This window comes from Vidua chalybeata, chromosome 15, assembly GCF_026979565.1.
Source record: "Vidua chalybeata isolate OUT-0048 chromosome 15, bVidCha1 merged haplotype, whole genome shotgun sequence".
Taxonomy (NCBI): Eukaryota; Metazoa; Chordata; class Aves; order Passeriformes; family Viduidae; genus Vidua; species Vidua chalybeata.
Window position 1 is genome coordinate 18,498,173 of NC_071544.1, and position 253,261 is coordinate 18,751,433.

General features: G+C 43.4%; 7 protein-coding genes and 4 long non-coding RNA genes across 25 annotated transcripts; 6 read left to right on the forward strand and 5 right to left on the reverse strand.

Moving 5' to 3' along the window:
- Window positions 1-7,843: 7,843 nt before the first annotated feature.
- On the reverse strand, window positions 7,844-12,158 carry LOC128795578 (uncharacterized). Its single transcript, XR_008433587.1, has 3 exons — window positions 11,671-12,158; window positions 10,890-11,050; window positions 7,844-8,569 (listed from the first exon to the last, which is right to left on the reverse strand). It is a non-coding gene; the product is annotated as an uncharacterized LOC128795578 (long non-coding RNA).
- Window positions 12,159-12,630: 472 nt separating this feature from the next.
- JAKMIP2 (janus kinase and microtubule interacting protein 2) lies at window positions 12,631-55,275 on the reverse strand. The gene is made up of 22 exons (XM_053956747.1): window positions 55,204-55,275; window positions 41,237-41,500; window positions 40,150-40,647; window positions 38,737-38,946; window positions 37,690-37,788; window positions 36,860-37,006; window positions 34,954-35,094; window positions 33,990-34,046; window positions 32,002-32,121; window positions 30,411-30,539; window positions 29,348-29,431; window positions 28,982-29,044; window positions 28,715-28,813; window positions 27,252-27,350; window positions 26,876-26,929; window positions 26,123-26,188; window positions 25,220-25,288; window positions 24,133-24,210; window positions 23,331-23,534; window positions 21,371-21,436; window positions 20,667-20,739; window positions 12,631-16,166 (listed from the first exon to the last, which is right to left on the reverse strand). Exons 2-21 carry the CDS (start codon window positions 41,363-41,365, stop codon window positions 20,689-20,691), a joined length of 2,463 nt encoding a protein of 820 aa, XP_053812722.1. The 5' UTR covers window positions 41,366-41,500; window positions 55,204-55,275; the 3' UTR covers window positions 12,631-16,166; window positions 20,667-20,688.
- Window positions 55,276-55,836: 561 nt separating this feature from the next.
- On the reverse strand, window positions 55,837-65,547 carry CDC23 (cell division cycle 23). The gene is made up of 16 exons (XM_053956853.1): window positions 65,289-65,547; window positions 64,728-64,800; window positions 63,698-63,835; window positions 63,383-63,425; window positions 62,892-62,997; window positions 62,673-62,805; window positions 61,527-61,704; window positions 61,343-61,440; window positions 61,035-61,116; window positions 60,297-60,450; window positions 60,049-60,168; window positions 59,610-59,685; window positions 59,279-59,340; window positions 58,339-58,417; window positions 58,121-58,240; window positions 55,837-57,241 (listed from the first exon to the last, which is right to left on the reverse strand). The coding sequence occupies exons 1-16, from the start codon at window positions 65,417-65,419 to the stop codon at window positions 57,071-57,073; spliced, it is 1,764 nt and encodes a 587-aa protein (XP_053812828.1). The 5' UTR covers window positions 65,420-65,547; the 3' UTR covers window positions 55,837-57,070.
- Window positions 65,548-76,260: 10,713 nt separating this feature from the next.
- GFRA3 (GDNF family receptor alpha 3) lies at window positions 76,261-91,519 on the reverse strand. 2 transcript variants are annotated; one of them, XM_053956696.1, is made up of 8 exons: window positions 91,436-91,519; window positions 87,759-88,034; window positions 86,949-87,041; window positions 86,177-86,522; window positions 85,994-86,103; window positions 84,708-84,842; window positions 83,610-83,740; window positions 76,261-76,422 (listed from the first exon to the last, which is right to left on the reverse strand). In XM_053956696.1, exons 1-8 carry the CDS (start codon window positions 91,476-91,478, stop codon window positions 76,414-76,416), a joined length of 1,143 nt encoding a protein of 380 aa, XP_053812671.1. In that variant the 5' UTR covers window positions 91,479-91,519; the 3' UTR covers window positions 76,261-76,413. The 2 variants fall into 2 exon arrangements, with proteins under 2 accessions (XP_053812671.1, XP_053812670.1); XM_053956695.1 differs by lacking the exon at window positions 76,261-76,422 and adding an exon at window positions 82,940-83,302.
- A 6,154-nt stretch (window positions 91,520-97,673) lies between these two features.
- Window positions 97,674-105,407, forward strand: LOC128795625 (C-terminal-binding protein 2). 2 transcript variants are annotated; one of them, XM_053956591.1, is made up of 10 exons: window positions 97,789-97,839; window positions 98,060-98,154; window positions 98,414-98,568; window positions 98,659-98,803; window positions 101,150-101,356; window positions 101,961-102,175; window positions 102,962-103,092; window positions 103,273-103,400; window positions 103,939-104,059; window positions 105,109-105,407. In XM_053956591.1, the coding sequence occupies exons 2-10, from the start codon at window positions 98,079-98,081 to the stop codon at window positions 105,278-105,280; spliced, it is 1,350 nt and encodes a 449-aa protein (XP_053812566.1). In that variant the 5' UTR covers window positions 97,789-97,839; window positions 98,060-98,078; the 3' UTR covers window positions 105,281-105,407. The 2 variants fall into 2 exon arrangements, with proteins under 2 accessions (XP_053812565.1, XP_053812566.1); XM_053956590.1 differs by lacking the exon at window positions 98,060-98,154 and having other exon boundaries at window positions 97,674-97,839.
- A 5,343-nt stretch (window positions 105,408-110,750) lies between these two features.
- On the forward strand, window positions 110,751-159,054 carry KDM3B (lysine demethylase 3B). 2 transcript variants are annotated; one of them, XM_053956593.1, is made up of 24 exons: window positions 110,751-110,951; window positions 114,496-114,663; window positions 117,080-117,193; window positions 117,676-117,781; window positions 119,218-119,342; window positions 120,690-120,758; window positions 121,664-122,245; window positions 124,622-125,864; window positions 126,235-126,436; window positions 127,841-128,055; window positions 129,111-129,263; window positions 130,213-130,320; window positions 134,692-134,819; window positions 135,501-135,780; window positions 136,724-136,980; window positions 140,596-140,862; window positions 148,967-149,138; window positions 152,187-152,277; window positions 152,360-152,490; window positions 153,771-153,890; window positions 154,376-154,515; window positions 154,863-155,039; window positions 155,599-155,733; window positions 157,700-159,054. In XM_053956593.1, the coding sequence occupies exons 1-24, from the start codon at window positions 110,781-110,783 to the stop codon at window positions 157,778-157,780; spliced, it is 5,235 nt and encodes a 1,744-aa protein (XP_053812568.1). In that variant the 5' UTR covers window positions 110,751-110,780; the 3' UTR covers window positions 157,781-159,054. The 2 variants fall into 2 exon arrangements, with proteins under 2 accessions (XP_053812568.1, XP_053812569.1); XM_053956594.1 differs by lacking the exon at window positions 140,596-140,862.
- Window positions 159,055-164,869: 5,815 nt separating this feature from the next.
- REEP2 (receptor accessory protein 2) lies at window positions 164,870-188,800 on the forward strand. 12 transcript variants are annotated; one of them, XM_053956986.1, is made up of 11 exons: window positions 164,870-164,985; window positions 165,322-165,394; window positions 169,318-169,394; window positions 170,563-170,631; window positions 170,850-170,970; window positions 171,533-171,646; window positions 171,992-172,139; window positions 172,421-172,563; window positions 174,509-174,569; window positions 175,379-175,421; window positions 183,054-183,604. In XM_053956986.1, exons 1-11 carry the CDS (start codon window positions 164,954-164,956, stop codon window positions 183,079-183,081), a joined length of 909 nt encoding a protein of 302 aa, XP_053812961.1. In that variant the 5' UTR covers window positions 164,870-164,953; the 3' UTR covers window positions 183,082-183,604. The 12 variants fall into 12 exon arrangements, with proteins under 12 accessions (XP_053812961.1, XP_053812965.1, XP_053812964.1 ...); XM_053956988.1 differs by adding an exon at window positions 167,402-167,459 and having other exon boundaries at window positions 164,897-165,394; XM_053956980.1 differs by lacking the exons at window positions 164,870-164,985; window positions 165,322-165,394 and adding exons at window positions 167,228-167,459; window positions 188,636-188,800 and having other exon boundaries at window positions 183,054-183,157.
- LOC128795892 (uncharacterized) lies at window positions 181,685-197,713 on the reverse strand. Its single transcript, XR_008433656.1, has 4 exons — window positions 197,631-197,713; window positions 195,029-195,101; window positions 184,572-184,664; window positions 181,685-181,743 (listed from the first exon to the last, which is right to left on the reverse strand). It is a non-coding gene; the product is annotated as an uncharacterized LOC128795892 (long non-coding RNA).
- EGR1 (early growth response 1) lies at window positions 191,931-195,029 on the forward strand. The gene is made up of 2 exons (XM_053956978.1): window positions 191,931-192,299; window positions 192,604-195,029. Exons 1-2 carry the CDS (start codon window positions 192,065-192,067, stop codon window positions 193,899-193,901), a joined length of 1,533 nt encoding a protein of 510 aa, XP_053812953.1. The 5' UTR covers window positions 191,931-192,064; the 3' UTR covers window positions 193,902-195,029.
- Window positions 197,714-197,836: 123 nt separating the features above from the next.
- LOC128795891 (uncharacterized) lies at window positions 197,837-208,104 on the forward strand. The gene is made up of 6 exons (XR_008433655.1): window positions 197,837-198,058; window positions 198,271-198,433; window positions 199,456-199,631; window positions 203,498-203,615; window positions 206,055-206,269; window positions 207,151-208,104. It is a non-coding gene; the product is annotated as an uncharacterized LOC128795891 (long non-coding RNA).
- Window positions 208,105-236,937: 28,833 nt separating this feature from the next.
- On the forward strand, window positions 236,938-237,582 carry LOC128795702 (uncharacterized). Its single transcript, XR_008433613.1, has 5 exons — window positions 236,938-236,981; window positions 237,072-237,117; window positions 237,220-237,263; window positions 237,346-237,386; window positions 237,468-237,582. It is a non-coding gene; the product is annotated as an uncharacterized LOC128795702 (long non-coding RNA).
- Window positions 237,583-253,261: the final 15,679 nt, after the last annotated feature.

Below are 253,261 nucleotides of genomic sequence, written 5' to 3' on the forward strand. Positions count from 1 at the left end.
AGGGTTGCATTTGGTTGTTCTTGGTCTCTTACATGAACTTTAATATGCAGCTGCCCCAGCATTGTGGCTTCACGATGCTCAGCACCATGAGTGTCATGCCCGCACCAGAGCCCTGCTGCCACCTGACCAGGATGTGCCAGGAGAAGAGCCCAGCACTGTCACATTTCAGATGCAGGGGCAGCAGCAGTGGCTGGCAGCTAGAGAAGGAAGTATCCCTTCAAATAGCCAGAAAGTGTTTGTCCCGGAGTTTTTTTCTACTCCTATTCTCCTGACAAATGCTCCTCCTCTGTACCTGGATGCTTAGCAGCAAGACCACCAGTACTGGCCAAGCAAATGCACACAAAGTGGCTGCCCACCAGATCTTTATGTTCCTAAGGGACTGCCTTAGCATAAAGGAAATAATCCTCCTGCTGCAAGTGGGATCCACCGAGTAGAAGATGAAACCCCCTCTCAGACAGCTTCTGCCCCTGGTGAGTGGGATGTGCTGATGGTGGAGCTGGCGGCTGGCATGTTTCACACGGTGAGCTGAGCTCCTGCCTCCTTGGGGCCAAGCAGTAGCACATGAGGAGTGAGCCTCTCCTGAGAGGAACAGCGTGGCCCTGCCCTGTGCCTGTGTGCACTAACCACCGTGGAGTTAGAGTGAACCCCTTGTTTTGGCTGGGACATCTCCGTATAGCTGTGCAACTTTATGGAGAATTAAAATTCTCTGGAACAGGGCCTGGCCTTTGTCTGATTCTGCAAACATGCAAAAATTTCAGCATTGTACTTTAATAGCAATATTTATTTAAATCCTGATTCCAATGTTTATCTTTCCTAGTGCCTTGCTGTGTAGATGGTTGCACTGAAATTATCTGCACCAGTAAAGGAGTACGGGGCTCTTCTGGGGAGTGAAGGCTTTAAAATCTGACTTTTAATGAAAATCATTCCCTGTATAAAAGACAGTTCTTGATTTATATACTTTTCAAATTGCCATTCACTTCTAAGATCTTTTTTGTTAGGTGTTGTAAGGCTACTAGTTCAAGAATACCACAAAAATAGAAGTTTGTATTCAGTGTGTGTTCACAGCACAGTTGCTTTTGAGCCCAGCAGAAGGCATTATTTATATTTCTGTATATGTATGTCTTGGATCAGACATGAAGCTTTTAATTATACAATGACAAAATGTCTGCCTCCTGTAGTTAAGTAAATTTTCTGTTCTTTAAATCACATGTTTATATGCTCATGGACAAAAATATTTGTCAGGCAAACAGTCATGAGTGGTGCAACCTCAAACACTGCTGGCAAAGCAGCTCTCCTCTCGCTTCTCTGTACAAAGTAGATTGAAGATAGAAATCAGGGAGGAGATCCAGTGGGAAGGCTGCTTCCCCGGCCTGAGCCCAGGGAGGATGGAGATGGTAGGCATGTGAGCTCACGTGCCTTGTGCTGCCATGGGACCCACTAGAGCCAACCATCAATCTTGCAAGGGTTTCCTTAGCTCAAGGGCTGGGTTCACATCCTGACCCCAAAACAGAATTGCTGGTCCTCGTGGGTCAGGAATCCGAGCTGAGCCTGACAGATGGGCACCACTGGTTGTCTCATGAAGGAATAGAAATAGGCTGCTCTTCTGATCTAGGGAACAGCAGTTATTTTATGGGAAATTCTGTAGTGGAAAGCTTCTAATTCATGTCTTTCTAGTTAAGTAAGAAATGTTTAAGGCACACTGAGAAATGGAAATCAGTCATGTTACAAGGTGAGCCACACTGGTTATGAATGGGGGAATGGTGCAGCCTTCTGGGAAGTCGTCTTTAAGCAAATCCCTTTCTGCAAAAGGATTAGTTAATAAGATGGGACATAATCACCCCATCTGGGGTGCACATTTTCTTGTTCTGTGCTGTCAAAACCCCAGTGCTGGTTTTCTTTGTCCTCATTGACTGCTGCAAGCACCAGCTGGGGTTCCTGTCAGAGCCTGTGCAGGGAATCGCAGGCTCTAAACACCCGAGCCTCAGAGTATCCACTGAGAGGCACAACCTATTGTATAACTTTCTCAAGCATTTTCTTCATGAGGCCGTCAAACTTACTGTTAGCTTTTAAATGTTTGAAGAGGAATTCAAATTGCCAACTGAATCATTCAAATAGCAAAGGTATTGACAGAGAAGTCAAATTAGGTCATTTTGCCTGCCACTGCCAAGGCACTGTTGTCCTCCAATAGGTATTTTCTGATGACTTTGCTAATTTATTTTCCATTTGTCAGGGCAGTGGGCAGTTTCTTAATTGGAAAAACTCCACATCCTCTGCTGGCAAACTTCCGTGCTGGTTCCCAGCTCCCAGATGGTTTGTGCAACATCATTCTATCTGTAATAAAAATAGAAAAAGAGTGAAGCTTGTCCCAGATTGTGACAATGTAATGCTTCCTGTGTCACTGGAAGTTGCTCATTACACCAGGAAGCATCTCAGGTTCCATAGCTGTCACTACAATGCTCATTAGACTCAGAGAATATTGTATTATTTGAAGGAAATAGACTGTTGACATTAGGTGGGATTTGACCCCTTCCTTCACCAATGCTGACAAGCTTGAGCCATGTCCTGAGTGAGGACATTTCCTTCCTTGATGTCAGATCCATACAGAATGGTCTTACACTGATTTTCCTGTGAGTCTGGAGGCAGCAGCAGTCTTTGATTGCATGTGAAAAGGATGTGATGTAATGAATGCATAACATTGTGAGCAGGATAAATGCACATCAGCTTTCGTAGCTTCTTTTCTTCTAATGTCTGTGGGTTCATCTGGAGAAGCAGCAGGACAGTGGTAGTAGCAGGTTAACACTGATTTCTTCTGATTCCTACAGGATTTGATAAATCTGCATCCCTTTATTACATGCATGATAAGTTGCAATGATGAAGTCCTATGAAGTTGTTTTGTTTCATGCAAAGTTAGAGCTGCCTTCTCACACTCTGCAGTCATGATTTACAAGCATGTCCTGTTTTTGGAGGCTGACAGATAAACAGGGTTGTTCTACTATCATTCTTGCAGCAATGTCAGGACAGCCCCTGGCACTGCCTTTCATATGTCTCAGGGAAAGTCAGGCTAAGTACAAATGCAGAAGAAACAGTGAAGGAGTCAAGAAAATCTGATTGTCCCACTTACATTTAGAAGCAGAGGTCAGAGATGGGTGGGCTTATTTGTTCACTCAGAAAAGTGTGAGTTTCATGTTTATGAAGGGCAGGTGACTGATGAGCCTGATATCTCAATCAACTGGGGAGGGCCAGTGGCTGATGCCTGCATCACCACACTCCAGTTTCTAAACTTTCAGACATAGCCATGTTAGAATATGAGACAGACCTTTGTGATCCTCCAGGCTGCTCTGCATGTCAGTCCCTGAGGAACTGCTGTGCACAGGGTGTTGCCCTTGGTGAAATCCTTTACCAAAGCCAAACCACTGCAGAGTCCGAATGGCAAAGCATTTGACTCTGTCAAAAGCTTGTTCAGTATTTCATGCCAAAACCACAGGGAGAGTGGGTTAATAGTGTGGTAATTTCTACTGCAGAATGCTATTGTATTGTTGGAGGGAGTAACTTGAAGCAACACACAGAGCCTGACTTCAGCATGCTGTCAGTCTGTCATACTAACAGAGACCACAAACCTGATAAGCAGCTGGAAGTTATAATCTTCAGTGCTTGGTTATTCCAAGAATATTTCTGAAATGTAGTAATGCTTTTTGCTCCCAGATTTGTTTAGTGCTGAGCAAAACCCTATGGAAAATTCCAGTATTCAACACATGGGGTATCTTTTCCTTCTAAAATGAGCTGGTAGCCAAAATATTAAGAAATAGTAATTGTGGAAAAAGAGTTCTGAAAATTTTTCTGTGGGGAATCTGGACTCTCCTTTTCCCTCACCAGGTTCTCCAAGGAAGGACTTCGAAGGACTCCCATGGCACTGCAGGCCTTGCAGCCAGATGCAAACTGAGTCAATTACAAAGTTGTTTGGGACAAAAGGCACCAGAGATAAGTAATGTTTTCAAGAGGGTCAGAAGCACAGATCTGGCATCAGTATGAAACCCCAAATATTCCAACCTGGCTAGAGTGTGCTGGGCCCACCTGAACTAACAAGGAGGAATGGGCGGTGACCCAGGAGGTTCTGCACATCAGATGAGCTCCAGCCACCTTCTATTAAGATGGACACACCCAGAGATGTCACTCCAGATTTCTAGTAACAGCCAAGTAAACTTGTAGACATCTTCTGTTGTTTGCATGTCAATGGGTACCTTCAGGATCACAATTTCAGGAATAGTGAGATTTTAGCCACTGTAACAGCTGTCTGGCTTGGTATGGCATGGACCGTTAGGGCCTGGATGAGATGGAGGTACGTAAGAAAACACTCATTCCGTGTAAGTTTGAAGCCCAGGATATTCTGCCAGACGTGTGCCACCAGATTCATTTCAAGAGCAGTCAGCCCACTTCCTCTGAGTTCATGTTCTGCCTCTCAAAATCAGTCTCTTTCCACCTGGTCCTGTTTGTTCCCTGCTTCTTTTTGGCATCGTCCAGCATCTTCCCTAAGCTGTGAAGCTTGGCTTGGCTGGTCTCACTGTGTGTTTGGCCTCTGTTGTGATGGCAAATGCTGACTTGCTTCCAAGCATATCTGCTGTTGTGACTTCTCTCATTCCAGCTTATCTTAGGGATCACCAGCTACTCTCCTCTGTGCCTGCTTTTATTCCCAGAAATGATTTGGAGGACTAAGCTGAGATTTTCTTGTTTCCATGGTGTTGCACTTGACCTAATCAACCATTGCAGACCTAAAGTGTCCTTTCTTTCAACTTCTCTCTCCTTCAACCTGTGGCTTCAGGGGAGCACACTGATGCAAAAATAGGTGGTGAATCTAGAGATAATTAGTGATTATGTGCCAGTGATTACAAGCCTATAACGAATAATTAGATGTCAGCAGAGTAGAATTAAAGGGGATTTAAAGGTACTATGTTTGCTTGTTTGTTTATATGGCTCCTTGTGACTGTGAGGAAGCAAGCAGTCAAATATACTTTGGCTAGGCTGGTGAAGGAAACAGAGCTGCCATTTGTGCATTTTTTTGTCATGGCCCTGCACAGCCTGAATAATGCACGAAAGAAGCTCTCTAAGTACTGCAGGAACCAGGCTGTGACTGAAGATCCTAGTCTGCTTGCCTGTCAGTCTATTTGCTGCTGCTTTGGAGGAAAACCGTATTCTGTAAACTGGAGTGACTGATGCCATGCAGGAGCTAGAACCCGTGCTTGCCATGGCTGGGACTACTTCTAATTTTTCACTTAATTTTCATACCTCCAGCTGATGTAGTTATGTTAGAAATTGTGTTCAGTCTGTATTCACTGTCCCACCAAATTCTCCTTTGAAATCAGTGTTAAGCTGTCCTACCATTAATCAGTGTTAAGGCCATCCCTTCCACACAGATGTTAAAATAGATAATGTCCATCTATGTTGCTCGCTAAGTATGTCCTAGGGAAAAGCAGGCACAGCTTACAGTCCCCCTTTTTCAGGGAATAGAAGAAAAAGGCTTCTATACTACCAAAATCCATCACCCCAACACAGCCTGCCCTCCACTCCTTTGTAAGACCACTCTTTTGCAAGCAGTCTTGGGACTAGTTGTTCCTTCAACTCTTTTTCAGATTCTCATGTGAAACCCAAGACTCTGTCTGAAGGCCAGAACCCAATCTCAGCTGCATCAAATATGAAAAAGGAGGACTTAATTCCAAATAAAGCCTGCTACATCAAGGTCAGTGTCAGCCCATGACAGACCCAAAGGCTTAGAAGAGCAGGTTGTGCCAGTTTCAAACTACCTTTCATTGCTATTTCCCAGGGAAATCCTTACCTTACCTTATGGGATTACTGTGTTGCACAACCATTAAATTAAAATCAAGGTTTTGTCTGTGTGCTCATACCCACCTTTGCTCCTTGCTTTTCCTAACTTCTGGCTTGGTTCTTTCATCTCAGCTGCTTTTTACTTCTAAATCAGTGGACAGTGAGTGCCACACCTTGGGCAGACACTGGTGGAAAGAGCTGAGATGACTCATCAGACTGCAGGCTGTCTAATAGGGAATTGTGCATCACAAAATTCCATTGTGCTGAGTGTCACTGCTTTATGAATTTTACTAAGTATGAAAAAATAAAGACCAAAGAGAGAACAGATAGTGAGCCAGATGCTTTCTTGATGGAGAGGCTGGAAGCCAAGGTCAAATTGCAGCATTTTAATGTTGGTCCTTTCCAGAGCATGGGTGAATTATCAGCATCAATTGCTGTGAACTTTCAAATCACAGTAAGGTGTTTTAGACTGGGAATTTGTGAAAGGCAATTTGCTAGTCATTTCCCTATGCAAGCATATAAATGTTGCATCTGTTTTGATAATCTTTGAATGCCTGAGACTGAAATCAATCTGCATCCCAGATGTGCTAATGCCTTATCTGCAATGCAGCTTTTATGCATCCATAAAACATATTTAATTCTAAGAATTTCAGACCCATAACTGTCAAATGAACCACTCACATTCTGTGAAGCTAAAATCCTTTTCCCTTTCCCTGTACTTGTTCCATTGCTATGAAGCAAGAGATTTCTCTTGATAGAACATGGCTAAGAACCTGGCAGGTTACTTTTGCATTGTGCCCCTTCTGATTCACTGTTAGTGATTTAACTTTCTATTATTTTTTATGTATACGTTGATACAGAAGTGGGAACCTGTGTGTGTCACCCACACATTTGTGTAGGTTAGGTGCAGGTTGAACAGTGTTAGGTACCATATCTATTGTTTGTTCTTACAGGTTTAGACTAAGTGGCTGTCCCTCAGAATATTCAAATCCTTCATTCAGTGATAAAAATCCAAGTAAGAGGTACCACAGTAACTTCTGAAGTTTCTGTGCTGAGAATGTAAAAACAGAGGTTTGTCTTTCCTGCCAAGCTGGAATTCTTGAATTCTTTTCCCACCCCCTATCAGTTAAGCAATTGTAAGTACTGGCTGGCTTAAAGAAGGATCTTGGGGGAACTGGCCACTTTAAAAGTTCTCTGTTTCATCTACAAAGAAGCTGAAACTTCTGTAGGTTTTTACTATAATACTTGGTTGATTTTGCTGTTCTTATCTCTTTTTAATTCTCAGAAGTGAAAGTTTGACACGAATGCTTTCTATCTGTATTCAAAACCAAGAGTCTGTTTTGAGAGAGTTGGTTCTGGATTAAGAGGTTTACACAGAGGGCTTTCCCAGCAACACCTCTGGAACTCCTAATGCTGCAGGGGGTCTGACCTCCAGCTCATACAACTGCCCACTGCTCTCCTCTGGCTTGTCTTATAGACATGTAATACGTATGAATTAATTGTGTTAAGGAGTGTGTACCTTTTCTGTAATTTTTCTGTAATTTACTTTGTTTGAAACTTGCTTAGTAATAGTTTCTAATGCATTCATGTTTTTCCTTTGAGTATCACTACCACTTTCCACAACAATAAAGAAAGGACCAGATTTTCCTGGCAGAGCTCTAACACAAAGGGCAGCTATGGAACAACCCAAAGTGGAGTGCTGGGGACAGTGCAGGCATCCATGAGTGGTATGCAACTGAGGAAGCATTGCCGTGAACGGCTAGTACCGGGCTATGTTTTGGATTTGTGCTGAACACAGAGTTGATAATATAGAGTTTTTGTTATTGCTGAACAGGGCTTACAGAGAGCCAAAGCTTTTTCTTCTTTTTCTATGGCCACAATGGCAAGGAAATTGGGGGTGCATGGGAGGCTGGGAGGAAACACAGGCAGGACAGGTGACCCAAAATGACCAAAGGGATACTCCATACTAGATGATGCCATGCTCAGTATCTAACATGGGGGGAAGATGGAGGAAGGGGGGACATTTAGAATGATGGCATTTGTCTTCTCAAGTAACCATTGCGTGGGATGAGGTGCTGCTCTCCTAAAGGTAGCTGAACACCTGTCTGCCATTGGGAAACAGTGAATTAATTCCTTGGTTTGTTTTGCTTGTGTGTGCAGCTTTTGCTTTACCTATTAAAGTGTCTTTATCTCAACCCATGAGTTCTCTATCTTTTACCCTTCTGATTCTCTTCCCCATCCTGCTGGTGGAGGAGTGAGCAAGCAGCTGCATGGTACTTTGTTGCTGGCTGGGGTTAAACCATGATAGGTTCTCCTCATGAAAAACTGTTTCACACATTCTACACCGATGACTAATGATATTTTTGTAGTTTTGAATATTTCTCTGGATTTAAATTAAGGAGAGTATCACAGCTTGCAAACTCAGGACCTAAAATATAACTGCATTCAGTGCTACTTGTCAAAACAATAATGTAGAATCCTTGGCTTCCATTCATAAACACCTATTTTAGATGACTAATGAAAACACACTGATTTTCCTGTGTGCTGAGCACTTCCAAATTTGCCATTTTCCCACCTTCTTTTTCAGTGTAGTCTCTCCATTAATCCTAAAAACCATCCACTTGTGTTCTCTGCATGCCTGGACAGGAGTTCAGATCACTAACTTGGAAACTGCTGTTGAAATATGTTGTCTTCTGCCAGATCTCAGACCTCCTTTATCTGTCTCCAGGAAGTGAAGCTCATTATGTTTTCCCTGGACCATGCAAAGCAGAATAATAATCTTGTTTAATAAAGTATGTTTTGTGTCATGTTAACATGACTTAACTTCTGGGATGGTTGAAAACATACAAAGAACGTACAAACAAAAGACTGCCAGTTCCATTCAAATCTCTGAATGCACATAACCATGGCTATTGTAAAGAAATCAGAATTAATGAGTCACTGATTCTTACTGCAGAAGGATCTTGCTGAAGATGATCCTTTTTTTATCACAGTTTGTTGTTAAAGGAAATGATCTGCTCAAGACCAGAGCATTTACAGCACTTGAGTCAGCAGCTGGTATCCCAGCACATGAAGAGTTTGTCTCGCTTGCTTGGGGACTTGAAACTTTACTGAGTGGGTTTGTTCCTCTGATTGTGACATATGTGGCTTAAATATGCATGGTTTTTCTGTGTCTGAGGCAGTTGGGGAATATGGATAATTTATAGCATTAGGGTTAATTTCTGCATTGTACAAGGTAGGTTGGTGTAGTATAAGGCCAGAAGTAAACCCAAGAGTTGTCATTAATTTAGGTACAACAGGAAGCAGGGTTGGTGACAGGGTCTCAGTTAGGGCTCTGGACTCAAAGCCCTGCAGGCTCCGGCCAGGCGCTCCAGGTTCATCAATGCCAAAGCTGTTTTCTCTCCCAGTCATTATCATGTAGCTAGGTCTGGAAATAGTAAATGACACAGGGATAAGATGACAGTGTGGATTAGGATTTTTAGGGTTAGGGATCTGGAGTAAAAGAGTTGTTGACCTTAGTTAATAGATGACCCTTGTTTGGCCCATGACAATGGGGTCACCTGCTTGGTTGCTGATTGCTTTTAGTTCTTGTGTCCTGGGGCTCAAAGGTATCAGTTGAGTGTAGTGCTAGTTGTGTGTGCTCTGTACATCTCACTATATCGTTTGTTATATAACTGACTGGGAACAATGAGGCACAAATGAGAGGGAATAGTGTTTTCATCTGCTCCAAGGTCTCAGTAAGATAAGACCATACAGGGATTAGTATTATGGTCAATGTTCAGGATTGTATTTGGAGGTGCTGAAGATTTGTTACTGGTTCTTGAAGGCTCCCTCTTTATATTGAGGAATGTGACTCCCTGACAGCTAATCCATCCCCAAGGGAGTGTCTGGTGTGGAGGAGCCTGTTTCCTGCAGCTGGGGTCCTGCCTTTGAGTGCACATCAAGCCCACCGGGCGTGTTCCAGTTTCAAGATCTGCAGTGGACCAGAACTCCGTGCAACATTTGAAGATACAAATGACCATGAAAATGGTACAGTGACATTTTCCAATCTCCGTGTTTTCCCTAGGTATCGTTAAAATGGCATTCAGTTGTTGAGCACTGACCTGCAAGATCCCTCCCTTGGCAGAAGTGCCTCTCATAAATGGTAAATGTTAGTCTATAATTAGAGAGTCTGTAATCCATAGATTAGTGGCTCCGTGCTCTAAAGTCTCCATCTGTTGTACACACTGAAATCATTATATCTCTAGTCTCAGTCCTGTTTCAGGCTTCTAAAATGGTTTTCACAGGATTTTCTTTGTTGTGCAAAGCAGCTTGTTCATGGCTGGCACTTGCTGTCCAGTCATTGGAGCAGATGCAGCACAATGGCCTCTTGTCAGTTTAGCACAAGCTATGGGATGCATCTCTGCCCAAGCAGGAACAGAGCTTTGAAATGTATATTTTGGTCATATTCAGACTTAGCTCCCCTCAACACAAAGCAGATGGCACATTGCCAGTTTTTAGGGCTTTTACTATGTTTAGGCAATATCCCAAACAATGGAAAACTGTTGCCATCCAAAGGGGCTACAGAGACAACCCAGAGACCTTCCAATGCATAGTCAGACTTCACTCTAGCCATGAGCACTCACTGTGCCTGCTCTGGCAAAAGCTCAGTCTGGGACAGGGCTTAGTCCCTTGCTTGCCAAAGTGTTTTATGATCAAATACCAGACAAAATGGAGATGCCTCAAGGATGGCCCACACAGCTGCAACCTGGGCCTCATATGATCACCATACACGCTGCCTGGGACAGGCTGATGTGTTGTCATGTACCAGGGACAGACTCACACCAGGCCTGCCCATGGCTTGTCCCAGGATAGTCTGCAACTCCCTGGCAGTTTCCCACCATTTTATTGTCTTGTTGCTGAAGCTACCTTGCAGCTGTCCCAGAGAAACACCCCAGAGCATTCTGGACCTAAAATCTGGTGCAGACTTCTTGTTATTGTCATAAAAAGGATCCCCGGGATGGCCATGCTTCCATGTGTACAGAGGAGACAGCAAAATCAGACATAACAGATGTTACAACACCTAGGCTTACCATTCTGGCCTGTATCTGTACAGGATGCAGGTTTTCTTGCACTGTATCTTCATTCCATCACAAAGTACTCCTGGTTTACTCCAGCAGGTGTTCAGGCTGGGAGTTCATGCAAGAGCTTTTCTACACCCCTCCTGATCCAACTCCCATTACCAGCAGTTTCCCTGAAATACATTTCTAATTTTATTAGAGATTTTTAGAAGAGTGAATGCCTCCTAGTCTGGTCACTGAGCAACTGCTGTGTTGCACATCATTTGGTGTAAGGGATGTTTCTATAGGCAAATGAGCTGCACCCCACAGCCTTATCCAGAGAGGATCCTCAAAGTCCTTCTGAGCAGAGCTCATCCCACAGGCTCTGTAGTACACATCTATTTTATATTGCATCTCTATTATCTTTAATTCTAAATTAGTGTATTTTAATATTAAATGCTCCTTCCATTTTTTTTTCCAGTCAAAGGAAACAAGACTGCTTGGCTCAAGTTCTTTGCTTCACTCATTACTTGAAGATTATTATGCAAGGGAAATGAATATATTTGAACTCTCTAATAGTAGATAACTAAATCTAGATCCAAATTTCTGTGTTTTGGACCTACTTAATGTGTTTCAGTCTTCTAAGAGCACTTTAAAGATATGAACTGCAGTTCTTGGGGACTGGATCTTGGGAAAGATGATGTTTGGGATTTTTTTTAGTAAATACATTAATGTGCTGGGTTATTCTGTAACAATCTGATATTCTTTAGCTTAGATTTCTTGAGTGCAAAAAGGACGAGAGAGGTATAAATACCTGGCTTCAAGTCTGCACTTCCAAATGTGCTTCCCATTTACTTTCTAAGATTTTCTTGACAATTTTCTTCCCCAAGGGCTGTTTGGCAGCACACACAGCTCCCTGTGCCCTCGGACTCGAGGTGCCGGACAATTTGTCCCTGTGACAACCACTGCCGCTGCGCACTGCTGACCCACTCCTCGAAAGGAAATTATTCTATGATTTAAAATTCATTTTAGGCAGAGAAATTGCAAAGATTTGATGGGGAGGGAGGCAATTCCAGAATCTGAGGCTGTAAGGGCCGAAGGTGTGGCGCTGACCCCCGCAGTGAAACAGAAGCGGGAGCCAGCTGCGGCCCTACAGCCGGTCACCGCCGTTACGGCTCTGGGGTTACGGTCACTTCCAAGAGTTACGCTCACGTCCCTGCGCTTCTACCGAGACGTTCCAAGCCGCTCTGTCCGCCCTGGGCCCGCTGTCCCCGCGCTGCCCTCTGGCGGCAGGCGCGGAGAGCGGCCCCCGGCCCCGCCCCGGCCCCGGCCCCGGCCCCGGCCCCGGCCCCGGCCCCGGCCCCGGCCCCGGCCCCGCCTCGGCCCCGGCCCCGCCTCGGCCCCGGCCCCGCCTCGGCCCCGGCCCCGGCCCCGCCTCGGCCCCGGCCCCGGCCCCGGCCCCGCCTCGGCCCCGGCCCCGGCCCCGGCCCCGGCCCCGGCCCGGCCCCGGCCCCGGCCCCGGCCCCGCCTCGGCCCCGGCCCCGGCCCCGGCCCCGCCTCGGCCCCGGCCCCGGCCCCGCCTCGGCCCCGGCCCCGCCTCGGCCCCGCCTCGGCCCCGGCCCCGCCTCGGCCCCGGCCCCGGCCCCGGCCCCGCCTCGGCCCCGGCCCCGGCCCCGCCTCGGCCCCGGCCCCGCCTCGGCCCCGCCCCGGCCCCGGCCCCGCCTCGGCCCCGGCCCCGCCTCGGCCCCGGCCCCGGCCCCGGCCCCGCCTCGGCCCCGGCCCCGCCTCGGCCCCGGCCCCGCCTCGGCCCCGGCCCCGGGCCCAGCGGAAGCCAGCGAGCAGCGGTTTTTGTATTTAAAACTGCGGCAAGAGCCTTCAATAGTTCCCAGACCGTGCGCCGCGGGCTCCAGAAAGGCAGCAGCTTGCTGTTATGCTTTGGTTTGGCTGGCAAACAGCAGTAAATTCACCCTTGGCCCCCGCTGGGACCGCTACCTGCCGTCCCTTTTCCCAGTGATCACGCCAGGATCTCGATCACTCTTTAATCGGTGTACTCCCCACCCCAACGTAACCCGCTCACCCTCGCTGTGTCCCAGCCCCCCGCGCCCCAGCATGTGCCTCTGTAGCTCAGCTTGAACGTGATTCCTCTGAACAGGCTCCAGATATGCTGAATATCTCTGTGAATGTAAAGTGTTGGGTTTTTTTTTTAAAAATGCTGCTGTTTTATTTTTTATACAAACTAAAACACCAGAGGTCATTGAATCCTATATTAAATACATAAATTAAAAAATAACCATTCATAAAACTTTACATACAATAAGGATTCTCTCCTACACGTTAATACATATAGTACAGGTACATGTCCAGTGTTTATCAAAGGGTCATTCTGTGAAGTAATTTACAATTTTGTTCTGGAATAGACACCAAAAAAATCTGGAACAAAAAGTATATATAAAACCACAGAGGTGCTGATGTAAGAGAGCGCGGGGGAAGAGAAAACCCTTTGGATCACCAGCAGTTTGTTCTCTGAGCCCTGCTCATGTCAGGAGAGCCTGGTCTGGGCAGTCCTCATGGGATGCCACAGAACTGAAAGCTTTGTGTTTCAGAAGATGTTTCCCACTGAGATAAAGGTAGGCGGCTGGAAGATGAACAACACCTAAAAAAAATTCTCCACTGTCCTCCAGGCACATCAGTAAGAGAGGATGGACCTGTGAGCCAGGCTGGTAACACTGCAAGAAGTACCATTTCCTTACTGCAACCCCAATTGCCTAAATTCATCTCATGTAACCAGGCCCTCATCTGAAGTGCTTAAATTCAAAAAATAGTCTTCAAAGTCTTGTAACTTGGTCATTGAGGAAAAAAAAGCAAGTCAAATTATGGTCAAGCTGATTTGTACTACCTTCTGTGGCTCACCTCCTGCTTTGGCAGGATGGATAGCCTGGAGTGCTGCTACTCCTGAACAGCCTTGAAGGGATGCAAGGGAAGCATCCAGGGCTGTATTTGCTGTCCTCAAAGGCTGCAGTAAATTGATTTTCATTTTTCTTGCTGGTTTTAGGGAGGGGAGGTTGGCTGCAGTGACTAATCTGAGGGAGGATTCTTGAACCTTTGCTTCAATGAACATCAGGACCAGCAAAAAGCGCAGGATTAACAGTCCTAGGAGAGTGAAGGGTCCAGAAGAAAAAGAATCAAAAAATTAGCTGCCCATGAGTCGTGAAACTAAACCTGGAGGAATGTACCAGCTGTGGCAGCTACACAATCTTGATTCAGTTCCCCATGCCTAGATTGAAGTATACTTTCATAAACTACAGCAATAATTTCTATATACAATAGGGAATTGGTAAGTATATGCATATATATATATATATATGTACATATACATATAGATGCGTGTGTATATATATACACACACACACACAGACAGGAAACTCATTTTGATCTAGCTGATAGCAGAAAGTTTGTATTAACTCATCAGCATGTATGTTTTAGGCATGGCATGTGTTATGCTGCAAGCAGAGTAAAGCAGCGGTGGTTCAGCTCCCTGGAGGGAAGAACAATCTTTGAAAAGTTTGCTGCAGTCAGACTACCAGCCCCCATCCCACCCTGAACCCTTGGGAATGCAATACCTGCATGCATATGAAGGAGGAGCTCTTTGAAAAACTCTTCGAAAGCCCCTTAAAAGCTTCTGATGTGTGTAAGATGTTGGTACATGTGATCCCTGCTTTGAAGGTTTAAGTAATGCACAAGCTGTATTCTGGCCCTTAATTTTCTAGTTTCTAGTACAGAAATCCATTTCTTCCAGTTAAAATTAAGGCTCCATCGCAGAAGACAGAGCCTTGCCACAGGAATCCAAAGTCTGAACAGGCAGGACTCCATTCCCCAGGAAATGAAACCAGAGGCACTGAGAAGTGTACTGTCAGCCCATCAGTGAGAAAGGGAGGGTGGGTGCAGCTGGCTACACTGCTTCCCTCAGCACAGGACCCCTCACAGTGACTGCTGCGGGCATTATGTTCCTCAGGGAGGACTCTTCTGAAAGAGTACTAGGGTGCATGGACCTGCATTTCTGACAAAGTTCTGGGTGCATGGACCTATGACCTCAGGGAAGCAGCACAGCTGGGTTCCAGGCTTCGTGATTACAGAGGTAAGTAATGCATTCAAATGAAAACTACTTTTAGTTACTCTTACCTGTGGAAAAATCTAAACAGACTAGCAGTATTTCTTATTTGTATTAAGGTTGTGTTCACAATGTTTTTCCCCATTTTTGGTCTATGTATCAATGATCAGGAAGCCAATTAACAAAGTCAGCTGACAAGCTGAACCAAAACATTTTTTCCAAGCTGGGACAAAACAGTTGGAAGCTGATGCTTTATGAATCATGTCACATGGATAAGGGGAGTAGCATTCCTCCGTGTCCTGTCCTCCAACATTTCTTCTCTTTCTCAGAAGCTACTCTGTAGGTCCAATTCAGTGATCCTCAGTGGTTACTCTGCAGTGAAACCAAGTATAGTCATTATTATCTCAATGGCAGTCTTTAAAGAATATGAAAAGTATCTGATAATAGACAGGCTGTTCTTCATGGAGGGATGGTGAAGAGAGATATGGCTTCAACTCCACTGGAAACCCTTCTAATGCCATTCACCCTCTTCTTCCATTCCTTGGCCAAGGCAGGTGGTGCTGTGTAATGATCTCAAGCACCAAACATGGTGACCTGTCCTGCCCATCCTGCAATAACACAGACTGTTTTTTTTTTCCTTTCTTTCTTCCACATTGCAGCTGTCATTTGTTCCTGAGGTTAAAACCAAAGAGGGAGAGCTGGAGTCCCTGCAGCGAGAAAGCCACACACTTCAAATTGAGCACATGGTTGTCAGCATCTCTTGAGTTTCTCCTACTCTGATCTGCTCATTTTTGATCCATTTGTCAGATGACAGGGTGACATTTAAATGATTGCCCTGCACAGCAGGAATAGATTTTTCTATTGTAACTTTGGTTCCATGCCCAAGACACACTGACTTGATCAGCTGAAAGTGGTTCCTTCCTTTACGTTCTTCCTAGGTGATGTAGGTTGTCAGTTTATTTTTCTTCCCCTTTTGTAATTTCAACATACAGGATTTCATTAGATGCAGCATATATAATAATTTTAGACAGGAATTGTCAGGTAACAAATTTTGAGTGATGGCTTCAAAATACAAGATGGTTGCAGTCTTGGCTACAGGTTGTTCATTTTTATACTTTTAAAAATAGGTGTAAACAATATTCTCTTCATCAAGGGGTGGAAGCATTTGCCTTTATAAGGACTTATCTATGTGGTCGGGCACTCTAAAAGTTTAAAAAAAAAAAGAACATCAGTATCAGATAAGGTATAAATTTGTTCCTCTCCCCACCTATCCCAGATTTGCCAAGATACAATCAGTGTATCAGTCAGGAAGCTGAAAAGGCTAGTTCTTATAGCTATCAGTGTGAAACTTGTTCTGTCTGTATGAAAAGCACTTGTGAGAATTCTGTGTATTTTGATACGCTTGTCCATTTAAACCCCACAAAGTTCAACCCTGTGGTGCATAAAAGTCCCCATGTGCATGTTCACATGAGTAGTATACATAAGTTTCAATGACTCTTGAACCAATGATGCCTACATTCACCTGTAACAAGAGCCATGGCAGCAGGCAATATCCTTGAGGTGTTAGAGCAAGCTCAGAGTTTTGGCTAATGCAGCACTGAGGCAAACAGAAACTGCTGCTGTCCTGAGAGAGCCTACCCTACCTGTGGAAAATAACTTTGGTTCTCAGGTTTGAGACCAGGGAAAAAAGGGCATCTTTTGTTTTTGTTATCTCAGCATTCACGCCTACATAGTAAAATTCACTAGGTGCAAAATCCACACAGACCACACTTCCTTATGTGATCACAAACAAGTGAATATGTATGTTCACAAGCACAGAGAAAATGCAGGTAGGAAAATCCCATATAAACAGGAATTAGAGAGCTTCTGGTCTGGATACTGTATCTGCTGCACATGGCTTCCTTCATTTGCACATTCTTGTCCTTTGTTATTGAATACAGCACTAAGTCAAGTGTTCACTGTGGGTGAGAAGGAAACCAGAAAGTATCATCTGTGACTACACTGTGGGTTTCTCTCTCCTGGTTAAAAGATCGGTAAAGGATAAGCTGCACCAAGGCATGAACAAAACCAAAGATTTTTCACCATCAAGTGGCTCCCTAGGACGAGCTGGGCTTTTTATTTGTTTTGTCAGGGATCTGTATGAAGTCCCTTATGATAAGGCTAAGACAGTTCACTTGCATCCAGTGGAAGTAAACAATTTTACAAAATATACAGCTCAATAGTTGTAAGAAGAAATGCTGATGGCACACTCCCCATGCCATGCTCACCTTTGCACCTTTGCTGAATTAAATCACCTGGGTAGGCAGGTTTTTTTTAACACAAATGGGCAACACAAATCAATGTTAGTTATTCTTTCCAATTCCATGTATTCCAGCCTTGGAAAATATGACTTTGCTAAAATCCCTCTCCATCTTGCCAACACCATTCCCAAATTGCTTGTGTCTGGAGATTTCCCCTCAGGTGTTGAGGGGAGAGGATCCCATAGAGGAAAATGCAGGGGTGAAGGCAGGGGATGAGGCGCTTACCATTACCTTGTTTTTGAGGAACTGCTACAAGACTTGATGCTTTGCACCTGTGGAGTGACTGGCCTTGGTAAAACACTCTACAGTTATCATGCGTGCTGTGATGCTGGGCCTGCTGCAGCTGTCTTTACAGTTCAAGGGAGTTCACAGCAGTGCAGATCCTCTGGAAAAGCATTGAGTTTATATATCCCCCACACACACCTCACCCGTAAGATTTTTCCACCTTCATAGTCAATGTTGATTCTCTAAATCACTGTATCTCCGCCACTGTCATGGCTCTTTCCTCTGTCACTCAGCTCACCGTAATCCATCTTGTTGATCCCTACCTGATGTTCATAAAGCCAAATTTGTAAAAGCAGGATGGGAAAAGCAAAAGAACCCTTCATCTCCTGGGTGGTCATAGGAGTGCCACAACTCTCTAGCAGGCTTTACGTAGCCCACATTTCAGCTCCTGCTGATGCTTCTCATCTTCTCTATGGGGAACCAGACCCCTGTGTGCTCCAGGGACCAGCCATTATGGAGCAACAGTGACTTCAATGAGTGAAATTCATCTTGGCATTGTAGTTAGAGCAGCATTCCTGGGCTCAACAAAGTCATTTCCAAGGGATTTACACCTGCTAAACCTTAGGTGTTATGTAAAACAAGAGGAAAACCCATTGAAGGAGACTCAGCCAGAATGGGGGTTGGAGGGTGGGGAGAGAAGAGGTATGGCAAGGGAAGTGAATTCCTGACACAGTCCCTAAGGGATCCATGTAAATTCCCCTGCAATGACATCAGTCAATTGTGCAGCTGGGACAGTCATGTCAGCCCTAAATGACAGCACAGAAATGTTTATGTTGTTTTGACTATTAGTCCTGTTCAATGAACACAACAGCAAGGTGTGCATCAGCTCCATGAAGAGCGAGAGCTGAACAGGACCCAGCAGCCCATGGAGGCAGGATGACTCCAAGTGAAAAATAGCAAGCGTCCTAGAACTTAGGAAAAATATAGAGTTCTGACCTTAAGCATCTCATTAGCTTTTCTAACCAGCCAATACCTGCCCTCAAATTAGGCCAAAAGGATGTAAGTGTTATCAGCAAATGGTATTGGTAATACAAGGACGTATAAGCTTCTCACCAATTCTGTAGCTGTACTAGAAGAGGCAAATACTCACTAGAGAACCAATGCCATACCCACACTGGTGGGAAATGTAGGTGCAAACTGTGTATATATAGAAAACTCTGAACCTCTTATTGCCCAAGTTTTTCTCATATGCTGCACCAAGAACATTATTTTAGTTGTGATAGGAACGGAAAAAGGACGACAGTACAGGCAAATGGAAAAAAATCATGCAGGCAGGTTCTCGCAACTGTCACTACCAGTTCCTGTGATTTTTTAAGGTGCACCTTAAATCCAATTTTTTTTTTTTTTTTTTTAGAATCTCCCTCTAGGTTCACTGCTTATTCTAGACTCATAATTCTGTGGTACAGTAAAAGACACAGTCATATAAAGTTATTTGCTACTACTGTGTACTGTGAAAATCCTGGTTTCTTAAAATTATTCTGTCCATAATTTGGTCACTTCAGAAGAATTTATGACTTTTTTTCTCCATTATGAATAAGTAAGAAACTGTGAAGTCAAACTTTCACCAGTCAGAACTACCTAAAACATCTCACAGCCATACCATGCTGTTCTCAGACCTGCAGTCCTGCAGTAGCAACACAATTAAGTATGCAGTCATAACTTAATGTGTTTCATAATCACTGGATCAAGGCAGTATGTTTTAAACAGCAGCAACTTGATAATGATACTGACTCTTGTTCACAAGAGCTGTGATCACTGATCTGTCCACGTATCTCCTAATTCTTCTCTATGGGTTGTTTCCCATTCAAGCCAACCTCCATGTATATTGCTGCCTCAGCCCATAGAAACATTCATTTTGAGGTCTGGCCAAACAAGGACACAGTGGATTCCAGCTGATGTGGATAATTCTGAGAGTTGTCTCTGCATCAGCACAAAACTGCAAATGAAAGCTTTGATCTAGCTGAAATGAAACACAAAGTAGGGGCTTTTCCTTAAAGGGAAAAGGAAATCCCACCAAACTGGACCCATGCCTTTTAATTATAATCAATACCTTGAATTGTATCTGGAAACAAAGAATAAGCTGGTACAAATGATGGAAGGGCATGGCAGAACATCTTTCACACAACTGTATCTCAGCTTGTCTCAAGTAGAGAGCAGAGGAATTATTCATTGACACAGCTGAAGCCAGAGCCAAGAGAGACTGAGAAATGTAATGATATGGGTCTGTCCCCACATCAGAAAATTATGCTGTCATTACATGTTCTTGAGACTTTAACATTATGTTTTTTATGCTATGTTCTACTTTTGTTATCCTGGATCAAAAGAAAAATTGTCCTAGCTCACTCAGCATCCTTGTTCTGGAAGTGGCTAGCCACAGAGAAAAATGGGACCATTATATTCTCTGATTTATTTCCCCATCTTCACATTACCTTTTGAACTCTGAACTTTCAGCTGCTAAGCATACTGTGACAGGCTTCTTTAAAACTTGCATCCTTAACTATGAATTTTTGTTTCTTTAAGCTTATCACATGGTAATTGTTTGTATTAGACAGTGAACAAGAGCAAGCTGTCTGTCCGTCTGTCCATCCATTCTATGACAAATGTTTTAGACCTCTCCAATACCTCCTTTTAGCAGTGTCACTTCCTGAGCCACAAAAATCCTTTCATTTTTCTGTCTTTCCCTTCCTGTCTCTCAGCAGCTGATCATTCTTCCTTCTCCTCCTTTGTATTTTTCCTGCCGCTGGACACAGAGCTCTGGCTGTTTTAAAATCCTGATCTCCATCCTGAGTGTTAGTTCAGAGTGTGTTTACGGCCGAAGTTATTTTAAATGTTTTCCATCTGCATCCCTTTGTAAGCATCAACATTAAATTTCCCCTGCAATTCCCTTTGCTTTTTGATACTGTGAAATTCCTTGTTAGCTTTTATTTTTACAATTATGAATAGCACAAGATCACCAGCAACTCAGCAGTACAACAACTCCCTACTGTGAACTATTACAAATTGACAACAACCTGCTGAATTTGTTGACTCCAAACATCCACAAGAACACACAAGGATGTGATCCTCCACTCTGTGCAAGAAGTGCTAGCTTTGAGGAAATAAATAAAACAGTCTTACCTTTCCAAGAGGCACATTGACATCAAGGCCAAAGAATAAAGGCAAGAGAGAAGAACAAGAACAGAAATAGAAACTGCAGAAGAAAAATAAGACTGTGTAAAAATGAAAGGTAATGGCATTGTAAGCATCATAATTATTTTTGCACTCTATAGAACAGTTAGAATATTTATTCATTCAGAAAACACTGTTATTTCCCTCATTATTTCTGTAAGTACCATACCACCTCCCAGACTTGGAAAACAGATCCAAATAATTTTGGTGATGGATTAAAATTGGCACCATATTGAAAGCCTGAGGTGGAACTGTCACATCATGATACACCATGGGTTGACAAGTCATAAAGCTGGATAACAAAAATAGCATGCGTAGTATTTTTAAGCATGTTAAAAGACAGTGGCTGCAATCCATACTAGAAATAGCCTGGATATATAAATACATAAATATATATATGTACACATGTATGTTTATCGGTACCTAGACACACCCATATCAAACACTCACCATTACATGTTTAATAATGTAATGTACTATTTTAAGATTAAAGTCTGTGTCTACTGACACAAATTGAAAAGAAAGGACAGTGGACCACCACTAACAGGTGCAGCTGACTGAGCAGAACAGAAAGGTCATATAGTTCAAGAGAACTGGATCACTACTTTCAAAACAAAGTTAATCAGTGTGCTTCAAAGGATAACAGAACCAACCTTTTCCTCCAGATCCTTAATTTGTCTCTTTTGGATGTCAGTTTTATCTTCTAAATCTCGGATCCTCTGGAAATCAGAAAAGAAAGCATATACACTAAATTCTCAGTAAATCTATCCTGCTGAATAAGTAGCTTAATATTCCAAGTGCCAAAAGCCTAGAAATCAACAAATCCATCCCTGATTGGCAGGGACAATCTTGTGTCATACTGTGACTCCATCCACTCATCCTGCCAAACCACAGCTTTACCATGTGTGCAACTGCTCAAAATATGATCCTGCATATATGTAACTGGATCCTTAAATGCTGGGTATTAGTATCAATGATTGATCTATTTATTAATCCTGTGTTAAACAGATCAAAAGTATAAGATCATGGTTATAATCTTTAGAATTCTATCACGATTCATTAATATTTTTCACAGTTTGGTGTGTTGAAAGAGGATTAAAGTGTTATTATTATGTCCAAAATGATGAATATATACAATACTATGAATGTATTGATTCTGTGGTGAGTGACATGTAACTTATAGACAAGGTGTGTATTTTTAGCAGAGCTAGGTACTTTAAGAAAAATTATGTCCATGACAAACTTTTGCCTGCTTGGTAGGAGAGATCCCCCAGAACAGAACTTCTAAGTATAAGAAATGAAGCCTTGAATCTCAGTATCTTTTTTTAAATTAAGTCAGGTCATAAAGCAGCTGTCCAGCAAATAGCAGAAATCCAAAGAGGCAAAGCAGGAAACACCTGAAGGCCTGAGCACCTGGGAACAGGTGATCTGTGACTGTCTTCCTCAATGTCTGGAGATGAGATTACTAGCTTATGGCAGCAAATTCAAATTCTGTGGAACCACAAAATCACAGAATGAGTCAGGTTGGAAGGGACCGCAGCAGTTCACCTGGTCCCACTCTCTGCTCAGGCAGTGTCATCCTAGAGCACATGGCACAGGATTGCATCCAGATGGCCTTGGAATATCTCCAGGGAGGGAAACTACACATCCTCCCTCAGTAATCTGTTCAGTGCTTGGTTACTCACACAATGAAGAAATTCTTTTTCATGTTCAGGTGGAACCTCTCGTACAACAGTTTCTGCCCACAGCCTCCTGTCCTATTGCTTGGCTACCTTCTCCTTCCTTTGCCTCTCAGCCACTTCCAACCGTGCCTGCAACTGAGGCTGGCTCAGAGTCGTTCTGAGAAGCCAAAACTGCTGTGGCAGCATCCCTCAGAGCAGTGTCCCTTGGGGCAGCTGTCATGTTTAAAATCAAGAAGCTTCTCATGCAGCAAAGGCCTGACAACAAAAGGTAAGGGTGGACCCAGTCTCAAGTGCCCAACTCAGAATCAGGCAAGACTGTGAGAACAGAGCCTTCCTGTGAACCAAATCCCCCTAACCACTGGGGATGTGCTTCCTGTCTTACTCCCATAAATGTCTGAGTCAGATCTGTTTCATGGTGCAGCTTTCATGTTATTCAATGTGCTGTGACAGTTTGCCATTTTGCTCTGGGACCTCACAGCTTGCAGAGCAGCAAACATCAGTCTTTTAAGGTGAAATGCAGTACCTTATCTCAGCAGTGAAAAGTACCTCCACATGGGAGGGATAAGTAGTATCTGGAAAAACAGACAGCTCTCCTCTGCCATAAGAGCCAGCAGCATTTACTCCGTTTCTCTTGTGCCCAGTCCAGTAACTGGGGATTATAATTTTTGTTACAAAGATAGAACTATGCAGACAGAATTCTTGATGAAAACTTCAGGCTAGAATTTTAAAATTCAAAATATGCCAAAACAATCTTGCACAAGCTAGTATCATGTGTACTTGCACACACAGAAAAGACAAAGTATGAGACAATTCAAAAAGCTAGATGCCAGGCTCCCTCATGGCCTGCAGCTTGCCTAGATTTGAGCTCAGATTGTGTTCTTACACAGAAAGGCTGAGTAGATATCACATGTGTGTGGTTTCTTCTTCTTACCTGATGAGCCTGCTGGAGCAGCTCCATCCTCTCCTGAAGAATCTGGCAATCATATTCTCTGCTTTTCCTCAACATCTGACGTCTTAGCTTTTCTACTGCTGTCCTCAGCTCTTCCTGCTGTTTTTCAGTGAGTAGTTCCCCAAACTTTATCACTGTTTCTTGCTGCAAAGCATTGTACAAGGTGGCTTCAAGCTCCTGGATCCTCTGGTTAATGCAATACCAAAAGTCAATTAGAGATGAACCATGGTTTAAACTACATTGGAAACTGGGGGATTGGTGGCAGATTCAGACCCCTGCATGAGAGGCAGTCCCTGTGCTTAAGTATGCAAAAAGGTGAAAAACTGACCTCAGAAAATGGTTCTATGCTCTGAAAAAAGGATAGGAACTTTTCTTTTTAAAATATTTTAATATTAACTTTCACCTTCACTTCTAATCTTTTTTATGGAGTTAGAGTTGGATGGAATGTTCCTATCTGAAGTGTAAATTATTTCACCAATTCTAAAATTTCCTCCTGTTGTGCTAAAAAACTCCAGCTGGACAAGCCAATATTAATAAGCAAATATCTGCCTTAAACTGACAAGCATTTCAGACTTCAGGAGATGTGTCTTTTTATGACATGAAAAGGTGAGATATTGTGTTGAAGTTGTGCAGATTGCATGCGAGTACATCAGAAGAATAAGGAAAGAACAAATTAAAAAAAAAAATGCTAACAAAAACCCAAAAATTCCTCCTCATTCAACAAAAGTCTGTGTGCTATTGCAGAGTTGGCCAGTATGTGCTGCCGAATTTCTTTTGTACATACCATGTACGCTTGGTCAAGAGCTTGCTTTCTGTAGTCCAATTCTTCCTCCAAATAACCTTTTATTTTGCAAAATTGCTCCTACAATGAAGGATCATTTGGACAGAAAAACAAATTAGTTACTCCAAATACTTTAGGAAGTTTTATCAAATAATTTACAGATATCTGATTCAGCAGGATGAGGAGACTGGTTTTCAACTGATACTCAGCAGAGTTATTAGTATCTGACTCAGCCAGAAAAGAAGGAAGGACAAATAGCTGTAGATTGCTCTTGCAGGTGAATACATCTGATGTACATGGAACTAAATCCATCCTCTCTGTTGGCTTCAGTGGTATTGCTTGGCATTTCAGTAATGAAATTTAGGGTGTTCTGTGTGATTTTTCTAGAGATACTTCCTCTGGCATCAGGAATTACTCTTTTTGCGCCTTCTCTTATTTTGGAGGAGGTGTAAAAGTGGACTGAAATAAACAGGAACTAACTATACATTCACATTCCTTGGGGGCAGCTGCTGTGCTTTATCTTATCAGTCCACCTTAATCTGAACAGACTTAAGTACAGACATACCACAGGAACAAAACACAAGCCACTACAGCTGGCTAATTCTTGTAGTTATGTTTGTTCATCTTGTAGGCTACTGCCATTAACTGGAATAAGAGCAGGGTAAGGTACTAACTTTACTTAGTATGTAATGAAAGCCAACAGTGTTATTACTCAGTTCAACAATTTCTCACATGCTGGTCCTGACTAAAATGCAGTACAACAGCTGATATTTAGGCTGTGAATCTTATGAGACAAATAATGCATGAATTTCTGAAAATTATTGAGAAACCTTTGAACCCTCTGTACTTGTTAATAAATAGTCATTCTCCTAGAAAGAGAGAGGAATTTTTTAAACTTTTACTATTTCTGTTACTGTTATTCTGCTGTTGCATGTGAACTGGAGCAGGAACAATTTTTTGATTCACCAATAATCAGAGAAATGCTGCATAGTTCATTTGTCAATACACTTTTCTAGTTATTCTTTGGCATATCAAGTAAGTGTGACACAATCAGTGTCCCTAAAACATGTAATAAGGAAAGTTTTCTTACCATATCACTTTCCAGTTCCATCATCTTCTGATGCAGAGCAGCTTCAGCTCCCTCAATCTGCTGGATCCACTGGAGAGAAGACAATGAGACCTGTAACCTGCTGTGTTTTCTAGCACACAAGCAGTGGCAAGTGGGATATGTAGAGCATCTTGTTAGTCTGTTTTTAGCAGCCTATTGCTGCTGGGCTCATCTTAGGCTGTTTGTGACAGAGGCCATGATGTCTGCAGGTAGCACTTGGCAGGGAAGCAAGAAAGAGGATTACCACTGCCAGGTCACCAGAAGATGGAAAAGCAGACACCCTTGGATGGACAAGGAACCCATTTCATTCCACAGATAAAGGCCCACAATGGGGCTACAGAATCTCAAAAATAGCTTAGTTGGCTTTATGGCAGTTCTGTTTGAAGCAGAGGCATTCTTGTGCAGAGTCCTTGGAAACTGTCATGTTGAAAAATTTGTGTGCTGCATTTGAGCCTTAGAAAGCAGTTTTAACTAACCCCCACTTTCTTCTTAATTTTTGAAACAAGAAATGTAGACACATACTTTCAGTGAAATTTTGGCACACAGATGCTTTTGGAAGCTTTAGAAATCTCAGGACTGTAAATCCCAAAGTTTATCTAATTACAGCTTAAATTTCTGATGATTTCTCATTCAGTTTTCAATTGCAAATTTTGTTTCATATTATTTTTATATTTGTAGTTTTTTCTACTGCACAGCTTGGGCCAGCTCAGTTTGTTATTTTTGCTGCTTCAGCAAGCTGTTTGGGACTGTGCTGGCACAGTTTATTTTATTTGGGGAATACTCCCAACAGTAGAAAGTTTAACGATACTGATGACAACAACAGGGCAGAAAATGTGTTAGATGAGGCTTTAGATAACACGTGAGAAAAGCTAGCACACAATTTACCTTTTCTGCCAAGGACAACACCGTGGAAGCCTGAATTATGGCCACTTGTTCTTCATTCCTTAAATTCTGTGAAGAGAAAGACAGGAAAGAGGAAAATTGGCAGGAGTTTCCTTCATGAACAAAGACAATTCAGCCTACAAACCAGGTCCACAGTTTTCAGAGGATCTCTGTAGTACTGAGTATTCAGTTTCCACTGAAATATTCAGAGTCTGTTCACATATTAAGAAGACCACTAGTTTTGCCTTTCTACATTATATGGATTAACTGTATCATTCATTCCTTAAGAGAAATGTAAACTAAATTAGACGCATTTATTTGTCTTCATGCTAGTTTTACAAAGCTGAATTTCCATTAAAGCTTTTGTAAAAATAGTGCTGATCTACATCAGCACATGATCCTTTGTTTTTATTTCTTATAAACTTCTTTAAGACCTATCTAATGTTGGCCAGAGATCCAGCATTTCTTTTACATGGGCAGCTATGCCCTCTTAGAAAGCTACAGGGAATTTGATAATTCTTGCCTATTTATGAAACTGTTAGAAAGAATCCTAGACCTGATGAAGAGTGGTTTACTCAGACTGCCAAACTCTTTCATGTGTTTTCCTGAGTGAATAGGGTGCAGTCAGGACCAGTCCCAAATATTGGTGGTATTTGGACATTCTTCCCAGTCTGCTAAACCATATGTAACAGATGCATAATTTAACAAGTATTTTTGAAAGCAGTCATAAATAAAATATCTCCCATTTCAACTTACCCCATTATCACCTAGGATGTCTAACTGCTTTATAAGGTCTGGGATGCTGACATCCTGCAAAGAGAGAGTAAGGTAAAGGCATGGCATCCACCTTTTATCATGGCTGCAATATCCATCTATCCTATGAACTACATGGAAGTCAGCCATTTTTTTTTATCCTCTGGAAATGCCTCACGCATTGACTTCAGTTACCTTTGAACCAGATTTTACCATTATGGAGAGAATTTTGAGTCTAATTGAACTGTGTCTGTCACCACACTCTTACATTTGACCAAATTTAAATACCTGAAGTCTAGTGGAGTTATTTGTAATGGATTATATGGGCAGCACTCACCACTCCTCTAGGGAGAAGCACTGCTTTATACAACTGACCTACCTTAACCCCTTCCTTCATGCAGTAGATCTGTAGAGCACTCACACCATCTGAGAATGGGTGAATCTGGAGATTAAATGGTGGGGATCGTCTCTCTCTTTCCTGAAAATTAATTGAAGAGATTCTAGAGAATCCATTAGAGTGAAGGAGATACACATAGAAAATGCCATTGCTGCTGTTGATATCATGCTTGGCTTGCAAAGCCAAGCTCTTCATTCTACAAGCCAAGGAAAGAAACATGTAGACCTAGTCTGAAAAATTCAGCCAAATGGGATAAGATGCTAAATCCAAGGTAACTGTTTAATAGGAGATTATTAGATAAATTATGTCAATTTGCAAACTGGCTGTGGAAAGGCTGTCACCTAGCTAAGATTCAAGTGATTTGCTTTATTAAGTGTTGAACGGCTCTAAATTGTTGTAAATACTCCCTTTAGAAACAGGTGTTTGACTTCAGACTGTCGGGAGACTCAGAGTACACATTTTCCTCATCCTGGTATGCTGTACATTCTAACATCTGTGGAAAACCATATGTTCAAAAAAACTGATCAACTTAGCTATTTATAGGCCTTAATTGATTAAAAATTACAAATATTTGTCCAGTTTTAAAGGACCAGAGACAAGAAAAAAAATTGAAGATGCTATTTCTCATTCCTTTCAGGTATTCAGGCAAGCACAGAAGTAAAGATTAAACTTCACTTTCACACACATTTTTGGTTTATGAACATGTAATTCACTTGATCAGTTCAGCTCCCTGCCATATGAAAACACAGCTGTCAGGCAAAACTGTGGGACAGTTCTATGAAGAAGGGGCAAGTCTGACACAGCATTAAATTATGAGAACCAGAAAAGGCTCTGTGTGGCAGTATTTGCCCTTGGACAGCAACTGAAAAGAACAAATGAAAAATAAACCATCTTATACTGGGGAAGAGAGCAGGTGAAGTTTTGGCTGGCTGGCACTCCAAAGAAGAGTCTGTAACTAGAGGCAGTCTGGGAAGAGGGAGCTTGAGGTCCTGCAGAGGCTTCTGAAGCTCCTGCATCAATGTCCAGTGTCACCTGAGACATTTTGCACCCACTGCAGGTCATGGGAGAGCTGGGCAACAGGGAATGTGTCCAGTGCCTGCAAAAGGAACAGCACCTGCACATGGGCAGACAGGCATCTCCAAGTATTAGAAAAATCATGCCCACAGGTGTGGCAGCTAAGAGGCACACTCATGTTAATCAGCTAAGCTTACCTGTGCACACTGGGCACCTGGCCCAGGCTGAAGTGAACCAGCTGGGTATGGTGCTTACTATTTCCAGGATATTAGAGCTGATATACTTCAGCTCACAATTTAAAATGCTGGGCCTGACTTGTGACTGTTTTATTGCTACAATACTCATGTAAATCCTTAATTAAAGCTGGTGTCCAGTGCAAGTGCAGTCATTTAATTTTCTACCAGCTCTACTGTAAGAAGCTCATCCATCACCTCCAGCTCAAGGTTGCGGAACTCCAGCAGCTCGTTCTGGTCTCGCGCATCCTGCAGCTCCTGGTGCAGACGGTTGTTTTCTGCTTCCGTTTTCTCTATCTAACAGAAATATGTAAAATTGTGATCTGTGTGACTGTTACAAGAACCATGAAGTATTTGGTGAGTAGTAGTTGAGGTAGCACAGGCTGTGCAAAATCTAAACCTTAAGGATGTTTCACAGGACCCAGATAACCCTTCAGAGTGAACATGCAAACCTTTGGAACGTACCTTGTCTAAAAGCTCTTGGTTCCTCTTAATAAAAAGCTGCTTGTCTTCCACCCAGTGTGAGTCCTGTTGGATGAAGCAGTAGTATTACAGAATAATCAAATTCTATGAGGCTGGGCACATTTATTGAAAATTGGAGCCACAATATTCAGGCTTTAACATCCTACAGGAACAAGCTGTCTTTTACAGAACAACAACATTTTAAGTTTGCCAAGGTGTAGCAAGGCTTCTGAACTTGCCAGATCTGCCTCTTTACTGACTGGCGACATTACATCTCATGGAAGTTTATACTGAAATTATGCTTGGTATTTTGTAAGCAGAGCAGGTAAGATACAAAATAGGGGAAAAAAACACACAAGAATTACTTACCTGCCCTTTCTGAGCCAAAGTTTTCTCCAAATCTTCTATTTTGGCTTTATACCTCTGGACTTCAGCTTGAAGTTGCTCCTGAGCCTGTTGAAATCAAGCACCACATTAAAGAGTAACAAAACCCACAATTAAAAGGAAAACAAAACCATCAGAGCCTAGGTTCATGCTGTCAGTTCCACTGAGTGAGCAACCATTATAAAGATTCTGACTTGGTGATGTTTTTTGCCACCCCTTAGACTGGCACACAGATTACACAAGGAAACAGCGCGGTGGATCAGCCCCAACTCCCCACCCAAGGCTGTTCCACCATGGATTGCATTGGAGCAGCAAAACACAAGCTCAGGTACTTGGGGTGCTCTGCTCCAAGACCCTCATATGGGGCAATCCCTAAATTACAAAAAAAGTGCTTAGCAGATCAGAGTGGCAACAGGTAGCGGGAAGAGGCAAATTTAACTGCCAGGGGGTTCTTCAAGAGCTGACTCAACTAAATACTAAACAAACTGATATGATCTCACAGCTAACTGCTTTGAGCAAGAATTTGGGCTGGAGACTGCCTGAGGTTCCTTCCAGCCTGAATGATTCCATAATTTTATTAGAGGGACATTTTTAGCCTTGGAAGGTTTACTGTAGCCTGCATCACATTAAAATTTAAATGTAATTTGCATTTATCTATTAGAAACATTCAATGTTGCTGAAGTTGGTGCAATATGTGCCTTTGAGAAAACCCACAGGCCTTCATTTGCCTTTAAAATCCAACCCCCATCACACCTAGACAAATGATGAGAAAACTCTTGTGATTCTTGTCAGGCTGCAGAGTTGTCTGCTCTGGCATGCCTGCCTGACTGCAGAGTTTTCAGGTTCAGGTGGAGGACAGCTTCCTGTAAACTGAGTGATCGTGTCCATTCTTAATGGTCACTCTTTCAAAATGTACTCATTAAATGAGTGAACAGACATTTCTCAGTGTTATGGGTGCTGTATGTAGCACCATTCCATTGTATGTCCCTTTGAGGGGTTTCTTGTCCTGACAGCAATTAAATACTGTTACTCTCAAACAAATACTGACCCTGGCTTCTCTTTCAGCATCTATAACCCCTCCTGTCTGTTCCTGCAGCAGTGCATACGCTCTCTGCAGGGCCTGGTACTCCTTTGTCAGCTGTCGAAACCGCAGCTCTGACTCTTCTGCTGCTAAACCCTGAAGAATAAGAAGGGACATGTCTAAGCCATGGAGACCAAAGCACTGTCAAAGCAAAGAATGCAAAAGTGATTTGTTAAGCACAGTAGTTGGTTTACAAGTCTTGATTCAAACAGCGTTTTGGATCACAGTGAGCTTGCTGTGATCTGAAATAAAAAAAATGGTGAGATGATACAGCATTTTTATCACAGTATCAGCTGAGTTGGAAGGGACCTACAAGGATCATTGAGTCCACCTCCTGGCCCTGCAAAGTACCATCCCCAAGAATCACTGAGAGTGTTGTCTAAACACTTCTTGAACTCTATCAAGCTTGGTGCTGTGACCACTTCCCTGGGAAGACCATTCCAATGCCCAACCTCACTTTGGGTGAAGAACCTTTTTCTAATATCCAACCTAAACCTCCCCTGAGACAACTTCAGGCCATTCCCTCAGGCCCTGCCACTGGTCACCACAGAGAAGAGATCAGTGTCTGACCCTCCTCCTCCCCTCATGAGGAAGTTATAGACTGCAATGAGGTCTCCCCTCAGTCTCTTCTCCAGGCTGAATAGAACAAGTGACCTCAGTAGCTCCTTATACAGCTTCCTCTCAAAGCCCTTCACCATCTTTGTTGCTCTCCTCTGAACACTCTCTAGCAATTTAATATTTTTCTTATATTGTGGCAGCCAAAACTACACACAATATTCAAGGCGAAACTACCACGGAGCAGAGCAGAGCAGAGCAGGCCAACAGGACAATCCCCTCCCTTGACTAGCTGGCAATGCTGGGCCTGATGCCCCCCCCGGCTGCCAGGGCACCGCTGACTCATATTCAACTTTCTGATAACCTCTGGGTCCCTTTCCAGCATCTCATTCCCCAGTCTGTCTGTAGATCCAGGGTTGCCTCATCTCAGGTGCAGAATCTGGCACTTTCCCTTGTTGAACTTCATCTGGTTGGTGATGGCCCACCCCTCTGATTCGTTGAGGGCTCTCTGCAAAGCCTCCCTGCCTTTGATGGAGTCAACAGCTCCTCCCTATTTTGCATCATCTGAGAACATACTCAGTATCCCTTCCAGTCCCATGTCCAAGTAATTTGTAATGAAATTGGAGAGCACAGGGCTTCAAATGGAGCCATGCAAAACCCCATTAGTGACTGGTCACCAGTATGATGTCATCCCATTCACTATAACTCTTTGATATGTCTTTAAGCTACAAGACATGTGATTGGTTTGTTTCCTTGAAAGAGGAGAGGAAAAAAAAAAACACCTCGAATTGCAGGGTATTCATACCTATAGACTCTACAGACTATATTGTGGAAGAAACTCTCAGCATTTTAGTATATGAGTAACCAAAATTGAGGTCAAACTTAAAAAGTATCACTCAGTATACACTATAAAAACCTAAGTGTTCTTGAAAGCCTGACCACTTGTTTTCAAAGTCATCTCTTGAAAACCTGTAACTTGTCTGTGGAAAGAGTCAGATCTTACCTCATCCAGATCATCATCTGGGGTTGCTGGTGTCCTGTCTGTTCTATATGAGGCCACAGAGGATGTTTCAGAGTCCATAGAATCATCATCATACCCAAAAACTGTATCCACCACATGTCTCTATAGGAGGAAAAGCATGATTTCTGAATCTTCATGTAAACTTGTAGCATGTGTTCTAGAGAGCAGCAGAGGGGCAAGTTGCTAGTTACTTAAAAGATGAGGTGTGAAAAGTGAACAGTGGGCTACCCCTGCAATTACCATCTTCAAACAAACTCAAAGGAAACCCATTGAAGATCAGGTCTTGTGCTGGTAGAGAATAAGTTTGCTGAATAATTTTTCTGAGGGTCTGTCTCAGTCTAATTGGAAAACATATTGTGAGCAGCAACATGCCAGAGGAAAAGTCTCTGCCCTTGCGGGAAGGCAGGAGAATTGTTTGTTAACCATGAAGCTCTTCAGAAGACATCTATCAACATGCAAAGTGTAATGTAGTGTGCAAAGGTTACACCATAAGGAGCTGGAAACACGTGTAGAACAGGCAGCCCTCCTTCTTCTCTCACAGACACTGCTGATACTTTTAATGTCTGGGTGCTGCTCTTGCTGATATTGCTGTTGGACCATATAAGTGAAAGCTAATCCATAATGCTAATCCAAAACTAACGTGAAGGAACTTTTATTGCATCTTTCCAGGACTACAATAACTGGCACACATTATAAACAATTGCTCATGCTCCACTGTTTGGTTGTATGTCTGACATCTCGCTATTGCCAATTTCGTAGCTAAATTAAATCAAATGAAAACTGTGAGACATGTCCTGTGAAGACACAGATGCTTGACCCTGCAGCCTTGGTTTCAGGGAACAGATTTGAGAATTTAAATACACAGCTTTATGGGTAATTGCGAAGACAAACTGATCAATGAGCAATTAAGATGCACTTCTTCTTAGCAACATCTTTCACTTTGTTGACAGGTTAAAACCTTCTAAACCTGGAGTTTGAACCACACAAAAAACATGTACCAAAGATGCCAATTAGCTTTTGCATATATTATAATTTTTGCTCATTGTGTTGTCAAGTGAAAACAATTGCCATATTCTCCAATGTTATAGTCTCTAGTTTAGAAATAAAATTTACTGATGAAAATACTATTTGGTCCTTGTTGTGTCTGCTGAACACCACTTCACGACACACATAGAAACAATGTGATGACACAGCTAGGATTTACTGAAATTCCCAGTGTGTAGACAGTGCTGTGTGACTTTCAGAGAACATGGCTGATGCACTAAGGGATGTCCTTGGAGGACTGAGTGCAACCAAGTAACCCATATTTCCACTTTTTGGAGATGGGACGTGAATGCTGCAAACTCATGCTTCACATCCAGCTGATTAAGGACCTATGCGAACTACTCCTGACTACTCCGCTCTAAAATTGTTGTAAATGATACCAGCTTTGGACTTAACCCAATTCATGGTGATTCAAAGGTTAGTCAAAGGCATGTGGAACTGAGCAGGAATGACACAGTATCTCAGGCAGAAATTTCCACCTGAAGAATAGAGATGCACAAGGATTTGGCTTTAGCCCATATGTGCTGTGAAAAATAGATTGCAGAAAAAAAATGGGAAGGTCTCTGATAATGTAAATACCTCTCAGCATAACAGACCCTGAGACCAATACTTATAGAAACCAAATGGAAGGACAATTATTACTACTGGGTGGGGTGGGGGGGTGGGGCTGAGGGCAGGGGGGCCGTGGGAAGGACAACAGATAGGACAGGAGCCCCATTTTGCTGAAAATAAAATAGCTGCACACCCTTAACAGAATTTGAAAGTGGATTTAAAAAGCTCTCCCAAAGTAACTAAGGAATTTATAAACCTAATCACTAAAGCAGATTGTTATAATCCACAAAGCTCTCTTTAATCAGATTGCTAAAGTGGGTTTTCCTACACAGCCTACTTGAACACTGTAAATAAGAAACAATTTTTCATCTTACCTTGATTGGTTTTGAGCTCCTTTTATGCTTTCTCCGACGAATGAGTTTCTCCCTGTCCTAGAAAGTAAGATTTAAAAGTTACTCTCTCTTCTCTTCTTCGCAGCTGACAGATGGCCAAATATATGGAAGAAATAAATAATAGAAGTTCCAGTGACTCTCTCCATATGTTCAAACAGGAATCTGATTCCAGGTAGAAGAGAGGATTCATCTCCAAATCTGTATGTGTGTCAGCTGAAAACCACCTGAAAAAAGCCCTTGTGCATTTGCCTTGAGCAGCTGTCAAACAACAGGAGCTGATGGATTGCCCTCTAAAATCACTGAGAGGCCTGGTGCATGGGTTTGGGCCCTGTACAAGGGGCTGTCTGCCTTCCTTGATGAGGAGATGCTGTCTCAAAATCATTAAATGAGGGGAGTGTTGATCTCACCATTCCTAGCAATGAGATCTCAGAAGAGACAACAGCCTGCTTTGGAATCTTTCTCCTTCTCCTCAGTATCATAATGCAAAGTTCACTGACAAAGGAATTGTCAGCATTAAATGACAGAAGAACTGGAAACCCACTGTCTAGCTGTACATGCTTTTCCAGAACAAGATATGGCACTGTGGGTCAGCCTCTTGTTAAGGGGCTCTTAAAAAGCATGGAAGCTTTTTAAGCATGACTTGGTTATAATGGTAATACACCTCTGCACAGCCCCGCCTTGTGGACATGTAGGTACCTTCCCAAGCTCCACAGCTCTTAGTCTGCATTCCTTTCTGGAGCTCAATTCACAGTGTATTGGTCTGAGTTGTAGGGGCTGATGCTCCACTACAAATTCAGTAAACACATGCACACCTACAGCTAAACATCTGCAGATGTTAAAAGTAGGTAAGGTATTAATGCTCAGACCTCTACTTATAAGAAGAAATACTGTCAGTGGTAAGCTGTACACAGCAATCATTCCTAATTTCCTTGTGCTTTGGACATACCCTTGTTAACTCATCAATGATGTTCTGCTGTTCTATAACCTGAAGCTTTAAAAATTCAGTTTCTTGTTCCTCATTAGCCTGATCCAGATCATTGAGAGATCTTAATTTCTTTAGGGGAGGATGTGATGTTATTTTTTCTCTCTGTGTTAAGAAGAAAAGATAAAAGAGATAAAATAAGATTCAGCAATTAAAAGACCACCTTTCAATTAAAAACTAAGCATCACCTTTCATTTAAGCTATACAGATCTTTAAATATGCTTCATCTACACATTTTTTTATTCATGTCCATCAGCACTTCTTAACAATAAAATAGCACAGCAAGGCTGAGTTCTTCAACCAGAACAACAAACCTTTATCTAATTAGTTACCATGTGAAAATACAGCCTCTACAGCCCTTAAAGGTCAAATACCATAGCTCTTCCTTGGCCATGCATCAAGATGCCCCTACATGTGGCAAATAGAGTTGAACCTGTCCAGTGGGTAGGCAAATAGTATCTACTCTCAAAACCCCATGTCCTTACTGATATTCAGTGTAGGACCACACACAGTGAGGCAATGGACATGTTTTACTCATGTGAAAAACATGCATCCAAGTCACCCCAGGAGGAAAGGCAAAAACTGTGATAACAGTTCTATTTTAACCACATGTCAATATCCTGCTTGCTCCTGAGCATATGTGGGAAAGGAGATGGCTAAAACCTGTGAGAATTGCTCTAGCCACTGACAGCTTGTCAACTTTTGTGATTTGGGCATCCATAGTGTGTGAAAAGCAGATGTCAGGGAGCGAACTGAGCACATGTACACTGTGTTCACAGATATGCACCAGTGGTGCTGCCCACTGATGCCTAAGGCACACAGATTCCTGAGTCCTTTCTCTTGGCTATGCGAGACTCCAAGGGACTGTGATCTGCACTACCACAGCTATAGAAGAATAATTCTGACCCATGACACCTGCAATAAGTTTATCTGTCTTCTAGGTGTGGGTAAATTGCAGAGTCTTTAAGTGGATTAACCATGTAACGCTAAAGTCTTTTTTCTGTGGGACAGGAAAGTGAATCTGATTGCCTCCACCTAATCAGCAGGAAAGCTGCTCCCATTGCAGGGCACTTAGCCTGCTCAGGACAGTGGCTATTACAGGTCAGGGCAAGGTCCATGAACACCTTTAGTAAGGGAAGTCGTCTCATTCTGCCAGCTTACATCTGGCAACCCGGAACATCCACCTCCTTTTTCATTAATGCCAAAGCCACATCAGTGCATGTGTAGGAACATAAGGCCTGGGAGCAGACTGATAATCAAGGCAATCCCATCTGAAGGATATACAGACATAACTGTTTTGACCCCACTTCATATGGCCCTGACATGGGAAATGTATAGCCCTAACCAAATTTAAACACCACCATTCTCCCTTTCCCATATCCACCTACCATGCGTATGTTTTATGGAAAGATTCTATGTGCTTAGTGCCTTACCAGAAGTTTACTTTGTCATCATCAGCTCTAAAAGGAATGTGTACATGACGCAGGAACATCATTCTGGCTGAAAACATCACTCTTAACAGCTTCCTTTTTGAGTTCCAGATAAAAAATAGCCCAGTAGGACATACCTCAATGATACAGCATTTTCCTCTTTCTTTTTTTTTTGAAATGATTAAAACTCAATATTCTAACTTTGAAAATATAAGACTGTGATTATGCATTCATGTAAATATATTGCCCATGTATGCATAATACATAATGTTATGGTATGTAAATCTATAATATAGACCAAACTATGGCTGTATCTTAGCAATAGTATCACACATTATATAGAAAGCATATTCTCTATTCATATACATCATGCACTATGCAGATGTGGCCACCAACACACAGATCCTCCAGTCATACTCATTTTGCTCTTCAGTACCAACCATTTCTATATTTTCTTTAGTGACTGCTTTGAGTTTATCTTCCATGCGCTGCAAAGACTGCATAAGTTCATCATTTCTCTTCGTGAGGCACTTGTTCTTTTCCAGAAGAGGTTTACATTGTTTCTCAGCTTCTCGGACACGCTTCAACTGAATTATAATAGCAATTAATAATTGTCATGAGAGACACGTGAATATACTTGTAATTTACAATCTTGACATCTCTTTTGCAATTATGACATAAAGAACACTGAAGCTGGCTAAACTGATATAAAAGGAGTGCATTAAGATTTCTAGCTCAGGAATAAAAAAGCCCATCAAGAGTTCAATTTAAGCAGAAAAGTAGGAATATAAACAGGTTAAATAGCCAGGGTCCTGATTCAACACATAGATATCACCACAGAGTAGACAATCAGATAAAGGGATCAAGTCACAGTTGTCAATTCTTCCTCAACTCAGTACTTCACTATTTTCAACCTGGTCAAATACTGTACTACAGACCTAACAGACATTATTTCATTTACAAGGTAAGTCTCACCATGCGCAAGGTAAATCACCAAGCACATGTTGCTTAAAAGAAGGGAACAGAAGCATTCACACAGAATCCTACAAGCCTTGCTGCCTCAACCTCCGCTGTGATTTTGTACTCAGGTAATTTCAATGAAATTACTGCTTTATTCTAGGATAAAAAGTCCTCCTCAGCCTCCTGAGTGATGGGCCTGATGGATGGACAAGGCATATTCATCACCAGCTTTATCCTTGGATCCTCCCCGTCTTTGCCCTTCCCCATGGCTCTCAACCTCCTCTGTCTGCCAGTGCAAAAGCTCACATACCAGCTCGTTTCGTTCATCAACAAGCAACGTGTTCCGGTCTTCCAGCTTCCGTATGGTGGCATTCAGCTCTGCTATCCTCTTCTGGTTTCTGCGCAAGTCCTGTGCATGAGCAGCAATGTCACACAGTTACTGATTCTCTTCAAAATACATGCTTGGGAAAAGAATCCTTAAAAAACACACACCAGTCAACCTAAGCTGTCATCATCAACAAATTATCTTTAGGGACTTTTACAGTACTGAATATGTTAATATGTTGGCAAATATATATATATATTATATATTATATATATATATATTTAGGAGGAAGTATCTGGTTTGGGGATACTTTAATTGAAAATTGTAAGCCATTTTAAAAAATTAAGATAAAACAACCAAACAGATGATAAATTTTTATGACAGAGATAAAAAAGCTAAAAGATTCTAACTTTTATTGCCGTTTCCTGTAGATTGCTTCTATTTGCTGAGACACTACCTCAGGTGAAAAAGCCAGGACAACCCTTTCTGTATCAATTACATTTACTTTCTTATTTCTCATTTATATGTATGTAAACATGCTTTTAAATATACATTGCTTGTGTAAACATCTTCCCGTTTAGTCACACAATGGGTGACTTGTGTGCTTTGTGAATGACACCCAAGGGCTGTCTGTGGGAAACAAAGAGGAGGATCTCCTAAGGGTCTCACAGATTCTCCACACCCAGTGTTTTCCTTGCCCCTCCCTGCTCATCCTTGTAATTCTATCTGGTTTTGAGGATGTATGTTATCCAGGTAGTTAGGTTCATCAATGATTCTGTCAAAAAGGCACTGATTATTTAGGATGTGTTATATTTGTGATTAGAACAACTTTGTTATATTTGTGATTAGAACAACTGATGAAAACCAGCAGTACAAAGTTTTGTCCAACTAGCATGCCCTCTGAAGACTCTGTGGACATTAACTTGTCTGTAGTGAATGAGTGGGAATGTTTTCCTAGGGCCTGAGAAGGTATGTCAGCAAGAAACACACATCCATGCTACTGTTTTGCAGGGACAAGTAAAACCTGCATACAGGGCTGCTGCAGTGCTCCGAACCATCTCCAGCTCTTCCTGGGATCTCTCTCTTGGGACTGCTCATGTTACACTCTGCCTCCTTCACCAAAAAGAGCTGTTCATCCAGAGCTTCCTTTTGCAGCTGCAGCTTCTGCACATAGCCTGTCTGTGTCTCCAGTTCTTTCTCCAATGAAAATATGATCCTGTCTTTAGCCTTGATCTCATCCATCTGAATGAAAGAAACACCAGAACAATATTACTGTGTGAAGGCAACAGCATTTCTCCAGTTTGTATTGTATGATTTACTTAAGAGCAGCGATCACCCCTCAAATCTGCTCTACCATACTGTACCAGGCCTGTAAAACAACACAGTCTGAGCCATACCCATAATTTGGCACAGGAGCACATTCATTGAGCATTTTGACAACACAAGAATACACCTCAAGGATGGAGACAGTGAACTGGAGGTGGGGGCGGGGGGTATAATTCTTGACAGTTTAAATTCCCATTTATTTTACTTAATTGCCAATTCTTGAATTCCAGTTTTCAAGCTCAACTTTCTACCATTACAAGCACGTCCAGCTCTCCACATGACAATGTGGCCTGGTTCTGGCCAGGACAAGGTTAATTTTTGCAATAGCCAGAGGTTATTCTATATCATCTCATGTCATTTTCTGGGGATGGGAGAAGGGCTCCCTTCTGGATGAGGGTAGCATGGCTGTGGTCAGGTCACAGGCTCCATGGTGAGCATTTTGCATGTAAGCCACTCTCCTCTCTCATGTACTTATCTCATTGCTGTTTCCAATCAAGCAGTCTTACTTCAATTCATGATCTCATCTTTACCTTTTGTGCCTTCAATTCTCCTCTCCAGCCCACTGAGGGAATGGGGAATGAGCAAGTGTCAGTACAGTTTGGAAAGTCTAAGTGGGAGCAAAATTGGGAAGTTTCTAAACCACAACAAAGGGAAACAATGCAACCTGCACCTTTTCTGGTGTGGGCTTCTTTTTGTCCATTTTCCACAGTAATTACTGAAGGCCCCACCAAGGCCAACCCAAAAGATATCTCCTCTCCTGCCATGGTTTATTGTGTTTAGGATACCATAACACAGGCTGGAGAAACCAAAAAACTGCAAATGCAGACGCAAATGCTCTTTATGTAACCCTTTGCACCTTGCACATATTAACAAATCAGAGAGCCAAATCCTTATGGATTAGGCCAATCACTCTCCTAATTTAAGCCATTAACTGCCGTAACAGTGTTATAGCTGACTCACTGTGATCTATTTATTCCTGACAAATGACAATGAGAAATCTGTAATACTTTTTCAAAGTGAGTTGCATTGCAGATATCTGTTACGCAGAAAAAGCTAAGAGACACAAAAGTCAAGCTCGGTGCAGCCTAAGAGAACCCGTGAACTGTTTTGATTACTGACCAGGCGTCGAATATCCCTTTCACTCTCCCATTTGATCTTGGAAATGGCCTCTTGGTGTGACTGATGCTCACTCCGGAGATCGCCTGCCTTGATCTTGTCGGCCTGGATCATATTGTTAAGGGCCTCATCTACCTGCTTTTTGGCAGACTTCAGTTCAGTAATTTCCTGCAGAAGCTTAAGGCGCTCAGAGTCAAACTGTTTCCTGGCCTCTTCCCGAGCCTCAATAGTCAGCGCTGTCCGTACTTTGTCACTGCTCCCATCCCGCAGTGCGCACAGCGCCGATTTCAGGCGCTGGATTTCACTGTCTCGGACTTTCACCATTCTGGTCATCTCCTGCTCGTGCTGCTTGATGAGGTTCTCCCTCACAGCCTGCAGCTCCTTCATTTTCTCCTCATGGAGTTTGGCTTTTAGCTCTGTGATCTGCACGGTCTGCTTGCGTTGCTCCACTTCACGGATACGCTTCGTTTCTTGAGTCTTTTCTCTTTCAAGTTTAGCAACCTACATTGGGATAAAATGAAAGTCATCTGCTGCGAATGTAACATTGTCAAAACAAGCCCACCCAGACACATCCATGTCAAATTGAGAAAAAACCCTGCTGAGACCCCAGACAATCCTCCATACTCCTATAACAAAATATAGGCCAGCTCCTGAGGTATTCACATAGATTGCACTGTCTTTACTCAAACAAAAACCCTATCTTCTCCAGGTGTCCTGCTTCACACAATGATGCTACATGTACTTTTCATATTTCCTTACAAAATAAGACTCCGTATATATGTGTGCATTTGTCTAAAAGTTTTTTAACCCAACAGTCAAATTCACCAGAAAATCGAGGTCTCAGAAAAAGCAAAATTCCTACAACTTTCACATACTGCTTCATTTGAGGGCCAGAGATTTCTCCAACTTGTAGCTCAGTAAAATGGAGTCTTTTCCATGGAAGCCATCAGCAAATGTTGCAAGTTGGGAAAGAATCAGACCAATTTTTTAGGAGAGTTGTGTGGCCTCTGTTGAATTCTGTGCTACTATTTTTTCCAAGTGTTTGTCTTTTACAGCAGACACTTTTATTTAAAACCAAACTCTCTCTCACCTTAGATTTCTCCTGATGCAGCTCAATTTGAATGTCTGTTAGCTTAGTCCTGAGTTCCTCATTGGCAGCCTGTAGGGCAACAATCAGCGCCTCAGGCTTTTCGCCCTTGCTCCGTCCTTTTTTTGACATGGTTTTTTATCAGAGAGTCCACGTGTTTATTTCAAATATGGATTGCCATCTTTTCCTGTTCCTTTCAGTCTCAGTTAGTTCAGCAACTACTGCGTGACATTCCTTAAGGTCCTAGACTCAGCTGCTTTGGAAGCCCTGTGAGAAATAAGACATACTATTATCTGTCAGTGGACACTGCATCTGGACAGCTCACATGCTGACAGAACACAACAGAGCGGTCCCATCTCCAAAACACTGCAATCTTTGTCTGAAAATCTACAAGGCAAATCCCAGCACAATTATGCTTCTGAACACCACCCTGGCACATTTGTGGGAATTCCATGTTTGCCCTTTTCTGTTCTCAGAAAGGGGCGCTATGCATTGAAGACAGGTGTTCATTTACCATAAAGATTTGTGCTATTGACAGTACGGGACTGGAAGGGACAGGTGATTTACTCCAATTCTTGCAGTCTGAGGTAACCACAAACCAGACTCTTTAGTCTCAAGGATCTACCAAAAATATCATTCTCATCCCCTTCCCAACCCCTGATGCTCTTCCAGATCCTGTGCCAAACTCAAAGACTCTCCACAACACTGCTACCATCTGCCACAAGAGGAAAAGTCAAGTGAAGTCCTCAACCAGCATTCCAGGTCTCTGAAGAAGCAGAAAACGAATAACATGCAAGGGCCTGTTCAGACTAGAAATTGTCCCCATGGAGTAAGAAATGAGTGCCTATGGCTTTTGGAGGATTAAGATCCTAATTTACAAATGAGGCAAGAAATGACAATATCACACTGTAATCTACCAATTGGGGTTTTAACATCTGGTTATTAACAGTATAAAATAAAATTCCGGACAAACATCATCATTATCCCTGTATTCATTTTAATTTTATAGCATTATTATTCCCCTTTGTGGCCACTAGCTGAGAGAATGTTTGGAGATCTGGTATATCAGTTTGGAGATGGGCAAAGCACTGAAACATTAAGACTGCAAAGAACGGGACAGAGCACAGTGTAGTGGTAGTGGTGAAACTTTCCAGCAATAATGATTAGTGCTCCGGTGCTAGATTTCAGGCAAGCTTTTCACCGTTATTGTCAGGTTGCACATTAATTTTTTATATTTTGGTATAATATAAAAATATTATACAAAACATAGACAGAATTATAATCTCCCATGTTAAAACAGAAGTATAGAGACTGCCAAATATGAAAGACTGTTTAACTCAAAAAAAAACTTGCACACATCAGTAGAAGGAAGGACAAGAAAAGTACTTAATGTCCCTGTGTTCCAAGAGGGAATTTTGAGGCTGTTTCAGTAAGTCCAACCAAACGGTCATCTGAAGGCGTTTCCTGCAGCACTTTACTCACCCCTGTTCTTTTATAGAGTGTTACAATGACAGCATCAGGACATTTTTACAGCAGCTTAATACTAAGGTTGATAGAGAAAGATCACTTGCGAGCTGTAGGCCACTTTCCCTGTCATGTTCCAGCTGTGAAGTGCTGTTTGTACAACCGAGAGCATCCACAAACCTTGTTTAGGCAGAAAAGCATCTGGAATTTGCCATCAGTATCATAAAGCAGGCAAAGTACAGTAACAAATCTCTTGTTATGTATGGTGATACAGTCAGTAGGGAAACTCGGACGCCTTTCAGAACAAAAGGTTCTGTTTCAGCAATAGTATTTCCATTCAAAGTCAGAGGAGCAATCTCACACACTAAAAAGTTCTCAAAATTAAGGCTGCCCCAGTTAGTTATTACATACCATAGAGGTATAAGCAAAACTTTTAGATGTAGTCTCTGCCCCAACAATCTACAACTTGTTCAAATATCCATTTCACTTACTGTGAACCAAGTACTTTCCAAAACACAGAGAAACCTGTCCCTTTTCTAACACCAGTTGCTGCTGTCCATTTTGACTGCATACCATGCTTCTGTACCACAGCCATCACAATCCTTTACTCTTAATGCATCTCCCAGCAGGCCTCATTACAGAAGAATATGCATATAGCTGTACATTTATAGCAAGTAGAAAGACTGCTAATTATGCAACAGCTGCCCAATATGAGAACCACCAAATGCAAGAGGCATCTGAAATAGCAAAATTCATAGAAACACTTGTGCGAAATAACTTTACAGGAGAACCACTGCAAACTGGTTCCAGCCTCATAAGAAGTTCCAATCTTATAGAATAGATATCCAATTGCCTACCCAAGTACAGTTTAAAAAAAACATACTTGAAATATGAAAAAATGCCTGCAGCTGAAAACCACTTTACCAGTCTGTACAGTGCTAAAGTGAAAGGGAACTTTGCCATTGACTGGAACAGGAGCAGAAACAGGAGACCAATATGCCTGCCATGGTACCCAAATCCATAAAACATACGTAGAGATGAGCCTGGGGATTCAGAAAAAAAGAAGGAAACAGAATTCCATTAACTCTTAGAATCTTAATCAGCCATACTGCCTTTCATCTTGATGAGTGAATAAATTAATGTACGCATGCTTCTTCTTGCTTTTAACAATGCCCCATAATTCTACCAGAATGCTGCAGTGATGGGTATTTAGGATGGGCTGAGAATTCATAGCTCTGATCTGACTAAGAACACTTCAACAGTGTTAAGCAGTATCCAGAGTATTCATATAACACATCTTAATTTTCTTTCCCAAGAAAGATCCAGAGAAGCACCATTTAGCCTAATTAACTTTTAAATATGAAATAAGGTTTAAAGTAAAGCATAACTGAACAGTTCCCTTTGTTGCATAGGTGCTATCTGCTCTAGGTGCTTGCTGAAGATGGGCACAAGTACCCAACTCTCATCTCTGCTGAGTAACCTCTCTGGTTTGGATGCTTGGGCTCTTTTCAGTGTCACTCCAGCTCTCTTTACCACAGACTTGGATGTTAAAAGACACATACTGTAATCATAGGTATGTGGCATACTAGACTGAGATTCAAATGGAAATAACTTGGACTACAGTAGGCAAGACTCTGTGCAGGACAAGCTGGAGAGAAGAATAGAAAATATTCACTGACAGATGTTGCCTGATGACAGTTCAAAGTGGTGATTTACAAGACCAAGGCACAGGTCTCTAGAACACCTCGGGTTATTGTGAAAATCAAGAACAGACTCAGCAGTCTTTCTTTTTCCAAACAGGAAGCAGGTGTCTGAGCTAAGAGATTAACAGAGTACCTTTTGAGTCAAAGCAGAGGAAGGGAAATAAATGTTGCCCACACAAAGTGAACTGTACCTTGGCTGAATAGTTGGTGCAGGCTGCTACACAATGGCTGAACTTTGTAGTTGAGAAATGTTTGTTTGTGGGATGAAAGTCTACCAAGGGAAAGGGAAAGATCAGGCTTGTATTTTTGTTCCCAAATCTAACAACTTTTTACTTTATTTTCCTAATCAATATTATTTACTTCTTTATCCCCCCAAAAACTTTGGTGTCATAAATAAAGAAAAGACAATTTTCTGCACAACACATGAAGGTTTTCGCAGAGTCCCGTAAGTTCGCAATATCATCCGACTAACCAGAGGGTTGAATCTCTCCCTAAAATTGTACTGGCCCTATTGAGTCTGAAGGCGTCATATTATACACCAGATCATAATTAAGACTAAGACAAATCTGTTCTGTGTAGTTTCTAAATCTCTTCCTTTCTCAGCATTAAAAAAATTAGGAAGTGCTGCAGGCTAGGGGGAAGGAAGAAAAGAGGTAGAATCTAAGTAGATTTCAATACAGTCCCCAAATCTAGAGCTGGTTTAATAAAAGTCATAATTTGTATAGTGTGAAAAATCTTGTAAGTTAAGAATTTTCCTGCCTAACAGAAAATAAATTGAAACCTTGATATTTTTATTTTGGAAATATTGGAAGTGCCTTATTAAAATGCCCTGCTATTGAGAAATCAATCCATCATTGCTGAGAATATTATTTTGATTTATATGTTGTCACACTTAAAAATGAAACAGCTGTGCCAAAACCAAGCAACTCCTTCAAACCATACACTAATTAAACACTGTTGAAAATGGCAGCCAAACTATTGCTTCAGTTCACACCACCTGTGAGTTTTGTCAAGATTTATTTACTAATACTGACATCAACTGGCTGTCTGGTAGGAGTGCTTTTACAGCATAAAGGAAAAGATCATAATCAATAGCAGCCACTCTTCCCCTACATCCATTCTCAAACTGACCTACACAATTGCAAGTCAAACTTGCTGCTCCCATGATAAAAGAAAGCAGCCTGAAGAAGCTGCAAACCCTTGTCGGATTGGATTCTGTCGGTCAACGTTGGCAAACATACATTTATAACCACATCACTGCATGCTAACTCTGGAAAAGATTCTGCCTCTCTACGTTATTGTCTATCCACTCCCTAGCCAGATTTGGATTTTGTGACCTGACTGAACCTCAGCTGGGGTTCCAGACCTCACTGGCTTTTCTGTAAAGTGCTAATGTTCCCCTTGTAGCAACAGAGTAAGATGCACAAAGTAAATCTGCTCACCGTTCAAACTAGTACACTTGATTCTGTGAGACTTATCAGAAAGAACAAAGCATCAATGGTCTCAAGTCTTCCAGAGCAGGGAGGCAGTTTCAGACAACATAAAAGTGAGCAAACTATGCAGTTCTGCCCAACTGACAATCACTTCTTACCAGTGTGTAAAAGTTAACAGCCCAGTGAACTAATACATATAACCTGTTCTATCAACAATGAGAAACAGGGCACATGCCAAGTTTGCTTACTTATTCCCAGTATTTGATAGTCTTCTTCCATGGAAGTCCCTATTACAGGGAAGAACGTACTTCAGGAAGGATGCTTGTACAAGCACCAGCTCATCTGTATGTCAATTTCAAGGATCAATTGATCACCTCAGAGAATCTCTTACTGACTCCTCCAAAATCTGCAGACCCAGGAGGAAGTTTACAGGAATAACATAACACCTAAAGTGTTAGGGAGGGACTATCAGAAATTTTTGAATTGTCTATTTGTGCGATCATTTATGTTCTGCTAAAGAGGAACTTGCCACATGATCAAATAATTTTATCGCCAATGAACAAGGTGTGTATAGCTAAAATTGCAATTAAAAGAAAGTGACTTTTATTTTACTTGCCCACAGGAAAGCTCTGCCTCCACCTGAGCTCACACCAAGGGTCATACTTTAATTTCAGTTATAATTTTCTGCTTTCTGAGGGCAAGAGCTGATAGAAACCCTAACTCATACATGTGTTGCTCCTAACACCTTGCTCTCAGTTCTGCTCAAGGAGTGGCTCCACTGTGAAGTGGATTTACCTATGTGAACAAGAAAAAACTCTGATCTAAACTTGTTTTTCTCTGAGCCCAGAGCCAGCATTTCAGCTCTTGCCAAGACAACAATTAACATGCTAATTTGGAACCCCACTGACCCAACTCTCCATCAGAAAAGAGTGCTGTGATTCAGGCTAGGTAACCCTAACACGAGGGGGTGCTCCAAATCACAACTGCTGATCCAAGCACCCTGGCTCTAGATCCCAATCCTGACTCTAGAACCAGAACTTCAGAACGTGGCAAGCATGATGAGAGTATTATGAGAAGTTTTATCATCCTTGGCAAATCCTCATGACCTTTCTGAGCTTCACCATCTCTGCCAACAATCTGCAACAATTCTGAGAGAGGCATTTTCTATTCCCACAAAATGGTGAAAATCCCTTGGAACTAAAGGAGCAGTTAAGAGTGCTTACATGCTGGAAATTCCAGTAGCCAGACTGGATTCATGCTTGTTCACTGATCCGGTCTTAGGCAATACTTTAAAGAAATAGTATTTCCACATAAGGTAATTCCCATTACTGCACCACTCTGTTAGCTACAACGGGAACACTGGCCATACACAACTCCCTGTGCCTCCAAAATCTGTCTCATCTGCCTAGTGGGATTTGAATGAATCCTAAATTAAGTCTTTGCTTTGGATTTTATTTACCAGGTTTCATCTATGTTTTGCATTTTTTCATAATAAAATTCAACCCTTAATTATTGCATACCATCCTGTGTGTGTTACGACACATAACAAAATACATAACTAATGAAAACTGTGATTAAAAGCATGAGTTACATTATTTTAGTATTACATCATAATTCAGCATGTCAACATCAACCCAAAAACTCAGCTCAGACTTGACAAACAGCTCTTCAGGACAAATCTTAACCACCCTCTGATTTTCACTGCACAAAAATCACTGTATTGTAGTTACATTACTAATCAATACCATAATAATTTTCAGGAATATTAAAATACCTTCTGAACTGAGCTCACAATATGCCTTGGATATGAGGCTCTACACAAGGAATACGGGATGAATCTGGTGCTGCTAGGCTGCTCATGCTAAAATTACCATTGGCCCTTGCTCTAAAACATGAACCAAAAAAACCCTATCCAAGCTGGTGACTCCATGGAAACAGTAAAAAGGGTACAGAAGCATTATTGTTACCCACAGCAAAGCTAAGCAGTTTTGTTAAAACAATATTCTAGTATTTTGTGGCTAAAATACCATCTGTCTCTTTCTCACAGTTATTTTCCTAGAAGTTGGCATAACGCAATGCACACTAAGAACACTAACAGTGATAAAGAAAATCCTGCCCTATCCCAAAAGCAAGTGGACATTTTTCAGAATCAGTACTTTTCAGCATAAGATGCAAATGGATACTGACTGGAGGCTCTACTCAAGAATGGCAGGATTGTCAGAACAAGGACAACCTGGCTCTAACAACCTGCTCAGCTCACTGCAAGTTGGGAGCCTAACAAAACATTTTAGTGGTTTTGTACTTTGTGCATTATTTCATGCACCATCTAGAAGAGAAACACTGCAATTCATGGAGTTTATCCTATCAGGCTCTCCCTCTATTTGATTTTAACAACCCAACAAAACCCTCTTTTATTTAATTGAAATGCATATAAACAAAAAAAAACAACAGAGTGGGAAAGTTCATACCCCAGATCCTTTTCCTGAAAACCCTTCCTTTTCCTTCTAAGGCTATATGAATGATCACCTCTTGTCTTACAGATACCAGAGGAAGGTATCTTACATTCACTACTAAAAATTGTCAGATATTTAAGTAGTTTTTCTACTTAAAGGAATAAGGCTAACTTTGGAAGTTTTTGCCATTTTTAGCTCAGCTCTCAATACAGCCAATAAACACAGACATTGGTTTCAGAATAGATAAAAAAAAAATCTGAACTCTGGCCTCCCACATTCACTTTTAACAACACAGATCTTGACAATGAACTGTTTTCTTTTTTTTTTAATACCTTACTTCCAACCAAATTATTACCTTCTCACAGTTTCTTATCAACTTGCAATTCAATACAGCTTCAAAAAATGTATTTTCTTCTCTTCTCCCACTCTATTGCCATCAATGCCTTAAAGAACCTCATGTACATATTGCTCTAATTTCACATGTCCTGTATCCCTCTTGCCTTTTCCTTCCATTTTCTGTGAAAAGAATATGGATGTTCCCATTACCAGGGAAGTTCCGCAAAATCAAAGCTAGCAGTTTATCTTTTCACATTAACTTTCTAGCAGAAATGTAAACACATCTTTTACATTAGTCATTTCTATACATCTTTTAGACTCAAAATACCTCTAAAAATAAAAACATTACAAAAAATAAAAACATTACAGGTTTTTTCATTTGCAAATTGTTGTGAATCTTACCCTTCTATCATATGAGGAAAGATAGGTTCCTTTGTCATCCCTACAGGCTGTGAACTCTTTAAGAATGGTCTGAAACAACAGAAATCTTTTCCACCAGTGTCACAGCTCAGCTGAGAAACAAGTACCCGTCATGCTTTGCCTGTGTTTCCCAACAAAACAAACCAAATGAAAACATACCATGTAGTACCACACGTGCTGACTTAAGTAGCTCTGCTCATAATGGGAAGAGCAGAACTTGACAAATAAACAACTAGAATAAAGTGAAACTCATGTTAAATGTAGAATTTATCCTTATAATTTACTATTTAAAAAGTACCCCTGAAAACTCACAGGATGATATTTTACTGAACTCTGCTGCTTTATAAATGAAAGCAGCAGCTTCCATTTGTATTATGATGACCAGGGCAGCAGCATTCTCCTCCCATATAAGCAGGTGATGAGCTGATTTCTCAGCTGGAAAAGGTGTAAGCATGAAACACCACCCACTAGATGCAGCTGAGATGCTGGTTCATACATGATATGACAAAGCACAAAAAAAATTAAGATGTTTCAGTTATAAGGCATTCAGGAGAATGTGCAGTTTTTCATTAAGGCTGAAACCAGAAAAATATTCTATGGTAATTTCAGAGAGATTTGAATAAGCATTAAGCTATTGTATATAATTTCATATAAATTTCCAAGGACAATGTTTAAATCCTCACTGAGTTCACCTAACATAGGCTACCAGGCTGGTTACAGACACTCACCGCATATTCCAAGAAAACAGCAACATGTAGGTCACGTTGCAACCCACAAAAATCCGTGACATAATGCCGAAGGGATCTGCAAGCAGCCTTGCTGGACATGGCTGGAGCAGTCATCCAGCCACAGCAAAGCCATAGATGTTTGTCAGCTCTCCACCGTGCCTCTGAAACAGGTACTGGACACACACTAAACTTACAGGTCTGTTCTTGAAAGTGCTTCCAAATTAATTACGCAGTCTTTCCTTAAGTTATAAGCTACAAAACAGTAACCAGCACAATTGTTCTTTCAGATGTAAATAATCCAATCTTTTTCCAGTGCAACAGTCCCCACATACTCTTTGTTCACCTAAGACTTATTGTAACTGATCACAATTTCCTGTCAGAGAGGCAACATGAAAAGGGGATATTATTAAGACCTATATTAAATAAGGCAGATTCTCAAAAAATGACTGCACCTCATTTTGTTTCTCATCAATGCACAGAGATGGAATAGAACGTCTTACACAACCTTAAATATTAAGTACAAATAAATAGAGTGAAAAAAAACCCAAGGACTTACCTACAAATCACAGAACATAAAACAAAAATCACATTCATGTTCATGAAAATTTAAGTGTATGTTATGTATTAACATCATCATAAGTCTTGTTATAACTTTTGTACACCAAGCCTACCCCAAATACATGCCAAACAGTACAGTATTTATTCTAATTAATTTCTATCACTTGTAACATTAAGAGTTCTTAGGATTTTGCTTACATTATAGAAATGAAAAATTAAAAGTATTTCTGCACCCATTAAAAAAATCAGCTTAGTGAATATTAGCAAAGCAGAGCACATACAGGGGGAAAAAAGTCCAAAAGCCCCGACTCCACCATTTCTCACAAATTTATATGCTCACTCATTACTGGTTACCCTAAACCACCTAGTACCTCAATGCAATTTTCAATAACTGTTTTTTCTTCTTTTCAGTTTTAATTTCCATGTTATTTAGGCCCTTTGTTTACAGTCCATGCAATGTAAGGTTTAACAGGTCTTTTCCTTAAGCACTTTAAGGAATTTCAAAAAATAAACTAATAGCTTGAGAAATGGAGTATGGGGTGAATATATTACCTCCTGGATGGAGATGGAAGGAATGCATAAAATGAAAATGTGAGCCAACGTGCATTTTATCATCAGCTGCTCTCAATTAATTCAAAAAATTCATTATTTTTTATAAAATAATCTGAGATGCTGTTATACTTTGCATTATCATTTTTAACATAAAAGAAGATTTGCCATACCATACCTGCTCTTCTATCCTAACAATTTTCTCAAGTACATCAGTCTCCTTTATTATTCACTAAAGTACATTTCATCCAAAGTTAGGAAAAGGAACTGTAGTCTATCTGATCTTCATTTACATTCCTTATTTGTTAGTATTGTAAAACTGTTAACTAAGAAGGTTTCACTGCGCAGCTGTGTACTAAAGTGTGTGCTGCACTTGTGTGCCTCTTTCTTGTGAAATTGCACTGTGTGGATGGTCACATATATCAGTTCACTTTGCTTCTTTTGTGACCATGGCTGACACACACTGTTCAGCATAGGGAAATGTGATGTCCAAATATGATCTTCTAGAGAAAGTGCAGATCCTAACATTTACAGGATGAGTGATGGTTTCTCAGCAACCCACCAGTGATCCAAATGCATGGCAAGCAAACCATACAGCATCATCAGTTCTAGCGAGAAGAACTGAAAGCCCATATTCCTGAAAATACTTGCATGTATTATTTTTCCTTTCAAGTTCTTCGGATGTTTCAGAGTCCAAAGTGCAGACTATGATCCACACTGTTGTGTCGTTTTCAAAGAAGCTGTGTTTATGCTTATTTGACCTGACAGTGTTCAGTGTGGCCATACCATAGAGCTTTCTCATGGTTCTTCTAGCATGCTGTTGAATTTTCTATTTAGAGCCCTACCTCCTAGAGCAAAGATTTCTAGTCCTCGTATTTTAAAGGAGAAATTCAAACAGACTTTAAAATACACAGAAACTAGAAGTACTACCAAAATTACTATTTTTCTACCCTCATAGATTCTGGATTTTGAGAGCTGATGACAGAGAACTGTACAGATGCTTTGCACAGACCTATAAAGAGAAGGTAGCAGAGAATCCATCTCTGAAGATGGGAAGATAAATTTGCTATGATCTGATGAAGACCCGACCTTGAAGGATATAGTTTCATAGAGGAACTTTGAAGGTGTTACCTGCTTGGAGGCTACTGATTTCAAAACACATAATGCAAACATGTAATTATAAATTCATGTAAATAATATTAACATACATATTTTTTAAATTTGGGTTTTAAAAAAAAAACATTTGGTTTGCAGTCTTGTAGTACAAATATTGCATTGCCATGCACAAAGATTAAAGAGAAATCTGATGGACGTAGAAGATGCAACACTCAAAATGTGTGACACTCAAAGTGACTCAAAATTCGGGCATCTGGCAAGGGCTATCTTGCTGCCTCACAACTTCACAAAGCCAGTGGAAAGCAAAATATTTACCACTATTAAAAATTACCATGACTGAGTAGTGAAAGCATCTTCAGTCTTACACAGTTTGGTTAAAAAGAAGAGGGGAAAACCCCAGAGGTTATAATTAACAAACTACTTGGATTTCAACTGCTCAAGCTACATCTGAGTTATACCAGCCTTACAGGAGTGGAATCCATCCCCACACCTTTGTTACAGTTGGAGGACTATTTTTGTAACTTTCTAAACCACAATATCAACTATTTAATGAATTCATAGAGATCAAAATTGAAAATTATTCTGGGCATCGTTCTATGGTTACATTTCACAGCATTTTCCTGAGTTGAATACCCTGAGGTCACTTATGCTTTGTAATGACAGAGAACTTACGCAGCATCTTTCCAGCTACATTGAAGTCTTGAAATTAAAAAGTCTACCAGAACCCAGCATATATTTACAAATTAAAATAGCCAATCACCTCCTTAAAATACAACCATACACAACCATACATAAGCCCCACCTTATGTTCAATTCTTAACGTGCAGGATACCAAAGTTCTTACACAGAAGATTATTTAGCTGGACATGGCCTCTGAAAGCAGAAGGATTATCAAAAGCCACTGAAAGGTGACAGGGGCACAGTGCTCAGAAGGGAGGCTGAGTCAATGCATTAGCAGTATCACAGAGCTTGAACTTAGGCTTGGAGAGGACACTGGAAATACCTGGCTCAAAATCATCTCCAAGGTGAGAGCCATATTTCTCTACCTTAGACACTACCAAAACAGTCAGTCAGAGAGCAGGAAGTTGGAAAGGTTGCAGTATGTCACTGACAGTCTACTCCTTTCTTCTAGGAGTTCTGCTGACAAGCAGGGAATCCCAGCAGACCACCAAATTGCCACAGTTTCTGAGAAACAGACAAAGTAAAAGGGGCAATCCATCAACAGCTCCTGGCAGCCACCTCCACTGGGTAACTCCTAGGGAAATCCCAGCAAAAACTTTCTTCCCTGAGGCTTCTCCTTGGGATTTTGCTTCCTGTGGAAGCAAGGGTGGAACTGGCTCCAATCACACAACTTGATTAGAATCACAGAGTATCTCAAATTGGAAGGTACCCATAAGACCACTGAGTCCAACTCCCTGCTTCTCACAGGACCACTTAATACTAAACCACATGACTAAGAGCATCATTTAGATAGGCTTTGAACTCTGATAGGTTTAGTGCCCTGACCACTTCCCTGGAAAGTCTACTCCAGTACCCAGCCACCCTCTCAATGAAGCAGATTTTCTTGCTGTCCTGTCTGAACCTCCCCTGATGCAGCTTCCTTCCATTTCCATGTGTCCTACTGCTGGTCACCAGAGAGAGGAGATCAGCACCTCCCCATCTGCTGACTCCCTTGAGGAAGCTGTAGACTGTGATGAGGTCACCCCTCAGCCTTTTCTCCAAACTGAACAAAGCAAATGTCATCAGCTGCTCCTCCTAATCCTCGTCCTCAAGACCTTTCCCCATCTTGGTCACCCTGCTCTGGATCCACTCTCAGTAGTCTGATGTCCTTGTATCAAAGTGCCCATGGCATCTTTTGATTGACACAGAACTACTGATAGAGTACTTGTGTCTTGTGCCCTCTTCAACAATGACTGTCTCACCACTCACAGATTACACCAAAATCGTACCCATTCCTAGAAAACCTCTTAAAATCACCAGGTGTTCTGTTTGAGCCAGGTTGAGTACCATTTACAGCACAGCAGCCCTGGGTTTAAAATTCCTATGCAAAGCAGTAGGCGAGATCAATAGAAACAAAACCTGAGTCAGAGCAGAAGCAATAAACCTCACATTATTGCTTGAGAAGGAACAAAACATTCTCCTGATAGGCTACCTTGATGCTTAGACCAAGCATGATATCTGCATCGCAGCAGAATCTGACCCAGTAAATCAGAGATGTTGAGAATGGGAGTCCAACATGTCACTTTACAGTGAGGCACAGGACAGCATCAGAATGCAAATGTTTTTTAAAAATGCACCTCTGTTTTTTTTTTTTTTTTTCCTTATAAGAGGTCAAATTAAACTTTTAAAATATGTAAGTTTCTATGTTCCCAACCTATAAGGTATGAGCAGAATCCTTTAAGTATTTGCATTCTCAGCAAAAACCAGAAACAGCCTATGAATGAGTATTCAGTGTCATAATGTAACTCAAATGTAGGATCCAGATCCGTCGTAAGTGGCCAAATGAAACTGAAGAATGGCAATCCAGTAATTTAAGCATAAATTGCACACCAGTCCAAGAGGCAGGTTTCCTCCATCAGTGGCTGTGAAAAAGGCATGCGTTGCATGTACAAAGAGATGCATTTTGCGGGGTCTGGGTTTGCAAGCCAGAATGCCTTCTCACACATAGACACGCCAGCCCTGACAGCCCAGGACACGTACAGGTGCAATTATGAACACTCTGCTGGGCAGGAAGTCTTGTGTATCGCCCTGGGAGCGGTGGAGCGGGCACAGATGCACCGCGAGTGGAAACGAGCGCAGGGAGCGCCTGCAGGGCCGCGCTGGCCTCGCTCCGCTCGGGCTCCCCCGCGGCAACGAGGCCCACCCCGGGCTCCGCCGAACGCCCCCAGCCCCCGAGCATCCCTTCCCTTCCCTGCACCAGCCGCCGCGCCCAGCGCGCCGCGCCCGCTTCGGGCGGACAATGACCGGCGAACATACAATGGTGCAGGGCCGGCGGGAGGCTGAGGCGGCTGCGGGCTGCGCCTGCCACACCTCTCCCGCCATCTCTTCTCCATCACCAGCGCCGGCTCCCACTCGCTCTCCCCTCCCGTCCATCACCTCCATCGCTTCCTCTCCCCCTCCGCGCCGCCGCCCCGGCCCCTCGCAGCCGGCCGGTCATTGTTCTACCACCGCGGGCACCGGGCGACCCTCTCGGCCGCCGCCGCCGCTCACCGTGCCGCCAGGGAAAGACGCCGAGCGGCGAGGGATGAGCACGGCGCATCCATCTTCCTGCCGCCGCGGCGGCTCCAGCGCCCGCACCGGCCCCGCCGCCTCCTGCGCGCCGGCGCTGAGGCCGCGCGCCCGCCCCGCCGCCGCCGCCGCCCCGCGGCCGAGGCTGCGCTGCCGGTCCGGGGCTGCGGCAGCCCCGCCCGCCCCGCCGCAGCTGCGCCCCGGCAGCGCCGCGGGGAGCGCGGGCCGATCGCGGCGCCCCGGAGCGCGCGGCTCCCACAGGACTCCCTGCCGGCGGGGTGTGCAGCCGGCCTCTGAGGGCGAAGGGCCGCGGCCCTCGGACCACAGGTCACTCGAGGCGTCCAGAGTCCCCGTGGCCTCAAGCTGGAGCTCGCCCCAGGCCTTGCGACTTCCGAGGGACACACCTCAGCACTAGTCTCCATTTGGACAGCACGCCAATGGCCACAATATTTGGGAGTGTGACCTTCGTCACCCTGGGCTCCACCTAGCCAATCCATGTCTTTCCAGCGTAGAGACAAGGTCACTGTGAGGAAGCAACAGTATCAAATGCTTTGCACAATCGCAAGTAAATGACGAGTCACTCTTCGTTTATCCACCAGCACATTAACCCCCACGCAGAGAGCCAGTACCAAGTTTATCAAGCACAATTTGCCCCTAGTGACAACAATTTTATAAATGGTCTCATTGATATCCTCAGGTTTGCATGGAATTAGGTGAGTTCTTGCAAAATACATCAAGATCCAGTTTTACTGTTTAAAACCATCTGCAGTAGAAATGTTTGTTGAATGGACACTATGGGACATAAAACAAGACAGTACCTTCTAGAGATGCCCAGAACTAAGAACATGGTTTCCCTCTGGTCCATGGACATGTTGCAAATGCATTGTACAGAGGGCCCTGGGCTGTGACCCGCAGGTTTCCTGATGTGCCCACCTGTACAATTGGTCTCATGAAACACAGGAAGCTATGGCTAAATGGGAAGGGTTTTTTAAATGCTTTGTTCGTGATTTAAAGTCATGCCACAGACATAGGGATGTGGCTGTAAATTTATAGGGGTGAACAAGGACACTAATTGTGAAACAAAGGCATAATTATCTTCTTGCCTCCTTAACAAAATGATCCATTATAGTTCATTTGATTCCATTGCTACAAAACACATAGAAGATGCACCATAAAGAAGCCCAAGAACTGTAACTTCATTGTTTTTTAATTGTGCTATCCCAAGTGCTTTTCTACTGAAAGCCAAAACTATCCATCAGACCTACAGTGAGAACTCAGACAGCTGTCACCTGTAGCTACTTGGGATTCCTCTGACATTTGCCAATCCTTTAACATACCCATGGGACCTATCTTTAAGTACCTATTTTACTGCTTTAATGAAACGTCTCCTGTGTAGTTCAAGACAAGCAAAAGTCGTTACCTAGACAGGTAGGTAACAGTTTCTGATGAGGACAGCAGTGATACCACTAAGAGGTCCTCCAAAGAAGTGCAGTAAAGATCAGAGATAACTTGGCAGAATCAAACTTAAGATGTATTTTAACTCAAGCAGACAAGCTCTTCCCAATGCCTCGTTTAGGAGTAGTCCTGTGTAGTGGGACATGTCTGCCCTCTGACTGGAATGACTTGGTGAGAAGTAGAGTAGGTTCTCACATTGCAGCACAGGCACTTTCCCATGAGGCTCCCCTTTCCCTGTTGGGACCCGTCTGTCTTCAGCTGTGGACTCTGCTAACTCCTTCCCTTCATGTGAGGGTAACAACAAAAGGAGGAATTTCCCTAGAAAGAAGTAAGTGGTTGCATGTCCCATCTGCAATGTCACACCCAATACACAAGTTAGAAGTATCAGAATTGTTCATGGTGTTACAGAAGACAGATTGAGAGGGGAGACACGACGTGTGGGAGTGTTGTTGGCTGACAAGGATGCAGGAAGGAAAAAGGGAGCAGCAACATCTGTGGATGATGTTTCTCCTTGGTTGCGAAGCTGTAAGATCTGGCGCAGCAGGGCCTTTCCTTCTTCTCTAGTCTGAAATTAATTTGTAGAAAACAGAACAATACAACTATGAATGGATGGTTTCTGGGTCAAATTCAGTATGTAAGCAGTGTAATTTAAAGTAGCATGTCATTCTGTAAGGCTAGAAGCTATAAAAGCCATTCTCAATTATTTTTTCTTCAGCTCCTTAGAAATGTCAAGGTAAGTCACTTTTTTTCATTTTAGTCTTTCCTCCTTTTACTCCTGATTGGTGTGTTTCTTGGGTATTTCAGAGAACAGAACCATCAACCACTGAAGCTATCTAAATATTCCAGCAAGTAGATTGGGAAAACTTCGAGTAAGGTGAATTCAGATTGTAGAGAGCTCCAGGCAGCTTTGTCATGGATAAGACAAACACCCTGCACTCATGGTTAGGGTCTACCACTAGGCTGAAATTAAAAATCTCAAACTGCCCACTTACAGATACATAACATCACAGAGTATGGAGTTGCACACAAAACCCAAGTACTATTATATTCTCTGCACTGTCTACACACAGAAGATGAGGAAAAAAAAGTTTTAGAAGTAGCGCCACTACACAGTGTGTGGGAATTTGTGACCATTCAACTACCTCCTCAACACCAAGATTTTTAGCAGCCTTAAGACTGCCATGTGAAACTTCAAATTCTTTTACTTAGTGAATATCAAAGAGATATGGTTCAATTTCACTATCTACACCACATTCCACGACTTTTATCAACCATATTCAGCATAACTGATCAGGTATACATGACAACCACCATGCAGGATGTGACCTAAATGGCAGACAAGCCTCATTCCTTCATAAAAGACTCCTTCTACTCTGAGGGGGAGCCAAGATCAAGGTCATAGATCCCTTAAGAAAGAAGCACCAAAGACTGCGCAGGTACTCACATCATTGAAGGCACAGCATTTCTGAGCACATGCTGAGGCTTCATCCCAAAGCTTACATTTGAAGTAGTACTGGGCCAGGTAACGAAATGCAGTGCTGACCTCCAGGTGCTCCACTACCTCCTACAGTGAGTGGGGTAAAAAACATCATTTGCAAGTGCCTTCCAAAGTAGTTCTACAGCATGTTTACTACTCCTTTTATTCCCAAGCTATCCTCTTACCCCACAGGAATAGATATCCTGGATGTATTTGATGTAGCATTGAGCTGCCTGTTCAGATTCGTTCAGCTGTTCATGCAACCTACAGAAGGAGAAAAGTGGGTCACTGGAACAAGAGTGCACTGTTGAAGACCTTCTTGATCTATGAGAACGTACCTGCTCACCCTGACCTGGACTAAAGCCAGGTCCTTTCCTTCAGAATTTGCAGGACATGCAACATGTACTGCCCCTTGTGGAAAGAGATAATCCAGTTTGCACTCATGCTGACAGACACAGAGGCAGTCAGATACTGACTAGACAGCTAGAAGCAGTGACAACCAAAGCAGGGACCTCTGTATATTCTGTTGCATTTTAAACCTTTTAACAGAGCTTTGCCATTCTACATACTCACTATTTCCTCCAGTCCTCCTTCTTCCCCTGCTACAACCCAAATTTGTACAGCAGTTTCACTTTTCATTTGCCCTTTTTTCCCCTCTTCACTTTTCCCACTTTATATTACTTTATCCCCAGAAAAAAAAAATAGTGCTGATGTCACAGTATTCACATTAGACCTCTTCCAATGTCACAGCCGTATACTAGAAAGGAAAAATAAAATCAAACTACAATTTTGTACATCATCTACCGTCATGGGCTGCTTTTAAGTTGCAGTACAAGAAATACAATTGCTAGTACTGCATGCTCAAAACACTGCAGGATTCAGAAGTCCTTTGCAACCCACATAATGCTATCATTCTCTCTAACTATCCTGATGGAAACAAAGATAAAGCTGGACACCAAAATTTGCAGTCACTACAGCCCTAAAGATACCAATTTTTACACAGCTCCAAAAGTAATACTAGCAACAGCAATTCCACTTGTTTACATTCTGTATTTTATCATTAGGTATCAAAGTTTGACTTGCATTTAACACAACTCTGACAGTTCAGTGAGGGTACATACTCACTTGGCGAGTTTCACAAGTGCCATTTTCTCCACATCTCCCACAGCATAAGCTCTCCAATAGCACTGTCAAGGAAGGAAAGTCAGTCAAGCATGCCACAAAAATTAGTCCAGCTCATGACTCCAGCATGCAAATCAGAAACAAAAAACTACAGGAACTGTCAGCAAAAGAGGCATGTATCTGTAGATAATTCCTTATTTATCAGATGCTCTAGTTATATTGCAGCAGTACTTCCCAACTGTAATGAGTTTAGGTAGCACTAGCTACATCATTTTGCTGCAATTTCACCCAGTGTTCTGGGAGATACCCTAAAGTCTTACACATCAGTTCTCACCTTCTTAGCTTCCACCAACTGATTGAGTTTCTCATAGCATTCTCCTAGAGCAACCAGCATACGAGAATCATTTGGTCTGTAAAAGAGCAATTCTTCAGGTAGTTTAAGGGATTGCCAGCTTATCCCAGGGTGAGGGGAAGATGGGGGCGGGGGTGGTCAAGGGAAAAAAGTAATCTACACCTGGCAGTCTGTCATCTGCAGTCTGCATAAAGCATCACTCTTACTCCTGACCAGTCATCCTCAATACTTAACTGACAAAGCTTTTGTTAACAGTTAACTAACACAACTAAAAGGATTTGGAACAGTGGGACTGCACACATCACAAAGCATCAATGCTTTTTTTTCCTTCCCCAACTTAGATCTTGCATGTAAATTCCTTAGCCAGTATCAACCATGTCAGAATGAAGACGAATAAGCACGGCTCCATTCTCAACTCTACCTGAGCTGGTGGGCCCGTCGGTAGTAGTAGAGACAGTAAAATGGCATTTTGAGGATTTCATAGGTTTGTCCCAAGCCATACCATGCTCTGTAGTCCCTTTTGTTCACCTCTATTGCATGCCTGTCAATGAAAAGGAGATGAACTAGACAGAAAGTCAGGATCAAAACCAAGTCCAGCAAAACACTAAGAAAAAATAGAAAATACTACTTCAGAAGCAAACACCATTTTGTGCAGTACATGAGCAGTACCTATAAGCCTGGATAGCCGCAGATGTGTTCTTCATTTCCATATACTCATGTCCCATAAGTGTCCAGGCTCCTAGGTAACGAGGATTCAGTTTCAAGGCCCTCTGGAAATAGAGTGCTGCTTTTTCATGCTGGGAACGCAAGCTATAATAATTTCCTGAAGTAAAAGGCATAATATTCAAATAAATTTTAAAAACCCACAACCAACCAAAAAAAAAAAAAAAAAAAAAAGCCAATAACAATAGAGAAGTAGAAATAATGATGTAATGTGTATTATTACCTCCTAATAAATTATAAAGAGTCCTAATAAAGACAGAACTGATTCAAACCTCAAGAGACCTAATTGCACTCTGTTCACCAGTGTTCTGGTCAATCCTTTTCTAGCTGTACCAGTCAATTTATGATTCCATCACCTTGGAGTGTCATGATCTAACAAATCAATTTCCTGCTCCTGACACACAACTATTTCCACTGGAGTTTGAAGACTATAAAGGTATTTTTAGGTTCATGGGTCTACTTTCTACCCTAGTACTATTACAGCAGCTTTCAGAGAGAAATGAAGGAAAAGGCTACTGTGTCATTTAGTCTGCTTTTCAGGCTGCCTGAATCCACATCACCAAGTGGTGATTTTGATTGCCTTGCTGGTTTATCACTTCCAGAAGCATTTCCAAGATTCTCTCACACAGCCTACAGACAGCAAAATAAGATGTAAAAATAACATGTAAAAGAATTCGCTCTCACCAATTACACAGCAGGTCTCAACACGGTACTTGTCTATTTCACAGAGATTATGAGCCAGGTAGCTCAACTCAGGCTTCATGCTCTAGTGGAACAAAAGATTAAAGTGATGAGAGAGAAAGAGAGTACATTATGCTTTGAAAGAAACTGCAATAAGCTATTGGCAATGCATACAGTGCCTCTCTTCCATGGAGTTGTGAAGAGGAAAGCCTGTATTCAGAGAGGCCAGACAGCACCAGCTGCCTTGCCAGTGTTTAACATACCTCCAATAAACACCATCACTATGGACAGGCCACAGGAAGAATGCTTACCCTTACATAGAGCAAGTTGGAGAAAGTGTCCATGTTTTCTATCCTGTAAGGATCTTGTTTCCTCAGCTCATTAAAAATGGATAAAGCTTTGTCAATATCTGAAGAAAGAACAACATACGGGACACCAACAACTATAAATGCCAAGTTTGCATTAAGGGGGTCATTCCTACTTAGTGTCACTGACCTCTTATATTGTGGTAGGCAACTGCAATCTGAGAGATGATATAAGTGCTTTTGGAAAATCCTGCATCAATGAGAGACTGATACTTCTGCAGAGCTTCCTCTATCAGCTGCAGCTCTGTATAAATGTGTGCAAGAAAGAACTCTTTCATCCATGTATCTGGCAAGGACAGGAACTTCAGCTAGCAAGAAGAGGAGGAAGAGATGACAATCAGAAGTATTCTACAAGCTACATGTGGCAAAGAATCCATTATCTTCCCTCCCATGACTTATTAGATGGTCCTGAGGTAGGAGGCTATCCTGCAGTCGCTTTCTTAAACCCATTTGGTCAATCAGGGAAGAAATTGTCTTCAAATATGACATCACCTGGCTCTTGCTTCAGCCATTGAATTCAGACTGCACTTTCCTCCTATGTTTGAACATCAATATCATAACACTAATTTCAATTAACTATGTAAGCAGACTCAAAATTATATAGAAAAAATGCACTTCCCTTTTTCCACAAATTGGTAACACTCTCTTCTGTATCACATTTTTAAACTTTTTTTTTTTAAGTAGTTTTAAATACTTCATCATCCAGAATTTACTGAAGAATTCCAGAAGTAGACTCAAATTCCATGCAGAAAGAAAAATAACCTATTTTGGTTTTATATTTGAAGTTTGTTTCTCTGATACAATTCATGTCCTATGTGGCTTAGTACATTATCTTTTCAGTTTTGAAAGTAGTGATTCTGTATATCCTTTCAAGCTATCAGAAGTCCTCAATAACTGAGAAATTAGAACCAGATTAAGAAAAAATAAAAAGGAGGATCCGTCTCTTAGGAGGATCTCCTTCATGTGACAAGATGATAACCCCGGTGACAACTGCTTCCAAAATACATGAATTGGAAATTTCTTAAACCACTTTGTGGGGGAATGATAAGAAATTAGCAGTGCCTGTATAAAGATTCTCAAGCTACAGCATGGCAAGCAATTGAAGATAAAGAGGATTTTACAATAAAATTTACAGTCGTGGATTGCCTTGCCTGACAGTGTCTCACGGAGTGAAGCAGTGGGTAACATCAATCTTGTGGAAACAGAAACACTGGTCACTGAATCAGGCCAAACTCTTGAGATTTGTTACCACATCTTGGTATCTCCAAAGTTTTACCATCTCTTTATCTGTAATCAAGTTGCAAAGTTCCAGCCAGGCTCCCCAGTGCAAAGGCAGGACATGAGCAGCTTCAACAAACACATCTATTGCTTCTTTCACCAGGTCCAGTTTCCGCAGCACAACACCGTATCTGTAAAAAAAAAGTGTCAGGTTGACAAGAATCATGCAATTCTGCATATCCACACAAATATGTAAGAAATACATGCAAACACTTACAGATAAAGGCCAAATCCATCCAGTTCCTGTGCCTTGTGTTTCTTGCTGAGCTCAACTCTCAATTCTCGTAGAGCTTCATTTTTCACTTGTCCTTTTTCCAGAGGTCCTACATGAAGAGAAAGTCACACAGCTAGCTTTCAATAAGGAAAGCTGTTCAATAAGGAGTCTCACCACAGCAATGCCAAGTCCAGGGTACAATCGGAATTATCACTGACATGACATGACAGCTTCCCAGCCTTTATGTGTTTATGTTCCCCATTTCAAAAAAAATTGCTTAGTCTGGTCACCCAGTTTAAAATACGACCTAATAGATGAAAATCTGCAACCTGTAATTAAGCCAATGAATCCAAAGAGAATGAAAGAAATCATGTTACAGTACTTATTATCCAAAAAATTGAGGGAAAAGCCATAGACCCAAGATGAATTACAAGAAGAGTCAACAGCGAAAGCTTCATAATCTCATCATGCACTTCTTGACACCAGAGACTTACCCAAACTATCAACTGTCTCATCATCCTTTTTCTTTTCCCCTGACTGTGGAAAATAAAGAAAATCCAAGATTACATTATAATAGTATATTTCCTATGTTTGCTGCAGCACTTGCAGCAGCATGTACACTGAGTTTTCACAGACAGCACAGTTCTGAAAAGAACAGCCCTATCTTTCTTTACCCCAACACAGAATTTGGACTTCAAGGTGGTCATTAGGGACCAAGAAAAAGAATAAGCAAAAAAATAAAATATGCCAGGGAGGGGTCGGAAGCAGAGGAGTTCAGTGCTAGGAGGCAACCTTTTTTTCTATATTACCAGATATCTGGAGTACATATACAAGAAGTAAGCTTTCTGGCTCTTGCAGCCCTGTAAAAAGTAGGCAGCCCTGTCATATTCCTTGAGATCGAAGTAAGACTTGGCCAATGTGTAGGCATCCAGATCACGAGCATCCTCCTGCAGAGACACACAAGAGTTTTAAGACTCTTGTCCAAGAAGCTCTGACATACTTTAGGAAAATCATGGTTACAAACATAGCAATGAAATTGCTCCAAAAGCTTAAATGTAGTTTGTCCATCTTTAGAGATGGTTTGAGTACTATCAGAAAAGTTCCTCCGCTCCCTCACATGATCCAGTTCTAGAGTTCTCCAATAACAAGTACAGACTATTTAAGAACATTTTAAATAAATGGTGAGATTTCAGAAACAAATTGTGGCAAGCTGCCAGAAGGCAAGGCTTAGCTGTTCAATTAGTATGAAAAACCATAAACAAGAAACCTGCTCAGGAATTCCACATAAGAGAATATTAATCTGCTAACATACAAGAGAACACTTCCTTGGTAATTATACCTTGAAATGCATTTATGACATGTTACACTCCCGTTCACCAGGATAGGCACATACCTATGAGTTCTACTGTATTCCTACAGAGGTGGGGATGGAGACACAACTTGTTTCTTTTGTGTCCTAACAAGCACAAGTTTAGTGGCAAAACATAATTTGCATTAAAATAAATTTTGACCTCAGTAAAGAGGAATAAAAATAAAGTAGCATGCATGTGATTTCAAATTTGGCTTACAGAGTGCTTCATTTAGGACACAGCAACAGATAATGCTTTCATCTGGGAAAGCACATTCAGCTCTCTCGCCCTGTTGAACACACCAGGGAAAGGATCTTCCCAGCATTATTGCAGGACTGGAGCCCAGCGCAGACTCCCACCCGTGGGAGCTGGGAGATTGCAAACAGTACTTTCCTCCATAGTTAAGATTAAACAGCCCACCCCCATGAGCTGCAGCACCTTCTCCTGGAGCTCACAGCCACTTTCCCCCAAGCACAGCCTGGGCCCGTACCTCAGTGAGCACGGGGGGAGGCGGCAGCTCGCTCAGTGGCAGTGGCTCCAGGGCGAATGCAAGTTCAGCAGCCCTGAGGGAAAGAGAGCGTTAGAATAATTGAATCATCAAGGCTGGAGGAGACCTGTAAGATCATGAAGTCCAATCGTCAGCCCAGCGCTACCACTGTAATCCCTAAACCACATCACGTAGCGCCAGATGTAGACACCTCTTAAGAACCTCCAGGAACAGTGACTCCAACACCTCTCTGGGAAACCTATTCCAGTGCCTGACCACCTGAACAATTAAAAAACATTTTCCAATATCTTATTGAATCTCCCCTATCTCAACTTAAGACCATTTCCTCTGGTCCCCTCCCCGCAGGCACAGCAGAAGAGACTGGCTCCCACCTCACTGCAAACTCCTTTCAGGGAGTTGTAAAAAATGATGAGGTACCCACGAGACTCGTCTTCTCGAGACTAAACAAACCTAGCTCCGTCCCATCCTCCCTCCCCGCACAGAACATGTTAGCCCGGGGTCCGCCTAGCTGGGGCCCGGCCAGCTGTGCTCGGCCCCGCTCACCACTTCCCGCTGTGCTGCAGCCCGCGCTCACGGCTCCGTTCCGCCACGCTCAGCAGCTGCTTCTTGATTTCCCGCAGATCCGAGAAGTCGCCACCGCCCGCCGCCGCCACCATTGACGCCGCCGCCGCCATCGCGCCAGCCCGGCCAATCACAGCCCCGCCCGCCGGTCCGGCCAATCACAGCCCCGTCTGCCGGTCTGACCAATCACAGCCCCGTACACTGCGTGCCAGCCCTCCATCCTGGCCAATCAAAGCCTCGCGCATTGCGCTCCCCCGCCCTTATACGGAGTCGTCTGCTTGGGCGAGTGCGAGAGGTCTCGTGACCAATCCCAGGTGGGCCCAGGAGTTGTGCAGTCTGGTTGGTTGCGGCGGGCGCGCGCCGGAGCTGTGCCGCCTGATTGGCCGGTTGCGGCGGGCGCGCGCCGGAGCTGTGCCGCCTGATTGGCCGGTTGCGGCGGGCGCGCGCCGGAGCTGTGCCGCCTGATTGGCCGGTTGCGGCGGGCGCGCGCCGGAGCTGTGCTGCCTGATTGGCCGGTTGCGGCGGGCGCGCGCTCGCCGCGGCGCGCTCAGGCCCTGCACTCCCACACCGAGAGACACCGAGGCTTCCCAATTTCTCGCTTAGGTCTTAGCTGGCAGGGGAAATACTCATTATGTGCTACCCTGCCCTCAGGTTCTAGTCTTCAAGATCCGTTGATTGTTTCTTAAGGAGTTATTTCAATTTGCCTGTGTATTGATAACACCTCATTTATTATTTATTTCAAAAATTTTACTCACATACCGCTACTTCCTGTGCTAAAAATCATAATTTAAAAACATTAAGTAGAGTAAGTCTGTGTTTGGTTTTAACAGTACAGAAATTGAAGTCGTTTTCTTGGGATGGGTGAGCTCTGCAACTTTTTAAGCTTTTCTGGAAAAGTAACAATATACCTGTGTGCTCATTCTAGGGCCAGAATGTCAACTTTAATTATCACTTTTAAAACAGAATTGAAGAAAGAATAGTGTAAAATCTCATTTTGTATGTCATTTACAAGTTACACTTTTTGATTTTTTTCTTCTGATGGTAAGGGCAATAAATATTCTGTACTATGAAAGTGTCCTTCCTAATCACTCTTATTGCATGTGAAAAACGCCAATCACTTGTTTTTTAAAATTTTTAAAGTTTAATAATAATAAAATGGTTATAAAAATAGTAATACAATTAGAGTAATAAAAATTTAGAGTTAGGACAATTACAAGACAATAAAAAGCAAAGAATTACGGACGTCCGGATGCTCTCAGGCACTTAAGGCACGACAAGCACGCCTTGTGAACAAAGGAATCACCTTAAAAGCAATAGCCTGTTGCATATACAGAACACTTCATGATTACGCATGTATTTTTTTTAAAACAAGAAATTCGTCTGGTACTTGTCAAAAGGTTTCTGTTAATTCCCAGGCACCCTTGAGTCTAAATCAGGCTTGAAGAAGTTTGTTTCTGTTGATAAGGAAAGCCATAAATTCCTCTCCTCTGGAAGATTTAGGGGTTTCTGTAGTTGTTATCTTTGTGCGAAGAATTCCTTGATTATCTCATCTCTTTCTTGAGCTAGTTAAAAAGTACCTTACATAGTATAGTTTCTATTTTAACATTGTGTTATAACCTAAAAATACATTCAACACGCTACTTGAGAGAACTAATACAGCATAACTTCCCAACATTACACATATGATATTCATTGTAACATTTGCGAAAAGCCAATCATAAAATATGCATTTTTCACATTGCAGAAACTACTTGAGCCAGAGGACCCAGTGTTTGAACTGGCAGCAAGTTCACTGGTGATGAAAAGAGTGTCACTGCTGAGTCACTGTCATTGTACTTGGTTTGTTACTATTGCAATAAAAGATTTTTAGTTTTTTGATGAGCTGTGAATGACACTAATTCTTACACTGACTCCAGTATAGAGTCTAAGACTACCACTGGCCTTCACTTTATTGATGACTACTATGAAAATTTCAAGTTGCATTGATCTGGAACTGTTTCATCTGGAGCCACCTGCTGAAATTAAGATTGTTCTACAAAGGTTTACAGAGATAGGAAATGCCCAGTTTGTCATTAAAGTGGGAAATAATGTAGTGTTTAAAGTGGGAAATTTATATTCTTCAATGGTTTTTCATATTGACAGAGCAAATTAGACCATTATTTGAAGTATAATTTTAGTGTTACGTGGGTCTTTCCCTCTCTTAATTTTAACTTTAGCTCTTAATTTTAGATTAATTTTAGCTTTGTGTCTTTGTTTGAAAAGACAGGAGTCTGTGAAGGAAGGCAAGGGCCTCCCGTGAAATGGAAAAGGTAAACCCCCTCCCTCCAAATTACCACAATTTCAAAATAAAAAGGCTCTCAGGCAAAGATATGGGAATGGGAATAACAGTTCTTTACTAGGAAAAAACTAAATTTTAAAAAATGTAATTAGTACAAACAAAACTACTGCTAGAGTCAGAAACCTGACAACCTGAGGAGTCAGGGTGTTGGTGATAGTCCAGTTAAATGGTGGCTGCTCCTCCTGCTCCTGGAGTGGCAGATGAAATGCTGCTGAAGCGATGGTCCCGTAGAAGGGTGTAGTTTTCCTCTGAAGGTCTGGTGATAGAGTAGATGGGCCTGGTCATCCTCTGGGAATCCAGTGAAGAGGCTGTGCTGATGTCCCAAAAAATGCTGATTTTATGCAGGTAGGGATGCTTGGCTCCTCCCTCTGGGTGGAGCATCTCACAATGGGATGATGTAACTTTCTCAGTCATGCAGTGAGCCATTCAATGGCCCATTAACAGAAGATATCTCCCTGGAGGGAGACACTGTGCTTGGAAGAGATAAGAAAACTGCCCAACAGAAGATAACTGCCCCACTTCCGACAGATGGCAAATAGAATATATGCTTATCTTACAAGCCAGGACACTTTGACAGAAAATACTTCTATTACTCTGCCAGCCCATATATCCAAAACGTAAATAAAAACTTCTTTGTTATTGTTGTTACTATACAGATGGGTCTAGCCAAGACAATGCCTAACTCATACCTCATTCTCTCTCTCTCTTTGCCCCATCCCAGAACACATGTGAAAAGAGCCTCAGAAGCTTTTTCTGATGATAAATTTTTGTTGTACTTACCATCTCTTTTATGTTCGCCATATGTAGGGATCAGCTGTTAGTGTTCTATGCTCCTAAACATTGTATTTGGTTTTTGTTTGAGTCCATTAGTTGGACTCAATGATCTTATCCAATCTAGATGATTCTGTGGTTCTCTGCTGGTTTTAATTTAAGCATGTTCAGTTTTTTACATGAATACAAAGAGTGATACTTAAAGAAATTTGTATGTGTGTGTGAGGTCTATGAAGTAATTTTATTAAGGTCTGTTTATCTTCAATTTTGGGCCCACTGGGTATTATGTGCTGTTTTCCCAATGGAAACTGTGACAATATGTTTGAAGTGAGATTTCAATACAAAATACTGAACCGGCTGCAAAAATGCACAAAGTGCTACTTCTTGCTGAAATCTAGGCAAAATACGTTCGTGTATGTGAGCCCTGGGCAGCTGTGATCCAGCTTTTCATATGACTGCTCCTCTCGAAGAACAGCGTTTCTGGCAGCTGTGACATTCTGAGCTGTTCAGTGAGAAAACGTATTTCGCTCTTGGTACCTAACCAGATGGGTTTGAGTCCCTGGAGCAGTTCATCAGCTGCCGGAATCAGTATTTGTGGTTCCAGCTACTCAGCAGAAGATGGCGCTTTGCGCTCTCGAAGCAGCAAGAAGAGGGTGAAAGGAAAGTTCGCATTGGCTGAGTTCAATAATTCAATTGCGTAAGACTTGCTTCATAATGAGAACTCGTAATTCTTCCCGTCATTCCATTCTTTAGTACATGGGTCTGAAGTGACACCCGAGGCTGGAATTTAGAGCCAGGAGAGTAATTAAATTCTCTGTGCGTGAAAACAGATAGTATCTTGGGGAAATACAGATTAACTCAGCAGTACTGACTGCGTGCTCTAGGAAGAGGGGAACTTGTGCCCCATGTTATTCCACAGCTACCTGGATGAGATTGTCTCTAGTCCCTCAGAGAAACATATTGACAAAAACAAGGAAGGTTGGTGATGGAAGGGTGAGAATTGTGTCCATTATACCAGTGGGTTGTGTAGGTGCTTTAAAAGGAACTTTTTTTTCAAAGTGGAGATCTTCAAATGTACAGCTAATGCTCGATGGAATCCTATGTAAGTGGTCTTTACCAAGTGAAGTTAGTTTAATCTGTTGACAGTTAGAGAATTGAACTTCTTTATTATGATGCTGTAAAACTGTGCTTTTAAACTTTTTTAAAGATCAACCATCATTACAGTTTCCTGTATAATTTTACACTGAGAGGTCTGATGTTATATCTGGTGTTATTTTGTACTATTGGTTGTATTCTCCATTTAGCATAGTTAACACAACTCCCACTTTTGCTTTTTGTAGTCTGTTGGGACATCATTAATGTTAAAACTTGGAAACCGTGTGGCCCTAAAGTATGAGGGAAACCATTTATACTTGATTTCAATTGTGATGAAAGAATAAATTTGCACCAACTGGGAATAGTTTCAAAGGGTAGGAGACCTGAATTTCAGGAAATCTGCCTATAACTCAATTAATACAGCATTGTGACATCAGAGTAGGCTATTGTGCAGTAATGTCATCTTCCCCCCCTCTCTTGTTCAGATCTCAATTGTTTTCTTGGGAGGTTAATTGAGATGAAGTGACATAAAATGCCTCTGAGAGCTGTGGACTAATGCAGCAAAAGTGTTTATTGTGCCTGAATCACTTTTCCATATCTGAAAAATTCATTGACTCATGCCATGTATTTTCTAATTTTGAGAGATTTGATTTAATTGCAGCTTTTGATGAGCTTGGAAGTAGTAGCAGTAAGGCATGCATATCTAGCCCACTAAGACCTCTAGATATCACAGTGAGATTGTAAAGAATCATGCAGATACTTAATATGCTGTTATTCAAGAACCTTCATTTTGTTGCTAAACTGCAGTTCCCTATTTAATGGAGCATGGACTTGCTCCCTTTTCAGGAGACCAAGAAATTGGTTTTAACCAGTTGTCAAAATTGTGGTTAGGCTGAACATTAGGAACTAGGAATTTGTTTGATTGGGTTGTATTTAGTGTACTGCTCTGCATCCTTGAAGTCATGGAGGGGAAGGGAGTCTGGAGATGACACAAAGAGTAATGATCATTTGCCACGTGTGCAGCTGGAACCTGCAATTGCTGAGCAGCCTAGGCAGTGTTCCTGCAGCCTGTGGCTCCACTGGCACTGCTGTCTGACACAAGTGTGTGGTGTGAGCTGAGAAGGTTAGTCCTACACCTATCATCCTCCCTTCAGTGCTAATGACTGTGTACCTAGGCAGTAATGAATAACTAATTTGGTTTCAAACCCATTGCTGTTTTTTCTTGGGGCCACTGAAGTCAAGAGTGAGGCAAGTGAATTTGGGAAGGCAGAACTGCCCCTTTTGTTATTGGTGAAAACTTATGCTGAAATAAATCAATGATTTTTTTTTCCTACCTGCCCTCTAGGAGGCAAGTAAATAATGCTGCTGGTAAAAAAAAAAAGTAAAAAAGCTGCTGCTAGTTTCTTTATGTGTGAGCTTTGTTACTGAGCAAGTCAGAACAGATTTCTAATGTCAGGAAACTTACAAATTCTTTCTGCAAATCCGTATTTGGTCTGTCCAGGCACTTTCCCCCCCCCTTTTCATTATACTTACTCTCCATTTGAGAAAGGAAGAGGATGGTTTATGGTGAACAGCAATCCGTTGCTATGTTTTAAGGCAGTACCATTTTATACAGTTTTGACCTTGCGAAATAACTAAATGCCTGGTACCCACAGCTCCTCCTGATTGTAGGAGGAGACTTATGGTTGCTCAGTGCAACACAAAATCAGAATGCTTGGTAGCATTTCCATTTAGCATGAGTGTTACTGAGAGGGTATATATTTAATAGGAAGGATGTCATCATCAACTTCATCCTTTCAAATAAAACACAGTGTTTCTTTAATGTTCTTTTGAACCTTAGCGTTTAATATTTTCTGTATACTGCATCAATGAAAAAGCAATTATTTAAATACCTGCTATAAAACCAGTGAATCTCCAGAAAAGAATGTTCTGACTGTTTTCTGCATAGCAATTCCTGTGAGGCAAATGAAGGCACAGTGCAAAGTAGAGCTCTATGTACTGGAGAACAAAAACAAAACAAAGGTGGATCGCTGTCAAATGGTGTGGCTAATATCTGCACAAATATTGTAAAGATGTTGGTACTCTGGATGGCTTTGTAGGATTTACCTTGAAAAATAGCTTGTCGTGGCAGCTATGGACAGCTTATGGAAGTTGATGAGCATCATCATAACTGCTCAAGAGCAGAAATCCTAACTAATATCTGAGCAAGATGATGAAGTGAAGAGAGCCATCTAGGTTTGGTTTTTATCTGATTTTGCTTTTTTCTTTGGTTGGTTGCTTTTGTTTGAGGGTTTTTTTAATAGCCAGAGTAAGTAGAAGTTCAGCAGGTGAGTAAATGAAGGTTAGTTTAAGAGATTATGAAACAGAACTCTTGGGTTGTGTGTTGTCCTTTACTCCTACGGGAAAAAAATAGTATGTGATAGGAAGAAACTTGTATAAAACGTGGTACTTTAGAAGGCTTTTTGGACTACTACAAAAACATTCTTCATTTGTGAAATATTTCTGGTTCATCATCTTTGTGGCCCTTTGCAGTAGGTCTGTGTCTCTCCTGTACTGGGGAGACCAAAACTAGACAAAGCACTCCAGGTGTGTCTTCAGCAGTACTGAGTAGAGGGACAGGATCACCTCCCTCGACCTGCTGACAGTGCTCTTCCTAATGCATCCCACTCCATCTGCAGCAAGGGCACACTCCTGGCTTATGTGCAGCCTGGTGCCTCCGGGATCAAGGTCCGTTCCTGCAAAGCAGCTTCCTGTTGTAACCAGGCATCCCCAAAGGGGTAATAATTAGCATTAACTCCATGATTCTCAGAAGGCTGATCAATCAATAAGTATTATACTATACTTACTAAGAAACCCATCGCCCTTATAGACAGTGACAATACAGGTGGACCCAATTGGTCCTTGAATCCAAACACCATCACCATTGGCCAATTAAGAAACCACCCTTTGGTAAACAAATCTCCGTAACACATTCCACGTTAACAACAACAGGTGCAGCAAATGAAGATAAGAATTGTTTATCATTCTTTTCTCTGATCTTCTCACAGTCTTCCCCAGGACAGTGCCTGGAAAAGTTGTCTGTTGCTCTCTGTGGCCAGAGAGCTGCTGCTACAGTTTCCTAGCTGGGTGGCCCCCAGCATAAATTGGTACATGTATTAAGTAAGTAGTTTTCTTTCTGCTTCATAGGTGTGTTGTTAGAATGAAGTTTAATGGGTTTTAGCAGGTTATTTTCTACTGCTGTGATAATGAAATTAATTTTAATAAACTTTTCAGTATAGTTGCGACGACTCCTGGAATTTCACCAGTTCTTTTGGAACATAATGATTCGCAAACCTTGCTCAAGTGAAGAATTTTTGAGGACATTGTGAGTATCCAAGTAAATAGCAGTGCTAGATTACAAGGCTTTTTTAACCTGTGCTAATTAGGTTAAATTTGTTAGCTTGTTACCTGAGTGTACTAAATTGGATGGAAGATAAAGTAGTGCACATGTAGACTTCTACCATGTTGATAAGTTGCTGCAAAAGTATTTTCTGTTGTCACTGGATCTGATACAAGTGCAAAATTTATTTCCTTGGTGTATCAGTGTATCATACGAGTCATCCTGAGGAAAATTACATTAAGTATTTCTAAAGTATGGTCTGCACATAATTGACTTTATTTTCTTTATTTGAGCGTGATGCTGTTCTGAAACATAATTTAGTATATCTAGCTGCCTTATGTTGGATTAGAAAGTGTAAAAAACACAATAGCCACTTCAGTGACAGCTTGCTTCCTATGAATTTTCCACAAGTCAACAGAAATTGAGGTAATAGAGACTTCCAGTTTGATGCTGATATGTTCTGTGCTACCTCTAGCCATCAAAGTATTTCTTTTCTGTAATTCATGCTTTTAAACTATTTCTGAGAGAGTTTTGTGAATTTTGTCTAGATGCCCAGGTAAACACGTGTATGGATTATGTCTTTTTCCCTCCCTTTTAAGAGCAGGAAATGTAAAATCCCCACAAAGCTCACTAGACTGCATCTCCATTATGGAGATGCAATATAAGGGAATTTTTAGGGATGTTTTTGATAAAAGTAGATTACATTTTTATCACCATTAAAAGTTAGGATGAATCCCAGTAACCATAAGCATATATCAAAATACAACATTACAGCAATTCCTGGTAACTGCTTTGGTTCAGGAAAGAAAAATACCACTTTATGTAGGTTTGCTCCCAGTGGCACATGATTTACTGCTTATCCTCATCCCGTGATGACATGATCTGGAGTAACTTCTATGGCACTTGAGGCCATCTCTTCCAAGGTTGCATAGTGTCTTTTGATCAGATGACTGACATCATTAAGTTAATAGTGATTTACACTACTAGTACTACTACTGCTACTACATCCCCTCTGAAAGATATCTCTTCATTTGCTGAAGGAAGGCAGCTGAACATAAATTCTCCTCTCATCTGTTATCACTAAAGGCAAAGCAGGTTAGCTTATATCACCGTGGTTTTTCAGTGGGCTAGAAATGTATAGCCATTTGAAGGATACTCATGTTTTAAAATTACTCAATATTTGTCAGAAGTCTCACACTGCCATTGCACTGTTAAGGGAGATGAGTAAGAAGATTCTATATTCAAAGGCAAAGAGGAGGCTTTTCACGCTCACTGAATCAATGCTTTCTGCCTAACTGAAAACTGAGCCTAAATCAGGTGCCTGTGTTGCTGCTTATAAATTGAATTTCTTCTAGTAGTTTCACTTCAAAAAATGTTGGTGTCCTGTCATCCTTCAACCTCTTGGCCACTCCAAAGAAGCGAGCTACAGGAGTTATGTTGGTACCTAGCTCATATGATCAATTCAGTTCTACACCCATATCAAATCAGTAACTAGCAAAGAAGGGTCCAAGAAGACTGAGTCTGAGAGTCAGGAGTTTTCAGTGAGTGACAGGTACAATAAGCAGGGATGACTGGACTGAATCCAGCCAGGTTATAAATGGAGAAGCACTGGTAGCATGTCACAAGAGTGTAAGCACAACATTTATTCAAGGAATGTTTCATTAAACTGGAAGGTAATGGAAGATACAGTGTATAGCTATTCCATTACAGAAAGTACTAGATTGCTTAGATGATTTATTACTGGGGAGAAATAGTGTCTTCATGTTTTTTTTCCAAGACACAGAATGAAAGTGATATGACATTTTAAGGCTATACAGATTGCATTGATATAAACTTAGGAATTTTTGCTAAGCTGAATACTATCCTTCTGTAGATCTACTTGTTTCTGATCTTGTTAGATAGGATATTTCAGAGGAAAGATTTGACTTTCAAATTTGCAACATCTCTTCTACGGTGCAGAAAATTTGTAGCGTGGCTGCTGTATGTTGCCTTTAAAGATAAAATTCAACACAGTAAAAATAACTTCCTGGTTAGGGGACCAAGATAGTGTTGCTGCAGAATGGGAAGTGGTTTCAATTTTTGTCATGAGACGTGTATGCTGAAACATGTAATGTTGTCATGTCAAATTTCATACCAGTTACAGGAGTTCTCAGTTGAGTATTTTACATTTGCTGATTTCAATTTAGATTTGTATTCTCTGCAGAGGTGTTAAATACAGAGTAAAAACTGTCGGTCTGGTATGACTGATGGGCTCTTGAGTAACGAAGCCTGGCACTGAAATGGAAAAAAGGGATGAATTTGCTGTTGCCAGTATGGGGGCTCCTGAGTTTTACAGGATGGAGCAGCTGTATGTAAAGATGCTTTTCAGCCACTCTTAAGGTAGCTGTGAAAATAATACTATTAATACATGTTGGAAAACCAGTGAGGTTTTAGTAGAAGTAAATGTGCTTCTCCAGCCTGTGGGCTGCCAGTCCCATTTGGGAAGTCATCTACATTAATCTGACATCTTGTTTAGCACTGATAATGCTAGAGAGTCCAATTAAAATATTTCAAGAAGACATCCCCATACAAGACTACACTGATTGTCCGCTAATGTGTATTGAATTTTAGCTAAATACAGCCCCGGGTGCTGTGCTGGAAAGCAGGAAAGCTTGCTTTTCAAGCTCTTAATTCCTTTTATATTGATTTGGCTGCTAATGATATAAGCTTCTACTCTAATTAACTGACATCTGCATTAGGCTGAGTAAGAGCCCCCTGCTTGAAGCTGTCCACTTGTTTGTGTTATGAAATTTGTCCTTCTGTTATATTTTGCCCAGATTAGGTCAGTCTGTGCAAAATAGACCATCTAAAGGATTGACTTTCCTTTTAAATAACTTGTAAAGCAAGTTTATCTTTCTGCTGTCTCCATTTCTGCTTGTTTTTCCAGGGCGTGTGCTGCTGGGAAGTCTGTCCAGAGCTGGTTCACTGACTGGGTGTTTTTCTAAACCTTCCTTCCCCATGGACTATTAGCTCTTTTGACTGATTTGAGGCTGCCAAGAAAGGTGTAAACTGAGATAAAGATGGGCTATGAAGACCTGAGGATAATGGGTCATTTCGTATGGTTTAGGTTATGAAACAACTGAGATGTAAGGGACTTAAATCAAGCTAAAAACATTGCTAGGTTGGAATAGGCAATCTGCTTATGAAAGCATGTTGCCAAAATTACAAACCACCAGTTCTTTTCCAGTTTGGGAAATTTTGATATCAACATATGAAAAAAATAAAAGACATGTTTTTTTAGATCATTTAATAAGTTAAAGACACTAGTTTGCAGAAGTTCATCTGAGCAGCTGTTTGGGTTCATTATGTGTGCTGTTGCCACATGTGTTTGCCCATTTTTCTGTAGGAGAAGGTTGGGAGTCTCAGGAAAAATTATGGGAAGTCAGGATTCTCTCACATTTTTACCTTTGTAGAAGCTTCAAACCCAGTGACAGGTGCTGCAGGAAGCTGCTCTCTCTCTTGCTGTGGGGACTGGAGCATTTCTCTTATGACATCTGAGGAAGAAAAATTAAAACAGAGCATTAGACTCAGTATTGGAAGTACCTTACATAGGCAACTGGAATCTGAATTGAAAAGTTCATGCTTGAAAATCTGAATTAAGTACAGACTCAGGTAGCTACCTGAGCAATACTATGCTATCATGAGTAATAGCAGGACTCCTGGTGACATCTGCTAACTGAGATCAATCAAAAACAAATGAAAAATAGACTAGTAAATCAATCCACTCATCATCTTGTCCATTTCATTACCATTTTATTGTGTCTGATTTACCAGGTGAAAGGTGTAACTCAGTGATGCTTGAGAAGACGGGCCAACCTTGAGCTCTTAGTGTTAGCATTTCAAACTTGTAGAGGGACTATTATGTCCTGCATAGTATGAATAAAACAGCTCAAATATTACTCCAAATATTTTAGTAAATTGCTTAATGACAAGTCATAGTCTTTCAGGGCCTTTCTGTGTTTAAAATGTATATAAAAGTGACATTTTCACTGTGATTTGTAGTTCTGTATTAGTTCCCTTTACATTGTGATTTGTATTTGCATATTAAAAATGAAGTGTTCATTGCACAACAGAGCTTCTGTTGTGATACCTCTGTAGCTCCCAGTGGGGAGTAGAATAGTAATTGGTTGTGTAGTGTATTGGTGGAACTGGATTTTTTTTTGGACAAGAATGGATTGAAGTTGAGAAAAAAAGATGGGAAATCTCTTAGCTGATTTCTGCTAGAACTATCATAGCCTATCATATCACATACTCTGATTTGGAATGATGGGTGTGAAATCCAAAGAGCTTGTGGCTGGAAGAATTAGTTGTTAATCTCACATTTATACAGAAAGACTGAGCAATTCCTGTTTTTGTAGCCCTGAAAACATAATGGAGCCCTGGGGATCACTAACAAAACAAGCTTCTTAGAGCCACTAGCACTTAGCAAAATTGACTTCAGTTTATCAAAAGATTCTTTGGGGCGGGGGGGGGGGGGAGGGAGGAAGAAGCTGATGGTTTGGAAAGCTGGAGAACAAGTAACTGTGTGCAGATGGTTAAAGAAATTCCAGTTTCTTGCGGTGAAGCTCAGTGACCTATAATATCAGTATCTAATGGGCAAACTTATATTGAAGATAAAGTCATTTAAGTACTAGACTGGTGGGGGAAAAAAAAGGTGAAAGGGAGGAGAGTACAGTGACACTTTGCTCAGCCTGTGTGGACATAGAGGCATTGACCACAACTCTCTGGTTGCATCCATTCAGCCAATTCCTTATCCACCAATTTGTCCACCCTTCAAACCTCTATCTCTTAAATTTGGAGCTAAGGATGTCATGTGATTTACTAATCAATTTTGATTCAGCCATATTATCAGTAGAACATTTCTCAGTCTTTTTACAGTTATCTCTGTATATAAATAAGCTTCTCTTGTGTTCTCAGGTTCATTAGCAATTCTTCTTGCAAAGTGCTTCTAGAGGGTCCAGTCCATACCTCTTAGCTCTTCAAGCATCTCATGGTATGAACTCTGTGATTCTGCCCATACCATAAAGCAAAGATAAAGATGATTTTCTCTACATCAGGATAAGTGATTTGAGTGTTGCTTAATAAATTTTGTCATGTGATGGGGGGAGGAACAGCTGAATCACATGCCTTACAGGAAAATAGGTGCGACCAATGGGAAGAAAGATGAGCCAAAAATCACACAATTATTTTGTGCTAGCTTAATGTCTGCTTGTTCTGCCCAAAGGTAAAGACATAATTATCAGAGCCATTTATCAGGTACACCATTTTAGTATAAACTTGTTTAAAAAAGGGTAGAGCCCCTTTGTCATCTTAATTAGACAGTAACCCATTGATTCCAAGTGGGCCTTCATTTTCTAATTATTTAGTACGTAATGTCATTAAACATCTTCTAGTGGACAGGGTTGCTCTAAAAGCTTTAGTTCCAGAGCTCTAATATTAGGCTTTTGGCATTCATCCCTGTGTGTGAAAAGCAGTCCGTTTGTTTACCAGGAATTTAGATTCCCATTACTGGCGGAATTAGCAGTGAGCTATTAGTCTGATTCAAGCACTTAACAATTGCTGATCATCTCCTCCTAGCTTGGGGATAATGGAGGTGATCAGCTGTAAATGGAAAGTATGTGTGGCTATTTTCATGGAGGCACTTTGAGAAAGTGCAGCATCCCCTGACCTCTGCTAACCCTGGGGTTTGCAAGAAACCCAAACACCAAGTCACTTCCTGGAGGAGAGCTAATCGCCTATCAGAAGAGCTTCCATTAGAGACTAACCAAGCTCAGGCTCAACCGACCCTGCCTCAAATGAAAAAAGGTTCATCCACAAAGTCCCTGGGGTAGAAGTGATTAGCCTCTGATTGTATTTACCAGGATCTGTTTCAGTGGGGGAAGCAGCTGTGGAATAGCTGCTAGTTGTGATTCCATAGCAGTGCTGAATAATCCTGTGGAGCTCAGCAGTGCTGATTGGCTTCCTCTTTCTCCACTGTTGTCCCCAAAAGCTCTGCCTGGTTCATGGACACTTCAAATATTACTTTGACAATCCTCCTTTTTATTCTGTGTATTTTATTGTATAAAGTTGCCTACCATTTTGGCAAATGGAGTGACAGGATTTTTAGGATGTATTGAAAAAGATACCTTCATTCTTTACAGATGCTGAACCTGTAGCCCTTTCCTATCAATTGAAAGCTACCTTTTACTGTCAGCTGATTTTGAGAGGTGTGCCGGAGATCTGTAGCTCGTAATCGCTGTTCGAAACCAACACTGCTTTAACTTTTTGTCATCTGCAATAACATATTGTTCCCCCTTCTAAAAGGAAAACTGCAGCCACTTGATTCTTACTAAAACATAGGCATTTCTTGGAGGCAGTGGGAATTATTTGAATGAGGCAAGGGCGCTATTTTTGGACTTGCAAAATCAAGGTTTATCTCTGGCATTATCTTGCTTATGACTTCGGGCAAAAAATGTGAATTGCTTCTCCCACTTGTCACAAGAAACCACTTATCTAACAGTTGGCTGAGCTCACTGCTGGAGAACTATATGAATGCCCTTTGTAAATGCTACATTAGATCATGTTAAGAGACCTAAGGCTCTATCAGAGTTCTAGAAGCCACATCTGAAATACCTGACAGTGAGTGATATCTGTAAAAGTTAAGATTGCTTTGTAAGACATTCTAACTCTGTTCTTTACATTTCCGTTCCATAATGCCTCCAGCAGTGGAGATAAGGAGTGTAGCTTCTATAAAATGCAAAGGAAGGCAGGAGACTTCTAGAGTTGCAAGTTAATTTTTATTAGTCAGACCTTATATTATTTTGCTCTTTAAAAAATAATCTACAGTAATTAGAAGATTTCCTCCTCCTATATGCTTGCTGAATGCTCATTTTTAAGACTGTCTGGATAGAGAATTTTTATTGGATTATTTCTGTGTTTTGTGGATTATCTTTTTTTGAGACCACAGGTGCTCACAGGATGTCATTTTCCACTTTCTGGGAACAGAAGCTAAAGAGGGGTTCTTAATTGCCCTGTAGTATGGTTAGTAAGCTGTTCTGAATGGGTTTAGGAAATGTGCTAGTCTTGGAACATTGATGGTGCTAACAGAACTGAATTGATAGTGATACTGGCATGACATTTCTAGTAGCAGTTAAGTTGTGCATGCATATATGCTGTGTAGTTGAAAAACTGTGATATTTAGAGATCAGTTGATAGAAAAGTCTAAGTGAAAATGGATTTGTACTCACAACAGTGTGAGTACCTGTGAATGAAGGTGTAGTTAGAAGTGAATTTTGCTTGTAGTTACTGATGAACAAGCTAAGAGGCAGCTGTGTATATAAAGGTGCATGAAAAAAGGACACAGGACACTTGGAAAAAAAACCCTCAACAATCTTACATGTTTTGTTTCAATTTCAGTCTACAGTATGATTTGTCCAAGTGTCTAGCATTTTCCTGTACAGTCCAGGATATGACAGAAGACTGCATTTGCAATCAATAACCTAACTAGTAGGAATTTAGTGCTCTAAACATGAACAAGAAAATGCTAATCCATTTTTCCATATCAATCTGTTTTACAGCACTAAATTTGGGAAAGAGGAAAGATCACAGCACAGATGAGTGGGAAATCAATGTGTACCAGTGTGCGTGGTACAGATCACTCAGAAATCTACTCCATTTTTCTGACAAATATTCTCTCTGTTGTGTGGAATAGTGAAAAGAATAACATTTTCTTCTTCCCTGTCACTCTCCATTAACTTCCATAGATGACAGATGCTATTACATTACAGTCAAGAATCTTGACACATTTCTAAGTCCCACCATATGGAGGATGGTCTAATGTACATACTATGTTAGGGTTACACAGACTCTGTTTTTATTAACTAATGGTGGCAAACGTGTGGAAACAGTGCTGTCTCTTGCTCCAAATAGCCATATTTCAGTAGGTAATGAGAAATATCAGCATTAGTACTCCTGTTTATTAAGAAAACATATTCATTCCTACTGCATGTAAATAATACATTGCTTCTCTGTGTGACAAAGGAGATGATGCTGCTGCATGCATGATTTCTTTGCTCTACCTGCCTAGGAAATAAACAGAAGTCTGGAATTGGAAATGGAAATATTACCACTGCAGAAGGAAAATTACTTTCATACACAGGACGATGTAAGATTCTGTAGTAACGTGTCTGAGAGTGACTGGGAACCACAGCATATTACCTAGCTGGTGCTTCCCTGGCAACAGATAAAACACAGGATAAAAAGAAATACTCGGCTACTCTGCCTCTGTTCAGGATTATAATCTTGTTTGGATGTGTATAGTATTGTTTAGATCTGTTGCCTCTCAGTATGAACAATGGGCTCTACATGTGTGCATGGAGGAGCTGTTTTGAGCGGAGTTTCTGGCTATTTGAAAATGCTGGCTGGCTGCTGAGGCAACTCTTGCACACAATTGATTGTAGACTGTTAACCTATGCTCAGAAATCAATATTCACTTAACACCACATTTTAACAGACAAACACAGTACAAACTAACAGCAGTTACACAGTGCACACATTTACATTCAGAATAAACAGGTTATGAAACGGTGCTTGGCAGAAGAGGAAGATGGGGCAGGTGGTTGGAAGGCAGCAATGGTAACTTGAATATGTGGGCAGGTACAAGGAGACTCTTGCAACTGTATGTCCCAGAGTTTGTGGTCAATGCACCTTCAATGAGCCAAATGTATTCTCTAAGGGTTACAGAGAAGGTTTGTCCTGAGGCCAAGCAAGATCATCTTTTGCTAGATAAGCCTAATCTACTGGAGTTGAGCACCATTCATCTTGAACAACAAAACCCAAGTGTGTTGCTACCACGATAATGGATTATGTGTATGTTGGAGGAACAAGAGAATGGAGCATAAACTCTAGTATAGTGTTCTTGATCTGGACTGGTATTTTTCATATACTTAAACGAATGGATTTGAAAAGGGAACTGAAAGTGATTCAGAGATGGTGTTTACCAGGGACTTCACATGTGTGTTTATTGAGTTTTACTTGCAACCCACCCTGAAGCACAGGCTTCTAGTCTTTAGGATGATACACTCTATACCTTCATCGGCTTGTGAAATGGATAGCAACAAAACTCATTAAGTGCAACAAGTCTGAGTGCAAGGTCCCACACCTGGTTTGGGACAACCCTCAATATCAGTACACAGTGGGGGAATGAATGGATTGAGAGCAGCCCTGCAGCAAAGGACTTGGATACATGGCTAGGGGGAAAACTAGATATGACTCTGTAAAATGCACTTGCAGCCCAGAAAGCCATCCTGCAGCCTGGGCTACATAAAAAGAAGCATAGCCAGCAGGCTGAGAGGCGATTCTTCCCCTCTGCCCCAGCCCACCTCCCCATCCGGAGTTCAGTGCTCCAACTCTGGGGAGTGCCCAGTACATGACAGACATGGACCTGTTCAAGCAGGTTCAGACGAGGCCATGAAAATTATGAGAGGGCTAGAACTCCTCTCCTATGAAGAAAGGCTGGTTGGGCCTGGAGAAGAGAATGCTCTGTGGAGACCTTGTTGTGCCTTTTCAGTACATCAGGGGGGATGATAAGCACTGAGGGAGACTTTTTTCCAGGGTCTCTAGGGACAGGATATGGAACAACGTTTTTAAACTGAAAGAGGGTATGATAGGAAAAAATTATTTCCTGTGAGGGTGGCAAGGCACTGGCATAGATTGTCCAGAGAAGCTGTGCTTGCCCCATGCCTTCAAGTGTTCAAGGCCAGGTTGAATGGGGCTTGCAGCAACCTGGTCTAGTGGAAGGTATCCCTGCCCATGGCATGGGGGCTAGAGCTAAATGATTTTTTAAGGTCCCTTCAAACCCAAACCATTCAATGATTGTATGCCTGAGGAGGAAGTTCAGATGGTGGGGTGGTCGGAGACACTGTCAGATCATCCGTACAATCAGAAACCAAGCCCTGCACAAATTCTGAAAGAAATCAGACCTTTGATTTAACCTACTAAGGTGGAACATTAGCCTGTTACTCAGAATGTGTACACAGCAGAAACAACGGTGAGAACTGTACTTGCAGAGCTCAGTGCAAACTGACAGGGGGAAAGCGGGGTGCACGTATGTGGGAGGTTTCCAGTGATTGCCATTCTGGGTTAAGGCCATTCTTCTTGTCTGAAAGCCTTCTGTTTCCCAAAGGTAAATCTGTACTGGGACATGCCTGGATATGGGATAATATTAATAATATGGGAAGGAAAGATTCCATTTATGCCACATTAATGTGGGCTAAGCAACAGGGGCAGGAACAGAGCCAGAGAAGGCCAGGAAGTGGCAGCTCCAGAAAATACAGAGGAGGCCATAGGCATACTGCTCTGTTTGGAGCTGTCTCGCTGTGTCTTCCCTTCAGCCACCTAGGAAATAAAAAGGAGGGATGAATCCCAGTTAGACACATTTATGCTCAGACTTCTGGCTGCAGAACCTCTGGTTTTGAGCACTAATGTGAGACTATTGAAACTCCTGTGGCCAGACATACAGCCTCCTATTTCTGCTTGTCTGTGGAAGGACTAACTTAAGGTAGAGTAGTCCAGTGTTCTGCATGCACATAGTATCCCTTGGTTTGATGTCCAAAGTCACATATTTCCAGATCCAAGGTTTTTCAACTACTGTCTCTAGGCTACTTGACTCGCTGCTTTGTAAAGGCAACAAAGCATTGCGTACCTGGGACATTGCTGAAGAGAAAGATGTGCTGGCACTGTCTCCTTGGAAGCTTAGGGAAGATGAATAAAGTAAATCTTCCTGTCTTTCTAGAGCTGTCTGCTTCAGGTGCATTTGAGACCAAATGGTATTTTCTGCAAACAGAAGTAAAGTAAGAGTCTTACTGTGCTTTTCTTGTGCACACCTTGGAGTCTAGTGAGTCTAGAAGTCTAGGGAAGCTATTTTAGGAAAGGCAGTCACAGGCTGTGTGGCTTTGATTGAGAAAATATGTATTCTCTGTTTTGTGAATGGTCTGTCAGTTTGTGGGTTTACTTGTGAGGTTGAGCAGACTGCAAAAACAGTTTGAACTGTACTTGAAGACTTCTGGGCCTCTCTGCAACTTTCCCAACTCTGTATTTTGTAAGGGGCAGGTTTGTAGTATCTCGGATGAGATGATTAAATTGTAGATGTGTCTATAGTGCTGGGTGTAAGGCTTTTATATACTGCAGGAGGCAGGTTTAAATATTAATCATTTATGTAATTATGCTCTTTTCTATTCTTTTAAAGCTTTTACAAACATAAAATATTTAAATCTCATTAAGGTATGTTGCTAAAATGCTAGGGAGATAAAAGAAATACGGACTTAGGATTACACAGTTGCACGTAACAGGACTTTTGCAACTGCTGTGCTGAATCCAGTAACAGGCTGCATCAGGAGCTGCTTATCTTGACTGAGTAAATGAGGGCCGGGGCGAGTACAGAAACAGAGGACAAGGAGGGGAATCCTGACCCCATAATCCTGGTGCACAGATGTGGTTACTCAGCAACCTATGGATACAGCATGTCTCACGTCCCCTTGGTGATGTTTTTGCAGTGCCCTTCATTTGAATGATGTTTGGAAAAAGCTTCAAGGGTGTTCGAGATGAACAGAAATGTTGCCAAAAGATACAGAAACAGTTCTTAGAGCAGATCCAGGCTGGTCCCATAGGTTGCAGAGGAGATCACGGAGACATTGCGGAAGATAGAACTATACACAAGAGCAGTGCAACACAGAATCTTGAAACCACAGGATTTAAACTGCTCTCTGCTAAACTTTTTCTCTGAGATGTGACTGGTGCTTACCAAGGCATTTGTTGCTCTCAAACATGCCGAGTATCTGGTCACACTTCTCCTTCTGGTTGCCGCTGTTCTCACACGTACACCACAAGGAGACCTCCACACTGGAGTTACTGACATAGTTGGGTGTCATGGGTGTGCCTGTCCCAAACCCCAGATGAAAGAAGCATTATGAATCATGTTATACTGAAGGAAACGCTGCCCTGGAGGTGGAAGCCTTCCACTGTGATAAGCGTGTTACCCAGCCAGGGTCAGGAGTGCCAGCTAGGTGGCCCAGGCTTGATGAACCTACCTGAGCCGAGCTGTGAAAAAGTGTTGAGATTGCTACCCTTGACACAGGCACTCTGAGATGTATTGAGAACTGAAGCTGGTGCAAGCATTAAATTGTGATGTGTACACAGCAGAAGCAATGGTGAGAACTGTAATTGCAGAGCTCAGTGCAAACTGATGGACGATAAGCAATTTAATGGTGCAAGCATTGAATTGTGGAGGATCTTTATTTTAGGATGTGAAGAACTTGCGTGGACTCAGCTGACGTATGGCAGCAAAAGGTACTCTTACTTCTTGTGTAACTGGCAACACTGTGTAGCCAGGTGCCTTTTGACAAACAAATACTGCATACCTGTAGTGTGCCACTCAGGCAGTGTTCATTTAGCTCAAAACTAGCAGAGCTATCTGGAAGAATTGAAAGTATAGTCTAGATTTACAGCTTCTGAGGTACTGCTGCTCTTTACATCCTCTTTTGAGCTACCCTGAAAACGTTTTAGTAGGTTGTTAGATAGTAAATAACTAAAACCAAAGATGCCCTTCCTTCTCACAGCTGGTAATCCTGTGTTCTGCCTGGCTCTGAGAACATAGTGCGCACGATACTAACAAGCCATCAGGAGTCTAAAAGTCAGGCAGTGATGGAATGCTGTGTTTAATGACTGCTGTGACGGGATGTAACTCCAGCATTAGGAATTACAAGCCCACAATCACACAAGCCCACAGAGCACTGTTGCTGAGGCACTTGGAGTGCTTTGCACCAGCTGATGATGCAAAAAGGCACGCAGAAATCTCAGGCAAGAATGGGGCAAAGTACAGCACAAAATGACATGGAAGAGCTCTCTTTGGACTGTGTTTACCTCTGAGGCAAGGAAGAGCACTAGCATCCATTTGTAAGGCATATTCACCAGTATACTGAGTGCTACCTCCTGCAGGAGACCAGGATGGTCCTTCACAGCATCAGAGAATACCTGCAAGTTTGTGGCCTGAAAGCATCTACACTGTATGTTCCTGTGGATATTGCTTACCAATCATCCCCATGTAAGCCTGCAGGCATGCAGCATGGTTGTGCAGAGAGCAGCCATCTGGAGACAGGTCTACAGGTTGACAATTTTGTTGGAAGTCAGCCAGTCGGGATCTGTAGGAAGGAAAATGAGACCATCAGTGTCGATGTTGTTCTCTTGCATAACATCCTCTGCTGCCTGACCTACTTGCAGATATGGTCTTCTAAGCAGGAGTCCAGAAGCCAGAGGCAATTTGGCTTGGTGTTATACTGGAAGGAACAGTCAGGAACAATAGTTTTGCGGCGCCTTTCTCCACAAAGTTCATCTTGACATGGACAGAACAGGATCCTTTTGGTGAAATCCTCAGGAACTTTCTCAAAGAAATTCCTTAGCCCTCTGTGGCACTTGCGCCGGTCACACACATCCTCACTTCCTGCTCCCTTGGTGCAGATGGAGGCATAGTCTGTGCGCAGACGAAAACACTTTTTGCTCAGATTACAGACATGTGTTGCTCTCAGACATGGATTTGTTGCATCTCCTGCTAACTGTGAGCCTATAAAGCCAAAGGAAACACAAAAACCATGAAGCAAGTCTCCAGAAGAGATTCTGTATGGGAGCAGGAGTAATCCTTTCTTGATGGTCAGATTCAAAAAAAAATCAAAAACAACAAAGCAAACCAGTCCTTCTATGTGCCTGCAGTAAGACACTAATTATACTAGTTACCATAGAGTATTTTTTAATTGGTTCATAGTAGGGTGCTTGTTTCAGAAAATGGATCATTGTGGGTTATTACTGGTTTCATGGGCCTGGATCTGTGGTTTTATTTACGCTTGGTAGGAGTGACAAATTTCGGCAAATAGCCAGAGCAGGCATTCCTCTGATTAAAGGGGCCATTACCCCAAATTGTTCTTAATAATCTTCAACCCATGAAAAGATAAGAGAGGGCAGCATTATATCATGTAATCATTACAATCCTTACCTGATACCAGAGCTGCCAGTTTATTATAATCTGTCTTCCAGTGTTCTTCATTTGCTGGATTCTCATAGGGAGAGGTCTCCAAATTGAAATAACCTAGGCAAGATACAAAATATTTAATGCAGTGGGAGATGGGAGAAATGCTTTATGACCAGCTTTATTTATTTGTTTGTTTATTCTTAAATGGATATTTTTCTTATTTATGCCTTATTTATGCCTTATTTATTTATTTCTGGACTCAGGCTGGAGTCCAGAAATGCTCTGTCTCACTCAAAGCCAAATGCCAAGAATGGTTCTTCTGGAAATGTGAAGCTATTACTGTATAAAACCCTCATTACATTTTGTCCAGCTGGAATTTGGACTATCTAGTCATTTGGATTTTTCAGGTTCAGTAAGTGTGAGGAGCTGAGCAGCACAGGCTGCTGCAGCTCTAGTGGGAGGTCAAGTAGAAGCATCCCACAAAAGAAAGCAGCAGAACACTTAGGGATGCTATGGCAATATGTGTTATAATCACGTGTGTTTTCAATGATGGACAGACAGGACCATTTTGAGGTATTTTTCACAGCACTAAATCTAAGTATCTCAGTGTAGCTGTCTTTGTCTCTTAGGTTTGCTGGTGTATTTGAAGGGCTGGTTCCATACCAGATCAGTTTTCTCTGCTTATCAGAGTAGTAATGAATTCTCTTTACTAGAAGATATGGTTACGGAGCAATTACTTACAGTGCTGGGAAATGGACTTTCACAGTTGTTTTCACCTAGGGAGTGGGGGTAAGCCTTATTAGTACCTTGTAAATTTATATTACTTCATCTCACCATCTGTCATGCTGGAGTGAACGGTCCAGAAAATGCGTAAGCAGTGCTCCTGTCTCTTCATGCGCCGGTGACACTTGCAGTGCAGCAAAGAGCTGTTCCCGAGGTCAAGCTCTGCATTCAGACATCTGACCCTGCTGTAGTGATCCAGTGAAAGGAGGCGAGTCTTGGCCAGGGCACAGTTTTCCAAGGTCCTGTATGTTGCATTGCAGGTGGCGTCAGAGAGGCATAGCTGCTCTGCCATGACACAGTCACTGCTGGGCAGAGCCATGAGGTCTCCTGATGAAGTAGAGAAAAGACTGTTAGGACCCCAGTCAAGATGAATGCCACACAAGCATCTTGTCATTGTTCTTCAGGGATTCTGTCTTCAACAAGGACTCTTTGCAAGAAACAGAACTTGCTGGGATCTTTCATGCAGAGTAGTTAAGGAACAAGAGCTGTTTCCGTTTAGAAAAGAAAAAGGATGAGTATAAATGAAAGAGGGGAAAAAAAGGTTAAGTAAAAGCCTCCATAATAATTTTGTTCAACTTGGCCAGGATCAGGGATTGTTCTGTATTTTAGAGACTAGTAAATCCCTGTGAAACCTTGGGGTTGCTGAGGCCTCCTTTGAAGAAGCTCTTCTATCTAGGCACTGAAAACCACAGTGCAATAAGCACATAGCAACACCATACTATGTACTGTGAGTCAGTACTGCTGCAATTACTAAAGTATATGCTGGTCATTAAGAGATGTACTGAGAAAACCATTTATAGGGTATAAAAACAACTACTTCAATGAGCCTGAAGACTAAGAATGTGTATTCTTTGCATAATAAAATGAATCCTTAACAAAGGATGCAATTAGCTTCATATGGAAGGGCTGATATGCAGTCAATTAAAGCACATAGAGCCCAGTCCCTAAAATCCCTGCCAAAAATGCAGATGAAGGCTTGGCCCATAAGAACATAATAAAGTTCAATCAGTCCAAGTACAGGTGCTGCACCTGGGTCAGGGCAATCCCAGACCCAAGTCCAGACTGGGAGATGAACCAATTGAGAGCAGCCCTCCAGAGGAGGACTTGGGGGTTCTCAGGGGTGAGCTGGTCATGTGCACTTGCAGCCCAAAAAGCAAATATGTCCTGAGCTGCATCAAAATCAGCGTGGCCAGCAGATCGAGAGAGGAGGTTCTGCCCTCATGAGACCCCACCTGCAGTGCTGCATCCAGCCCTGGGGCCCTCAGCAGAGGAAGGACATTAACCTGTTAGCATGGGTCCAGAAGAGGCCCAAAGATGCTCCGAGGGCTGGAGCACCTCCTGCTATGAGACAGATTGAGAGAGATGGTGTTATTCATCCTGGACAAGGCTCCAGGGAGACCTCCACTGGATCCCCTTTCAGTACTTAAAGGGGTCTTATAAAAAAGGAGGGATGCCAACTTTTTATACAGGCAGATAGTGATAGGACATGGGGGAAGAGTTTTAAAATAAAAAAGCAAGATTTAGATTAGATGTTAGGAAGAAGTTATTTACTCAAAGGGTGGTAAGGGCCTGGCACAGGTTGCCCAGAGCAGCTGTGGCTGCCCCATTCCTGGAAGTGCCCAAGGTCAGGTTGGATGAGACTTGGGGCAACCTGGTCTAGTGGAAGGTGTCCATGGCAGAGGGGTAAATCAAGATGATCTTTAAGGTCCCTTCTTTCCCAAGTCTTTCTATAATTTTATGATTATGTTGTCTTGGGTAGGTGAATTCAGTCTGTAATCTTTCTTCATTTCTGCAGTATATGAATCTATGTTTACAAGTACAATGAAGTCTTGAAACAAGACAGTTTCCTAATAAAATTTATATATAGGCTGGTATGTTTCTTCCCTTCAGGTCAATATTCCTTGGCTGGCCTTTGGAAACGACTGTGCTGAGCTTTACATCTACCTTTAGTGTTCTTTGGGTACATCATGTTATTCTCTTGTTCAGCAGGTGCAGTAGTACTATTTCAGTCTGCCATCACTACAAATTAGGGGGAAATCTTGGTACAACTCATATTGCCCACTGTACCATCTTCCCCATGGAATTTGTTCTCCCACTTACTTCACTTTTGCTAGCTTCATCAGTTTATTTGCTGCAAGAAGTAGAATGCCAGCCTGCTTCTCAAAGTTTCTACTTTCCCTACAGCTCAGTAATATTATCTAGGTACCTCTGTCTCACTTGTACAAGTTTCTTTGTTCTTCCAGCAACTTACTGTACTTTGTAATTCATCTGGCTCTTACATAGGGACTTGATGACTTTTCAAACTCCCTGAAAAAATCTCTCATCAGGAATCCTTTGTATCCAGCACAATGGGTTCAGGTGAAGCTGGTCTAAACCTCAACTTTAAAACAGTCCTCCTCTACAGACATCATTTACGATCTGTGCAATGTTATAAGCCCTGAAGTTTGGCAAGTTGTTTAATTTTTTTATAAATCTTGTCTTAGTAGTCCAGTAACAATGTGAAAGAATGAGAAAGCTAATTCTTTCCTAGATCTGTGGTCTAAGTTGCAAAACATGTTAAAGATGTATGTGTATGGGAATCCCATCTGTAGTTTAAAAAAATAAACAAGTTAAAAGGTAATAACCAATTAACACATTAGGATTATTTTTGCCTTAAAAAATAGATAGGTAATACAATCCACCTTTATTCTCTCTTTTCAATGTCCTGTCATATAGATATGTCTATCTTGTTTCCCCTGGTGCACCACACCATTTAAAGAGATGACAGTTACAGAAGGGAACCCTTCCTTTATTAAACCCAGTTACCAAAGAAGCATTGGCATTTGGACATGGCAAATTGTGGGAAATCTTTTGCAATCGTGTGGCTGCCAGTGGCTACTGTGGTGTTAAGTGCAGCAGCCCATCTTTTAGCAGTCAAAAAGCTGCAGCTTTTTTTGAGTGCAAAGCACCCCTAGACAGAAACTATGAATGCTTCAGAACTGTTTCTGATTTCCTTATTCCTAGTCACATCAACCCTGAAGACTGAACAAGAGATGAACTGGTTAAAGGAATAATTTCAATCCTCAACTCTTGTCATTTGGCAGTAGTAGGAGGCAGAGTAGAACTATCAACTGCATCTCTGCAGGAGTTTCTTGGATTGGTCCTTGCAAACTCAGCCTAGTCTCGAAAAACTGTGGGCCTTAAGCATTCCAGAGGGCGAATGGATATGGGGTAAGTATCAAAAACTGCTTTGGGAGAAGCCAGCGCGAGCGCGGTACAGCCGGGACCAGCTCAGGCGAATGAATCTCCGCGTTGTGCCCATCCGGCCGCATTCAGGGATCGGCTCCCGGCATCTCCTCTCGCCTTCTCCCACGCCTTGCCTCCAGGGCAGACGGTCCCCTCCCCAGAGCGTCCCTCCAGTTTGACCACAACCACACCGGAGGTTCCCCGTTCGGGCTAAAGCAGCAGCCGCCTTTCCCGGTTTGAATCGCTCATTCCTACCCGCGCGGAGCAGCTGGAGCCGGTGGCCGGGAGAGCCGCGCGGCTCTTGGGAGCGCCGCGCTCGGGACGCGCTCCGCGCCCGGCCGGCATCGGGGGAGCAGCGGTCAGCCCCAGCGACCGCGACCCCGGCGCCGCCCCTGCAACCCGCGGCGGGACCGGGGTGCGAGCGATGCCGCTGTCTGCCCTCCGGGAGAGGGACGGGGTCGTGCTGCCCTGCCCAGCCCGCCCCGCGCCCCGGGCGCTGTTACCGGCTCGGGAGAGTAGCAGCCCCAGGAGCAGCGCCGGCCCCATGCTGGCGGTCAGTGGCTCCGAGCGCCGGGGCTGCAGCTCGCGTGCTGCGCCCGGCCCCGCCCCGGTGCTGCTGAGCCCGGCCCGCCCCGTCGAGGTGCGGGCGGCGAGCACCGCCCCCGGCCCGACCCACCGCGGGTCCGGGACCCGCCCGTGGGGACCACGGCAGGCGGAGCGGCCGGCCGGTCGTCGGACTGCTGTGAGATGGGGCGAGTGACGGGGGTCATCCAGCGGCCTCTGTCTCTAGGGCGACCGGGAATCCGCTGGGCCTGAGGCCGGGCAGTGTAGGGACGCTTCAAAAGGAGCGTTTTGGAAGGGGCTGCGCAAGGCGTTTATTGATTCATAGCACGCTTCAGTAACGAGAGCAGAGCTGTGACTACGCACCTCATGGGCGCATTTGGGTGAAGGACAGTAAGTCTCCAAGTTAGGAGAATCTCCTTCACTCTGGAGGGAGTGTTCTTGGAGGATACAGAGGCAGACTGGCTTTTGAGTAGATTCCCCAAGTGATTCTTGGGTCTGTGGATGGGATGACTGAGCTTGTCACTTCTTCCTTTTGGCTTTGTTGTGAAGGCTGTTATTTCAGTTTCTTACCTGGCTCTGTCTTGATTGAGCTGCTTGTCTGCGGCCACACAAAAGATGGCATTTCTGAGAGCCCATATGGCATTTAGGCAGCTGTGCTTCTTTTAAACAGATGCTTCCTTTTAATTTGCATCCTAAAATCAAATTAACCAGTGCGAAAAAGTTACAGTCCAACACGTGCACATCAAAGATTAGTATATGAAAATGTGGCAACAACTGACTTTTGTAAGCCAGTTGTTTGCATAAATAGAGAGACCTACCCCATCTGCCTGAAAACCCCAACAGAAAAGGTAATAACTGTGCAAATACATTAAGTGTTCACAATCTAATTCAGTGGTGCCCTCCTCTTCTTGAGGTTTTTAAGAAAGATTAGTCCTCCTGCTTACTGCAGGGAACTGCTGTGAGAATTCTTCTGTGTGGAATTTACTGTATATCACCATATTAAAGCAAGTATCAGTTCCAGTGATATACTAGACATTTCATCTCGACATCCATGACTGCCACAACCAGTGAAGAGTGGATTTTACCAAGGAAGTATTTGTTTGCTGTAGGTGCTGAGTTACTTAGTTGTACCTTATTTTGTGTAGTATTAATCTTATGAAGATTACAGCATGCTGGTGCTTCTGCTGCTTTTTTTCAGGATTTGACCACTACAACCCTTCTTGAGTCCAAACCAGAGCACGTTACTGGGAAGTGCAAAAGATGCTGAGTCTTGGCCATTTGTCAGGAGTACTATCAGAGAACTACTGGGGAAGGTAGCACAGAGGAGGGCTGAGCAAACACTTCTCTGCCTGGGCTAATATTTACAGCACCACACTCTGCTCTTTACAGGGCTAGAGACAGACAGCAGACATTTACAGCTAATAGTAACACCTGTACACTACAGAAATATTAACCTAATGCAAACAACCCAGCAGAAGTTGATGTCTGTATTTATGGAAAACCAAATAAAAACCTCCTCCATTTCCTAGCATGAGTGCTAGTGCCCTAAACAGCTCTGGCTGCTCATTGCCAAAGAAGGTACAGGGGTTTGACATCCATAGCAGCTACCCATAGTTTTGTGTTTCAGTCCCTGGGATACTTGGCCACTTCTGGCTCAGACAGTTTTATTTTTTTGTTCCTATGAGTAAAGAATTCAAAGCTGCCCTTGCATTTTACCCTCAGTGTGGGTCACAGCAGGAAGGTCAGAGACGTTTAGGTGTCTGTCTGATTAAGTACAGTCATACAGCTCAATGGGTAGACTATATCTTCAGTGAGAATAATTGTAAGTCATTCTACAGGAAAAGGGAACTAAGAAATTTATGATGATAAAAAATTCAGGGTGAGCAATGGACATGCTGTACAACATAACTTCAGTCTAGAGGGACTTTGAGAAATGAAAGAACTGGGTCAACAGGTGCCTTTTGATGTTTAGGAAGGACCGTTGAGTTCTGAAACAGGGCACAGTGACCACATACATCTTTCCTGGCTGAGGACTGAGTGGATGAGAAGCAGTCCTGCTGGAAGGACCAGGAAGTTGCCATGGATACCAGCAAGATGTGATTGTGAATAAAACAACCCACACACCACACTGTATTAGGAAGAACATGGCCAGAGACTGAAAGAAGTTATTCATGTCTGCTTAGCAGTGGAGTGGCCACACCTGGACTGTTGTGTGCAGTTTCCTGCCCCTGAAGTTCAAGAGGGATGTGGAGGAACAACAGAGGGTCCAAGGGAGGGCTACCAAGATGGTAGCACATGACCTACAGATTATCAGACCTGGGCTTGTTTGAGAGACTATCTACTACCACCCTACAGCTACTTAAAGGTGAGCTGCAAATTTGCAATAAACCCAAATGGCAGGTGATACAAGAAATTATGATGGCCATAAATTCCATCTTGGGTTGTTCAGGCTGAGTGCTATGAAAAAATTTTTTCACTAAGACATTGGTGCAGTGCTAGAACAGGTTATCTGTAAGAGTCTGTACTGACTAGTACAAAGATGTTGGATCAGAGACTCTCTAAGTCCCTTTTCACCAACTAGTTAAGGCAAAGGTTAGTGTGCACATGCTTGGATGACAGAATCAATTTAAGGCATGAGCAGCTCAGAAGAAAAATTATTTGTAAAAGGAAAGCAAAAATACTTTTTCAAGAGAAGAAAGGAGGAGTACCTTAGCACTGCTCTACTACCTTAAGTCTAAATTTTTTCAGAGGCAAGAACATAGACAAAATAAGTAGTTTTAATAGTGCATTACACTATATTTTGATTCAAAGACATTTAAGTGATGCACTGTGAGCCCATTTTTCTGATCCAGATATATCCATGATGCATATTGTCTCTTCTTGTCTCAAGTGGAGCTTAATTAGCTTGCAGGACAGTGGATATGGCAGTGGCAAGACAAACCCAGGCCTTAGGGGTTGTAGCTGTTCACTGTAGTCGGAAAAATAATGGAACTCTCATGGTTTTGGAAGAGTATTTCCCAGTTTAGTTCTCCCACTAAAACTGCGCTGCTTGCTCCCCTGCCTTCCTTCAATTGGAAGCAAAAAAGGCAAAGATCACGGGTGGAGATAAGAAACAGGAATGAGATAAGGAACAGTAACAGCAACAATATTAATAACAAAAGGTATTATTTGCACTGAAAGTCTGACAATACTGACTGGCTTTTCCCAACCATGCTTTCTCCCACCAGAAGGAACCCCTTCTCCTCAGAAGTGAGAGTTCCTTTCTCTGCCCCTAGCAATGATGTGAGGTGGTATCAAATAATATTAGGGTATTGGCCATGCCCCCTCTCACTGATGTGTGCCAAAACCAGGACAGGAACCAAATCAAATATTTCACTTTCCTGGAGGAAAGTTTTACTTTAAAGTAAAATACCTGTGGGAAGGTACTTAAACAGGTATTGAAGCAATCAAGTTAAAGAACATGGATTAGATTTTTTCCCCTTGTTTCAGAGCAGTCCTGCAGCTGCTTTCCACAGTGAAATGGACTGGACTTCTATTCATTCAAGCCATGAGACAGAGGACTCAAAGCCACATTAGACCACAAAGATCAGTGATCCCACTCTGCTGACACCTTCATTGCCTTTCAGTGCTGTGGAACACAGAACACGAGCCAGTAGGTTCTTATTTTAATCACTCCTGTAGGTTCTTATTTTAATCACTCCTGTAAATTTTCTCCTCTTTGCTTGTGAGAGAGATGGGCACATGGCAGGGCAGCAGCACAGGGGCTGTTTACTTTACATCTTAGCAGCAGCATTATGCGCTTTAGAGACTACCAGGAAAGACTGAGGTACAAGCTGCTCCAACTGAGTCAACAGTATGCCCTGGCAGCCAGGAGGGCCAACCATGTCCTGGGGTGCATCAAGCAAAACATTTCCAGCAGTCAAGAGAGGTGATTGTCCTGCTTTACTCTGCACTGGTGCAGCCTCATCTTGAGTACTGTGTGCAGTTTTGGACACCACAATATTAAGAAGACATTAAGCTACTAGAGACCATCCAAAGGAGGCCACGAGGGTAGAGAAGGGACTGGAGGGGGGAAGCTTATGACAGCTCAGGTCACTTGGTTTGTTCAGCTGGGAGGAGACTGAGGGGAGACCTCATTGCAGTCTTCAACATTCTTATGAGAGGAAGCAGAGGGGCAGGTGCCAATCACTTCACTCTCGTGACCAGTGACAGGATTCGAGGAAAAGGCATGGAGCTGAGTCGGGGAGGTTTAGGTTGGCTATCAGGGAAAGGTTTTTCACCCAAAGAGCAGCTGAGCACTGGAACAGGCTCCCCAGGACAGTGGTCACAGCACCAAGCACCTGAGTTCAAGAAGTGTTTGGACAATGTTCTCAGGCACATCATGGGATCCTTGGCACGTCCTGTGCAGGGCCAGGAGTCAGACTTGATGATCGTGATGGGTGTCTTCCAACTAAGCATATGCTATTATTTTATGATTCTGATACATGGAAGGACTTTGGACCACAGCACAGAGTAGCTGTACCCAGATAGATGAGGCTTTCTTTACTAATTTTGCCCCTGGCAACAGGGTTTCTAGGATTTCCAATTTCTTTGTCTGTCCTCAGGAAAATCCTCATTTGCCTCCTATTCCTTCTGGTTTTTTAAAGCATCCAACAAAGTACTTGCCTGAAGAGCTATTAGCAAGAGTGTTGACAGGTGAGGAGGATACCTGAATGCACTCAGATTTTCACTGAGGTTTTTTATACAGACATGAAGGTCAGCCAGCATAAATGACCCAGACTCCCTGGGCCATAGGCAATTGTGCTCCAGAAGACTAGGGCTGCTTCAGTACTGTTAGAAGGCTTGCCTCTGAAGTTTGGCATGCAAGCCAAATGGGTAAAACTAGTAAAACTACCCAGTTGTGGTTTTTTTTTTTGTTGTTTTTTTTTTTTTTTTAGTAGCCACATATAGCACAGACACTGGATTAATTCTTGACAAACTGTTGGAAACAAGTAGTAGCCTCACTGATTGTCACAAACAACTTACATGCACCAGATTATTTTTTAATTACAGGCAAATTCATTAATTTAAATTCCTTAGTCTATCCTCTTGTCTCTTTCCACACAGGTGGGTTTTTGACTCTTCCAGGTTCCTGGTATCAGAGCCATTCTTCATGGTTTTGTCACTATTTCAACCAGTTTATGAAATAATTCAAGATATTTAAGGGTCATCTAACCCAGTGGGCCTTGAAACACATTTTTCTAAGCACTCTATTTTTGCCAAACATTCTTACCTTGCTACTGTTTAACTGCTCGAGTGAGTGTCAGCACAGGCAGGCAGCAGCCAGGACAGCCACAAATCCATGGCTAAACCCCAAAGAGTAATTTATTTCCCTTCCCTTGCTAACTGGGGGATCCCCACAGCGACCCCTTGGCAGAGGCACACAAGGGGAGACATAGGCACCGTTATACTGGGGTCATGCCAGAGGGTCACTGGAGTGCTCACACCTGTTTAGCAAGGGTTATTCCCAGCTTCCTGTTTACAGTCCTCCTCTACAGAGTCATCTGCTTTTAACCCATTCGTCCCAACACATAGTCGCCAGCTGGCGGTTCCACTTAACACGTTGCTTTTTGCCCACCTAACTCCAACATACAGCAAGAGGAATGCACACAGATCTGTTAAAACATACTGTGGCGTATCTGAATGGAATGTGGGAAGTATTTAAGAAAAGGGCCGTGTGGAAGTAGATCAACTGTATGAACTTCAGGTACCAGGAACGTTTGTGTAATAAATGGCTTTAATTTGTTCTTCAATAAACTGTACAGAACTTGCTTAGTGATGTCCTTGTCGTGATTTATGTAGTGGATTCTCAGGATGAGCGGGTATTGCAGCGCTGATCCACTCCCAGAAGCACGGGACAGGTGTGGGAGACCCAATAGTGGCAAAACAGAAGCAGAACCGATCTGAATGACTCCCTGTTTTGCCTCATGCACAGAGAGCTTTCTAGGAAGACCTGCAGCTACATCCCAGGATCCACCTCCCAGCTTTTTGTAACCACCCTCCTGGGTCCACTCCCGAAGCCGGTTGCGACCCGGGAGTACCGAGCGAGCCCGGCCCGGCCCGGCCCGGCCCCGCTCGCCCCGCACGCCCCCGGTCCGCGCACCGGAAGCGGAAGCGCGCAGCCCCTCAGTGGCGGCGATGCCGCTCGCGTGGGCCCAGCCGCGTCTTTCCGGTTCCGCCGGAGCGGCGCGGGCGGCGAGTGACGGGTCCCGGGTCCTTCCGCGGCGCCGAAGGCGGCGCGCCCCCGCCCGGCCCATGGACCGGCACAAAGTGAAGCGGCAGCGTCTGGACCGGATCTGCGAAGGTGAGGCGGGGCGGGCGCCCCTCGGCAGCTGCGGCAGCAGCTGCCAGCGGCACCTGCCCCCGTGGGGACCCGCTGCGCGCCTGTGGGGCTGAGCGTCCGCCCGGCCTCCGGCGAGCAGGGCCCCGCCGCCCGCGGAGGCGCTGCCTACGGCCTTCTGGAAAGGGCCGGATGCTAGTGACTGTCGGAGGCTCTGTGGATTTACAAGTTCTGCTCACTTAAGGAGGAAATATTACCTGGGCATGCTGGCATGGAGGGGAGGCCGGTCACTGGGGAGGAGGTGTGAAGCGACTTTGTCACTCGTTTCAGGAGCCAGGAGTAAGATGGCATGCTGCTGAGCAGATCACCTCTCATATATTATTATTGATAATACATGCTTTATTTTCCTTCATCTGTGTGGTGACAGAGGTGGTTGTGCTTTTTTTCCCAGCGTCTTTTCCCTGTGTTTGCTTCGTATTCATGTCTTTTTCTTTGCCTAATCTGTTCCTAAATACTATTAGCAACTTATTGCACTAACAGATAAGGGTTCCTGAATTCTTGTCTTTCATGTAGTCACTCCTGCTGACTTTCTTAATAGGCATACGGCCTCCTATTGTGAATGGCCCAATGCCAGCACGGCCACTGGTTGCACTCCTGGATGGACGAGATTGCACTGTGGAGATGCCCATCTTGAAGGATGTTGCTACAGTGGCATTTTGTGATGCTCAGTCAACTCAGGAAATCCATGAAAAGGTGGGCAAGAAGATGTGCAAGATTCAGAAGTAGAGCTTTGCCTCTTAGGTAACCAAACCAGATACTGATTTGGACTGGTTTTTGTTATAGGTGCTGAATGAGGCAGTAGGAGCTCTGATGTATCACACCATTACCCTTTCTCGTCAGGATCTGGAGAAATTCAAAGCCCTCAGGGTGATTGTGCGTATTGGCAGTGGCTATGACAATGTTGACATCAAATCTGCTGCAGAATTAGGTATGATGACACTGTTAGGTGTCTGTTGTGATCAGAACTGAATGTGAAATGGAACACTGCACATCTTTTTGTGCTTTATGAGCTGAGTGCATTTAAAAACTTCTATGTAAAAAGATTTGGAGCTGCTCAGTATCAGGTATCTTTAGGAATCTGGCCAATAGAGGGGCTGGTAGGTGGCTTAAAAGAAAGATTCTCAGTTTTCAGATTGCTCTGCTATTGATGTTGGTGTCTTTATTGTTGTTTGGGATTCAAGAATCTGAATATGGTGTCTAGGTAACTTTTGGTGAAGTGACTTTGGTCTTTTTGTGACCTCTGAGCAAACTGATGTCTGAAAGCCACCTGCAAATGCTGATGCAGGATAAACTCATTGTAAATGCTTCATGAGTTTTCTTCTTAATTTTGTATATGCAAATAGGTTCTGATACAAAACTTTATTAGTTATCCCTTTAGAATCCTAGGCATGTGAAAAGTGTCTGGATCAGGTGACAAGAAGATGCTATTTATTAAACAGATGGCAGTGACACTTCTGGACCTTTTAGTCTCCTAGGTGAGATGGATCACTTAAGTATCCTTCCCCTTCTTTTTTAAGTTTTATAAGTGTAAGGGATTCTAAAGTTTCCTTAATGTAATGCAGGTCTTGTTAAGCTTAAATCAAATACAGGTATTAGTATATAAAATTGAAGTAGGCAAGCATTGCAATTTTCAGATCTGTAAGAACAGGTGAATTTCTAATAAAGGAAGAGTGTGTATTAGGCTAGTGCTTGAATTAGGTCAAAAGAGCCTTTTCATTTGGATGATTCAAAGGAATAGTCTCAAGAGTTCCTGTCAAGGTCCTTGGCTTTCATCCAGCCATATTTGTGCTGAATTTGGAACCTAACCTAGTCTTAATGCTTCTCTACTTAAGGTCACCATCCATATCTTTGATTCATTCAGATTCAAAGATTTCCCTTTTCCCCCACTGCATTCATTAATCTAAGGTGAAATGAGTCAAAATTCCTTCACCATCAGACCATTGCTTGCCACTTTTGCTTTGGAGCAACAGTGTGGTGAGCCTTACATCTGGCCAGATTTGCTTTTTAATGGACAATTAAGAGTTATTTTCATGCTTAGCAAGGCCTTTTAATTCATTCAGAGGTAAGATACTGTTCCTTGTGTGTTTTGAATCTTCAGACCAAAGGGCTGTTTTACATTTAGGTATAATACTGTATGTTAACTCAAATCTGTGTCTGGCTGTGTAATAGAACTCATGTCATCTGAGTTATCTGTGTGGCATTATGGCAAAATTGGAAATAGTTTGATAGAGAAAAACAGTCGGATATCTGGGATTGTCTGTGGTCATTGCTCTCCTAATTCTCATGGGAAAACGTGGTCTGAGTTTAGCCAAATGTCTCCTCTTGACTAGGCTTACGAAAGAGTGATGCCTTCAACCATTGCCTGGATTTTATTTCCAGTTTTTTAGCTAGGTTGTGGACTTTTGAGGTAGAAGAGTTGCCTTGGTTTGGCAAGTGACTAGGGTTATGTTTGGGAAGAGACCATTTTTCCATCTAATTATTTTTATTTCTTCGCTGGTTTGTCAAATGAAGGATAGCAGGAATGAAATGGTATGTTTCTAGCCTCCCACCTCCTATTTTTTTTTTTTTCATAGACTGCTCAGGACTTCAACCAGATTTTCATACAGTATTCCATCCTTCCTTTTTCTGACAGTAATTTATGCTTCTAGTACTTCAACTCTGCGTTACTAATTTACTTGATAGTTGTAGCCATGGGTTTTATGGTCCTTGTGTTTGTATGTTATTCTAGAGTGGGAGTGTTATGTGTTGTTATTTTTAAGCTCAACTTCAAATGGATTTAGAGAAGCTCCTGGGACTTCTATCTGCATTTAATGAGTTAGTTACTTATTGTTGCTCCTGGTGAGGCTGATGCTCACAATGAGCATCTGGACCATGAGGCATGAGGAGCTCAGCCATCTGTCTCAATGCTTCTACAGTCTGCCTGTTAATTTGTCAGGAGTATCTGTGGAAGGAGTGCATCTTTTTGATAGAAGGTCTTTTAAAACAGTTGGTTGATTGTATTGCTTGTATGGCCCAGTTTTCTCATTTCAGCTTGTTTGTTTTTCTGGTGAGTGTCAGTCAAATAGATATTTATAAGGAAGGAATGGTATTTCCTGGGGGATTGAAATGATGGCTGGTCATATCTGTGTTGTTGTAGAATGAGGTTCTGAAATTAATTCTGTGTTTCTTGAGTTCTGGAGTACTCAATTATCTTTCAGCATTTGTGCTTAAAGAGCTTTATGTTGGTTTAGGATTGTGATGCTAAAAATCTTATATGACCTCTATGGCTTTGTAGGCATTGCAGTTTGCAACATCCCTTCTTCCTCAGTAGAGGAGACTGCTGACTCTACCCTCTGCCACATCTTGAACCTCTATCGCCGTGTTACTTGGCTGCATCAGGCTCTGCGGGAAGGGAATCGAGCCTCAAGCGTAGAACAGATTCGAGAGGTGGCTGGAGGTGCTGTGCGTATCCGTGGGGAGACTTTGGGCATCATTGGACTAGGTAAGTGATGGGAATTGTTAGACTGAAAAGAGAACTGTGAATGTTTTTGGGAAGCTAAGAGTCGCATACTGAGAAAAGTGATAATTCTACAACTGTTCTTTGTGAAACACACTGACTCCTAAGGAATGCCCTATTCTGGCTATCTTCAAGAGCTGGGTATATGTCAGGGGATTGGGTACTCTTTTTTTGATTTCAAATGGTTAGAAGAATTGAAACATTTATACAGCTCTTCTCAGTGACTGTTTCCCTCTGTGCTAGGTTCTGTATCAGTAGCAAAGCTGCCTGGAAGGTGGCTACCAATTCCTTCTCCAAGTTCTTGTAGCCAGATTATTATCTCTGTCTCAGAGTCTAGATTTGGTTTGAAAACAGAACTGCTTCTTGACTACGCTCTGGCTATTGCATGGGGAAGAACTAGAATTAGCTACGTAGGAGCAGCACTGAATAGCCTCCTCTGGATCCCTGTGGCAATCCTAGGGGTTTCCAGGGCTGCAATACCTTGGGCCCTGGTAGTAAACTTCAGTGTAGGCTCCCAGTCTACCCCAGTATCTTGTCTTTAAAGTTTGTTTTACCTTTCCTTGATGATTGTGGGTTTTCTTTTGTGAAGGCCGAGTTGGACAGGCAGTGGCTCTGCGAGCCAAGTCCTTTGGCTTCAACGTGATTTTCTATGATCCCTATCTGCCGGATGGAGTGGAGCGATCCTTGGGTTTACAACGAGTAGGAACCCTGCAGGATCTACTAATGCACAGCGATTGCATCACATTGCACTGCAGCCTGAATGAACATAACCATCACCTCATCAATGACTTCACTATTAAACAGGTGCAGCAGGAGCTTGATTTCCCCCACAGAGCACTGTGGAAATGAATGCAAACCGAAACTGCTGCTTTCACAGAGGCTGAGAGCGTGTGAATCCTGCTGCCTCTGTTGTGTGCCTCCTGCTGCCTTTGGAGGCTGGGAGTGTGTGGATCCGGGTGCCTGTGCTTTGTGCTATATAGAATTTTCTGTTAAGAGAAGAATAGGATTGGCTCTTCTTGCAAAGTAGTTTCCTTTATATAGAATATTTTAGGTGATTCCATAATTTCAAATTATCTTTAAAATAATTTACTGCACTGGTTAGAGCTACATGTAGTGTGGCTGGGACTGTGTACGTTGTTTTACACAGCACTGCCAATGCCTCTCTGCCCAATTCCACTGCAAAGCCAGCCTCAGGCTAAACAGTCTATGAATGCTTTCCAGTGCTATTATGAGAGACATTTGGACATTGTAGTCCAGTTTTGTGTAGCTGGATACTTGAGTCATGGTTCCTGTCCTCGTTTTTTTTTTTTTTTTTTATGTACTAGGATGAATATGGAGTGCAGAACTTGAGAGTTCCACTTTTGCCCTTGTTGTCTTGTGGTTTTGTTTGTTGATTTTCAAAGCAAATTTCTCAAGCATTGCTTGCAGGCATTTCCCCTGTGGTAAGCTTTGCAGTGAAAGCCCTCCTAGTTCTCCAGGCCTCATCTAGTCACTGCAGACTCCTGCTCATTTCCAGTAGACTTCCCAAGATTCACTTAACTTCCATGAAAAGTCTCATTCTCAATGCATGTACTATTTTTCTTCTTCCAGATGCGTCAGGGCTGCTTCTTAGTGAACACAGCCCGGGGAGGGCTGGTAGATGAGAAAGCCTTAGCGCAAGCCTTGAAAGAGGGGAGAATCAGAGGAACGGCATTGGATGTGCATGAGTCTGAGCCTTTCAGGTAATGTTGTACCTGCATGCCTGCTGCTACCTGGTGGGTCAGCTAAACTGGATGGTTCCTTTGGCAGTTTGGTGGGTTTGGGGTTTTTTTGTGGTTGTTGTTGTTATTTGGGTTGCAGTGATGCCCAAGAGGACAGATGGGGTTATCACTTCTGGACAAAAACTTTCTTCTTCCCCCCAGTTTTGCTCAGGGGCCATTAAAAGATGCACCCAATGTTATCTGCACCCCTCACACTGCCTGGTACAGTGAACAGGCTTCCATTGAATCCAGAGAAGATGCAGCTAAAGAGATCCGCAGAGCTATTACAGGTAATGAAGAAGATTTGCAGCTGTTGCTGAATTAGTGTTTTTTTGTTAGTTCACTGCAAGGATTATGCTGATTGTTATGAAAAGACTCATTAAGTGGTTTCTGGAACTGGAGTGTAAGTTAATTATTGTATCTTTGCCTTCTGAGAATTCTTGTACCTAATGCCAGAGTGGCTTTTTCCCTGGGAAAGCCTTTTTACCTACATCTTCCAAATCCTTTGCAATAATTCCTTTGACAGTTTTACTATATGTTTTTTATCTTGAGTAGTACATGTTGTCTCTTGAAAAAGGTGAGGCTTGGCAGTTGAAGTTTGTGGCAATAATTTTCACATGATCATAGAAGTGGGAGGAAAAGACCAGTTTCTTGCCGTCCCCAGACACCAGATGATTAGAGGAGAGTCTCCCATATCCAGTGTTATCCTGTGGAAGTGGACGAAAAGATTTTGCACTTTTCCTTTCTACTTTGCTTTGTAAATGCTGCAGGGAACAAGTCTCTCCTACCTGTTTTCTGGTTTTTTTGTCATTCTTGGTGCCCTTGCAGGTCATATACCTGATGCTTTGAGAAACTGTGTTAATAAGGAGTACTTGCTGTTAGCAGCTCAGTGGTCCAATATTGATCCTGCAACTGTCCACCCAGAACTCAACGGAGCTGCAGCTTACAGGTGAGATACATAGGTTATCCAAGCATATCTTCCTGCTGAAGTAAGCCAGGGGTTTGAGAACTGCTTGTACCTACAAACAGGTATGTCTCTGTTCTTATATACTCTATATGAGCACTTCCCCAAAACTTATTAACAGCAGCACTTCTAAAGTTGTACGAGTATTTAACATGTACTTGGTCATATTAAATTCCAGCTGCATACTGGTCAATATTCCCAAATCCTTGGAAGACATGCCCAAGAGATACCTTAATATAAGAAAGCCTGCTGAATGTTCCAAAAAACGTCTGCAGCTCTACATTAGAAGTTGTGCATAGCATTAGGGCTATATAAAAACAACGCACAGTTCTTAAATGTAGCCAGATATGGACTATTACTGAGTCACTGTCCTGTGGATTTGTTCAGTAGTCTAAACAGAGTGTATTTGATTTTATCTGTTACAAAACTGCAAAGTGATTGTGGACAGGTTGCTTCCCTTTTGTTTGTCTCTTGTCTGTAAAATAGGAAATAGATTTTCCTTCCTTCTATGAGAGATCTAGAGGAGTTGAGATGTATTTATGGAGAGGGCATAGGGAAGCAGAATGGAAGTGATGGAAGAATAGTTCATTAACAATTCATGACTGTCACTCTCCTATTTTTCATCTTGCATCTAGCTGTTTTATTAGTTCAGCTTCTTACTTTTTCTGCCTTGGAGCCCAATGAAGGATAACTGCAGCTTACAACCTTCCTGCTGATGGGGAGGGAATTCCTAGCCCTCCAGGTGCCTTCACAGAGTGCCTCAAGATATTTTCAACTGGAGATAAACTTTGTATCTGTTTTCAAATGCTTAGTGTGTGACCTCAGACTATCTGGGTCTGTCTGCAAACAGGTGTCATTTGGCATTAGGATACCACTGCTACTCTTCAGCTCTGGAGACTTTTCCTGTGTTCCATCTCAGAGCGTTTCTGTTAGAAAGAGGGATTTGTTTTCAGCACGTCTGAGGGCATGGCTCCTTTTCCTTTGAATAACTCTGTTGGACAAGCTTGTAATTTCTATGTTTTTGTTGGTTTTAGGTTTCCTCCAGGAGTAGTGGGAGTAGCCAACCCTGGGCTACCAGAACCACCCGTAGTGGAAGGGATTGTAGCTCATGGGATCCCTCCTGTTTCTCACTCTGCACCACGTACTCCTTCCCCAGGAGAGACAAGCAAACTGGATGCAGACAGAGAGATTCCTGCTGATCAATAGCAGCGTGATTCTCTCCTCTCCTTTGGCAGCAGAAAAAAGTAGGAGGGCATCTCCTCCTAGGACCTTCTTTAACACCCTACAGACACTGTTTCCTGTTCACATGGGACAGGAGAATGTGTTTCATTGCCGACAGACTTTAGCTCTTGCCTTTATTTTGTAACCTTTTAGTTATAATTTCTTAATGAATCTTACTCCTTCTCTGGGGCATGGCAGCAGTGACCTTGCCTCCTCTTGGCTTAATGAATCAGTTCTCCCATATATCTGCTTCAGTTTTTTTTGTGACAGAGAACTGTCTTTGTGTGCTTGAAAAATGGAAGTGAAGCCACCTAATCAGGGATGGTCCTTGGTGTTCCAAACTTAAGTGCACACTTTTCAGTTGTGACTTGTAGCTTAAATTTAATTTGGCTGAACCTCTTTTAAGTGTAGCCATGGGGAATATTAGAAAAAATATTAGTGAATTGGAGAAGTTGTGACTATTGTCTTCATTATGCCCTTGATAGAAGGCAGCCAGGCTAAGCTCTGTGTGTTACTTTGCTTGTTTTAATTAACGTTTCCTGTGAGAACAGGCACAGCACAGGCACTGTTAATTCTTGACCATACAAAGTTTTCTCTATGCAGTTCTAGGCCTGAAGTTAAAAGTAACACTGTCAAAGCCAGCCTTTTAAATAGTTTGGAAGGGATTAAAATGTCATCAAATGTATTTTGGTGGCAACCATGCTTGTGGAGGCTTCAGAATTGTTCACCCTGGAGTCTGTAACTTGGAGAGGGTAAGAAAATGCTGAAATAGGAAAAGCATGCACTGAGAGACAGCAAGTAGCAATAATGTGCAGCTGCAGTTGCTGGTTCCTCACACACAAGTACCTCGTAGTCTATGGCAGTGTTTATCCACAAGGGATCCATCACACTAGAATTCTAAGCTTTAAGATACAGATTTTTTTTTTTTTTCCTTTTTGCATAGTTGCATCAGCTAGAAGTAATGTCCCACTTGTCTGTGCTGGTGGAGAAGGCAGCTTTTAACAGTCAGGAAAAAGTTTATCACCCAGAAGGTGGCTAAGCACTGGAATAGATTCCCCAGGGAGGCTGGCACAGCACCAAGCCTATCTGAGTTCAAGAAGTGTTTGGACAATGCTTGCGGATACATGGTGGGATTCTTGGGGTGTCCTGTGCAAGGCCAGGAGTTGGGCTCCATGATCCTGATGGGTCCCTTCCAACTCGGCATGTTCTATGATTTTGGGATATACTGCATCTCTGTAGCAGGGCAGGGCAGCAGGGCAACGCAAGACAGCAGTTTGTTTTACATGAATAGGCTTTGTGATACTAAAAGGAGAATTAATACTTGCCGTTTTTCACCTGAAGCCGAGGCAGGATTGTTGCTGGCAAGTCTTTTCCATTTCACAAATGACTGAATATGAGTCGCTTCTTTGAGGGGTGTGGAGTCTTCAGCAAAGAGGTTCCACAGGAGAAGATTTTTCTTTAATTTCACATCTTCCTTTAATTTCATCTTGTTACACTTCAGTTATAGCCTTTCCATGCACAAGATGTAACAATTTCTGATTGATTTGTTTATGTTGTTTGAATATATTAAAGTAGGTGCTATATGGGAGGCATACCCTCTGTGTGGGTTTCTCTGCCTCCCTTGAATATTCTCTGTTGTGTGTCTGTGACTGGAAGCTGAACAGATGGGAACAGACTGGAAAAATAACTTGAAGTATGGACAAAATCTTCTGTTTAGGCTGCTTAGTTTAGGAAGGTAAAGAAAGCTTTCAGAATAACGAAGTTCTCCGATTTTTTTTTTTTTTTTCTGGTTTAAAATTTTTTCCAATACTGCCTTCTCTATAGTGGCTTACTACTAATACAGTGATTCATTCCTTTCTCCTCCCCTTCTCCACTCTCCCCAACAATTCAAGAAAGGAAAATAGTCAGAAGTAAAGTTCAGGTGTTTTCTTACAAATTTTACACTTTAGCTGTTTAGTATTAGTGAGATAATACTAGTTTTCTAGTGCTGCGTGTCTTTTTTTTTGATAAGGTGTTTGTCTCAGTGAAGATTCTTGGCTTCTATGTTTTTGTGGATGATTCTGATTCTACTTCATATACCTCCATGGCTGCTCAGGTCTAGCAGATCAGACTGAGACTGGTGGTAGGCATGAGTTACAGGAGAACTTTTTCTGAACAAAAGCCTGGAGGTCAGAAGCCCGTTGATTGCAGGTGTACCTAAAATAGCCATCAGCACTTTCCTGAATTCTGTAATCTCTAGGAAATTCAGATTTCACAAGCTGCTGGCTCAGAAAGATCCTCTGACAGGCAGGTGTAGAAAAGTTTTCAGAGAGCTCATCTTCTATTACCACATTAGGGAAGCAGTCTGTCAATAACTACTCTTTATTTGCTGCTGAAAATTCCTGCCCTGCTTAGGGGTTCAGGTCTGAGATTTTGTGGTAGGGGGCTTCTAGTTACAAGCTTTGAGGATCAGAGAACATTGACTTTGTCTTTTCTAGAGCACAATGCAAGATAGAGTTATTTTTTTAGAAGAGGCAATTTATTTTTTTTCCATTACTGCAAGTATCTCTATAGACAGTCAAATAACTGAGCAGAGGAAGAGTAGAAAAATTTCATTTGGGGGAAACATGAGTTTCTCAGTTCATATTTTTGGTGGCTAGATACACTAGTGACTAGTAAGCATAGGAATTAAATGATTGATGATGTAAGAAATATTTCCAGTTATGGGTACCAAGGAGTTGAAGCTGACAGCATTGATAGTGGCTCTGTTCTATCCAACACAGTGTACGCTTGTTATTGGATATGACGGTAATTTTCCTGTTGATTAAAGCCACAGCAGAAAATGTTGAGGTAAAAATGAACAGAACCCTCATCTTGTCATCAAAGAAGGACGCTCTTTACATTTATAGGATTACTCTGCTTGTGTGCTGTTTGTACTTCTGCTGACGGCCTGAACCTATTATCACCGACAAAGGCTGTTCTGAACGGATAGCTCAAAGAAAAATTTACTGGTACTAAAGCATCCTGAGGTCTTCTTTCCCTGAGTGCCAAGTGCTTTGTTAGCGCTCTTTGTTGTGTGATACACTGAACTTGCAGCTCCCCCTCCCAGGCTTAGTGCAGTATACAGAAGTGGAGTGACCTTTTTTTTTAATGCCTTCCTTCAGAACTAGTGCAGAGCTTTAATCCCAAAGAACAGAAGTCTCCCAGGGTGAGGCAGGAGTTCCCTAGCCGCACTAATCTGCTTACAGGAGGTGCTCACACTATCACAAGGTACATTCTGTTTGTCAGGGTCACTGCTGCTGACCAGCTCTTTTTATAGAGGACTCAGAGTTTCAGATATATATTTTTGTAGACAATGATTAAACTGTGAAACATTGAAATAAAGCATGTAAACAAAAATTTACAGCACTGTCCTCTGTACAGATGTTTTCCTCACTTCAGTTTTCTCCTGGCTCATTAGAAAATGTTTGATTACTTCTTGGATATATTTTAATAAAGTTCTCCAAAGAACACGGCTGCTGTCTATGGAAGGGGTAGCCTTAGATACAGTATTGAAAGAGAGGGTTGAAAACCAGTACAGGTGAGTGTCCGCATCTCAAATTATTGAAATTCCACTAAATCAGTCCCTGGATCAGCCACTCTGGCAAATTACTTTCTTTGTATGCTGTAGCATTGACCATTAGTCAAGGTTGTGCAGGTGGCAGTCTGGGGAGAAGCCATGTTCAGTGCTTAAGGGACACCTTTGGATGTAGGGTGGTGGTTTCTTACCTGATTTCTCGCAAGCTGAAATTGTGATGTCTGTTTTGCAGCCATTTAAGTATGTAGTTTAACAGCAGTAGCTGTCTCTACAATTTCACAGTAAAATAGTATTTGAAATTAACACATAGCATATGAAACTAATTTTTCTAACTTGTAATAGAGGTTGGTACAACAGAATTAGCGTAGAAAAGTTGTTAGGTATTTTTTAAATTGAATTTAAAAATTGATGTTTTATGACCTATGCTGCCTGGGTCAATTATTAATGACACTTAGGAAACCCCTAGTATTGGTGAATTTTATCACTGTTGGCCCACCTGGTGCTGTATGCCATTGGAATATCCAGCAACATGCTTGGGAGATGGGAAATGGTGGTCTGCTTTATCATGGCAATGGGAGTCTGAGCTGGTGGAATGGGAAGAGGCATAGGAGCACTTGGAATCTTTCACATGGTGGTACTATTTCTGGTGCACAGCTGATGATCTTACTGTTTCAGTAAAGAAACTTAAGACATGAGGACAAAGACTGGTCTTCAAAGAATGTAGTACTGATCTTGGATTTACCATGGCACTCACTTAGATGCAAGAAATAATGGCTCTGCTACCATTCAGAAATGTTTCATGTAGGTACTGTACTTAAAAAAAAACAGGGGAGGGGAGTTAGTAAATCTAGTGGTGTGTAGTAAATTGAAACTCAGAGATGCTGTATAGCACAGGAGGAGAGCACAGAGTGCTGATGCCATGATACTTTGAAGTTCTGTGTACCAGTTGTTCAACTGGTATTGGGCATTGCCTTACCCATGTTCCAGCCAGTACATTGCGTCCCTTTAAGGAGAAAGTAAAAAAGAGGAAATGTCATCCGCTTAAAACAACTGGGCACAATTGTTTGAATAAATGGAAGTGAAAGCAAGCAACTTGCCTTTGCTGTTGCTAATTCAGTGTCAAATGGGACTCTGCCAGAGTGAAGAAACAATACATGCAGAAGAACAACCTACTTCCACAACAGTATCCCTGTGCTGGTATGGAGTATAGCATCTGCTCCTCTCCAGTTTCTAGTGCTGCTACTGTACCTTTACTGCACAAGCAGAAACAGATATAAAATCACGTGTCATTTTTCTAACTATAGGATGCTTAAGTATTTTGTGGTTCATGCTGAAAAGGGGCAAGTTTAGGACATTGTGCTGTGCTACATGATAACTGTTCAGATGTATTAGCTAATCATGACAGCTAAATTAATTCACCTACTTATTTTGTATCTTAATTACTTCCTACATGCACCCGCTTTCCAAAGTCTGCCTCACTAGAAAGTGAAGCACCCCGCTCTGTGAGGCACTGCCGGTCCTCTGGGGCGGGCAGCAGTTCCTCATGCTGTCTGTGGGATCCATCCTGAGACGCGGGCACTGGTTCCTCTGTGTGTTTACCTCAAAATTTAGGTTAAAACTCCTTCATTTCTGCGATAAGTCCAGGTTTTGGACTTGGCGGTCGCGAGCGATTCTGCCTAGGCAAGGCCCATGCCCGCCGACCGGCCCTCCTGCTCCGCCGCCAAGCCCGTCCCTCCCGACGGCCCCTCAGACCGCCCGGGTGCCGCCCGTCCCGCGCGGGGCCTTGTGGGGCCGGGTCGATCGCGCAGTGCACGCCGGGACGGCGGCGGGCGGCGCTCAGGCCCAGCGCGGGGCAGGAGCCTCTCGGTGCCTCGGGCGGCGGCTGCGGCCGGAGCGCTCGGGCGACGGCGGCGGCTCTGCCCGGCGGGGATGGCGGACGCGGCTGCCTCTCCCGTGGGAAAGCGGCTTTTGCTGCTGCTGGCGGCGGGGCCGGGCGAAGGCGAGACGGCGGGGTCGGAACCGGGGCCTGCGCTGCCCGCACGGGCCTGGCGGAGCGGCACCGTGAGGGCCATGAGCGGAGCGGTGCCCCAGGACCTGGCGGTGAGGCCCGGGACGGGAGGGGGGCGCACAGTACCGTGGACGAGGCCGCGGGTCGAGCCTCCCGCGAGGGCCGCGGACGGGCCGAGCTAGACTGGGGGCTGGCGGGGTGCCGCGGCCGAGCTGTGCCGGTGGCCCGAGCCCTCCTGCAGCGCCGGGCCCGCCGGACGCGCTCCGGGCTGGAAGCGGCGGGTCCGGCCTGCGACGAGCGCAACGGCGGAGCGACCGGGCAGGTATGTGAAGGGTCCGGTACCGCCGTGCGGTGGTTGGAAGTAACATACACGTGAAACAAATACGTCTGGGACATTTTTGGTGCTGACGGATATGTATGTATATAACCTCAAAGCGTTGTTTTGGGTTTTTTTGGGTTGTTTTGTTTTTCCGCTGGGAAGATGTTAAATATTCTCGATCAGTGTGAATTATATATGAAAATATATATTGAGGGCTGACTTTTGAGTGAGGCTCATTCATTTGATTTTGTCTCAGTTTTTGTTTCTAGTTGTAGGAATTTGGGCTTCATGTAGTGTATTTAAGCACTCTTTAGCATTTGTCTGGTTTATTTCTAGTATAGCTCAGTGAAACGCTTGGGTGGAGATCCTAAAAAGAGCTCTTGAAATGTATTGGTGGAGTGTCTCTTTGCATGTGTCAGTTCTGCAGGCACTTGCTTTAAGTGCTGGCTTGCTTTGGAGGGCTGTGTCTGATTTAGTGTCCCATGGTAGCAGGAATGAGGTTCTGTGTTTGTGAAGAGTTTTAGCTCTCTTTATGATCAGTTTTTTAAAAATTAGTAGTTACCATAAGTTTTTTGGGCTTGTTTGCAGAGTTCCAAATTTGAGCTGTTTCCTTGATGTCCATCCAGCAGTGATACTGCTTTCTTGTCCTTGTTCTAGAACTGCACCTACGGCTGTCAGCAGAAAGCAGTGTGCTAGGTTTGGCTCTGCAAACCTGGTGGGCCTGGCACCCTGTGTCTGCAGTTGAGAGCTGTGGTTGTGTACTCTAGCTGCTGCCTAACTTGTTCAAGGAGGAGGAAAGAAAAACCCATGCAGAAAGGGTTTCTTCAAAAGGGAAAAGTGTCAAGTGTTTGAGACTATCTGAATTGTGAAAGTGTGTCAGGGCTAAGATCCAGCTGAAGAGCCACTCTTGTAGCAGAGTGCATTGGACATGTGTGCCAATCAGTAGTCTTGCATTTTCATTGGTATGTGAATTAATTTCCTTCGTTCAGCACTGCAGTTCTCTCCCTAGCTCCTTTCATCAGTACCCTTCCATTTAATACTGTTTCAGGGGTGTAGCTGTCTATAAACAGTGTATTCTCAAAAAAATCTATGCAAGAACTGGAAATGTGAACTGTGTAAAATAGTCTAGTCAGAATTTAGAGTAATGTGGGACATTCAGTGTTTTCCTGGACTCTTCCATGCATAATGAATGCTGCTGTGACAATGGCAATGATATACTATTGGAAAAGAGTTCTCTTTAAATTAATTCTGTCAGAAGTGATGAGTTGGCAGGCACCAAGCAGTCAACCACTGTTTAGGAAATACTCTTCTAAGGTAATAATGTGGACTAGGTGTGATAAAGGCTAGGAAAAATTTATTTTCTACTCTTTGGTCTGCGTAAGTCTGTCCTTTCTCATAGTATCCTGTAAGGATGGTATCAATTGCTAGCCTGTAGTCTCATGTTGGGCATATAGAAGTACAAAAGTGCAGTTGAATATCTGCACCTTTCTAGGGCAGGAATCTTGGGAATCAACAAGAAGTATAAAACTTAAAAGCATGGATTTCATTATTGTTTGTTTTTTTTTTTTTTTTTTTTTTTTTTCTGGTAGAGTAAAGCCTCTGAAAGATTTTTGGGTTTTTTTTCCCCTGTAAAGTTTTGGTTACAGAGAGTAGCTCTTAGACATTCTTACTTTGATATAATGCGGAGTAACCTAATTGTGGTTAGTCCACAAAAAATGTATATAAAGGTCAGTCATAGTTGTTGTCCCATCTTCAGAGCATCTAGAAGAAATCCTGAGGAAAAATTATGCTTCTATTAGGAAACAGCTTTGCCTCTTCTAAATGGAAACAGGTATTATCCTCTTTCTCAAAATGTTTACTAGAACAGGATCACTAAAGACCTGTTGAGCTTTATCTCAATCTGATCTTAATATTGTAAAAGTACATGGTACATGCTAATGGCAAAATAATTCAATGTGTCATGTGAAGGACAGTACTGCTTTTCTTATGTGAAACAGAAGTAGGAGACATGTTTGTTTTAATGGATAGGCAAGCTCTACAATACCATGAAAGTTAGGAGGCCTGGGACACAAAGTGTTTTGAGTAGGGACTACTGGCAAAGTAGCACAAATATAATATTAAGAAAGCTATAGGCCTGGTGAAAATGGAAAGATGTTCAGTCTAGGTTCCACTATATTGCTGAAAATTGTTGAATTGGTGCAAGGATATCTTGGAAGGTCTGACACTGTTTCTCAGCAGGGCAGCTTAAGCAGTGATGGAGTTCAAGAATTCATCAAGAGAATTACTTCATATTCTTCCCTTGGGTTTTGAGCTTTTGAGTCTGGAGGGAGGAGTAAGTGGTCTCTAATACTTCTTTTAATACGGTGTATTGGTAAAGCAGAGAGTTGTTTGTCTCTGGTTAGTGCCTTGTCGCTTCCCAGTGATCTTGTAATGGTTACAAAACCCTGTTTTGATATCCAGCTTAAGGTGTTCCTTAACTGATTAGTAATTTTTTGCTGTTCATCTGACATGTTTGATTATATTTGGCAAGTGTGTAAGTTCTGTAGATGAGAGATTGGAATGTGACTTTTTTAACACGTAATAGCTCCAGTTGTTAGGGCATGTAATGAGATTTGTAACCTTAGCATTCTTGCCATGTAATTTCAAATTATTTTAACAGTTGTCCTTTGTGATAGGAAAAAAAAAAGAGGATGATATCTCAGAATAGTGATTTAGATTTGTAGTGTGTGTAGTGTGGTTTATGTTGTTTCACTTGTAAATACACTTATTAAAAATCTAGCAAGTAGGTAATTCTGGGTAATCTCATGCCATCCAAAATATATGCATTTGTTTGGGGAGTTTATTAATGTACAAGACAAGACAAAGCTTCTGATTTAGAGTGGGTTTTGCAAATGCAAACCTTGCAGGCTGAAGCATTTAGTTCTGTGAGTGTCAGTTAACCATACTGATATAGGCTGTCTGTTGAAGTGCCAAGTAAAAGTATTGAGATTCTCTAAAAAAATCCTACTGTGAAAGAGGCTTGCATTGGGTCATCATCATCTGTATTTTGGGATGAACAATTTTCATGTCTTTAATTTTGTATAGGAAAATACAGCATTTGGAACCAGTGATGTATGTTTGGGGATAAATAATTTTTCATAGGTTAGTAATTGTTCGTTTGATTCCCATAGCTATGTAGATGTATTCTCAGTATTAACATTGCAATACTTACCCTGATTTTTCTTACTAAAATTGCAGTCTTGTTTTCCGTAAAGATTGTAAGAATCTTATTTTCTATTAAGTGTCTGAAAAGAGATGATTTTTTTTTTTTTAATCAGATCTTTGTGGAATTTGATGGCTGTAACTGGAAACAACATGCGTGGGTGAAAGTCCATGCTGAAGAAGTTATAGTGTTGCTGCTGGAAGGATCATTGGTTTGGGCACCTCGAAATGATCCAGTTATGCTTCAGGGGACTAGAATCTCACAGGCACAGTGGCCTGCACTGGTGAGTATTTGACCAGAAGCCCTTAGATCCTCAAAGGTTTTCATCAGCTCCACTGTGAAACTCAAGGCTTGGATATTTTACAGGGCACCATTATGCAGGTTCAAAAATTGCTTGGGGCATGGACTTTTACTAATAGGAGTTCCTTAACTGGCACTTAATAGTGCCTTTGGGAAGGCATTGGAGAGGCAGTATGCTTCTAGTTCCTACCCCAGAAATTGCTATGACATATTGTACAGAAAAGTGATATTTACAAGTTAGTCTCTGAAGAAATGTGTTATATGTCTGAAAAGATTATTTTTCCCTATTTTAAAACCTTGTGTATATCAGGCTTTTGTGAATTGTGAGAATAAGCCTTTTGGTCTTACAAAGGACTCTCTAGAGCTCTGTATGGTAAAGGCTGTTGCATCAATTAAATAGGTATCTTCAGAAGATGGCATCTTCAGAAGAAGGCATCTTCAGGAAGAGAATAGACTGCATGCTGTGCCTGATATATAAACCATAAATTGGCCACTCCTAATGTAAAAAAAAATATTTCAGTTTTGTTGTCAGCATTAACTAACATGACATGCAAAATTTTCTCATGTTTCTTGATGTGGTTAACCATATTGCTATTTACATGGCAGTTACATGTCATGACACTTAAAAACAAAGACAGTTTATTTTAGCTAGCATATCTTAATATACCCATTCTACAAACATCTTGATGAGTAGTGTATACTGAAGAGCATTCCTTATATATTTCTTCTCTTAGTGACTTCTGAAGAGGAAAGATCATTATATGTGGGAATCCTTCCCTCATTTTTATGCTGTTTAATTTTTATTATTTGCCCCTTCTTTTGTTTCTTTTGTCCTCCCACAGGCCTTGGACTGCTTGGGATCCTACTCTCTGCTTTTTAATACATATTATACATGGATACATTGAAACACTTTTTCCTGTCAAGGATCATGTGCCTTGGTAGAATTTGAATTTAGTGTTTTAAATGGGCATTCAGGCTCAAAGCAGTAAGTTCATCATGGCATCTTTCTTTGAGGATTTCTTCATTGCACTTGGCTTAAGGCAGAAGAAAACCAGGCCTTTACAGCAGAGACTCTGTAGAGAGTGTTTTTTCCATAGGTGAAGTTTTCCTTCCAGTGTATTTCCAGCTTATCTCCAAAAATGAACTCCAGTTAGTTTCATCTGGGAAACTGTTTTTACACAGGGTCAGCGTCTTTCAGTTGATTTCCAAATCGGTCAAAATCTGAGTGATTTGGGGGTGTTAGCATAGTCTGCATGCTGACTGTGTAATAATTCCAGACTATTTCCACTACAATTCAAGCTTTATCTGTAGGCTTGCTGAAAAAATGTTTCCATCCTCCGTACTCTGGACAGCCACATGAACATTGAAGCTTTCTCTAGGTACTACAGGCCTACTCAGATAACTGCATGGGAATGCAGATTGGAGTTAGTCAAAGCACCAAAGTACATATTTGCAATGGGAAACCAACTACTTAGCATTACAAAGGGAATGGTATGTTTCAGGAGTGTGGGGGATGGTGGGTTTTGTTTCTTTTTTTGTTTGTTTAAGATATATCACTTAAGAATGTGTTTTCATTCTTTATTGTCTCTTTTTTGTAGTCCTGTTTGCTTTCAGGAGATAGTTTTGCATAAACTAAGTAACTAAATGTTTATATTTATTCTGTTGTGTACGGGAGAATGGAGTGTAAACAAATTTGATGAGAGCTGTTAAGGGAAAAATGTCATGAGTACTTGTGTTAAAATCATGTAAGTGTGAGCATGAGACAGATAACACATTACAAAGACTCTGGTTGGCAACTTCCTCTTCCATCAGCAAGTTATGTTACAAGGTTGTCTGATTCTACTATTACAAGGTTTCTGAATTCACTAGGTGTTTTTAGTGATTTGCTCTGCATCTTGAACATCAGTAATACACTTGCTGTGAACTTTAGTTTTTCACAAAACACTAGCCAAAAATGCTCTCATTTAATAAAAAGTGTATAAATTCCTTACAGCTAACTTCTGTAGAAGAATAAAACCACTCCTTTCATGAGGCTATATCTGAAATATGTTAGACAGTTTGAACTATTAACCAAAGCTTTTTTTTTTTTTTTTTAAATCCGAGCATTAGAAGGTGCTTACGTATGAAAAACCAAATACCACCACAGGTGTTTTCATTTCTTCTTTAAGATCCAATGAAAAAGTGGATCCAGTTGTCTGTAATTCTGCTTGTAATGCAAGAATTATTGGCTTAGACATAATGACTAATATTTTACATTAAAACTCAAGCACTGGGCAGTACAAGTTGAGAAATGAAAATTTTTAATTTTTTAAAACCTGAGTAGCATGAAATTGACTGTTGTTGGCCTGTATGTGTGCTCAGTCATTTTGGTAACTTCTTTTCTTTGTTGTTCATCACAGACCTTTACTCCTCTAGTAGATAAGCTGGGGTTGGGCTCTGTGGTCCCAGTGGAGTTTCTTTTGGACAGACATTTACGTTTCCTGTCTGATGCCAGTGGATTACGCTTATTTCAGGTATTTGAACTGTGTTCAGTTGAAATGTAAATTTAGCCTTGTGCTGTGCTTATCAGATTAGTTTTGGGTTTTTTTTTTTGCTGTTCAACAACATACCCATCTTTCTCCATTCACTGCCCTGTTACATATTTGTGTTTGTTTCCCTGCATTTCCAGGTCCTTACACTGACCTCCATTTGCATGCAAAAAGTACTGACACTCTCTACATTGTTCAGTTGGAGAGCTAGCTGTCATTGTGTAGCTGTTAATTACAGTGGAAGTTTTGTCCTCAGAATTTCTATGAATACACATTTTATATATACAGCTTTTGCATAGTTAATTAATTTGTTCCTCCTGGCATGTTCAGTAATATTTTTCTTAATTCAACTGGGTTTTTTCTTTCTTGTCAATCTGACTGCAGTCCAAGAAGAGCTGCCTTGTAAAAACTAATGTTCCTATTATCCTAGAAGGCTCTACTTTGTTAAAACTGTTTGTTTTTGGCAGATGGGAACAGAGAGTCAAAATCAGATTCTGCAGGAGCAGCCTTCACTAAGAGAATCTGTCAATGCGCTGATCAGTGACCAGAAGCTTCAGGAGATATTTAGTAGAGGTGAGGTGTGTTTTCTTTCTCAGAGCTACTTTGTTGTGCAACCGCTGTAAGGCTACGCTGGAATTTGTGAAGGGGGATTGTAATAGTATCTGATACTCTTTCATGTGGAGGTCGACTTTCTGTATTTTGCAAGTTCTTTACAAAGTAACATTATTTTATCACAGATACAGGTAAGCAGTTGCTTAGATACAACCAGAAATACCTACTGGGAATGGCCACCTAAGGTGTAGTTGAAGCAGGACAATGTCCATATATTTACAACATCCCTATTTCAGTTTTAGTTTTGAATTTTTGAAGTGTTGGTCCTTTTCTATGGTTCTGTTCTGTAACTGTGGAAACTTAAAAGTGAAGTTCCTTTGTAGCTGCTGATCCTCAGAAACTTTCCTTGTAATGGCAATTCAGATTTTGACATTTTGATAATTAATACATGAATTATTTTAAGTTGAATACATGTGTGGATGTGGCTGGTCAGCACAGAGTTAATATCTGTTGTCTGGATTGTGTATTAGGGTTAAGCCTGATTGTGGCTTTGGTTGTCAGATTTGGGTCATCTTGGTCAAGTACTAAAGTAATTTCTATCCAGAGTTTGTGTGCCAGGGAGCTACACTACAGACAGACCACTGTCTTACATTTGAAGGAGGATGTAATTCTTCATGGGAATTTGGTACCTTTGGGTCAAATAGAATGTGTATTCATAGCAATTCTGAGGACAGTACTTCTTTGATGAGCAAGTAGCTTAAGAATTGTCCAGTTTGAAACCTTCTTCTAAAGTGCCTGATTCTGGCTGTGTCACATACAGGTTGTTGGATCATGTAGATTTTGATGATCCAAGATAAGCAGAGGTTTTATTTTGTCTAGACTTAGGGTGGGAGGAAAGCTCAGCACGCTGATCTGGAGAGCAAGGGCAGGGTGAGAGGAAACCTTTCTGTAGATGATCTGTTATCTGTGTGAAAGAACTAAGACTGGTGGGTTTAGAGATGTTGGATATCCAAATACATGTTTTTACTCCGTAACGCATGGCTTTTCTTCTGGGATTTGACACATCTGGACTAAGAATACTGGGATTGTTCACTGGATTGATGGTGCATAATTACTAACCTGTAGGTTAGAAAGCAAAAGAATTTAGTTAGCAAGGAGCCCCCACGTAGCTTGATTTTGTCAAAGGAGTGACTTAATTTTGGTCTTTCACATTTGGGGTTTTTTTACGTGTAAATTGTTTTCATGAGTTACAGCAATGAGGACCTGTTGACTTTTTAGGATAAAATGCCTGGTTACACAGGACTTGCAGCAGGAGCCCTGGTGTTTTAATTTCTTTCCACCTGGAAGATGACACTTCAAGCCCTAATTAAGTGCACAGAACCATTTTATTGTATGACTCTTAACTAGTATGACATAAAACTTGTTTGGAAAATGTACTCAAAGTCCTTCTGTTCCAGGTCCTTACAGTGTCCAAGGCCAGCGAGTTAAAGTTTATCAACCAGAGGATGAAAATAGCTGGCTCTCTGGTGTTGTGAGCCACCAAGACCCAATAACTCGTCTTATGGAGGTGTCTGTGACTGAGGTAAAAATATGAAGCACTGCTTTGGTGTTCCTAAAATACCATTCCTCAGTATCTGTATGTGGAGAATGACAGCATCACCAAAACTTGTTATTTTGGGTTGTTTTTTGCTTTAAAAGATGAGTAATTATTTGTGTTGCGATTCACAGGGTTTTTTTTCCTGTTACGATGACTTTCTAGAATAAATGATGTGACACAGGCCACTTACAGGAAAAAAAAAAAAAAGTTGTAAGACTTTAATTGGAAATGAGTGCTGTAAGAAAAAGTATTGGAAATTACTCTCCAGAAGGGAAAGCATGCTTATGCATAGAAAGCTACTTTCTGGGTCCCTTACATTGTGGTTTTCCAGTGTCTTCTCTTGGTTTCCATCTGACAAGTGGTTTAAAACAATTGTAGCAAAGCAGATGAAGTCTTAGTATAAATAAATTTGATTTATGTATTTTAACTCAGACTATTTACTTTTGCCCTGTTCCTATCAGTAAACCTCTGTACAGCACAGAGAATCTGCACTGCTAGCTACTGGTTTTTATTATGTGCTTCTGTGCAGTCTGACAGGTAGCTCTGTCTTGCCTGCTCCTGATAGCTTCCTTTTTCCGGAACAACTGGGAGCAGGTCTATGGTGCTGCGTAGCAGCAGCATGCATCTTGGTTTTCTGGTCCCATCCTGTGCCCACTGCCCCTGTAGTCTCTTCCATGTGTAGATGGAATGCACTGAATGAGCAGTAATTCTGCAGTCTGACTACTGCTATTGCTGGCACACAGGGAAAAAAGTATACTTTGTATGGTAAATCAGCATAGTACTTCGGAGAGGTGTAGAAATTGTGGAGTTATGTGCGTTCAGCAGATACATTTAGGAAGCACAGAGTTTCCTGTGTACTTACTGTGAAATATAAAGTAACCTCTAAGAACAGTTACAGAGATTGGATATTCCTTGCTTATTTTGGGGAGACGCTGATGAAGATACTTAGGCTAAATTGATGTGCTTCTTCCAGTAGTTCTTTCTACATCTAGCAGAGTGAACATTTATGTAACAATGTTAAATTCAAGAGCTATGTTTAATGCAGTGCATACCTTTAGAAATGCTCAATAGAACAAATATACAAGGGAATAGTGGTAGTAATCAAATCTGAAAGTTTTTGGAATAGAGAAGGAGCAAAAGGATAGAAGGTAAACTGGAAGGCTGTAGTATATTACTAAGGAAGTAAGGTAGTAAGAAAAGGTAAACGGGAGAGGGCCTGCACAGTAACAGTGTGTTTAGGTGTCTTATGTTGATACTATATACTCTGAATTAAAAATTAACCTCTGCTTTTCTTTCTCCTACTTCCTCATTATCAATCTGTATAAAAATTAGAGTGGTGAGATAAAGTCGGTGGATCCTCGACTGATTCACGTGGTGATGGATAACACTTCTCCAAGCGAGGTAGTACAGCAGTTCATTCAGGTCTTGTATATACAGTGTGTAACTTCATAAAATTTTTGATGTGAAATAAGTAAAAATCTGGAAAGGACTAAAAAATAATGCAGTGTTGACTGTGGACTTTGGATCATTTTAGCAATTTTCCTCTTAAAGTTTGAACAGGAAAATTTTGTTTACCATTCTGATGGTCATAGCTTTCTTTAAGCAATCGTCTCTTTTCGTTCAGGTCTGTTTACTAAATTTAGCATGGATCTTGGAGGGGTGATCAGTAGCGATGTAACCATGGTGGTTGTACTCCATTTTAAGGTGTAGTGTTGCTGCCTTTTTCTAATAGGATCACTCTCTGCTGCTTCACAGACCTTTTAAGGCATTTCTAAAAACTGCCATCTGGCTGCTGTGCCTTATAAGCAGGCTCATATGTTTGTGGCATTTCACTGCCTCGGTTGAGGTGTTCCGTGATAATGTTTGAACCTGAATTTTTACCCTAGGCTAAAGGGCAAGCTATCTCCTGTAATTAAATATTGTAGGCTTAGTGTAGTGGACAGAATCATGGGTGTTTTATACTTGAAGCAAAAATTAGCGTGCAGGTGGTATTCATATATTACGAAGAGCTTTGTTGGAGTATTGTGTATTTCTCAAATTTTGCCAGGATGTGGTTCATGCTACAGCAAGGTAGCTCAGCTAAAAAATTACTTGTGCAGATCTTACTCCAGTACAAAAAAGACAAGACTGTGCTTAATGCTTGTGTTCTGTTCTCACATATCATCTCTCTTTAAATGTCTCAATTTGTGATAAAGTGTTCCTAAACTTCAGAGCAGTGTAATATATTCAGTTATAACAGAAAAAAGTTATTTGAATGGGTATCTGGACTGTTCTGTTTAGTGATTGCATGGCTTTGTCTGTTATAGGGAGGGGGCCTAAAAACAGCTAAATCATCATCTAAAGGGAAAAAGAAGAAGGAAAACCTGGAGGGAAAGGATGGAAGGAGGAGGAAAAATGTATCCGATCCTGGTTGTGATCCTGCAACAAAGAAGCTAAAGGAGAGGGGTGAGGCAGATAGCAATGGTAGTGATGGAGGTGAGGCAAGCAGAGGTCCCTGGAAAGGAGTCTCCGGTAGTGAAACAGGACTGGATCCAAGGGCCAAGCAATTGCCTTCGTTTATTCCTCAGATTAATCGCAATATTCGTTTTGCAACTTACACCAAAGAGAATGGCCGAACGCTAGTAGTCCAAGATGAGCCAGTTGGTGGTGATGCACCATTGCCCTTCACTCCATTTTCTTCTGTGGTTGGACAGCCATTACTAGTTGGATCTGGGTGTAAAGAGGCAGGAAAATCACTGGAACAGGTTGGCCAAGGCACAGTGACTTCTGCAATTGCAGTTACTACAACTGCTTTGACGCCAACAACTGTAAGAATCTCTGATACCAGTTTGCCAGCTGTTACTGGACAGGAGAAACCAAAATCAGGCCGATCACAAGCCCAGGGAGAGGTGAGTAGCTCATGATCCCACGTGTTCGTGTAAAGATTTACATGTTTGCAACAGATGTTCTTTCTGCAACATACTCCTGTTAAAATGTGTGTCCATGGAATTGAAAAATAAACTTTTTCTCTCATGAGTCCATCCCCTCCCAAAGAAAACCTGTTATCTGACCTAAGAAATTACTCAAAAGAAAATTTAGATAATTGCTGAAGGAGTAGTAAGAGATAACTGCAGCACTCTTGTGCTTATTCAGCCTTAATCTGAGAAATGCAGTTTTAAAATAACACTAAGCACTGCACTCAATTAATTTTGTTGTCATACAGAAGATAACCTTAAAATCTCTTGCCTTTATATAAACAAATCTGCATGCAGATGTGCACTGAGTTGAACATTCAAGTTACTTAAAGAAAAAAGCCTCAAAACCAGAAAAACAATGAGCCTACATTTAGAGAACCTTTAAAAGATGCTTGTCTTATGTGTTAGAGCTGTGTTATCTATATAGTAGGAAAAGGAGACAGTTGCATTGTATACTATCTAGGCCTAAAACCAAAGAAATAATTAAAATTTTGAGACGAGAGGTCAGTCTGCAAGCAGCTTGAAGGCCTTTTAGTTATGCCTTTGTTTACAAGGAAAAGAGTGGAAAAATAGGAGGGAAACCCTGTTAAAAGCAAAATAAAAGACTTCTAAAAAAAATCGAAATGAAGGTTTGCAAAAACAAAACAAGAATGAAACCCACCTCAGTAAGTACAACAAAAATAAAGAATCTTGCCATCTGTTGCAACAGCCATCTACTGTAGAAAGAAAGTGAACAAAATGGGAGATACGTAAGAGAGTCCAATCTGATTGCCAGGAAGTTGAAGGCATTGTTATCATCCCTGTCTTTTGTATTAGATAATGGAATGGCTGGAAAGGTTAGGTATTTACCTTGGGGTAAAGATTCCTGGATGGTAAGGTGTAAAGGAGAAATAGAAGTGTGGAAAACAGGAGTGTTGTATAATGAGTATAATACAACGTAATATGAACCCTTCTATCCCCCACCCCCCATAAATAAATTCAGAGTTGGGAGCAACTACAGATTGTGTAATTGTACTGAGAAATTTTGGTACCCACTCTCCTTCTTTCCCTCTCTCCAACCCCACATCACTTTTTTAAAACATTAATAATTTGTCTTCAGAGTTGGCAGGCAGACCATTAGTCCATTTTAAACAATTTTTTGTTTTGAGGGAGGGAACCTGACATAAAGCAGTAAGAGTGTTGTAGATAGTTCACATATGTTACTGTTTCAGACTGTCTAACTATATCATGGCGTGACTTGGTCCTTGAGTTTCCATTCACATTCATGTTCTTTTAAAAACTATTAGAACACAGTTTTCTAAAAATATTTTTATCTCTAAAAAGAAATATCTGAATTTCTAATATCTGGAAGAATTGTTAATAGGTTTTTAAAGTTATTACAGCTGTAGATTGGTAATGAGCTAAACATTAGTATGCAGTAAAGTAGGTGTGCAGGGACACTAGTGACCAGTAGGATGTGTTGCACAGAGTCTGTGGTTGTATTTAACCTGATCTTGAAATAAAATTGTGTTAATGATGAGCAGATTTCTAAGTGGAAACTCAAAGAAAAGGAGTAGAGCTGATCTAAATGTTTCTATGAGGAATTAGTCACAGTATATAATCAGTTACAGTAAGACTGTCAGTAGTGGAAAATCTGAACAAGTACCAATTGAGAGGAGAGCAAGTGAATATTCCATATCACAGTTATGGTTCTAGTAGAAATCTGCCATTCACAAAACTTTCCTGTATTTAATGGTCATAAAAATTAAGCCTTAAACCTCTACTGAGTTCCCTGGAAGGCTCCATGTCCTAGGCATCTGTCTACCTGTCAGCAGATGTGGGTTGTGGGGACTGGGAATAGTTTGTCTGCTAACTGCTAGGAGCTTGCTTTGTTTTGTTAACTTGCAAACTAAGATACTTCTTTCAGGGGTGCTACTTAAGTCGGTGAAGCTTATCAGAATGCTCTTGGGGGAGGGCGAAAGATTGGAGGGTATTCAAAAGCAGTTTCAATTAAGGTTCCCTTTTTGTTGATTTGAATTCAAATGATCAGCAGTTTTACTAACTTGCTTTTCTATGAATTAGTTTATGTCTGGTGCCTCACCTTTGTTCTAAAGTGTGATAAGACATTAAGTATTAGTTTTCTCTGTGTGTCTTCAATTTCAATAGCTTGTGGGTAGGAATCTTGAAAGAAGTTTCTTCATTGTAAGTCTGCTGGAAATTTTTATTCCTGATGGGTAAGGAAAATGCTAATTGTACAACAAGATGAACTAAAGTAGTCTTGATTTAAATAACAATCTTATAATAGCCTAATGCTTACTAATTTTGTTTCAGAATTCCCGAAATTCACTTTTGGCTTCTCCTGGATTTGGAGTCTCTCTCCCAAGTGCTTCCCAGTCCTTGGTATTTGGAGCTGGAAGGAGCCAATCAAATGGACTGATGGCTTCAGAAAGCAAACCTTCTGGATTTCCTTTTGGCTGTGGTACTGGACAAGAGGCTCAGAAAGATTCTGATTCGTCCAAGAACTTGTTTTTTCAGTGCATGTCCCAGAATCTTCCTTCCAGTAGCTATTTCACAGTCATTTCAGAGAGCTTGACTGAAGATGTCTCTAGTCGAGAATCATTCAAGCAGTGTACAGAGAGTGTGGGTGCTGGGACTTGTAAAGGTAAAATTCTTTCAGTGGACAGTAAGCCAGGAACCCAGTCTGGTAGTTCTGCAGAGCGGAAGCTGCCTGTGGAATCCATGCCTACCCTTACTCCAGCCTTTTCACGAAGTCTGTTGAATACTCGTCCCCCTGATAGCCATGAAAACCTATTTTTACAGCCCCCAAAGCTATCACGAGAGGAACCCTCAAACCCTTTCCTGGCATTTGCTGAGAAAGCAGAACTCAGTCCTTTCAGTGGCTTTGCATCTTCATCTCAGACAGGGGTTTGTGCTCCGTCAACACCTGTGGGTCATAAGGCCACTTCTGGCTGGCCGGAATCGCTCACCTGTACAGACTCTTTAGCTAAGAAGAAAACCTTGTTTATAACAACTGACTCCTCAAAGATGATCTCTAGTGTTTGTGGTTCAACAGCTGCCGCTGGTGTTCAAAGCCCTTCCACTGTAGGGAATGGCCGTTCCAGCTCACCGAGCAGCAGCCTGACACAGCCTATAGAGATGCCCACGCTCTCCTCCAGTCCAACAGAAGAAAAACCAGCTGTTGGGCCTGGGCAGCAGGACAATCCTCTTCTGAAAACTTTTTCTAATGTGTTTGGCAGACATCCACCTACCCTTTTCTCTTCACAGGCAGAGTTTCCACAGGAGAAGAAAGCCCCTTTTGAAGCTGTGAAAAGGTTCTCGCTAGATGAGCGGAGCTTAACATCTAAACAGGACTCCGACTCCAGTACAAATAGTGATCTGTCAGATTTGAGTGACTCTGAAGACCAATTGCAGGCTAAGGCTTGTATGAAGGGTATCCCAGATCATTTGATGGCGAAGCTAGGCCACAATGTGGAGCGCAATGCAGAATTACTGCTGGGTAAAGGAAAGGGGAAGCAAGCCCCAAAGGGCCGGCCCCGCACAGCTCCCCTAAAAGGTGATGACTTGAATGCAGATGATGTTTTGGAAGCACAAGGAGGTGGGATACTGGGTTATCTCCTGTGAAATGAACTATATAAACTAGCCACAGTTGTAGACCTCATTCATATTCAGTAGGTAGCACACAGGCTACCTAGTGTACAAGGCTGAAGCTTAATGCTTTTCGTATGTGAATTTGGTGTTCACTTTGATAAATGTTTAAGCCTGTGTCTCAGGACAGAAGTGTGGTATGCTGTAGGCTTGAACAGACTTACTGGTTTCACATGGGTATGAGCATACAGATCTCTGAAAAGATGATTGTTGGAGCCAGTATCCTTTTGCTGTTGCAGTTAACTAATAGATTTTTACTTCTTCTTTGCCTCACCCAGTTGGCCAGTCTGTGCTGAAAGATATGAGTAAGGTGAGGAAGCTGAAGCAGTCAGGTGAGCCTTTTCTCCAGGATGGCTCTTGCATCAATGTAGCTCCACATCTGCACAAGTGTCGGGAGTGCCGTCTGGAGCGGTACCGCAAATTTAAGGAGCAAGAGCAGGATGACTCAACTGTGGCATGTCGCTTCTTCCATTTCCGGAGGTGCTCAAATTCTTCCTTTCTTCATATGTAGTCTATGTACAGAGCTTGGGCCATGTCCAAGCACAAAGTAATTATGTTTTACTTATTAAATGTGCTTGGGTACAATAATGAAGGTTTTGAGTTTCTTGCATTTCCCTGCATCATCTATGGGGAATTCCCTCACTGGGCCAGAAAGAGCTGCTTTTCAAAGATAAAGCTGTAAGATACTAAGTGAGCCTCTGGGTACAGGCTCAGGAAACTGAATTTGCTTTATTGGGTAGAATTTTACTTCTGGGTGGCAATTTGTATACAATAACTCTCCCTCCTTCATAAAGTATGCAGAACAAAGGCAAAATTGTAATCCACTCAACAAGTAACTAAATATTGCCAGCATGAGGCTAATGTTTGACCATATTCTGTTGAGTACAGGACTAATTTTTAGGAGTAGAACACTATGTCTGTGTTCCCTCTGTGTTATGTATGTGTCTTACACTTCTTCGATCTGTTGTGGTTTTTTTCATCTTCCTTAACTACCTATTCTAGCAAGCGCTACACATCTTTTTCCAAAAGTAGTTAGTTGACTTTCTGGCATGTAAAGGATGAAATGAATTTTTAGTATGTTTCACCCATCCAGTAAGCATAGTGCTTTTTTTCCTAAACTTCTTAAAATTAATCTAGCTTGAGGTTAAAGATAAGATGGTTTCTGCTTAAAAATGAAGTTGCCTTCTATATTGACAGGAGACGCTTAGGGTTCTGTCATACATTTTTATATCTTTTACCACACAAGGATTAGGGGGGTCAACAGCTTCTGGTAAAACAGTAGTGATTCATCTATGTGGAGACCAGCGCGACAAGGATTTTTGCATATATCGTCATGTGAGCTATTGGAAGAGTTGCCAAGTGCTGGCAGCCCTAGCCAGAACTCAAATACCGTTTCCTCAAAAGTGGGGAAAAACTTCCTCATGAATTAAAATTGAGAATGACAGCCTTAGCCAGAACTCAAATACTGTTTTCTCAAAAGTTGGGAAAAACTTCCTCATGAATTAAAATTGACAATGACAGCCATTCAGAATTTTGCCGGCAGCATCATGCAGCAGGTCAAATTGAATTTTGTCATCTCTTTCTATTAATGAGATAGAAAAGTGGGATTTAGCAAGCTGTAGCAATTTCTTTTAGGTGGAATTTCCCACCAGTGTTTACTAGGACCTTGGGATTCATTCTAATGGGTGTTGTAGCTACAACTTTGTATGCCTTATTCTCTATGTTACTGGGATTTGCATAATAAGTGTACTGTCTGTAAAATACAGCACTCTAGCTGAAGTCTTTTCTCCCCCTTTCTGGGTTTATGTTCTGATATGGATGTCATTATAAGTTAATTAAAGGTGGTTGAGCAGTTTCTCAGTTACTCCATCCTATTTCCTGCAGGCTGGTATTTACCCGGAAAGGTATACTACGAGTAGAAGGTTTCTTGAACCCACAGCAGAGTGATCCTGATGCCATGAGCCTATGGATTCCTTCTTCCTCCCCTGCAGAGGGGATCGATCTGGAAACTTCCAAATATATCCTGGCCAATGTTGGGGACCAGTTCTGCCAGCTTGTTATGTCAGAGAAGGAGGCAATGATGATGGTGGAGCCACATCGTAAGTTGGGCTTTTGTAATGATTTTTTCCCCCACCCTTTCTGTATAATGCATGTGCTATATAGTGGAATAGAATTGAAAATGCCTTAAATTTTTTTGTTGAAATGCTTGTCCTGCTCTTCCAAAGAGAGGCTATATTCACCTCTTGGGTGAGGGGTGTAACTGAGGGACCAGAATTTGAGACTTTCTTTTGGATCAGTGCAACATTACCACCAAGGAAGCCAATGGTAACTTTCCCAGACATTAAATTATTTTTTCAATAACCTAATGCAGCAATCAGCTGGTTCATGCTCCTAAGAAAATAGAAATAAGCCCAAGCACCTACCACACTGACTGTGTTTTAATGAACAGATTTTCTGATGTATTCCTATCCTTTTATGCTCCAGGGACCTCATGTAAAAGCTCAGGATTTTCTAGGGAGGGAGCAGTACCTTAATTCAACCCTCAAGGACATAGCTGAGCATCTAGTTGCCAACTTTTCATTTCAAGGGGAAAGGATTTAGGGGGAAAAAAAAAAAAAAGGTAGACAGTTTAGCATATCACATGGAGATAACTGACTATCTAATTTTTTTCCCTTTAGTTTCTGGAACGTACAAGGGCTGTCATTTGGAGAACTCCTTCCTTGGCAAATAAGTTGGTTTAGAATCTGAATAGTTGACAGAGATCTGATTAGTAAAACTAAATACACATTCTTTATGGTTTTATATGTTGATGTCAGTATTTCATAAAACTAGCAGAAGATTTGTGATTTTGCTGTAAGTTCCATTAGTGCTTCATTAAATTCAATTATTACAGAACACAGTAAGGTGCTGCATTTCCTTGTAGTGTGCATTTTGATACCTGACCTTACCTATTCTTAGAAATGGTATTTTCACTAGTGTCACTGGACTAGCAACTCAGAGAATGGGGTTATGAATATAAAAAGTATGTGTTTCTATACTCTCCCTTCAGGTCATGTTGCTATGAATTTATCAATGTTGCTGTGATATTCTCAAATTAGGTGGGAGAAATGCAAAATGTCAAAGCAATAATTCGTAGTATGCCTTCTCTCTATAGAGAAGGTGGCATGGAAGCGAGCAGTACGTGGTGTGAGGGAGATGTGTGATGTATGTGAGACAACACTCTTCAATATTCATTGGGTTTGTCGGAAGTGTGGTTTTGGTGTCTGTCTGGACTGTTACCGGCTGAGGAAGAATCGTCCACGTAGTGGTGAGTACTCAGCATTTTTCTCCCACTGTCATCTTTGAACTGAGTATAGTCAGGGAGTAGTTTCTGGGAAGTTGCAGGAGGTTTTGCTGGGAGAGTTACCGAGTATCAGCTTGGAAGGCTGCATGTTTGGAACTTGTCGTACATGCTGCTGTTCCATTCTTCATTTCCTTATGTACCTGTGTTTTATCTATTTGCTTATAGATAAAGCCTGCTCTGCTCTGTTCCTAATAACATCTCACAGCATTTCTATTGGGAATGTGTATTTTCATAGAGGCGCTAGCATTGCGCCAGTGTCAAACCATGACAGCTTAAGATGGGATTATTAAAATCACAGCATCAAGAGAACTGCTGTCTTTGGCAAGGAGTTAGATTTTTTTTTTTTTTAATTCTGTGACACACCAGGACTTCAGGAAGAAGTTCAGTAAGTTCAATTTTAAGAAGCAGTGGCACAAGAAAGTAGATTCCTGGCTGGGTTTTTTTTGTGTCCTCTACTGTATTGAGACCACTTTGGAAGCATGGATGCAAACAAATGGCAATCTCACTGAGATTAATTAGTGACAGTTACATTATTGTATTGAGCAGATGTATAAAATACTGGATGTTAATAAGTGTGAATACTGCTGTCTATTCATTATGATAACTTAGAAAAGCATAATGAAAACAAAAGTATCATCTTTTAAAAATTGGGGCTAGAAGCCAATATTTTTAGGTGGTTGAAAATAAACTGCTAGAGATGACTGAGGGGAAATTACTGTGGTAGCTGTATAATCTGAAGAGGCAGAAGTTGCTGTATATCCAGTCCTAATGGTCGGTCTGTATTTATAGTTTATTTCTGAGATCACCAGGTTAATTTCCTGCACTGTAAAGAATCTAAATAAACAATATTCATGCATAAATATTCTGTATTATAAAGTTTTAGTATAAAATCTATTTTTTTACTTTATTCCAGAGACAGAGGAGATGGGTGATGAAGAAGTTTTCTCATGGCTGAAGTGTGCAAAGGGTCAGTCTCATGAACCAGAGAATCTCATGCCAACACAGATCATCCCTGGTACAGGTAATGCTTGAAACACGAAAGGAAAAATAGCAAATTTTGTATTAATTCTGAGCAATCAAATGGAAAAAATATAAAGATAGGTGATGTTCTAGCTGATACCACTACTAGCATGGATTTAGAGGACAATACCACTTGCTACAGCAGAAGGGTTGAAGGGAAGGTAACCCAGGTAAGAACACGCTGTGGATTTGAAGTGTGCATCCTTCTAGTATTAGCTGTGACTTATTGTGCTTAACTGTTTTTAAATTGTATTTTAAGTAAATTTGTTTAACGAGCAAGAAAGAGTTTTTTGGGGACGCTTTGGGATTTTTTTCTTCTTCTCTGGTGACAGGGAGGGAAACTAAATGGTCCATGCTGATTATTTACTTGACTATTTACATAACTGGTCCTAAAAATCACAGAATCATAACATGGTTTGGTTTTGTAGCAACCTTTAAAGATCAACTAGTCCAACCCCCATGCCATGGGCAGGGACTACCTTCCACTAGACCAGGTTGCTGCAAGCCCCATTCAACCTGGCCTTGAACACTTGAAGGCATGGGGCAAGCACAGCTTCTCTGGACAATCTATGCCAGTGCCTTGCCACCCTCACAGGAAATAATTTTTTCCTATCATACCCTCTTTCAGTTTAAAAACGTTGTTCCATATCCTGTCCCTAGAGACCCTGGAAAAAAGTCTCCCTCAGTGCTTATCATCCCCCCTGATGTACTGAAAAGGCACAACAAGGTCTCCACAGAGCATTCTCTTCTCCAGGCCCAACCAGCCTTTCTTCATAGGAGAGGAGTTCTAGCCCTCTCATAATTTTCATGGCCTCGTCTGAACCTGCTTGAACAGGTCCATGTCTGTCATGTACTGGGCACTCCCCAGAGTTGGAGCACTGAACTCCGGATGGGGAGGTGGGCTGGGGCAGAGGGGAAGAATCGCCTCTCAGCCTGCTGGCTATGCTTCTTTTTATGTAGCCCAGGCTGCAGGATGGCTTTCTGGGCTGCAAGTGCATTTTACAGAGTCATATCTAGTTTTCCCCCTAGCCATGTATCCAAGTCCTTTGCTGCAGGGCTGCTCTCAATCCATTCATTCCCCCACTGTGTACTGATATTGAGGGTTGTCCCAACCAGATGTGGGACCTTGCAGTTGTACTTGTTGCGCTTAATGAGGCTTGGGTGGGCCCATTCCTTAGGCTTGTCAAGGATGTGTGGGAATCAGCTGCACACCTTAGCTTGGTGTCATCCACAAGTTTGTTGAGGGCATGCTGAATCTCACTCTCAGTGTCATTGATGAAGACCCAAAATAGTATTGGTCCCAGTAAGGACCTTTGAGGGACACCTCCTGTTGCTGTTCTCCATTTGGGCATAGAGACATTGACAGAAACTTTTGGATGTGATCATCCAGCCTCTTCCTTACCCATGGAATAGTCCATTCATTAAACTGTATCTCTCCAATTTAATGACAAGAATGTTGTGAGGTACTATATTGAAGGCCTTACAGAAGTATAGGTAGATTGCAGCTGTTTGTCTTTCATTGTTTAATGATGCAGTCACTTCATTGAAGAAAGCCACTAGATTAGTCAAGTGTGATTTGCCCTTGGTGAAGCTATGCTGGTTGTCTCTAATCTCCTCTGACTTCCATATGTCTTCTAGGAGAATCTGCTACCTGATCTTACCTGGGTACTGTGGTGAGGCTGGGTCAGTAATTCTCAGGTTCCTCGTTTTGACCTATTTTAAAAATGGGCATGATGTTTCCCGGATCCCAGTCCCTAGGGACTTCATCAGACTGCCAGGACTTTCCAAGTGTGACAGAGAGTGACTTGGCAACTACATCAGCCCAATCTCTCAGGACCCTGGGATGCATCTCTACCAGGTTTCATGGATTTTTATATGTTCCAGTTCCTCAGGTGCAGCCCCACCTCAGCTACTGTCTGCAGTTTTGCGCATCTCAGTACAAGAAGGATATCAAACCGTGAGAGTGTGTCCAGAGCAGGGTGACCAAGATGGGGAAAGGTGTCAAGGACAGGGCTTAGGAGGAGCAGCTGAGGTCATTTGTTCGGCTTGGAGAAAAGGCTGAGGGGTGACCTCATCACAGTCTAGAGCTTCCTCAAGGAGTCAGCAGACATGGAGGTGCTGATCTCCTCTCTCTGGTGACCAGCAGTAGGACACATGGAAATGGAAGGAAGCTGCATCAGGGGAGGTTCAGACTCTGCTTCACTGAGAGGGTAGTTGGGCACTGGAACAGACTTTCCAGTGCCCATCTGGAAAGGGAAGTGGTCAGGGCACCAAGCCTGTCAGGTTCAAGGAGTGTCTGGATGATGCTCTTAGTTCTATGGTTTAGTGTTAGGTGCTCCTGTGAGGAGCAGGGAGTTGTTCTCAGTGGTCCTCGTGGTCCTATTCCTGCTTGAGATTCTGTATGGTCTTCCAACGAGAGGAGGAACTTTACTCCCCCAGTTTCTGCTTTGAGGTTCAGGGACTTGAGAGAGGTGAGAAGAGGGAATACAACGGAAAACTGATGGGAAATAAAAATGTTGAGTATGTCAGCTTTCTCTGTGTCAGCTGTCACTTGCTCGGAGATCTTATTTAGTACAGATGGTGTGTGCAAACAGGGAAACATAATTTTCTTTAATCTTCTTTTTCTGGCCAGGATAACTGTTGAAACTCATATTATTCTATGCATCCTTTGTCAAATCCATTTTCGTCTGTGCGTTAGGTTTCCTGATGCCATCTCTGCACATCCAGGCAGCATCCAGGATTATGTGTCCCTGGTTCTACTGCCTCTACCTTTCATTCTTAGATTTTAGTTTGATCAGGAGGTTCTTCTTGACCCGTGTTCTTCCCTTGCCTTCCTTATTTAATTTTTTACATGAGGGAATTGAGAGCGCTCACACTCCAAGAAAAATGTTCTTAAAGAGCTGCAAGCTCTGTTCTGTTCTTTGTCCCTGAGGGCAGTTTCCCAAAGCGTCCCATACACTAATTCCTTAAGCAAATGAAAGTCTGCTCTCCTAAAATTCAGTGTTCTGACATCCCTCAAGGTTGTGAATTCCACCAAATGAAAGTCTGCTCTCCTAAAATTCAGTGTTCTGACATCCCTCAAGGTTGTGAATTCCACCAAGACCTGATCACTGCAGCCCAGGGTGCCGCCAGTCTTGACATGTCTGATTAGTTCTTTCATATTGGTATATGACAGGTGCAGTAATGCTTCTCTTGTGGTTGGTCTCTCTATATCATGGATTAAGTTATCCTCACTCCAGAATTGTCCTTAATTGCTTGCAGCTTGCTGTGTTGCTTTCCCAGCAGACATCAAGGTGATTGAGTTTCGCTAATCATCATGTGAGCATGATGCTTCCTGTAGTTGAAGTAAGAACACTTTTTCAACAGGCTCCCTTTGGCTGGGTGGACTGGAGTAAACCCCAGCAGTGAGGTTTTCTTTGTTGGCTTCGTCCCTCATTTTTGCCCATAAGTTCTTGATCTGTTCATCACTGTTTTTCAAGGATAGTTTTGTGTGGTCACTATGTTGTTCTACATGGAGAGCACCTCCCCACAGTTCACCAGTTCTACAATTAATTGTATTATGCTTCAGCGATAAAGATTAGATTGTCACTTTCTAGTTGCACAATGACTTCTGGCTCCTCCTGCTCATCACCCAAGCTGCATGCATTAGTACGAAGAGGCCCTCCAGCTGGGCTATCAACCTTACCCCTCTTGACAGGAACATGCCCAAATTCCTGTGAGTTATTTCACAGGTGTTTCCCTGCTGCTTCCTAATATGTTGGTAGCCCCTAGCTCTTGCCTATTGCTCAAATCTGCATCTCCTTTCTCCACTAAATCTAGTTTTAAAGTTCTCCATAAAAGTCTGGTCAACTTGTTGGCAGAGGCTTTCTTGCTCTGCTTGGGCAGTTGAATCCCATCTGTTCCCAAGAGACCTGACTTCTCGGAAGTAGAAGGCAAAACTTTTGAATATGGCACTGTCCACACCGCCAGGTATTCACCTGGTCAATTCATTACATCTGTCTGTGTACCAAGAGGATAGAGGTGAACACCTGTGCTCCAGATCCTTTCAGCATTGCTTCAAGGGTTATATAGCTTCTTGTGGTGGTTCAAAATCACCTCATTGCAGTATCGTTGGACCCTATGTGGAATAGTAGAAGCAGATGATAATCTGTAGGATTTGCCAGGTTTGACAACCTCTCAGTGACATTGAGAAGGCAGCATTAGCACTGTTTGCCACACTCTACTGTTCAGGGACAATGTCTTGTTATATAGCATGTGACCTTAAAGATACTTTGCAGTAATTCTAAAAAAAACCCACCTCTTTGAAGATATAGTTTAGGCCTTTTTTTAGATTTCTTTGCATGTGATATTAAAGGCCTAACTTTATTTACAGCTCTTTACAATATTGGAGACATGGTTCATGCAGCACGAGGCAAATGGGGTATTAAAGCCAATTGTCCATGTATTAACAGACAGAACAAATCGGTGTTGAGACCAGCTGTCACTAATGGAATATCACAGGTATGTAATTTGAAGCTGAAATTACCTTGTTTGACATTTACGTTTTTAAGATCTATTAAGATGTTAGATCCTTTAAGCTAATCTATTGTGAAACAGGAATTTTGCTTTCTCCTCTTGCTTTGTACTCTGAGGGTTTTAGTTTAGCGAAAGTGTTCTGGGTCGCTTTTTGGGGACATGAACTGCATCTGTTATCCACCAAGTTAGATATTATTTGAGCTAATACTCTTATGTAGAAACTGGGGAGGAAGCCATTTATATTGATGCTGTATTTTAAAACAAACCACTATGAGTATCTTGCAACATGTGTTTTTATTTTGTTGTGCTACCTGAAGGAATCTAGAGCAGTTCTGTAACTATCTACACAACAAATCCTCCTGTAATAAAAAAAAACAGAAAGAAAGAAAAGGAAAGAAATCAAAAAGTTTGGGCTTATGTTAAAAGATGACTAAAAGGTGACATGGTAAGAATTCATACCACAGTGCAAAGGTGAATACACGCAGATAAAGAAGCTCTTGTATTCTGCTTCTACCTAAGCATAAATGAATTTTACTGTGTGCTTATAGCAAATGGAAAAAGAAAAACAACAGACAAAACCAAATGCATTGGATATTGAAAATGTCTTCCAAGTTGAACTCTTCCCTTTATTCAACATGTAGAGGTTTTTTATATTTTTTGTTTTAGCTTCCAACTGTAAATACTAGTGCATCAGTCTCTGGAAATGAGAATGCCTTTTCCACTGGAGCAGGGACAGCAGGAGCGGGGCAAGTAGAAATGGACACTGTACCAAAATCTGAAGCAACTGACAGTAGGATAGAAGAATCTGCAAAAGCAGAGACATTACCAACCAATAACACTGGGGAAGTAAAGACTAACAGACCACTTTGTCCAGAAACAGCTCCATCGTCAGCTTTACACTGGCTTGCAGATTTAGCAACGCAAAAAGCGAAAGAGGAAACAAAAGGTGAGCAGAAGAAATGCCCTCTGGGGTTGCAATTAAAAGATAAATGATAACATACTATTTGATTGCTATACTTCGTGAGTGTCTAGCCCTAAATAGAAAGAAAAAGGTAAGTTTTCTTCCTTTGCATCTTAGAACCAGTTTTTTTCTACAGGCTTAGAAAAATGCAAAGCTGGAAAGATGATACAGCTGCAGACATTACTGTCTCACAGTTTATTTCTGTGCATTGTGTATTTATTTTCTCAGAAGCTGATATCCTGATGTAAAATGATAGTAATTAATTTCAGATGCTGCTTTGCCACTTTTTAACTGTTGAAGTAAATACAGCTCTTTTTTTGTGCTATGTGAAGAGTGCATTTCCAAGGAACTGAGACTAGAGTCCAATTGGAGAGTTAGATGAAAGCTTAGAGCAACTTTAATACTCAGTAGCTGGAGTGAATACACTTCCTAGAAGTCAGAGGTAGTATGACTAACACAGGATTTATTCCTTCCATATGTCTAGAAGGGACTACTTTACATGTTGATGTTAAATGTTGGTGACTCATTTGCAAATTTTGCAGGTCTTAGTCACAGTAATATTTTGACTACCATTAAAATTTGAAATATTTAATATCAAAACATTAATTCAGAAAATCAGGGAAATGTTTTTTAACTGAATCCATTAAAAATTGTTTTTACATGTGTCAGATCTTTTTGGATCAGATCTATTGTGCTGTTCAAAACCTTAGCAACATATGAAGGGCAAAATCTGTGTGAAGTATCTTTGATGCTCATTGAGGTGCCTCGTTCACTGTTACAGTGATAATTTACCATTACCACAAGATTCTGTTAATATCCTATTTAATGCAAGAGCAAATAATTTCAGAAAACTTTGTGATCATTTTAACTTTGCCTCTTGGGGATTTTTTTCTCTCCCCTCCCTGTAATGTTTATATTTATCTTGCAGAATCAGGATCACTGAGATCAGTGCTTAATAAAGAATCCCATTCACCCTTTGGATTAGATTCCTTCAACTCCAGTACAAAGGTTTCCCCGCTAACCCCAAAGCTGTTTAATAGCCTCTTGTTGGGCCCAGTGACATCTAGCAACAAAGCTGAAGGCTCCAGCCTCAGAGATCTGCTACACACAGGGCCAGGAAAGCTTCCTCAGGTCCCATCAGACACAGGAATCCCCTTTCCTCCAGTCTTTTCTGCAGCTTCTACGGTAAATAATTTTGTATTCCTTCAATGATATCTGTTCTAGGGAAGAATTTTCATCTACATGTTTTTATAGTATTCTACTCTTGAATGTTGAAACAAATGTAATGCCTTACCAAAACTCACCACCCCACAGATTTGTAGAGAATTTTCATGCTAATTTTTAGTTTTAGTTTACTATTGCTCAGGAGTGGCTATTCTCTTCAAGAGACCAAGAAAGTGGGTTAAATACGGCCTATAACTTGTTTAGTTGATAATCAGCATCCCTGCAAAGTTCACTTTAAATGTCACATCTTTAAAAATACTGTAAGAGCATACCACAGAAAAAAAGACAAAAATTTAAGCATAAACCAGTTCCTTAAATTTATGTATACTTGAAAGGCATTTGAGCTAGAGTATACTTGGGCAGGATCTGCTGCTCCAGCTGCATCACTACAAATCTACGGGTCCTGATGGGATTAATCCAAGAATCTTCAGAGAGCTGCTGATGTCATCACAAAGCCTCTCTCAATGAGTTTCATGCGGTCTTGGGAATCTGGATGGCCCCAGCTGTCTGGAAGCTGGCAAACATTGTCCTGATTTCCTAAAAGGGCAAAGAGCAGTATCATGGAAAGCATGGCATGTCAATCTCACTTAACTGTCCAGTAAAATAATGGAAAATACTATTCTGGGAAGTATTTGAAAACATCTGGAGTACAACACAGTCATTGGTCACTGCCAGCATGGCTTTGTGTGGGTGAAAGTCCTACTTGTTGAATGTGATTTCCTTCTATGAAAGGGCCACCTCATTCATCTGGGAAAGCCAGTAGATGTAATCTTTCTGGAAGTACATTTTTGATGGTGTCTCTCTCAATAGCCTTCTGGACAAAATGTCCAGCAGACAGCTGAATAGCCACATTTGGACAACATGCTCAGGCACAGGGTGTGTCCTGTGCAGGGCCAGGAGCTGGACTCGATGATTCTGATGGGTTGCTTCCAACTCAGCATATTCTATGGTTCTGTGATTCTGTGAGTTTAAGGTGTAGTTGCTATTTCTGAATGCCTTTTCTGGAATAAGGATACTTTAATCCATTTTGGAAGAAATAACTTTGAAAAAAAACATGAACAAATCAATGCTATTTGGAGTGGTTAGAAGCATTTAGGTTGAGGAAAAGGATAAATTTTCTGGAATTTATCGGTGCTTAGCTCTTTTTGGTGAATACTTTCTCCAAAAGCTTAGGCAGATAGAGTAAGAAGGAAGATGAAATGGCTTGTTTCATAGCGGATTTTTTTTTTTTTAACTCTCTGCCAGGCTGGCTGGCTGGCACCTTGATAATAGTTCATGTTTGTTGGTTTTGGGAGAGGGAACTGTACATGAAAATATAATGCTGCTACAGGAAAGTGAATCCAAGAATACTTCTGCCTCTCATCACTGAGTACAGGCGAAGAAATTGTGGTTACTTGTTTTAAAGCAACTTAATTCCTTCAAGGCTTGAGATAGCGTTTCTGAACTTGTATCCCTGTCCTGGCAACTCTATGCATTGTCTCACCACATCTAATCAGATGTGTTGTGTAATGTGTTTTTTCACTTTTCTGACTTCTGATCTTCACTGAGTAATTTAGATTTAAAGAACTTATGGAGAACTCCGGTCCATCTCCTGACTTGAATGTCTGGATGCTTCATATAGAATGAACAAAACATATCTGAGAAACTACAGGTGTGTTACTCAAATTGAGAGAAGCAGTTTGCTGCTCATGGAGAGAATCATCTTGATCTTTCTGGAGCATTGATAGTCTGTTGTGAAGAATAATAAGCATGGTCTTTAATAATTAATACCATGACTTTAATAATAATTAAGACCAAGACTTTAATAATAATTAAGCTGTGTATTACCTTATCTTACAGCCTCTAGAGAGTCAGAGTAATGGTACATTTTTAAGACCATCCAAAGCAGATGATGTTATGATCTAGTCTTATTTGGGTAAGATGGGCTGTAGAAAACGAACATAATTCCAGGCAGCAGTACAGAATGGAATCAGACTAGCAGTGGGGTAGTGCCTCTTAAAGGAGCCCGGGGTCCTGGAGGACAACAAGCTGCACCTGGGCCAGCACTGCACACCTGCAGCTGCAAAAGCAAACAGTCCTGAGCTGTTTCAGGAAGCATACAGCTGCAGCACATCAAGGAATGTGGTTATTTCATTCAGCCCCTGTCGGGCTACACCTAGAACACTGTTTCAGTTTTGATTTCCCTGGGTGAAGAATGACAGTGAAAAATTGCATGGGATCCAGTGAAGGGCCATATAGAATGATTAAAGCATTAGAGAGCTTGACACATTCGAAACGGTTCTAGAAAATGGTTCTCTTCATCCTAGAGAAGAGAATGCTTTGGGGATCTGATAAATCTTACCATTTCTAAAAGGTGTTGGTTGTAGGGAATATGGAGTTACTCCTTTCATAAAGATGCATGGTTAATAGGGCAAGGGGCAATACCAGTTTCTTTCAGGAGAAATTCTATCTGTATATAAGGAAAAATTCTCCCTTTGCATTCAAAGAGTGGAATAGGCTGCCTTGAGAAGTGAATTAATCTCCTTCCCTGTGAAGTTAAAGTTTGGCATGACCCAGCCCGGGGGAACAAAACCTAATTTCAACAGAAATTTACACCAGATGATCTCTAGAACTTCTCTTGGACCTAGACTCTTCTACAATTCCATAAGTATTTTTTACTGAATTAATATATTCAGTAATGAATAATGTTATGTTTTAGATTGATAGCTCTATGTATGGTGAATTTTTTATCTATTGAACCTTAGTTTTTAAGAAGATGGGAGTTTTTGGGAGGGGGGAGAGAGTGGTGTTGATTGGTTTGTTATGTTTTTTTTGTTTTTCACTTGAATGAGAAGTTTTTTTCTACCAGAAATCTATCACACCCCTGCCCCCTCCCTCAAATGTGTGACTAAAGGTCCAATAATTGTTTATCTTCTGTTGAATATATGATATCTATTTAGTGTCTTAAGTATTTTGCTATAAAGAAGGCCTATAGGCAGGCTTTTTATTTTTTTACAGTTAAAACGAAATTTAAGATTGTGTTGATAACCTGTTATGAATTTTAAACACCACTTGAGTTTTAAATGTCCCTTGAGGAGCATGGCAGCCAGAACCAGAGAGTCTCTCTGCTAGTGGTTCCACTAACATACAGGATGCACTTTCTTCTCTCCCTATCGGTGTTTACTTAGTGTTCACATAGCTATCAGCTTATGTGTCCCAAGGTTGAATTCACTTCCTTAGTAATGGGATGAGGAAAATGGGGAAATAGAGTCGAGATATTAATGAAGTTGGGAAAAAGATGAACTATTTTTAATATCAAAGTAGCTGAATTTAGATCATTAAAGTTTTCTATTTTATGTCTGCATAATTTTTTTCAAGGTAGCCTTTAGCTGGATATTTTAACTTCTACCATTGTAAAACAGAGCCATAGCCATTTCTGTTCTTACTTGGATACATGTCTGTCTCTGAGCCAGTTTGTTTCTGATGCATGTTTCCTGGTAGCAAGGTGTCTGTGACTAAAGTCTGAAGGAGAGCAGATACATGTTAATACTTATACTGTTGCAAGACTAAATGTACCTCTGGATTTACGTCTTCTAGGGGGTCAAAGGTAAAGCCAGCCTGCCAAACTTCTTGGACCATATCATTGCTTCTGTGGTGGAAAATAAGAAGACGTCTGATGGTGCAAAACGAGCTAGTAATTTAGCTGACACACAGAGGGAGGTGAAGGAAATGGTAATGGGATTAAATGTGCTGGATCCACACACTTCCCACTCTTGGCTGTGTGACGGTAGACTTCTTTGCCTTCATGATCCCAGCAACAAAAACAACTGGAAGATCTTCAGGGAATGCTGGAAACAAGGCCAGGTGGGTGATAAGTATCCAGCCCTTGCTGCTTACAAGTGTCCTGAAATTGCAGTCTGTATGTTGTTAAAAACAGTCTATTCAAACTTTGGCTCCTGAGTGAATATGGTGAATGAATATTTCAACTTTATAGCTTTATAAAGAGGGGACACAGCAGCCCTGTTCACTCTATGCTATATTTACTTAGGCCCGTGTGCTCTTGCATGTTGAGCTTTTCTCAGCTTACCATCATGAGCGTGTTTGCTTTGACAGCCCTTTTAGTTGTAGTGTGCTTTGTGCTGAACCTCCTCTGCTCTACTACAGCCCAGTAGTGAATCCACTCTGATTTCCTGAGTGCTCCTTAGCATCTACCCCACGCTTGATGCTTTATAGCCTCAGGAAAAGATCCATTTCCTTCCAACTGCAGCATGTACGAGAGCGAAAATGCTGCATGCAGTAGTCTACTGAATTTTGGATGTACTTGATACAGTGTCTCACCCTGAGCCCTACAGCCAATGGGAACCCATGTATTGTTCTGGACTCAGCAACTCATGCATGGAGCACTCCCGTGGATTGTCCGAGGTGCCATCAAGCAGTTAGGCTTTCAGTACCTTACACCTGCTCTCAGCATAGCCCCTTTTTCAGATGTCAGTCTGTAGTGCTGCAGCTTAGACTTCTCCAGAGAGTCATTAAGATCAGCCTGGTCAGACAACCTGAATCTTAAAAAATTGATGAGTAATTGCTGCTGCAAAGGAAGTGCACCCACAGCTCTAAGAGAAGATATTGGCCATTGCTGTTCAAACTGTATTCTTGGCACTTGGTCCTGCAGCTGCCTCTGACACAGTTACCTTCACTAACTACTCAGAATTCATGCCATTAGTGCTAGACCATTAGGGCCCTCATCATCTGGGGGAGTTCTGGAGAAGTGCTTGTTATCAGTTAGTTTGTTGTTACAGTGCTGATGCGCTTGGCAGTCGTATTCCATACTTATTTGTGATTTTTCACAAGACACTGAGGTGTGATGCAGGAACAGGCTGCATATACCTCTTTTGGCACTCAGAGTCTACTCCTGACAGAAGTAGAGTACTTTTCATTTAAATGTAGCCTGCCCCATGGAACTGTACATTCTCTGGGTTGCCTGGGCCCAAGCACAGCTAGCACATAGCCGTGAGAACTGCAAAGATGGCTGTTGTGCCACCAGCTGCATTCGTGTTCAGGATTCCTCTGGCCAGCTCCTAACAGTTGGAGGAAGGTACTGTGCAGCACACCCTCACTTGTCTGACTAGAAACTTCACTGCCAGCTTCCCGCTAAGTGCAGTTGCTTTCCTGTCCTGACTTTTTTGGGGTGCATAGGAATCTCTGTTCTTTTTTTTTTTTTTTTTCTTTTTTTTTATTTTTTCATCCTGTTACATTTTTCTGATTTACGAGGGATTTCAGATCATTCTTTTGCAGTGCTGTGATGTCCATCATCTGCTTTTCTTTGCTAAGAGCTTCTTAGTTTCTGGTTAGCATACTTCAATAATTTTCTCAACACTTTCTGTCAGGAAATACTACTGTCTCTCCTAGGAGAATCCTAAATATCTTGGGAATGCCTAGAAAAAATGTGCTTGTCAGTTTCGTTGCCAATGAGACTGGTTAATCACCATGAACAAGATGCTGCTTGTGACCGTGGGGTTCTTGACTGGTGATGAGTCTTGAGACTGCATATGGAGTCTAGAGATGTGATTACAGATCTTGTGTCTGATGTGTAGCTTGCAGTGTGCAGCGCCATCCAAGTTGGTGCACACCCTAAGGCTCTGGCTAAGCTGCTGTGCTCGTGTACTCTTTGTGACACACTATTTTAGGCTTTGCCCCAAGGTTTGCTATTGATGCTTTTGGATCATTTTATAATTCAGAGGACCCCTTGAATAGGGACAGACTGGGCAAGTCCTTTGCTCATTCAGCAATTCTCAAGGTGGTGTTGCAGTCATTGGAGTTTCCTGTTGAAATGTGAAAAGGAATCAAACGACCTCCCTTGTTCCTGCATAAGAGAGAGCATGTGACCCAGGCAGGTGTTACTGTCTCAACAAGGTTATTTTAAACAGAATTTCTTCAAGCAGAGACTCTGAAGAAACTGTGCTCTGTCACTGTTCTTCTTTGGCTTATATCCTCCTGTACAACTCAGCTGCACCTTTAAAAGTGAAGTGAAAGAACATTAACTCTACCTCCATTCCCCAAATCCTCTTCCTGTTTTATGTTTTGGAAAAGGTTATTTGGAAAAAAACCCTTATCCACCCTCCCCAGCACAATAAATGGACACTGGACACTAGGTCTGTGCCATATGAAGATGTTGGATATGGTGGCATCCCAAATTGTTAAAAGAGAAAATTCTTTTCCCTTAATGCTTAGATAATAAATGGCACTCTTTCAGTGTCACTCAAAAAGAGCAACAATTTTTGAGTCCTTCATTGTAGAAATGGTCAGAAATAAGTTAAACTTTGTCTTATCCCAGGGTTCACTGAGACCGTAAGAGTAATTCTTGAAGTTGTTTTTAAAGAGCTTTTTGCTCTCCTGAAAATGGTTGTTGCTCATCTGGGTATACTATTAGGATTCTCATCCTATAGCAACTTGACATTTTCTGAATTTTCATGCTAAGATTTCTCTTTTTTGAGACACTGAAAATATGGTATGGTACTGGCGCTTTTTTGGGGGTTTTGTTTTTGTTTTTGGGGTTTTTTTTGTGAGGTTTTTTTTTTTTTTTTTGTGGTTTGTTTTTTTGGGGGGGGTTGTTTTTGGTTTTTTGGGTTGTTTGTGGGGTTTTTTGGGGTTTTTTTTGTTTTTTTTTTGTTTGGTTTGGGTTTTTGTTTGTTTGTTTTGGTTTTGGGGTTTGTTTGTTTTGTTTGTTTTGTTTTTGGGGTTGTTTGTTTGTTTTGTTTGTTTGGTTTGTTTTGTTTTTGGGGGTGTTTTTTTGTGGTTTTTGTTATTGTTATCTCCCTGTAGTTTGAGAGCAGATTTGGCAGGCGATGTCTGCCAGGCAAGTCCTTTGTCATTTTATCTTGGAGCCCTAGCTGTGTTATTCCCTAGAGAGAATGTTTTCTTTCTTCCGTGGCAAATTTGCTGCTTAATAGCCAGAGGATTTCTACTAAGTTAAGTAGTTTGGTTGTTTTGGGGTTTCTTTTAATTGCTATTTACAAGTGGTCAAGTGAATACAGTAGGGATCAAAATGTCGTTATTTTTCTGTACTGAAGACAGCTGGTTTAGCCATCAGCTTAAAGTCTACCAGGCAATGCTTTCTACACATCCTTTGAAAGGTACTGTTATTTTACTCATATATGATCCCTAGTGTTTGTTGTAGAATATGCTTAAACTTTTTTATTGCCTTAATGTTACCATTTTTGCTGGGATGAGTATATTCAGATTGCCTTAATGTTACCGTTTTTGCCGGGATGAGTATATTCAGATTGCTTTAATGTTACTATTTTTGCTGGGATGAGTATATTCAGATTTGAGATTGCTGCATTTGCTTTGTTATCTTAGGGAGGTTTGCTGCTTGCAAAGGTGTCACATTTGGGACATAGTAGGAAGACTGCCAAAGCTTATCTCTCCCTCAAACATGTGCCCTCTGCTGCTTTTCCATATTGGCACACAGAGTACTACTGGGGAGACCGGGACAGTATTAAAAGTGACTGTATGGCTCTGGAAGTGTTAATCAAGGCCATGGAGTACTCATGGTTTTCTTCCTCCTGCCAGTGAAGTGTAGGGAAGTGGACAGATCCTGCATGTCAACCATAGTTTGCACTTTTAGTTTGGTTTTAACCAAGAGTGTTTTGTGATCATGGGAACCTCTTTGAGGATTGAGGATTGCATGGAAGAGATAGGATCCATTTAAGCAAAAAAAAAAAAAAGCGTCTTTGTCAACAGGCTGGCCAACCTTGTGAGGAATGCTATAAGCAGGAGCAAGGAAGGGAGAGTATGACCAGTGATCAAGGAAGGAATTGATTGATTTGGCAAGCAAATAGTATGAGGTGATGTGAACAGGAGTAATTCTGTGCTCAAGAAACCAATGATGAAAGATATCCACCTCAAGTATATGCATGTAAGTAAGGATCTGTGTGCATCACAGCATTGTGAAGAAAGCTCTCATGCTATTTCTGGGAAATCAACATGACTAGATGTCTTTCTGAAGTACTTGTACACTCATGCATGCAGCACATTGAACGAAGAGGAGGAATTAGTGTGCAATTGCACATTGGTATGACAAAGTGGTGGGATAGCTCATGCAGCTGTAGTATGGGAAGGAATAGGTAGAGGCTGTTCAGGAAGGACAACACAGGAATGACAGGCCAGGAAAATAAGCAGGGAACATTGCTGGTTTTGTGAGGAACAGCCTAGAATGCTTGAAATTGTGTAGGAGCTGATGGTGAGCCATCCAAGAACTTAGGAGCCAGGATTATTGACCAGCATAACATGGACAGCATTATGGCAAGTATCTGCCATATCACCCTGATATCTGCTGGAGCAACAACACAACAGGTCCTGAAGTTTTCTGAAGTGCATTGATGTCAATGTTCTGAGACAGCTGATCAAAGAAACAGCTAGGGAAGGGCGCTTGTTTTGGACCTCGTGCTTTCACACAAGGAAGAAGTGGTGGTTAATGTGGAGATAGGGGGCACCTTTGGCTGCAGGGGCTATTAGATGGTGGTGTTCAGGTCGAGATTCTGAGAGGAGGGAGCAAAGCAAAAAATCATGATCACAAATCTGGGCTTTGGGAGAGCAGGCTTTTGCCTTTTCAGATACTTGCTTGGAAGAATCCCATGGGGATATGGTAATGAAGAAAAGAGGAGCTCAGGAATACTGGTTCAATCATGCTTAACCTGCCTTATAGCCTTCTGTGATGATATGACTGTCTTGGTACATTAAGGGAAAGTAGTGGATGTTTTTTGTATTAAATTTTATAAAGGCTTTTTTACACTGTCATAATGTCATCAAAGTGAAGTGACTTGGTAAGTGAGCAGTGTGATGGACTTAAAACTGACTGAAATGCCATGTATGAGAGCACTGTCACTAGTGGTATATCATAGGGGGTCACTTTTGCACTGAGTAGTACTTGTCATGTCATTAGTGACCTAGATGGGATGAGGTTCATACACCCTTAGCAAGTTTACAGGCAATACAAAACTAGGAGGAATGACTCATACAGCAGATGGTTCTGCTGCTATTCAGAGGGTCTGAACAGGCTGAAGAATTGGACTGAGAAGAATCTGGTGATGTTCAGCAAGGGAAAATGTAATGTCCTGTACATCAGGGAAGAATAACATCCTACAGCAGTTGCTGAGAAGCAACCATTTGGAAGGTAGTTTTGCCTAGAAGGATCTTGGGGTCCCAGTGGGCAAGGGAGTGACCATGAGCCAAGAATGCGTCCTCACAACAAAGAGAGTTGTCAGCAAGTCAAAGGAAGTGATGGTTCTACTTACTGTGTTCAGTTCTGGGCTCCCCAATTCAAAGGAGTTGCAGACTTACTAGAGGAAGCCCAGCAAAGGGTCACAAAGATGATGAAGGGACTAGAACATCACTTAGATGAAGAGAGGCTGAGCAAGCTGGGACTGTTCAGTCTAGAGAAAAGAAGGCTCAGGAGAGTGTGGAGAGGAAATCTTAAGAAGAGGGAGCCAGGCTCTTCTTGTCAGTGCCCACTGACAGGAGAAGTGGGAGTGGGTGCAGGAAGTTCAGCCTCAACACAAGAAAATACTCTTTTTTGGTGTGAGGGTAGTAATTTCCAATCTAAATGTTTCTGTGGGGTTTTTTGCTTTTTTCATTCCCCCAAAATTTACAGGAGTAAAGTAAACAACCCTTTTTGTTTTCTTAAATCTCACTCTTCCAGAGTTGAGGTTTCATTGCTGCCTTCTAGAATTTAATGGCTATGTTGTATTGTATTTGAAAACCAAGGCCATTTCTGTTATCCCCAGACTTGGGATTTTTACATTCATTTCCTTTCTGAGTCAGTAGTCCTCACTTAGGGACTAAAATCAAAACTAGGCCTTTTAGAGGCCATTGGACAACACAAAAGAAGCAGCAGTTGGTTACTGGAGTGTGTTTAAGCAGGATAACTCTGAAGTTGCTTGTATATAGCTCTGTAGGTATCTTTGCCTAGTGCACTGATACTACATCTAGGGACCTGTGTGCTTCTCAGGGTTGTGCTGAGCTCTTCATGTGAATAAACCAAGACCACCATCAGATCATTGGTAATGTATAGGGCACAGCTTGGAATTAATTCAAACCTGCATAGCCATGGGAACTGCCATCTGAACAGAGGTAGCAGTTATAAAAGCTGAAGCTTTTCAGGTGGGAATAGTCCATGTGCAAGTTCACTTCATACCCTCTTTGTTTTCTCTCAAATTTAGTAATTCTCTTTTGAGATGGCAGGGTGAGAGGAACTGAAAAGGTTTTGGCAGAGTTGGGAGGATTGTCTGGTATACCTTTCCCAATTGTTGTCAGTTTAGCAAATGCTTTGAGATTAATTAAATTAATTCAATTAATTAAAGCATTTTAAATGCTTTTATGGGGAGAGGCCACTGAAATATCTGTTTGGAGTATATGTACATCATTAGCCTAAGCATCTTAAAACTCCTTTTGCAAGTGAACAGCCTTTTTTCCACTACTTGGTTTTGTCCTACAGAGTTAATGTTGATCTGTGATTATACATAAATAACAAGTGAAATAGTTAAACAATTCATATTAAAATACAAAAATTCCACATGAGAAGGCTTTAGTACAAATGCTGTTTCTAGTGGTAGTTGCATGTGTGCTTAAGAAAAAGGACAGCTGGTGGGATTCTACACCTACTCTACTGCCACAGGTGGATTGACCCTGTCTGGCTGCCAGACCCCTCTACCCAGCTGCTTTCTCACTCCCCCTTCTCAACAGAACATGGGCAGAAAATCAGGTGAAGAAGTTTCTGGGTCAAGATAAAGCCAGGGAGGTCCCTTAGGGATTGCTGTCATGGGCAAAACACGTTTAACTTGAGATAAAGGATTTGAATATATTGCCAATTAAAAATAGAGTAGGCTGGGAGAGAAGAAAGACAAATCAGTAAACACCTTACCTATCCCTGCACACTTCAACTTTTTCCTAAAGGCTCAACTTTACTCTCTCATCTCTGACTATTCTACCTCCTTCCTGCCATAACTCCTGGAGTGACACGGGGGATTATGGGGGTTGTGGTCAGTTCATATCACATTGTCTGCTGCTCTTTCCTCCTCACACTTGCCTGCTGCTTCCTCTGTGTGGAGTTCCTCTCACAGGATACTATCCTTCATGGATGACTCCAGCATTAGTTGTCTCCTTGGGCTGCTGCAGTGTGGGTCCCCAGTGGGCAGTTTTTGCCAGAAAGTTTGCTTATTAGTGGGATTCTCCCTACAGCTTCTGCCAGAGCCTGCTCCAGCATGGGCTCTCCATGGACTTCCTCCAGCAAATATCCCTCTGCTGCAGTGGATCCTCTGTGGACTGCAGGTGGATCTCTACTTCACTGTGGTCCTCCACAGGTTGCAGGGGACAGCCTGCCTCACCATGCCCTTCAATGGGCTGCGAGCACCTCCTCCATCACTAACCTTGGTGTATGCAAAGCTGTTTCTCTCCCTTCTCCCTGCCTGCCATCCATGTTGTGTGTCCCCCTGTCTCTCTCTCTCTCTCTCTCTCTCTCTCTCACACACAGACGCGTGCAGCAACTGTGGAGAACTTTTTACCCTTTCTCATTATCACAGAGATTCTACCAGCATCAATTATGGGCTCAGCTTTGGCCAGTGGTGGGTTTGTTGAGCCAGGTGGAGCCATCTGTGTCCACCATGGGGCAGCTCCCAGCTTCCTCTTACAGAGCCTATACCTGCTGCCAACACCTTGCCATGGAGACCTAATGCACTTGCCTTGGCAAGTCTAATCCAACGCCACTTCTAAGGCAACTGCACATGGCATGGAACTGAAGTTTGCTTTGACTCTGGTTATTTGCTTGATGCACAAAAGCCAGACATGATGAAAATAGATTTGTGGTGTCTTTTGTATGGTGGCAGCCAGAAGTCTTGGCTCTCTTAAGAAAGTTTGGCTGCATATGTAAGATAATTGGTTATGGTGGAGTAAGCATTCATCTTTGTATTCTCAGCCCGTGCTGGTATCTGGTGTCCATAAGAAGTTGAAGTCAGAGCTTTGGAAACCAGAAGCTTTCAGCCTGGAATTTGGAGATCAAGATGTAGATTTGGTGAACTGCAGGAACTGTGCCATAATTTCAGACGTGAAAGTGCGTGACTTCTGGGATGGCTTTGAGATAATATCTAGTAAGTAATATTTATGGCTGACTAGTTTAACTGAGCAGTCTGTCTTGCTATCTTCAACTCTTCATTTTCCACCTATTTTCCTAAAAAATAAATTAACAAAAAATCCAAAAACCTATCAGTCTCATCCAAAGAAGCCATTGCTCCTTACATCTAGCACACCCTGGAAAATGCTTTGTTGGTGAAGATTAGGGTAGAACTGTCCAAGAGAACTGTCTGTACTGCAGTGTGTTGGTGTGTGTAATTTTCATGTGTCAAAAAATGCTTCATTTCATGGGAAACTGCTTGTTTGGTTTTTTTTTTTTTTACTTTTCCCAGTGAAATTAATCCTCAGTTACCATTTTTAAGAAAGTAAGTAATGTGTCTACCTTCGCTCTCCTTTCAACCTCAATTTTTATTATGAAACTAAAGGGAACCTGCTGAGTTAAAACAGACGGAGACTTTTGATACTAAAATTTGGATTTGGTGGAATACATCAGTCAAGTAAATTTTACATATAAACGCAAATTTGTATATATTATGAATAGCAATGCTATATGCGTGCCTCACATGATAACACATTATTTAATGCTCAAGTTTTTCTTTGAGAAAACCTTCTGTCAAGTGTGGATGGGGAAACTAACCAGTTAAAGTTTCTGGGGACATAACGGGTCAGGTTAAAGAGCTTCTGAAAAGCTGAGTGCTCCATTTTAGATTGTATATACCTAGATCTGAGTGGTCTTATAGTTACAGGTGTTAGAGCTGTAAAAGTTCATTGCAATGTTGCTGATTTTAGAGTTGTGTATAAAATGTTTTCTGTATTTATTGCTGTGTGTATATTGCAGAAATGGTGAACTGTTGGATGACTTAATTGAATGTTCATTCAACAGTCAATGAAATTATAGATTTGCAGACCAAGAATATTCCCTTCCTAGTAATTTTCCAATCAATAAACTCCCTGCTTTTGACCTTTTTTTTTTTTTTTTTTTTTTTTTTGTGGTTAGTACAGAATATTGTATTTTGTACTGTTAAATTTCATACTGTTTTTGTTATTAATCAGAAATAAATGGCCTTGGAGGATATAGTGGTGTGGTCTTTGTGTATTGACAGTAACTGGGAAAGTTCACAAACTCTTCACTTTTGTGCTGGGGTCATTAATGAAAATAGTGGATTTGTATGGGTCAATTTAACTTTGAGAAATGTTACTTGCAGTTTGTCTCCAGGCAGAGACAAACTTCACTTCTTTCAGCAAAATCAGTTTTAGCTTTTCTTTTAGACAAAGCATTTACCACACTATACATGAGAAATATTAGTGACCTAGGTTGGAAAACCTTATCACTCTTGATAGTTTCTTTTAAATACATTTTATTTAGAGTTTCTTCAGCCAAGTTCAATTTCTAGTACAGAGGAATATTATTTGCTGCTAGTCCAGATATTTCACATTTTAATTCTTATGAAAACTGTTGGCAAATTTACCTAATGTCTCTGACTTCTCTGCATTACATGAATTCTAAATTTTTTAAATACGTGGCTGGCTCCCACCCTCACATTGTTACCAAAGAGATGCAGAACAGCCACTGACTTTGGAGGTGTTATTGAGATTATTCTATATGATACTTTAATTAATTTCAATCTTTTGCTGTTTCTTTTAATATTTTCAGGCTCTAAGTGGACTTTTGAAAGGTCTGAGTTTTTGTTTCGATCCTTCTTACACCTGCTTTTCTTTGCTGATGAGATATTTTCTGGGATTTGTCCAGTTTCATGTAACTTGTCAGATCTGTATGTTATCATCCAGGTAGCTCTTCACTCTGTCCTTTCTGAATAGCCTCCCTACAAGCTGCTTCTTGTTTAGAACATAGATCCTTGATCATTTCAAAGTCTTGAATATGGCAAGTTGTGAAAGATCTTTAAATTCAAGTCCTTGAGCTTTTTCACCTCTCTAAAATCTGTAGCTTATCAAAGTTTATCTTTAAATCAGTCACTTTAGTTTACATATCTGCAGTTCTTAATTCCTTTTAATTTCAATAAAATATTTTTTTATATTGCAAACTCAGGCTGTCTTCTGTAGCCTGTTGATATGTAATGCAGATGTAATTCACAGGTCTCCAAGTCCTAATTTCTTAGATATGCTTAATCTTCTGATGCTGTCAGGAGCTCTGCTAGATCAGTTCGGCTGAAAATTCTCAGTAACGCAGGAAGCAGTGAAGGGTGATGCTCTCTAGTGAAATGGGGATGCTAAAGTCTTAAGACTGCTGGTTTTTTAATTTGTGGCTTCATGTAGATTTGTGAAAAATCTGGTAGAAGAGTGAACTTTGTTTTTCTCCAAATGTTACAGTGAGTTCTAAGCTACTTGTGTACCACTTACAGATAGACTCTCTTCACCCTAAGATCTGAGGTAGAAAAGCAGTTGATATGGTCAGTGCTGTCATAGCATACATCCACTGTTGCATGTGTAATGCCATCTTTCTGTGCTGCTCACTTTCTGTTTCCAGTCAGGACTTGTGTAAAACTCTTAAAGTGAAGAACAAATGTTTGGTTTTGGCACTCTGCTAATTTGAGTTCCTCCAGCAAAGAAGATTTAAAACAACCTGAAGGCTGTCTTCCTTTGTGACCACCTGCCCTTTAGCCTTTTTGAATGTAGTGTACCATGGTTTCTTGCTTTACACTGAAGTTAGGATTGATTTCAAAACAAGAACCAATAACTTTAATTTTATAGAAGTACCACTTCTCTTGAGATTAATGATAAAACTCCCTTAGACTTTGGTAAAAGGAGTAAGGAAGAATGATTTTGGAAAGGCTTGTTTTTGAGCTGAATGAAAACGATTCTAAAACTTAGCAGCTGTGCAAGATCTGTCAAACTTCTGCTGTCGGTGATGATATCTGTGTATGTATACTTACATAGTTGTTAAACTGTTGTTGGTCATATTATGATATTGCTTGGAAGCCCAAAACAAAACCAGGATCCATTTTGCTGTGCATTTTAAGAGGTACAAAAACCCCTACAGCTTTAACAAGGTAGTGGGCTGTGGTAAAAAGATACTACATGAAGAAATCTTGATTTGTTTCTTGCAGAACGGCTCAGGTCAGATGATGGTCAGCCAATGGTACTAAAGCTAAAGGATTGGCCTCCAGGGGAGGACTTCAGAGATATGATGCCTACGAGGTAAGTAACCTTTAGTATCAGTGCTGACAGAACTGCTGTAGGTGCTATAGGAGGATAACTCGCCTTTGTCTTTGCTCTCTAGGTTTGAGGACTTGATGGAAAATCTTCCTCTTCCTGAATATACCAAGAGAGATGGCAGACTGAATTTGGCTTCTAGGCTGCCAAGCTACTTTGTCCGTCCTGACTTGGGTCCCAAAATGTACAACGCGTATGGTATGTGAGTATAGGTCTGCAGATACTGGTTTTTGTGACTCTTTATTACACTTAGGGCAAATACAAGGCTGTGGCATTACACAAGGCTGTGGCTGTGGCAAAACTCAGTGCTTATCCTAGACCCTGCTGTTACTTTTTTTTAATTTAGTCCTGCAAATCTATTCTTACATTAGCCCTCTGTCAGATGTGCCCTTTTCTCTAGAGATGTACATACAGTAAGTTAAGTTTGCAAACAATTATTAATACATATAACAGGCATAATACCAATACAGGGTTCAAGGAAAAGTTAGTATGTTTTTGAGAGAAACTTAAGTATTTAAGAGGAAAATTACCCACCTTCTGGGCACTGGTCTGTTATAATAGGTACTGTTCAGTGAGTTCCTAACTTCAGAAGCTTGTACTTTAAACAGAAAATAGATAAATACAATGGTGATCCTAAAAACTCTTGTGGGCGCATACTTCTGTTACTGTTTGATGATACAAAGATTTTTTTTTTTTTAATATTCCGGTTCCCTGCCATATTACTTGCTAGAGATGGTTAAGCAGAGGTAGAAAGAGAGGTTGCTATTGAAAGGCCAGAGGAAAAAAAAAAGGGAACATGCTAATAAGAAGGTCAAAGAATTAAGAAGCAAACATTTGAAATCTTTCTCCATTACTTACAGTCACTTGAGAGATATAAGTTCCCTCAACACGCAAAGGTACAAGCACTTGAGTCTGCAGGTGTTTCTCAGTACTGAATTGTAATCTGAATCATTAATGATGAGTCGATCACTAACTGCTGTGAATTCAACTGGTCCTGGATTTTACAGCTAGTATGAGAAAATAAAAAACAGCTGGAGGCTTATACTTCTAACAGTCCATTGACTTGCTGCACACAGTAGGATGCTAATGCCACTTAAAGCAGTTCTCTCAGGCCTCCAAGCAAAGGAGGACTTGCTTTGTGCTTATGATAGCTAAGTTCTCTAGTACAGGCTGTATAGAAGACTCTCAGAGAGACAAAACAGTAAAGTACAAGTTATGGCTTTGGTGTTAAAATGCTTGTTTTCTCATGACTTGGGTAAACTAGATTTGCTGTTTCTGTTTCCTGTAAAATTAAAATACTGATTATCAGTAAACTTTTTACTTACACTACACATGACATGAATATACATGCTTCAGTTGCTGTTTGACTTTGGTTTCTGCTCTCATTGCTGTACAAAGTTAGCTTTCCAGACAGATTTTTCAGTTAGGTTATAAGAGATTAGTCACAGAATTTGATTTTATTTTGCACTCTGTTATAGGCTTAATTACTGCAGAAGACAGACGAGTTGGTACCACAAACCTGCACTTGGATGTGTCTGATGCTGTTAACGTCATGGTGTATGTTGGGATTCCCATTGGGGAAGGGACCCATGATGATGGTAATGCTTAAGGAAAGCTGTTTTCTGTACAGTAAAAATGAGCTGTGTGTGTAAGAAGCCTGTATCTTTTATTTAAGCTTGTCATTTCTATGATATATAATTCAAGTATACAAGGCAGTTTGCTGCATTTGCAGCACAATAATTAAAAGTGCAGTAATGCTTCATTAGTTTCCAACTGTGCCAGCAGCAGAGTTTTGCTAGAAATTAGGTACATTCCTGAAGAAAAGAGGAGAAAGAGTAACTTATTCCCCTTTCTTCTCCTTGTATTTGAATAATTGTAGCTCAGTTTAAATTCAACACTGAGCTTTGTGATTAGCTGTCAATTGACACATTCCCTGAATTCTGTTAAATTGAAGCTTGATGGGCTTAGAAAGGGCACTATATGATGCAACAGTTGCGGTGTGACTGAATTTAGTAGCTCAAAATGCTCTTTCCTCTTCTCTGTGTCAAAAAATGAGCAGCTTTTACATGGATTCCCCTTTCAGAGGTTCTGAAAACAATTGATGAGGGAGATGCTGATGATGTAACAAAGCAGCGAATCCATGAAGGAAGAGAGAAACCTGGAGCATTGTGGCACATCTATGCTGCCAAGGATGCTGAAAAGATACGGGAACTTCTCCGGAAGGTATGCTGGTTGCAAAGAAAGCTTGAGCTTTTACAGGGTTCCTTGACTAGCTTGCTTATAGCAGCTGAATGATACAAATTGCTATCAACATCAAGTGCGTAGGTATTGCACTTCTGTCTTTGAGGGCATTGATAGTTACTATGTTCACAGGTTTTCAGCCTGGTCTAGAATCTTCATACTAATAACAGCATAACAGCATGTTGCTGTTTAAGACCTAAATGACCTTAATGAAAATAATGTTCTACCTTGAAATAGTTTGTGAAGTTTTTAGGTACAGACCATTTTGTGAGCCAGCAATATCAAGGTGTTGTGTCATGGTTTCCTTCCACCCCGTATCTTGGCCCTAGGTTGGAGAAGAACAAGGCCAAGAAAATCCTCCAGATCATGACCCCATTCATGACCAAAGTTGGTACTTGGACCAGACCTTACGTAAGAGACTATATGATGAGTACGGTGTGCAAGGCTGGGCAATAGTGCAGTTCCTTGGCGATGCCGTGTTCATTCCTGCGGGTGCTCCCCATCAGGTAACTATACCAACTCTAGGCCATATTGACAGATAGAATTGAATTGGAGGCACAACAGCTCCAGCTTTAAAATATATATTTTGAAAGGTCTGACTGAAAGGTAATTAATATTGCACACTTAAGGTTTCTTTTTCTACATATGCAGTTCTTGCATTACTAAAAGTTATGTAAATATCTGAATGATGTGTAGGCAACTGCGATGAAATTACAGGGGGGAAAAACGCTGGGGTGAATGGAGGGAAAGCATTTCTGTGTAGTGAAACTTCAGCCAAGGAAACCAAATTCAAAAGTTAAGAGAACTTGCTTTAGGGAACACTAACATATATGGGAGAACAGGAAACCTGTTAGATGTCATGTATTTTGTTCTCATTTTACTATTAGATACACCTCTGTTAGTTTCTGGTTTTGATGAGTAAATGTGGCAGAGCCTAAATATGTGGGGGGGTTGTGGGGGTTTGATATTTGTTGTTGATATTTCTTTCGGGTTTTGGGGTTTTATTTGTTTTGTTTTGTATGGTTCATTGTCTTTATATATCAGTCATTTGATATGGGTTTTTAGGTCCATAATTTGTACAGCTGCATTAAAGTGGCAGAAGATTTTGTATCTCCTGAACATGTGAAGCACTGCTTCCGTCTGACCCAGGAGTTCAGGCATCTGTCTAATACTCATACGAACCATGAGGATAAACTGCAGGTAACAATTTTATGTCAGTAAACACTAAATACATCATCCTGTGTTTTGCCAGCTTACTTCAGTACTAGAAATGTATGTTTAAGGAAAGAGTAACGACTTCCCACAAATTTGGAGATTCTCATTTGATAGGTACATTACTTAAAAATTAAGTACTTCTGTCTACAGTATTATGTAAACAAAAATTAGTAATAGACTTCTGCATTTCCAGAGAACTTTCCCCCATAAGACTAATGCACACATTGGTATTAATAAGTTTTTGAATGGCTGAATCTTAATGACAGCAGAGCAGACCAGAAGAAGAAAAAAAAAAATTAAAAAGGAAAGAGCAGTGCTTTGTTTTGAAGAGAGATGTTTATTTGACCAAGTACACTTATGTTTGTTTCTTTATTGCCTAAAGGAAAACTCCTCTGAAAGCGAAGGCTGGCTTATTTAAGTCAGGGGTATGGTTTAGTGATGGACTTGGCAGTGTTAGGTGTGTGGTTGGATTCGATGATCTTAAAGGTCTTACCCAACATATGTTAGTCCTAAAATTAAATGTGTTTTGGTTTGAGGAACTGTGACTGCTTCAACTAATAATTATGCACAGAACATAATAGATATACAAGGACATTGGATGTAAGACAGTAAGTTCTACAGAGAGAAGACCATAGGAGATCTTGTTGGATTTTGTCTAACACTTCTGAAGCATTAGTAACTGCTCAGTTTGCAGATTTTGTGGTCAGCATTTTTTGTGTATCAGTAATTACATGTATGTGAAAGGAAGGAGGGTGGAGATCTGCAGAATGGCTGTCCTCATCAAAGTACACAGTATATGGTCACTCTCCAGAATGTCACCCAAGGATGTCAGAATCTACAGTGTTAATTCTCTCATACCAATTCAGTGAAAGTTTGCTATAAATTTCTATGTGAATTTTCATGGGATTATAAAGGAAAGCAGAAGTAGGATCAACTCTCATTCTGGCATCTAACACTGTACCTCTTCAGCTGTGATGATATAAATGCAGAAGTGTTTCTGTAAATTAAGAGGTTGCAAATGAATAATGCTTATTATTAAAAAAAAGAACCAAGAAACAAAAACCACGAAGTGCAACTCGGTAATCCTGTGAAAAGGAATACTGGTTGTATTTGTCTCAGTATTTTTTTTTTTAATTTGTCATTTAAAATGTATATTTTTATATAAACCTCTGTCTATATTTTTATATATTAAAATACACAGGGACAATAGCAGCTCCATAAATTATACCAAAAATGAGGTCGCGTGTACATCAGGAAAAGATGATGGTGCTTGACAGTTAGTTGAGCAAGTGCAATTGAGCCACTCACTTAGGAGGTGAAACTGTTCTGTACAACACCTGGAAACAGAATTCAAACTTAGATCTGAAAAAATCAGAAACTAGACAGAACTTTGATTCTTAAATAGGTAACTGTGAAAACGATAGCAATGAGTACTGGTGGATTTCTCATCTTGTGCTTGTCTTTCTGCAAGATTCACACATTTGAAGAATTTCTAGCCTCTATGCAAAGACAACAGGATGATTTGTTGCATCATCTTAATTTTCATATGATTAAACCATATGATTTTCTTGCATCTTTTAGATTTGATTCATGTGAGTCTCTAAGTGACTTGGATCACAAGGACTTTTATAAAATAAACTCCTATATATATAACTTTGTAGTGCACTTCCTCCTAGCTCTCACAAGAGAAGGAATTGTCTTAAAACCACACGAGTAAATATATGTTGCTGAGTGACCAGAAAATGAGTTAATAAATCAGTGCCGGTGTCTAAGATATTTGTCATCTCTGGCAGTTAAAATTTGTGCTGTTGGTATCCTGAAGCAAAAAGAGTATATATTTTATATATACTCACCAAGTATTACAAATTCAGCTGTCAAAGTTGATTGCATAGCTATGTAAGACTCTCCTTGTTAGTCTGTAGAAGTTGATTTTTTTTTTCCCCTGTTGCAGGTGAAGAACATTATCTACCATGCAGTGAAAGATGCTGTTGGCACACTGAAAGCTCATGAATCTAAACTAGCTAGATCGTAGGAATTGCTAATTCCAAATGCCCTGTCAAGTAGGCCTTTTGCTCACGGTATATACAGGGACTGCACACGACTGCCTCTGCAGGAGCAGAAGCTTCTCACTGGGAGCTGGTGTGGTCAGTATTACACTCTTCAGCCACTGTTTTCTATGCTGCCTCAACACAGAAGGTCTAATGGAAGGTCGCACTGTTAAATGCAGAATTCCAGATTCTAAAAGGTGCCATATCCCTTTCCTGTGGCCTTTTGCAAATTGAAAGAACATGGAAACCACTTGGTGTTCCTGCATATTACGATCAAAAATGGTATAAAGAGTGTGGATGGTTTTTTCCCTCATGCCTAGTTAGACTCCACAAAGTTAGACAGAACGTGCTGGAGGTGGGTTGTCCTACTGCAGACTTGGTTGATAACTGCTGAAAGAATGTGACCAACAGTTGCCCAACTGCAGAAATTCAAACAAACTCCCCGTGTGAGATACAGGCCAAGGAAAAGGATAAAGCTGTTCTCTGCACTCCCCTTCTTCTAGCCGTTTCTCTATACACTGTAGAGTTGCAGAACTAAAGGGAGAACCCACTTTTTTTTTCCCCAGGGAGACTCCAGAAATAAGAGAATTGTGTATTTAGTGAAAAATTAGGTTTGTAGTGAAACAGTTAATATTTCATGAAAGTAGATATTTTTAGTATTTTTGAAGTACCACAATTGTTCCTGGATTTTCAAGGAAAGGTGTATTACATTTAGTCTTCCTTTCAATAAAATCAAGAAGTGATTTTTAGAAAGCAGTCCAAAATAGCACAAAAACAGCCAAAGGAGAATTGAATAGAAATTGACATCCCACCTCCCTTGCCCATATTACCTCACCTCTCTTCCTCCCTCTCTCTATGCCACCCTGTTTCCTCAGAATGAATAGTAAAAAGGAGTATAAACTCTGTTCTCACAAGGAGATGTTGTACATCTCTCCCTGCACTGGTGACTGCAGGCAATATTCACCCAATACCAGTGCTACCTGAAAACATCTATAAAACATATATCCTTTCCAAAGTGAAGGAAAAGTTAACTTTTGGTGTCAACTTTGTCCAGAACTATTTTAAGTAAAATGTTCCTGCTTGATAGAACTGTATTCAGAATTTACTAATGTCAGCATTGATGCAATGGATTTCATTGTCCGGGTACATGGGGAAATGTATTGACCTTATCTCCAGCTGTACTGTAGTGCCACTTGCAGGCCTGTTAATATGTTCACGGTTATTTCATTTTTTAAAAAATAAAAGTCATTTACTGTAACAGCCTGGGCAGTTTTTTTCGTACCTGTACACTGATCTTCCTGCCTTGAGGTTGTCTCAGCCTCTGCCCCTGGTAGTGTAGCATGCCTGCTAATTTTGACCTGCTGTGTTTGACCAGAAGGCTCATGTGGTTTAGCCTGGCATCCCAAGTATGTGCTTGGGAGCACACCAAGCTGCCTGCCAATTCTTGATTCATCAAGGTAGTTTGGGTAGAGGATTCGTCTTGTCATAGAAAAAAACTCTTGTACTGTGCTTCCTGTGCCTATCTTCCTAGCAGCTTCACATCTCTTATCTTCCTAGCAGGTCCAGAGATGCCCTCTCCATTGGAGATATGGATGGGGTAGTAAAAGTTCTGTGGTTTCTGACCTTGGAGTTTGTGATGGCAGCAGCAGTTCTGTTCACTGACATGTGGCATTCTAACAGTTTCTCAGTTTGGTTATTAGGTGCAAAGTCCAGTCACAGGTTCTTGCTGTCTCATACCCTTGCCTCATACCTCCTGTGAATATGGGCTAATTTATCTGCTAGAGATAAAAAGGGTTATTCCAGACCCATGAATCATTCAGCTTCACTGTATTCTGTTGTGTACAATTTCTTGTGCACATCTGTTGTACTCTGTGCATACAGATTAATTATAGCTGAGCTGTTTCCCTCATTTGTGCGTGTATGTGTGTGTGTATAAGCATTAGAATTGGATAAAGATCAAAAAGGCAGAGACTTGACTATATATAATACAGTAGCATGAGTAATTTTGAATGCAGTGATCTACAATAAGAGTTTTGTGTCTCATTCTAAACCTTTGTTTAGTTTGAGTCTGTCAAGTACGGCTTCTGTCTCTTGAATTTCCTTTTTTACTAATAGAGTACAATCAATCTGAAGCAATATTCAGCCAAAATCAGAGGGATTACTAAAATTAAGAAATACCATAGAATCATAAAATGGCCTATGTTGGAAGAGATCTTAAAGATCATCAAATTGTTCTGACATACAGAGCTTATACCACAAGTAGCCAGCCAAAGTGGTTATAAAATTGACTTAAGATATATAATCAGTAGTTTTTACCACAGTATTTTCTAGATCAAGATTTTAATGGGCAGCTGGTATGTTACATAGAATGTAAGCAGATTAAAGCAGACATCATAAATCATAGGGGTTTTAGCAGAGGGAGAAGAAAAACTTGAGCTACATGACAGTATAGTTTACTGCAGTCATCACACTTGTTCTACCTAATACTCTCTTGCCATTACTAAATGGAGGTGCATGAGACAGTGGGCAGCACCATTGTTTTAATATGGGCTTTAAACTCTGATGTCTTTTAGCCAATGTCCTGTGTAACTACAGACAAGATGAAGCAAGAATTCAGGAATATATGGCTGTTGGCCTGCCCAAGTGAATTTAGATTGCATTCACAATACTGAAAGTTGGTGTGTACTCAGCCATGTAAAGGTGTAATGTCCCCAGTCTGAAGATTTCACTTTGACCAGAAAACTTCCTTTTCTTGGTAACTGAATAAAAATGTAACAGCACGCAAAGTTTAATTTTACAAAACCTAAATCTTTACTCTGATGCAACTGTACCAGGCAACATAAATATAGGAAAAAAATAAGTACCTAATACATCTAAAGTTATGTTCCATGTATCGTTTCTGTGAAAGATTCTTAGATGGCCTTTTGTAAAACCTGAGGATCTGGAATCAAAATTGCAGCAGTGAAGTTAGATGCTAAGCAGTAACTTGAATTCACCTACAAGCCAAATAAGATTAAAGAAGTTACAAGGCATGGATATTATTTAAAACTACTGCTCCCCTGTATGTATAATTTCATTCTTCCTCACTCCTGATAGACCTTTGATAGTTCTGAGCTTCTACAGTTGAGGTATTGGTTGAGGTGTATGACACACTAATGATTTATTCATGCCTCAACCACACCTTGTAAGCACGGATTCAGTGGAAAATTATTGTGAAGCTACGCGGCATGTGAGTGAAGCATGGCATAGAAGGAGCTGTTGACAATGCATCTTCCCAGTTCTAGTTACAGGTAAGGAATCTTCTGATTGTCAACTTCAGTGTTTCCCCAAACTTACTCCAATAGCTGGTATGCATGCCAATGCCTGCTTGTGGTCGCTATCTTCAAGTGCATCTCAGAATCTAAAATCAGCCCACAGCTTCTTTCCTCTCAATTGGCATTGTCTTAACGATTCCTGTTCTCAGCTTTTGAAAAAGAACTGCACGTTCCCACCAAACATTTGAAAAATAAACAGGCAGAAATCATCTTACTTTTATCTCCCTCATTCCCCTGCCTTGCAGGAGCTTTTTATTTATCTCTGCCTTTATATAGTCTAATAGGAAAATGGTAATATAACTTTCAAGAGCTGGATACAACAAAATACAGCTGTATCCTCTAGGAAGGTATCTTCTAAGAGAACAGCTTTCAGTCACAAAACTGTTAAAGAAATGTTCTCAGAACAATTTCCAGCTCTTACAGTGTCATTTTTGGCTTTCAGCTTGCACTTTTTCTGTTTTCCTCACTTCTTTCAGTTTTTGATACTCTTCCACTACAATCTGCACTTTTGTGCTTCAGAGAAGGTTCCCATTGTGCTCTTCCACTTCACCTGTATTCTTGGGACCCATGTTTAGTCTGCTAAACTTTTCCAGAGGGAATCCTATATTCTTGAGCCCTGATGAATTGCTGTTCTTTCTTCATCATAGCAGCTTCTGCCTGAACCTCAGCTCCAGCAGGATCTCTGAATCTGACCTGACTTTTTTCTCAATGTAGCTTTGCTTAAGCTGCTCTATTTGAGGAACAGCTTGTTTGATTTCCATGCTTTATTGTTTAGCCATAGCAGATCGATAGATAATTGGTGACCTACTTCGACTATTTGTAGAACACGAGTTTATCATGAGTTGTTTCAGCAGTAGCATATCTGCAAAAAAACCCATACAGCCTTAATTTGAAAACAAGTGATGAATTGCTTTCCTGGGTAGGTCTTAATTACACAGCATTATACAATATTACTAATAACTTAATAAAAAAAATGCTACTAATAAATATTTTTATTTTCACTTAACCTGCAGCTGACTTTTGTTGCAAAAATAGCCCTTAAACTACCAGTAGTTTCTTCTTGTGGAAAGGTAAGTTAATTAATTAATCTATCATTTTTATTTATGATCTAGAAAAAAATTGAACAACTTACTGCTAAATGTAAATTGCTAGCTTAAAATACCTTCTCTGAAGTTGTTCTAAAGCTTAAAAGCCTATTTAACAGTGAGCTGGCACTAACACCACCATCTCTACTGGTGTTGAGATTCTGTTGTTCTTACCACCATTTGAGTCTAATGCACTGTAGATTTTCATACTGCCCCTTGGCACATTAAATAGCTTAAAACACTAAGGCACATTTTATTTAGGTGTTAACTTACCCATGCTGCAGTTATTTAGCGCTCTCACACTGTCATATGTGTTACTCACCAGATCTCTCTGCATTTTCCCTCTTCTGTTTGCATCTTCCACTCACCTAAGCATGAACAAATTGCTCAAGGAACAGACCTGTTGCTCCGTTGGTCACTGATAGGAAACTGATGCAGTTAGAAATGTAGTCATTTTGTTGAAGGTTTTGCATGTTATTTGAATGTGTGAAAGCAGATTAGTTTTATCCTATTAGTAGGTCAGTTATGCCATCAGTGGTGTAAATTGTGCAGTCCCTTATGCAATCATTTTGTGGCCATTCATATCCAAAAGCAGACTGTGACAAAATGTTCTTTGTCACTGTCTGTAGAGACATTTGTGTTTTCATCTCTTGCACGTAGTGGGAACTTGTCAATGTTTTGTATTTGTCATCATTGCTCATTATACTGAATTTCATGCATTCATGAGAAAATTGTTCCCAGACAGCTCTTTGTTTTTGTTCTGACTCTTTCCTTGGTCTCATTCCTTTTCATAAAGGCTCTTCAGCAACTATCGGCAACTAATGAGACTGCCATAGTGCCTTCCTTCGGGTTTGGTTTGGTTTGGTTTGGTTTGGTTGGTTTTGGGGGGGGGGGTGGGTGTTTGGGTTTGGTTTTTGTTTTGTTGAGGGGTTTTTTTGTTTTTTTGGGGGGGGGGGGTTGTTTTTAGTGGTGGGGTTTTTTTGTGGAGGTTTTTTGGGGTTTGGTTGGTTGAGGTTTTTTGGGTTTCTTTTTTCAATTTTGGTTTGGTTTGTTTTTTGGTTTTGTTTTTGGGGTTTTTTTGTTAGCTGAAGAACCATGGTATATTTCTATATACCATGGCTTTTGGTTTTTGGTTTTTACCTAACAAAATGGTATATTTCTAGTGATGGTTTTGGGTTTTTTTGTTTGCTGAAGAACCATGGTATATTTCTAGCGATGATTTTTTTTTTTCATTAAAAACCAACTTATGTAATGGTCATCTCTGTAATAAAAAGGTCTTTGTTCATCAAAACGGACATTGAAAGAAGATAAGAATTTAAACTGAATAGAGAATTTCAGACTGTGAGAAGAGAAAGAGGAGAAAAAGGGGGGGGGGGCTTGATAAACAACAAGTATTCTGCTTAAGAATTGTGCAAATGCAGCTAGCACAGAAGACTGTGTAACTAACTATATACAAGCTAACTTTTAGGCCAAGGACAACCGGCAAAGAAGATAAGGAGCCTTCATCCCTATGACCACCAAGGGCAGAGAGAGAAAAAAAAAAAAAAAATTAAAAAAAAAAAAAAAAGAAAGAAAAGGAAAAGGACCCCCTAGCAACCAATTGCACCGGCGCAGAGTACATCGAGAGAAAATACGTCAACCGAAAAAAAAGGGGGGACTATAAAAACAAAAAGGTCAAAGGGGGAAGGTGCGCCGTGGCAGACTGGAGACTCCCCGGCCGCCCAGCGCTGTTTTTTTGCTTAATACCGCTTGCTTAATAAATTCTTGTTAATTGATTTATCTATAATTAGCCTCCCCAATTGAATTTGTCCATAACAATCTCCGTGTGATTCAGATATCTCCTTACAGGGCCTAATCAATCCTTGACTGTAATATACATACAGGCTCCCAGGGACCCAGTCACAAACTCTGGCATTGACTGAGGAGGAAGATTCTTTTAACAGTGTTCCTTGGTGAGCTGTTAAAATACAACAGTTTCCGGTACTCCAGTATGCTTAAGTATACACATTTATACACATTTCCCAGCCTGCACTAAGGATATTCCCACACGTACACTGTTCAGCCTTGTTTGTGTAGTTAACAAAGGAATCTTAGACCTCTCAGCTTTCAAGAAAGAGTATCTGGCAATACTGAAATTACCTGGAAACTACAAGTAACAGCCTTTATTCTTCTGGTTTGATAACGCAAACGTCAGTATCGGCTAGTTGAGTTTTGTTTTGCATCCGGTTTTGGGTGAAACTCGGAGCCGTGGAACTCTGAAACGCTTTTACTCTTAACTACCCTGTTTGCAGCATGTAGTAGCTGTTGGCTTGATTTCCCTGGAGGAGGCAACTGGAGGGAAGATGGCTGCTTCTGTGGTTTCTCTTACTCTGTCCTCCCAAGTGCCCGTGATCTCAATTCAGCACTCTCCTGTAATTTTCCTCACATTGCGCATGTTGCTTCTCTGCCATCGTTCCAGCAACGCCACTTGTCTACTTCGGTGCTGCCGTTCCGCTGGCGTGGCTCCGTTCCCGGCTTCCCGCCGCACCTTCCGACGTGGTGCGAGGGCACGCGGGGCTTTCCCCCAGCTTGGGGCGGGCAGCGCGACTCGCGGGGTTCCGCAGCGCGGCTGGATGCTCGGGGCCTTGCGGCCTCTCCCTCCGCCGCGTCGGCTCCTCCCATGCGAGCACACGGGGCGGAGCTGCGCTTGCTGCAGGAACCTGCCCTTTAAGAGCCGCCTCCCGCTGCTGCTCAGCCCTGAGCCGCGCCCGGTGCCGCCATGGTCTCCTGGATAATCTCCCGCCTCGTGGTGTGAGTGCGTGCGGCCGGGGCGCGGGGAGGTGTGGGCCGCTGCGCGGGGCCCTTCTCCGGTGGTCCCTCGGGGGCCGCGGCCCAGAGCGGGGCTCTGCCGGTGGCGTCAGTGCTGCCCCGCGGGGCCCCACGCCCGGGAAGGGGCAGCTGCGGCCGCAGACGGGCGGGTTCGCGCGGGCTGCTGCGGGCCACGGGCGGTGCCGCGGTGAGAGCGACTGAGCCCCGCCCGGAGACCGGCATCACGCCGGCACCGGCATCCCGGGGGGAGTGCCCGCCACTGCGGCCGGGGACGGTGCGGGGCGTCGCGAGGCGCTGAGGGGTCTATTCTTCTTGTAGGCTGATCTTCGGCACCCTCTACCCCGCGTACTCCTCCTACAAGGCCGTGAAGACGAAAAACGTAAAGGAATATGTGAGTACGGGCTCGCTGTGCCGACGCAGCGCCCGCCTCGTCCTGTGCGGCCGCCTCGCAAGCCCCCGGCCTGCCCCCGGGACGATGGCACTCCGGCTCGGCAAGGGGCTCGGGTCGGACAGGCCGCCCGAGCAGCAGCTCCAGTCGTCTCTGGAAAGGCTGCCAAGAATGGGTGCTTACTGAAATGGGAGGTTTCAACCCGTAAATGTGGGCTTGTATTTTCTCAGGAGATGCTGAGTGAGGAAGGGAAAGTGGGGGAAACACTGCAGTCTGGAAGCATATGAAAGTCCAGGACAAGCTCTTTCTTGTAACTTTATCCTTACTTTGTGTCATTTACTGCTTTTTCAGTACTACTTTTGTTTTCTTACAAAGGGTTGAATAATCCTGCTTGGTTTGTGGCTTCCTATCAATTTTGCTTGCGATCAGTGTTCTACGTTGGTCAAAACTTCATTCTCCTTTCCTTCTGGAACTGTTTCCCTCTCTCTGTCTACACTGTTGCTGCAATTACCATATTTAAAATATCAGATTTTTTTTGTAAGGTATTGTGTTGCCTTCTTACAGAAGCAATGTTCTAAGTGGATCACTTGAGACAAGACCTATGATGTGGAAAAGTATGGTATTAATTTTTGGGTTTTGTTTAGTGATTCAATGGTATAGATTTCCTGAAGTAGTTAGTCTGGATTGCTGCAGCAAAGTGGTTCAAGAAAATGTATTTGAACTGCTAAAACTTATATATTAATTGTTTTTCCTTGAGAGGCATCAGAAATAAGCAGTTAGATGCTGGACTGTCATCTGTCTAATTCACTTACATTTGAAGCACTTCTTCTTCTCAACACAAGTGGAAAGACGGGAGAAAACATAGCAGAAGGGGCAATGTCTGTTCAAATTGTTCTTCATGTGAAAAGTCAGCAGAAAACTTGAATGCTGTACTGCCCATTTTCAAATCTAGCTCTTTTATGTACTACTGCTTGCTCATAGTGCTTAAGAACCAACATTGGTTAGGGTTTGGTGGTGGAGAAAGGTCTTAGAGGTGTATCAGTGCTAAAGTGGTGTATTGAAGCTTGACTTGACACAGACAAAGCTACCACAAACAGTTTGTCAGTGACATCAGAGTACAGTGCAAATTTACTGTTCTCTACCACCATGATAAAAATTCAGGATAAATCCTTGAGCAGTTGTGGCAAACTACTTCTAGTAGCTCAGATTGTCCTAAAAGCAATTTCTTTCTTTTTACATGTCATCTTCAGCGTTGGTCAAGTCTACGTTGCAGTTATGCTTTTGCATTTGCTGAATTCATTTAGGTTCTTGGTGCAAGTTGGGGAGACTATATATGTACCTGAAGCTGGTCATCATCAGGGTGAGCAGCAAATGACTCCTGACTCCTTTTTAGTGAATTGAAAAAAAAAATGCAGCTTCATTCAACCCACAGTTTTGGAAGGTGTTTGTAATCTGTCATAAGAAAAAAAAATAGGGCTTCTTCCCATCTGCATTCTGCTCTTAGTTTCTGGTCATCTGGAGAGACTTCTAAAACTAAAAGTAGGATCCTTTAGTTTGTTTAGGAGCCATACTTCTTTTTTCTTTGGCTTTAGAGCATAGGTTGAAGGGTGCCAGAAGAAGAAAGAGACAAGAGACCTGTGTCCAGTATCAGAGATGTGAACATGAAGTTTATTTAAACAGTAACAAAACAATGTTTTCTGTTCTCAGTTCATATTCCCGAGCATTCTGTTAGCAGAGTGAAAAATAAGCACTAAGCTTTCACTAAGGCTGCCTACAGTGACCCCTTTTGAGTGACATCTACTAATATATGTAAATGCAATAGTTTTCACCAAGAAAAAGCAGACACTGTAAGTTCATTGCTTTGTATTTAATCCCATTTAGAGACAAAATGTCAGCCAGAGATCAATCAGGATCCTTTTTTGAATTCTTTCATCAACTCCTACCTAATCTCTTGGATAGAAAAGTGTCTTCTGCACAGTTTGTCATCTTACTATTCACAACCTTTTCCAGATGTTTCATGAAGATGAGCAGCACAGATCGCAACACTGATTCCTGTGGGATTCCACTGGTAACTTTCCTCATTGTGAAAAGTGGCCATTTACTTTTATCCTTTGTTTCCTTTTTTTAACCAGTTGTTAATCCTCAATAGTTCCTTCATTTTTATCCCTGATGATTTTGTTTAAGTGTTTGTATAGACCTGTTAGAAACTATTTAGAAACTTCACATACCCTTGTCCTGTAAGGAAAGCACTATAGCTAGCACAGTCTTATGGAAACCTAAGAGTTCTGCTACACTTGGTGAATTTTTTTTTTCTGAAAAAAACCCATAATCTTAATTTTGTTACATATATGTAGGTACTTGCTAATTGCTTTTATTACTATTATTGCCTTCATTTTGCCTAATGCTGAAGTAAGATTTACTGATGCATAGGTTTTCTGAAATCTCTCACCCTTTTGGATCCCTTTTTGCAGACTTAGATTTATCATTATTCACACACGTCTTCATACAAGAGCTGATTCATGTTGCTGCACCAAGGACTTAATCATTCTTTTTGAAAACTTGCTTTAGATCAGCTGAACAACACCTGGTCTTGTCCAAACTGATGATACAAGAAAAAAAAAAAAGGCAGGAGAGAGCCATACCGTACAAGTTTTTGCTATTTTCTGTTGTGAAAGAGAGAGTTTGCAGTGAAGTGGAAATAATTTGGATCACTAACCACTGTCTTCCAAACCATTCACTGTGTTAGAACAGCTGGAGGCAGATTAATTTTCTTTTATGAGAAACTTGTGGAGGGTCTTCCAAGAACAAATCACCAAATTTTCCAACACATGCAAGGTTGGGGAAGTAACTGCTTTTATAATATTTGCTGTAACAAGGATTGTCAACGTGTCATTATTATATTAACTTAATTGTTCATGTAATTTTAATAGATTGATAAATGTATGGACTTAATAGGTGGCATTTCCCTGAATCAGTTTAGTTCTTTTTTCCCCATTCTTGATGACACTAAGAGTGTTAAATTGCTTTTAATTAAGGTGTCTTCATTTATTAGCTGCTTATGTTCTTTTTTAATTCTCAACAGGATAGAAAACTAGCAATTTCCCTTATAATTCAGCTGACTCCTCTTGAGGAATAAGCTGAATGAATTCTTGGCTTGTAGCTGAGAAACCAGTTACCAAAACAGCAGTGTGCATCTGTGTTTGTTACAGGGGAATTATTTCGTGCTTTGAAAGAAACACTGCCCCAGATAAGGGTGTGAGGAAGTAGAGAGATAGATAAAAGGCATCCAAATGTGTCATAATAGTACATACATCTACTCTAACCTTAAACAAGATTAGGTTAATGTGGCGTGTTCTTTGCTTTTTTACCTCTCTCAGGGAGCCTTTATTTAAAAAGAAAAATTAATTGCTTGTGTGATTTCTGGGAGTAATGATTAAGGCAAAGAATGCTTACTAGTGAGTTAGCACAAAATAGTATGTTTCTTGGCTTGTTGTTTTTCTTTTTTCCTAAGGAAAAACTTTACATCAGGAGGATACAGGGCTGCAGCTGAAATTTAAACTTTTACATGTGTGCGTGTATATATATTTCTCATGGTAGTCATGATATATGGAAGAGTGTAACTTCTTAAAGTGAACAGATAAATCCTTTTGGATAGGTCATTTGGAACCTTAACGCTGTTGCACCATAATGTTGCTCCAGGGCATGCATTCATCCATGTATCTGTTTATTTAGAGCACAGTAATCCTACATGTTTTCTCAGACCAAAATGTACCATTTAGTATGTGTCCATTACAGATTATATATGCCTTCTTTTTGAATTTGTCTTAATGTGTGGAGAGGAGTCATTTATACTGAGAAGACATTTTATTTATTTTTTTTTTTTCTGTGTTCTGAGGTACATCCATTGAGTGACTGCTCTTTTGCAGGTGAAGTGGATGATGTACTGGATTGTGTTTGCCTTTTTCACCACTGCAGAAACACTCACAGACATTGTTCTTTCTTGGTGAGTTCCTTAGTGGTATGTTGTGGGTTTTTATTTTTGGTTATTGCTGTGTCTTTGTTTTGGTTTTTTTGCCTTTTTTTAAGCAGAGAGGAGACGTGTTAGAATGCTAAGAAAATAAGCTGTGTCTCCTTTAGGAGTTTTCAATCCCTGTGACCTTTCTAGATACTGTGCGTAGCGACTGCCATCTTAGCTGTTTCAACTCCTTTGCTTGCAAAGTTCGGGTAAATGCGCAGTATCTGTAAAAGGATCTTCATCCTTTCATAACTTGAAATATTGTTGAGAAGCTGTTAATGTGAACTAGTACAGTTTGAAAAATGATAGTCTAAAAGACACCTTAAAAATGGTAGAAGGAAGGGACCTATTTTGCTTTGACAGCCTTTTATGTGGAAGAACAGATTACATGCATGTTGGTGCTGTGAGTGGTTTGCATGATGAGCTTCGCTTTCACTAGGAAGGGTGGGACAGACTGGAATAGAAGGAAGCAGATTCTTACTCCATTCGGTGCTCTGTGTCATGCTTGGCAATATGGAGGCCTCCAAAAATTACAATTCATTGCTACAGGGCTTCAGCTGAACCTTTGAAACAGGGTATCTTCAGTTGCCTCATTGCTTCAGTGTTTGAGCTTTGCATACATCTCTGAAACAATGTTACTCAAGAGTTTCACCTTCTGAAGAGTCATGAAGTACTATACATGCCTGACAAAAGTGCTCAGCAGCTTTGTTTCTATCTGCATAAAATCTGAAAAGCAGACAAAGATCAAAAAAGTATAAGAACTTTATCTTATTCACATGAAGGACTTCTGAAAACTACAGAAGTTTCTTCCTACTAATTGAGTTGGTAGAGAATTTGCATTCACGTGTTTCAATCTCTGCTATCATATCTTCACAGACTTTATTAGTTAAGGGTTAGAGAGGACAGGCATACCTTCTGCCTGCTCTTTTTCATTTACACTGGCCTTGCTTTTGTGTCTTATCTGAGGAGTACCTGTTGGAAGTTTCAGAAACAGCCATCAGCTTTAGCAGGAATGTGACATTATTAAGATACATAGTTGAAAATTTTGGAAATTGAGAAGGGAAGCTAATGTAATATTAATATCTAGTGGATGCTCTCTGAAGAAACTTCAGAATTATGAGAGTAGCTATCAGATTGTAATTTGGTGTGTTTGCAGGGCTGAGAGATGCCCTGTTTATGGAGTTTTCATGGCTATGGATGAAAGACTAAATGATACTCGAAGAAGGTATGTCCTAGGATTCTAAAAAGGGTTCTCCTTTTCTGACCTGAATAATTGATTCTCTTGTTTCTGAGCCTTTATCTTGCCTACACTCTTTCTGCCTGTGCTGCTCTCTGCTAGTTATCTCCATCTGTCTCTGTGCTGATCTTGATTCCAGTTCTCCATCTTTCTCTCTCTTCTACTTTTTTTTTTTTTTTTTTTTTTTTCTTTCCTCTTTCTCTCAGGTTTCCCTTTTATTTCGAGCTGAAAATCGCATTTGTGATTTGGCTGCTCTCCCCTTACACCAAGGGCTCCAGTGTCCTCTACAGGAAGTTTGTGCACCCAACGCTCTCCAATAAGGAGAAGGTACTTGCTTGTTGTTGGAAGAAAGTGACCTGTCTGGGAACTGACTGATTTCTAATTCAGTTATGCCACAATAGAAATTGAAATCAGTGAATCTTACTTGTGCTGACCTTAGTGAATGTAGAATGATTCTGTGTCTGACAATGATGTCATACTGCAGCTTACTGAAGATTGCAGTATAGCCAATAGTTTGCCTAAAGCTTAGAAAGCATGTTTGGCTAACCCAGTACATGAGCCCTTACAGTCACTGGCAGTAGTTAAGCCTTTTGAATCACAATAGGAGGAGCATGTTCTGTAGCCAGTCTGTTTTTTCACATTGTTGGTATAAGCAACTGCTTTGTTTCGGTTGTTATAATTTGGAAATAGCATACTGTATTTTAAAACTGCATTTACATACTTTCTGTAATTAGCAGAGAAACTCAAGTTATGTGGTCAATGACACCTGATGCTAGTGGCCTGAAAAAAGAGTGTCCAGATGAGCTTTGTGTTTTTAAGGGTGATAATGGGGAAATGGATCATGTTTATAATGAGGAACTAAATGCCACGTTCCATGTTGCATTCCTAGGAAATTGATGAATACATTACTCAGGCTTGTGACAAGAGCTACGAAACCATGATGCGAGTTGGCAAGAGAGGCTTAAACCTTGCTGCCAATGCAGCAGTTACTGCAGCTGCAAAGGTAATGCAATGCTTTCCATAACATTTGTGAATTCTCCAGCAGTTTATTTTTGTGTACCAGCAGTTAGGTGCTGTGGGTCTGTTAGGGATACTAGTACTTGTTTGGCAGCAACCTACTTTTCCTTCCTTCCAGTTTGTCCTGCAGTTAATCCCATCCTTTGACTTAGAAAAAGTAGAGGGGGAGTGGAGTGGATTTTGCTTTAACCTTTTACTTGTTTTCCCTTCTCTGTTTTTTTCAGAGTACCCTAGTGGGGAATAGGGCATCTTTGCTCCTCTTCTGAATGAATGATCCTGTGTGAGATGATCTTGGTGAGGTGCCTTTCACCCTAATTTTATGTCCTCTTAGGGCCAGGGAGTTTTGTCTGAGAAGCTTCGAAGTTTCAGCATGCAGGATCTCACTCTGATCCGAGATGAAGATGCTGTGCCTATGCGAAGCCGTGATCCACAGCTGCACCCCTCTGGTGCGAGTCTTCTGGAAACTATTGAAGACTCAGGTACAGACCACCTGCTGGGCCATCGTATGAGACCTCGGATGGTGAGCCAGGAGGGCTTCCCTCAGCCTTGGGTCTCAGAAAGGAGTACAAGATTGTAAATTATCTGGGAGAAGTTGCATTGTCTTACGTAGAGCCTCCTCATGTAATATACATCTCTGTACTTATCCCATAATCATTATTCAGGATGGTCTCTCTGTCATATGTTCCTTGAGGGTGGGCCACTTTAAACCTCATGAGATTCTTTAAAAGTAGTTGCTAAAACTTTTGCTCTTGTTCCTTAGCTTCCTGTTACTCCTCAGGAGAGGAGAGCAGTGTGGCACATCGGTCTAATGGAACCCCATCAGATACTAGAACAGACCCATCAGATGAAGATGCAGGAGACAAACTTCCTAAACGTACCCAGAGTCTCAAAACTCCTAAAAAGGTAATGAAAGCTGAAGTGAGTTGGTGTATAGATAATTTCCAGCACTGACATTGATTTGTGAGCTTGGTTGGAAGGCTCTAGCTTTAGAGTCTCAGCATTTAGAAGCTGTATATCTAAATTTTGTTGGACTGTCTTTTCTAGTTGAGTCCTACATCAGAGGACTTGTCGTCTACTTGCTATACTTGTCTCTAGCTTTAGATTTTCATCATGCCTGTAAGCCTCTGTCATAAGCCAGAACCCAGTTTTTCTTTCATTTGGGTTTTATACTGAAGGGTGGAGCATTTAGGTATTTTTAACGTGTTTTGTAGACAATATCCTCTCTCCTATCTGCTACAGTGTGAATACATAATAGTGACATTTATCCCTGGGACAGCCACTTTCTCTTAATCTAAATGCAGCAGTTGTGTACCCTCTTAGGCCACCCTTGACTTTTACACATTAGATATGGGAAATTACATCAGTCCCCACCTACCCCATTCCTGCAGTTTTTTCTCGAAGTTTGAGTAACTAATGATTGTTCACTTGTCTCCTTATGTTCACGTGATGATCCAAGATATTTACAGCCATTCAGAAGGGACATGAGATGCCTGATTTTTTATTATTAAAATAAACTATAACAAAAGTAAATGCAGTTGTGTCCAAGAATCACTTGAGCTTAACACTCTTTTTTTCAGGTGTTTTCAGGTGTGGTTTGTAGAAAATGCTTTTCCAGGTGCTGCTTTCCAGGTCTTGACGCTTGCTTGAGTGTTTCTTATGGTTTGATTTGTACATGATAAAATGCTTCTCCCTTTTTATGAAGTTGGGGTCCTATTTGCTTGATTCAACTTGGACTTCTAATGTTATCATTTTTACCTAAGATAAAGAATGCTATCTAACTGACTCACATTGTCAAGCTATTCGGGCTAAATATTAAATAGTTTGAAGGAAAGTAATTGCAAAGGGCATGATTTTAAGTTGTACTGTTAACCTAATTTTACAGAGCACGGGAAACCTTTGCATGTGCTTAAGTGCTCCTTGTAAAAGAATCACAGAATAATTCAGGTTGGAGGGGTTCCCTGAATTTGCCCGGTTCAAAGCCACTACTCGTGTAGAGCCAGTTCCCAGGACCAGGTCCAGGTGACTTTTGATTTTCTCCAAGAATGGACATCTGTGTCCAAAGATGCATTTTAATTTAACTAGGATCTTTCAATGACTTATTTCTGAGTTGACCCCTCTTCTTTCTTGTCTTCTGTATTAGACAGGAGCAGGGAAACAAGAGGCTCAGAATTTGAGTGGAAGCTTCCTAGTGAGAACTTTTCAAAATGAGATTATGAAAAGACAGAAAGAACTCTTCTATGCTGTTTCTTGTGAATACAGAAGTACTAATAAGGCCCTTTGCAGGCGTACTGGTATTTTTGATCAGATTGTTGGATCTTTGTCTCGGATGTAGGACTTGTAGGAGGTCTTTGAGATCTCTGAGATTGCCAGCCAGGGCTGAATGCATCTTAGATGAATAAATATGCTCTTCTTACCAATATCTAGAATGAAAGACATCAAAGTAAAGCGTGCAAATTTGGTTCAGGGTGTTTCTACAGCTTTCAGAGAACTGCACTGGTGATGGAAGTAAGGAAGCAGAAAAGTTAGAACAATGAAATGTTATGTGAATGTTACCAGTCAGAAATAACTGTGTTTAACCTTTTGTTTGCACAGCTGGCTTTGATTTTACTGCTGTACATACCTTGTTTTACCAGCCTTTTCCTGGTTGCTATCTGATGGATATGTTGAGTGATTTGTTTATTGGAAAAAGAAAAAGAATGGTTAAATAGCCTTTTGAGACAATAGATGACATTAATAGGATCATGTTGTAGTTGTTTTGTCCTAGTTTCACTCTGCATTCTTCCATCTTTCTGTTACACATTTAGATGTTAAAATTAGCCTAAGATGCCTCTTTTTTATTTCTCCTCAGCTTCCAGTAAGAAGTGTAAAAGCCCGCCCTAAGAAGAAAGCTGCTGGCTCTCTTACTTCTGGCGAGTCATCCTAAGGCGACCTCCCCCACCCCAGCACCTGTCTCTGTCCTGGGATTTGCCTTTCGCTTTTATGGGGAAACTCTCCAAAGGAAGGGAGCTGAGATTCTTGTACATAACCGATACTGCTTTACAGAGCTCATTCCAAGGCAAGGGGGAGGCTGGGATTCAGAAAGCAGAGTAGAGGATACAAATAAATCCTCAGGAATTTTCTCCTTTTCATCTCTCTGTTGGAGGGAATGCTGATATGTCTGTACATAGCCAGTTGCTTTGGAATTCCCACTGTATAACTCTAGTTGAGAATCTTCGCTGGAAATACTGACTAGGGTTAGATACATCCATTGCACAGAAGCTGGAAAAATACTAGACACTGGAGTTCCACAGGGTGGGTGGCTCTCTAAAATGTCTTATCTTGCTCTGGGTATTCTTCTGCAGCTGTGCGTTGTTAAGAAGTGCCCACCATGAGTCGTATTCCTTAAGAATGGACCGTACCTGATATGTCCATCGCCTTTGAGAAAGTGACTGAAGTGATGTATACTGAGTGCTTTTGAACATAAAAGGACTGGCTCATGGGAGGCTAATGCTAGATTCCCACTACTCGTACTGGAAGATGAAGAGATTGGTTTTTATTTAATTTTTTCTGGAAAGTGATATTTTTTTTCTGGAAGGGAGATAATTGGAAAAACTAATTAAGGAAATGTGCTATTACATGCACATTATATGATGGAGTAGGTAGGAGTTACTGTTGAGAAGGAAAGGTTGGCATCTCTAAGATTTTGGCTCTTTTTGAAACTGCTTGAATTTTATTTCAGGTTCTAATGCTCACTTTGACTCCTGTGAGAGCATCAGAATGAGGTGAGTCCCATGCCGTAGGTCTCATGCAGTTCCACGGCAAGCATACTTGCTTTGCCATTTAGTGGTTGAACTCACGTCATTGTGTTGCTTGTTACTTCAGACAAATTCTTTTATTCTAGCAGATGTCTGGGGAAAATCTTGTCTCAAAAAAGTCTACGGGCATACTTGAGAATTTCAGAAGCCCTCACCTCTCAGCTGTAGGAGAGACAATCCTCAGAACATGAGGACTGAAACAGTTGATTTATTAACAGTTGAGTTCCTCTAACTTCAGGATTTTGTTTATGGGAGATAAAAAGTAGGCACTAGGGCACAATACTGGTTAATACTGATTAATCTGTCCTCTTGCTTTATCCTGCTGCAGCCCTTGCACAGATTTTTCTGTCTGACATGTGCCATGCTTATCAGTGTCCTGAGACTCGAGCAATACTTAACGCTTGGGACAGAAAACTACAAGGCATGTAGAATATGTATTATGGGAGGGAAATTGTAGTGCTGCAGAGAAAATTTGCATAATGCCAAGCCATACTAGTCTCTTGAACATCATTAAGGAGAGATCCCCTGTACACATGCCAGCTGAGCCAATGAAAATTTATGAGTAGGGTTCTTGTTATCAAGATCTATAATGAAGGTGCACCATTACAGACATCGGTGTCTGAATGAATACTTGATGGTCTTATTTTTCACTGAAATTAGTTATCAAAGGAGCCTAGCTTCTACATGCAGATGTTTGCGTCCCATACTTTTGCTGTCACATTTCTGAAATTACACTGAATTCTTCACAGAGCCCAGTATTTTGCTGTTGACAAGGTATAGAAGCATTTCTACAGCTAATGCTCACAAGTATTTCTGTCCTAGAGAATAGCCTTTCAAAAGTTCATAAAGTTGAAGATTAGGACTGATTTTTTTTCTTGTTTTCCATTGTCTTGGTGGCAAATTGTTTGCTATTGAATTGACCAGTTATTTCAGGAAGCCAATTAAGTTGGGTTTACTATTTTTTGTAGCTTTTAAAAATTTAAACTTTACAGTCCATGTTAGAAACTTGCATCTTGTCACAATTTTTTTTTTTCCTAAATTATCCACAAGGCCTTATCCAGAAGCCAGTAGAAAATCCTTGATTTGGTTCTGTATTTCATAAAAAAAAAACCCAATTATTTTGTTCTTTTTTAGTTTATTAGTGAACTTCATATTCATGTCTTATTAGCACATGCAAATGCATGTCCTGAAGCAGGAATACTTTCTGTTTCCAAAGGAAATTCCTCTCTCCGGACAACAGATAAAATCTTTCATGGTTATGTGGAAGATCCAGTTGTGAGGAATTGCTGTCCTAGACTTTACTGTACTGAGCAAGAGAGAACCATTGTTCTCTATATACCGAGTATGTCTATGACTGTGTTTCTTGATTTTTTTTTTTTTTTAATTAGAATTGTGCATAGCAAATTATTTATGTAAATCATTGTGAGGGACTTGATTTGGAAGCCAAGTCTCCCCTTGTGCTGATCTTCTTGCCCTTTCCTTGTGCATGCACTGTGATAGTCTACGATTACTGGGTTTCCACAGAGAGACTTTCCAGAATCTTCTCTAGAATCCATTTATTTGTAGTGGCTTTTCTGCTTTGAAGCACAGGAAGAATTTCTGAAGATTCAGTTCCGGTATTTGGATTTATCTTTTATCTTTTGAGCTGGGGCCTGTGCTAAGTAGCTTTTACTTAGCATTGATGCTTGATGTCATTAGCTTGTGGGTCAATGTGGGTCAACAGTTTTACTCTGACTTTTGTTTATACAGAGGAATTGGCTTTTGGTTGCAAGAGGGGAGTCTACAGTAGAGTCAGGGACTATCTAATGTGTGATATGAAGCTGATGATGTCAAGCAGCAGAACTTACCCAGAGCAAGACCAATGTCTTAGCATGGATACTGTTTTCTTCTTCTAGTACAAATGTGACTGCTAGATTGTGCTTTGCTTGATCAAAGCCACTGCAGATCTACCACCACCCACGTGATCTCTTAGTGAGTTTCTAGATGTAGTTCTGCATTGGATGCACTGTCTTGCATAGAAATTCTCTTGTTAATGAGAATGCTGAATGTGCTGTTTTGATAAAACGCTTTTATCAGCTGCTGTTCAGTGTTTTCAGCAGGAAATGCTGGAATGTAGTTTCTCTTCAGTATCATCTGTGGGCTTCATCATGCAGTTAAGCAAATGGTTAAATTTTCACCTAGTGATAGAACCCTGCTGTGTTTGGTAAATGTTTAGAGCCTTTTCCTAATATGCCTGGCCACAGAGAGAAGTGCAGTAACAGAAAATGAAGGTGAGGGCTGAAGAGGGTGTGTGTCAAACTTCGTGTGCCTAAAAGTTAGCCTAAAATACCTGTACCATGACATACAAAGTTGAAGCCATGACTGCCTTTTGAAAATAAATGTTTTACTTTCATGCTTTGCAGTAGTACAAGTCAGTGCTCTGCTGTTGGAAAAGAAAATACTGAAATTTGGTTTCCTGTATGAGAAACTTAATGATTTGTTGCATAAACGGGAAAAAAGGTTTCTTGTTTGGCAGTAATCCTTCGTGGTGGGTAAGAAGTGTGAAAATACAGGGGAGACAGCTGTCAGGTTTTAAACCTTTACACTTTACCTAAACATCATTGTTACCTAGTTTTTTAAAACTGAGTTTATGATTCTCCAGCTTTACATTTCTGGGATTGATTTCCTTTAGACTAGAATGATTTCCTTGGTAGGTAGAGCATATATATAGAGAGGGGTGCTGGTGTTCTTAAAATTGCAAAGCTTGTTCTGGGGAACTTTCACCTTCTCTCATTTTAGTGATTCGATTTCCATTCATTGTGCTTTTGTAGTGCTAGGCTTTCTTTTATACATCCCTGTTGGAAGTATGACTCCCTCACAACATACTTCCTTGGAAAGCAAGATTTCTAGAGAACCACAACTTTCCAGAAATGATTATTTACTCTGCGCCATCTTAATCAGCAGGAAATTTAGTGCCTTAGGAGAAAAGTAAGATATCTATGAAGGACTCTGCTGGTTCTCTGATCTACACATAGCATTGTATTAAGGTGGCTCACAAAGTTAACTGTGAAGTATCATTGTGTGTTTGAGAGCAGCTGTTGAATTGAGCTAATGTTTCCTTTCTGTTTTCCAAAGTTGCATATAATGCTGGAAAGTGGGGATTGTTCCCTAAGAGAGAAGTCTGGGGAAAAAAAGTTGTATTCTCATGGGGACACTGTACTGTCACATTGCTGCTTGCTGGGGAGATGCTGAATGGCATCTCTATGTAACTGGTCGGTACTATAGCTTTTCTTGCTTTAGCCACTAGGAATTTGTAATGTGCTGTCTGGCTGAAGCATCTTGTGGTGCTGCTTTGTGAGTCGTCTTGCAGTCAGAGATGTGAAAAACCAGGAAAGCACTGCAAAGTTACATGAGCTTGTAGAACCATAGAGGTGTCAGAGTTGGAAGGGTCCTCTGGGGGTCATCTGCTTCAACCTCGCAACTCAGTTAGGACCATCCACTGCTAGTTCTAGTGTGCTATTTCTGGTCTGGAATCTGCTGAGTTTAATGTTTAAGAGCTGGTAATATGTGCAGAAATGCATACGCTGTATGGGAATGTGCTTTAGTGTTACTAAGGAAAAATGTTTCCTGGTCACCTTTCATCTGGAGTTTGGCTCTGTTGCAAGACACTGTAAACATAACTCATTCTTATGTTCCTTATAGGTAGTGTTAAAAAGCTTAGAGGCCTCAAAAAAGATCTTGAGGTATGCGGGGTAAATTGTGAAAACAGTTGGTTTTAGCAGTAAATGGAGACAATAATTGCATAGCAGCTAAGAATGTGTCCTGTGAGATAGATAGCATTAGAGTAGAAAAATGACCTGTGTACAGTACAGAGTTGTCCAGTAAATACTGCTAAACTTTCTGAGCCTCAAGCAATACTTAAACTGTGCATTCTACAGATGAGAGCTTGATTTCTTTTTTGAGCCTGATTCCTCGCTTGGAGTCAAGCCTCTGTCTCCCTCCCTCCCTTCGCCCTTTGCTTTCCCCCTTCCCCCTCATCCCTTTCAAATTGGACTTGAGCTACATACATTGAGATTCTGCAAACTTTCATCCCTTCAGAACAATAAAGTTTTACCTCAGCAGGCAACTGATCTGCAGGGAGGACCAGATGGATATCAGGTATCTCTCATCACTTTTGTATATGTGTTATGCTGGAGAAGCACTAGCAGGAAGCTTCAGAGGATACATTTGCCTGGGAAATTCTACCCTCTGCCCCCTGCCAAAGCCTGCATTTTTAGGTGAACCAAATGCTGGGCTTAGCTCATATACACAGTTATCTGTAGAATCCCACAATTCAATGTCAGAATTTCCAGTGCTCTATTTCTGATGATTACAGGAATTAAAATAATACGAAGTGAAAAGAAACAGTGGCAAATTGGTGGTTTGTTTTTTTTTTTTTTGCAACTTTGCAGGTAAATTTAGGTCATTGCTATTTATATGCCTAAAATTTTTGCCTGAAGCTCCTTGCAAGCTGTTACTTTCTTGCTCTCTTTCTGAGCTCCTGTTCTTCTGTGAATTGGTTATGTTTTTTATGTTTACTCTTATTAAGCAAGGGCTGTCTTCCATTTTACTGACTGTGGAGACTTGAAGTATACTGTATTACAGCTGTAATTTAGCCTTTTTTTGTTATTCAAACCTATGACCTAGATTGCTACATGGAACTGGTACAGCAAGGCCTAAGGCTAGATTCCCAGGTGGAATGTAAGCATCTATTGCAAATAACATAGTTTGACGTATTTCCCTTTTCTTGCAGTGGATTCTGGCTGAAATGTGCTTACTGCAGACCCTTTGGACAAGAGCATTATGTCAGCATTTAACCAGATAATGTTAGAAGTAACATTTATGGGAATAATGCAAAAATAAGTGAACACTAAAGGAGCAAAGGTCAAGTTTTCTGTAATAGATAACTGTCTGAGACTACGTAAAACACTGAAGTGTTTCTGGCAGCAGTGGAAATGCATTGCTATACTGACTTAAAAAGGTAGGGCATTCAGTCATGGTCTTTGTAGCAGGTATGGGAGGAAAGTTAGTCTGGATGGCAAGAATATAAAGTTTTACATACTAGGGAACTAAGTTTTTATCACAAGTAATGCTTAGTAACTCACGAAAAAGCATGAAGTCAAAAAATTTGACTAAAATTATAAAATGGAAAGAAATTTTCCTGATGGTCAAAACTAGTATTGAATGTAAACTTTCTGTATTCGTGTTGCTGCCCTATTTGGGAAAGCACTGCATTAATGAACTCCTCATTTCTGACTCCTCTCTTAGATTATTTCTGAAATGAATCTCAAATTAGAGATGCTTGGGTTTGACTCAGCATTTTAACGTCCAAGTCCCCGCTAGCACAGTGCTGATCTAAAGGCAGTACGGCTCTAGGAGGGTTGTGAATTACTTTTTGTCCACTAGAGGGTATAAAGCAGAGAGCAGAGACACGTCTCCTAACAGTTAGGTCAGTTATGACAGTTGAACAGCAATATTTCCGAGGTATGAGTGAAGGTCCTCCTTGGAGGTGAGGAGGAAAACAAGCTGGGGCTCTAATGGAGAAATATTAAATAATACTGCTGCTAACCTCTGACTGAAAAGGCTGTTCTGGGCATTCTAATTGAGCCACTATCCAGTGAGGCTTGCTGAGGCAATAGTGTTACAGAATAACTGTCTGCACTTTGTTGTTATTCTACATTCAAACCATTTTCTAGCTGTAGGAGGCAGCTCTGAAAACGGCAATATTTGTGATTCCCCCCCACTCCCTGCAGCCCTCTTCCCCCCACCCCCCCCCGGCTAGCTTTTGCAATTAAGCAATTGCTGTGTGTTGCTCTACTTTATACTCTGAATTTTAGTTGTATTTCCTGGTAAGGATGAGTATTTTCTTTCAGTTGAATCTATTTTCTGTGAAAAGAGAAGCAATTTTAATCTAAAAATACAGATGTATCTAATGTTACTATGGTAATTTGTGACCATGGCAACAGAGAGTTAGCATTCTGAAGAACAGACACAAATTTGCTTGGTTTTTTTGTGTTTTTTTTTTTTTTTTTTTAAAGTCAGTGACCTAATTAATGGTGCACACATTTCACAAAATGAACTTTTCGTATTTGTTAACCATACAGGATGATATGGGTCCAAGGGATTTTGACATTATTACATGGAAAAGCTGATGTTAGAACATAATGTAACAGTATGAGATTCTTTCCAATGTTGAGAAATTCTTTTATTTGCAACAGTATAGATGGAGACTTGCAGACGGAAGGAGGATCCAGGACATACCAGGAGGTTTCTGTAAGAAAGAGAAATAGAATCTGGAATAGACCTGGGGATTCTTCAGTGTCAGACTTTGGGGGAAGAAACAAGAAGAATAAAATATATTCAATATGTTTCTATTTTCCCATCATATGATGAGCGTTAGGTAAACCAACACAAGTGCTTTTGGGCAGGTGCTAAATTTCAAGTACGAGTTGTGGATTGCCCTGACATGCCCCATCCCAAGAACATGTAGTGCATTCTACAAAACATTTAGTAATGATTCAAACAGTTAGAAGAAATTAACTTATTATTGAGGGAGGTAGGAATGGACTTTTGTGGCTAAGCCTTGTATGTAGTGTATTTATCTCTGCCAGTATAGAGCTTACATAAAGGCTCTCTACTGTCATCACTCAATGCTGGTTTTATAGGAGGTGTGCTGATATAAGTTTAGCCAAAACCAAACCACAGATTTTTTTTCCAAGCTTTTCCTTTTCTCTAGGCTCTGTTGGGGAATCTAGCAACTGAATGGAAATTACAGCATTGCTGCTATCACTTGCTTATTTGGGGCAATGAATATATTGAATTAAATAGAATTAATCAGCTTATTTTTTGTAAAAGACAGCTGTTATGACCATTTTGTATTTACCACAAGAATACGGTAACTGATGCATGGAGCCATTGTAGTGCAGGAAGGCTATTACCTCTGGAAAGGGAAAGCAGAGAAAAGGCCAACGCAAACGGAATTGGTTCAGCTAGTGCAGTCTCCTGTCTCTGATACTGCTCAGTCTATTTGATGACCAGAGGGTAGTTTGGAATTAAACACACATTGGAAAATGCCTCGTTATGATACTGTCACCTTTTTACCCATGTGCCGAAGCACACTGGTGTTAAATGACTGGGTTAATGGAGTTTTCCTAAGAGGAGGAGTTGTTGGAATTCTGTCACTAATTTTTGTAGCCATTAAGTTTGGTCACTTGTTGCAGTATAAGGACTTAAATGTACAAAACCTAAGTCTTGTGCTGTGCTTTCTTCAATACCCAGACTCTTCTTGGGTATCTTTTAACATTCTCTTTTTTGAAGTGCCTATTTTAAAGGGCCCATTGCTTATCTTCCATTTCTATCCAGAGTATAATACAAAAGGTTTAATCAAAGCAGATGTGCTCTCATTCCACAGGGTGGCAACTAGTCCTTATTTCTCTTCTCAATTATTTTGACATTTCCACTAGAAGTGGCTTTCCTGGCTAAGTTCCCTTCTGATGTGTAAGGGTCATACACGTGGAAAGACAGCCCTTCTGTTGGGGTTAAAGAGTATTTGAAAAAGCTCATTTTACTATATCTATTCAGGCTGTATCAACTTGCTGAAGATTGCTGATGAGACCAAAAAGGCATCATCTAAGGACTAAATTATGAACACTACTTCTTACTGCTGTCTCATGTGGGTCTCTCTGGTAAGTGGTACTCCCAAGGACAACTGATCACAAGTCTATGATGGCACCTCTAAAGAAAAATTTGCTGTGATAAGGTTTAGTTATTGATGTAGGTGGGGGGAGAAAGGTTCCGGAGGTTATTTATTCACTTTTTATTTCTGGTTTATTTTGACAGATAAATGTCTCAGATACTTTGAATTTAAATCTACATGTGTCATCAGAATAGGCTTATAGATTTATTAGTTGAAAGTATGGCTTTTTGTTCTTTGCTAGTGAGTTTACATACCTTTCTTCCCCCTCATGCCCCAGTTTCTTGCCACTGATGCCTGGGGATATTATTTTTAAAAATGCTGTTTTGTTATATTTTCAAATTGTGCTCCTAAATAATTTTATCTTCATGTCTTATGTGTTTAGTCCTCTGCCTTTTCTCCCTCTTCATTGTTGAATGAATAAATATATGAAAATGAACACAGAAGTCCTGCTATTTCTGCTCTGCAAAAATAAGGCAAATTTTGGGAATCTGATTTGTCCTGGCATTATACAGGAACATAAATGTTCCTCACTCTCAGGTTGTGTCCGCTTCTCAGCTGTTAACTGAGAACTTGGACTCCTATCACAAGTGTATTTGTTAGGTGGCCTTTCTGTTTCTGCAGAATAAAATACTGTTGCTGTTAAGCATCTAGGAGATCTACCTGAATTGTAATTGCAAATAACTTTTGGGGAGGACAGAGGTTGGAAAGCATTCATATGTGCAAAGTTAGAGAATGGTAAATATCTTTTTCTCAGTCCATGTGCAGAAGCACAAATGTTTAATCAGTACTACGTAGCTGCTATACCTAGGCATGAAACATTAGAGTGGTCAGGAAATAATAATTGTCTTGCAGAGCGGGTAGCAAGAACTCAGCTTACTTACTGGAAAACCTGTGGTACATACTACAGGCGGAGGGTATGTGAAATTAAAAGGTAAAAATGGGCTGTGAGAGGAATTTTCTGTAGCTATCAGTAACAGTTGGTCTTCCACAGACCCAGCTAAAGCAGGTAAAGTGGGTAGTTGGGAGCTAGCAGTTGTAGTGGCTGGGATAAGAGAGCAAGTAAGCCAGCAGGGTTCTAGTGGCATCTCTACACTTGATGTTTTGGATAACATAATTCTGAAGCTGATGAACTGTGATGAACTGTGGTCTCTAGCTGGAACTTCATAACAGTAGTAATGGACTGAGTCTCTTTTTTGGACTGAGTTGAAATCCTTTTTGGCTTTGAAATTCAGCTTAGCTTTTTTTTTCCTCCCCAAAGTAGACTCTTGTGTAGGTGAAGCCTTTCTCTCTTTTTACCCCCATGCTGTCAGTTTTTCCTGCCAATGCAATGAATCAAAGAGTCATAGATTGGATTGAGTTGGAAGGATCCTTAAAGATCATCTAGCTTAACCCCTACTGCCAACCTTCCAACTCTGTGGATGTCCTCATGAAGGAAGCAGATTTTCTTCTCTTTCAGCCAGCTCAGATTGGCCATTCCTGAACTCAGCAGTTGAAACCTGAAATGTTTGTATAGTAAATAGAAAGTGTTTGGCTATATTTCTGGGCATATGCAAAAATGATGTGGTTATTTTCCTCTTTGTATATGTCTATGACATTTCATATCCCCACTTGCTCCAACAGCGGTTGACCTGTGCAGAATGATTACAGGAGCATTTAATGAGCTGCACTGGGTTTGGACTTTGAGTTTGCCTGTTTGTTAGAATCATTGGCAGCTCTTGAGGCTAAGCCTCCTCTTCTCCTGGGCTAGCAGGCTCCAGTGGAAATGACTGCTGAATTTGTGAGTTGCTAGCCCTAAACAGTTTTTTCCTTATATTTCATGAAACTCTTGACAAGCAAGGAACACTTTTTGTCAAATTGACCTCACAGAAATCTTAATTGCATCCTCCTTTAATTTGAGTATTACTATGCACCTTAAAATTTTAGCATAGTTTGTTTTTCTAACTGCAGGAAAAAAAAAAAGAATTAAACATGGGAGATACATTTCACACTGCTTTTGAAAATGCAGCTTCTGCTTTCTAATGAGTTACCTAATACACTGTGCAGTGAAATTTCCATCCTTCCCCTTGTAACTGCACACAAACTCATTATTTTTAGTTTTACTTGACAGATTGGTAAAATGAAGCCGTTTGAGAAGGGAGGAGGGCTGAACTTTTGTAGAAATTCCAAACAGCTCTACACTGATTCATCAGTCCCAAGAGCACAGACATTCCATGGAAATGTCACATAGTCCTTCTGGCATATAAATGAGGAAGCAGCAATGAGTTTTCAGTCATGCTGATTTTAAAGTTCTTGCTCATCTTCCAATAAAAATTCTTAGCATTCAATAATAGAACAGTTGAAGCAAATCCAAAATCAAGATAAGGATACAGTCCAGATTGGGCTATTTCAGTCATGAAGTGGGGGGGCGGGGGGGGGGAACCTTGCCTCTAGTGATGTGTTTGTGTGTTATTACAATCACACTCCTTTCCTCAGCTTTTACAATCAAGACAAAGAAAATCCTGTAAGTCTATGACTATTCTAACTACTGTAAGACTTTTCCTATTGGAAGATTGTGAATTTTAGCTTACTACATACTTAAGCATTGGTTTATCTTTCAATACATGGAAGTAAATTTTACCTTCAAATTTTCTTTGAAGCAAGATTTGTGCTTTAGTTTGAAATTTTTGTCACAGATCAACCTTGAGAAATAAAAGGAACAAAATATTTATGTTCAGGAACAATAACTTACTGAAGAGGTAGAGTGGGAGATTAGGTAGTTAATATGTCTGTGATAGTTTTTTTTGTCAAAGGATTTAATGTTTATTGAATGCAATGCAAAAAAACTCCCGTTCATGTACCACTGAAGTTGAATGTCTAGAAATAAAAGGAAGTGCAAATGGGAACGTTAACAGAGTAAGTTCAATATAGGCACGTTGTGTTTCCTCTTATTTAACAAGAGGAGGTGTTGTCAAATTCTTGTGTTCTATAAAAATCAATTCCTTGGGCTTCCTTAGTCTGGGAATAAGAAAAAGTGAATTGACCTGTTTTCACTGCAGAAACTGAAGGTTTGTCTCCAAGACACGAGTCTGTAACACCATAATTGCTAGCTTGTGGGATTCGTTGTTGCAACATGTCTAAAATTAATGTTTTTATTAGATTTCAATTCACGTATTTGATTTGTTTCATAGCATACGTGGTAACTGAAAATACTATGATAAAGCAAAAAAAAAACAAAAACCCAAGACAACAACTACTGCTCTTCCCTCCTTTATTCACCTGCAAAATGCAAAAATTCTAGAAGCAACATTACCTGGTCTGAGCTACAGACCTGGTCCAGTGTGCATGTAGTATTCTATGGATCCATTGCTGCATATTTGTACTCTACATAATGCAGCATTTTATAGAATTGTTATTGTGATTAACTACCAATGGATTTTTCAGTCTTGGTGGTGAATAACAATACAACACAACACGTAATTTGCAAGTTCAGCTAGAAGGGGAAATTATTTCCTTTAAGAATACTGGTGTCCTTGTACTTCAGCAATCTTTCACTGGTCTGTGGTATTTCTTCATCCTCCTAACTATATATCTAATATGTCTTGAGTTACCACCAAGTCAGTTCAAAATACTACTTTCACTTTTCCTCTGCCTGCATTTGCCATTCAGAGAAAACGGTGGTGTTTAGCTATGTCCACAAATCCAAAATAGTTCTGTAACAAGCATATGCACTTTTTGCAGCACCTGGAGTTAACAGTTTGAGACCAATTGCTTATAAACTGTCAGTGTTGGAGATGTAACAGAGCAACACAACATAACTTCTTTGATCTAATCCAAAGACTTTATGTTCAGTCTATGATAACGTCCTCGCCATCTTTCCTGTGATAACATTCCTTCACTGGTCCACATTTGTGGGAGGGTCAAGTGTGTCAGCAATGGAAACGAAAGATGGAGGACAATTGTGTGAAGGATACCAGTTAACATAAGAAATTGGCCTTTCCTGGCTCACATACAAAATACAGAAAACTCCAAACAAAACTTGTCCCCCGGGTACAGGACACTAAACATCAGTTCAAGCTGGCGTTTAATGAGATCGGGTTCGTCAGATAATAGTGAGATCCTTTGCTGATATCATGATGTAGTTGCCATGGTTACAAAAGGAGCAGGTGCTAAATACAAAGAATCAGAAAGATGAAAATGGAGAAAATCAACGTCGTAACAGAAAAGATTGCAGAGCAGATAAGATGATTTGGAGACCAGGAAAAAAATAAAAGGGAATGGTGGCAGCAACTAGGGAATTCAACAGGAAATAAGAGGAAAGAAAGTTCAAAGGTAGATAATCAGAGATGTTTGATCCAGAAGCAGACCTTGAGGGAACTTGACATGCTTATGTTTGTAATTAATTAAAAGTCTTCAAAGAGGAGTCTGGAAACAATATTCCCTAGCAAAAGTCGCTTTTGGCTTATTCTCTTTGAAGCTTTGCATGGTATATCTTAAGAACGTACTGTGGAAGACAAAGTTATGTTCTGATACTAAAGCATGGACAGTGAATTTTTCCCACAAGATAATACAGCTACTGGCATAGGTGAAAAATAAAGGTAACTATATGATGTTGCACATGAGATTTGCATAGAGCATTCCTGACTCTGTGCTCTCTCCTGTTGTTGACATTTTTGGCAAGTTCCATCTGAAAGATGTAGCTCTCCAAGATGTAACTCTTTGTTCTCTGCCCCGGTTTTGAGGCAGTAAAGCTTTAGATGGCCTTTTTTTTTTTTTTTTTAATTTGGTGAAAGATAATTGAACCTTTTGTTCTGATGAAAAGAGTAGCTGAGCTATTAAAGTGAGCTTTATAGTGGGATGTGAGTTAATATCACACTGATTCCCTGATCAAGTGGGTTGGGATCTTCAATTAATTCCTGAAGCAAGATGGGCAATCAAGTTTCCATGGATACTGAGCCAGCAGCAATACTGACACTCACAGCAACTGCAAGCTTAGTTTCCTTAAAGCTTGCTTCCTAAGGAGGATTTGCCCCCCTGTCCCCCCTGCTCTGTATTCTGTATTTGCAAATAAAAATTTGAAGACAGATGGACAGTTGAGGAATACTTAGAGACAAAAATACTGTCCCCTTACCCAGAAAATTGTGTACAAGAAATGCAAGTGACTTGCATAATTTAAAGTACAAGTTGGAAAATCCTGGAAGTAAGCCCAGCATGAATGCAGCAGTTAACAAAAAGTAACAGAGATAAAGCTGTAATTGTGTGGAATCATATTTCATAAAGGCACAGCGATTCTTTTATTGGCACAATATCACAACAGATTAGTTTGAATTAAAAAAGTGAAAAATTAAACATTGAAAGGTATGCTGGGGCTGAATATAAAATATTTTTTACCAGCCTCTACTAATAAAGCAAGCAGAACAAAACCAAGGATTTGTTTCAGGTAATTTTTAACTTTGAAATCATTCTCTCTTCTTGTTCCCTGACCCCATAGCATTCTGCACTCCGTGTCCTTGGAATAGAATTCTTCTCACTGAAATGTATTGAGAGACAATACATTTGATAACGACAGACTTTCAAGGAGACCCAGTGTATCACACATGTTTATTCACTAGACAATCAGAGCCAAAACTGTTAAATTTTCAAATAAAATTGTGACTGATCCAGTGGCAGTGTCTTATTACATTTCTGCGCTTTCACTAGGAACATTAAAGGAAGTATAACAAATTTATTAAAATACAGCCATTTTGGAAAGACATTTCAAATACTGGTCTATAGTAGCAAATTCTTTGGACCTTCAAATCATGTTACCTAGAAAAAAACCCAAATGTCTGGCTAGATGACCTAAACAGATCTTGAATCTCAACAGTAAAAATGAAACACCTTTAATGTAATTCCTACATAGCTAATGTTTCTGAATGCATTCAGAAAAAGAAAATTGAGCACAGAAGAGGACTTTGGAAAACTCGTAACAACAGGCACTTTCCTAGCTCAGTGCACAGGTTGTAAGTCATCCACGGCCTCTACAATACTTCTCTGAAGCCAGCAAGCCTCACCAGAACGGTGCAACATTGCAAAATAGTCTTTATTACTATAACTTACGTGCAGCTCAAGCTAGTTACACTGCTCTGTCTGCAGCTCTTAAAGCAGGTCTCTTGTTTTATCTTACACAAATTGATAAATTAGAATTACATTGATAAAAATGAAGGTAGCTGAAAAGAAAAATTGCATTAGATTTTTTCCATCTGTGATTTCAGATTTTGACAAAAAAACACATTTGTCAGAATGATGCACTTCAATATCTGTAAAGGAATATTGGGCCTAACATACAGAGTGTATGAATTAAATTCACTAGGAATCGGGCACCTCCTTCTGATCTTGAAAAGGAATAGAATAAAAACAGAGGACAAGGAAGATGCAATGTCAGTAAGATGTTCAGAAGCCAAAACAAACCACAGTGTTTGTAGAAAAAGTCAAGTTCCGTTATTCAGCCCTTTCTAACAGAGCTCCAAACCATGACATGCTGATGAAAATCAGACTAGTTTAAATCATTATGTATGGGACATCACAAAACCTGCAGCAGGTATCTCTTAAAAAAGGAAAAGCTCCAAATCACATTTTCAAAATAGAGGTTTGGCCTGGTGCACTGAAAACTAGCATGATTTCTCTCCATTAAGAGTAAGTACCAAAGAACAGATGTGTAGTAGCTGCCATTGTGTAACAGGAGCTGCAGATAAGCAGAAGCTATCCTCCAAAGCCTGGAGGCATTGTGTTGCTACAGCTCATCACTGATTTTAAGGTGGAAATGCATTGGTGTGGGAGGCACTACACAGTGTTACTGGCAAGGCACGGTCCTAAATATAGCAACTCAGTTAACAACCGTACACATGGCAAAAGTCTAAATATTCTAAAAAAGCGGGCAGACAGAGGCCTGCCGTGGCTGGCAACTTGAATATAAATCACAAAGGTGGTAGAGGCTAGTGGTTTATGCAGCTACCTTCCCACGGCAAAAGAAGGCCGCCTGGCACAAAGCGCTGTGTGGCCCGGCCCGGCCCGGCGCCAGGATTTCCGTGGGGAAGAGCCAGCTCTGCAACCGACCTGGAGTGGCGCTGCGGGACGTGCCCGGAGGCGGGCGGTGCCTCGAGCGAGTGGGGCCAGACCAGAAGAGGAACCAAGTCGCCTGCCTTTACGCTCCATCTCTGCGGCAGAAGGGAGCGCCGTCCGCGGCAGAACATGGGGCCGCAGACGGCGGCGAGCCGGCCGTCCGGCAAGTCCCGCGCTGCACGCGATGATGGGACGACCGTGCGCCGCGGAGCTTCGGGCGCCGTCACCGGCATCGGGCCCGCCTAAGCGCTGGGCTGCAGGCGATAGCTCCGACCCCGCCCCCGGAGCCCCGCACACTGCGGGGAAGCCCTCGCCGCGATGGCCGCGCACGCGCGCGGCGGCCGCACTGCGTCGCCGGAGCCGCCTGGCCCCGCGCCAGGGGAGCCCCGCGCGCCGGCAGCGGGGCTGCCCGGGCGGGGCGGGGCGGCGGCCGCGGCGAGCGACTATTTATAGCGCGGGAGGCTCCCCCGGCCCGGACAGCGCTCTTCCGCGGCTCCTCGGCGTGCGTGTTGCGTGGAGCAGACGGCCGAGGGTTCCATGCGGAGCCAGTGCAGGGCGCAGCCACCGCTTTGCAGGGAGGGCAGGAAAGAGCTGTAGGCCGCGTCAGGGGACAATCCTAAAGCCGCGAGAGCAGAGTCCCGAGTGCTGTCACTTTTCGTCGCGCTGAAGTCAGTGGTGGCTGCGGCCATGTAGTACCTGGGACTCTCTTGTTTATCAATGCCCTGTTCTCGGCTACGTGAAGGAGGCGCACAGAGCCGGGGTCTGTCCCGGTCTGGCGCTACGGGCAGACCTCCGCCGCTCTCGTCGGGAGCGGGCGGAGCAGGGCGATCCCGGCAGGCCGCTGGAATCCCGGAGATTCCTCTTTTCCGGGAGCGGGCAGCTCCTGCCTTGGGCGCGCTGCCAGCACCCAGAAAACTCCACATCGAGGCTGCCGCGGGAGCCGCCGTGAGCCGTGGCTCCTGCGCGGAGACGGAGCGGAGGCGAGTAGTGTGAGCTGAGCAAACACGGTGGGGGCGAGGGGGAGCTCTGCCCGCGAAAACACGGCGGCGATGCCGGGCTCTGTCGGGTGCGCCCCGAGGCTCCTGTGCCACCCGCCCGGGCGGTAGCCTCGACCTTCCGCGGCCCGGGGCTTCCGCGCGCTCCTGTTGCCAGGGGGCGGGCGCGCGCCCGTCTGCAGACGGGCTCTGCGCCCCCCCTCCCCCCCCCCCCACAACCCGGGGCCGGAATCGCCATATAAGGAGCGGGAAGCCTCCGCCGGAATCGAGACTTATAAGGTTGTTTCCTAATATGGAAAGTACGGTGGGGGCTTCCGGCGGGCTGGCCAGGGTCGGCGGGGGCCGGGGACCCCGTCTCCCGGGACCGGCGATGCTGCGGCAGCGCTGCGGCGGCGCTGCCCATGGCGGGGGTCAGACCTGCAGTGGGCGTGGGGCCCTCAGCCCGGGGCGGGTGGGGTCCCCCGGCCCGGCTTTCCCCGGTGCCAGGCTCTGACGCCAGGAGGGGTCCTCCGGCCCGCATCCATATAAGGGCTTCCTGCTTTCCATATATGGCCATGTACGTCAGGACTGGGGCGGGCTGCGGCCGGTGAGATCCGATATATAGAGGCGGTGCCGGAGCGGGCGGGGAACTGAGCGCTTCCAGCAGGCACAGCCGGGGGGAGCCCGGGCGGGCGGGCGGGGAGCCGAGCGCTTTCAGCGGGCAGCGCCGGGGCGACAGCGGCGCAGGGCGCAAAGCAGGCGACGGCCGCCTTGCCGCAGCCGGCCCGACCGCGGCCCCGCGGCGGCAGCGCCATCACCCGTCAGAGTCGGAGCCCGGCGCCCTCATGGCCGCGGCCAAGGCAGAGATGCAGCTCCTGCCCCCGCTGCAGATCTCCGATCCCTTTGGCGCCTTCCCGCATTCGCCCCCTGCCATGGACACTCACTATCCCAAGCTGGAGGAGATGATGCTGCTCAGCGGCGGGGGCCCGCAGTTCCTTGCCCCGCCCGGGGCACCCGAGAGTGCGGGCTTCGGCGCCGCCGGGGAGCCCGGAGAGCAGCACTTCGAACACCTCGGGGCAGGTAAGCGCGCTGACCTCGCCCAGGCGGGCGGGGAGTCCCGGTCTGCAGCGGGGGCAGCGACGCCTGCGGGAATTCCGCGCTGCAGCGTCGCCTCTGTCCCGGCGGCCGCGCGGGGGGATTCTCCTGTGTGCGTCAGCGGCTCCGGACTAGCTGCGGCTGGAGACCTGCCAGCGACGCTGCAATATGTTACGCTCAATTAGTAATTAACCAGAATCTGGGGCTGCGCTGTGAGAGGGATGGCTCGTGAAGCACCGGCAGCAGCTGCAGTGGCTGCTGGAATTAATCGCTATTCCTCTCTTTGCAGACACTTTTCCCGAAATCTCCCTGAACAACGAGAAAACCCTGCCAGAAACCAGCTATCCCAACCAAACGACGAGACTGCCACCGATAACCTACACGGGGCGCTTCTCCTTAGAGCCAGCCCCCAACAACAGCAACCCCCTATGGCCAGAGCCCCTCTTCAGCCTCGTCAGTGGACTGGTGGGCATGGCTAATGCACCTCCCACATCTACGCCTACTTCATCATCGCCATCCTCCTCCTCGCAGAGCTCCCCACTGAGCTGTTCTGTCCAAGCCAGCGAGAACAATCCAATTTATTCAGCTGCACCAACATTTCCCAATTCCAGCTCTGACATTTTTCCTGAATCCCAGACCCAGTCTTTTTCCAACCCCTCTGGAGCCCCCATCCAGTATCCACCTCCAGCTTATCCGACTGCTAAAACCAACTTCCAGGTGCCAATGATCCCGGATTACTTGTTCCCTCAGCAACAGGGTGAGCTCAGTCTTGTTCCAGCTGATCAGAAGCCCTTTCCAGCTCTTGAGACCAGAGCACAGCAGCCTTCCCTCACACCACTGTCCACTATTAAAGCATTTGCTACACAGACTGGCTCCCAAGAGCTGAAGACCCTCAATGCTAATTATCAGTCCCAGCTGATCAAGCCCAGCAGGATGAGGAAATACCCAAACCGTCCCAGCAAGACACCTCCTCATGAGCGTCCCTATGCCTGCCCAGTGGAGTCCTGTGACCGGAGGTTTTCACGATCTGATGAGCTAACGCGGCACATACGCATCCACACGGGACAGAAACCTTTCCAGTGCCGCATTTGCATGCGGAATTTCAGCAGGAGTGACCACTTGACTACGCACATCCGCACACACACAGGAGAGAAGCCATTTGCTTGTGACATTTGTGGCAGAAAGTTTGCCAGAAGTGATGAGAGGAAGAGGCACACTAAAATCCACCTTAGGCAGAAGGACAAGAAAGTGGAAAAGGCAGCTCCAGCCTCAACTGCTTCCCCAGTTCCTGCCTATTCATCCTCTGTGACTACATCCTACCCTTCCTCCATCGCCACCACTTATCCCTCCCCAGTGCGCACAGCGTATTCTTCTCCTGCTCCCTCTTCCTATCCCTCCCCTGCGCACACCACATTCCCATCCCCTTCTATAGCAACCACTTACCCCTCTGGCACCACCACTTTTCAGACCCAAGTGGCCACTTCCTTCTCATCTCCAGGAGTCACCAACAATTTCAGCTCACAGGTAACCTCAGCACTTTCAGACATGAACTCAGCCTTTTCTCCAAGGACAATTGAGATCTGCTGATCCAGAAGATCTGAGATCTTCTGGAACAGGAGAATTCACCTTTTCCATTTGTATTATCAGACATGGAGTCTCCAATTACTCCCACAACACCATACGTTGCAAGGCTATTTAGTTTAAACTTCAGCTGCCTGAATCAACTGCTGCTTAAGTTTTCCACCTCTGTTGAATGACTTAATTTGCATGGACTGTGGGTATAAGTTCAATATAATTTTCCCCGTAAAAAATAGTCTTTTATTAGGAAGAAAGGACTTTTGATTAAGTATCTAGCTGATGTAAATTGTACATGTGCCATGGTTTTGCTTTCCTTTAGGTACTATTGATGTGGAAAAAAATCTTTGCCTATTCATATTGTATAATTTGGAGTTTGCAGGGCCATATTTTGTAAGTGTTAATTCTATTTCAGTGACAATGCTATAATGCGTTTCAAACTTCTTTGGGAACAGCACTTACTGTATTTGAGCATGTTGGAGTGATGCTATGTAATTATCACCTGATGAGACACTCACATGTGGCAGAAGTTTTGTTTTAAAAGTTACAAGTCTTGGTGCCTTTTTGTGAAGCCTTGCTGACGTCATGCGTTTGTGTGAGTGGATGCTTTGCATCTTGCCTTAAAGTAGAAGGGATGTTACTCAAAGAATGTAAGGAAGAGCAGGGAATGGGTGGTGGGTGGGGAGAGGAGCAAGAGAAAGGGCCTGGGGATGGAATGTAAGAAAAAAAAAAAAAAAAACAAAATAAAACAAAAAACCCAAAAACAAACAATCAGAAAAAACCAACCAAACAACAAAAAAATTCCCAGACCCTCTCCCCCTCCACCTCTCAAAGTCTATTTTTGTTACAAAAATATAAATTCTTATATATATATATATATATATATATATATATATATATATATATTCAGGAGTTGGAATGTTGTAGTTACCTACTGAGTAGGCAGCAATTTTTGTATGTTATGAACATGCAGTTCATTATTCTGTGGTTTATTTTTACTTTGTAATTGTGTTTGTTAAAATGAAAGTGACTGTTTGGCTTCTAAACACATTGAATGCGCTTTCCTGCCATTGGGATATTTGGTGTACAGTACCTTTCAGAAAAAAAAATAAATAAAACATCAAATTGTGCAGACTTACACTTTCCTTGAAACCGATTCCTTTAGTTGCTTCAAAGCCAACACATAACCACTTGTCTCCTGGAAAAAAATACCTGTTTAAAGAAAGGAGATTAAATCAATCTTTTTGCAATCAGTTGCTTGCAAAAAGCATGGATAGCAGACTCATATCCTTGTATTAGGTGCATCACCACCTCTTTTGAAGTAGCCACAATTACTGTCTTCTGGCTTCTCCAGAGCTAAACTTAGTCAGACAAACAATTCTTACAGTGCTGAAATTCAAGTTAGAAAATTAGAATCTCAGCTGTGTTCATAGGTAGTCAGAAATTTTACTAGATGTCAAAATAACAGAGCAGTTTCTAGGCTGGAAATACAGTAAGCTCAGTCATAAGGGCTGGCTGACAGAAGATAGCCCTGGTCAGCTGAGGGCTGCCATAAGTTCCTCCTTGACACAACATAGGGCATATGACTGTGTGGGCCTGATACCCTTTATTACAGGTGTTTCAGTATTTATAGGAGAAAACACTTCCTTCCCTGGTGGCTTGAAATACATTTCAGGGGTTATGTGACCACCGCAGACTGAATTCAGAGGAAATTGGATCTGTGAGAGCTGGTGGTGCAGGTACAGAAGAGGGTTCTGATGTTTCTCCTTTTGGGTAGGCTCTCTACAAGATACTTATGTTTAAGGTTGTGACTAGCTGGCAGAAACAGGACTCGATGAATATACCTAGCACAGTGTAAACTGCCTAGCAACCTCTGCCAGACACAGTGTGCCCTACTGCTTACCAAAATTGACTGTACTGGCTAGGAAGTCCCAATTCTAGTCCTTCTCCTCAGGTATGAAGACCACCTCTGGCAAATGACATCAATTCTGAAAGAAAGCTAAGATCTTACCAGTTGGTAAATGCCAGTCTGTCATCAATCAGGCAGGACTGTTCTCAGAGGACAGGGACAAGCTGTCCCTGTGGACAGAGCTGTGGGGAGAGGCCTGTGCAGCTTTGTCTCTATGCTGGCCTGTGCCTGCAGTGCTGGATGTATTTCTGCAAGCTGCTAACATGGACCTTGCAGCTGGCCCTGCTGGGCTTTTTCAGAAAAATGTGATAACTCTTTTCAACCCAAGGGGCTCTGGCCTCTGTTCAAGACAGGTTGACTGGCAAGTTGAATATGTGGCTTCAGACTACCTGAGCATATAAGGCATGTCAGAAGTCAGAATTCCCCTGATGGGAGACAAGACAACGAAGCGTCTCCAAATGGGATGCTTCAAAGAAGAAGGCAAATAACATTGTGTACAGGTAACGATAAAATTTTTGCCTACATCCACTTCCCAAAGTCAAGAACAAAATAACATTTGGAGTCAAGTTATTCTGATCTGTGAGTACTGCTCTGTTCAGATGTATAGAATAGAATAGCTAAGTTGAAAGGGACCTAAGGCCTACAATGGACATCTAGTCCAACTGCTATTATGGATACATATATTACAATGTACAAATTTCTCTTCAATACTGATAGTCTTGAGGCACTGCACACCTCTTTAGAAACCCTGTTCCCCCTCAGTAAAGAAATGTTTCCTAATGTGAAGTCTGAACATCTCCTAATGCAGCTTTGAGATACTCCCGTGTGTTGTGTTCTGTCACTGGATACCACAGAAAAGATCAGCACACCCTCCTCTCCACTTCTCCTCCTCAAAAAAACCAAAACAAAACAAAACAAAAAAAAAAACAAAAACCAAACCAAAACAAAAAAAAAAAAAAAAAAAAACAAAACAAACAAACAAACAAAAAAACCCAAGTAGATGTGGATGTCTTTTCAAGCTCATCTCTGTTAACTCCTGGTCTAGCCTTCTGGAATTTTGATTGTGCTAAAAACCAACTATGTAGGCTCTCAAGCAATGCTTGATGAGCCTGAGGGTGCCCCAGGTTCTCCAGAGCATTTTGAAATAAGTAATTTCCATGCCTAAAGAGGAAAAAAGAAGATAGGTTCTCTTTTGTGCATTGTGTGAAAAGTGGTCCAAGTCAGGCAGTAATGCTTGGCTATACAGGAATGAAGGCCAGTGCACCCTTGCTAGCATATCATAAAGGAAATAAATGCATGGGTCTTCTGCATCCACTTTTGTCCCATAAAACAAAAACACATTTCAGGGAAGAAAAATGTGTTATGAGAAAGCATTGCCCATATATTTTCTGCAAGATCTTTCATTTGCTGTTGGCCTAAAGACAGGATTTCTGATTCTTAAAAAGTTTGCTTCTAGTCCAATTAGTAGGATGAGTCGGTTTCAAGGAGTTTGTTCCCAAGGAAACAGCGGGTGCTGTCACTGGCCGGGAAAACCCTCCCCCTCTAGGAAGTGCAGCGGCGAGGAAGGAAGCGAAAACCTCTCGCTTTTGTATTTAGGCGCAGAAGACCCATTTGCTCGGAACTAGACCTCAGCTGTTTGTGATTTAAAGCCCAGTTCAGATCTGACCGCTAGCGACAGGAACGGCCGCCCGGCTTGGCTCGGAGAAGACCCCCCCCCCCGCCGCCGGGCTCCAGCGCTTGCGGCGCCGCGCCAGCGCCGGGAGCGCGCCGGGGGCGGTCCCGGCTGAACAGAAGCACTGTCCCCCCGTTGCCCTTTCCGGAACCGCACCGACCATATTTGGCAGTTCCTCCACGCCTTTTATGGTGCTTCCGAGGCCCAAAAAAGGAGTTTCCTGCTCAGGCGTTCCGGGGCTGCCCCGCGCAGCCGCCGTGATGCCGCAGCGCGCTCCCCCTTCCCCCCACCGCTGCCCTGCGCCCCCTCCCCTCGGGAGGCGCGCGCCGGTCGTGGGTCACGCGCCTCCGGGCAGCGGAACTCCGCTCCGCAGTGGGCCGAGCGGCGGGCCACGGCTCTCCGTGGGGCTCATAAAGGCCGCTGGACCATCAGCGCTTCCTCGCTGCTGGTTGCTGGTCGTTTTCGTTAACAGGGACTGAGTCGCTCTTCATACACGCCTCTGAAATAGGAGGATACCGTCTAAGCTGGGGAGTGCTGCAGAGGCCAGTGACCTTGTCCACCCAGGCTTTTGCTCTGCAGACCCTTTCCGTAAGTGACTGTTTACGTGGGGAAGTGTGGATAGTCCTCGACTACGTGACTGGTTTGCACTTTAATTGCACTAAAGAAAAATGATTGTTCGGTTTTCTTTTCCCTTAGAAATAAGGAGCTGAAAATTAGTTCGAGCGTACTCGGAACCCAGTATCTGGTATGGTACGCTATGTACCATACCATATGTTGCGTTGTGTCCTTTTGTTTTCTAGAAATGCCACTGGAGACTTCCTGTAAAGCTGGTAAAATGAACTGTTACAGATATTTCTGCTGTGACTCTGAACTGCTCTTACCAAGCAGCTCGTGGGCCCTGACTGGAGAGATGAGACAACACGGAGAAAAGAGAGCTGTAGGCAGAGACTTTGTAGTGAAGAGGTATGTGGTCGTGGGCCTTTCTTTCCTTTAGGGTTTTCACTCGTACATGTCCGGACTTTGTGCATCTGAACAAGACCTCAGGTAGCCCCAAGAAAAATAACTTTGTAGACTCTAAACTGGTAGCTGGCAGACTGAAGGTGATCTGAGCTGTGGCAGATGCTCTTAGAAGGGCTGTCCCCAAGTAGGTGCTGAGCGCTGTCAGGTTGAACTAAAGCTGAGTGCAGTGGCTGAAGGCTGGCTCATGAAGAGTGTCTTTGACCCATTCTAAACCAAACTATTAACTAGGACTGACCCCTTCTAAAGCAAACTGCACTGTTAACTAGGGCGAGCATATTTGGTGACTTTTTGGTATAAGTGACTATTTATTTCAAATGTTTTCTATTTGTCGCCCAGTAGACTTCAGAATCCTGAAGAGTTTTGAGTATAGATAATAAATTGATGAAGAGGGCTTGGTGGTGTGATTGTTGAACTAAACATCCCATGTTTTTACCTTTGTACATTACCTTAGTGTAGCCTTAATAAATACTAGTTAAACCTAGAAAAGAGATTGCATGTTTTAAAGTGCACAAAGACTCTAGGATGAAATGTGAGATGTAGCTAAAGAACAGGAACTTTAAAAATAGTTAAGCTTTTCTGCTGTAATCAAATATCAGCCTTGACTGATAGCCTAATGATTTATGGTCTTGAATGAAACTCTTCTAAATAGCTGAGGTTGATGCTTATACATGATCTCTAGCACTTTCCAGGCTTCAATTTGTGATAATTTTTCAACACTGTCATAAAAAAAATGGTGACAAGTATTTTCAATGTGTATATTTTACTTCCATAAATACAAAAAGCATTATCAAAGTATGCTTTTTGGTCCTTTTTTTTTTTTTTTTAACAAGCATATAGCCTTATCCTTTTCTTTTGTGAGCTTTTCATAGCCCATTTTTATATCTCTGAACACGAATGGTGTTACACAATAATACTACCAGTAAATGTTGATAGTTGAAAGGTCTGCTATTTGTGTCCTCTCTTAGGTTGACCTGGGTAATATGACATGACTTCTCTTATCCCAGCTACTGTGATAGTAGGCTTCTCCTGTAGCAATACAACTGTTGATCAGTAAGAGATCTGCGAACATCGGAGTTGGAGAGATGGGGAGAAAGAGTTTCAATTTGATCGTTAAAAGGCACAGAATGCTTTCATCGTTTTGGTAAGATGCAGTTAAAACTTTAAAACAGGCTGGGCGTTACTTTTTATGTCCATGGCTGTTTTTCAATCTGACCAGGGCAGTTGGGGATGGTTTTAGAAGCTCATGAAAACATGTTATATAATGAATATCTAAAATATGCTTATCCTAATTGCTGCACTTGTTTGGCTGCACCAGTGTGTGTAGCTCTCAGGTTATCTACCAGAATGTGCCCAGCTATGTAGTGAGTCACTGAACTGCCTGGTGCATTCTGACATGTGGACATTCTGTGCGCATAGTGTGTGAGCTGGACCTAGGTGCCTAGATTTGCCTGCATTTACAGGAATTCTAGTCACGACTGCCTTGAAATACTTTTAAGCACACCTTAGCAAAATCTAAACATTAGTCAAAGAAGTGTGATTAAGCTATGGAGTGAATGAGTTTAGTTTTACCATTTTTCATGCTTTTGACTATATTTTTCTTTAGAATACTTGAAAGAACACTTGACCATAAGGAAATGAAGGGACAGGCTCGATTGAGTGAATCTTATTACCAATTTCTTTGAACAAAACGTCAACAGTGGATCTTAGAATACTGTCTAAAAGGTTTCTTCCTCTAATTAGCCAGTGAATTGAAGTTGGAAATAGGACACCAAGTTGAAGGGAATGTACAGCAGCAGCATTTTGTTCTGAAGATACTTGTGGTTAAAGCTTTCGGATGCGAACCTTAAGTTCTGTTTGTGGAAATAAGCTTGAGAATTAGGCGAAGCTCCAGATGCATTCAAATGAACTTGGAACACATCCGTGAGGCATTGAATTTAATGGCAGAAGGTATCCATGCATCTCATGTCTTTCCTAAGGAGGAGGTTTTTTGTGCACAAAACAAGCCACCTGAGGTGTTTTAACTGTAGTTGTAATGTGCCACAGATCTCTAGGGTCATAAAATGAAGACATGCTCTTTTTTAAAAAGCATGCCTAAATTAAAATACAGTAGTTAATAAGCAAGGAAACACTGATGGTGTTTGTTAAAGGAATTGTCGTAGTCAAAAGGAGTTCAGTGTCTGGTCCATTGTCCAAGACAGCCCTGGAATATTTTTCTGGTGATTGTGACCTGTGGCTGATAAATTTCATGAGCCAGAGGTCATGTCTTTGCACATTTCATCTGTCATTGTCCAAGTGATTTTTTCAAGCTATACGAGGTTTTGGGATTTGCAATATCTGATGGAAAAGTGAATTTTCCGATGTCCAGGTGCTGCATAAAGAAAGAGAGAGATGTGTGTTTAAACCTGGTGCTTCCTAACGTCATTTGATACCTCTTAAGACTTATATTATAGAAAATTATGAATAATACCACTTCCATGATAACTGCTGAACTTTGTTGTGCTTTCGCCAATTTGCTTTCTGGTTGAAGAAGCAGAGTCTATTTTGTACAGCAGCTGATCTGTATCTTATTTCATACATGCATGTCTTCTAGTACCTTTTGTCATACTGTTACCTCATTTAAGAGAGTTAGAGATCTGCATTATGCACCATATTCAAGATGGAGGAGCAATGTGGATTAATTGTAATGTGACTTTTTTCCCCCCTCCTATGTTTCCTATTGTTTCGCGAGTATTTCCAAGTCTTCTATCTGACTTCTGAGCAATGAGCTTTTAAACGTAGTAATTATCAAGATCCTGTTTTGGTCGTAACAGTTCTCTGTTATGGCAATGTATAGTGTTCAGTATTCAGCGTTTAATGTTCAAACTTTGAACATCCATCCCCTTTGTGTCTTTGTTTTTTATTTTTTGTGTTATTCACGCTGAAATGCATTGGCACCTTTACTGTTTGTTCCCACAGTATTGTTAGTCCCCACAGCAATGCTATAGGGGCGTTTTTTTAAACTACTTTGGGAAGACATGGCTAGAAATCTCTTGCCTTGCTATTCACCCGCGTTTTTCATATTCTCTGTAAATATGGTTTCCTAGGGCTAATCTGAGTGGCAATTTTTACTCATCTATGAACTGGCCATTTATTCTGTTTCTTTTAGCCTTTTAATGAATTGCTTCTCTAGGGGAGAGCTATTCCTCTTGCCCCACACAGCGTAGATTAAGTCTTTGAGTGTTTGTACTGAACAGGTTCTGGAAATCCAAATACAGTACCTCAGGTGATGTTTCTATGTTCACTGATAAGTCCAAATAGTTCTAAAGGATTTGTCAGGCATGAATTTCCTTTGCAAAAACTGTGCTGACGTTTTATGTACATTTACAGCTTACTACTCATGTACGTGCAAATTCTTCTAGCTAGTTCTACTAGTATACTTCTACTGGCATGCTTGGAGCGGACAGAAGATTTATAAGCCTGGAACTCTCTGAAAATCCTAATGAAAAAATCATGTTACGTATGGTACCATCCAGTCTCCTAGTACAGAGATAAAACACCACAGATACTATGCTTGTTATTTCATCCTCAAGTTGAGCATTTGAGGGGAATACCTTATGGCCTAATGACTTGTTATGCGTTTTGATGGCTTAATCCCTTCTGTAATCTGTTCTACAGACATTTCAGTTTAAAATAGTCTGCAACACCTGTAAAGGAAATATATATGGCACAGAAACTTTTCCAAGTTTGTTTGAAATAAAATGGGTGTGACAGTCACTTCTGGTGCCCCCCCTTAAGTTTTGACCATCTGCTTGCCTTATGAATTCTTCGATAGACCTTACAGTTCCTGATGTGGATGGGAAGGGAGTCACCAGTTTTTTTCCTGTCTGCAAGTGGTTTTCTCCAAGCCATATTTCTGGCTTGCTGTATTGTATTTTAATATGACCGTTTGCAATCGTGTCTTGTTTTTCTGCATCTGATAATAAGTTCCACATTTTGAGGGATCTTGTTCTTTCCCTTTGTCAGAATAATTATTTTGGATTGGTTCTTAGCCTTTTCTAGTAGGTAATAAAGCATGATTGCTGATATGATGTCTTTTAAATGTTTTTCTGTTACTAGAAAATATTTTTATTTTTCAAGCTACACTACTACTTTATTCAAAATTAAAGCTGAAATGTCTCATTGTAGCAGATAGCTTTATTTTGTTGCTCTTGCAAGGATGTTGAAGTGTTCTTGTGTTTTGATGAATGCTGTTTATACTTAGGAAAATACAAAAGTTTGTGTATATGACCAAAACTGTGTGCTTTTCAACACTTGTTGGCTTTTCTGTGGTTCTTAGGTTAAACTCTACTGCCCCTTTTTCTTTTTTTTATTGTCATTTTCAGTATCCTGATTGCGTGTGGCTTCTGATGAAGGACATACCTCTAGGGTCCTTCTGTTTTTGAAGATTTCTCTAGTTCCTAATGATTCTGAATCCCTCTTCCTTGCACCTTTTTTTTTTTTTTTTTTTTTTTTTTTTTCCTTTGCATTTCTGTTCCGCTTTTTGGTAGCGAGAGCATAGAAAAGAATCTCAAACAAACAAAATCCAACAAACAAAATCTGTCAGGGAGACCTTATCCAAAACATGAAATTGAAGACTAAGGCCTCCCTGACTGGGATGGTTTGTTTGTATTAAGGTGCTAAACAGTCTTTCCAGAAACTTTCCCTTTTTTCCCCAACTCTTTGTATCCACGCAGATAAAGACTAATAGAGTTAAACTAGCATTTCCAAAATGTCTGCCCAAACTCTTCGTCTGTTCTTATCATCTGTGCTTGTCTGACAAGTCATAATCTTAGGCAGTCGTTTTGCTAATGATCATGTTGCATGTCACTACAGCCTAACTCTGTCTCCCTTATGCATCCCTGACTTCAGGTGTGATGCTCAGTGACAAAGCCTTTGCCTTCTGTGAACAGTCTGCCCCAGAACTGTTCTCCATTATCAGGCTTGTGCTTTTTTTTAATCACTGGACTTTCTTCCTCTTTCATAATACAGGTGTTGCCAGCTGTCACCAGAGGTGTCCTTGAACGGTCTTTCAGAGTTCCTTGGCATCGTGATCCAGACTTTTTCCATGTGGATCCTGCATTGTCCATGTCTTGTGCCCCTGGAGCTGGTAAGCCAATAGCTGGTGCAATGGATTTTGAATCCATTGGATGGATGTGATGTCATGGAGGTAAGAGAGGGAATCATAGTAACTGTTTATTTCCCCATTGCACAGGTCTTGCATCAAAGCTATGATAATGGGAGTTTGCTGGCACAGCAAATGTGGGTTTTGCCCAAGGTGGATGGGTTTATAAAATACATGTAAAAATAATAACAAAAAAGCACTGGGTTTTGTTGTTGTTGTTGTTTTGATTTTGATTTTTTTTAAAGAGAAATCAGCTTCAGAAGATAACAAAACTGGCTCTACCCAGAATGGGTAAAAGGAGCTGGAAGAGAACTGAATGCCTTGTTTTATGTTTCTTGATTTACCAGAGAATGTTGTTTTGCTTAAATAGAATATAACAGGACATAAATGCATGTAGGTTTCTTTAGAATTATCAAACCACACAGTATTCTTGCAAGTTGGGCTTTATAAGCTCTTCTGTCTGAATAAGACAAATGTTCAGAAACTGGAAACGCTACTTTTTCTGAAGCAGGAAGCAGACTCCAGCCGGGTAAGGCAGACACAAAATCCTTTGGAATTAGAACCAGGCAGGGATGAGAAGAATTAATTGCTACATTTGCACCCCATGGACTCCTGAGCAGGATCCCAGCAGGGAAGACTGGAGGGATACTCCATAAGAAGGTCCAAACTGGGAGCTGTTCCCAGATGAGAGCACTGAGCCTTGGAATTGCCTGAAGGGGAGAAAGAGGGATCCTTTCAGCACAAGGATCAGCTGTCAAACGTGAAGACGTTATCAGACTATTCCTTGGGAGTGTTTAGTTCCCAAGCCAAGTCAACTCCTGCCTTGTGAAGCTGAGAAATCTGGGAAGAGCCCAACTAATGTAGGTAATGGACTGGCAGATGAAACTGCTGGGGAATGGCAGGGAAAAGCATCCTAATAGGGGGCCTCAATTTGTACAGGAATCATGCAAAAATTGTCCAAAAGAACGGGAGTCAAATGGGATTTACATATTCCTTGGAGACTGCAATCCAGTGGGAAGGTTGAGGGACGGAAACAAGGCCTAAAAGGGCAAATGAGCCAAATCTGCCAAAACCCTCAAATGGTTACATTCCCTGGCATTGCTGACAAATTCAGCCAAGCTCCAAGCAAAAGGCGAGCCCATATGGAATCTTCTATGGGAGACCGTATCCAACTGTGACTCTTCCTGGAGAAAGCCATGGGATAGGTCATCCCAGTTTCAGAGAATATGTCCATTTCTTTGAGAAAAAAGCCACTTTGCTAATTGCATAACTTTATCATTTGAGCCTCACCAGTAACCTGGGATATCGAAGTCCATCCTCCCCAGCAGGGAGACTGGGAATACATCCAGACATGGAGAATTTCTGGGAGGGCCCCAGAGAAGAAAGACCAGCTTTGCAGGTCTGTGTTATGACCCATCCTGTCAGCCTCTTCTGTTTGATCCCAGTGGATTTGTCCTCTTGGATTCAACCTCAGCAGCACTAACTGCTGGGAATTAAGCAGCCTTTGGGACTTCTTTTTCATGAAACCTCTTCATCCTGCCCTTCCGTCTTCTTGTGCCCAGAGGAAAAACCCAAAACTCCATTTTTTTCCCTCTCTCCCCTACACTTGCCTCCTCTTTTCCTGCAGGCTTTGGGCTATCCAGGCTTGGATGTGGATTAGGCAGAGCACCCCAGAAGCTCAGCTCAAGGAGGGATTGGAGCAGTGTTGGAACCACCGTGGATTCTCCCAAAGTTTGGTGGGAAGAGCTGGGATTTTGTGCCATTTTGGGTTTTTTTTCTTCTTGTTTTGCCTTTTGGGCCACCTCAGAGAAAAAGCTGGAAACCAAAGAAACTGAAGGGGATTCCCAAATTCCTTTCTAGACCTTCAGAGGAGGCACAAATCCCTGTGGAGCTGAGGAAAGAGATGTGAAGAGAATGGGAATAATTGAGCCTCAGCACTCTCCACTTTTTTCTTTTAATGTGTTTGGAGGTGCAGGAAGTGCTAAATCCCAAAGGAATTCTGTGTCTGTAACATCAAGTGCGATCTCATAAAGCCAAAGCCTTCAGAGTGGGGTTTTCCCACCAGATGTGACGTGGAAAAGCTTCAGTGAGGATTTCCAGCCTTGACTCCACAGCTTTTGGAAAAGCTTAGCAGACAAATCAGATTTATATGAAATGTGGTGTTCAAATCTGGGACCACTCAGTTCCCTGGGTGTGAAATTCCTTGAAATTGCCAAGCTGAGCTGTTTTTGACAATTCCAAGCATTGTGTTGTTACGATTCTTAATACAATATTTAAATAATGATTATTGAATTGAGACAATATCAAGTGGATTTTTTAGAGTGGTGGAATTTTTTTTTTCAGCTGGAAGTGTGTTGGGATAATCAACACTCCTTATGTCAGAATTAATTGGTCTTCCTTCTTTTCCCTGTTTTTTCTTTCTAGATTGTGGATAACTGGGGAGAGTATTTGGGATAAAGAAATGAAACGCACGAGGGAAGTTCCATGTTCCCGAGGGAATGCTTTAGGTACCACGTGCAGCTTCTGAACCGCACCGATAATTCCAGCTCCCACAGAAGCCTTCCAAAGCTGGAACAGACAGGGAAGAAAATTCCAAGAATGATGGGAGGTGCTTTCTCCCAGGACTGGACGGCACTGAGGTTGGAATGGCTTAAAAATATTCTTTGTCCCTCTCCTGTTGCCAACCCAGGACTAAGTTGATGTTCCCTGAGTGGCTGCAGTTCCCTGGATGTGGGGAGAGGAGGTCTCTGCTGGAGAGTGGGAGAAAGGTCCCTGCTGGTTGCTGTGTCCTCAGTGGGCAGAGAACTCTGATCTTGGCAAGCTGAATCCGTCCTGCTTCGTTTTTAATGAGTCCTCAGCAGGGATGGCTTTTAGCCAGCTTTAGTTAAATTTATTTTTTCACAGGTTTCTTGTTATTTTAATCCTGAAATTGCCAAAACCTGAAGTTTGCTAAATTAACCCTGAAAAGCTTCAATAGACCAATCCTGAGGGAACTGGGGATTGAATAGCTGGGGTCTTATAGCCCTTCAAGGACACATTGGGTTTACCCACTGATGTTGGTGTCGAGGGAAACTCCAAGAATAATCAGTACATGAGCCAGATCTCACAAAAATCAGTTTTCGAAAACTGTATTTAGGTTTAAAAAAGATGGGAATGCCCTTGGCAGAAAAGCAGCTGTCAAGCAAATCAGGCTTAAAATTGCCTGTATGCCAATTACAGAAAATCATGTTTTTACATATATATATACACATAGATATAGATATGAAATAGTTATTTGATAGCAGTTGCAGATAAACTGTCAGAGTTGGCTTTTGAAATGTGCTTTTAACTGGAAAGTGTTCTGTAATTATGCATGTGATTTTAAACATTCAATATACAAGACTAAATCTCTTGCTGGCTTTAGAACATTGCATTGGAAGTCTGTGTGGTTTCTCTTCTTTTCCCTGTTCTTAAATGAACTTAAAATAACTTTAAAACAAAATAAATCAACTTTTTCTTCTTTTTTTTTTTTTTATTTTAGATGCTGGAACTGCCTCTCTGGATGTGTGCTGAGCTCTTGCATCTATGGACTGTGCAGCCTTAATTGCTGCAGCTTCCTGTTGTCACTGGAGAATTGGAAATAATTATTAATTAGACCACAGAGATGTTTTCTGAAACCTTTCCCTTCTTTTTGCCTTTAGTGGTAGAGCTTTTTCTGCCTTTTGAATTTGCAGTGATTCTCTGATGTCATTCACCTACCCAAATTCGTTGCAGCTCCTGAAGAAAAGCTTCTCCTGTGGCTAAGGTTCAGTGGAAAAAATGATACCATGTGTTCCGCCTCCATAATAAATATAACTGCTCTTTATATCTTGGAGTGTAGACTTAGTTGATCCTTTTTCAACAGAAAGTGGCAGGCTGAACTTACCTGAATTACTGAACCATGCCTTGGATAGTTGAGTTGATAGTTGAAAGAAAAAAAAACCCCAGGCCTTTTGTCTGGGGGTTTTATTGGTATTGCTCCTTAATTGAGCCACACCTTTAAATAATGACCTGGGCACCTTCTAGAAACAGCTTGCAGTACATTTTGGACTTTCTCATGGGACCTCCGGGCTCACGTTTTTCCATTGCTGAGCTAGTTACAGGGCCAAGCTGACAGTGTCCCGTGCGTCTGGTGTTCATTGATCTGTTTGTGATATTCATTTCATTTGGATGCAGAGTTGGGCTTTTGGGGCAGATGATGCCCCTCAAGCCACAAGGCTTGTTTAAACCTTGTACTCTACTTTTTGAAGATCCAGAGTGGGTGAGGACTTTGTCTTGTTGCTGTATTAAGGAATGGCATTCAGGAAGTTCCTACAATATTCACACTGAAGTTGAAATGTTCGAGGATATAAGTGTGATGGTTCTCAGGGATGAATCTTGCTCCCAGCAGTCTGTAGCATGGTATTTATTTTGATCATTTAGCCAGATGTAATAAAAATTTTACTTTAAAAGCAAACATCTGTAGTAGTTGTCCGCTTAGATTGCGTCTGTGAGAACTGGTGTTTGGGCTGGAGAGCTGCGGTCAGGATCAAAGGATGGAGTAAATCCATACCTCTCTCTACCCCTCATTCCTCCTCTCCATATTCCCCTTCTTTCTCTCTTTCCTCCATTTCCTGCTGTCCCCAAAGCCAACCCCTTTCCCTCCCTTTTCGACCTCCCCTCCCGTCCCTCCGCTACCCTTCCTTCCTCCTCCCCATATTCCTGTTCTTCGTTCCCCAGACCCTCCCCTCGTCTTCCTCCCAAACCCGACCCCCCACTCCCCTCACTCCTTCCTATCCTGTCCCTATCCCGCTGCTCCGTTCTATTCCCCCTCTCTCCCTCCTCTGTGCACCATCCCTCTTCCCCGCTCCCGGCCTTTCCCTTGCCCTCCCGCTTTCCTCCACAGCCCGACCTCCCTCCCTACCCTTTCTCATGCCCTGCTAGCCCTCTTCTCTTCCCGTCGCCCCGTTCCTTCTTTCCCCGCAGCCGCGGGGCCGGGGGCGCCGGAGAATAAAGCCCAGAGGGCCGGAGCCCGGCGCCCCTGGGCCCTTGCGGGAGTCCCGCACGGGGCCGGAGGCTCTCGGCGGATCCCCCCGTGCCGGTCAAACCCCGCCCGGCCCCGCCGGACCTGCGGCTTTGCCGGCATCGCGCTGAGAGCGGCCCCCGCTCTGTGCCGTGCCGTCCGTGCCGCGTCCCCGCCGTCTCTGCCGCTCCCTCTCTCTGCCCCTCGCCCTCCCTGCAGGAGCTTCGACCCTTCTGGGGGCTGCCCCCTTTTCTTGTTGCGGCAGAGTCCCTTTCGGGGGGAATGTACATGTGGAAAGGGATGGAAGCAAGTGCTGGGCTGCTGTCCAGGGCAGTTAAGACTCGTTCTGTGCCTTCTTTGGGGGCCAGGAAAAAGGGGTGAAGACTCGGGGCTCTGGTGTCATTTGGGGCACCCTAAGGTCCCTAGGAGAGGGAGGCACGCTGCGGCGGAGGATCAGGTGGGTGGCGAATGAGGGGGGGTCATGCCGGGTGCCGTCCCCCCGAGGGACCCAAAGCTGCCCCAAAATGCACAGGGAGGGGGGTGTGTAGAATACTACATCCTGTCAAGTGCTTCGTTTTTATAGGTATTGGTAAAAATAGGAATATATTGTTAAATTCATTTGGAAAGAAACCCTCTCTCTATCCACTCATTTGTATCCAGGGATGTAGGAAGCTGACTGGGGATGGGTAGTAGTTTTGAAAATAATGCCATAACGTTTTGATCTAGGAATGAACCAAGCAATGCCCTGAAACCATCAGAACAGCTGCAGGGGCTGAAGGGAATAGAAAGGGCGCTCTGGCACCTTTTGCCTCCATTCTCTGCCAGTCCCCAAAATGTGTCGCAGTCCCGGAAGAGGCGTTTGTCATCCAGACTGCCAAAATGAAGACCTGTAAAATCCTAGCTCTGCCTTTTGTTTAACGTGTTTTTACTTCATATTTATGTCATCACAGAAAGCAAGGAAAGAAGAAATGTGACTGGTTCCCACTATTGATGTGTGCAGGCATTTTGAAAGGCTGGTGTACTTATGTTCTCTTTTTCCACTCCAAGCTTGACTTTTCCCCTCCTTTTTCGAGGTCTGCTGCTTTGGGTGTCCCAAGGAGGGCTGGGTTCCTCAGCAGGGGTTTTAGGCATTGGTGCTGATTCTGCTTTTTCTGAAGGTGTATCAAAGTGTGCTTCCAAAATGACTATTTTCTCCACTGGAAAGCTTTCCCTCAATGACCATCAATGCATGTATGTGTTTTAATCGTCTAACCAGACGGACTAAGAAAAGCCAACACCCCTAGTGGATTTCTGCTTGGTGTGTGTCTGTGAGAAGTGGGCTGTGTGCTGGACAGGGAGAGGCGCTGTTGGAGAGTAACAGCGCCAGGTGTGAGCTGTGAGGATGATGAGGGCTCAGAGCAGCCCCAGGTGTGAGCTGTGAGGATGATGAGGGCTCAGAGCAGCCCCAGGTGTGAGCTGTGAGGATGATGAGGGGGCGGCTCCTGCCGGCGGCTGTTTTAGGGGGTTTGCCTCAGCTCACTCTTGCATGGAGCTGTTCGAGAAGAGGAGTTTAGGGGGGGCTCCCGGGGTTGTCTCATGGAAGGACGGTGAGAGCTTCAGACAGGGTCTGGGGAATCACTTGGATACCTGGAACGTTGCTCAAAGGAGGTGCCAAGGGACAAACCTTTGTGCTGGGAAACAGCAGCCAAACAGGTGAGAGGGTGTGCCTTTATAGCGGGGACTTTTCTCCTTTCCCTTTTAAATTTCGTTTTGCCAATCCCTCCCCGTTGCTCCCCGGAAAAAAAAAAAAACCACCAAAAAAAAAACCCAAAACAAACCCCCCCCCCCCCAACCCCCCCCCCCCCCAAAAAAAAAACCCAAAAAAAAAAAAAACAAAAAAAAACCCACCCCCACCAAACTAGGGTTTATTAAGACAAAAGAAGTTCAAAATGAGGGAAGCAACTTCTCTTCCATTATTGTCTGTGTTTGAACTGGGAGGGATTCCTGTGCACTCGTGGTTTTGAGGGTCTTGATTGAAGGAAAACATGCCTTTTCCAGGGTGTTAGGGGTATCCCGGGGTGGCAGGGAATTCCTGTCTTCTATTTTAAATAGAAGGAGAAAAATATTGTTGTTGTATGCTGGGTTTTGACTTGAGGGTAGCCCCCTCATTTTCATCATCCTGAGGTTTAAATGGATGGGGTAGTTGGTAGGGGACGTGTTGTCCGTCCTTGTAAAGGGTTTGGATTGCCGTAAAAATCCCCCTTTTACTATCATTTGAGGAAAGTCCCTTCTTTTCTGCTCTTATAGGGGATGAAACTGAAGGGGAGAACACATTTATTTGCCCTCGTTGAAGTGAGGTGAGCACCTGAGTGTGGCGTCAGTTTCGGGAGCTCAGTTGAAGGAAGCTGCAGCTCTCGCAGCGTTTGAAGGGTTGAACTCGGGGTGTGCCGCTGCATTTGAGGGCGCTGCTTCTGCCCCTGGCCCGGCACCAAAGGTTCCGGCGCGGGAGCTGCTGGCGTTGCCTGGGGAGCTGCCGAGGTGGAAGGAGACTTGGGCGCGGCCGGGCTGGCGCGGGACTGCCGGAGCCGCGCCGGAGCGAGGCGTGCGGAGCCGAGGGGAGCATTGCCGAGCCGGCGGGCGGGAGAGGCGGCGCGGCCGCTGCGCCGGTGCCGGCCGCTCCGGGCGCGGGGCTCGGGTGCCGTCGGGACCCCCTGCAGTCCTCAGGAGCCGCCGGAGGAGCCGCTTTCTTACCGGAAGCCGCGTTCCGCCCGGTGCCGGCAGCGCGGCTTTTAATTTTCCAAAGTTCCTTGATGTTGTGACTTTGAGGTGGTTTTTATGAGTTGATTGTATCGTTTTATTTTGTTCGTAGTTGATGTATGATAACGGACATGGTGTACTTCTTGAATGTTATGGTTCTTGTTTCAGGTGCTGATGACAAGGGTTTTTTGGGATTGAGTATTGTTGAATATTTTTTTCTCTGGGATTTATTAGATTTTTTTTGTTTTGATTTTTTTTATTATATAGTAATATTTTTATGTTATAAAAATATAATTAAAACAGTAAAATTTTAACAGGATTTGTTATTTAAGGTTTACAAAGGTTTTTATGGGTCATACCATGAAGTAAGGGTAGGTTTATAATTCTGCTGTAGTGGGTTTTATAAGTGTGAATATGTAGTGTTCATTTTGATGGGTTTTAGGTACTGTCCTGTAGTTAATCAGTGAGGTATTTATAATATTGGGAATTGCATTATTGTTTAATGTATTATAGAGGTTTTATTCATTTAGTTTGTTTGATTGTCGTGTATGTTTTGTTTTGTTGTTGCAGAGAATCTGGGAAATACTGTTTATGGTAACATGTTTCTTTGGTGTTCTTGATTGTAGCTGAGCAAGGGGCCACAGGTCAGTGACTCTAGAAAACTGCCAGCGGGTGAGGCGGCCTTCCTTGGCACCGGACGTGGATTCTCGTCCCCGGACGTCCGAGAGATAAGTCGAGGGCTGGGACCCTGAGAGGGGATGGAAGCGAGGCGCTGGGAGGGCTTTTTGAGGCAGCTTTGGAGATGGGGGTGGCCCTTTAGGCCACATAAAGGAAAAGCCTCGCAGTGCTGAAGTGCTCAGGGCAGAGCAGTGCCGGTGCACGGTGTGTCACTCGTCTGTCATGCCTTCTGTGTCTTTTGCCTTAGTCCTTTGAGGGCTTATCGGAAGCCCGGGCATCCATCTTTGCATCTCTCATCTCTGTGTTCCTCAGCCCAGTGCTGATTCCTTCTTACCTTTGGCTCGGGAGCCCGGACAGGCCTTGGAGTGGCATCCGGTCAGATGTCTTTTGAGGTCTTGTTCTGGGCTGTTCTCGACAGCTGTGATTTGTGACAATTGTGACGGCAAGGATGCGTTCTAGCAGATTAGGACTCGTAGCAATGCGGAGATCCATAGAGCATTCTGACGCTAGGATTCTCGGGCATCCATCTCTGCCTTGCTTGGAATAGGTCATTCAGTTAGCATCTTGTTCCTGCAGGGTCCTCGGAGCCTTAGAGGCTCACCATCAGTCTCAGCTCAGTAATCTCATTCTGCAGTCTCTGGGTCTCTGAGGGCATTCTTCTTGTGCAGAGCTTTCTCCCCCTTTTGTGTCCCCTTGTTTGTCTTGTTCTGTGTCACGGGTGTCTGGGTATTTGGCCTGGAGCTGCTCTGCCCTGCTGCATAGCCTGGTGTAGGTCTAGAATGGGGCGTGTCCTGGGGCCTGGAAATTTGTAATGTGGGGTGTATTTGGACTCTAGATGGGATCTGTAGATTGATGAAGGCTATCTGGAGCTGTTAAGTTATCCTGCAGTGCTCTGACTTTTGTCCTAACGTTCTTTCAGACGCAGCCAGATGGAATCCGTGGCAGAGGGCCCCGTCCCGGGTGAGGGGGGTCCCCCGAGGAGGTCAGTCACCGTTTGTCTTTGCAGGGGGAGTATAAATGGTGCCTCTGTATTACAGCTATTTTCTTTGTTGCTCTTTTTAGGAACTAAAGCAGTCAAGGTAAGTGGGCAAGGTGAGCAGTGACCGGTGTGGCAGGCAGCAGTTGTTCTTGCTCCGGTCTCAATTCCCGGTGCAGCTCTTAGGCTCCGTTCTTGTTTGCGTACTCTAGGTGGTCCGCTCATATTACGCCGAAACCCCCCTCAGCAACTGGGCCGTAGACCCCCGCTTCGTCACTCTCGTGGGAATTTGGGAAGCAGCGCACGGATCTGTGATGAAGCCTTGATCTTTGTCATTTGAAGGTGTCACCCGGGGAGCCTTCAGGAACGGCCGAGGAGTTGCTGTAAGTCGGGGAGCTAGGGAGGAGGAGCCAGGGTCCACTCGAGTTTCAGCAATGCCACATCACCTCGTCTCCTCTTCATCCAGGCAGACCCTGCCACGATGGCGTCGGCCTCTGGGCGAGGCCGAAGTGTGGGGCCCAAGGAGCCGGACATTCTTAGGAGAATGGTGAGTAGCAGAATTGTTATTGGTTATTGGCCGCTGTGCAGCTAAGATCCTGCAGTGATGTTTGGTGTTCTTGATTGTAGCTGAGCAAGGAGCCACAGGTCGGTGACTCTAGGAAACTGCCAGTGGGCGAGGCAGCCTTCCTTGGCACCGGACGTGGAGTCTCGTCCCCTGACGTCCGAGAGATAAGTCGAGGGCTAGGACCCTGAGAGGGGATGGAAGCGAGGCGCTGGGAGGGCTTTTTGAGGCAGCTTTGGAGATGGGGGTGGAAAAGCCTCGCAGTACTGAAGTGCTCAGGGCCACAGGCCCCTGGAGAAAAAGACTGGCCCTTTTCTCAGGGAAAGAAAACTACCCAGCCCAGGTTCCTGAAGTCAGTTTGTAGAGTTCCCTTGGGACTGTCAGGGCAGCAGAGGTTTGAGGTGGGGGCAGCTTGGGTCTGGGAGACATCCTTGATCGTTTGGATTTTTGGAGGTGTCCGGCCACTCAGGGCCACAGGCCCCTGGAGACAAAGACCGGCTCTTTTCCCTGGGAAAGAAAAGTGGCCAGCCCAGGTTCCTGATGTCAGTTTGTAGGGTTCCCTTGGGACTGTCAGGGCAGCAGAGGTTTGAGGTGGGGGCAGCTTGGGTCTGGGACACATCTTCCATCGTTTGGATTTTTGGAGGTGTCCGGCCACTGAGGGCCACAGGCCCCTGGAGACAAAGACCGGCTCTTTTCCCTGGGAAAGAAAAGTGGCCAGCCCAGGTTCCTGATGTCAGTTTGTAGGGTTCCCTTGGGACTGTCAGGGCAGCAGAAATTCTAGGTGGTGGCAGGTTGGGTGTGGGACACAGCCTGTGTCATTCAGATTTCTGGAGGCAACCACCCATTCAGGGCCACAGGCCCCTTGAACTTGATCCCCAGCCCTTTTCCCTGTGAAACAGAACCCACCACTCCAGGTTCTTGATGCTAGTTTCCAGGAGGTTCTCGGCACTGCCAGGGCAGCCCGGATATTTGGTGAGGGCAGTTTTGCTCCCTTGTAAATTCTGCACCGTTCGGACCTTGAGGTTGCATAAACCTCTGGACCCAATCGCTGGTCCTTTTCCCTGTAAAACCAAACTCTCCCTCGCCGTGTGTTGATGTCTGTTCACTGGTGGTGTGCTTCACTCCAAGGGCAGCAAGAGTTCTTGTTGTTGGCAGCTGTGGTCTGTGAGAAATGGTTCGCTGTCTGCAATTTTGGATGCAATTCCTAAATAAGCATGCTAAATAAGTCCACGCCCTTCTGGGCACGCGTGGCTTGCTGTGGTGGTCGCACGGGGGTCTCTCGGTGGTCCTGAGGTTGAAGATTGTGGTCTTCTTCGTGGCTGAACTTTTGAACTTTTCCTCTCTGCGCGTGCGCTTTTGGTCCTTTGGTGCTTATCTGAGTAGGTCTGTCCGTCTTGATAGGCTTGGAGACAGAGGGGCTTCTTTATCTGGGTTCTTTGCCTCTTCTGGTATTGTTGTTTATGCAAGAAGCTCCAGAAATTTGCATTTTCCTATGCCCTTTGTACCAGGCAGAGGTTTCTTAAGTACAAGGTTAAAATTCAACACATAACTCTACAAGCTAAATTATAAATGCTTAATTCATTTTGTTAGCCTAACTCTAAAAATCTCTGTTTCAGTAGGAGAAAAGGGGTTTAAATTGAGAGAAAAAGCTTCCTTTTCCGTTATTTCTTGTGTTCAAATCCTAAGGGAATCCACTTCCCCTGCAATTCTAATGGTCTCAGTGGAAAGAATCCCTGCCATTTCTATGCTGTTAGGGGTGTTAATTGACAGAGAATCCCCATTTCCCATTATTTCCCAATTTAAATAGAAGGGGAAAACCTTGACAATGTTTTTTATGGGTTTGAATTAAGGGTAACTGCATTTGAATTAAGGGTAACCCTTTGTGTTGTCCTAAGGCTTGAATTGAGGGGAAAGCCCAGCTGTCCCTCCATCTTAAGGGTTTGGATTGAGGGGAAAATCCCTCTTTCTTCATCACTGGAGAGATTTAAAGTGAGGAAAACCCCTCTTTTCCCAATATTCTCGGGGATTGAATTAAAGGGCAGAAGACATTCATTTGCCATTGTATCAGTTTCAGCGGAGGTAACTGCCCCATTTCCTCCTGTTAAAGGCTTCACTTGAAGGAGGCTCTGTCTTTTTCAGCATTTTAAGGGTTTAAAACTACCTTTCAGGGCACTTCTTTCTGCACCCTAGGACTAAATATCTCAGAGCAGGGCAAGCCTGGCATGTACTTAATCTTTATGCTGCCCGGGAGGCTATTATTTTTCTTATTTTTATTTATAATGTAGATAGCCCTAGGTAGTAGTCCCAAGGAGACAGACTGTTCATATAATTTGTATTCTTCTCCACCCTACTTAGTCACAAGTGGAGTACTACTTAGTAGTCACTGAGGAATAATTATATAGGTTAACAGCAAATTCCCCAACTTATCTAGCTATGCTGCCTAAAAACAAAGTTTTATCTCTTTTTTTATTTTCAAATAAACAAAGTTTATTTCTTACCAGCTTTCTGCCCTTTTGTTCCAAGTAGTTGTAGCAAAAAAGAAAGTGCTGTCATTTCCCTGGGGAGTTTTCTTCTGTATCAAGCCCTTTACTCCCCTTGAATTCAAGTCAGAGGAGCCAAACAGCTGCAGCCACTCTGAGGGCTTTTATACCTGGTGGGATTTGCCCCTCTCCTTTCCCAGGCATTGTGGGAACGAGAGGCGGGCCCAATCAGGGGTATATTAACCCCAGCCTTTACCAGGGGGCTTCATTCCCTCTCTGGAATCTGCTGGGGTAAGAGCTCTTCTCTCATTTTGGTGAAGAGGCTCTTTCAGCTTATCTCAGCTTGTTTTTAGCAGGTGCTTTTGGGCATCTAAAGCAACAGAGGCTTTGAAGAGACTGTGAAGAAAACAACCTTGAATACAGGGAGTATTTAAATTCGTGATTTGGGTTTTGCATTCAGGGGTGGTAAGGTGTTTTTGTAATTTATGATTTTTTTTTTTTTTTTTTTTTTTTTTTTTTAGGAGGAGTCAAACTTCCTGCAACTCCAGGTTGTGTCAAGTACAACATTTTTTCAGCAGATTCATCGCGTCACAAAAGGTATCTGCCCCGTGTCAAAGATGATGTTTGAGATTGAGGCTTCAGATGAGTTGAGGATTGTGACTAGGAGAGGGAGAGTGAGCGGGGTGCCCGGTTAGGAGTTATTGTGGGGGGTTTTGAAGGCAGCAGGGTGAGAAATGGTGTCTATTTGAGGACCCACCCAAGGCTTTTCACAAGCATAGCAGAGGCATTCGTGTGTCGTACAGCACACGAGCTCATCCACTGCACTCACAGAAATGCCATGTAACTTTGCCTCTCTCTAATCCAGGTGCCACTCATAATAACAGCCATAGCCTTGGACTCAGGATGAAGCTGGAGACTTGAGGACCCAGGCACACTCAGAAGAGGATAAGTAGCTGACTTGCTGGGATTTGGCCCACGTAACACTAAACTCATGCGTTGATTTTGCTGTTCTTTATTGTAACCGACTAAGAGGCTAACAGGCGATCACACGGCCCTCCGAGGTAGACTCATTTCAGGTCCAACCTGGATTCACATCACCGATCACCCAAAAGATAAGTCGGGGCCACAGCCTGGAGATGGGAGTAATGGATTGGAAATTCCTGGGATAGATTTGAAAACTAGCAGAGGATAAAGGGATATCTTCTAAGGGGCCTCTTAGGACAGCTAAAGGGAGAGGCTCTACTTTTGATTGCAGCTGTAGGGTGTGCAGTGCAGAACAGTTCTGGTCCGTGTTGTGTTGTCCCGTGTACCGTATTATCTGGTGTGTCTTTGGGGTCCCTTGGATCAGATATCCCTGCCTTTTCCCCTCAAGGGCCTTAACACAAGCATCAGCCAGCATCTCTGGGTTCTCGAACGCTCGCACTTCTCGGCACGACGCCGATATCGTTCGTTCTTTTACCGGCGGGCTCGGCCGTCTCTCTCGGTCGCATCTCCGAAGCATCGAGTCGGACGTCTTTTGAGGCCTCCTTCCCGGCCGTATCACCATCCATCCTTTCCAGCCACGAGCTGTAACATCCCGGGGCTTACAAGATTGTATGGATATGGAAAGCATTCTAAATGTAGCATTGTCTCACAGCCATCCTGATCATTGTGACCAACAGTTCTTTTAACGGGTCACTCTGTTCCAGTCTTCTCCAGGAGCTCTTCTGCTCCTTAGAGCCTCCTCCATCCACCACTGCCAGAGCATCGGTCATCTCTTTTGGCATCCTCTCACTCCTTGCCATTATTCTTCTTGCCAGGAACTTATCATCCTTGTGTCACGCCGTTTGTGTCATAACGTGGTGTTTGTGTTTAGCGTCCCCTTGTTTGTCCCATCCTGTGTCACGGGTGTCTGCACATATTTGTCCCAGAGCTATTCTGCCCTGCTGCATAGCCTGGTGTAATAGGATAAGTTCTGGGGACTTGAAATTTGCAGTGCAGGGTGTAGTTGGACTCTAGATGGTATTCCTAGATTGGCATAAGGTGTTTGCAGCTGTTAAGTTATCTTGCAACCATTTGACTTTTGTCCTAACTCTCTTTCAGATGCAGGTGGATTAAGTCTGTGGCAGAGCCCCCCAGTCCCTGGAGAGGGGGTTCCCCTGAGCAGGTCAGTCACCGTTTGTCTCTGCAGTGGAAGTGTAAATGGTGACTGTGTGTTACAGTACTGTTTTCTGTCTTTATTTTTAGGCATTAAATCTGGATCTCTGCAGTCAAGGTGAGCAGTGACCGGTTGCAGAAACAGGTGTTCTCACTCAGGTCTCAATTTCTGGTGCAACTCTAAAGCCTCCATTCTTGTTTGTGTGCTTTAGGCAATCCACTCGGAGTATGCCAAGCCCCCGTCACCAACCAGCCGATGGACCGGGTTTCTTGTGCTTGTGAGTCCTCTGGAAGTATTTTAGGGCCGTGATGAAGCCTTGAAATTTTGTATTTCAAGGTCCCATCCGGGTAGCCTTTGGCAATGGCTGAGGAGTTGCGGTGAGTCGCCGAGGTAGGGAGGGGGAGCCAGGGTCCACTTAGGTTTCAGCAATGCCGAGTCACTTTGTCTCTTCTTAACCCAGGCGTACCCTGCGATGACGGCGTCAGCCTCCGAGCACGGCCAAAGCGTGCGGCCCAAGGAGCCGGGCATTCTGAGGAGAACGGTGAGTAGCAGAATTGCTGGGTTTTGTCCGTTGTACAGCTAAGATCACGCAGTGATGTTTGGTGTTCTCGATTGTAGTTGAGCAAGGGACTACAGCCCGGTGATCGTAAGAAAATTCCCAGCAGGCGAGGCGGCCTCCGTTCGCACGCGACGTGGATTCTCATCCCCGGACGTCCGAGAGATAAGTCGAGGGCTACGACCTTGAGAGGGGATGAAAGCGAGGCGCTGGGAGGGCTTTTTGAATCAGCTTTGGTGGCAGGGATGTGTGAGAAGTATCCACGTAGGCCACCTAAAGGGAAAGGGTTTCTTTTGATCACAGTGCTGAGGTGCTCAGGGCAGAGCAGTTCCGGTGTGTGTTGTGTCACTTGTCTATTGTGCATTCTGTGTGTTTGGGTATTTCGTGTCACATGGCTTTTTTACCTTAGCCCTTTGAGGGGCCTATCGGAAACCCCGGCCTCATTTTTGGCATCTGTGATCTCCGCATTCCTTGGACGGGCACCAGTGCAATAGGACTCTTGATTCCGGAGGTCAGACAGGCATCTGAATTGCATCTCTCTTTAGAAGCATCCAGTCAGATGTCTTTTAAGGTCTTGCTCTGAGCTGTGTCAACAGCCACACACCGCAATGATCCCTTATAGCTGATTAGGACCGATAAGAATGCAAAGCTAGCTAGAGCCTTCGGACCGTAAAACATTCCTCTCTGCAGTTCTCTTAAGAAATCATTCTGTTAGCATCTTGTTCCTGCAGGGTTCTCTGAGCCTCATCGGCTCTGAGCCGTCCGTCTCACCTAGGTTATCTCGTTCCGCATTCTCCCGGCGCTCGCCGGCATTCTTCTCACCGAGAGCTCTCTCTCCCTGTGGCGTCCCCTCGTTTGTCACGTTCTGTCCTGTGTCACGGGTGTCTGCACGTATTTGTCCCGGACCTGCTCTGCCCTGATGCATAGCCTGTACCAGGACAAGTCCCAGGAGTTGAAATTTCTGATGCGGGGTGTAGTTGGGCTCTAGATTGTATTTGTAGATTGACATGTTTGGTGCTGTTAAGTTATCCTGCAGCCATTTGACATTACTCCTACCTTTCTTTCAGATGCAGGCGGATTAAATCTGTGGCAGAGCCCCCAATCCCGGGTCAAGGGGTTTTCCCTGAGAAGGTCAGTCACTGTTTGTATTTGCAGGGGAAGCATACATGGCGACTATGTTACAGCACTGTTCTTTGTCTTTATTATTAGGAAGTCCAGGCAGATAGCGGCAGTCAAGGCCAAGTGTGCCAGGTGAGCAGTGGACAGAAGCAGTTGTTCTCGCACAGGTCTCAGTTTCTGGTGCACCTCTAACCATCCATTCTCATTTGTGTGCTTTAGGCCATCCACTCGGTGTACGCTAAGCCCATGTCATCAGGTGGCGGACGGACCGGGTTTCCTGCACTCGTGAGCCCTCGGGAAGTATGACGGGACCCCGTGATGAAGCCCACACATCTTGTATTTCAAGGTCCCGTCTGGGTAGCTCACGGGAACGGCCGAGGAGCTGCGGTGAGTCGGGGAGGTAGGGAGGAGGAGCGGGGGTCCACTCCAGTTTCAGCCGTGCCCAGTCACCTTGTCTCCACTTAACCTAGGCGTACCTCGTGACGGCAGCGTCGGCCTCGGAGCACGGCCGAAGCGTGCGGCCTGAACGCCAGGGCCCTCTTAGGAGAAGGTGAGTAGCAGAATTGTCAGGTTTTGGCCCATGTGCTGTTAAGATTGTGCACTGATGTTTCCTTTTCTTTGTCTTGGCAGACGAAGAGATAAGAGCCTGGTGACAGCTGGAACTTCCCAGACGGGGAGGTGGCCTTCTTTTGCACTCGACAGGGATTTGCACGCCCAGAAGTGTGCAAGATAAGTCGAGGGCTATGACCCACTGAGGGGAGGGAAGCGGGGTGCTGGCTTGGGACTGCCTGGAAGGGATTTTGGAGTCTGCTTTGGAGATGGGGATGTCTAAGAAGTGTCTCATTAGGCCACCTAAAGGGAAAGCGTCTCTTTTGATCTCAGCGCTGAGGTGCGCAGGGCAGAGCAGTTCCGGTGTGGGTCGTGTCACTTGTCTCTTGTGCATTCTGTGTTGTTTGGGTCTGTCACGTCACTTGTCTTTCTTTACCTTAGCTGTCTGAGGGTCATCTTGGCATCTGCGATCTTTGCGTTCCTCGGCCCGGCCCCAACGCCACAGGCCTTTTGACTCGGGAGTCCCGACAGGCATCGCAGTCGTATCTGTCTTTAGAAGCATCCGGTCGGATGTCTTTTAAGGTCTCGTTCTGAGCGGTAGCGACAGCCGCACACCCCAACGATCCGTTATAGGGGCTAAGGACTCGTGAGAACGCCAAGCTAGGTAGCTCATTCTTACCGTAGGCTTTTCAGGCATCCGCTTGTGCGGTTCTCGGAAGACATCGTTTCCTTAGCATCTTCTTCCTGCAGGGTTCTTTGAGCCTCATCAGCTCCGAGCCGTCCGTCTCACCTAGGTCATCTCGTTCCGCAATCTCTCTGTCCTCGCGGGCATTTTTCTCGCCAAGAGATTTTTTCTCCTCGTGGCGTCCCCTCGTTTGTCGTGTCCTGTCCTGTGTCACGGGTGTCTGCACATATTTGTCCCGGAGCTGCTCTGTCCTGCTGCATAGCCTGGTGTAATTGCACAAGTCCTGGAGACCTGCAATTTGGAATGGGGGATGTAGTTGTATTCTAGATGGTATTCCTAGATTCACACAGGATGCTTGGACCTGTTAAGTTATCCTACAGTTGTTTGAATTTTCTCCTAACTTTCTTTCAGATGCAGACATTTAAGATCTGTGGCAGAGCGCCCCTCCTGGGTCAGGGGGTTTTCCCTGAGAAGGTCAGTCGCTGTTTGTATTTGCAGGGGAAGCATACATGGCGACTATGTTACAGCACTGTTCTTTGTCTTTATTATTAGGAAGTCCAGGCAGATAGCGGCAGTCAAGGCCAAGTGTGCCAGGTGAGCAGTGGACAGAAGCAGTTGTTCTCGCACAGGTCTCAGTTTCTGGTGCACCTCTAACCATCCATTCTCATTTGTGTGCTTTAGGCCATCCACTCGGTGTACGCTAAGCCCATGTCATCAGGTGGCGGACGGACCGGGTTTCCTGCACTCGTGAGCCCTCGGGAAGTATGACGGGACCCCGTGATGAAGCCCACACATCTTGTATTTCAAGGTCCCGTCTGGGTAGCTCACGGGAACGGCCGAGGAGCTGCGGTGAGTCGGGGAGGTAGGGAGGAGGAGCGGGGGTCCACTCCAGTTTCAGCCGTGCCCAGTCACCTTGTCTCCACTTAACCTAGGCGTACCTCGTGACGGCAGCGTCGGCCTCGGAGCACGGCCGAAGCGTGCGGCCCGAACGCCAGGGCCCTCTTAGGAGAAGGTGAGTAGCAGAATTGTCAGGTTTTGGCCCATGTGCTGTTAAGATTGTGCACTGATGTTTCCTTTTCTTTGTCTTGGCAGACGAAGAGATAAGAGCCTGGTGACAGCTGGAACTTCCCAGACGGGGAGGTGGCCTTCTTTTGCACTCGACAGGGATTTGCACGCCCAGAAGTGTGCAAGATAAGTCGAGGGCTATGACCCACTGAGGGGAGGGAAGCGGGGTGCTGGCTTGGGACTGCCTGGAAGGGATTTTGGAGTCTGCTTTGGAGATGGGGATGTCTAAGAAGTGTCTCATTAGGCCACCTAAAGGGAAACCGTCTCTTTTGATCTCAGCGCTGAGGTGCGCAGGGCAGAGCAGTTCCGGTGTGGGTCGTGTCACTTGTCTCTTGTGCATTCTGTGTTGTTTGGGTCTGTCACGTCACTTGTCTTTCTTTACCTTAGCTGTCTGAGGGTCATCTTGGCATCTGCGATCTTTGCGTTCCTCGGCCCGGCCCCAACGCCACAGGCCTTTTGACTCGGGAGTCCCGACAGGCATCGCAGTCGTATCTGTCTTTAGAAGCATCCGGTCGGATGTCTTTTAAGGTCTCGTTCTGAGCGGTAGCGACAGCCGCACACCCCAACGATCCGTTATAGGGGCTTAGGACTCGTGAGAACGCCAAGCTTGGTAGCTCATTCTTACCGTAGGCTTTTCAGGCATCCGCTTGTGCGGTTCTCGGAAGACATCGTTTCCTTAGCATCTTCTTCCTGCAGGGTTCTTTGAGCCTCATCAGCTCCGAGCCGTCCGTCTCACCTAGGTCATCTCGTTCCGCAATCTCTCTGTCCTCGCGGGCATTTTTCTCGCCAAGAGATTTTTTCTCCTCGTGGCGTCCCCTCGTTTGTCGTGTCCTGTCCTGTGTCACGGGTGTCTGCACATATTTGTCCCGGAGCTGCTCTGTCCTGCTGCATAGCCTGGTGTAATTGCACAAGTCCTGGAGACCTGCAATTTGGAATGGGGGATGTAGTTGTATTCTAGATGGTATTCCTAGATTCACACAGGATGCTTGGACCTGTTAAGTTATCCTACAGTTGTTTGAATTTTCTCCTAACTTTCTTTCAGATGCAGACATTTAAGATCTGTGGCAGAGCGCCCCTCCTGGGTCAGGGGGTTTTCCCTGAGAAGGTCAGTCGCTGTTTGTATTTGCAGGGGAAGCATACATGGCGACTATGTTACAGCACTGTTCTTTGTCTTTATTATTAGGAAGTCCAGGCAGATAGCGGCAGTCAAGGCCAAGTGTGCCAGGTGAGCAGTGGACAGAAGCAGTTGTTCTCGCACAGGTCTCAGTTTCTGGTGCACCTCTAACCATCCATTCTCATTTGTGTGCTTTAGGCCATCCACTCGGTGTACGCTAAGCCCATGTCATCAGGTGGCGGACGGACCGGTTTCCTGCACTCGTGAGCCCTCGGGAAGTATGACGGGACCCCGTGATGAAGCCCACACATCTTGTATTTCAAGGTCCCGTCTGGGTAGCTCACGGGAACGGCCGAGGAGCTGCGGTGAGTCGGGGAGGTAGGGAGGAGGAGCGGGGGTCCACTCCAGTTTCAGCCGTGCCCAGTCACCTTGTCTCCACTTAACCTAGGCGTACCTCGTGACGGCAGCGTCGGCCTCGGAGCACGGCCGAAGCGTGCGGCCTGAACGCCAGGGCCCTCTTAGGAGAAGGTGAGTAGCAGAATTGTCAGGTTTTGGCCCATGTGCTGTTAAGATTGTGCACTGATGTTTCCTTTTCTTTGTCTTGGCAGACGAAGAGATAAGAGCCTGGTGACAGCTGGAACTTCCCAGACGGGGAGGTGGCCTTCTTTTGCACTCGACAGGGATTTGCACGCCCAGAAGTGTGCAAGATAAGTCGAGGGCTACGACCCACTGAGGGGAGGGAAGCGGGGTGCTGGCTTGGGACTGCCCGGAAGGGATTTTGGAGTCTGCTTTGGAGATGGGGATGTCTAAGAAGTGTCTCATTAGGCCACCTAAAGGGAAAGCGTCTCTTTTGATCTCAGCGCTGAGGTGCGCAGGGCAGAGCAGTTCCGGTGTGGGTCGTGTCACTTGTCTCTTGTGCATTCTGTGTTGTTTGGGTCTGTCACGTCACTTGTCTTTCTTTACCTTAGCTGTCTGAGGGTCATCTTGGCATCTGCGATCTTTGCGTTCCTCGGCCCGGCCCCAACGCCACAGGCCTTTTGACTCGGGAGTCCCGACAGGCATCGCAGTCGTATCTGTCTTTAGAAGCATCCGGTCGGATGTCTTTTAAGGTCTCGTTCTGAGCGGTAGCGACAGCCGCACACCCCAACGATCCGTTATAGGGGCTAAGGACTCGTGAGAACGCCAAGCTAGGTAGCTCATTCTTACCGTAGGCTTTTCAGGCATCTGCTTGTGCGGTTCTCGGAAGACATAGTTTTCTTAGCATCTTCTTCCTGCAGGGCTCTTTGAGCCTCATCAGCTCCGAGCCGTCCGTCTCACCTAGGTCATCTCGTTCCGCAATCTCTCTGTCCTCGCGGGCATTTTTCTCGCCAAGAGATTTTTCTCCTCGTGGCGTCCCCTCGTTTGTCGTGTCCTGTCCTGTGTCACGGGTGTCTGCACATATTTGTCCCGGAGCTGCTCTGTCCTGCTGCATAGCCTGGTGTAATTGCACAAGTCCTGGAGACCTGCAATTTGGAATGGGGGATGTAGTTGTATTCTAGATGGTATTCCTAGATTCACACAGGATGCTTGGACCTGTTAAGTTATCCTACAGTTGTTTGAATTTTCTCCTAACTTTCTTTCAGATGCAGACATTTAAGATCTGTGGCAGAGCGCCCCTCCTGGGTCAGGGGGTTTTCCCTGAGAAGGTCAGTCGCTGTTTGTATTTGCAGGGGAAGCATACATGGCGACTATGTTACAGCACTGTTCTTTGTCTTTATTATTAGGAAGTCCAGGCAGATAGCGGCAGTCAAGGCCAAGTGTGCCAGGTGAGCAGTGGACAGAAGCAGTTGTTCTCGCACAGGTCTCAGTTTCTGGTGCACCTCTAACCATCCATTCTCATTTGTGTGCTTTAGGCCATCCACTCGGTGTACGCTAAGCCCATGTCATCAGGTGGCGGACGGACCGGGTTTCCTGCACTCGTGAGCCCTCGGGAAGTATGACGGGACCCCGTGATGAAGCCCACACATCTTGTATTTCAAGGTCCCGTCTGGGTAGCTCACGGGAACGGCCGAGGAGCTGCGGTGAGTCGGGGAGGTAGGGAGGAGGAGCGGGGGTCCACTCCAGTTTCAGCCGTGCCCAGTCACCTTGTCTCCACTTAACCTAGGCGTACCTCGTGACGGCAGCGTCGGCCTCGGAGCACGGCCGAAGCGTGCGGCCTGAACGCCAGGGCCCTCTTAGGAGAAGGTGAGTAGCAGAATTGTCAGGTTTTGGCCCATGTGCTGTTAAGATTGTGCACTGATGTTTCCTTTTCTTTGTCTTGGCAGACGAAGAGATAAGAGCCTGGTGACAGCTGGAACTTCCCAGACGGGGAGGTGGCCTTCTTTTGCACTCGACAGGGATTTGCACGCCCAGAAGTGTGCAAGATAAGTCGAGGGCTATGACCCACTGAGGGGAGGGAAGCGGGGTGCTGGCTTGGGACTGCCTGGAAGGGATTTTGGAGTCTGCTTTGGAGATGGGGATGTCTAAGAAGTGTCTCATTAGGCCACCTAAAGGGAAAGCGTCTCTTTTGATCTCAGCGCTGAGGTGCGCAGGGCAGAGCAGTTCCGGTGTGGGTCGTGTCACTTGTCTCTTGTGCATTCTGTGTTGTTTGGGTCTGTCACGTCACTTGTCTTTCTTTACCTTAGCTGTCTGAGGGTCATCTTGGCATCTGCGATCTTTGCGTTCCTCGGCCCGGCCCCAACGCCACAGGCCTTTTGACTCGGGAGTCCCGACAGGCATCGCAGTCGTATCTGTCTTTAGAAGCATCCGGTCGGATGTCTTTTAAGGTCTCGTTCTGAGCGGTAGCGACAGCCGCACACCCCAACGATCCGTTATAGGGGCTAAGGACTCGTGAGAACGCCAAGCTAGGTAGCTCATTCTTACCGTAGGCTTTTCAGGCATCTGCTTGTGCGGTTCTCGGAAGACATAGTTTTCTTAGCATCTTCTTCCTGCAGGGCTCTTTGAGCCTCATCAGCTCCGAGCCGTCCGTCTCACCTAGGTCATCTCGTTCCGCAATCTCTCTGTCCTCGCGGGCATTTTTCTCGCCAAGAGATTTTTCTCCTCGTGGCGTCCCCTCGTTTGTCGTGTCCTGTCCTGTGTCACGGGTGTCTGCACATATTTGTCCCGGAGCTGCTCTGTCCTGCTGCATAGCCTGGTGTAATTGCACAAGTCCTGGAGACCTGCAATTTGGAATGGGGGATGTAGTTGTATTCTAGATGGTATTCCTAGATTCACACAGGATGCTTGGACCTGTTAAGTTATCCTACAGTTGTTTGAATTTTCTCCTAACTTTCTTTCAGATGCAGACATTTAAGATCTGTGGCAGAGCGCCCCTCCTGGGTCAGGGGGTTTTCCCTGAGAAGGTCAGTCGCTGTTTGTATTTGCAGGGGAAGCATACATGGCGACTATGTTACAGCACTGTTCTTTGTCTTTATTATTAGGAAGTCCAGGCAGATAGCGGCAGTCAAGGCCAAGTGTGCCAGGTGAGCAGTGGACAGAAGCAGTTGTTCTCGCACAGGTCTCAGTTTCTGGTGCACCTCTAACCATCCATTCTCATTTGTGTGCTTTAGGCCATCCACTCGGTGTACGCTAAGCCCATGTCATCAGGTGGCGGACGGACCGGGTTTCCTGCACTCGTGAGCCCTCGGGAAGTATGACGGGACCCCGTGATGAAGCCCACACATCTTGTATTTCAAGGTCCCGTCTGGGTAGCTCACGGGAACGGCCGAGGAGCTGCGGTGAGTCGGGGAGGTAGGGAGGAGGAGCGGGGGTCCACTCCAGTTTCAGCCGTGCCCAGTCACCTTGTCTCCACTTAACCTAGGCGTACCTCGTGACGGCAGCGTCGGCCTCGGAGCACGGCCGAAGCGTGCGGCCCGAACGCCAGGGCCCTCTTAGGAGAAGGTGAGTAGCAGAATTGTCAGGTTTTGGCCCATGTGCTGTTAAGATTGTGCACTGATGTTTCCTTTTCTTTGTCTTGGCAGACGAAGAGATAAGAGCCTGGTGACAGCTGGAACTTCCCAGACGGGGAGGTGGCCTTCTTTTGCACTCGACAGGGATTTGCACGCCCAGAAGTGTGCAAGATAAGTCGAGGGCTATGACCCACTGAGGGGAGGGAAGCGGGGTGCTGGCTTGGGACTGCCTGGAAGGGATTTTGGAGTCTGCTTTGGAGATGGGGATGTCTAGGAAGTGTCTCATTAGGCCACCTAAAGGGAAAGCGTCTCTTTTGATCTCAGCGCTGAGGTGCGCAGGGCAGAGCAGTTCCGGTGTGGGTCGTGTCACTTGTCTCTTGTGCATTCTGTGTTGTTTGGGTCTGTCACGTCACTTGTCTTTCTTTACCTTAGCTGTCTGAGGGTCATCTTGGCATCTGCGATCTTTGCGTTCCTCGGCCCGGCCCCAACGCCACAGGCCTTTTGACTCGGGAGTCCCGACAGGCATCGCAGTCGTATCTGTCTTTAGAAGCATCCGGTCGGATGTCTTTTAAGGTCTCGTTCTGAGCGGTAGCGACAGCCGCACACCCCAACGATCCGTTATAGGGGCTTAGGACTCGTGAGAACGCCAAGCTTGGTAGCTCATTCTTACCGTAGGCTTTTCAGGCATCCGCTTGTGCGGTTCTCGGAAGACATCGTTTCCTTAGCATCTTCTTCCTGCAGGGTTCTTTGAGCCTCATCAGCTCCGAGCCGTCCGTCTCACCTAGGTCATCTCGTTCCGCAATCTCTCTGTCCTCGCGGGCATTTTTCTCGCCAAGAGATTTTTTCTCCTCGTGGCGTCCCCTCGTTTGTCGTGTCCTGTCCTGTGTCACGGGTGTCTGCACATATTTGTCCCGGAGCTGCTCTGTCCTGCTGCATAGCCTGGTGTAATTGCACAAGTCCTGGAGACCTGCAATTTGGAATGGGGGATGTAGTTGTATTCTAGATGGTATTCCTAGATTCACACAGGATGCTTGGACCTGTTAAGTTATCCTACAGTTGTTTGAATTTTCTCCTAACTTTCTTTCAGATGCAGACATTTAAGATCTGTGGCAGAGCGCCCCTCCTGGGTCAGGGGGTTTTCCCTGAGAAGGTCAGTCGCTGTTTGTATTTGCAGGGGAAGCATACATGGCGACTATGTTACAGCACTGTTCTTTGTCTTTATTATTAGGAAGTCCAGGCAGATAGCGGCAGTCAAGGCCAAGTGTGCCAGGTGAGCAGTGGACAGAAGCAGTTGTTCTCGCACAGGTCTCAGTTTCTGGTGCACCTCTAACCATCCATTCTCATTTGTGTGCTTTAGGCCATCCACTCGGTGTACGCTAAGCCCATGTCATCAGGTGGCGGACGGACCGGGTTTCCTGCACTCGTGAGCCCTCGGGAAGTATGACGGGACCCCGTGATGAAGCCCACACATCTTGTATTTCAAGGTCCCGTCTGGGTAGCTCACGGGAACGGCCGAGGAGCTGCGGTGAGTCGGGGAGGTAGGGAGGAGGAGCGGGGGTCCACTCCAGTTTCAGCCGTTCCCAGTCACCTTGTCTCCACTTAACCTAGGCGTACCTCGTGACGGCAGCGTCGGCCTCGGAGCACGGCCGAAGCGTGCGGCCTGAACGCCAGGGCCCTCTTAGGAGAAGGTGAGTAGCAGAATTGTCAGGTTTTGGCCCATGTGCTGTTAAGATTGTGCACTGATGTTTCCTTTTCTTTGTCTTGGCAGACGAAGAGATAAGAGCCTGGTGACAGCTGGAACTTCCCAGACGGGGAGGTGGCCTTCTTTTGCACTCGACAGGGATTTGCACGCCCAGAAGTGTGCAAGATAAGTCGAGGGCTATGACCCACTGAGGGGAGGGAAGCGGGGTGCTGGCTTGGGACTGCCTGGAAGGGATTTTGGAGTCTGCTTTGGAGATGGGGATGTCTAAGAAGTGTCTCATTAGGCCACCTAAAGGGAAACCGTCTCTTTTGATCTCAGCGCTGAGGTGCGCAGGGCAGAGCAGTTCCGGTGTGGGTCGTGTCACTTGTCTCTTGTGCATTCTGTGTTGTTTGGGTCTGTCACGTCACTTGTCTTTCTTTACCTTAGCTGTCTGAGGGTCATCTTGGCATCTGCGATCTTTGCGTTCCTCGGCCCGGCCCCAACGCCACAGGCCTTTTGACTCGGGAGTCCCGACAGGCATCGCAGTCGTATCTGTCTTTAGAAGCATCCGGTCGGATGTCTTTTAAGGTCTCGTTCTGAGCGGTAGCGACAGCCGCACACCCCAACGATCCGTTATAGGGGCTAAGGACTCGTGAGAACGCCAAGCTAGGTAGCTCATTCTTACCGTAGGCTTTTCAGGCATCTGCTTGTGCGGTTCTCGGAAGACATAGTTTTCTTAGCATCTTCTTCCTGCAGGGCTCTTTGAGCCTCATCAGCTCCGAGCCGTCCGTCTCACCTAGGTCATCTCGTTCCGCAATCTCTCTGTCCTCGCGGGCATTTTTCTCGCCAAGAGATTTTTCTCCTCGTGGCGTCCCCTCGTTTGTCGTGTCCTGTCCTGTGTCACGGGTGTCTGCACATATTTGTCCCGGAGCTGCTCTGTCCTGCTGCATAGCCTGGTGTAATTGCACAAGTCCTGGAGACCTGCAATTTGGAATGGGGGATGTAGTTGTATTCTAGATGGTATTCCTAGATTCACACAGGATGCTTGGACCTGTTAAGTTATCCTACAGTTGTTTGAATTTTCTCCTAACTTTCTTTCAGATGCAGACATTTAAGATCTGTGGCAGAGCGCCCCTCCTGGGTCAGGGGGTTTTCCCTGAGAAGGTCAGTCGCTGTTTGTATTTGCAGGGGAAGCATACATGGCGACTATGTTACAGCACTGTTCTTTGTCTTTATTATTAGGAAGTCCAGGCAGATAGCGGCAGTCAAGGCCAAGTGTGCCAGGTGAGCAGTGGACAGAAGCAGTTGTTCTCGCACAGGTCTCAGTTTCTGGTGCACCTCTAACCATCCATTCTCATTTGTGTGCTTTAGGCCATCCACTCGGTGTACGCTAAGCCCATGTCATCAGGTGGCGGACGGACCGGGTTTCCTGCACTCGTGAGCCCTCGGGAAGTATGACGGGACCCCGTGATGAAGCCCACACATCTTGTATTTCAAGGTCCCGTCTGGGTAGCTCACGGGAACGGCCGAGGAGCTGCGGTGAGTCGGGGAGGTAGGGAGGAGGAGCGGGGGTCCACTCCAGTTTCAGCCGTGCCCAGTCACCTTGTCTCCACTTAACCTAGGCGTACCTCGTGACGGCAGCGTCGGCCTCGGAGCACGGCCGAAGCGTGCGGCCCGAACGCCAGGGCCCTCTTAGGAGAAGGTGAGTAGCAGAATTGTCAGGTTTTGGCCCATGTGCTGTTAAGATTGTGCACTGATGTTTCCTTTTCTTTGTCTTGGCAGACGAAGAGATAAGAGCCTGGTGACAGCTGGAACTTCCCAGACGGGGAGGTGGCCTTCTTTTGCACTCGACAGGGATTTGCACGCCCAGAAGTGTGCAAGATAAGTCGAGGGCTATGACCCACTGAGGGGAGGGAAGCGGGGTGCTGGCTTGGGACTGCCTGGAAGGGATTTTGGAGTCTGCTTTGGAGATGGGGATGTCTAGGAAGTGTCTCATTAGGCCACCTAAAGGGAAAGCGTCTCTTTTGATCTCAGCGCTGAGGTGCGCAGGGCAGAGCAGTTCCGGTGTGGGTCGTGTCACTTGTCTCTTGTGCATTCTGTGTTGTTTGGGTCTGTCACGTCACTTGTCTTTCTTTACCTTAGCTGTCTGAGGGTCATCTTGGCATCTGCGATCTTTGCGTTCCTCGGCCCGGCCCCAACGCCACAGGCCTTTTGACTCGGGAGTCCCGACAGGCATCGCAGTCGTATCTGTCTTTAGAAGCATCCGGTCGGATGTCTTTTAAGGTCTCGTTCTGAGCGGTAGCGACAGCCGCACACCCCAACGATCCGTTATAGGGGCTTAGGACTCGTGAGAACGCCAAGCTTGGTAGCTCATTCTTACCGTAGGCTTTTCAGGCATCCGCTTGTGCGGTTCTCGGAAGACATCGTTTCCTTAGCATCTTCTTCCTGCAGGGTTCTTTGAGCCTCATCAGCTCCGAGCCGTCCGTCTCACCTAGGTCATCTCGTTCCGCAATCTCTCTGTCCTCGCGGGCATTTTTCTCGCCAAGAGATTTTTTCTCCTCGTGGCGTCCCCTCGTTTGTCGTGTCCTGTCCTGTGTCACGGGTGTCTGCACATATTTGTCCCGGAGCTGCTCTGTCCTGCTGCATAGCCTGGTGTAATTGCACAAGTCCTGGAGACCTGCAATTTGGAATGGGGGATGTAGTTGTATTCTAGATGGTATTCCTAGATTCACACAGGATGCTTGGACCTGTTAAGTTATCCTACAGTTGTTTGAATTTTCTCCTAACTTTCTTTCAGATGCAGACATTTAAGATCTGTGGCAGAGCGCCCCTCCTGGGTCAGGGGGTTTTCCCTGAGAAGGTCAGTCGCTGTTTGTATTTGCAGGGGAAGCATACATGGCGACTATGTTACAGCACTGTTCTTTGTCTTTATTATTAGGAAGTCCAGGCAGATAGCGGCAGTCAAGGCCAAGTGTGCCAGGTGAGCAGTGGACAGAAGCAGTTGTTCTCGCACAGGTCTCAGTTTCTGGTGCACCTCTAACCATCCATTCTCATTTGTGTGCTTTAGGCCATCCACTCGGTGTACGCTAAGCCCATGTCATCAGGTGGCGGACGGACCGGGTTTCCTGCACTCGTGAGCCCTCGGGAAGTATGACGGGACCCCGTGATGAAGCCCACACATCTTGTATTTCAAGGTCCCGTCTGGGTAGCTCACGGGAACGGCCGAGGAGCTGCGGTGAGTCGGGGAGGTAGGGAGGAGGAGCGGGGGTCCACTCCAGTTTCAGCCGTGCCCAGTCACCTTGTCTCCACTTAACCTAGGCGTACCTCGTGACGGCAGCGTCGGCCTCGGAGCACGGCCGAAGCGTGCGGCCTGAACGCCAGGGCCCTCTTAGGAGAAGGTGAGTAGCAGAATTGTCAGGTTTTGGCCCATGTGCTGTTAAGATTGTGCACTGATGTTTCCTTTTCTTTGTCTTGGCAGACGAAGAGATAAGAGCCTGGTGACAGCTGGAACTTCCCAGACGGGGAGGTGGCCTTCTTTTGCACTCGACAGGGATTTGCACGCCCAGAAGTGTGCAAGATAAGTCGAGGGCTATGACCCACTGAGGGGAGGGAAGCGGGGTGCTGGCTTGGGACTGCCTGGAAGGGATTTTGGAGTCTGCTTTGGAGATGGGGATGTCTAAGAAGTGTCTCATTAGGCCACCTAAAGGGAAACCGTCTCTTTTGATCTCAGCGCTGAGGTGCGCAGGGCAGAGCAGTTCCGGTGTGGGTCGTGTCACTTGTCTCTTGTGCATTCTGTGTTGTTTGGGTCTGTCACGTCACTTGTCTTTCTTTACCTTAGCTGTCTGAGGGTCATCTTGGCATCTGCGATCTTTGCGTTCCTCGGCCCGGCCCCAACGCCACAGGCCTTTTGACTCGGGAGTCCCGACAGGCATCGCAGTCGTATCTGTCTTTAGAAGCATCCGGTCGGATGTCTTTTAAGGTCTCGTTCTGAGCGGTAGCGACAGCCGCACACCCCAACGATCCGTTATAGGGGCTAAGGACTCGTGAGAACGCCAAGCTAGGTAGCTCATTCTTACCGTAGGCTTTTCAGGCATCTGCTTGTGCGGTTCTCGGAAGACATAGTTTTCTTAGCATCTTCTTCCTGCAGGGCTCTTTGAGCCTCATCAGCTCCGAGCCGTCCGTCTCACCTAGGTCATCTCGTTCCGCAATCTCTCTGTCCTCGCGGGCATTTTTCTCGCCAAGAGATTTTTCTCCTCGTGGCGTCCCCTCGTTTGTCGTGTCCTGTCCTGTGTCACGGGTGTCTGCACATATTTGTCCCGGAGCTGCTCTGTCCTGCTGCATAGCCTGGTGTAATTGCACAAGTCCTGGAGACCTGCAATTTGGAATGGGGGATGTAGTTGTATTCTAGATGGTATTCCTAGATTCACACAGGATGCTTGGACCTGTTAAGTTATCCTACAGTTGTTTGAATTTTCTCCTAACTTTCTTTCAGATGCAGACATTTAAGATCTGTGGCAGAGCGCCCCTCCTGGGTCAGGGGGTTTTCCCTGAGAAGGTCAGTCGCTGTTTGTATTTGCAGGGGAAGCATACATGGCGACTATGTTACAGCACTGTTCTTTGTCTTTATTATTAGGAAGTCCAGGCAGATAGCGGCAGTCAAGGCCAAGTGTGCCAGGTGAGCAGTGGACAGAAGCAGTTGTTCTCGCACAGGTCTCAGTTTCTGGTGCACCTCTAACCATCCATTCTCATTTGTGTGCTTTAGGCCATCCACTCGGTGTACGCTAAGCCCATGTCATCAGGTGGCGGACGGACCGGGTTTCCTGCACTCGTGAGCCCTCGGGAAGTATGACGGGACCCCGTGATGAAGCCCACACATCTTGTATTTCAAGGTCCCGTCTGGGTAGCTCACGGGAACGGCCGAGGAGCTGCGGTGAGTCGGGGAGGTAGGGAGGAGGAGCGGGGGTCCACTCCAGTTTCAGCCGTGCCCAGTCACCTTGTCTCCACTTAACCTAGGCGTACCTCGTGACGGCAGCGTCGGCCTCGGAGCACGGCCGAAGCGTGCGGCCCGAACGCCAGGGCCCTCTTAGGAGAAGGTGAGTAGCAGAATTGTCAGGTTTTGGCCCATGTGCTGTTAAGATTGTGCACTGATGTTTCCTTTTCTTTGTCTTGGCAGACGAAGAGATAAGAGCCTGGTGACAGCTGGAACTTCCCAGACGGGGAGGTGGCCTTCTTTTGCACTCGACAGGGATTTGCACGCCCAGAAGTGTGCAAGATAAGTCGAGGGCTATGACCCACTGAGGGGAGGGAAGCGGGGTGCTGGCTTGGGACTGCCTGGAAGGGATTTTGGAGTCTGCTTTGGAGATGGGGATGTCTAGGAAGTGTCTCATTAGGCCACCTAAAGGGAAAGCGTCTCTTTTGATCTCAGCGCTGAGGTGCGCAGGGCAGAGCAGTTCCGGTGTGGGTCGTGTCACTTGTCTCTTGTGCATTCTGTGTTGTTTGGGTCTGTCACGTCACTTGTCTTTCTTTACCTTAGCTGTCTGAGGGTCATCTTGGCATCTGCGATCTTTGCGTTCCTCGGCCCGGCCCCAACGCCACAGGCCTTTTGACTCGGGAGTCCCGACAGGCATCGCAGTCGTATCTGTCTTTAGAAGCATCCGGTCGGATGTCTTTTAAGGTCTCGTTCTGAGCGGTAGCGACAGCCGCACACCCCAACGATCCGTTATAGGGGCTTAGGACTCGTGAGAACGCCAAGCTTGGTAGCTCATTCTTACCGTAGGCTTTTCAGGCATCCGCTTGTGCGGTTCTCGGAAGACATCGTTTCCTTAGCATCTTCTTCCTGCAGGGTTCTTTGAGCCTCATCAGCTCCGAGCCGTCCGTCTCACCTAGGTCATCTCGTTCCGCAATCTCTCTGTCCTCGCGGGCATTTTTCTCGCCAAGAGATTTTTTCTCCTCGTGGCGTCCCCTCGTTTGTCGTGTCCTGTCCTGTGTCACGGGTGTCTGCACATATTTGTCCCGGAGCTGCTCTGTCCTGCTGCATAGCCTGGTGTAATTGCACAAGTCCTGGAGACCTGCAATTTGGAATGGGGGATGTAGTTGTATTCTAGATGGTATTCCTAGATTCACACAGGATGCTTGGACCTGTTAAGTTATCCTACAGTTGTTTGAATTTTCTCCTAACTTTCTTTCAGATGCAGACATTTAAGATCTGTGGCAGAGCGCCCCTCCTGGGTCAGGGGGTTTTCCCTGAGAAGGTCAGTCGCTGTTTGTATTTGCAGGGGAAGCATACATGGCGACTATGTTACAGCACTGTTCTTTGTCTTTATTATTAGGAAGTCCAGGCAGATAGCGGCAGTCAAGGCCAAGTGTGCCAGGTGAGCAGTGGACAGAAGCAGTTGTTCTCGCACAGGTCTCAGTTTCTGGTGCACCTCTAACCATCCATTCTCATTTGTGTGCTTTAGGCCATCCACTCGGTGTACGCTAAGCCCATGTCATCAGGTGGCGGACGGACCGGGTTTCCTGCACTCGTGAGCCCTCGGGAAGTATGACGGGACCCCGTGATGAAGCCCACACATCTTGTATTTCAAGGTCCCGTCTGGGTAGCTCACGGGAACGGCCGAGGAGCTGCGGTGAGTCGGGGAGGTAGGGAGGAGGAGCGGGGGTCCACTCCAGTTTCAGCCGTGCCCAGTCACCTTGTCTCCACTTAACCTAGGCGTACCTCGTGACGGCAGCGTCGGCCTCGGAGCACGGCCGAAGCGTGCGGCCCGAACGCCAGGGCCCTCTTAGGAGAAGGTGAGTAGCAGAATTGTCAGGTTTTGGCCCATGTGCTGTTAAGATTGTGCACTGATGTTTCCTTTTCTTTGTCTTGGCAGACGAAGAGATAAGAGCCTGGTGACAGCTGGAACTTCCCAGACGGGGAGGTGGCCTTCTTTTGCACTCGACAGGGATTTGCACGCCCAGAAGTGTGCAAGATAAGTCGAGGGCTATGACCCACTGAGGGGAGGGAAGCGGGGTGCTGGCTTGGGACTGCCTGGAAGGGATTTTGGAGTCTGCTTTGGAGATGGGGATGTCTAGGAAGTGTCTCATTAGGCCACCTAAAGGGAAAGCGTCTCTTTTGATCTCAGCGCTGAGGTGCGCAGGGCAGAGCAGTTCCGGTGTGGGTCGTGTCACTTGTCTCTTGTGCATTCTGTGTTGTTTGGGTCTGTCACGTCACTTGTCTTTCTTTACCTTAGCTGTCTGAGGGTCATCTTGGCATCTGCGATCTTTGCGTTCCTCGGCCCGGCCCCAACGCCACAGGCCTTTTGACTCGGGAGTCCCGACAGGCATCGCAGTCGTATCTGTCTTTAGAAGCATCCGGTCGGATGTCTTTTAAGGTCTCGTTCTGAGCGGTAGCGACAGCCGCACACCCCAACGATCCGTTATAGGGGCTTAGGACTCGTGAGAACGCCAAGCTTGGTAGCTCATTCTTACCGTAGGCTTTTCAGGCATCCGCTTGTGCGGTTCTCGGAAGACATCGTTTCCTTAGCATCTTCTTCCTGCAGGGTTCTTTGAGCCTCATCAGCTCCGAGCCGTCCGTCTCACCTAGGTCATCTCGTTCCGCAATCTCTCTGTCCTCGCGGGCATTTTTCTCGCCAAGAGATTTTTTCTCCTCGTGGCGTCCCCTCGTTTGTCGTGTCCTGTCCTGTGTCACGGGTGTCTGCACATATTTGTCCCGGAGCTGCTCTGTCCTGCTGCATAGCCTGGTGTAATTGCACAAGTCCTGGAGACCTGCAATTTGGAATGGGGGATGTAGTTGTATTCTAGATGGTATTCCTAGATTCACACAGGATGCTTGGACCTGTTAAGTTATCCTACAGTTGTTTGAATTTTCTCCTAACTTTCTTTCAGATGCAGACATTTAAGATCTGTGGCAGAGCGCCCCTCCTGGGTCAGGGGGTTTTCCCTGAGAAGGTCAGTCGCTGTTTGTATTTGCAGGGGAAGCATACATGGCGACTATGTTACAGCACTGTTCTTTGTCTTTATTATTAGGAAGTCCAGGCAGATAGCGGCAGTCAAGGCCAAGTGTGCCAGGTGAGCAGTGGACAGAAGCAGTTGTTCTCGCACAGGTCTCAGTTTCTGGTGAAAGTCTAAGCATCCCCTTTTTTTTTTTTTTTATTTTAGGCAGTCCTCTTGCGAGATGTCTCTGATCCCAGATGTCTGAGGCCAGGTGGGTGCAAGCTTAAGGTGTAGGTGGGCGTACTTGTCGGGTCAGGGTGGTGGTCTTTTCTCAGTATCTCAGTGTGGTTTTTTTTGCTTTGTTTCTTTGCAGGTGTCATTGCTGCCCTAGGCGTGTGAAGGAACAGAGTCAAGCGGGTGAGTCGGAATTTAGGCTGGGTAGACTCATAGGTGACTGTTATGCGGCAGCACGCTAAGCCTGTACCTTTTCCTTTTGTAGGTATCCTCCTGGCAGCCTGTTGAGTCGCATCAAGATTTCAGGTGAGCCGGGGCAGCGATGCATCAGAGTTCCAGGGATTCCTCTTTTGCAGGGCGCTAGTTGCATTTTCTGTTTTGTCTTAGGTACCGTGAGGAGGCGCATAGCTGAAGTTTGGAAACGGCAGCACCGAAGCGGATGTAGAGAACATGTCGCCGTCCACGTCCGGCTGACGATGGATTTTGTCCGGTCGTCTTGCAAAAGCTAAGTGTTGGGGCCAGTAGGTGGGAGAAGGGGAAAAACCTTTACTATCACAGGAGACAATTTGATGTTAGCTTAGAGGAGAGGCCCATAGTGGGACGGGCCCCTCGGAAGCAGAGGGAGAGGGTTTCTCCTCAGCCTCACCAGAGTCTTCGCCGGGCAGGGCAGTTCCGATCCGTCTTCGCGTCCTCGCGAGGTTTGCGTCGGCGGCCTTCTTCGACTCTCGAAGTCGTCGTGGATCTTTTCACCCGAGGAGCCCGCCTTCACGTCCGGAGCTATAGCCACGGTCACGCCGTAGTCATCGCTTTCTTGTCCAGGCCTACTGAGCTTCTTAGGCTTCCTCTTAAGTCCTTTGGCACTAACATCTTGAAAGGAGTTAAATTTCATCATCACATACTATTGCCCTAGGGCTTTCTTTCCTTTGGCATCATCGGCCTATGACTCATCTTGGACTAGCAATCTTGGGTCCATAAGGTGGAACTGCCAGGCAGTTTCCACTCTTGTCTGTGTTATGTCGTCCGTGTCTGTGTTATGTCGTCCGTGTCTGTGTTATGTCGTCCGTGTCCATTGATTTCTGTGTCATAGGCCTTTGTTACATCTCGAGGCTTTATCGGCATTGTTCTCTGCCATATCGGCCATATTTTACTCGTGTACCTTCCTGGATATCGCTTATTCCGGCATCGTTACATTTTTACTTTTTGAGACGGGAAGAAGTACAGGAGACGTTCTCATCCATCTTCCTTCTCTTCTCATGCTATTCTCTTGGACTTCTAGAGGGAGCATATTAGACCCTCATCACGTGACCGCAGTAGTTCCATCGCTTGCGCCTTCTCAAAGGGTATAGGGCTCAACAATTAATCTTCCGGAGAGTTACGTCAAGTCCTCACTTATATTGTATCTATGTCGGCTTATATTGTACGTGCTTAGGTTGTACCTACCTATGTTGGCTTATACTGTATGTGCTTATATTGTATGTACTTATGTCGTATGTACCTATGTTGGTTTATATTGTATGTACTTATACTGTATGTACCTACGTTGGCTTATATTGTGCATATATTGTATGTACCTACCTTGGCTTATGTTGTACATGCCTCTGTCGTGCCACTTACGATCGGAGCTGCCCTGCCCAGGCGCGTAGTCACGGTTAGGTAGAGCAGTTATAAAACTTTACATCTGTCATCTGTCTTCATCTGTCTTCTATGGGGGTTTTGGGTACAAAATTTATGGACCCGGAGCGGGAATAGCTCCTAGCCGTCAGATAGTCACTCGTTGACCGCCTCCCGTTGTCTCTGTCGTCTCGCAGGTCCCCGGGTCCCTACACGTTATCCCGGAATCTACCGCTGGACATCGAAGAGCTGCGGTCAGAAGATGCGTCGAAGCGTCAGCATAGCGTTTCAAGTAAGGGTCGCGGTCAGCGTGTAAGCGGAAGAGCGCGTGAGAGTGCGTGATTGTCCGTGTCTGTCTGTGAGAGCTTGTGTCTGCAGGTGTGTGTGTTGACCAGTTCTAACCTTGTGCGTATGGCCTTTGCCTTTCAGGTTTTTCAGCTCTTTTTTAAATTTAGAATAAAAAATCCCCAGGCGGGGTTTTTTTTTTCCCCCCCCCGCTGAGTTTTTTTTTCCTCGGTCCCGGCCGGTCCGCGAGGCGACGTTCATTGCCAAAGTTTGGAGGCGGACCGTCCCGGGACCGGGGTTTTCGTCAGGCAGGAGGATTTTTTAGGAGGCTCCTGGGAACCACGTTCCCGAGGAACAGCGATTGCCGGGGCGTAAAGGAGCGGTCGAGAGCGACAGTGAGTTTGCGTGCAATGTGAAGGAGGTGGTCACGGTGGATGACTGTTGTTTTCTGTGTGCTATTTTTGTTTTGGTCTTTCCTCTAACAATCAAACAAAATGTAATGTAAATAGAAAAAAGGTTATATTGTGTTAATATGCGCTCGGTTTCTATTGCCCCGTATCGTTCCGTGTTTGCATTTGCCGCTGCATTTCCACATACGGCTTCATACGTAAGTCAGATTTCTACCGGGCAGCGTAAGGATTGTATCTACGCTCCCATTCGTATACATCGTTTCCATGTGTTTTGCTGGAGTCTAAATAAAAAAAATTATTCAATAAAGTTGAATCAACCCTAATAATGATGCCCCCCACTCCCTCCCCCTCCACCTTTGGCTCCAGTGTTTTTTTGGTGTGGTTTAGTCTTTTTTTTTTCCCCACTGTATTTCTTCCTTTGCTTCTTCTCTTAGTTTTCTTTCTGTCATGTCATTTCTCACTGTTTCTAACTCTCTCTCTCTCTGCTTCTCTATTTCCCTGTATGTCTTTTCTTCTGTTTCTCTGTTTCACTATTTCTAACTATTTTTCTCTCTAGTTGATGCTTTTACTCTTTATTTCTTTTTCTCTCCAGCTTCTCTTCTTTATTTTCTCTATTCTTTTGTCCTCTTTTTCACTCTCACCCTCTTTTCACTGTAACCCTTCTCATTTTTTACTCTTTGCCATTCTTTTCCTATTTCTTTTCGTCTCTTAAGTAGTCTCTTAAGTTGTCTCTTGTCTCTTAAGTAGTCTCTTAAGTAGTCTCTTAAGTCGTCTCTTAAGTCGTCTCTTGTCTCTTAAGTAGTCTCTTAAGTAATCTCTTAAGTTGTCTCTTGTCTCTTAAGTTGTCTCTTAAGTTGTCTCTTGTCTCTTAAGTTGTCTCTTAAGTAGTCTCTTAAGTAGTCTCTTGTCTCTTAAGTAGTCTCTTAAGTAGTCTCTTGTCTCTTAAGTTGTCTCTTAAGTTGTCTCTTGTCTCTTAAGTAGTCTCTTAAGTTCTCTCTTGTCTCTTAAGTTGTCTCTTAAGTAGTCTCTTAAGTTCTCTCTTGTCTCTTAAGTTGTCTCTTAAGTTGTCTCTTGTCTCTTAAGTTGTCTCTTAAGTTCTCTCTTGTCTCTTAAGTTGTCTCTTAAGTAGTCTCTTAAGTTGTCTCTGTCTCTTAAGTTGTCTCTTAAGTTGTCTCTTGTCTCTTAAGTAGTCTCTTAAGTAGTCTCTTAAGTTGTCTCTTGTCTCTTAAGTTGTCTCTTAAGTTGTCTCTTGTCTCTTAAGTAGTCTCTTAAGTAGTCTCTTAAGTTGTCTCTTGTCTCTTAAGTAGTCTCTTAAGTTGTCTCTTGTCTCTTAAGTTGTCTCTTAAGTAGTCTCTTGTCTCTTAAGTTGTCTCTTAAGTAGTCTCTTAAGTTGTCTCTTGTCTCTTAAGTTGTCTCTTAAGTTCTCTCTTGTCTCTTAAGTTGTCTCTTAAGTAGTCTCTTAAGTTGTCTCTTGTCTCTTAAGTTGTCTCTTAAGTTCTCTCTTGTGTCTTAAGTTGTCTCTTAAGTTCTCTCTTGTCTCTTAAGTTGTCTCTTAAGTTGTCTCTTGTCTCTTAAGTTGTCTCTTAAGTTGTCTCTTAAGTTCTCTCTTGTCTCTTAAGTTGTCTCTTAAGTAGTCTCTTAAGTTGTCTCTTGTCTCTTAAGTAGTCTCTTAAGTCGTCTCTTAAGTCGTCTCTTAAGTCGTCTCTTGTCTCTTAAGTAGTCTCTTAAGTAATCTCTTAAGTTGTCTCTTGTCTCTTAAGTTGTCTCTTAAGTTGTCTCTTAAGTAGTCTCTTGTCTCTTAAGTAGTCTCTTAAGTAGTCTCTTGTCTCTTAAGTAGTCTCTTAAGTAGTCTCTTGTCTCTTAAGTAGTCTCTTAAGTAGTCTCTTGTCTCTTAAGTTGTCTCTTAAGTTCTCTCTTGTCTCTTAAGTTGTCTCTTAAGTAGTCTCTTAAGTTGTCTCTTGTCTCTTAAGTAGTCTCTTAAGTTGTCTCTTGTCTCTTAAGTTGTCTCTTAAGTTCTCTCTTGTGTCTTAAGTTGTCTCTTAAGTTCTCTCTTGTCTCTTAAGTTGTCTCTTAAGTTGTCTCTTGTCTCTTAAGTTGTCTCTTAAGTTGTCTCTTAAGTTCTCTCTTGTCTCTTAAGTTGTCTCTTAAGTAGTCTCTTAAGTTGTCTCTGTCTCTTAAGTTGTCTCTTAAGTTGTCTCTTGTCTCTTAAGTAGTCTCTTAAGTAGTCTCTTAAGTTGTCTCTTGTCTCTTAAGTTGTCTCTTAAGTTGTCTCTTGTCTCTTAAGTAGTCTCTTAAGTAGTCTCTTAAGTTGTCTCTTGTCTCTTAAGTAGTCTCTTAAGTTGTCTCTTGTCTCTTAAGTTGTCTCTTAAGTAGTCTCTTGTCTCTTAAGTTGTCTCTTAAGTTGTCTCTTGTCTCTTAAGTAGTCTCTTAAGTTCTCTCTTGTCTCTTAAGTTGTCTCTTAAGTAGTCTCTTAAGTTGTCTCTTGTCTCTTAAGTAGTCTCTTAAGTTGTCTCTTGTCTCTTAAGTTGTCTCTTAAGTTCTCTCTTGTGTCTTAAGTTGTCTCTTAAGTTCTCTCTTGTCTCTTAAGTTGTCTCTTAAGTTGTCTCTTGTCTCTTAAGTTGTCTCTTAAGTTGTCTCTTAAGTTCTCTCTTGTCTCTTAAGTTGTCTCTTAAGTAGTCTCTTAAGTTGTCTCTGTCTCTTAAGTTGTCTCTTAAGTTGTCTCTTGTCTCTTAAGTAGTCTCTTAAGTAGTCTCTTAAGTTGTCTCTTGTCTCTTAAGTTGTCTCTTAAGTCGTCTCTTAAGTAGTCTCTTAAGTTGTCTCTTGTCTCTTAAGTAGTCTCTTAAGTTGTCTCTTGTCTCTTAAGTTGTCTCTTAAGTAGTCTCTTGTCTCTTAAGTTGTCTCTTAAGTTGTCTCTTGTCTCTTAAGTCGTCTCTTAAGTTGTCTCTTAACTCTGTCTTTTTCCTTCCATCTTTTCATTTCTAACTTTGTTTTTTATTTTACTCCCAGGGAGCCTGAAAGTTTCTACTGCTGCTTTTTGAAAGCTAGATAGGGAAACAAACTTTAAATAATTTAAAAAAAAAAAAAAGCATTTACTCCCTGGGAGCCTGAAACTTTCTACTGCTGCACCGGACATATAGTTTTTCTTCTTTTTTATATATACCTAAACAACCCCTAATTAGTGCTCCACCTGGCACATTACAATACCCACTACCCACATCACCCCCACCATGTAGACACCGCCATCTTGCTCCCCATCACGTGACCCTATGGGTGCCACCATCTTGCTCCCTGTCACATGACCACACGGATGCCGCCATTTTGTAGAGCTAAGGAGCTGCGTTCAGGGTTAGGGGGCAGGGGTTAGGGTTGCGGTTAGGGTTGGGTTAGGGTTGCGGTTAGGGGTTGGGGTTAGGGTTAGGGTCAGTTTGTAGGATTCCCTTGGGACTGTCAGGGCAGCACAGGTTTGAGGTGGGGGCAGCTTGGGTCTGCGACACATCTTCGATCGTTTGGATTTTTGGAGGTGTCCGGCCACTTCAGGGCCACAGGCCCCTGGAGGCAAAGATCAGCCTTTTTCCTTGGGAAAGAAAAGTGGCCAGCCCAGGTTCCTGATGTCAGTTTGTAGGGTTCCCTTGGGACTGTCAGGGCAGCACAGGTTTGAGGTGGGGGCAGCTTGGCTCTGCGACACATCTTCGATCGTTTGGATTTTTGGAGGTGTCCGGCCACTCAGGGCCACAGGCCCCTGGAGACACTGAGCGGTCCTTTTCCGTGGGAAAGAAAAGTGGCCAGCCCAGGTTCCTGATGTCAGTTTGCCGGTTGTCCTTGGGACTGTCAGGGCAGCAGAAATTCTTGGTGGTGATAGTTTGGGTGTGGGACTCAGCCTGCCTTATTCAGGTTTGTGGAGGGAACAGCCCATTCAGGGCCACAGGCCCCTTGAACTTGATCCCCAGCCCTTTTCCCTGTATAAGAAAAACTACCACTCCAGATTCTTGATGCTAGTTTGCAGGAGGTTCTTGTCACTGCCAGGGCAGCCTGAATTTTCAGTGGGGGCAGTTTTGCTCCCTTGTAAATCTTGCACCGTTCGGATCTTGAGGTTGCATAATGTCATTTGGGGCCACTGACCTCTGGACCCAATCGCTGGTCCTTTTCCCTGTAAAAACAAACTCTCTCTCACCGTGTATTGATGTCTGTTCACTGGTGGTGTGTTTCACTCCAAGGGCAGCAAGAGTTCTTGGTGTTGGCATCTGTTGTCTGTGAGAAATCGTTCGCTGTCTGCAATTTTGGATGCAATTCCTGTTTGGCTAGGGGCACACAGAGAGGAAAGACTGTTAATTTCCTTGGAAAGCAAAGTCTGACACCCCATTGTTTAAGGGGCAGACAAAGGGCTGCGTGGGGAGGGAGCTCCCCACAGTACCTTTCTTCACCTCATCCCCCACTCCAAAGTGTCGCAGCCCCCCGTGTGACAAGCCGCTTTCAGAGGGTTACCTGGGCACACCTGCACAGGGAGCTGCTAGTCCAGAGGGCCTAACAGGGCTATTCCAAGCGTTCCTCCAGGAACTATGGTTGGAACATCCAGCAGGGACTGGGGAGCAGCCAGACCCACCTGGGCACGGAGCATCCCTTTGAGAAAATGCCAAGGGAAGAGCCCTCTTGCCAAGGGGCAGCACCTGAGCAGGCCAGGCAGCATGTGGGGTTCCAGGGGAGAGCTTTCAACTTTCCCCTTTTATTGTGTCAGCCCTTCCCTAGAACCCCCAGACCTTCCACAGCAGTCCCAGAAAAGAGAGGGCTTAGTAGGAGAAAAGGAGTTTAAATTGAGAGAAAAAGCTTCCTTTTCCATTATTTCTTGTGTTCAAATCGTGAGGGAATCCACTTCCCCTGCAATTTTCATGGTCTCAGTGGAAAGAATCCCTGCCTTTTCTATGCTGTTAGGGGTGTTAATTGACAGGGAATCTCCATTTTCCATTATTTTCCAGACTAAATAGAAGGGGAAAACCTTGACAATGTTTTTTATGGGTTTGAATTAAGGGTAACTGCATTTGAATTAAGGGTAACCCTTTGTGTTGTCCTAAGGCTTAAATTGAGGGGAAAGCCCAGCTGCCCCTCCTTCTTAAGGGTTTGGATTGAGGGGAAATCCCTCTTTCTTCATCACTGGAGAGATTTAAAGCGAGGAAAACCCCTCTTTTCCCAATATTCTCGGGGATTGAATTAAAGGGCAGAAGACATTCATTTGCCATTGTATCAGTTTCAGCGGAGGTAACTGCCCCATTTCCTCCTGTTAAAGGCTTCACTTGAAGGAGGCTCTGTCTTTTTCAGCATTTTAAGGGTTTAAAACTACCTTTCAGGGCACTTCTTTCTGCACCCTAGGACTAAATATCTCAGAGCAGGGCAAGCCTGGCATGTACTTAATCTTTATGCTGCCCGGGAGGCTATTATTTTTCTTATTTTTATTTATAATGTAGATAGCCCTAGGTAGTAGTCCCAAGGAGACAGACTGTTCATATAATTAGTATTCTTCTCCACCCTACTTAGTCACAAGTGGAGTACTACTTAGTAGTCACTGAGGAATAATTATATAAGTTAACAGCAAATTCCCCAACTTATCTAGCTATGCTGCCTAAAAACAAAGTTTTATTTCTTTTTTATTTTCAAATAAACAAAGTTTATTTCTTACCAGCTTTCTGCCCTTTTGTTCCAAGTAGTTGTAGCAAAAAAGAAAGTGCTGTCATTTCCCTGGAGTGTTTTCTTCTGTATCAAGCCCTTTACTCCCCTTGAATTCAAGTCAGAGGAGCCAAACAGCTGCAGCCACTCTGAGGGCTTTTATACCTGGTGGGATTTGCCCCTCTCCTTTCCCAGGCATTGTGGGAACGAGAGGCGGGCCCAATCAGGGGTATATTAACCCCAGCCTTTACCAGGGGGCTTCATTCCCTCTCTGGAATCTGCTGGGATAAGAGCTCTCCTCTCATTTTGGTGAAGAGGCTCTTTCAGCTTATCTCAGCTTGTTTTCAGCAGGTGCTTTTGGGCATCTAAAGCAACAGAGGCTTTGAAGAGACTGTGAAGAAAACAACATTGAATACAGGGAGTATTTAAGTTCATGATTTGGGTTTTGCATTCAGGGGTGGTAAGGTGTTTTTGTAATTTATGATTTTTTTGTTTTGTTTTGTTTTTTGTTTTTTTTTAGGAGGAGTCAAACTTCCTGCAACTCCAGATTGTGTCAAGTACAACATGTTTTCAGCAGATTCATTGCGTCACAAAAGGTATCTGCCCCGTGTCAAAGACGATGTTTGAGATTGAGGCTTCAGATGAGTTGAGGATTGTGACTAGGAGAGGGAGAGTGAGCAGGGTGCCCGGTTAGGAGTTATTGTGGGGGGTTTTGAAGGCAGCAGGGTGAGAAATGGTGTCTATTTGAGGACCCACCCAAGGCTTTTCACAAGCATAGCAGAGGCATTCGTGTGTCGTACAGCACACGAGCTCATCCACTGCACTCACAGAAATGCCATGTAACTTTGCCTCTCTCTAATCCAGGTGCCACTCATAATAACAGCCATAGCCTTGGACTCAGGATGAAGCTGGAGACTTGAGGACCCAGGCACACTCAGAAGAGGATAAGTAGCTGACTTGCTGGGATTTGGCCCACGTAACACTAAACTCATGCGTTGATTTTGCTGTTCTTTATTGTAACCGACTAAGAGGCTAACAGGCGATCACACGGCCCTCCGAGGTAGACTCATTTCAGGTCCAACCTGGATTCACATCACCGATCACCCAAAAGATAAGTCGGGGCCACAGCCTGGAGATGGGAGTAATGGATTGGAAATTCCTGGGATAGATTTGAAAACTAGCAGAGGATAAAGGGATATCTTCTAAGGGGCCTCTTAGGACAGCTAAAGGGAGAGGCTCTACTTTTGATTGCAGCTGTAGGGTGTGCAGTGCAGAACAGTTCTGGTCCGTGTTGTGTTGTCCCGTGTACCGTATTATCTGGTGTGTCTTTGGGGTCCCTTGGATCAGATATCCCTGCCTTTTCCCCTCAAGGGCCTTAACACAAGCATCAGCCAGCATCTCTGGGTTCTCGAACGCTCGCACTTCTCGGCACGATGCCGATATCGTTCGTTCTTTTACCGGCGGGCTCGGCCGTCTCTCTTGGTCGCATCTCCGAAGCATCGAGTCGGACGTCTTTTGAGGCCTCCTTCCCGGCCGTATCACCATCCATCCTTTCCAGCCACGAGCTGTAACATCCCGGGGCTTACAAGATTGTATGGATATGGAAAGCATTCTAAATGTAGCATTGTCTCACAGCCATCCTGATCATTGTGACCAACAGTTCTTTTAACGGGTCACTCTGTTCCAGTCTTCTCCAGGAGCTCTTCTGCTCCTTAGAGCCTCCTCCATCCACCACTGCCAGAGCATCGGTCATCTCTTTTGGCATCCTCTCACTCCTTGCCATTATTCTTCTTGCCAGGAACTTATCATCCTTGTGTCACGCCGTTTGTGTCATAACGTGGTGTTTGTGTTTAGCGTCCCCTTGTTTGTCCCATCCTGTGTCACGGGTGTCTGCACATATTTGTCCCAGAGCTATTCTGCCCTGCTGCATAGCCTGGTGTAATAGGATAAGTTCTGGGGACTTGAAATTTGCAGTGCAGGGTGTAGTTGGACTCTAGATGGTATTCCTAGATTGGCATAAGGTGTTTGCAGCTGTTAAGTTATCTTGCAACCATTTGACTTTTGTCCTAACTCTCTTTCAGATGCAGGTGGATTAAGTCTGTGGCAGAGCCCCCCAGTCCCTGGAGAGGGGGTTCCCCTGAGCAGGTCAGTCACCGTTTGTCTCTGCAGTGGAAGTGTAAATGGTGACTGTGTGTTACAGTACTGTTTTCTGTCTTTATTTTTAGGCATTAAATCTGGATCTCTGCAGTCAAGGTGAGCAGTGACCGGTTGCAGAAACAGGTGTTCTCACTCAGGTCTCAATTTCTGGTGCAACTCTAAAGCCTCCATTCTTGTTTGTGTGCTTTAGGCAATCCACTCGGAGTATGCCAAGCCCCCGTCACCAACCAGCCGATGGACCGGGTTTCCTGTGCTCGTGAGTCCTCTGGACGTATTTCAGGGCCGTGATGAAGCCTTGAAATTTTGTATTTCAAGGTCCCATCCGGGTAGCCTTTGGCAATGGCCGAGGAGTTGCGGTGAGTCGCCGAGGTAGGGAGGGGGAGCCAGGGTCCACTTAGGTTTCAGCAATGCCGAGTCATTTTGTCTCTTCTTAACCCAGGCGTACCCTGCGATGACGGCGTCAGCCTCCAAGCACGGCCAAAGCGTGCGGCCCAAGGAGCCGGGCATTCTGAGGAGAACGGTGAGTAGCAGAATTGCTGGGTTTTGTCCGTTGTACAGCTAAGATCACGCAGTGATGTTTGGTGTTCTCGATTGTAGTTGAGCAAGGGACTACAGCCCGGTGATCGTAAGAAAATTCCCAGCAGGCGAGGCGGCCTCCGTTCGCACGCGACGTGGATTCTCATCCCCGGACGTCCGAGAGATAAGTCGAGGGCTACGACCTTGAGAGGGGATGAAAGCGAGGCGCTGGGAGGGCTTTTTGAATCAGCTTTGGTGGCAGGGATGTGTGAGAAGTATCCACGTAGGCCACCTAAAGGGAAAGGGTTTCTTTTGATCACAGTGCTGAGGTGCTCAGGGCAGAGCAGTTCCGGTGTGTGTTGTGTCACTTGTCTATTGTGCATTCTGTGTGTTTGGGTATTTCGTGTCACATGGCTTTTTTACCTTAGCCCTTTGAGGGGCCTATCGGAAACCCCGGCCTCATTTTTGGCATCTGTGATCTCCGCATTCCTTGGACGGGCACCAGTGCAATAGGACTCTTGATTCCGGAGGTCAGACAGGCATCTGAATTGCATCTCTCTTTAGAAGCATCCAGTCAGATGTCTTTTAAGGTCTTGCTCTGAGCTGTGTCAACAGCCACACACCGCAATGATCCCTTATAGCCGATTAGGACCGATAAGAATGCAAAGCTAGCTAGAGCCTTCGGACCGTAAAACATTCCTCTCTGCAGTTCTCTTAAGAAATCATTCTGTTAGCATCTTGTTCCTGCAGGGTTCTCTGAGCCTCATCGGCTCTGAGCCGTCCGTCTCACCTAGGTTATCTCGTTCCGCATTCTCCCGGCGCTCGCCGGCATTCTTCTCACCGAGAGCTCTCTCTCCCTGTGGCGTCCCCTCGTTTGTCACGTTCTGTCCTGTGTCACGGGTGTCTGCACGTATTTGTCCCGGACCTGCTCTGCCCTGATGCATAGCCTGTACCAGGACAAGTCCCAGGAGTTGAAATTTCTGATGCGGGGTGTAGTTGGGCTCTAGATTGTATTTGTAGATTGACATGTTTGGTGCTGTTAAGTTATCCTGCAGCCATTTGACATTACTCCTACCTTTCTTTCAGATGCAGGCGGATTAAATCTGTGGCAGAGCCCCCAATCCCGGGTCAAGGGGTTTTCCCTGAGAAGGTCAGTCACTGTTTGTATTTGCAGGGGAAGCATACATGGCGACTATGTTACAGCACTGTTCTTTGTCTTTATTATTAGGAAGTCCAGGCAGATAGCGGCAGTCAAGGCCAAGTGTGCCAGGTGAGCAGTGGACAGAAGCAGTTGTTCTCGCACAGGTCTCAGTTTCTGGTGCACCTCTAACCATCCATTCTCATTTGTGTGCTTTAGGCCATCCACTCGGTGTACGCTAAGCCCATGTCATCAGGTGGCGGACGGACCGGGTTTCCTGCACTCGTGAGCCCTCGGGAAGTATGACGGGACCCCGTGATGAAGCCCACACATCTTGTATTTCAAGGTTCAGTCTGGGTAACTCATAGGAACGGACGAGGAGCTGCGGTGAGTTAGCTTGGGTCTGCGACACATCTTCAATCGTTTGGATTTTTGGAGGTGTCCGGCCACTCAGGGCCACAGGCCCCTGGAGAGAGAGACCGGTCCTTTTTCCTTGGGAAGAAAAGTGGCCAGCCCAGGTTCCTGATGTCAGTTTGTAGGGTTCCCTTGGGACTGTCAGGGCAGCACAGGTTTGAGGTGGGGGCAGCTTGGGTCTGCGACACATCTTCGATCGTTTGGATTTTTGGAGGTGTCCAGCCACTCAGGGCCACAGGCCCCTGGAGACACAGAGCGGTCCTTTTCCCTGGGAAGGAAAAGTGGCCAGCCCAGTTCCTGATGTCAGTTTGTAGGGTTCCTTGGGACTGTCAGGGCAGCACAGGTTTGAGGTGGGGGCAGCTTGGCTCTGCGACACATCCTCGATCGATTGGATTTTTGGAGGTGTTCGGCCACTTCAGGGCCACAGGCCCCTGGAGACACAGAGCGGTCCTTTTCCGTGGGAAAGAAAAGTGGCCAGCCCGTGTTCCTGATGTCAGTTTGTAGGGTTGCCTTGGGACTGTCAGGGCAGCACAGGTTTGAGGTGGGGGCAGCTAGGGTCTGCGACACATCTTCGATCGTTTGGATTTTTGGAGGTGTCCAGCCACTTCAGGGCCACAGGCCCCTGGAGACACAGACGCGTCCTTTTCCCTGGAAAAGAAAAGTGGCCAGCCCAGGTTCCTGATGTCAGTTTGTAGGGTTCCCTTGGGACTGTCAGGGCAGCACAGGTTTGAGGTGGGGGCAGCTTGGCTCTGCGACACATCTTCGATCGTTTGCATTTTTGGAGGTGTCCGGCCACTTCAGGGCCACAGGCCCCTGGAGACAGAGAGCGGTCCTTTTTCCTGGGAAAGAAAAGTGGCCAGCCCAGGTTCCTGATGTCAGTTTGTAGGGTTCCCTTGGGACTGTCAGGGCAGCACAGGTTTGAGGTGGGGGCAGCTTGGGTCTGCGACACATCTTCGATCGTTTGGATTTTTTGAGGTGTCCAGCCACTCAGGGCCACAGGCCCCTGGAGACAGAGAGCGGTCCTTTTCCCTGGGAAAGAAAAGTGGCCAGCACAGGTTCCTGATGTCAGTTTGTAGGGTTCCCTTGGGACTGTCAGGGCAGCACAGGTTTGAGGTGGAGGCAGCTTGGGTCTGCGACACATCTTCGATCGTTTGGATTTTTGGAGGTGTCCGGCCACTCAGGGCCACAGGCCCCTGGAGGCAAAGATCGGCCTTTTTCCTGGGAAAGAAAAGTGGCCAGCCCAGGTTCCTGATGTCAGTTTGTAGGGTTCCCTTGGGACTGTCAGGGCAGCACAGGTTTGAGGTGGGGGCAGCTTGGGTCTGCGACACATCTTCGATCGTTTGGATTTTTGGAGGTGTCCAGCCACTTCAGGGCCACAGGCCCCTGGAGACACAGACCGGTCCTTTTTCCTGGGAAAGAAAAGTGGCCAGCCCAGGTTCCTGATGTCAGTTTGTAGGGTTCCCTTGGGACTGTCAGGGCAGCACAGGTTTAAGGTGAGGGCAGCTAGGGTCTGCGACACATCTTCGATCGTTTGGATTTTTGGAGGTGTCCGGCCACTTCAGGGCCACAGGCCCCTGGAGACACAGAGCGGTCCTTTTTCCTGGGAAAGAAAAGTGGTCAGCCCAGGTTCCTGATGTCAGTTTGTAGGGTTCTCTTGGGACTGTCAGGGCAGCACAGGTTTGAGGTGGAGGCAGCTTGGGTCTGCGACACATCTTCGATCGTTTGGATTTTTGGAGGTGTCCGGCCACTCAGGGCCACAGGCCCCTGGAGAGAGAGACCGGTCCTTTTTCCTTGGGAAAGAAAAGTGGTCAGCCCAGGTTCCTGATGTCAGTTTGTAGGGTTCCCTTGGGACTGTCAGGGCAGCACAGGTTTGAGGTGGGGGCAGCTTGGGTCTGCGACACATCTTCGATCGTTTGGATTTTTGGAGGTGTCCAGCCACTCAGGGCCACAGGCCCCTGGAGACAGAGAGCGGTCCTTTTCCCTGGGAAAGAAAAGTGGCCAGCACAGGTTCCTGATGTCAGTTTGTAGGGTTCCCTTGGGACTGTCAGGGCAGCACAGGTTTGAGGTGGAGGCAGCTTGGGTCTGCGACACATCTTCGATCGTTTGGATTTTTTGGAGGTGTCCGGCCACTCAGGGCCACAGGCCCCTGGAGGCAAAGATCGGCCTTTTTCCTGGGAAAGAAAAGTGGCCAGCCAGGTTCCTGATGTCAGTTTGTAGGGTTCCCTTGGGACTGTCAGGGCAGCACAGGTTTGAGGTGGGGGCAGCTTGGGTCTGCGACACATCCTCGATCGTTTGGATTTTTGGAGGTGTCCAGCCATTTCAGGGCCACAGGCCCTGGAGACACAGACCGGTCCTTTTTCCCTGGGAAAGAAAAGTGGCCAGCCCAGGTTCCTGATGTCAGTTTGTAGGGTTCCCTTGGGACTGTCAGGGCAGCACAGGTTTGAGGTGGGGGCAGCTAGGGTCTGCGACACATCTTCGATCGTTTGGATTTTTGGAGGTGTCCGGCCACTTCAGGGCCACAGGCCCCTGGAGACACAGAGCGGTCCTTTTTCCTAGGAAAGAAAACTGGTCAGCCCAGGTTCCTGATGTCAGTTTGTAGGGTTCCCTTGGGACTGTCAGGGCAGCACAGGTTTGAGGTGGAGGCAGCTTGGGTCTGCGACACATCTTCGATCCTTTGGATTTTTGGAGGTGTCCGGCCACTCAGGGCCACAGGCCCCTGGAGACAGAGAGCAGTCTTTTTCCTTGGGAAAGAAAAGTGGCCAGCCCAGGTTCCTGATGTCAGTTTGTAGGGTTCCCTTGGGACTGTCAGGGCAGCACAGGTTTGAGGTGGGGGCAGCTTGGGTCTGCGACACATCTTCGATCGTTTGGATTTTTGGAGGTGTCCAGCCACTCAGGGCCACAGGCCCCTGGAGACACAGACCGGTCCTTTTCCCTGGGAAAGAAAAGTGGCCAGCCCAGGTTCCTGATGTCAGTTTGTAGGGTTCCCTGGGACTGTCAGGGCAGCACAGGTTTGAGGTGGAGGCAGCTTGGGTCTGCGACATATCTTCGATCGTTTGGATTTTTGGAGGTGTCTGGCCACTCAGGGCCACAGGCCCCTGGAGACAAAGATCGGCCTTTTTCCTTGGGAAAGAAAAGTGGCCAGCCCAGGTTCCTGATGTCAGTTTGTAGGGTTCCCTTGGGACTGTCAGGGCAGCACAGGTTTGAGGTAGAGGCAGCTTGGCTCTGTGACACATCTTCGATCGTTTGGATTTTTGGAGGTGTCCAGCCACTCAGGGCCACAGGCCCCTGGAGACACAGACCGGTCCTTTTCCCTGGGAAAGAAAAGTGGCCAGCCCAGGTTCCTGATGTCAGTTTGTAGGGTTCCCTTGGGACTGTCAGGGAAGCACAGGTTTGAGGTGGGGGCAGCTTGGCTCTGCGACACATCTTCGATCGTTTGGATGTTTGGAGGTGTCTGGCCACTTCAGGGCCACAGGCCCCTGGAGACACAGAGCGGTCCTTTTCCCTGGGAAAGAAAAGTGGCCAGCCCAGGTTCCTGATGTCAGTTTGTAGGGCTCCCTTGGGACTGTCAGGGCAGCACAGGTTTGAGGTGGTGGCAGCTTGGCTCTGTGACACATCTTCGATCGTTTGGATTTTTTGAGGTGTCCGGCCACTTCAGGGCCACAGGCCCCTGGAGACAGAGACCGGTCCTTTTTCCTGGGAAAGAAAAGTGGTCAGCCCAGGTTCCTGATGTGAGTTTGTAGGGTTCCCTTGGGACTGTCAGGGCAGCACAGGTTTGAGGTGGGGGCAGCTTGGGTCTGCGACACATCCTCGATCGTTTGGATTTTTGGAGGTGTCTGGCCACTCAGGGCCACAGGCCCCTGGAGACACAGACCGGTCCTCTTCCCTGGGAAAGAAAAGTGGCCAGCCCAGGTTCCTGATGTCAGTTTGTAGGGTTCCCTTGGGACTGTCAGGGCAGCACAGGTTTGAGGTGGGGGCAGCTTGGGTCTGCGACACAT

Excerpts from the sequence above, each read along its gene's own strand:
- JAKMIP2 (XM_053956747.1), bottom strand. The coding sequence starts at position 41,365 with ATGTCAAAAAAAGGACGGAGCAAGGGCGAAAAGCCTGAGGCGCTGATT. Across the intron at positions 21,437-23,330 it reads TGCTCCAGCAGGCTCATCAG|AGGATCCGAGATTTAGAAGA; the intron begins GTAAGAAGAAGA and ends TCTGATTTCCAG. Across the intron at positions 20,740-21,370 it reads TTAAGGATCTGGAGGAAAAG|TTTCTATTTCTGTTCTTGTT; the intron begins GTTGGTTCTGTT and ends TTTCTTCTGCAG.
- CDC23 (XM_053956853.1), bottom strand. The coding sequence starts at position 65,419 with ATGGCGGCGGCGGCGTCAATGGTGGCGGCGGCGGGCGGTGGCGACTTC. Across the intron at positions 62,998-63,382 it reads TGAGACAGTTGATAGTTTGG|GACCTCTGGAAAAAGGACAA; the intron begins GTAAGTCTCTGG and ends CTCTTCATGTAG. Across the intron at positions 60,169-60,296 it reads GCGGCTATCCAGGCTTATAG|GCATGCAATAGAGGTGAACA; the intron begins GTACTGCTCATG and ends TTTCATTGACAG.
- GFRA3 (XM_053956695.1), bottom strand. The coding sequence starts at position 91,478 with ATGGGGCCGGCGCTGCTCCTGGGGCTGCTACTCTCCCGAGCCG. Across the intron at positions 86,104-86,176 it reads TTAGAAGACCATATCTGCAA|ATCCCGACTGGCTGACTTCC; the intron begins GTAGGTCAGGCA and ends TCCTTCCTACAG. Across the intron at positions 83,303-83,609 it reads TCTCTTCAGCAATGTCCCAG|GTGGCTGAAGGGAAGACACA; the intron begins GTACGCAATGCT and ends TTTATTTCCTAG.
- LOC128795625 (XM_053956590.1), top strand. The coding sequence starts at position 97,674 with ATGCCGCTCGCGTGGGCCCAGCCGCGTCTTTCCGGTTCCGCCGGAGCG. Across the intron at positions 98,569-98,658 it reads CTCAGGAAATCCATGAAAAG|GTGCTGAATGAGGCAGTAGG; the intron begins GTGGGCAAGAAG and ends TTTTTGTTATAG. Across the intron at positions 103,093-103,272 it reads CATGAGTCTGAGCCTTTCAG|TTTTGCTCAGGGGCCATTAA; the intron begins GTAATGTTGTAC and ends TCTTCCCCCCAG.
- KDM3B (XM_053956593.1), top strand. The coding sequence starts at position 110,781 with ATGGCGGACGCGGCTGCCTCTCCCGTGGGAAAGCGGCTTTTGCTGCTG. Across the intron at positions 119,343-120,689 it reads TGGAGGTGTCTGTGACTGAG|AGTGGTGAGATAAAGTCGGT; the intron begins GTAAAAATATGA and ends TATAAAAATTAG. Across the intron at positions 122,246-124,621 it reads GATCACAAGCCCAGGGAGAG|AATTCCCGAAATTCACTTTT; the intron begins GTGAGTAGCTCA and ends ATTTTGTTTCAG.
- REEP2 (XM_053956980.1), top strand. The coding sequence starts at position 167,280 with ATGTCAGCCAGAGATCAATCAGGATCCTTTTTTGAATTCTTTCATCAA. Across the intron at positions 170,632-170,849 it reads CTAAATGATACTCGAAGAAG|GTTTCCCTTTTATTTCGAGC; the intron begins GTATGTCCTAGG and ends TCTTTCTCTCAG. Across the intron at positions 172,564-174,508 it reads GTCTCAAAACTCCTAAAAAG|CTTCCAGTAAGAAGTGTAAA; the intron begins GTAATGAAAGCT and ends ATTTCTCCTCAG.
- EGR1 (XM_053956978.1), top strand. The coding sequence starts at position 192,065 with ATGGCCGCGGCCAAGGCAGAGATGCAGCTCCTGCCCCCGCTGCAGATC. Across the intron at positions 192,300-192,603 it reads CTTCGAACACCTCGGGGCAG|ACACTTTTCCCGAAATCTCC; the intron begins GTAAGCGCGCTG and ends CTCTCTTTGCAG.